Consider the following 240,875-nt stretch of genomic DNA (forward strand, 5'->3'; position numbering starts at 1 on the left):
CACTTTGTAAACTCTGTGTTTAAAGCTGCTGTAGAAATAAAGTTTATTGTAGTAAAAATCATATATTAGTGTGAAGCCTCAGCTTTAAGTATTTCTTTTAAGTATTCTGGAGAACTTCGGCACCTTTTCAGCTTATAAATTTCATTTGGGGAAAAGTGAGTGTTTTCCCATTAATACTGCAGCACATCATCTTCAACAGTCAGATTCACCTTTTCAATTTAGTCCATCAGGGTTTAAATACTGAGGTATTAACGTGACTCGTTCTTATCGAGCCTTGCATCTGCTAATTTCACTCCCCTTATCTCAAAGATTACATCTGATATTCAAAGATGGGGTAACCTCCCCCTTTCATTAATTGGCAAGATCAATGTTGTTAAATTGAATATTTTACCAACATTTCTATTTTTATTCCAGTCAGTTTCTCATTTTCTAACTTACTATTGGGCTGCTCACATCCATAAACTTTGCTACTGGTTCAAATCTCCTGAATCCTCTTGGTGTAAATTGGAACTATCATCCTGTAGGGGATCTTCTATACCTGCTCTACTTTATTCCTCTTTACCTACAAAACCCTCTATATACTGATAATCAAGTGGTTCTTAACACACAAGATCTGGTATCAATTTAGACGGCAGTTTAAATTTGTAGCTGCATCTTCCTTGGGTGCTTTAAACAACAACCATTTATTTCCTCCATCACTTTCGGACTCGACTTTTCAGTGTGGTATGACACAATTCAAACATTTGTATGTAGATTGTGTCTTTGATAGTTTTGCCAATTTGTCATCTCACTACAGCCTCCCTGTTACTCATCTGTTTCACTATTTTCAGACTTGCAATCTTGTCACTAAGTGTTTCTCTAATTTCCCATCTTTACCTCCAGAACCGCGATGGGAAACCACGCTATCATTTGCTCCTCATCACAGAGGAATCATCTCAAAGTTGTATGATATTATCTCGGCTTTTAGCAATCACTCAGATGCTAAACTTAAGTGTACATGGGAAGAGGAACTAGGAATGCAAATACAGGAAGAGTCCTGGGAACAGGCCATAGAGAGGATACGATCTACCACCTCTTGTGCTCGTCTTGGACTTATCCAATTTAAGGTCTTGTACAGGGAGCATTTCTCTAAGTCTAGACTGTCTAAACTGTATCTGGAAGTGGAAGATGGCTCTCCTTGTCACCTTAGCCACATGTTTTTTCTTTGTCCTGGTCTGAAAGGTTTCTGGGCGGGTTATTTTACTATCATGTCCACTGTTCTTGGGGTAAATCTCCAACCTTGTCCTCTGATTGCTATATTTGGATTCCTGACGCCTGACTTGCACTTAACTCTACACAAAAGGACATTATAGCTTTCACATCCTTACTAGCAAGACGTTCCTTATTGTTGCATTGGAAGTCTGCTAAATATCCTTCTATCTCCCGGTGGCTCAAAGACATGTTTTTTTTAAAACTTGAGAAAATTAAATACATGTTCAGAGGATGAGCAGTCAAATTTTTCCACAAATGGCCCCTTTATTTACTATTTCACTAATTTAGAGGCACTACCTGATTGAATGTGTGTCTGTTACTGTTGTACCTTTTGTATTGCATAAATAACCAGTAATATGTGTTTCTCTGGCTCTTTATTCAGCATTATTCTGCTGGAGTTGGAGGACGTTGCCGCCCTCTGCTGGTGAAAACAAACCACAGCTGTTGTGTATCCAGTGAGCTCATATCACACTGTTCAGTCTGTATATATCTCAGTCTGTTACATTTCACTGCACACATTTCACTGTTTGTCGTCCTGGAATCAAATGAGGGAAATGTTCAGTGGTGTTCTGAGGCGGCACAATCACTGACATCTTTTAAATCAGCAGGAAGTCTTTATTAATGCTGCCACCACGCTGTTTTATTTTTCAACTGCAGTTATTTACTGCAGCAAAGGATTGTGGGTATTTCTACCACTCTTTTCCTTAACAAACAGATGTGGGTCTGAATAAGTTTGTCCCTTTTTTATTCTTGTGGACATCAAGTTTAAAATCAGCTGAACTACCCAGGGATTGAACCCACAACCTCCAGACTTCACAGCATCACTTCACCATCCTGAGCTGATGAATCAGTCTTAAATGAATCACTTTCTTTGAGCATTTCACTTCTTTTGATCACAAAATAATTGTGTGAAAACCTCGAGGATTTGGACCAGAACTTTAACAGTGGAAGCGACGTCATCAGATACTCGTCCTTTCTTTCTTACTGGTTCTGACTCCAGGCTTGAACCACGACCTCAGAACTTCACAGAACTTCTTCAGCTCACTGAGCCGTCGAGTCGGCAGCTTGTCGGTTCTGTGTGGACTATTTGGTCTCCGGCTCTTCGGTCCGTCGCCTGCTGTTGGACTTTAAAACTGGTCTGTAACAAGTGGAGCCACCAGGTCAGACAGAGAAAGACTTTTCTCACAGCTGTTTAGTTTCACGGACAAGATTCAAATCCAACAAACGTCCTGAAAATACAGCCAGACTTCAACAGCCACAAAACACTGAGAGAAACACAATGATTGTCATTAAAATGTGTTTTCTTCTCATATAATAATCACACAGAAATGAACAGATGTTGTGCAGTTTATCACGTCACTACAGACATAATTACATGTGTTAAGCAACACCATCAAACTTTTGGTTTCATCATTAGAAACACATGAAACAAGTCAGAGTGTTTCAGGTGGAGTGTCGAGTACATTTGATCATATTTTACTGTCCATTCACAACTTTGTTCACAATGATTCTTTACAATTAAAGCTGCAGACGAGTCAATGTTTTCTGTTTCTTACATTTCACTAATAGTTCTGGATTTTATTGAAACAAGAGCCGGAATTCAAAACAACACATGACAGAAAGTACAAGTCAACGCAATTTACACAATTTAATTTAAAGTTTAAAATGTAAATGAAGAATCTTTTCAATCAGTTTGAATCATTTTGTACAAAGTTGACTGATGAATTTATGACAAGAAGCTGAAAGATTGATGTGACTGTGATCCTGTACAGACTCAACTGTTCAGCACTGACAATGTTTCTGTGACAGGAGGAGACTCTGCACACTAAACACCACACAGACTCACTGAGGAACCAGAACTGGGCCAGAAGAACCCAAATCCAGGATAAAGAGGTTCAGTGAATGTGGTGTTGAAGGTGTGGAGGTGGATCAGTGAGTCAGAGGAGACTCTGTAGAAGGACAGAGTGCCAGCAGGACAGTCCACATACACTGCTACTCTACCAGAGGAGGAGGAGGAGGAGGAGGAGAAGGAGGAGATAGAGATGTCTGTTTCTCTGTTATTGTGACAGACAGAGTAACGACCATCGAAGCACCACAGACTCCAGGACTGATCATTACATCCAAACAAACAGTCTCTGTCTCCTTTCCTGCTGATTCTTCTGTAACTCACTGATATAGAAACATTTCCTCTCCACTCGACCTCCCAGTAACAGCGACCAGTCAGACCAGTTCCACACAGCAGCTGATGCCACCAGGACTCAAACCTCTCTGGATGATCAGGATATGACTGATCCTCCTCCACACGTGTCACCTTCCTGTTGTTGTCAGACAGTTTGATCTCTCTGCTAACTGTGTTTGTGTCGAATGTGAGCTCACAGGAATCTGATGGAGAGAAAAAGACACAACACAGCTGCAGTTATTAATGTGTCATCAGTGTAATGATGACATCACAGATGTGAATGAGTGATGTCACAGTGTCTTCATGAATGAAAGTAAAAAGACACTCACACTTCCTCAGACCTGGTGTCAACCATCGGACTCCAGCAGGCTCCACCCTGAAAGGAGGAGGGGGGTCAGAGCAGCACATCCTCTTTCAGCATGCAAACATGGAAATGACATGTGCGTCACTATTCAATGTCCTCTGGAAACACTTCCGTTGTGTTGCTGTCTATTTGCATTGCGTTTTTGTAATGTGTTGTGTTGTGGTCTCTGCAGTGCGTTTTCTAAATGCTGCGCATGTGTTGTCAAATTGATGAAAATGTTTTCTCAGTTTGCTTGTGTTTTGTCTTTTTGCATGGGTTTTCTTAAGTTGCAGTGCTGTGAGCTTTCAGGGCCACCGTAGCCCAGTTTGTTTTTGACGAAAGCTGCAACAAGTAGCACAGAGCAGATGGCGCCAACAGGAAGTCAGAGACATAGGAACGGCCTAGAGTATCAGGCCAATTTCCAAAATAAACCTGCGCAGACTCCGGACTGAATAAAAACGAAAAATTACCAGATTAACAAAGTCGGGCAGGCAAAAGACTCCACTTCTGAAATGTTCCCGCTATGATGCCATGCGGAGGGCGAAATAAAACCTGTAGCAAACGCTACATGTTTATTTTCAGTATTTTTAAAGTTTTTTCAGAGAAGAGTTTTTTCTGACAGTTTAACATTAATAGTATGTTTGCAATTTATGTTCTAAAACTAAATGTTACTTTTTGTGAGTGTTTTTAGTGTGTCTGTTCAGAACATGGTTGCTTATGTTATGCTGGTAATTGTCATTTTTGTGCTGGTTTATAGTTTAACCATTACTGAGGAAGCTCTTACATTTCCGAGCTGTTTTATCCCCCGTTGAAACTCTGCTGGAGTGACTTTCTCTATTCTGTATTTTTAGTTTTTAAATATAAGGTCTTCATATCGGACAATATATTTACTGATACTGATATATCTGTGATAGGCTAATATTGGCCAATAAAATCGGCAAACAAATAATCGGTCAGGCTCTACTATTTTGCACAATGTTCATTGTTTGTCCTTCAAGGAATTTAGATGGTAAAATATTCCAAGGGCTCATGTCACTTAAAATAACCCTGCTTGTAGTGCATTGTGAGAAACATGAGAAAACCCTGCCTGAATAAACTCAGTCCACTGCATACAATTTAAAGGTGTGTTTACTCATTACAGTAATTCAGTTATAAAAAGACAATTGTAGTAGGTAGAGAAGGAAGATAATTGGATAAAATGGAATTGTAGAATTAGAAATGTCACAGTTATGGTTAAGGGTGTGTACATAGCTGTGTCGGGGCAGGATGATGCTCTCGTCGGGCCATCCCCCCTGTTAAAAATTAACAAATCACCCACTGGGCATGACCTACACATCATGATGATGACGTCTGTGTGTTATTAAGGTGTTTCCCCGTTTTCATTCTGTCAATCTAAACCCACGAATAGTTTATAATTATATGGATGCTGTTATAATGTGTAGTGATTTAGAGCGAAAGACATAACTTTGTCACTTTCAAGGATGTTTGGTGGGTCAGGATCTCAGTTACTTAAGTAAATAATTACCATCACTAAACTTGACGCTGTCTCACTCACTAGCAGAGACGAAGGCTGTTTTCTGGGGGAAAATTCACTTAAGTCTCGGTCGGGAGGGCTTCTTCCTCAGCTTTTGTTTGGTCCTGTAACTTTGGTTTGTGGGACATTTCTTTTACTTAGTTGAGTGAAGGACCTGTGTTGTTATCAGACTGTCAGACCGACACGCCCTCGATATGCACAGCTGGCTTATTTATTCACATGGTTCAATTTGTCAATAAAGCACCCTGATACTACCTCCAGAGGCGGATCAGCGCCAGAGCCAAATTTCAACCCTCGCTGCCTCCGAGAAATTCACACAGAGGCGGAGAATTGGCAGTGTGCAGTGTGAATGGGGCTACTGACTGTCTGTGGCTGCAGCAGGACTCTACATACCTGAGAGTGTCCAGTCTCCAGCCTGGATCCTCCAGTCGAGCAGAAAGCTGCTTCACTCCTGAGTCTCCTGGATGATTGTAGCTCAGGTCCAGCTCTCTCAGATGGGAGGGGTTGGAGTCCAGAGCTGAGGCCAGAGAAGTACAGCCTTCCTCTGTGATCAGACAGCCTGACAGCCTGCAGACACACAAAACAACACACATCACAGATCAGCTGAGAGTCCTGATAATTAAGTGCACATCTGTGTTTAAGGGTTTAACATTTATTATATTCATCATCTTAGTTTTCAATAATCAGCACTAAACATTGAGTATAACTGAAGTCGATGGATATGTCATTAGTTTTGCAAATATTTGGTCATGAACCAACATATTGTACAGATTAAAATGATGACCTGATGATGGCATCAGATGAAAAGTCAGAGGATCACCAAAGAAATCAGTTCATATACGTGAGCATATATTTTAATATATATATTATACATTAGGGGTGTCATTGCTTTTTTTGTCGTTACTTTGATTAGTGAAGGATCTGTTAAGTTAGGGGTGATAATCTCTTGGCGATTCACGATTCGATTCGATTCCGATTCAGAGGTCAACGATTTGATTCTAAACTGATTGTCGATGCATCTCGATGCAGCAATTCTTTTTGTGTACATTTCCATGCAAGGTTTAAAAAAATAATAATTAAATCTGAGTTTGCTAATCACTTCCTACTTTTTCTCAAGGTGTGACTACTTGTTACTTTTAAAGCAAAGTATTTGTAATGATCCATACTTAATTTACTTCAAATATATTTAATCAATAAAACAAATGAAAGAAATGTGGCAAGTCAACTGTAAGGTTACATTTGCTGACAAACATTCAGCTTTGCAAAGAACCAAAAGGAAAAGAAAAGTGCTCCTGTAGCAGCATACATGTAGTACATTAATACAGCTGCAGCTGGTCGACAATCGATACAGGTGATTGTATCACAGGTTGATCTGGACGTCTCACACTTTGCCAAAGCTGACTGACCTCACGCTGAGTTCGGGCCGGATTTCAACATACTGTGCAGGCTGTATGACAGTGTACAGTTTTCACATCAACTTGGATTCAGCTTAATAATGATGTATGCGGCTGGGAACGGTGGCTTTAAGTAACCATTTGAATGCACGGTGGAATGACAGACATACCCGATAGTTACAGGTGTCACAGGTTAACCTGGACGCTGCGCACTCAACGCCACAGCTAACAGCTACCAGCCAACCGCTAACAGCTAACAGCCAACAGCTAACAGCTAACAGCGGTCTCCACGCTGCTCTCGAGCCGCTCGGCGTGAACAAATGCCTCAGACTGTTCCGCCCATGAGTTGTTTGTGAGTACAGACATCCCATGTTTTTGTGTGCACACCGTCGACTGTGCGGGCGCTGCACTTCCGCACGCCCAAGTTCCGCCTGTTGCGTTCCGTTAACATTATGTTGTCAATTAACATGTAGAAAATTTTTGACATTTGTGAATAGATTCAGAATCGTCCACGTCCGAATCGCACTTCATCTAAGAATCAATTTTTTTCCACCCCTATGTTAAGTTGTCGGACTGTGAACACTATCAGAACATCACACTCCTGTCAACACAGATGTTGTCTTGCCTCTGTTGTGGCTCTGTTACTACCTCGGTAGGAGGATCAGAGGTGGAATGAAACTGTTTGCCACGAACGCAGTGGAACCCGGTTCGAATCCGGCTGGAGGACCTGTACTGCATGTCACCCACCATCTCTCTCCCCTTTCTGACCTATCCACTGTCTATGCCTCAAAAAAATCTTTAAAAGATTCTTGCCTTGAAGAGGCGGTGTGAGGCACTGTGTCTCTCTCTCTCAACCAAACCAGTTGAGACAGATGGCGGGCCCACTACTGAGTCTGCTATTTTTTTATATATATATATGTATACATACATACATACTGTATATATGTAAATTTATTTTTTAACCCAGTCTAGTCTAGACCTGCTCCAATTGTAAATTAACATGAAATAATGAAATGAAGTAATGAATCCTTACCTGAGAGTTTCAAGGACACAGTGTGGACTCTTCAGTCCAGCAGAAAGTAGCTTCACTCCTGAATCCTGCAGGTTGTTGTTACTCAGGTCCAGTTCTCTCAGACTAGAGGACTGGGAGCTGAGAACTGAGGACAGCGCTTCACAGCTTCTTTTTGACAGTCCACAGCTACTTATTCTGGAGAGAAAAAAAGAAGACAGATGGCATGTTAAAATGTTGAATTGTGGTGATGTAGTATCAGGGTTTCCTAAACTTCTCCTCTGAGGACCCATTCAAAAAAGTATTTACTTTAGTTAGTAGTTAGTTGGTATTCATTTGCCTTTTCATGGCTTCATGTTAGAAGGCTTAGGTATAAAGGGCAGCTGAAAGATATGACAGGAAATGGGGATGAGAGATGACACGCAGCAAAGGACCAGAGGTCAAACTTGAACCCTGGGGAGCTGCAGTGAGGACAAGCTTCTGTACACAGGGCGCATGCACTACCCAACTGAGCTACAGGAACACCCCAGAGGGTCCCACTTTTTAAAAAATGGTAACACTGCGACACCAATTCACAACAGGCCTAATAAAATTGGAAAGAGCAGATCTGTGCATGAATTAACCATTCCAAACCACACCCTTATATTGTCTTTAATACACCAGCCATTTCAAAGAGATACTTAGCATAACAAGTGTGTCTAATGTTTGTGCTACAAAAACATGTGTCAAATACATATAAATGCAGTTCTCACAGAGAGACAGAGTGGTCAGGTCATTCAGTGTCTCCTGATGCTTTGATTTTTGTGTATGTCACATAAACTATTGCTGGAATGTGGTCAATACTTCTTAGTGTCTAAATACTTTGGCACATGATCTTTGTAAGTCTTACAAGCAAGTGGGTGTTTTAGCTCTGAATCAGTGAAATGATTACTCAACAGGATGTGTGTCTAAGTGTGACGCTGTCCATCGCACTGAAATGAATGGAGAGGAGATCGACTGTACACAGACAGATGGAACATGTCCCCTTCATATGGTTTCTTGGCCTGCTGCTTTTTGTGGTTGTAACTAAAACACTGCGGCCTAACTTCCATTTTCTCCCCACCATTGTGAGCAGTCCCCAGGAAGGACCCACCAGTGATGGGCAGTACGCGTTAGAAGTAACGCGTTACTGTAATCCGATTTACTTTTTTCAAGTAACCCGCGTGCAGCGCTGGAAGCGCCTTGCCCGCGATCTCGCTTGAGGGGTCGAGGGTGACGCGCTGCGGAAAGACCGTCGGAGCTGCGGAGGTGGGTGGCCGATGTCTGACGCACCGCTCTTTCGGAGACTGTAACGTTAACTAACAAGCCAGCCCAGCGGTCTCATCCTGGCCGCTGCACCGTCGCCGCACCGCGAGTAGCACTTTCCTCCGGGATGGACAGAGGGGGCTCAGTGTCAATGTGTTACCCCCTTGCGTCTTAGCCGGAGGGCGGAGGGGACTGCGGTTATGTCTCTTTGTGTCAGACAAAAATGTACCTGCAGTCCCAGAAAACAATGGCACTTTTCTCAGCTTAACTATGGTTGCACGATTTTATAACTTAACACATCATGGCCTTACATTTCAACCAGAGCTTCCAGAGGAAAGATTTATAATGTAAGATAACTTTTTTGAATTACAAATTATCAAACAGGTACTCTAATGAATTATATGTTTATTTACTGTGTATTACTGAATCCATATCGAAGCATTTAAATCAGTATTGAATCGAATTGCGACCTGAAGAATCAAAATTGAATCATGAGGTCTTAACAACACCCAGCCCTACTAGAAGAGGTGGGTAGTGATGTAAAGCCCTTTGGGAGCTGGTGCTACTGTAATATTGGCTCACACTGGGTTTGTTTATCTCATGTCTGGCTGTTGTCCATTTATTTCCCACTGCCACGAAAGGTCTATTGCTTTGTAGCGTATTCAGGTTGTGCATCATGTTTTTGAAAAGTAACGTAGTAAAGTAACTAGTAAAGTAACTACTTACTTTTGAAAATCAGTAATCAGTAAAGTAAATGGATTACTTCTTGGAGAAGTAATCAGTAATCAGTAACTAATTACTATTCCAAGTAACTTGACCAACACTGGACCCAACTGAGTAGGACTGTCTCTGTGTTCAAGACCTCGTGATTTACAAATCAAATACTGGATACCAACAAGCTCCCCATGTGGCTCAAAGGTGTACTGCAGAGAGTCTTAAACTAAAGACTATGCAGGAAGTGCTGCCAATTTATTTGATGACTCAAATAAAATCCTCTGTGGGAATGAGTGGTATATATAATCTCTTGCTCCACTGCTGTTCAGTTCCAAGCATATTGTCAACGTGGAAAGAAATCATGACTGAATCAAGAATAAATAGACATCTAGTTATCAAAGCCATATGATATCAGACATCAATGAGGTTCTCTAAAACATGAAATTCATAAACTCAGAGAAGCTGATGTCTGAGTTTATGGAAATATATAAATGATTCACAGAAAACAGTGATCTGACCTCAAACTTCCCAGATTGCAGTGTGGACTCTGCAGTCCAGGTAACAGAAGCTTCACTCCTGAATCCTGCAGGTTGTTGTTAATCAGGTCCAGCTCTCTCACACTAGAGGACTGGGAGCTGAGAACCGATGACAGAGCTCCACAGCTTTTCTCTGAGAAGTTACAGCCACTCAGCCTGGATACAGAATAATGAGCAGAACAGAACAAGAAAATTATTTCTATTTAGTCCTAGAAACAGTACATTTACTGCATTCTGAAGAAACTTCTCAAAACTTACAGAACTTTGTGGGAGGCTTTGACCACTGGCAGCAGCCTCAGAAGAGCCTCTCTGAAGCAGAGTATTTCCTCAGGTCAAACACGTCCAGATCTTCTTCTGATGACAGTAGATGAAGACCAGAGCTGACCACTGAGCAGGAGTCAGTTTAATCTGTGGAGAGACAATCCTGATCTCAGGTACTGTTGGATCTCCTCCACTAGAGAACGATCGTTCAGTTCATTAAGGCAAGTGGAACAGATTGATGCTTCTCTCAGGAGACAGAGTCTCTTCGAACTTCTTCTTGATGTAACCGACTGTGTCCTGATTTGTCTGTGAGATACTTCCTGTCTGTGTCAGCAGACCTTGCAGGAGAGACTGATGGTCTGCAGTGAAAGACCCAGGAGGAAGCGGAGAAACAGTCCAGATGTCCATTTGGACTCTGTAAAGCCTTGTCCTACAGAACTGTGGTAGAAATTTGTCTCTGCAGATTGACGGTCTGTTGTTTTGTTCCTCTGCCAGCAGATTGACTCCAGAGGTTGATGAACTTCAGATGGACATGAAGAGCAGCCAGAAACTCCTGAACACTCTGTCAGGTCTGATTCATAGAAAATCAGGTTTCCTTTCTGCAGCTGATCAAAAAGCCAAGTTTTCCCAGACGACTCAATCATCTTCCTGCTCTCTGGAGTCCAGTGTGGATCTGTCCTCAGCTCCTCCATCAAACTTGACGTTCTTCACTTTGGCCTGAACCACCAGGAAGTGGATGTACATCTCCGTCAGGGTCTTGGGCAGCTCTCCTCCCTCTCTGGACTTCAACATATCTTCCGAACTGTAGCAGTGATCCCGCAGAAGACTGGGATGTGGCAACATGATATGGAGGCTTCTTGATGTCTTGGATGTGGGAGATGATTCTGCTGGCCTGCCTCCTCATCTCTGAAACTCTTCCTGAAGTACTCCTCCTTCTGTGGGTCAGTGAACCCTCTGACCATCTGTCACCATGTCAACACACTCAGGAGGGATCTGATTGGCTGCTGCAGGTCGTGTGGTTATCCAGAGGCGAGCAGAGGGAAGCAGCTTCCCCCTGATGAGGTTTGTCAGCAACACATCCACTGAGGTGGACTCTCTAACCTCAGTCAGGATCTCAGTGTTGTGGAAGTCCAGAGGAAGTCGACATCTCATACCGGACCGTCAAAGATGAAAACAACTGGAACTCTTCAAAGCTGCAGATTTCTTTGGTTTCAGTGAAGAAGTGATGAACAAGTTCCACCAAGCTGAACTTTTTCTCTTTGCAGCACATTCAAGCTCTCTGAAAGTGAATGGAAATGTGAACTGTATGTCCTGGTGGCTTGTCTTCAGCCCAGTCCAGAGTGAACTTCTGTGTTAAGACTGTTTTCCCGATGCCAGCCACTCCCTTTGTCATCACTGTTCTGATTGGTTCATCTCTTCCAGGTGAGGCTTAAAGATGTCTTCTTGTCTGATTGTTGTTTCTGGTCTGTGTGGTTTCCTGGATGCTGTTTCAATCTGTCTGACCTCATGTTCATCGTTGACCTCTGCAGTCCCTCCCTCGGTGATGTAGAGCTCTGTGTAGATCTGATTCAGAAGGGCTGGGTTTCCTGCTTTAGCGATCCCCTCAAACACACACTGGAACCTTCTTCTGAAGGTTAGATTTAAGTTATGCCGAGAAACTGCTTGCAATATTTTCTAAATAACACACAACAAACAAGATCATTCAGTTATTTATAAAACAATAACACAATGTCCTTCCACTGAAGATTGTATATATAAACAGATTCACCATCATCAGACTTCAGTAATGTTTCATTGATCCATCATGTTAAATCTTTAGTGAAATCCTCTTACTGCTTTGCAGACAGTCAGCCAGCTCCTCCTGCTTTCATTCTCCTCAGGAAGTGAAGAGTGATCTTCAGAAATTGCCTCTCTGCTGCTCCTCCTCTGCTCCTCATCCTCACCTTCCATCACCTCTTCATTATCACTTTTACTTCTAAGTAATCAGAGCGATCTGAGCTCAGAACCTTCTGGACCTTCTTCCAGTTCGTTCTTCACAAAAGTGATAATGTTCTCCTCCAGCAGCTGAAACAGACTATCATGTGAATGACAACATTTAACATCAGATCCATGTTGGACAGATTCCCACTGGTCTGTTAAGTGCAGCATGGAGATTATTGTTGAACAGACTGGATGTAAAAGTAGTTGTTGTTCATGTACAGACCATAAATATGAGTCCGGTGTGTCTGATGCTGCTGGACAGACGGACCTCTGGGACCTCTGAGCTCTCCTGGTCGACTCTGGAGGAATCATGAAGAATCAGTCACTTGTGTCTGTCCACTCAGAGACAAACACAAGCTGAAGGTCATGTGGAAGAAGCCCCATAAAAGGGGGAGGAGGTGGAGATGCTTGACACCTCCATGTTTCGTTGGGGTGCAACTGATTAACAAGCTAAACTGGTCAGACAACACTGAAGTCTTCAACAGGAAAGGACAGAGCAGGCTGTTCTTTCTGAGGAGGCTCGGTCCTTCACTGTTGCACTAGGCTGCTACGGATGTTCTACCAGTCTGTGGTTTAGTGTCATCTGTGTTGTGGTGGATGGGGAGGTGTCATCAGCAAGCTGTAGTACAAACAACTGAATAAGCTGGACAGGAAGGCCAGCTCTGTGTTGTGGATGGAACTGGACAGTCTGGAGGCTGGAGCAAAAACTGACACACCAGAGAACAGTGAGGGCGAACACACTGGCTTCATGGTGCATTCCTCTGCAAGCCGAAGGTCAGTAATCCTGTCTTCCATCTAAAAACATCCCAGTGGATCTGATCAGAGAAACATGGACGCTCGCTGCAAACAGGTATTTGAATGGAAAGTCTGTGAACTTCAGATCAACTACAGCAGCTGATTAACAGTTGAGGACACTTTAAGAAAAGACAGGAGGAGTCGGCTGCTAACACCATACTGTCAAAGACTGAGACTGAGCTCAGATCAGCTGAATCAAAGTGAGAATAACACTACAAACTGTTTTACTGCACGTTTCACAAATAAACAGTATATGAAGTCAAACATGATGAAGAGGTTAAATCATCAGACAATGTTAAACTGGACTGAAGAGATGAAGACTGGTTCTACTGGGCAGCTTTCACATGTGAGAATATAAATGTACTAAAGAAGAACACTGATGAAAAAAACAAGTTCAAACAAATTTCTCTGAATGAATAACATAAAACATGAATCAGTCATATTGTCATGTTATTACCAGCTCACCTCTTAACAGCAGGAGGTTGTTGTCCTTTAAAATCAATGTGATGATCTTTTGACCAGTCACTCTTGAAGGACACACAGCTGGGGCTCAGGTCCAGGTCCAGGTCCAGGTTCAGGTTCAGTTCAGGTCCAGGTCCAGGTCCAGGTCCAGTGGTTTTAGAGGGAGGGCCTCCCTCCTCTCTGTCCTCACACTGATTCATGCTGCTCATCTCACACACACTTTCATCTGGAGAGGAAACACAAATCATTCATCTGCACATCAACTGAAATCAGCCTTTGGGTCAGAAACACTCTTGAAGGACAAAATGTCTGAAAGTCGACTTCCTCTTCTAACAGTTTAACTCAGAGCACATTATTCCAGAACTCACTGACTCTATTAATACATTTTTTCACTAAATGGCTGCTACAGGACATCAAACCAAAACTAAATCATGTCATTAAATCATTTGTATTCTGTTTTTTACTGTTCTCTACTAATAAAAGTCGCTCACTAGCAGTGACGTGAAATCTGGAGACAAATGTGAAAATGTCTTCTGACAGAAAAGAGACAGTGGACTGATCCAGGACCTGTCTTCACAGAGCTGCAGGAAGGAAAGTGATGTCATCAGTGTGAGGTTTACTTCAAAATAAAAGACTTTTGTCACATAGTAAGTGAATTTTGTTTATGTAATTTCTACGTAAACATTATCACATTTTTAAAGGGTATAAAAACAGTCACTTTCCTTCTGTACATGACTGTGGAGACTTTCTGTGAGCATGGAGTTTAAATAACTGATTAAAAACAAATACTGACAAGTTGATTTAACAAAGAGGCAGAAATTGTTCTAATAACCTGTTGTGTTATTATAAAATATGAAAGTCTCAGGTGTGTTCAGGTGGGTTTTTGTCTGTAGGCCATGACGTCTCTCACTGACGTCATGTCTCCTCTCAGAACATCAGCTGCTGGACTTGGATCAGGTCCACTAGATGACGTCATGACGCTGTGGTGGAGTCAACACACACGTTTTCTCTGATATCTTTAATCTAAAAGAGTCAATCTGGTCACTGTTGTTTATTTAAGACATTTATCTACAAGTAAAAATTAGAATCTCTTCTCTGAGAAGTAATCAGGAGCAGAAATACTCGAGTAACGTAACAGGCCTACTTTAAGGTACTAACACTGAGAGCCGACGTGTTCCTGCTGACTGTTGCTCAGTGATGAAGTTATATTTGTATTAATTAAATAAACCTTCAGACTCCTGGATGTCCTCTTACTGCCTCCTCATCAGTCCTGGACTGTAAATACAACCACAGATTATTCACCGACACCAACAGCTGCTCTCCAGCCGCGTTTAGTGCGTCACACAGCGGGAGAGCGGCGGCTCGTCTCGGCCTCCTCCACAGGCTGATTCAGGAAGACACAAAATGGCCTATGTGCGTCCGGACGCTCCGAGTTTAAACTCGTGAGTTTGGAGAAATAACGACCGAGCTTCACTTTTTGTGCTGTTTCCGCTGTAACAATGAAAAGTACAGCTTGTGTTAGCGACTCGAACATGTCAGATTCATTACATTACCTTCAGCTGGAGGTTCAGACGGCCAATACAGGTGCGCAACACACCTGTCAGAGAAAGTGAAACTAAACTCTGAGGAGGAAACACCCAGAGAGGCGTGTGACTGACTGGGAGTCTTCCTGTTAGACTGAGGGGGCTGCAGCACGACCCACAACGAGCCGAACACATGCCGAATTTACAAGAAGGCCCAAATAATGAAGAACCAGTCACAAACAGCTTCACGGAGTTTAAAAAGTGTCTCCTAACTCAAAAACTCACTAAATGGAGAGATTTCATAAGGGAGTCTGGGGGTTGTCGCTCCCTCTTCGCCTCATGCTGTTGATGTGACTTGTAATATGTTGGTGTTCGTGTTTGTCCTCTGCTGTCGTAAAAAAAAAAAAAAGAAACGTTCTCAAATTGTTGTAAATGATTGTTAACAACCACAGGAAGCATCTAAAATGTGTGCTGGACAATCTAACGAGGTTCTGGAGGTCCACATCTCAAATCAACAGACTACATGTCAGTTCTTGTGTTCTGGTGCCTTTAATATGAAAACAATATTAATTGTTTGCAATTTCACCTGGACACATATTAGAAGATTTCTACAAATACAGAAGTTCATTTGATGACTAATTGTAGTAAAAGTACTCAATTACTTTCCACCAGCGCACTGACAGAGACAACATGATGATGATACAAGTAGAGTTTTATATTCAGCTACTTTAGCAGAGGAGAAACATTTCAGTGATCGTGTGTCGTGTTTTCAATCATCTCATCTGATCTGATCTCATGTGTGCTGATCCAATAACAAATCAATACATTCATACATGTTGAAGAAACAGGTTTGCTGAAGTTGTGCTGTTGTACTGACTACTTTAGCTGTGTGGCAGCTCTTTATATACTGCAGCAAAGGATTGTGGGTATTTCTACAATTCTTTATTCTTAACAAACAGATGTGGGCCTGAATAAGTTTGTTCCTTTTTTATTCTTGTGGACATCAGGTTTAAAATCAGCTGAACTACCCAGGGATTGAACCCACAACCTCCAGACTTCACAGCATCACTTCACCATCCTGAGCTGATGAATCAGTCTTAAATGAATCACTTTCTTTGAGCATTTCACTTCTTTTGACCACAAAATACTTGTGTGATCCTGAGAGCACAAATCTACTTGTATAATCCAGAGTTTTAAGGAGTTCATCTGTCAGTTCATTAATATTGGTAACATCTGGGCAGTTCAGTAACCAGCTGGGCATCAGCTTAGTCTCCATCTTGACTCAGCAAGAATCATGAACAAAACATCAAGATCAGAAGTTACACAAAGAAAGGGAAAACCCAGATAAACACTATAGTTATGACACTGAATTCACTAAATGTCTGTTTCTCAGTTAATCTCTGGGTTAGTGAGAACAGGAAAGTTAGTGATATCAGTTTGTTAGGGTGAGATGCAGAGAGTGGCACCTACAATGATAGAGTCATTTCTGGAGTGTCCAACAGTGTTTGTGTTCACTCCTTGGATTACAATGCTCATTAAGTGGTAGTCAGACTTATTTTTGCAGATTGAAAATTCGGTCCTTCAGGCAGGTTTTGCTGCTGAAGGGCGTCACAAATGTGTCAGGGGCAGGACAGCTGTTAGCTGTCATCAGAGACTGGGAACAGTGGCTAGAATATCTTCTGGGGGAAAAACTACCTGTGACCTCACTGTGTGTTTCAGAAAGATGGAAGTCATGTAACTTATCTCTGTGTCTGGATGGAGGTTGAGGAGCTGACTTCAATCCCAAGGACTAAGGAGGTCAGTCAGGAAGTGTTCACATGGTCTGAGTGGAGAGGGAGTTAACCTTCCATCAAGGGAGGAGTGTGAACCAGAGGAACCAGAATCACATCGGCTCAACGACTGTGGTGGGGAAAGACGTTCTGACCCAAAGCCTTAACAACTCCTTTATGTGTGTATTAGAGTCCATTTTGAAATCCACAATGAACGACTTCATCTGCTGGTCCCAACACTGCTCTGAATCTTTTAATCTGCTCTTCATTTCTGTGATGTGATGTCGTCGTCTTATCGTCATTTATTGATCTCATTCTTTTATTCGTCTCTTTATTTGCATCACCTTTTTCTGTTCAGTGTTTATTCTGTAATGTTCTTGATTCTGCTTGATTGTCAGAGCACTTTGTAAACTCTGTGTTTAAAGCTGCTGTATAAATAAAGTTTATTGTAGTAAAAATCATATATTTGTGTGAAGCCTCAGCTTTAAATATTTCTTTTAAGTATTCTGGAGAACTTCGGCACCTTTTCCGGGTTATAAATTAAATTTGGGGAAAAGTGAGTGTTTTCCCATTAATACTGCAGCACGTCATCTTCAACAGTCAGATTCACCTTTTCAATTTAGTCCATGGGGGTTTAAATACTGAGGTATTAACGTGACTAATTCTTTATGGAGCCTTGCATCTGCTAATTTCACTCCCCTTATCTCAAAGATTACATCTGATATTCAAAGATGGGGTAACCTCCCCCTTTCATTAACTGGCAAGATCAATGTTGTTAAAATGAATATTTTACCAACATTTAAATTTTTATTCCAGTCAGTTCCTCTTTTTCTGTCAAAATATTTCTTTGACTCACTGGATAAGATCATTTGTTTTTTTATTTGTGGTGGGAAATCACAGAGGGTTCGTTAAACTTTACTGCAGAGATGCAGACTTAGTGGAGGACTTGCATTACCTCATTTTCTAACTTACTATTGGGCTGCTCACATCCATAAACTTTGCTACTGGTTCAAATCTCCTGAATCCTCTTGGTGTAAATTGGAACTATCATCCTGTAGGGGATCTTCTATACCTGCTCTACTTTATTCCTCTTTACCTACAAAACCCTCTATATACTGATAATCAAGTGGTTCTTAACACACTCAAGATCTGGTATCAATTTAGACGGCAGTTTAAATTTGTAGCTGCATCTTCCTTGGGTCCTTTAAATAACAACCATTTATTTCCTCCATCACTTTCGGATTCAACATTTTCAGTGTGGTATGACACAATTTAAACATTTGTATATAGATGGTGTCTTTGATAGTTTTTCCAATTTCTCATCTCACTACAGCCTCCCTGTTACTCATCTGTTTCACTATTTTCAGGCTCGCAATTTTGTCACTAAGTGTTTCTCTAATTTCCCCTCTTTACCTCCAGAGCAGCGATGGGAAACCACACAATCATTTTCTCCTCATCACAGAGGAATCATCTCAAAGTTGTATGATATTATCTTGGCTTTTAGCAATCACTCAAATGTTAAACTTCAGTGTACATGGGAAGAGGAACTAGGAATGCAAATACAGGAAGAGTCCTGGGAACAGGCCATAGAGAGGATACGATCTACCTCCTCTTGTGCTCGTCTTGGACTTATCCAATTTAAGGTCTTGTACAGGAGCATTTCTCTAAGTCTAGACTGTTTAAACTGTATCTGGAAGTGGAAGATGGCTCTCCTTGTCACCTTAGCCACATGTTTTTTCTTTGTCCTGGTCTGAAAGGTTTCTGGGCAGGTTATTTTACTATCATGTCCACTGTTCTTGGGGTAAATCTCCAACCTTGTCCTCTGATTGCTATATTTGGATTTCTGACCCTCACTTGCACTTAACTCTACACAAAAGGACATTATAGCTTTCACATCCTTACTAGCAAGACGTTCCTTATTGTTGCATTGGAAGTCTGATAAATATCCTTCTATCTCCCGATGGCTCAAAGACATTTTTAAAACTTGAGAAAATTAAATACATGTTGAGAGGATGAACAGTCACATTTTCCACAAATGGCACCCCTTTATTTACTATTTCACTAATTTAGAGGTACTACCTGATTGAATGTGTGTCTGTTACTGTTGTACCTTTTGTATTGCATAAATAACCAGTAATATGTGTTTTCTCTGGCTCTTTATTCAGCATTATTCTGCTGGAGTTGGAGGACGTTGCCGCCCTCTGCTGGTGAAAAGAAACCACAGCTGTTGTGTATCCAGTGAGCTCATATCACACTGTTCAGTCTGTATATATCTCAGTCTGTTACATTTCACTGCACACATTTCACTGTTTGTCGTCCTGGAATCAAATCAGGGAAATTAAAATGTGTTTTCTTCTCATATAATAATCACACAGAAATTAACAGATGTTGTGCAGTTTATCACGTCACTACGGACATAATTACATGTGTTAACCAACACCATCAAACTTTTGGTTTCATCATTAGAAACACATGAAACAAGTCAGAGTGTTTCAGGTGGAGTGTCGAGTACATTTGATCATATTTTACTGTCCATTCACAACTTTGTTCACAATGATTCTTTACAATTAAAGCTACAGATGAGTCAATGTTTTCTGTTTCTTACATTTCACTAATAGTTCTGGATTTTATTGGAACAAGAGCCGGAATTCAAAACAACACATGACAGAAAGTACAAGTCAACGCAATTTACACAATTTAATGGAAGAAGTTTAAAATGTAAATGAAGAATCTTTTCAATCAGTTTGAATCATTTTGTACAAAGTTGACTGATGAATTTATTACAAGAAGCTGAAAGATTGATGTGACTGTGATCCTGTACAGACTCAACTGTTCAGCACTGACAATGTTTCTGTGACAGGAGGAGACTCTGCACACTAAACACCACACAGACTCACTGAACCAGAACTGGACCGCAAGAACCCAAATCCAGGATAAAGAGGTTCAGTGAATGTGGTGTTGAAGGTGTGTAGGTGGATCAGTGAGTCAGAGGAGACTCTGTAGAAGGACAGAGTGCCAGCAGGACAGTCCACATACACTGCTACTCTACCAGAGGAGGAGGAGGAGGAGGAGGAGGAGGAGGAGGAGGGGGAGATTTCTGTTTGTCTGTTATTGTGCCAGACAGAGTAACGACCATCATCAAAGCACTCCAGACTCCAGGACTGATCATTCCATCCAAACACACAGTCATCTCTGTCTCCTCTCCTTCTGATTCTTCTGTAACTCACTGATACAGAAACTCTTCCTCTCCACTCGACCTCCCAGTAACAGCGACCAGTCAGACCAGTTCTACACAGCAGCTGAGGACACCACCCGGACTCAAACCTCTCTGGATGATCAGGATATGACTGATCCTTCTCCACACGTGTCATCTTCCTGTTGTTGTCAGACAGTTTGATGTTTCTGTCGACTGTGTTTGTGTCGACTGTGAGCTCACAGGAATCTGATGGAGAGAAAAAGACACAACACAGCTGCAGTTATTAATGTGTCATCAGTGTGATGATGACATCACAGATGTGAATGAGTGATGTCACAGTGTTTTCATGAATGAAAGTAAAAAGACACTCACACTTCCTAAGACCTGGTGTCAACCATCGGACTCCAGCAGGCTCCACCCTGAAAGGAGGAGGGGGGTCAGAGCAGCACATCCTCTTTCAGCATGCAAACATGGACATGACATGACTCTCATACACAGAAACACAATCTGTCCATCAGGCTGCTTCTCCCTGTTCTCCCTGAACCTCTTCACCTCTGCCACTCTCCTCACACACTGAGAGTGAGCCACAGGATGTTGGTGTGTGTGAAAGAGGACCACAACATCTGAGAACACACACAAACCTCCTGTTGGATTTATCACTTCATCTTTATTTTATTGGATGTTGTTGCTGTTTCCTGTGGGCGACCTTACGCTTGCTGTTCGATCCAATGTAAACTTGTGCTTATGTTTCTATATTATAGGACTTTTGGATTTGGACGTCAGAACTTTTGAGGTCCGATTCCTGTTTGAAGCTTGGAGGGCTTTTCTGAATCTCAGCTGCACAGTCTGCTTTTTGTTCTTGCTGTGTTTCTGCTGCTTTGTTTTACTGTGCAAAGAAACAAATACAATTTATACGTAATAAATCACTCAGAAAACATTGGACGTTTGTTCCCGACCTCTGCCACAAAACCAAGTGACAGAGACTCCCAGACTGTTTCCCTCCAGAACCTCACAAGTGTCACTGAACCTGTTTGTGATAGAAACAGTTTCATGGTTTCATGTGTTGACATGTTCATGTTACTATAGTTTGGTGCTGGATTGATATCTGATGTATATTACAGCAGTAATAGTTACTGTGAGGAGAACTTCATGTCATGTTTGATGCCATTAAAAGCAGAAACAATGACAGAAAATGTCTCTCAGTCTGAAATCTGCTGTGGTGAACATGATGTGTCCAGATGTGACCAGAGGAACATCTGACTATGAAGCCAGGAATCTGTCTTTCTTTCTGTCTGTCTGTGGTTCACATGTCTCCAGACATTTTAGCTAACGTTAGCTAGCTAGCTAGCTAAAAGTTCAAATGAAGCAGTGCCGTGTTCCAATATCCATACTTTCCATACTTACTATACTTAGTTTGAGTAAGTAGGGTGTTCCGATATCGATCGCGGCGAAAAGAAGTGTACTTAAAGGACCCGGATGTTGTACACTTTACGCACTCAACGGCCGCCATTTTGTCTACGTAGAGGAAGAGGCGGAGCCAGGCAAAGAGGCTCAGCTCGGAGAACTTTTTTTAAAATGGCTAACGTTACTGGGATGATGACGGCGCCTGCAGCTCCCGAACCTTACAAATGTAAGTTGTTGTTCATATTTACATTTTGCAATCAATCGCCTCTACAATAGTTCTTTTAACTGTATTAACACTTCGCTTGTGGTTACAGTTGTTGTTATCGTCCCGTTTAGCATACTGCAGCTTGTTAGCCATTAGCAGCTATGGCTAATGGCACAAGCTGAGTTAGCAGCTAACTCGATATACAGCGAACAAAATGGTATTTGCCTAGGTATTTATCTTATCTTTGCACCGGAGTAGTAACGTTAGTAGTCTTGAAGACGTGCCACCGCACCAGATGTCTTTTTTGTTATCACACGTCAGCACTAGCTACCCTGCGGTATGGAAACGTGAAACCTAAGTTTGGGGTTCCTTAGGTCACAAACCATAGTCTATTCTTATTGGCATCTTGTTTTTCGGGGTTAGGGACTGATGAGGACACGGCCCATTTTGTGCGGTGGCGTGTGGCTAACACGAAGGTGTTTAGTGGAGGCAGAGCCACGAACGCGGCTGGATACAAGTAAGTGCACACGTACGCCGTTTATTTATAGCTATTGATAGTAAAACAATATACATATCAAATGTTGCTGCTAAATCGCTTGTTGTCTGCTCAATCTGTAGACCGATGTGTTAGACAACTTATATGTATAATATATACGTTTATGTGCCCCTACACGTTAACCAGAGTGTTTCTTGAGGAGAGAGGACTGGTGGGGAGAGTGTCAAGTGCGTTCCTAAAAAAAAAATGGGAGAACCTAAAGCAAAAATACAAGGTTGGTTAGTTTTGTCTGTGCTCACATCATGCCCTACGTCCTTGTCAGCTTTATAGATTCTCTGAGCAGTTATTTCTATGTAGCAGTTGAACTGAAAAATAGAAAAGTATTAATAAACTTGAATTTTTTTTTAAAGCGATCATAACAAAACTTGTGTGTTTTGTTGTTGTTCTTCCTACTACATAGGATCTTAAGAACCCACCGACTGGGGTAAGCACAGAGGGGGGTGAGACCACTGCCGCATCCAGGAAGTGGTTCGAACTAATGCACGAGGCAATTGGGGACAGGCCGTCTGTGACACCACCTGTCCTCATTGCCACGTGTGCCCAGGGCGCGGTGGTGTTGACACCCCCCTCTGTGACTACACCGGCTCAGGTTGAGGCAGCTGAGGAGACTGCCGAGGGCAGTCTGACGCCCACAGTCACCAGAACCTCCACAGCGTCCACCCCAAAAAGGCGGCGGGTGGACGTTGTCGAGGTGCCTCAGGAGCTGAGGGGTCAGGATGAACTGGAGTGGAGAAGAATGCAGGATGAGGAGAGGGAGAGAGAGGAGAGGAGAGAGGCAGAGCAGGCCAGGCAGGCAGCCGAGAGGGAGGAGAAAGAAGAGAGGAGGCACAGAGAGCTGTGTGAGAGGCAGGAGAGGTGGCACCAGGAGGCAGTGATGAGGGAGGAAAGGTGGAAGCAGGAGGTCAGAGCGAGGGATGAGAGGAGGGACAGGGAAGCTGCAGCCAGGGATGAGCGCTTCCTGGCTATTCTGGAGAGGCTGCCTCCAAAATGAGCATTTGTTTTTCTATTTAGTTAATTACAAAGTATATTTAGTTTGGTTATTTTATATATATATATATATATATATATATATATATATATATATATATATATATATATATATAGTTAGAGTTTCACTGTTCATATATATATGTGTTATGTTATGCTATGTTATGTTATACTTGAGTTGTTTTGAATGTTTTATAAATAAATCAGTGAATACACAGGTGTTGAAATTGGCCAAATTATTTAATTAAATGTAATCATGGTCAGGTGCATAACACAGCGCTGCCATTCTGTTTCTTTCCTCAGCTCCAGAGAGGGTGCCTGGGGGTGCTGCCTCCCGTCCTGGATCCTCTTCCTCTGCTGCTCCAGCCACACCCTCCTCTCCATCCTCAGGGTCCAGCACATCTCCCTGGCTCAAGCAGATATTGTGGAGGATGGTGCAGCAGAGGATGACCTCCGGGACGAACAGGACGTCCACCTCCAGTGCCTTCAAAAGGCTGTTGTATGCTGCCTGCTGCTGGCTTCTGAGAGGCTGACGGTAGGGGGTCATCAGGGTTATGGGGTAGGACAGGCAGGGGTACCCACCATCCCCGATAAGGCAGTAACCTGGTGGAGGGTACTGCTTCTCAGTGTACAGTGGGCTGTTCTTCAGTACCCTCGAGTCATGCACTGACCCAGTGTACCCCACACACACATCAATAAACTTAGCAGTGTGGTCGACCACAGCTTGGAGCTGCACTGAATAGAAAAGCTTCAGGTTAAGGTAGCAGTCGGCATCATTGGCGGGTGGCTTCACCCGGACGTGGCAGCCGTCGATGCTCCCAACCACCCTGCTGAAGGCCGCCGATCCTGCCATCCGAGCAAATCCTGCTCCCACAGTCACCAACTCCTCCTCTTTGGGATGGTGGACTGTTTGGGCAAAAAGGGATGCAATCTTTGCACTGGTGGTGTGGATGGCACGATGGACCGATGTGCGTGGCATGTCAAAAGCCCGGGAGACGACACGGTAGGACGTTCCACTGGCCAACCAGAACAAGAACACCAGGCAGGCAATTTCTGGGTCCCAGCCGTGATCTGTGTCGCCCCCCATGGCTTCCATGAGGGCATTAAAAGATCCCCTGGACAAGCGGAAATCCACTCGCAGGTCACTCTGGCCATCAAAAAAAAGCTGAATAATCGGCGCTGTAGCATTCAGCTGACAATACTGCCTGGGGTTGGGAGGCTGTAAAAGAAAGTGGACATTAATCATTATTATTATCATTTGTTTATTATTGAAGTTTATTGAAATTAATTTAATTCTTTGTGCATTTTTAATAAAATCAGTCATTTTTAAGTTGATGTGTTGTCTTTTTTGCATTGCTCCTATTAGGCTACAGTAAATACTGCTAATATGTTGTCTATTACACATTTTAATATTTTCATATTGACATAGTTTTCTTAAGAGAGCAAGGTAATTCTGCACATTGTACTAGGCATGACAAAGCCTCTTTGAAGTTATCTCTGTTATGTGTTTTCACACAGTAACCTGGGTATGTAAAACGTTTGCATTTTCAAATCAAGAATGAAGAAAGACAGCATTAGTAGTACTATTACTAGTACACTAAACTTGATCATTTATGTCATCATAATGTCATGAGTACGACTATAATAACTTGATCACAAAAGTAATCCCCCATTATAACTTAAATGACAGGTCGTACACGAGCTAATGCTGCTGTTGTATGGGATACGTTGGTAAAAAAAAAACATGAATGAAGTAGGATAGGTTTAAATTACACCTACATTGTCTGTAGCCATCAGGAGGAGGAGGTAGCGTTGATGACGTCGTCGGCGCATTCTCCACACACTCCATTTGTTCACCGTTCAAAGAGGGATGTATTTTCGCGGGTGACAAAGCCGCGGCGGCTTTCGCGATCGTAATTTCCGGTAAGTGCACCACAGAGTATGTGATTTGGAACAACACTCACCGGCTGAAATCTGTGTACTTAGCAAGTGCAGATAGTGTACTACGTTTAAGTGTACTCATGGAAGTATGGATATTGGAACACGGCACAGAACTCGCGTGACTAATGGCTGTTAGCTAACATGAGCGGCCTTTAGCCAGCTAGCTATCGTTAACAACCATTAGCTAGCACGCTAAAGGCCGCTAACGTTAGCTGGCTAGTTAACACGAGTCACATGAGTCCTTCTTCATTTGAACTTGTAGCTAGCTAGCTAATGTTAGCGTAAGCTTATCAAGCAGGACTCAAGTGACTAACGGCCGTTAGCTAGCTAGCTACTCCTCACACATTTTGTTACACTTTGAGAGACCAAAAATGAGCGCAGGTGTATTTTGTTTATTTTTGTTTACATGTTTTGTGTTAACAACTTGTTTGGAGTCCTGTTGTGGTAAATTCGGTGAGCCATATTTTCCAGAAATTCCATCACTCTCTGCAGCTGTGAAGACCCTCATTTCAGATAAGGTCACAGAGAGCTCAGGCTATGAAGGTGAAAGTGAATATGAGGCCAGTGTTGCTCTACAATCACCACCTCCTTAACCCACATCTCCCAAACCAACATCAGTGAGTAAATTTTTGTAATGATCAATTAAAAACATAAAACATTCTGTCACTGGTGATTTTCTTTGTTTTTATTCCTGTGTTTCTATCCTTCTTACAATTAATTAAGAGCAACTAGGGAATGAGACTCCACCGGAGTGTCTGACATTGTTGGGAGACTGTAAAATCACAACCCACAGTGAAAGGAAAGGCCCGCACCCTTCTGCTGGGCCTGTTCAGCACTGATGTCCTACTGAAGTCCAACCTGACGGGAGGGGTCAACAAGGTCGGTCCATCTGCAGAGAGACGCAGCCTCTGGACCCCAAGAAGCTTAAAGCTTTACTCAGTAAGACAGTAAAAAAAATGTTTAATGGATTCACATATTTTGCTTAAGTTATTGTAAATGTATTAATTGCTAATTTTGAACGGGAGTGCATGGGGCATGACACGCTAGCATATAAATCTCTATTTTTAAAACGCTAAAAAGGCAAAAAGTGTCGATCCCCGAGTGTGACCTGACAGGCAGGTTCACCATTATTCTCCTGCCTGTCAGGTCACACTCGGGGATCGATGCTTTTTGCCTTTTTAGCCTGACGGCGACGCGCAGGAGGTGCTACTGCTAACGTGAGCAGTTCAAAAACCTTCTTTTTCATAAACTCTGTGTACACAAACAATGTTCTCAATGCTCGTGTTCATGAGTAGAGACCCTGGTGATACTACGAGCAAAGTTTCATGTTGTGTCGAGCCTTTTTAGTGTTCTAAAAATAGCTAGCGTGTGATGCCCCATGCACTCCCGTTCAAAATTAACGTGCCCAAAATCGAAACTACGGTAAATCTTAAAAGTGCCTCTTTCGTCCTAATTATGCTTTCACACGAAGGTTTGACTCATATTCAATCCCAAATAAAGCCTTGGTTGCTTTTGGCGAGAGTTTCACTTGAACATGAATCAGTCACATATTAATGTTATTAACAGCTCACCTCTTTACAGCAGGAGCTGGTTGTCCTTTAAAATGAATGGGATGATCTTTTGACTGGTCACTCTTGAAGGACACACAGCTGGGCTCAGGTCCAGGTTCAGGTTCAGGTCCAGGCTCAGGTCCAGGTCCAAGTCCAGGCTCAGGTCCAGGTTCAGGTCCAGGTCCAGTGGTTTTAGAGGGAGGGCCTCCCTCCTCTCTGTCCTCACACTGATTCATGCTGCTCATCTCACACACACTTTCATCTGGAGAGGAAACACAAATCATTCATCTGCACATCAACTGAAATCAGCCTTTCCATCATGTCTCCTGTCAGAACATCAGCTGCTCCTCCTCTGATTGGCTGCTTCATATCAGTGTCACATGAATGCTGCACTTCTACTGTCAGTCCACTAGATGGTGTCATGGAGCATCAGACTGGAAGTGAGTCGTCTGCTCTGAACACCAGTTTAACCAGCGAGACACGACTGGAATCATAGAAACACCAGTAACAGTGGAGGAAAGTACATTTACTCGAGTACTATACAGAACTACAATTCTGAGGTGCTTCAGTCACGTATTTCCACATTGTGCTACTTTATAACTTTACTTGACAGGTATCTTTACATTATTTACACATTCATATGATCAAGACACAATATCATTAAAACACTGTGATCTATTATTGTAGATGATATATAAAGTCATTAATGTTGGTGTTTTATTCCATGTAAACCATCTGTATTACAGTTTTTGCCGATTGCTTACACACATGTTGCAGACTTTGGCTCACTGTGTCATAACTTAACACACAGGTCGAGTAAGACACAGCACATGTAGATAAACTCCTAACTTACACGGCAAAATGAAACTCTTGAAACAAAACCTAACAATCCCATTTCAAAACTGTTTTTAGCATCAAAACATTAAACACATGCACCTTTGTTTGCACTCTTACCTAGCGGCAACAACACACAGATGTGCTTTATGCAAAACAAACTTTTTTGTGAAAGATTGATCGACTACAGTTGATCTACACACATGATAACAACATGGAGACACTTCAGGTTTTTTTTTTCTTTTTTCAGGTTTTTGCAAAAGTAAAAAAAAACAAAAACAACACAAAGACAAAGACATGGTACAACTAAAATGTTCTACAAAACATAGTGTTGTAAGGGAATGATTGGAAGACGTTTAGGCTTTGGATCTTGTCTCCTGTTGGCATTTGGCCACATCACCTCATCCACATCACAGGCAATGTCCTCCCTTGCCAAGCAACGGAAGAAATATCGCCTTGCATGTCGTATCCAACCCTGTATGGACCTCACCTCAATGTCGCCGCATGCCTCTTCCATGGCTTGTAGAAGAGGCATGCGGGCATGTGGCTGAAGGTCATAACATTTCCAGCGCCATGCTGAAAAGAACTGCTCAACTGGATTAAAAAATTTGGCTGTGCAGGTAGTCAAGTGGTTAGAGCGCATGACATGTATGCAGTGGACCCTGGTTTGAATCCAGCCAGAGGAGCTTTACTGCACGTCACACCCCTCTCTCTCTCCCCTTTCCTGTCTATCCACTGTCAAAAAAAAGGTGTCTATGCCTCAAAAGAATCTTTAAAAAAATGGGGTGTATGGTGGCAAGTTGAGAGCAATAAATCTATTATGGTTGGTGAACCAGTCCCGGACCAGAGCAGCCCGATGGAAACTGACATTATCCCAGAAGACAACAAACTGGGGCTGCTCTGGCCCGTCCTGGACTACTGTGTCATGAAGTGTGTTCAGAAAGAGAATAATGAGGGCTGTGTTGTAGGGGCCGAGGGAGTGATGATGCAGTGTCACTGTTGCCTGCTCCCCTTCATCGTCCTCTTCCTGCTGCTGCTCTTACTCTCTCTCTTCCTCTTTCTGCCTCCATGTTTCCAAAGTTGGCACAAAGGAGCTGAGCTCACATCAGGTGTGTTTGTAGTGCTATGGCTTAGACTGATTGGCCTACAATTAGATTTGTATGTGTGTGAGTCTGTGTGCTTTTCCAATTTTAGTTGAAGAAAGTGTTCAAACGTTGCATTACTTCATCATTTATTTAATTTGATGTCATCTTGTTTTCTGCTTCTGGACCAAATATTAATTTCAGCTCCTCAGTTCAGTACAAACATTATTTCATGTCCGGATTGTTGCGGTTTCTAGTGTTGCTAAGCTAACGACAGCTTGTGTTAACGAGTCAAACATTTTAAATGTGTTACATTACCTTCAGCTGGAGGTTCACACGGACACGACTGTCTGCACCACAACCATCACAGTGAATGAGACTTTGGACCGGCGCCGCCCGAAGAGGCTGTTAGAGTTACACATTAATCACATCGTATGAGTCATATCAGTGAATCTGATGACTTGTGTGTTTAATGAGAGTGTAAAGGTCAAATACATGTTCGGTTGTTGTTACTTTGGTTCAACAAAGCAGCTTTAGTGACTTACAGACCAACATCACTTTAACTGACTGTTAGTTTCTATGAGGTCACTACACAACAACTCACACACAACTCACAAGTTGTCATGAAGAAACATTCAGTTACAACTTGTGTTATAAAATCCTTCAGCTGTGCTGCAGATACAAGAACCTCGTCAAACACACAGTAAAGTTACATGTTAGTGTTTGTGACTGTGATTCAGTTCAGGTCCAGTTTGAATAAAGTGTGTTTGATGACGAGTTAACAAGCAGATTAAACTGATCTCAGTTCAGTCAGAGACAGAAACTTGAGTTCAGACGGTTGGATTTTTCTGTTTATAATGAAAATCGGAATCAAAATATTTTCTTTCTTGACATTCAGTGAGTTTATGTTGTTGACTTATTAGACTCAGTAGTGAACTGGCTGCTTTTACATCTCCAGCAGAAGCTACAGGCTGTCAGACTGTCACCTCTGAGCTACAGAGTGCTGTTAGGAGACAGGACGGACACACAGAGACGTCTTTGACAGGACGTCAACACTGTTGTTCTTCACTCTGCTCAGAATGTTAGCTGGTTAGCTGAATGTTAGCTGGTTAGCTGAATGTTAGCTGGTTAGCTGAATGTTCTTGTAAAGTTAAATCATATCTTACCTTTAAAGGACTGAAAGCAGCAGGTGAGAGCAAACACAGTCCGTCCTCAGCTGCTGACGGTCTCTCAGGTGTGCTTCATCACAGGAGGAGGAGCCCAGGTGAGCTCTCACACTCTGTGTACATGCCCTGATGCCTGCTGGCAGTGAAGAAAAGTGAAGATAAAGCAGCAATCTGATGAAAAACAGCAGGTGGAGAAAACTGGCCGTCCTTTCCTTTGCAGGGATGGCAGCTCGGTGCTAACTTGTTCTTTGGATTGTGTAGTTAGCTGGTCAGCTCTGCGTCGCAGCTCTGCTGCTGACTGATCTGGAATACTAGCAGGATCTTGCATCGCTGCTGTGAGGAGAAGTTCTCTGAGTTTTGACGACCTGGTCAGTCACAGTTTTGAAATCCACAAATCCCCCCTCAGGTCTCAGGATGTTGCTTCACATGTGATCCTGAGAGCACAAATCTACTTGTATAATTTAAGGAGTTCATCTGTCAGTTCATTAATATTGGTAACATCTGGGCAGTTCAGTAACCAGCTGGGCATCGGCTTAGTCTCCATCTTGGCTCAGCAAGAATCATGAACAGAACATCAAGATCAGAAGTTACACAAAGAAAAGGAAAACCCAGATAAACACTATAGTTATGACACTGAATTCACTAAATACCTGTTTCTCAGTTAATCTCTGGGTTAGTGAGAACAGGAAAGTTAGTGATATCAGTTTGTTAGGGTGAGATGCAGAGAGTGGCACCTACAATGATAGAGTCATTTCTGGAGTGTCCAACAGTGTTTGTGTTCACTCCTTGGATTACAATGCTCATTAAGTGGTAGTCAGATTTATTTTGGCAGATTTAAAATTTGGTCCTTCAGGCAGGTTTTGCTGCTGAAGGGCGTCACAAATGTGTCAGGGGCAGGACAGCTGTTATCACTGTCATGGAGGTGCAGAGAGGAGGCGGGGCACTCCTGGACTGATCTGGTCTCCCTTTCAGAGGGATGGGCACTGATGAAGGTGTCATGCATCAGAGACTGGGAACAGTGGCCAGAATATCTTCTGGGGGAAAACTACCTGTGACCTCACTGTGTGTTTCAGAAAGATGGAAGTCATGTAACTTATCTCTGTGTCTGGATGGAGGTTGAGGAGCTGACTTCATTCCCAAGGACTAAGGAGGTCAGTCAGGAAGTGTTCACATGGTCTGAGTGGAGAGGGAGTTAACCTTCCATCAAGGGAGGAGTGTGAACCAGAGGAACCAGAATCACATCGGCTCAACGACTGTGGTGGGGAAAGACGTTCTGACCCAAAGCCTTAACAACTCCTTTATGTGTGTGTTAGAGTCCATTTTGAAATCCACAATGAACGACTTCATCTGCTGGTCCCAACACTGCTCTGAATCTTTTAATCTGCTCTTCATTTCTGTGATGTGATGTCGTCGTCTTATCGTCCTTTATTGATCTCATTCTTTTATTCATCTCTTTATCTGCATTACCTTTTTCTGTTCAGTGTTTATTCTGTAATGTTCTTGATTCTGCTTGATTGTCAGAGCACTTTGTAAACTCTGTGTTTAAAGCTGCTGTATGAATAAAGTTTATTGGAGTAAAAATCATATATTTGTGTGAAGCCTCAGCTTTAAGTATTTCTTTTAAGAATTCTGGAGAACTTCGGCACCTTTTCAGGTTATAAATTAAATTTGGGGAAAAGTGAGTGTTTTCCCATTAATACTGCAGCACGTCATCTTCAACAGTCAGATTCACCTTTTCAATTTAGTCCATCTGGATTTAAATACTGAGGTATTAACGTGACTCGTTCTTTATCGAGCCTTGCATCTGCTAATTTCACTCCCCTTATCTCAAAGATTACATCTGATATTCAAAGATGGGGTAACCTCCCCCTTTCATTAATTGGCAAGATCAATGTTGTTAAAATGAATATTTTACCAACATTTCTATTTTTATTCCAGTCGGTTCCTCTTTTTCTGCCAAAATATTTCTTTGACTCACTGGATAAGATCATTTGTTCTTTTATTTGTGGTGGGAAATCACCTAGGGCTCGTTAAACTTTACTGCAGAGATGCAGACTTAGTGGAGGACTTGCATTACCTCATTTTCTAACTTACTATTGGGCTGCTCACATCCATAAACTTTGCTACTGGTTCAAATCTCCTGAATCCTCTTGGTGTAAATTGGAACTATCATCCTGCAGGGGATCTTCTATACCTGCTCTACTTTATTCCTCTTTACCTACAAAACCCTCTATATACTGATAATCAAGTGGTTCTTAACACACTCAAGATCTGGTATCAATTTAGACAGCAGTTTAAATTTGTAGCTGCATCTTCCTTGGGTCCTTTAAATAACAACCATTTATTTCCTCCATCACTTTCGGACTCAACATTTTCAGTGTGGTATGACACAATTCAAACATTTGTATGTAGATGGTGTCTTTGATAGTTTTGCCAATTTGTCATCTCACTTCAGCCTCCCTGTTACTCATCTGTTTCACTTTTTCAGACTCGCAATATTGTTACTAAGTGTTTCTCTAATTTCCCCTCTTTACCTCCAGAACAGCGATGGGAAACCACGCTATCATTTGCTCCTCATCACAGAGGAATCATCTCAAAGTTGTATGATGTTATCTTGGCTTTTAGCAATCACTCAAATGCTAAACTTAAGTGTACATGGGAAGAGGAACTAGGAATGCAAATACAGGAAGAGTCCTGGGAACAGGCCATAGAGAGGATACGATCTACCTCCTCTTGTGCTCGTCTTGGACTTATCCAATTTAAGGTCTTGTACAGGGAGCATTTCTCTAAGTCTAGACTGTCTAAACTGTATCTGGAAGTGGAAGATGGCTCTCCTTGTCACCTTAGCCACATGTTTTTTCTTTGTCCTGGTCTGAAAGGTTCCTGGGCGGGTTATTTTACTATCATGTCCACTGTTCTTGGGGTAAATCTCCAACCTTGTCCTCTGATTGCTATATTTGGATTCCTGACCCCTCACTTGCACTTAACTCTACACAAAAGGACATTATAGCTTTCACACCCTTACTAGCAAGACGTTCCTTATTGTTGCATTGGAAGTCTGCTAAATATCCTTCTATCTCCCGGTGGCTCGAAGACATCATGTTTTTTTTCAAACTTGAGAAAATTAAATACGGCTGGAGAGGATGAACAGTCAAATTTTTCCACAAATGGCAACCCTTTATTTCCTGTTTCATTAATTTAGAGGTACTACCTGATTGAATGTGTGCCTATTACTGTAAATGTGTTTTCTTCTCATATAATAATCACACAGAAATGAACAGATGTTGTGCAGTTTATCACGTCACTACAGACATAATTACATGTGTTAACCAACACCATCAAACTTTTGCTTTCATCATTAGAAACACATGAAACAAGTCAGAGTGTTTCAGGTGGAGTGTCGAGTACATTTGATCATATTTTACTGTCCATTCACAACTTTGTTCACAATGATTCTTTACAATTAAAGCTACAGATGAGTCAATGTTTTCTGTTTCTTACATTTCACTAATAGTTCTGGATTTTATTGGAACAAGAGCCGGAATTCAAAACAACACATGACAGAAAGTACAAGTCAACGCAATTTACACAATTTAATGGAAGAAGTTTAAAATGTAAATGAAGAATCTTTTCAATCAGTTTGAATCATTTTGTACAAAGTTGACTGATGAATTTATGACAAGAAGCTGAAAGATTGATGTGACTGTGATCCTGTACAGACTCAACTTTTCAGCACTGACAATGTTTCTGTGACAGGAGGAGACTCTGCACACTAAACACCACACAGACTCACTGAGGAACCAGAACTGGACCTGAAGAGCCCAAATCCAGGATAAAGAGGTTCAGTGAATGTGGTGTTGAAGGTGTGGAGGTGGATCAGTGAGTCAGAGGAGACTCTGTAGAAGGACAGAGTGCCAGCAGGACAGTCCACATACACTGCTACTCTACCAGAGGAGGAGGAGGAGGAGGAGGAGATGTCTGTTTGTCTGTTATTGTGCCAGACAGAGTAACGACCATCATCAGAGCACCTCAGACTCCAGGACTGATTATTTAGTCCAAACACACAGTCTCTGTCTCCTCTCCTTCTGAAACTCACTGATATAGAAACTCTTCCTCTCCACTCGACCTCCCAGTAACAGCGACCAGTCAGACCAGTTCTACACAGAAGCTGAGGATACCAGGACTCAAACCTCTCTGGATGATCAGGATATGACTGAACCTCCTTCACACACGTCATCTTCATGTTGTTGTCAGACAGTTTGATCTTTCTGCTGACTGTGTTTGTGTCGACTGTGAGCTCACAGGAATCTGATGGAGAGAAAAAGACACAACACAGCTGCAGTTATTAATGTGTCATCAGTGTGATGATGACATCACAGATGTGAATGAGTGATGTCACAGTGTTTTTATGAATGAAAGTAAAAGACACTCACACTTCCTCAGACCTGGTGTCAACCATCGGACTCCAGCAGGCTCCACCCTGAAAGGAGGAGGGGGGTCAGAGCAGCACATCCTCTTTCAGCATGCAAACATGGACATGACATGACTCTCATACACAGAAACACAATCTGTCCATCAGGCTGCTTCTCCCTGTTCTCCCTGAACCTCTTCACCTCTGCCACTCTCCTCACACACTGAGAGTGAGCCACAGGATGTTGGTGTGTGTGAAAGAGGACGACAACATCTGAGAACACACACAAACCTCCTGTTGGATTTATCACTTCATCTTTATTTTATTGGATGTTGTTGCTGTTTCCTGTGGGCGACCTTACGCTTGCTGTTTGATCCAATGTCAACTTGTACTTATGTTTCTATATTATAGGACTTTTGTATTTGGATGTCAGAACTTTTGAGGTCCGATTCCTGTTTGAAGCTTGGAGGGCTTTTCTGAATCTCACCTGCACAGTCTGCTTTTTGTTCTTGCTGTGTTTCTGCTGCTTTGTTTTACTGTGCAAAGAAACAAATACAATTTATACGTAATAAATCAATCAGAAAACATTGGACGTTTGTTCCCGACCTCTGCCACAAAACCAAGTGACAGAGACTCCCAGACTGTTTCCCTCCAGAACCTCATAAGTGTCACTGAACCTGTTCGTGATTAGAGGTGGATTTCATCGTTCGATGTCGAGATTCAGTTCCCGTCGGTCAGTTCGGCAGGATGACTCGTTCATGTAGTTCGTTCGTTCATTCGTTCAGTCGCACTTCCGGTACAACGGCGGTGATTGTAATGCACAGTTCTCAGCTCCTCGTTCTCAAACGATCATGCTAACGGTCAACATAACAAGCTGTTAATGGCAAATACATAGCTGCAACTACATGATTATGTGTACTTTTGGACAACACGACAGTTAGCAGCTAACAGCTAAAGCCAGCTAGCCAAGAACGAGTGACTAACTGGACGAGAATGACAGGAGAGGAATCATAACCGAACGAGAACGAGAGCTACGAACGAAATGAAATGGGTTTTTTTTTATGTAAACGGTTCTCATTGGCTAAAATTCGACGACAGTGTCCTAGACCCAGCATACGATTGGCTGGCTCTCAGTCCTCCTCACCACTCTGATAACTGAACAGTGAACAACACAGTGACTGGTCTGTGAGAATGAACGAACGAACGAGAGAGAAGTGAAACGGGGAATCAGGTCAGTTCGTTCGCGTTAAAGACTCGTTCGTTCGAACTGATTCGTTCGCGACCGAGCCATCACTATTCGTGATAGAGTTTCATGGTTTCATGTGTTGACATGTTCATGTTACTATAGTTTGGTGCTGGATTGATATCTGATGTATATTACAGCAGTAATAGTTACTGTGAGGAGAACTTCATGTCATGTTTGATGCCATTAAAAGCGGAAACAATGACAGAAAATGTCTCTCAGTCTGAAATCTGCTGTGGTGAACATGATGTGTCCAGATGTGACCAGAGGAACATCTGACTATGAAGCCAGGAATCTGTCTTTCTTTCTGTCTGTCTGTGGTTCACATGTCTCCAGACATGTTAGCTAACGTTAGCTAGCTAGCTAAAAGTTCAAATGAAGCAGGACTCGCGTGACTAACGGCTGTTAGCTAACGCTGGCGGCCTTTAACCAGCTAGCTAACAGTCGCTAACGTTAGCTATATTATCCGCGTTTAGCCAGCTAGCTATCGTTAGCGACCCTTAGCTAGCGCGCTAACGGCCGCTAACGTAGTTATCGTTAGCAACCGTTAGCTAGCACGCTAAAGGCCGCTAACGTTAGCTGGGTAGCTAAAATGAGTCCTTCTTCATTTGAACTTGTAGCTTGCTAGCTAACGTTAGCGTTAGCTAATGAAGCAGGACTCAAGTGACTAACGGCCGTCAGCTAGCTAGCTACTTCAGAACCACTCACACATTTTGTTACACTTTGAGACACCATAAATGAGCGCAGGTGTATTTTGTTTATTTTTGTTTACATGTTATGTGTTTACAACTTGTTTGGAGTCCTGTTGTGGTAAATTCGGTGGGCCATATTTCCCAGAAATTCCATCACTCTTTGCAGCTGTGAAGACCCTCATTTCGGATAAGGTCACAGAGAGCTCAGGCTATGAAGGTGAAAGTGAATATGAGGCCAGTGTTGCTCTACAATCACCACCTCCTTAACCCACATCTCCCAAACCAACATCAGTAAGTCCATTTTTGTAATGATCAATTAAAAACATAAAACATTCTGTCACTGGTGATTTTCTTTGTTTTTATTCCTGTGTTTCTTTCCTTCTTACAATTAATTAGGTGCAACTAGGGAATGAGACTCCACCGGAGTGTCTGCTCATTGTTGGGAGACTGCAAAAGCACAACCCACAGTGAAAGGAAAGGCCCGCACCCTTCTGCTGGGCCTGTTCAGCACTGATGTCCTACTGAAGTCCAACCTGACGGGAGGGGTCAACAAGGTCGGTCCATCTGCAGACAGACGCAGCCTCTGGACCCCAAGAAGCTTAAAGCTTTACTCAGTAAGACAGTAAAAAAAAATGTTTAATGGATTAATATATCTTGCTTAAATTATTGTAAATGGTAAAGGGTAACAAACCTCGGGTTATTCACCGCCTGTGTCTACAGACACCAGCGATACAGCCCAGATGTGCATTTTTATTCAGATGATGTTTACAGATATGACTGTAAAAGAGGAGCTGTTAACATTACTGCTCATGAAAGAACACACGTGGGGAGAGGACATTTTTCAATCATTCAAAGACTTTCAGGAGAAAACCAGCAGCAGCTCCTGGTGTGTAAACTGTGCAGTATTGACGGCTGTTTGTCACCTATGTGCATTACTGCTGTCAATGTTTATGTGCAGCACCAAGGGTTACATTACTCTCTCAATATCAGTTATGCATTGTGTTATATAAAGTATACTCAGTGTATGTGTAAATAAAGAGATGTTTAGTATTTTTTATGTAGGTAGATCATTTCGACCTGGTCATTTTGAAAGTAGCTCACAAATTAAAACAGTGTGTGCACCCTGCTCTACAACGCCACAAACCCTATAATATATTTTGATGGTCCTCTGTTCTGTTGTGACAATAAAACAAACAATTTTATTTTAAACTGCATTATCATATTATTTCACTGAGGACTTATAAGTAACTACAAATAACTAATGTTACAGAAATCTGTTTATGTCTTGTGACACGTTTCTGAATGAATTTTTAAAAATTTAAATATATATATATATTGGCCGATATATTGGAATATCAGATTTTTAAATCACCAAATATTTGTATCGGTATCGGCCTTAAAAATCCTTTACCGATCGGGCTCTAATCTTCAATGATCTTTTATTCTGAAAGTCCTTCCAATAATCAGACTACAGCAGTCTACGTAATAAAAGCTGCATCTCTTCAATCAAACCTGTATCCATCTGCAGCTTCTTTCACGTTTGTCTGCGATAATCTAGTTTTCACATGGCAGCTTTAAGATACAACACTGGGGCCGAACAATCAACAATCAACATGAGCTGCAGACTCTTGATGATGCTCTGTCTCTGCATCGTGATGCATCTTATAATGGAGACATTTCATCACCTCTAACACATTTATGTTGCTTTTACAATTTGTAAGTTGTTTGAAAGTGAACTGAACAAGACTAAAGAGGAAAATGTAAGAGTAATGTTTTATTCTTTTAATAAAATGTTGGACATGTAAAAAAAGACACATCTGCTTTTGTGATTTTATGTGATTAATGGGTTATGAAAATAGTTGTTAGTTGCAGCTCTATAACTTGTGACAACAAACACTACTCTGTGTTGTTTTGGTAGGGAGTGAGTCTCTCCGGTATGTGACAGAGCTACGAGCACGTTGCTGCAGTCACAGTAAAGTGCTGCTGTTATTACTGTAGTCGGACATAAAGTGTGTGGATAGACTCAGTTAGTAACTGAAACCATGTGTTGTTTGCTGCCACAGAGGACAAATTAAAAGTCCAATCATGCAACGTTGTAACGCCATCTTCCTGCATTCAACACTTCCTATAAATCTTTCAAAATAAAGGTCCTGCATTATGTAGTTATTTAACAGATTTTACTTTGAAGCAGCAAAATCAGGAAACATTGGATTTCCACCAGCTGCACTTTAACAGACTCCAGAACAGCTGAGAGTGAAACTGAGTCAGCAGCTCCGAGCCAGGCTGAAGTAAATTACAACAGCATTAAACCAGAGGTCCACCAACTACTGAAGAGAGCTGCAGCTCTGCACAGGTCACATGTCATGTTAATCAATGGAGCAGATGATTGATCACTGAATGTCTTCTTCTGTCATTTGATTTAGCTGGTGGTGCAAAACACTGAAACTTTCCTGCCCCTGCAGGCTGTTATAATGACAACTACCCAAACGCAGCAGAGGTTCATCAATTCTCTGTCGTTGGTCGCTCACACAGAGTGAAGCAGCTCCGCCTTGATTACAAACTGACGTGTAATTTACACAGAAAGCCGACGCTGCGGCTCCTATAGAGGCGTGACCTACACATCATGATGATGTCTGTGTGTTTTTAAGGTGTTACCCCATTTTCATTGTCAATCTAAACCCACGAATAGTTTATAATCATTTATACCATGGTCTGGGGGAATACTCGATTCTGATTGGCTGCAGGGTGTCCATTAACCCCTGATATATGGACACCTACTAAGTAGTTCCAGTCAAATTGACTGTTCACCACTGTAAATTAATGCGCTAGCTGGCGTATCAAATCTGAATATTTTATTTCCAGCACTGAGTGCAGTCTGTCAGTCCTTCAGTATCCTCTGAACACCACAGGGTGGTGACTGTAACACACAAGCTGCAGAAAGTTCACTTCCCCTTTAAACTTACTGATACGCGAATAATCCCATATCCCGTTCACTGTTCAGCTCTCTGCTTCAGGCTGCGGCCGACACACAGTAATGTTACACACGGCCGGTCATTTGTTCCTGAAAATCTTGCTATTGATTTGGGGACAATGACATGACTGGTTAGTTAGCTAATCGTGTTAGCTAGCATACTGTCAAATTATATTTACTGTTTGTCAACCGTATGCAATGTTATTGACTTTGAATCTTGCTAGCATAGCATTAGCTTTCTGGCTCATCGCTGAGCGGACTAGAATATCTCCCGTTGCCAAGTCGTATTTATGATCCGTCCTATTTACTGGAGGAGTGAAAATCGTCTCCGTTGCATAAGAACCTTACGGGAGAGTAATGACTGTTCCAGGTATTAGTCAAACCCTCAGGCGTTACCAGGGAAACTAAGTTATGGCTTGTGAAAAGCTTCATATTTTGATTGTAAAACGCATGAAAATGTAAATTAATGGTCCGAATTTCTTTTCTTTGGCAAGTGACCATGGTATAAGTGGGATAATGCTCTTTGAGGTGTCCATAAACAGGAGTTAATGGGCCTCCGCGTCGTCCATTAACTCCTGTTTATGGACGCCTCGTCGGGCATTATCCCTTACATGGATGCTGTTATAATGTGTAGTGATTTAGAGCTAAAAACGTAACTTTGTCACTCTCAAGGATGTTTGGTGGGTCAGGATCTCACTTGCTTAAGTAAACAATTTCCATCAGTAAACTCTACAATGTCTGACTCACTAACGGAGACAGAGGCTGTTTTCTGGGGGAAAATTCACTGAAGTCACGTGTATCTGCTGTATTTTCTTGCTCAGCTTTTGTTTGGTCCTGTAACTTTGGTTTGTGGGACAATTGTCTTTACTGAGCTGAGTGAAAGACCTGTGTTGTTATCAGACTGTCAGACTGACACGCCCTCGATATGCACAGCTGGATTATTCATTCACACTGGTTCAGTTCGTCAATAATGCGCCCCTGATACTACTTCCAGAGGTGAAAGAGAAATTTCACCCCTCGACGCCTCAGAAAAATTCACACAGAGGCGGAGAATTGGCAGTGTGCAGTGTGAATGTGGCTACTGACTGTCTGTGGCTGCAGCAGGACTCTACATACCTGAGAGTGTCCAGTCTCCAGCCTGGATCCTCCAGTCGAGCAGAAAGCTGCTTCACTCCTGAGTCTCCTGGATGATTGTAGCTCAGGTCCAGCTCTCTCAGATGGGAGGGGTTGGAGTCCAGAGCTGAGGCCAGAGAAGTACAGCCTTCCTCTGTGATCAGACAGCCTGACAGCCTGCAGACACACAAAACAACACACATCACAGATCAGCTGAGAGTCCTGATAATTAAGTGCACATCTGTGTTTTAGGGTTTAACATTTATTATATTCATTATCTTACTTTTCAATAATTAGCACTAAACGTTGAGTATAACTGAAGTCGATGGAAATGCCATTAGTTTTACAAATATTTGGCCATGAACCAACATATTGTACAGATTAAAATGATGACCTGATGATGGCATCAGATGAAAAGTCAGAGGATCACCAAAGAAATAAAAGTTCATCCTGAGGAAAGCATATATTTTAATATATATATTATAGTAAGTTGTCAGACTGTGAACACTATCAGAACATCACACTCCTGTCCACACAGATGTCGTCTCACCTCTGTTGTGGCTCTGTTACTACCTCAGTAGGAGGATCAGAGGTGGAATGAAACTGTTTCCCCATTCCACCTTTGTAACTTTCACACCTACAGTGAGGTGGAATATTGATGCAAGATTCCTGCCTTCAAGAGGCAGTGGGAATGGTTTCTCTGTCTCAACCCAACCAGTTGAGACAGATGGCGGCCCACTACTTAGTCCGCTTGTGCTTGAGATTTATGCCTGTTAAAAGTCATTTTTTTCATGCCACTATAACAACTGCTTGATCATGAGGAAAATGTTGGGTCTCTAAAATCAAATTAATTATATTAGAAGTATGATCAAGACCTGCTCCAATTGTAAAGTTACATGAAATAAAATAATGAATCCTGACCTGAGAGTTTCAAGGACACAGAGTGGACTCTTCAGTTCAGCAGAAAGTAGCTTCACTCCTGAAACCTGCAGGTTGTTGTTACTCAGGTCCAGTTCTCTCAGACAAGAGGACTGGGAGCTGAGAACTGAGGACAGAGCTTCACAGCTTCTCTCTGAGAGGTTACAGTCACTTAGTCTGGATAAAGAATAATGAGAAGAACGAAAATGATTTCTATTTGGGTCAATAACAGCACATTTACTGCATCATGAAAAAACTTCTCAACACTTACAGAGCTTTGTTGGAGGCTTTGACCACTGGCAGCAGCCTCAGAAGAGCCTCCTCTGAAGCAGAGTATTTCCTCAGGTCAAACACATGCAGATCTTTTTCTGATGACAGTAAGATGAAGACCAGAGCGGACCACTGAGCAGGAGACAGTTTATCTGTGGAGAGACGTCCTGAACTCAGGGACTGTTGGATCTCCTCCACTAGAGAACGATCGTTCAGTTCATTCATACAGTGGAACAGATTGATGCTTCTCTCTGGAGAAAGATTGTGACTGATCTTCTTTATGTACTCGACTGTTTCCTGATTGTTTTTTGAGCTACTTCCTGTCTGTGTCTGCAGACCTCGGAGGAGCTTCTGATTGGTCTGCAGTGAAAGACCCAGGAGGAAGCGGAGGAACAAGTCCAGGTGTCCATTTGGACTCTGTAATGCCTTCTTCACAGCACTCTGGTAGAAACGTGTTGATTTTCCTCCAAAGACGTCAGACCACCAGGATGTTGACTGCTCTTCATCTGACAACAGATTGACTCCAGAGTTGATGAACATCAGATGGACATGAAGAGCAGCCAGAAACTCCTGAACACTCAGATGGATGAAGCAGAACACCTTGTCCTGGTACAGTCCTCTCTCCTCTTTAAAGATCTGTGTGAACACTCCTGAGTACACTGAGGCTGCTCTGATATCGATGCAACACTCTGTCAGGTCTGATTCATAGAAGATCAGGTTTCCTTTCTGCAGCTGATCAAAAGCCAGTTTTCCCAGAGACTCAATCATCTTCTTGCTCTCTGGAGTCCAGTGTGGATCTGTCTCAGCTCCTCCATCAAACTTGACCTTCTTCACTTTGGCTTGAACGATCAGGAAGTGGATGTACATCTCAGTCAGGGTCTTGGGCAGCTCTCCTCCCTCTCTGGTCTTCAACACATCCTCCAGAATTGTAGCAGTGATCCAGCAGAAGACTGGGATGTGGCACATGATGTGGAGGCTTCTTGATGTCTTGATGTGGGAGATGATTCTGCGGGCCTGCTCCTCACCTCTGAATCTCTTCCTGAAGTACTCATCCTTCTGTGGGTCAGTGAACCCTCTGACCTCTGTCACCATGTCAACACACCCAGGAGAGATCTGATTGGCTGCTGCAGGTCGTGTGGTTATCCAGAGGCGAGCAGAGGGAAGCAGTTTGCCCCTGATGAGGTTTGTCAGCAGCACATCCACTGAGGTGGACTCTCTAACATCAGTCAGGATCTCAGTGTTGTGGAAGTCCAGAGGAAGTCGACACTCATCCAGACCGTCAAAGATGAACACAACCTGGAAGTCTTCAAAGCTGCAGATTTCTTTGGCTTCAGTGAAGAAGTGATGAACAAGTTCCACCAAGCTGAACTTTTTCTCTTTCAGCACATTCAGCTCTCTGAAAGTGAATGGAAATGTTAACTGTATGTCCTGGTTGGCTTTGTCTTCAGCCCAGTCCAGAGTGAACTTCTGTGTTAAGACTGTTTTCCCGATGCCAGCCACTCCCTTTGTCATCACTGTTCTGATTGGTTCATCTCCTCCAGGTGAGGTTTTAAAGATGTCTTCTTGTCTGATTGTTGTTTCTGGTCTGTGTGGTTTCCTGGATGCTGTTTCAATCTGTCTGACCTCATGTTCATCATTGACCTCTGCAGTCCCTCCCTCTGTGATGTAGAGCTCTGTGTAGACCTGATTCAGAAGGGTTGGGTTTCCTGCTTTAGTGATCCCCTCAAAAACACACTGGAACTTCTTCTGAAGGTTAGATTTAAGTTTACGCTGACAAACTGCAGAATGACTTTCTAAATAAAAAAACACAACAAACACAATCATTAAGTTACTTATAAAGACAATAAGACAATTTCCTCCCCCTAAACATTGTATATATAAACAGATTCACCATCATCAGACTTCAGTAGACGTTTTCTTGATCCATCATGTTAAATCTTTAGAGAAATCCTCTTACTGCTCTGCAGACGGTCAGCCAGCTCCTCCTGCTTCATTCTCCTCAGGAAGTGAAGTGTGATCTTCAGAAATGCCTCTCTGCTGCTCCTCCTCTGCTCTACATCCTCACCGTCCAACACCTCCTTATCCTCCCTCTGACTCTCGAAGCATTCTGGGTAATCTGAACTCAGAACCTTCTGGATCTTCTTCAGCTCGTTCTTCACAAAAGTCACAACGTTCTCCTCCAGCAGCTGAAACAGAATATCATGTGAATGACAACATTTAACATCAGATCCATGTTGGACAGATTCACCACTGGTCTGTAAAGTGCAGCATGGAGATTATTGTGAACAGACTGGATGTAAAAGTAGTTGTTGTTCATGTACAGACCATAAATATGGAGTCCAGGTGTGTCTGATGCTGCTGGACAGACGGACCTCTGGGAACCTCTGAGCTCTCCTGGTCGACTCTGTGGAGGAATCATGAAGAATCAGTCACATTGTGTCTGTCCACTCAGAGACAAACACAAGCTGAAGGTCCTTTGAGTTAAAGTGTTAATGACATCATTGAATCAGATGGTTTCATCTGACATCACAGTGTTGGTCGTACTGCTGATCCCACTGTGAATCAACAGTCAGTCAGTTTACTGGGTTGGTTCAGCAGCTTGTCTGGTTTAGTCCCTCCAGCTCTTGACCCGTTTAATACTGTGGACAGCAACACACAGCTAACACAAGCTAGCTGGATGCTAATTGTCCAGTGCAAATTGGTGAGGAGTCTCAATAAACTTGTTTTATAACTGGTGGTCTGTCTTAGCATCAGCAGGGATGGGTGACAGTGGACCAAGATCAGGAGTTTACGACATCTTGACATAACACTGACATGTCTCAACTTCTGTGGTCACATGGCAGAAAACCAGGAAATGATGACTTGATGGAGGAACATATATGTGGAGGCACAAGTATCCTTTGTTAGCAGCTAGCACCTGAATAAAATCATGATGTTACACTCAACTAGTCATCAGACAAATGTTAAACTGGACTGAAGAGATGAAGACTGGTTTCACATGTGAGAATATAAATGTCTAAAGAAGAACGATGCTTAAAAAAACAACAAGTTTAAACAAATTTCTCTGAATAAATATAAAACATGAATCAGTCACATATTAATGTTATCAACAGCTCACCTCTTTACAGCAGGAGGTTTTTGTTTTTGTCTGAAAAACTTAATGAGACGACCTATTGACTCGTCACTCTTGGAGGACACACAGCTGGGCTCAGGTCCAGGTCCAGGTCCAGTAGAGGCTGGTCTCCTGTTAGACAGAGAAGAAGACCACCAGAGATGTTAAGTCACTTTCTAGTCTTCAGACACAGAAGCTTCTGTCCATAAAATAGTGGAAAACATCAGGAATAAACTTTCAGAGAATATTGGACCAAACTAATTCAATAAAGTGAAAGAGTTGAAGACTGGTTCTATTGGGCAGCTTTCTAAAGTGAGAATATAAATTTAAGTGAAGAAGAACGAAGCTGAAAATAAACATAGTTTTAAAAAAACAGTTAAAACATGAATCAGTCATATTTTCATGTTATTAACAGCTCACCTCTTTACAGCAGGAGCTGGTTGTCCTTTAAAGTTAATGAGACGACCTTTTGACCGGTCACTCTTGAAGGACACACAGCTGGGCTCAGGTCCAGGTCCAGGTCCAGGTCCAGGTCCAGGTTCAGGTCCAGGTCCAGGTCCAGTGGTTTTAGAGGGAGGGCCTCCCTCCTCTCTGTCCTCACACTGATTCATGCTGCTCATCTCACACACACTTTCATCTGGAGAGGAAACACAAATCATTCATCTGCACATCAACTGAAATCAGCCTTTGGGTCAGAAACACTCTTGTAGGACAAAATGTCTGAAAGTCGACTTCCTCTTCTAACATTTAAACTCAGAGCACATTATTCCACAACTCACTGACTCTATTAATACATATTTCACTAAATGGCTGCTACAGGACAACAACCAAAACTAAATCATGTCATTAAATCTGTTTGTATTCTGTTTTTTTACTGTTCTCTACTAATAAAATCGCTCACAGCAGTGACGTGAAATCTGGAGACAAATGTGAAAATGTCTTCTGACAGAAAAGAGACAGTGGACTGATCCAGGACCTGTCTTCACAGATCTGCAGGAAGGAAAGTGATGTCATCAGTCTGAGTCTTATTTCAAAATAAAAGACTTTTGTCATACAGTAACACCAGTGACTCCAGAGGACGATCTCTCATGACATGTTTTATAATATTTACTTTGAATGTTACTTATGTCATTTCTACATAAACATTATCACATTTTAAAGGGTATAAAAACAGTCACTTTCCTTCTGTACATGACTGTGGAGACTTTCTGTGGAGCTTGGGGTGTTAAATAACTGATTAAAAACAAATACTGACAAGTTGATTTAACAAAGAAGCAGAAATTGTTCTAATAACCTGTTGTGTTATTATAAAATATGAAAGTCTCAGGTGTGTTCAGGTGGGTTTTGTCTGTAGAGGCTATGACGTCTCTCACTGACGTCATGTCTCCTGTCAGAACATCAGCTGCTGGACTTGGATCAGTCCACTAGATGACGTCATGACGCTGTGGTGGAGTCAACACACACGTTTCTCTGATATCTTTTAATCTAAAAGAGTCAATCTGGTCATCTGTTGTTTATTTAAAACATTTATCTGCAAAGTAAAAATTAGAATCTTTTCCTCTGAGAAGTAATCAGGAGCAGAAATGCTCAAGTAACGTAACGGGCACTTTAAGTACTAACACTGAGAGCCGACGTATTCCTGCTGACTGTTGCTCAGTGATGAAGTTATATTTGTATTAATTAAATAAACCTTCAGACTCCTGGATGTCCTCTTACTGCCTCCTCATCAGTCCTGGACTGTAAATACAACCACAGATTATTCACCGACACCAACAGCTGCTCTCCAGCCGCGTTTAGTGCGTCACACAGCGGGAGAGCGACGGCTCGTCTCGGCCTCCTCCACAGGCTGATTCAGGCAGGAGAAGCTGCCTTCAGTCATCAGTAAGTGGAGCTACACAGTGACAACCACTCTGTGTTCACACACTGACCAACTAACTCCACTTCTACTCTCATTTCACCCGCTACACTCCCACAGTGATCCAATAACGACGCTGCATTTTGACTAATCAAGTTGCAGAAGCACCATGACAGTGAGCAGTAAACATTAGTTCATGTTCCAGCCTGCAGCTTCTCTCTCGTCAGTCTATCCTGCTAAGCCGAACACTGCAGCTCCTGATCCGTCTGTTCTGCACTGCAACTTTATTCTTCCACATTTTGGAGGCAAATATTTTACTTTTTACTCAACTACATCTGTCTGATAACTTTAGTTACATTACAGATTACATGCTGCATCAGAGCAGAGATTGAAAACTGGTTTTCCTGCGTTTCACAACTGATGACAAGTTAACAAACCTTCATGTGAACAAACAGGTCGACTTGGTTTGTTGGCAGGAGTTCAGTTTTAACTTTGGTTGTTTTCACAGTGACGGTCGACTCAAAGCACACAAGGAAAAACTGATTCAATCACAGTAAACATGAAGAGACTCAGTCTGACAAAAAGTCACAGATCATAGAAGAGTTAATTAATTAATCAAATACAGATGTACAAACAGGAAGTAACAGTGTGGAAAGATTGAATCACTGCTGTCATCAAGTAGGAAATGTAGCTCATGACAGCAGAGTTTCTTCATCAAAGGTGTGTCCTGTTACCTGTCAGGGTTCTGACCCGTTACAAGTCCAGATGAGCTCAAACAGGATGTGTCACTTCTTCTGCAGACACGACAGACGCTGCTGGTTTCTGTTGATCCGACTGACAGCCGTCACATCCTTAGATCTTTAGGTCCAAATGGAGATGCATCAGAATCACATGACAGCAGACAGGCAGAGTGAGCTGGAGTCAAACTGGACAAACAGATGTGCACCAATCCTGCTCTGGTTCAATGATTGTGTCAGTGCAGTGATCATCTCTGATCTTTTCACTGCACTTACTGCGTTTTGCACTCTGGTTAGACAGAATTTCATTGCAATGACTATAAAGTTGAATGAATCTCATCATATTTTCATTATTAGTCTATATTAGTCTCATGTATAGCACACATCAAGCATCTGTTTCTTTATTAAAATGTAACATGCAGTGGTCACATATACTTCTCTTCTCTCTTCAGATGCACTTTTAAAATACTTCACCACCAGCCCAGCGACACAGCATCAGGAGCTCCCTCAACACAGCATGTTTTTATTTTGGTATGTTAATAGAATATTCTTTAGCATGTTTGTGCAATACCTCATTTATATTGTATTTTTAATTCATCACCTGTTTCTTTCTTCAGTTTTTATTTGGTGTGATATTTTTGACTTATAAGAAATAAAATCTTGATCACAAGCGTGCAGTTTCTGTGTGAGTGCGTGAAAATTGATTGTGAAATTGACTGCGATGCAAGAGGGTGCAGCTAAAATCTTTCCCAGGGCACCGAACTGGTCAGGGACAGCACTCCAACGACTTGTTTTACATTTAAAGAGCACCTGAATGAGTCAACAGTCAGCAGAATGAATCAAATCAAGAGACAATACAAGACTAAACTTGTTACCTTGGTTTGTTGGCACGACTTCACTTCTGACTTCAGTTGTTTTCACAGTGACGGTCGAGGGGACAGACATTCAAAATGGTGTCAGTGCTGCTCAGCGCCTCTGAAGAGAAAATGAAACAGGTCGGACAGTTAATGTTTGATTTGTAGAAAACATGTAAAAAGGTTCATAAATCCTGTTGAATTTCACAATTTGACTGGCTGCTGTCTGTAAAATTAAACTTTAATTAATTAGTCCAACATCTGTGTGTCACAGTGCAGATTTACCTTCACTTGACCCTTTAAACCACATTAACAACATGTCCAAACAGCTCATCTGTCATTTTGCATCCAGTCTTATAAAGCCTCAGTGTTTTATATGTAAACAGTGTTCATCAGCTAACAACACATGGAGCTGTGCTGCTGATCCACACAAGCTCCTCGTCAAACACACAGTAAAGTTACATGTTAGTGTTTGTGACTGTGATTCAGTTCAGGTCCAGTTTGAATGAAGTGAGTTTGACGACGAGTTAACGAGCAGATTAAACTGATCTCAGTTCAGTCAGACAGAGAAACTTGAGTTCAGACAGTTGGATTTTTCTGTTTAAGAAAATAGGAGCCAAATATTTCCTTTCTTGACATTTAGTGAGTTTATGTTGTTGGCTTATTAGACTCAGTAGTGAACTGGCTGCTTTTACATCTCCAGCTGAAGCTACAGGCTGTCAGACTGTCACCTCTGAGCTACAGAGTGCTGTTAGGAGACAGGACAGACACACAGAGACGTCTTTGACAGGACGTCAACACTGTTGTTCTTCACTCTGCTCAGAATGTTAGCTGGTTAGCTGAATGTTAGCTGGTTAGCTGAATGTTAGCTGGTTAGCTGAATGTTACTGTAAACAGTACAATAACAGTCCTGACTGTTGTGAAACACATCAGACCTCAGATCAGACTGAACTCACCTTCTTATCACAGTGTCATCATTCAAAGCACCAGGACAAACCACAGCTTCTCTCTGCCTGCTCACACAGGCAGCCATCTTGGCTCAAAGACCAGGCAGTTTCCCAGCTGATGTTGGTGTGTGAAAGCAGTACAGGCCTTAAAGCAACTTCATGTTGTCATATATATAATATTTTCCATTTATTGATCATTTGTGCTGAAACTGAAGTGAAACAGTGAAGATAAAGCAGCAGTCTGATGAAAAACAGCAGGTGGAGGAAACTGGCCGTCCTTTCCTTTGCAGGGATAGCAGCTCGGTGCTAACTTGTTCTTTGGATTGTGTAGTTAGCTTGTCAGCTCTGCGTCGCAGCTCTGCCGCTGACTGATCTGGAATACTAGCAGGATCTTGCATCGCTGCTGTGAGGAGAAGTTCTCTGAGGTTTGACGACCTGGTCAGTCACATTTTTGAAATCCACAAATCCCCCCTTAGGTCTCAGGATGTTGCTTCACATGTGATGAGAGCACAAATCTACTTGTATAATCCAGAGTTTTAAGGAGTTCATCTGTCAGTTCATTAATATTGGTAACATCTGGGCAGTTCAGTAACCAGCTGGGCATCGGCTTAGTCTCCATCTTGGCTCAGCAAGAATCATGAACAGAACATCAAGATCAGAAGTTACACAAAGAAAAGGAAAACCCAGATAAACACTATAGTTATGACACTGAATTCACTAAATACCTGTTTCTCAGTTAATCTCTGGGTTAGTGAGAACAGGAAAGTTTGTGATATCAGTTTGTTAGGGTGAGATGCAGAGAGTGGCACCTACAATGATAGAGTCATTTCTGGAGTGTCCAACAGTGTTTGTGTTCACTCCTTGGATTACAATGCTCATTAAGTGGTAGTCAGACTTATTTTGGCAGATTTAAAATTTGGTCCTTCAGGCAGGTTTTGCTGCTGAAGGGCGTCACAAATGTGTCAGGGGCAGGACAGCTGTTATCACTGTCATGGAGGTGCAGAGAGGAGGCGGGGCACTCCTGGACTGATCTGGTCTCCCTTTCAGAGGGATGGGCACTGATGAAGGTGTCATGCATCAGAGACTGGCAACAGTGGCTAGAATATCTTCTGGGGAAAAACTACCTGTGACCTCACTGTGTGTTTCAGAAAGATGGAAGTCATGTAACTTATCTCTGTGTCTGGATGGAGGTTGAGGAGCTGACTTCATTCCCAAGGACTAAGGAGGTCAGTCAGGAAGTGTTCACATGGTCTGAGTGGAGAGGGAGTTAACCTTCCATCAAGGGAGGAGTGTGAACCAGAGGAACCAGAATCACATCGGCTCAACGACTGTGGTGGGGAAAGACGTTCTGACCCAAAGCCTTAACAACTCCTTTATGTGTGTATTAGAGTCCATTTAGAAATCCACAATGAACGACTTCATCTGCTGGTCCCAACACTGCTCTGAATCTTTTAATCTGCTCTTCATTTCTGTGATGTGATGTCGTCGTCTTATCGTCCTTTATTGATCTCATTCTTTTATTCATCTCTTTATTTGCATTACCTTTTTCTGTTCAGTGTTTATTCTGTGATGTTCTTGATTCTGCTTGATTGTCAGAGCACTTTGTAAACTCTGTGTTTAAAGCTGCTGTAGAAATAAAGTTTATTGTAGTAAAAATCACATATTTGTGTGAAGCCTCAGCTTTAAGTATTACTTTTAAGTATTCTGGATAACTTTCGGCACTTTTTCCTTTTATAAATTAAATTGGGGAAAAGTGAGTGTTTTCCCATTAATACTACAGCACGTCATCTTCAACAGTCAGATTCATCTTTTCAATTTAGTCCATCAGGGTTTAAATACTGAGGTATTAACGTGACTCGTTCTTTATCAAGCCTTGCATCTGCTAATTTCACTCCCCTTATCTCAAAGATTACATCTGATATTCAAAGATGGGGTAACCTCCCCCTTTCATTAATTGGCAAGATCAGTGTTGTTAAAATGAATATTTTACCAACATTTCTATTTCTATTCCAGTCAGTTCCTCTTTTTCTGCCAAAATATTTCTTTGACTCACTGGATAAGATCATTTGTTCTTTTATTTGTGGTGGGAAATCACCGAGGGTTCGTTAAACTTTACTGCAGAGATGCAGACTTAGTGGAGGACTTGCATTACCTCATTTTCTAACTTACTATTGGGCTGCTCACATCCATAAACTTTGCTACTGGTTCAAATCTCCTGAATCCTCTTGGTGTAAATTGGAACTATCATCCTGTAGGGGATCTTCTATACCTGCTCTACTTTATTCCTCTTTACCTACAAAACCCTCTATATACTGATAATCAAGTGGTTCTTAACACACTCAAGATCTGGTATCAATTTAGACGGCAGTTTAAATTTGTAGCTGCATCTTCCTTTATCACACTACTCAGACTGCCTGGGAAAGTCTACTCCAAGGTGCTGGAAACGAGGGTCCGGCCGATTGTCGAACCTCAGATTGAAGAGGAACAATGCGGATTCCGTCCTGGTCGTGGAACAACGGACCAGCTCTTTACTCTGGCAGGGGTCTTGGAGGGGGCCTGGGAGTACAATCTCCCAGTCCACATCTGTTTTGTGGATCTGGAGAAGGCGTACGACCGGGTCCCCCGAGATGTTCTGTGGGAGGTGCTGCGGGAGTATGGGGTGAGGGGGTCCCTTCTCAGGGCCATCCAATCCCTATATTCTCAAAGCGAGAGCTGTGTGCGTATACTCGGGAGTAAGTCGGACTTGTTCCAAGTGGGTGTTGGCCTCCGCCAGGGCTGTGCCTTGTCCCCAATCCTGTTTGTGATATACATGGACAGGATTTTGAGGCGCAGTGGTGGTATGGAGGGGTTACAGGTCGGTGACCTTAAGATCGCATCACTGCTTTTTGCGGATGATGTGGTCTTGATGGCATCATCGGCTGTAGATCTACAGCGCTCATTGGATCAGTTCGCAGCTGAGTGTGAAGCGGCAGGGATGAGGATCAGCACCTCTAAATCTGAGGCCATGGTTCTCAGTAGGAAACCGGTGGATTGCCTACTCCAGGTGGGGAATGTGTCCTTGCCCCAAGTGAAGGAGTTCAAGTACCTCGGGGTTATGTTCACGAGTGAGGGGATGATGGGGCGTGAGATTGACAGGAGAGTCGGAGCAGCGGGTGCGGTGTTGCATGCGCTTCACTGCACGGTTGTGACGAAAAGGGAGCTGAGCCGAAAGGCAAAGCTCTCGATCTACCGGTCAATCTTCGTCCCTACCCTCACCTATGGTCATGAGCGATAGGTCATGACCGAAAGAATGAGATCGCGGGTACAAGTGGCCGAAATGGGTTTTATTCGCAGGGTGGCTGGGGTCTCCCTTAGAGATAGGGTGAGAAGCTCAGCCATCCGGGAGGGACTCGGAGTAGAGCCGCTGCTCCTCTGCGTGGAAAGGAGCCAGTTGAGGTGGTTTGGGCATCTAATGAGGATGCCACCAGGGCGCCTTCCTAGGGAGGTGTTCCTGGCACATCCAACTGGGAGGAGACCTAGGGGTAGACCCAGGACCAGTCGGAGGGATTATATCTCTTCTCTGGCCTGGGAGCGCCTGGGGATTCCCCAGTCAGAGTTAGCCAATGTGGCTGGGGAAAGGGATGTCTGGGACTCGCTACTGAAGCTGCTGCCCCCGCGACCCGAATCTGGATAAGCGGTTGACAATGGATGGATGGATGGATCTTCCTTGGGTCCTTTAAATAACAACCATTTATTTCCTCCATCACTTTCTGACTCGACATTTTCAGTGTGGTATGACACAATTCAAACATTTGTATGTAGACGGTGTCTTTGATAGTTTTGCCAATTTGTCATCTCACTTCAGCCTCCCTGTTACTCATCTGTTTCGTTATTTTCAGACTCGCAATCTTGTTACTAAGTGTTTCTCTAATTTCCCCTCTTTACCTCCAGAGCAGCGATGGGAAACCATGCTATCATTTGCTCCTTATCACAGAGGAAATCATCTCAAAGTTGTATGATATTATCTTGGCTTTTAGCAATCACTCAGATGCTAAACTTAAGTGTACATGGGAAGAGGAAGTAGGAATGCAAATACAGGAAGAGTCCTGGGAACAGGCCATAGAGAGGATACGATCTACCACCTCTTGTGCTCGTCTTGGACTTATCCAATTTAAGGTCTTGTACAGGGAGCATTTCTCTAAGTCTAGACTGTCTAAACTGTATCTGGAAGTGGAAGATGGCTCTCCTTGTCACTTTAGCCACATGTTTTTTCTTTGTCCTGGTCTGAAAGGTTTCTGGGCAGGTTATTTTACTATCATGTCCACTGTTCTTGGGGTAAATCTCCAACCTTGTCCTCTGATTGCTATATTTGGATTCCTGACCCCTCACTTGGACTTAACTCTACACAAAAGGACATTATAGCTTTCACATCCTTACTAGCAAGACGTTCCTTATTGTTGCATTGGAAGTCTGCTAAATATCCTTCTATCTCCCGGTGGCTCAAAGACATCATGTTTTTATTAAAACCTGAGAAAATCAAATACACGTTGAGAGGATGAACAGTCAAATTTTTCCACAAATGGCAACACTTTATTTCCTATTTCACTCATTTAGAGGTACTACCTGATTGAATGTGTGTCTGTTACTGTTGTACCTTTTGTTTTGCATAAATAACCAGTAATATGAGTTTTCTCTGGCTCTTTATTCAGCATTATTCTGCTGGAGTTGGAGGACGTTGCCGCCCTCTGCTGGTGAAAAGAAACCACAGCTGTTGTGTATCCAGTGAGCTCATATCACACTGTTCAGTCTGTATATATCTCAGTCTGTTACATTTCACTGCACACATTTCACTGTTTGTCGTCCTGGAATCAAATCAGGGAAATTAAAATGTGTTTTCTTCTCATATAATAATCACACAGAAATGAACAGATGTTGTGCAGTCTATCACGTCACTACGGACATAATTACATGTGTTAACCAACACCATCAAACTTTTGGTTTCATCATTAGAAACAAATGAAACAAGTCAGAGTGTTTCAGGTGGAGTGTCAAGTACATTTGATCATATTTTACTGTCCATTCACAACTTTGTTCACGATGATTTTTTACAATTAAAGCTACAGACGAGTCAATGTTTTCTGTTTCTTACATTTCACTAATAGTTCTGGATTTTATCGGAACAAGAGCCGGAATTCAAAACAACACATGACAGAAAGTACAAGTCAACGCAATTTACACAATTTAATGGAAGAAGTTTAAAATGTAAATGAAGAATCTTTTCAATCAGTTTGAATCATTTTGTACAAAGTTGACTGATGAATTTATTACAAGAAGCTGAAAGATTGATGTGACTGTGATCCTGTACAGACTCAACTGTTCAGCACTGACAATGTTTCTGTGACAGGAGGAGACTCTGCACACTTAACACCACACAGACACACTGAGGAACCAGAACTGGACCTCGAGAACCCAAATCCAGGATAAAGAGGTTCAGTGAATGTGGTGTTGAAGGTGTGGAGGAGGATCAGTGAGCCAGAGGAGACTCTGTAGAAGGACAGAGTGCCAGCAGGACAGTCCACATACACTGCTACTCTACCAGAGGAGGAGGAGGAGGAGGAGAAGAAGGAGGGGGAGGAGAGGACTGTTCTTCTGTTATTGTGCCAGACAGAGTAACTACCATCATCAGAGCAGTCCAGACTCCAGGACTGATCATTCTCTCCAAACACACAGTCATCTCTGTCTCCTTTCCTTCTGATTCTTCTGTAACTCACTGATATAGAAACTCTTCCTCTCCACTCGACCTCCCAGTAACAGCGACCAGTCAGACCAGTTCTACACAGCAGCTGATGCCACCAGGTCTCAAACCTCTCTGGATGATCAGGATATGACTGATCCTCCTCCACATGTGTCATCTTCCTGTTGTTGTCAGACAGTTTGATCTTTCTGCTGACTGTGTTTGTGTCGACTGTGAGCTCACAGGAATCTGATGGAGAGAAAAAGACACAACACAGCTGCAGTTATTAATGTGTCATCAGTGTGATGATGATATCACAGATGTGAATGAGTGATGTCACAGTGTTTTCATGAATGAAAGTAAAAAGACACTCACATCTCCACGGACCTGGTGTCAACCATCGGACTCCAGCAGGCTCCACCCTGAAAGGAGGAGGGGGGTCAGAGCAGCACATCCTCTTTCAGCATGCAAACATGGACATGACATGACTCTCATACACAGAAACACAATCTGTCCATCAGGCTGCTTCTCCCTGTTCTCCCTGAACCTCTTCACCTCTGCCACTCTCCTCACACACTGAGAGTGAGCCACAGGATGTTGGTGTGTGTGAAAGAGGACGACAACATCTGAGAACACACACAAACCTCCTGTTGGATTTATCACTTCATCTTTATTTTATTGGATGTTGTTGCTGTTTCCTGTGGGCGACCTTACGCTTGCTGTTTGATCCAATGTCAACTTGTGCTTATGTTTCTATATTAGAGGACTTTTGGATTTGGACGTCAGAACTTTTGAGGTCCGATTCCTGTTTGAAGCTTGGAGGGCTTTTCTGAATCTCAGCTGCATAGTCTGCTTTTTGTTCTTGCTGTGTTTCTGCTGCTTTGTTTTACTGTGCAAAGAAACAAATACAATTCATACGTAATAAATCAATCAGAAAACATTGGACGTTGGTTCCAGACCTCTGCCACAAAACCAAGTGACAGAGACTCCCAGACTGTTTCCCTCCAGAACCTCACAAGTGTCACTGAACCTGTTTGTGATAGAAACAGTTTCATGGTTTCATGTGTTGACATGTTCATGTTACTATAGTTTGGTGCTGGATTGATATCTGATGTATATTACAGCAGTAATAGTTACTGTGAGGAGAACTTCATGTCATGTTTGATGCCATTAAAAGCAGAAACAATGACAGAAAATGTCTCTCAGTCTGAAATCTGCTGTGGTGAACATGATGTGTCCAGATGTGACCAGAGGAACATCTGACTATGAAGCCAGGAATCTGTCTTTCTTTCTGTCTGTCTGTGGTTCACATGTCTCCAGACATGTTAGCTAACGTTAGCTAGCTAGTTAAAAGTTCACATGAAGCAGGACTCGCGTGACTAACGGCTGTTAGCTAACGTTGGGGTCCGTTAGCTAGCGCGCCAAAGGTCGTTAAGGTAGCTAGCGCTAGCGACCGTTAGCCAGCGCGCTAAAGGACGCTAACGTTAGCTAGCTAGCTAACGTGAGTCACATGAGTCCTTCTTCATTTGAACTTTTAGCTAGCTAGCTAAGGTTAGCGTTAGCTAAGGAAGCAGGACTCAAGTGACGAACGGCCGTTAGCTAGCTAGCTACTTCAGAACCCCTCACACATTTTGTTACACTTTGAGACACCAAAAATGAGCGCAGGTGTATTTTGCTTATTTTTGTTTACATGTTATGTGTTTACAACTTGTTTGGAGTCCTGTTGTGGTAAATTCGGTGGGCCATATTTCCCAGAAATTCCATCACTCTTTGCAGCTGTGAAGACCCTCATTTCAGATAAGGTCACAGAGAGCTCAGGCTATGAAGGTGAAGGTGAATATGAGGCCAGTGTTGCTCTACAATCACCACCTCCTTAACCCACATCTCCCAAACCAACATCAGTAAGTACATTTTTGTAATGATCAATTAAAAACATAAAACATTCTGTCACTGGTGATTTTCTTTGTTTTTATTCCTGTGTTTCTTTCCTTCTTACAATTAATTAGGTGCAACTAGGGAATGATGACTCCACCGGAGTGTCTGCTCATTGTTGGGAGACTGCAAAATCACAACCCACAGTGAAAGGAAAGGCCCGCACCCTTCTGCTGGGCCTGTTCAGCACTGATGTCCTACTGAAGTCCAACCTGATGGCTATATATATATATCGGTTGGCCTTAATCCGCAATGATCTTTTATTCTGAAAGTCCTTCCAATAATCAGACTACAGCAGTCTACAAAATAAAAGCTGCATCTTTTCAATCAAACCTGTATCCATCTGCAGCGTCTTACACGTTTGTCTGCAATAATCTAGTTTTCACATGGCAGCTTTAAGATACAACACTGGGGCCGAACAATCAACAATCAACATGAGCTGCAGACTCTTGATGATGCTCTGTCTCTGCATCGTGATGCATCTTATAATAGAGACATTTCATCACCTCTAATACATTTATGTTGCTTTTACAATTTGTAAGTTGTTTGAAAGTGAACTGAACAAGACTAAAGAGGAAAATGTAAGAGCACTGTTTTATTCTTTTAATAAATGCTGGACATGTAAAAAAAAAAAACATCTACTTTTGTGATTTTATGTGATTAATGGGTTATGAAAATAGTCGTTAGTTGCAGCTCTATAACTTGTGACAACAAACACTACTCTGTGTTGTGTTGGTAGGGAGTGAGTCTCTCCAGTATGTGACAGAGCTACGAGCACGTTGCTGCAGTCACAGTAAAGTGCTGCTGTTATTACTGCAGTCGGACATAAAGTGTGTGGATAGACTCAGTTAGTGACTGAAACCATGTGTTGTTTGCTGCCACAGAAGAGAAATTAAAAGTCCATTCATGCAACGTTGTCACGCCATCTTCCTGCATTCAACACTTCCTATAAATCTTTCAAAATGAATGTCCTGCATTATGTAGCTATTTGAAAGCTTTTATTTTGAAGCAGCAAAATCAGGAAACATTGGATTTCCACCAGCTGCACTTTAACAGACTCCAGAACAGCTGAGAGTGAAGCTGAGTCAGCAGCTACGAGCCAGGCTGAAGTAAATTACAACAGCATTAAACCAGAGGTCCACCAACTACTGTAGAGAGCTGCAGCTCTGCACAGCTCACATATCATGTTAATCAATGGAGCAGATGATTGATCACAGAAAGTCTTCTTCTGTCATTTGATTTAGCTGGTGGTGCAAAACACTGAAACTTTCCTGCCCCTGCAGGCTGTTATAATGATAACTACCCAAACGCAGCAGCGGTTCGCCAATTCTCTGCCGTTGGTCACTCACATAGAGTGAAGCAGCTCCGCCTTGATTACAAACTGACGTGTAATTCACACAGAAAGCCGACGCTGCAGCTCCTATAGAGGCGTGACCTACACATCATGATGATGACGTCTGTGTGTTTTCAAGGTGTTTCCCCGTTTTCATTCTGTCAATCTAAACCCACGAATAATTTATAACCATATGGATGCTGTTATAATGTGTAGTGATTTAGAGTTAAAAATGTAACTTTGTCATTTTCAAGGATGTTTGATGGGTCAGGATCTAAATTACATAAGTAAATAATTTCCATCAGTAAACTCGACGCTGTCTGAATCACTAACGGGGACGGAGGCTGTTTTCTGGGGGAAAATTCACTGAAGTCACGTGGATCTGCTGTATTTTCTTGCTCAGCTTTTGTTTGGTCCTGTAACTTTGGTTTGTGGGACATTTCTCTTTACTTAGTTGAGTGAAGGACCTGTGTTGTTATCAGACTGTCAGACCGACACGCCCTCGATATGCACAGCTGGCTTATTCATTCACACTGGTTCAGTTCGTCAATAATGCTCCCCTGATACTACTTCCAGAGGCGGATCAGCGCCGGAGCGAAATTTCACCCCTCGCCATCTCCGAGAAATTCACACAGAGGCGGAGAATTGGCAGTATGCAGTGTGAATGGGGCTACCAACTGTCTGTGGCTGCAGCAGGACTCTACATACCTGAGAGTGTCCAGTCTCCAGCCTGGATCCTCCAGTCGAGCAGATAGCTGCTTCACTCCTGAGTCTCCTGGATGATTGTAGCTCAGGTCCAGCTCTCTCAGATGGGAGGGGTTGGAGTCCAGAGCTGAGGCCAGAGAAGTACAGCCTTCCTCTGTGATCAGACAGCCTGACAGCCTGCAGACACACAAAACAACACACATCACAGATCAGCTGAGAGTCCTGATAATTAAGTGCACATCTGTGTTCAAGGGTTTAACATTTATTATATTCATTGTCTTAGTTTTCAATAATCAGCACTAAACATTGAGTATAACTGAAGTCGATGGAAATGCCATCAGTTTTGCAAATATTTGGCCATGAACCAACATATTGTACAGATTAAAATGATTACCTGATGATGGCATCAGATGAAAAGTCAGAGGATCACCAAAGAAATAAAAGTTCATCCTGACCGGAGCATATATTTTAATATATATATTATAGATTAGGGGTGTCATTTTGTTTTTTTTTGTTGTTGTTACTTTGACGAGTGAAGGATCTGTTAAGTTGTCAGACTATGAACACTATCAGAACATCACACTCCTGTCCACACAGATGTCGTCTCACCTCTGTTGTGGCTCTGTTACTACCTCTGTAGGAGGATCAGAGGTGGAATGAAACTGTTCCCCCATTCCACCTTTGTAACGTTCACACCTACAGTAAGGTGGAATTTCGATGAAAGATTCCTGCCTTGAAGAGGCAGTGTGAATAGTTTCTCTGTTTCAACCCAACCAGTTGAGACAGATGGTGTCTCACTACTTAGTCCGGTTGTGCTTGAGATTTCTGCCTGTTAAAAGTCAGTTTTTTCATGCCACTCTAACAACTGCTGGATCATGAGGAAAATGTTGTGTCTCTTAAATTGAATTGAATTATATTAAAAGTATGATCAAGACCTGCTCCAATTGTAAAGTTACATGAACTAATGTCATAAAATAATGAATCCTGACCTGAGAGTTTCAAGGACACAGTGTGGACTCTTCAGTTCAGCAGAAAGTAGCTTCACCCCTGAATCCTGCAGGTTGTTGTTACTCAGGTCCAGCTCTCTCAGACTAGAGGACTGGGAGCTGAGAACTGAGGACAGAGCTTCACAGCTTCTCTCTGAGAGGTTACAGTCACTCAGTCTGGAGCGTGAACAGTAAACAAGACATTAGGTGATACAGTATTCATAATATCATTGTAGCACATGTAAACTTGCTTTCTGTTTTACTCTAATATGTCAGAGATATGAAAAATCATCAAAACTAAATCTGGATTAAACAGACATGAAACAATAATAAGTAGTATGGTTTCTTTCTGAGAGGTTAAAGACACTCAGTCTTGACAAAGAATAATGAAGAAAATTATTTTTTATTTGGGTCAATAACAGCACATTTAAAACAAAATAAAATAATGAATCCTGACCTGAGAGTTTCAAGGACACAGTGTGGACTCTTCAGTTCAGCAGAAAGTAGCTTCACTCCTGAATCCTGCAGGTTGTTGTTACTCAGGTCCAGCTCTCTCAGACTAGAGGACTGGGAGCTGAGAACTGAGGACAGAGCTTCACAGCTTCTCTCTGAGAGGTTACAGCCACTCAGTCTGGATAAAGAATAATGAGCAGAACAAGAAAATTATTTGTATTTGGGTCAATAAGAGCACATTTACAGCATTCTGAAGGAACTTCTCCACACTTACAGAGCTTTGTTGGAGGCTTTGACCACTGGCAGCAGCCTCAGAAGAGCCTCCTCTGAAGCAGAGTATTTCTTCAGGTCAAACACGTCCAGATCTTTTTCTGATGACAGTAAGATGAAGACCAGAGCTGACGACTGAGCAGGAGACAGTTTATCTGTGGAGAGATGTCCTGATCTCAGGGACTGTTGGATCTCCTCCACTAGAGAACGATCGTTCAGTTCATTCAGACAGTGGAACAGATTGATGTTTCTCTCTGGTGACAGACTCTCACTGATCATGTTCTTTATATACTCCACTATGTTCTGGTTGTTCGGTGAGATACTTCCTGTCTGTGTCTGCAGACCTCGGAGGAGATTCTGATTGGTCTGCAGTGAAAGACCGAGGAGGAAGCGAAGGAACAAGTCAAGATGTCCATTTGGACTCTGTAAGGCCTTCTTCACAGCAATCTGGAGGTACTGTGTCAATGCAACTAAGTTTTTTCTTGCTACAGACTTCTGTGAGTTGATGGGATGTGTTGGTTTGTCTTTGAATAGTTTAGACCACCAGGATGTTGACTGCTCTTGTTCTGACAACAGATTGACTCCAGAGTTGATGAATGTCAGATGGACATGAAGAGCAGCCAGAAACTCCTGAACACTCAGATGGATGAAGCAGAACACCTTGTCCTGGTACAGTCCTCTCTCCTCTTTAAAGATCTGTGTGAACACTCCTGAGTACACTGAGGCTGCTCTGATATCGATGCCACACTCTGTCAGGTCTGATTCATAGAAGATCAGGTTTCCTTTCTGCAGCTGATCAAAAGCCAGTTTTCTCAGAGACTCAATCATCTTCCTGCTCTTTGGAGTCCAGTGTGGATCTGTCTCAGCTCCTCCATCATATTTGACCTTCTTCACTTTGGACTGAACCACCAGGAAGTGGATGTACATCTCAGTCAGGGTCTTGGGCAGCTCTCCTCCCTCTCTGGTCTTCAACACATCCTCCAGAACTGTAGCAGTGATCCAGCAGAAGACTGGGATGTGGCACATGATGTGGAGGCTTCTTGATGTCTTGATATGGGAGATGATTCTGCTGGCTTGCTCCTCATCTCTGAATCTCTTCCTGAAGTACTCCTCCTTCTGTGGGTCAGTGAACCCTCTGACCTCTGTCACCATGTCAACACACCCAGGAGGGATCTGATTGGCTGCTGCAGGTCGTGTGGTTATCCAGAGGCGAGCAGAGGGAAGCAGTTTCCCCCTGATGAGGTTTGTCAGCAGCACATCCACTGAGGTGGACTCTGTAACATCAGTCAGGTTCTCAGTGTTGTGGAAGTCCAGAGGAAGTCGACACTCATCCAGACCGTCAAAGATGAACACAACCTGGAACTCTTCAAAGCTGCAGATTTCTTTGGTTTCAGTGAAGAAGTGATGAACAAGTTCCACCAAGCTGAACTTTTTCTCTTTCAGCACATTCAGCTCCCTGAAAGTGAATGGAAATGTGAACTGTATGTCCTGGTTGTCTTTGTCTTCAGCCCAGTCCAGAGTGAACTTCTGTGTTAAGACTGTTTTCCCGATGCCAGCCACTCCCTTTGTCATCACTGTTCTGATTGGTTTGTCTCCTCCAGGTGAGGCTTTAAAGATGTCTTCTTGTCTGATTGTTGTTTCTGGTCTGTGTGGTTTCCTGGATGCTGTTTCAATCTGTCTGACCTCATGTTCATCATTGACCTCTGCAGTCCCTCCCTCTGTGATGTAGAGCTCTGTGTAGATCTGATTTAGAAGGGTTGGGTTTCCTGCTTTAGCGATCCCCTCAAACACACACTGAAACTTCTTCTGAAGGTCAGATTTAAGTTCACGCTGACAAACTGCTGCAAGATTTTCTAAATGAAGACACAACAACAAACATCATTAAGTTATTCCTGAATAAAATAAGACAATTTCCTTCCCTTAAAGTATGTCTCATTGATCCAACATGTTATATCTTCAGAGAAATCCTCTTACTGCTCTGCAGACAGTCAGCCAGCTCCTCCTGCTTCATTCTCCTCAGGAAGTGAAGTGTGATCTTCAGAAATGCCTCTCTGCTGCTCCTCCTCTGCTCTTCATCCTCACCGTCCAACACCTCCTCATCCACCCTCTGACTCTCTAAGCATTCTGGGTAATCTGAACTCAGAACCATCTGGACCTTCTTCAGCTCGTTCTTCACAAAAGTGACAATGTTCTCCTCCAGCAGCTGAAACAGAATATCATGTGAATGACAACATTTAACATCAGATCCATGTTGGACAGATTCACCACTGGTCTGTAAAGTGCAGCATGGAGATTATTGTGGACAGACTGGATGTAAAAGTAGTTGTTGTTCATGTACAGACCATAAATATGGAGTCCAGGTGTGTCTGATGCTGCTGGACAGACGGACCTCTGGGAACCTCTGAGCTCTCCTGGTCGACTCTGTGGAGGAATCATGAAGAATCAGTCACATTGTGTCTGTCCACTCAGAGAAAAACACAAGCTGAAGGTTATGTGGAAGAAGCTTCAAATCCCTGTTGCAATACGTAGTGAGGGGGTGGAGATACTTGACACCTCCATGTTTTGTAGGTGTTGGGACCCACAGATGAAGTCATTCATTGTGGATTTCCAAATAGACTCTGAACTGAACTCAGTGTCCCAGAATTCCCCATTCTTCACACCTAGGTGCAGAATTCAGGTTTGAGCTACTATTGGTCAGGGTGACAGACCCCCTGCTTATCAGGTAGTCAAAACTCTAGAGCATACATTGTTCTCTCTCTCTCACTCAACGCCCTCTACTTCTTCAACTTCGGATCTTCAAGGACTCCTCTCCACCTCCGCCCCACGGGGCTGCCTGCCTTCAAGATCCCTTCTTCTGGGCCCAACAAGCTGTGGAGAGCTGCAAGATGCATTGGCAGCAGGCCCAAAGAACTTCTCCTCACTGCAGCGACACGAGGTCCTGCCAATCTGAGGATCTGAGGAACACCAAGCAGGTTTGCATCGAGCTGCTATCCTTACAAAGGGAAGGAGCGACCAGTTTCCTCCTCTGCCGACTTATCAAACCTTGCACAGCAAGAACAGCTTGTTCAACACTGGAGCCCCAACTTTCTCCTGCAACCACCAGCACCTTCTCTTCAAAGACTGGTAACGTTGAACTGGGCTTAGATAGCAAACCATAGCACTGCGAAGCACAGGACTTTAAACTCTGGTTGATGTAATGTTTTCAATTTATGTGTTTGTTCAATGTTTTGGTGTTACTGTGACCTCAAGTCAAGTTATTGGTAGTTTGCTTTCCTAGACGGCTAATTCAGACATTAGTCGAATTATGCCTCACACAGACTCAGGGTCTCTGCATGCAACTAACCATCTTCTATAACCTGGCACCACGTCACACACACACACACACACATACTCACAGACACACACATTCCTTGAGGCTAGAGCATATCACACCCACATGTGATATCATTGACCGCCATTGTTTCTTTGTTCTGCCAGGCACTCACACGCACACTCACACACACACACACACACACACACACACACACACACACACACACACACACACACACACACACACTTGTACATAGTACATGTTAGTTAGATTGTGTGTTTCCATCTTGTGTTAAATAAAAGACCTTGAACCTTCTTGTTGTCTATTTAATATTGCACATGAGTGAATGTTGCCAACCTCTACACTGTCAAGAACTCCAAAATCCTTCAACCATTACTAGCTGTTATGGTAAATTTGGTTGTAGTTATTAAGTTAATTATTAACCAGAGTTAAAAACAGTTCAGTACATTTTTATGAGACTGATTTAGTAAAATTGCTATCTTTTCCCTTCTTCAAGGGTGGTGCCCCGAGGTGATCGAATGCAAAATGGATCATATAATTTATCATAATTAATAATTATCCCAACTAATCATTAATTATTATTGATAGCCAAATGTAACCTAAATCCCCCTTTTATTGTTGTTAAACACTCCTTAACCGGGCCTTGTGTAAGGCGAGGCCCAACATAGGGGTGCAACTGGATAACAAGCTGAACTGGTCAGACAACACTGAAGCCTTCCAGAGGAAAGGACAGAGCAGGCTGTCCTTCAATGTTTGCACTAGTCTGCTAAAGATGTTCTACCAGTCTGTGGTCCAGTCTCATCTGTGTTGTGGTGGATGGGGAGGTGTCATCAGCAGCTGTGGTACAAACAAACTGAATAAGCTGGACAGGAAGGCCAGCTCTGTGGTGGGGATGGAACTGGACAGTCTGGAGGCTGGAGCAAAACTAACACACCAGAGAACAGTGAGGGGAAAACACTGGCTTCATGGTGCGTTCCTCTGCAAGCCGAAGGTCAGTAATCCTGTCTTCCAATCTAAAAACATCCCAGTGGATCTGATCAGAGAAACATGGACATTCGCTGCAAACAGGTGTTTGAATAGAAAGTCTGTGAACTTCAGATCAACTACAGCAGCTGATTTAACAGTTGAGGAAACTTTAAGAAAAGACAGGAGTCGGCTGCTAACACATACTGTCAAAGACTGAGACTGAGCTCAGATCAGCTGAATCAAAGTGAGAATAACAACTACAAACTGTTTTACTGCACGTTTCACAAACAAACACTATATGAAGTCAAACATGATGAAGAGGTTAAATCATCAGACAAATGTTAAACTGGACTGAAGAGATGAAGACTGGTTCTACTGGGCAGCTTTCACATGTGAGAATATAAATCTACTAAAGAAGAAAGATGATGAAAAAAACAAGTTTAAACAAATTTTTCTGAATTAATAACATAAAACAGGAATCAGTCATATTTTTTTATGTTATTAACAGCTCACCTCTTTACAGCAGGAGGTTGTTGTCCTTTAAAATCAATGTAACGATCTTTTGACTGGTCACTCTTGAAGGACACACAGCTGGGCTCAGGTTCAGGTCCAGGTCCAGGTCCAGGTTCAGGTCCAGGTCCAGGTCCAGGTTCAGGTCCAGGTCCAGGTCCAGGTCCAGTGGTTTTAGAGGGAGGGCCTCCCTCCTCTCTGTCCTCACACTGATTCATGCTGCTCATCTCACACACACTTTCATCTGGAGAGGAAACACAAATCATTCATCTACACATCAACTGAAATCAGCCTTTGGGTCAGAAACACTCTTGAAGGACAAAATGTCTGAAAGTCGACTTCCTCTTCTAACATTTAAACTCAGAGCACATTATTCCAGAACTCACCGACTCTATTAATACATATTTCACTAAATGGCTGCTACAGGACATCAAACCAAAACTAAATCATGTCATTAAATCTGTTTGTATTCTGTTTTTTACTGTTCTCTACTAATAAAGTCGCTCACAGCAGTGACGTGAAATCTGGAGACAAATGGAAAATGTCTTCTGACAGAAAGGAGACAGTGGACTGATCCAGGACCTGTCTTCACAGATCTGCAGGAAGGAAAGTGATGTCATTGGTGTGAGTTTCATTTCAAAAGTGGAGTGTTAAATAACTGATTAAAAACAAATACTGACAAGTTGATTTAACCAAGAGGCAGAAATTGTTCTAATAACCTGTTGTGTTATTATAAAATATGAAAGTCTCAGGTGTGTTCAGGTGGGTTTTGTCTGTAGAGGCTATGACGTCTCTCACTGACGTCATGTCTCCTGTCAGAACATCAGCTGCTGGACTTGGATCAGTCCACTAGATGACGTCATGACGCTGTGGTGGAGTCAACACACACGTTTCTCTGATATCTTTTAATCTAAAAGAGTCAATCTGGTCATCTGTTGTTTATTTAAAACATTTATCTGCAAAGTACAAATTAGAATCTCTTCCTCTGAGAAGTAATCAGGAGCAGAAATACTCAAGTAACGTAACGGGCACTTTAAGTACTAACACTGAGAGCCGACGTGTTCCTGCTGACTGTTGCTCAGTGATGAAGTTATATTTGTATTAATTAAATAAACCTTCAGACTCCTGGATGTCCTCTTACTGCCTCCTCATCAGTCCTGGACTGTAAATACAACCACAGATTATTCACCGACACCAACAGCTGCTCTCCAGCCGCGTTTAGTGCGTCACACAGCGGGAGAGCGGCGGCTCGTCTCGGCCTCCTCCACAGGCTGATTCAGGCAGGTGTGTGTGTCCGGATGCTCCGTAAGTTTGGAGAAATAAACAACCGAGCTTCACTTTTTGTGCTGTTTCCGGTGTAACAATGGAAAGTAGAGCTTGTGTTAGCGAGTCGAACATGTCAGATTCATTACATTACCTTCAGCTGGAGGTTCAGACGGCCAATACAGAGAAATGAAACTAAACTTTGAGGAAGAAACACCCAGAGAGGCGTGTGACTGACCGGGAGTCACATGCCGAATTTACAAGAAGGCCCAAATAATGAAGAATCAGTCACAAACAGCTTCACAGAGTGTATAAAGTGTCTCCTAACTCAAAAACTCACTAAATGGAGAGATTTAATAAAGGAGTCTGGGAGTTGTCTCTCCCTCTTCTCCTCCTGCTGTTGATGTGACTGTAATATGTTGGTGTTCGTGTTTGTCCTCTGCTTAGAAAAAACGTTCTCAATTTGTTGTAAATGATTGTTAACAACCACAGGAAGCATCTACAATGTGTCGGGACAATCTAATGAGGTTCTGGAGGTCCACATCTCAAATCAACAGACTACATGTCAGTTCATGTGTTCTGGTTCCTTTAATATGACAACAATATTAATTGTTTGCAATTTCACCTGGACACATATTAGAAGATTTCAAAACACACAGAAATTCATTTGATGACTAATTGTGGTAAAAGTACTCAGTTACTTTCGACCAGCGCACTGACAGAGACAACATGATGATGATACAAATAGAATTTTATATTCAGCTACTTTAGCAGAGAAGAAACATTTCAGTGATTGTGTGTCGTGTTTTCAATCATCTCATCTGATCTGATCTCATGTGTGCAGATCCAATAACAGATCAATACATTCATACGTGTTTAAGAAACAGGTTTGCTGAAGTTGTGCTGTTGTACTGACTACTTTAACTGTGTGGCAGCTCTTTATTTACTGCAGTAAAGGATTGTGGGTATTTCTACCACTCTTTATTCTTAACAAACAGATGTGGGCCTGAATAAGTTTGTCCCTTTTTTATTCTTATGGACATCAGGTTTAAAATCAGCTGAACTATCCAGGGATTGAACCCACAACCTCCAGACTTCACAGCATCACTTCACCATCCTGAGCTGATGAATCAGTCTTAAATGAATCACTTTCTTTGAGCATTTCACTTCTTTTGACCACAAAATAATTGTGTGATCCTGAGAGCACAAATCTACTTAGTTTTAAGGAGTTCATCTGTCAGTTCATTAATATTGGTAACATCTGGGCAGTTCAGTAACCAGCTGGGCATCGGCTTAGTCTCCATCTTGGCTCAGCAAGAATCATGAACAGAACATCAAGATCAGAAGTGACACAAAGAAAAGGAAAACCCAGATAAACACTATAGTTATGACACTGAATTCACTAAATACCTGTTTCTCAGTTAATCTCTGGGTTAGTGAGAACAGGAAAGTTAGTGATATCAGTTTGTTAGGGTGAGATGCAGAGAGTGGCACCTACAATGATAGAGTCATTTCTGGAGTGTCCAACAGTGCTTGTGTTCACTCCTTGGATTACAATGCTCATTAAGTGGTAGTCAGATTTATTTTGGCAGATTTAAAATTTGGTCCTTCAGGCAGGTTTTGCTGCTGAAGGGCGTCACAAATGTGTCAGGGGCAGGACAGCTGTTATCACTGTCATGGAGGTGCAGAGAGGAGGCGGGGCACTCCTGGACTGATCTGGTCTCCCTTTCAGAGGGATGGGCACTGATGAAGGTGTCATGCATCAGAGACTGGGAACAGTGGCTAGAATATCTTCTGGGGAAAAACTACCTGTGACCTCACTGTGTGTTTCAGAAAGATGGAAGTCATGTAACTTATCTCTGTGTCTGGATGGAGGTTGAGGAGCTGACTTCATTCCCAAGGACTAAGGAGGTCAGTCAGGAAGTGTTCACATGGTCTGAGTGGAGAGGGAGTTAACCTTCCATCAAGGGAGGAGTGTGAACCAGAGGAACCAGAATCACATCGGCTCAACGACTGTGGCGGGGAAAGACGTTCTGACCCAAAGCCTTAACAACTCCTTTATGTGTGTATTAAAGTCCATTTTGAAATCCACAATGAACGACTTCATCTGCTGGTCCCAACACTGCTCTGAATCTTTTAATCTGCTCTTCATTTCTGTGATGTGATGTCGTCGTCTTATCGTCCTTTATTGATCTCATTCTTTTATTCATCTCTTTATTTGCATTACCTTTTTCTGTTCAGTGTTTATTCTGTAATGTTCTTGATTCTGCTTGATTGTCAGAGCACTTTGTAAACTCTGTGTTTAAAGCTGCTGTATAAATAAAGTTTATTGTAGTAAAAATCATATATTTGTGTGAAGCCTCAGCTTTAAGTATTTCTTTTAAGTATTCTGGAGAACTTCGGCACCTTTTCAGGTTATAAATTACATTTAGGGAAAAGTGAGTGTTTTCCCATTAATACTGCAGCACGTCATCTTCAACAGTCAGATTCACCTTTTCAATTTAGTCCATCAGGGTTTAAATACTGAGGTATTAACGTGACTCGTTCTTTATCGAGCCTTGCATCTGCTAATTTCACTCCCCTTATCTCAAAGATTACATCTGACATTCAAAGATGGGGTAACCTCCCCCTTTCATTAATTGGCAAGATCAATGTTGTTAAAATGAATATTTTACCAACATTTCTATTTTTATTCCAGTCATTTCCTCTTTTTCTGCCAAAATATTTCTTTGACTCACTGGATAAGATCATTAGTTCTTTTTTTTGTGGTGGGAAATCACCGAGGGTTCGTTAAACTTTACTGCAGAGATGCAGACTTAGTGGAGGACTTGCATTACCTCATTTTCTAACTTACTATTGGGCTGCTCACATCCATAAACTTTGCTACTGGTTCAAATCTCCTGAATCCTCTTGGTGTAAATTGGAACTATCATCCTGTAGGGGATCTTCTATACCTGCTCTACTTTATTCCTCTTTACCTACAAAACCCTCTATATACTGATAATCAAGTGGTTCTTAACACACTCAAGATCTGGTATCAATTTAGACGGCAGTTTAAATTTGTAGCTGCATCTTCCTTGGGTCCTTTAAAAAACAACCATTTATTTCCTCCATCACTTTCAGACTCGACATTTTCAGTGTGGTATGACACAATTCAAACATTTGTATGTAGATGGAGTCTTTGATAGTTTTGCCAATGTGTCATCTCACTACAGCCTCCCTGTTACTCATCTGTTTCTCTATTTTCAGACTCGCAATTTTGTTACTAAGTGTTTCTCTAATTTCCCCTCTTTACCTCCAGAGCAGTGATGGGAAACCACGCTATCATTTGCTCCTCATCACAGAGGAATCATCTCAAAGTTGTACGATATTATCTTGGCTTTTAGCAATGACTCAAATGCTAAACTTAAGTGTACATGGGAAGAGGAACTAGGAATGCAAATACAGGAAGAGTCCTGGGAACAGGCCATAGAGAGGATACGATCTACCACCTCTTGTGCTCGTCTTGGACTTATCCAATTTAAGGTCTTGTACAGGAGCATTTCTCTAAGTCTAGACTGTCTAAACTGTATCTGGAAGTGGAAGATGGCTCTCCTTGTCACCTTAGCCACATGTTTTTTCTTTGTCCTGGTCTGAAAGGTTTCTGGGCGGGTTATTTTACTATCATGTCCACTGTTCTTGGGGTAAATCTCCAACCTTGTCCTCTGATTGCTATATTTGGATTCCTGACCCCTCACTTGCACTTAACTCTACACAAAAGGACTTTATAGCTTTCACATCCTGACTAGCAAGACGTTCCTTATTGTTGCATTGGAAGTCTGCTAAATATCCTTCTATCTCCCGGTGGCTCAAAGACATCATGTTTTTATTAAAACCTGAGAAAATCAAATACATGTTGAGAGGATGAACAGTCAAATTTTTCCACAAATGGCAACCCTTTATTTACTATTTCACTCATTTAGAGGTACTACCTGATTGAATGTGTGTCTGTTACTGTTGTACCTTTTGTTTTGCATAAATAACCAGTAATATGAGTTTTCTCTGGCTCTTTATTCAGCATTATTCTGCTGGAGTTGGAGGACGTTGCCGCCCTCTGCTGGTGAAAAGAAACCACAGCTGTTGTGTATCCAGCGAGCTCATATCACACTGTTCAGTCTGTATATATCTCAGTCTGTTACATTTCACTGCACACATTTCACTGTTTGTCGTCCTGGAATCAAATGAGGGTAATTAAAATGTGTTTTCTTCTCATATAATAATCACACAGAAATGAACAGATGTTGTGCAGTTTATCACGTCACTACGGACATAATTACATGTGTTAACCAACACCATCAAACTTTTGGTTTCTTCAGTAGAAACACATGAAACAAGTCAGAGTGTTTCAGGTGGAGTGTCGAGTACATTTGATCATATTTTACTGTCCATTCACAACTTTGTTCACGATGATTCTTTACAATTAAAGCTACAGACGAGTCAATGTTTTCTGTTTCTGACATTTCACTAATAGTTCTGGATTTTATTGGAACAAGAGCCGGAATTCAAAACAACACATGACAGAAAGTACAAGTCAACGCAATTTACACAATTTAATGGAAGAAGTTCAAAATGTAAATGAAGAATCTTTTCAATCAGTTTGAATCATTTTGTACAAAGTTGACTGATGAATTTATTACAAGAAGCTGAAAGATTGATGTGACTGTGATCCTGTACAGACTCAACTGTTCAGCACTGACAATGTTTCTGTGACAGGAGGAGACTCTGCACACTAAACACCACACAGACACACTGAGGAACCAGAAATGGACCTGTACCAGAGCCCAAATCCAGGATAAAGAGGTTCAGTGAATGTGGTGTTGAAGGTGTGGAGGTGGATAAGTGAGTCAGAGGAGACTCTGTAGAAGGACAGAGTGCCAGCAGGACAGTCCACATACACTGCTACTCTATCAGAGGAGGAGGAGGAGGAGGAGGAGGAGGAGGAGGAGATGTCTGTTTGTCTGTTATTGTGACAGACAGAGTAACGACCATCAGAGCACCACAGACACCAGGACTGATCATTCAGTCCAAACCAACAGTCTTCACTGCCTCCTTTCCTTCTGATTCTTCTGTAACTCACTGATAAAGAAACATCTCCTCTCCACTCGACCTCCCAGTAACAGCGACCAGTCAGACCAGTTCCACACAGCAGCTGAGGACACCAGGACTCAAACCTCTCTGGATGATCAGGATATGACTGATCCTCCTCCACATGTGTCATCTTCCTGTTGTTGTCAGACAGTTTGATCTTTCTGCTGACTGTGTTTGTGTCGACTGTGAGCTCACAGGAATCTGATGGAGAGAAAAGACACAACACAGCTGCAGTTATTAATGTGTCATCAGTGTGATGATGACATCACAGATGTGAATGAGAGATGTCACAGTGTTTTCATGAATGAAAGTAAAAAGACACTTACACTTCCTCAGACCTGGTGTCAACCATCGGACTCCAGCAGGCTCCACCCTGAAAGGAGGAGGGGGGTCAGAGCAGCACACCCTCTTTCAGCATGCAAACATGGACATGACATGATTCTCATACACAGAAACACAATCTGTCCGTCAGGCTGCTTCTCCCTGTTCTCCCTGAACCTCTTCACCTCTGCCACTCTCCTCACACACTGAGAGTGAGCCACAGGATGTTGGTGTGTGGGAAAGAGGACGACAACATCTGAGAACACACACAAACCTCCTGTTGGATTTATCACTTCATCTTTATTTTATTGGATGTTGTTGCTGTTTCCTGTGGGCGACCTTACGCTTGCTGTTTGATCCAATGTCAATTTGTGCTTATGTTTCTATATTATAGGACTTTTGTATTTGGATGTCAAAACTTTTGAGGTCTGATTCCTGTTTGAAGCTTGGTGGGCTTTTATGAATCTCAGCTGCACAGTCTGCTTTTTGTTCTTGCTGTGTTTCTGCCGCTTTGTTTTACTGTGCAGAGAAACAAATACAATTTATACGTAATAAATCAATCAGAAAACATTGGACGTTGGTTCCCGACCTCTGCCACAAAACCTAGTGACAGAGACTCCCAGACTGTTTCTCTCCAGAACCTCAACAGTTTCATGGTTTCATGTGTTGACATGTTCATGTTACTATAGTTTGGTGCTGGATTGATATCTGATGTATATTACAGCAGTAATAGTTACTGTGAGAACTTCATGTCATGTTTCATGCCATTAAAAGCAGAAAGAATGACAGAAAATGTCTCTTTGTCTGAAATCTGCTGTGGTAAACATGATGTGTCCAGATGTGACCAGAGGAACATCTGACTATGAAGCCAGGAATCTGTCTTTCTTTCTGTCTGTCTGTGGTTCACATGTCCCCAGAACTGTTCATCCAATCTACTTTATACTTGGCAGGTTTGTTGCTGAGAACTCAAAGAAGTGCAGTTTTCAATTTGAATTCAATATCAGAATATTTTAGGGCTGCAAAAACAAAAGTTTGGACAGGATGAACTTTTGGAACTGACCACCTTCATCCATTAGTAAACCTATTGTTCCTGCAAACACAAGATTAGGGTCTGGCTAAATTACAGGTTTCAATTTAAAGAACAGCGTTTACGACAGAAACACCTTCCGTCTGTGCTCTCAGGTCTGTGATGGATCAGTGTCGCCCCATGCTGTGTAATTAGCTGAAGTACGGTCAGAGACACTGGAGTACATAAAGAGGAGTTTTCAGAATATTCCATGTCATAGTAAGAGATGAAGTCTCTTTTTCTTCACAATAGAAATTTGAGCACACCTGTTGTGTTAATATATATATTACATGTCCTTTTTATTCTCAGTGCGTGGCTCAGGCTGCATTCACAATGTACATTTATCTTTTTATTTCATTTTCTAAATTCAAATTCAAAAATGTCTTCATTGGCACGATGTAACACAAACATGTTGCCAAAGCAAGAAAAGAAGAAGAACATTGTAGTGTAAGGACTAGTACAGTAGATCAAAACACAACATAGATATAACTCTAACCAAAGCTGACAATACCAGCACAACACTAAATAATAAGTGTCATCACATATAACATGAACAACTCCCAGCTGGCGGCTGTAGCTCAGTGGGTAGAGCTGCTGGACTAGTGATCGGAAGGTCACTGATTCGAATCCTGGCTCCCCTGGGGTGGAACTGAGCTACATGCCGAAGTATCCTTGAGCAAGATACTGAACCCCCAAATTGCTCCTGATGCGCAGTTGGCACCTGTGTGGCAGCCACTGCCCTCAGTAAGGGTCCTGCAATGAGCTGGCGACTTGTTCAGAGTGTGCCCTGGCCTTCGCCCACAGTCACTGGATTTGGCCCCAGTAACCTCCCCTGAAAACAGGGGAGATAAAAACATCTCCGCAACCCTCGCGGAAAAGAAAACGGAACGGAACTGTCCCTCAGTTTGTAGCAGCAGAACATAGACTGCTGCTGGATCACAGCTCTTTGGGTTCTCCCCTAGTAGGACTGTTCATGTTTCTTCATCTACTGGCTCAACAAACCCTTTGTAATGTTTTACATGTAATCTATTACATGTTTAACATGTGTTTCTCTGATGTGTTTATACTGTTCACAGTTTGTGAGGAAGTGCTGCTCTGTTGTTGTTGTGTTTTATTGTACAGGCCTGATCTGTATTTGCCTTTTGGATCAACAGATACGAACTAAAAGAACAAGGCGTTTACTGAGTTCACTGAGCTTTTAAAAAAAAATCTGCTTTTGTGTTTTTATGTGATTAATGGGTTATGAAAATAGTTGTTAGCTGCAGCCATATAACTTGTGACAACAAACACTAGTCTGTGTTGTGTTGGTAGGGAGTGAGTCTCTCCGGTATGTGACAGAGCTACGAGCATGTTGCTGCAGTCACAGTAAAGTGCTGCTGTTATTACTGTAGTCGGTCATAAAGTGTTTGGATAGACCCAGTTAGTGACTGAAACCATGTGTTGTTTGCTGCCACAGAAGATAAATTAAAAGTCCATTCATGCAACGTTGTCACAGACTCTTACTACATATAACACCTCCTAACATTATGTAGTTATTTGAAAGCTTTTATTTTGAAGCAACAAAATCTGGAAACATTGGATTTCCACCATCAGAACTTTAACACGACTCCAGAGCAGCTGAGAGTGAAACTGAGTCAGCAGCTACGAGCCAGGCTGAAGTAAATTACAACAGCATTAAACCAGAGGTCCCCCAACTACTGTAGAGAGCTGCAGCTCTGCACAGGTCACATATCATGTTAATCAATGTATGAGATGATTGATCACTGAAGTGTTTTTTTTCTTGTGTCATTTGATTTTGCTGACGGTGCAAAACACTGAAACTTTCCTGCCCCTGCAGGCTGTTATAATGATAACTACCCAAAACAGCCCAAACTCAGCTGGAGCAGCAGTTTCCTCATGACAGGAGCCAAGAAGGCCACTGAGCCCATCTTAAATTAATGTATACACTGCTGCTGTTATGGTAATGTGACGGGAAGGTTCCATCTCTTGTCATCTAACGTTATTGACTGTTTTATATTTTCTGTTCTCTTTAAATTGTTGCCACGGACAAATGTTACAGTTGGTAAATTGTTTCATACTGAGGCACAAATAAACTGTCAGTGATGATCTAGAATGCAGTTACTCCAGTGGTGATGAAGATCCATGTCAGAAACATTTTAAGTTCAATGTCAAGCACTTTGACAAGAACACTGATTCTCCAGTCTCTATGACATTCAGTTATTTTTTTTTATGTGTCACAGAAATCTTTTGAATTTGAGGTTAAACATGTTCTGATCAGACATCTGACACAGAGGGTATATTGTTATTATAAATATCATTACACAGCAGTGGCGTGGTGGAAATTAGATTTAAAGTTAATGTTTTGATAATCTTCTGCAGTTAGTGTGGAGTGTGAAGTAGTTTGGATGAGCGGTTCATCAAGTAGCAAAACCAGAGGCCAAGAAATCAAACAGGCACATTTTGAACTAGCACTCAATTAGTCTGAAGAAAGAGGTGAAACTTTAGTGTTTGTGGCAAAACTCTCCTTGTCGCTGATCTTCACCTGTCTTTCTCATCTTCCTTTCTTCAATTGTAACTCTTGGCTTAGTGCTATGCTGCCTTTTCTTCTGAACTGAATGTAATGCAAAGCAGACCTCCCAGCACTGAACCATCTACATTTGAAATACAGCGTCTTGTACTGACTGTCTGTGGCTGCAGCAGGACTCTTCATACCTGAGAGTATCCAGTCTCCAGCCTGGATCCTCCAGTCGAGAAGACAGCTGCTTCACTCCTGAGTCTCCTGGATGATTGTAGCTCAGGTCCAGCTCTCTCAGGTGGGAGGGGTTGGAGTCCAGAGCTGAGGCCAGAGAAGTACAGCCTTTGTCTGTGATCAGACAGCCTGACAGCCTGCAGATACACAAAACAACAAACATCGCAGATCAGCTGACGATCCTGATAATTAAGTGCACATCTGTGTTCAAGGGTTTAACATTTATCATATTCATCATCTTAGTTTTCACTAATTTACTAATCAGCACTAAACACAGAGTATAACTGATGGAAATGCCATTAGTTTTGCAAATATTTGGTCATGAACCAACATATTGTACAGATTAAAATGATGACCTGATGATGGAGCCAGAAGAAAAGTCAGAGGATCACCAAAGCATCCTGAGGGGAGCATGAATGTCAGAACCAAACCATCTAGTGTTTGTTGATTTTTATAAATATACAAAACATACACATATATATATATATATATATAGAGATAGAGATAGATAGTATATATATATAGACACATACATATATATATAGAGAGACATACAGAGAGAGATATAGTTATATATATAGGAGATATAGAGAGTACATATAGACAGACAGATAGATGAGATACAGAGAGACAGATAGTAGAGAGAGAGAGAGAGAGAGAGAGAGACGAGATAGAGATAGATATATAGATGTAGATATATATATATATATATACATACATATATATATATATACATATATATATATATATATATATATATATATATATATATATATATATATATATATATATATATACATATATACACATATATACACACACACACACACACACATATATATATATATATATATATGTAGAGAGAGAGAGAGAGAGAGAGAGAGAGAGAGAGAGAGAGAGAGAGATAGATATATGAAGGGTATCAACACTTTGTCCACGTGTATATATATATTCATTTATTTTTTTACCCTGTCTGGTCTAGACCTGCTCCAGTTGTAAATTAACATGAAATAATGACATGAAGTAATGAATCCTTACCTGAGAGTTTCAAGGACACAGCATGGACTCTTCAATCCAACAGTAAGTAGCTTCACTCCTGAATCCTGCAGGTTGTTGTTATTCAGGTCCAGCTCTCTCAGACTAGAGGACTGGGAGCTGAGAACTGAGGACAGAGCTTCACTGCTTCTATCTGAGAGGTTACAGCCACTTAGTCTGGATAAAGAATAATGAAAAGAACAAGAAGATAATAATTCTATTTGCATCAATACCAGCACAGTTCCTGCATTCTGAAGAAACTTCTCCACACTCACAGAGCTTTGTTGGAGACTTTGACCACTGGCAGCAGCCTCAGAAGAGCCTCCTCAGAAGCAGAGTATTTCTTCAGGTCAAACACCTCCAGATCTTCTTCTGATGACAGTAAGATGAAGACCAGAGCTGACCACTGAGCAGGAGAAAGTTCATCTGTGGATAGACCTCCTGAACTCAGGTACTGTTGGATCTCCTCCACTAGAGAACGATCGTTCAGCTCATTCAGACAGTGGAACAGATTGATGCTTCTCTCTGAAGAGAGAGTCTTTTTGAACTTCTTCTTCATGTACTTGACTGTTTCCTGATTGGTTTTTGAGCTGCTACCTGTCTGTGTCTGCAGACCTCGTAGGAGAGACTGATTGGTCTGCAGTGAAAGACCGAGTAGAAAGCGGAGGAACAAGTCCAGGTGTCCATTTGCACTCTGTAAGGCCTTGTCCACAGCACTCTGGTAGAAATGTGTTGATTTTCCTCCATACACTTCAGACCACCGGGATGTTGACTGCTCTTCATCTGACAACAGATTGACTCCAGAGTTGATGAATGTCAGATGGACATGAAGAGCAGCCAGAAACTCCTGAACAGTCAGATGAACAAAGCAGAACACCTTGTGCCGGTACAGTCCTCTCTCCTCTTTAAAGATCTCTGTGAACACTCCTGAGTACACTGAGGCTGCTGTGATATCAATGCTACAATCTTTCAGGTCTGATTGATAGAAGATCAGGTTTCCTTTTTGCAACTGATCAAAAGCCAGTTTTCCCAGAGACTCAATCATCTTCCTGCTCTGTGGAGTCCAGTGTGGATCTGTCTCAGCTCCTCCATCGTACTTGACGTTCTTCAGTTTAGCCTGAACCACCAGGAAGTGGATGTACATCTCAGTCAGGGTCTTGGGCAGCTCTCCTCCTTCTCTGGTCTTCAACAGATCCTCCAGAACTGTAGCAGTGATCCAGCAGAAGACTGGGATGTGGCACATGATGTGGAGGCTTCGTGATGTCTTGATGTGGGAGATGATTCTGCTGGCTTGCTTCTTGTTTCTGAATCTCTTCCTGAAGTACTCCTGCTTCTGTGGGTCAGTAAACCCTCTGACCTCTGTCACCATGTCAACACACCCAGGGGGGATCTGATTGGCTGCAGCAGGTCGTGTGGTTATCCAGAGGCGAGCAGAAGGAAGCAGCTTCCCCCTGATGAGGTTTGTCAGCAGCACATCCACTGAGGTGGACTCTGTAACATCAGTCAGGATGTCTGTTTTGTGGAAGTCCAGAGGAGGTCGACACTCATCCAGACCGTCAAAGATGAACAAAACCTGAAACTCTTTAAAGCTGCAGATTTCTTTGGTGTCAGTGAAGAAGTGATGAACAAGTTCCACTAAGCTGAACTTTTTCTCTTTCAGCACATTCAGCTCTCTGAAAGTGAATGGAAATGTGAACTGTATGTCCTGGTTGGCTTTGTCTTCAGCCCAGTCCAGAGTGAACTTCTGTGTTAAGACTGTTTTCCCGATGCCAGCCACTCCCTTTGTCATCACTGTTCTTATTGGTACGTCTCTTCCAGGTGAGGCTTTAAAGATGTCTTCTTGTCTGACTGTTGTTTCTGGTCTGTGTGGTTTCCTGGATGCTATTTCAATCTGTCTGACCTCATGTTCATCATTGACCTCTGCAGTCCCTCCCTCTGTGATGAAGAGCTCTGTGTAGATCTGATTCAGAAGGGTTGGGTTTCCTGCTTTAGCGATCCCCTCAAACACACACTGGAACTTCTTCTGAAGGTTAGATTTAAGTTTACGCTGACAAACTGCAGCAAGATGTTCTGAATGAAGACGAAACAAAGAAGATCATTAAGTTATTTATAAAGACAATAACACAATTTCCTTCCCCTAAAGATGTTTATATAAACAGATTCATCATGATCAGACTTCAGTAAACGTCTCATTGATCCATCATGTTAAATCTTTAGAGAAATCCTCTTACTGCTCTGCAGACAGTCAGCCAGCTCCTCCTGCTTCATTCTCCTCAGGAAGTGAAGTGTGATCTTCAGAAATGCCTCTCTGCTGCTCCTCCTCTGCTCTTCATCCTCACCGTCCAACATCTCCTCATCATCACTTTGACTCTCTAAGTATTTTGAGTGATCTGAACTCAGAACCTTCTGGATCTTCTTCAGCTCGTTCTTCACAAAAGTCACAATGTTCTCCTCCAGCAGCTGAAACAGAATATTATGAGAATGATAACATTTAACATCAGATCCATGATGGACAGAGTCACCACTGGTCTGTATAGTGCAGCATGGAGATTATTGTGAACAGACTGGATGTAAAAGTAGTTGTTGTTCATGTACAGACCATAAATATGGAGTCCAGGTGTGTCTGATGCTGCTGGACAGATGGACCTCTGGGAACCTCTGAGCTCTCCTGGTCGACTCTGTGGAGGAATCGTGAAGAATCAGTCACATTGTGTCTGTCCACTCAGAGACAAACACAAGCTGAAAGTCCATTGAGTTAAAGTGTTGATGACGTCATTGATGGTTTCCTCTGACATCAAAGTGTTGGTCGTACTGCTGATCCCACTGTGAATCAACAGTAAGTCAGTTTACTGGGTTGGTTCAGAAGCTTGTCTGGTTTAGTCCCTCCAGCTCTTGACCCGTTTAATACTGTGGACAGCAACACACAGCTAACACAAGCTAGCTGGATGCTAACTGTCCAGTGCAAATTGGAGAAGAGTCTCAATAAACTTGTTTTCAATTGAGATTCCAACATTGGAGAATGAAAAAAATATTCATTATGTCCTTTCGTTTTGGTTCATATTATTTCTGCTATAAATTTGAATCTGACACCAAAAAACGAAATTACAGGTTTGGTTTTAGTACAAACTTGATTTTGATATTTAATTTGTCGGATTTGTGACCCGAAAGTCATTTATTGAGTTTTTTGTGTGTTGCTTTTGCGTGATTATTGACACAACAGCCTTAATATAAAGATAATAATGAATTCATCGTTTGTGAATATAAGCTATATTCATGCAGACATGACTTGCAGAAAGAAAAAATACTTAACGTCTGAGTTTCAAAGTGCTCCATGTAACTTCAGACGTATTTGTATAACTTTATTACTTTTGCATATTTAATAAATGTTGCAAAACAGTAAAATGTTCTGCCTCCAGTTCATATCTTTGGCTCAAGTGTTTGAACTATGTTTAAGAGATCAGAAAATAAATTATTTGTTTTTATATTTTGTATAACTAACTGGCTGATATACCAATAATCAGAGTTTTTTACTCTTAGTATGGGTTTCAGTATCGGCCCCATTAAGTCCGTGTGGGACGGGCCCTTGTAATGTCAGATATAACACACAGCCCTTCCTCTCCTCAGCAGCAGTGCTCAGATTTCAGCAGGAGGTGAGTCACTGTTGTTTGTCCACAGATGAACCTGTCCTTTGATACTAATCCTGCTCTGACCTCCATCATCACTCTGAGAACATGAAGACCATCAGGACAACTGGTCAGACTGGATTTAATGAGGACAAACATCAACAGAGAGCAACAGGACAACAACTTACTGTCTGTCTGAGGAAAGTTCTTGTTTGACATTAATGATCTCATCCATTGACCAGGACAATCAGGATCTGGAGTAAAAAGCATGAATCAGGTATATATAAATGTAACAGCTCACCTCTTTACAGCAGGAGGTTGTTGTCCGTTAAAATTAATGTAATGAGGATTTGACTGGTCACTCTTGAAGGACACACAGCTGGGCTCAGGTCCTGGTTCAGGTCCTGGTTCAGGTCCAGGTTCAGGTCCAGTAGAGGCTGGTCTCCTGTTGGACAGAGAAGAAGACCACCAGAGATGTTAATTCGCTTTCTAGTCTTCAGACACAGAAGCTTCTGTCCATAAAATAGTGGAAAACATCAGGAATAAACCTTCAGAGAATATTGGACCAAACTAATTCAATAAAGTGAAATGAAGAGTTGAAGACTGGTTCTATTGGGCAGCTTTCTAAAGTGAGAATATAAATTTAAGTGAAGAAGAACGAAGCTGAAAATAAAAATCAGGTTTCAAAAAACATCTTTCTCCACAGTTAAAACATGAATCAGTCACATATTACTGTTATCAACAGCTCACCTCTTTACAGCCGGAGCTGGTTGTCCTTTGAAATTAATGTAATGAGGATTTGACTGATCACTTTTGAAGGACACACAACTGGGCTCAGGTCCACATCCAGGTCCAGGTCCAGGTCCAGGTCCAGTGGTTTTACAGGGAGGGCCTCCCTCCTCTCTGTCCTCACACTGATTCATGCTGCTCATCTCACACACACTTTCATCTGGAGAGGAAACACAAATCATCCATCTGCACATCAACTGAAATCAGCCTTTCCATCATGTCTCCTGTCAGAACTTCAGCTGCTCCTCCTCTGATTGGCTGCTTTATATCAGTGTCACACGAATGCTGAACTTCTAAATATTCATTTCAGCTCCTCTGTTCAATACAAACATTATTTCATGTCCGGATTGTTGCTGTTTCTAGTGACGCTAAGCTAACGACAGCTTGTGTTAACGAGTCAAACATTTTAAATGTGTTACATTACCTTCAGCTGGAGGTTCACACGGACACGACTGTCTGCACCACAACCATCACAGTGAATGAGACTTTGGACCAGCGCCGCCCGAAGATGCTGTTAGAGTTACACATTAATCACATCATATGAATCATATCAGTGGAATCTGATGACTTTAGTGTTTAATGAGATTGTAAAGGTCAAATACATGTTCAGTTGTTGTTACTTTGATTCAACAAAACAGCTTTAGTGACTTTCAAAGAGCAACATCACTTTAACTGACTGTTAGTTTCTATGAGGTCACTACACAACAACTCACACACAACTCACAAGTTGTCATGAAGAAACATTCAGATAAAAACTTGTGTTATAACTAGAACCTCTTCAAACACACAGTAAAGTAGGAGTCAAAATATTTCCTCTCTTGACATTTAGTGAGTTTATGTTGTTGACTTATTAGACTCAGTAGTGAACTGGCTGCTTTTACATCTCCAGCTGAAGCTACAGGCTGTCAGACTGTCACCTCTGAGCTACAGAGTGCTGTTAGGAGACAGGACGGACACACAGAGACGTCTTTGACAGGACGTCAACACTGTTGTTCTTCACTCTGCTCAGAATGTTAGCTGGTTAGCTGAATGTTAGCTGGTTAGCTGAATGTTAGCTCGTTAGCTGAATGTTAGCTTGTTAGCTGAATGTTATCGTAAAGTTAAATCATATCTTACCTTTAAAGGACTGAAAGCAGCAGGTGAGAGCAAACACAGTCCGTCCTCAGCTGCTGACGGTCTCTCAAGTGTGCTTCATCACAGGGGGAGGAGCCCAGGTGAGCTCTCACACTCTGTTTATGTGACATCTGACTGATGCTCTTTATTTCTTTTAGATTTCACTCTTTTGAACCTCAACACTCAAAAATCAATCAAGTTTCAAAGCCATGACCACAAAACTTCCAACCCTGGTTTGACCCTGCTGAACTAACAGGATGCAACAACCAAAGAGTCTCTCAGAGTTTTTCACTCCTTCTTCTGAGCAGTAACTTAAAAAGAAGAGTCCAGCTCTTTAGACAGTTTTCATTTATATGTGCTGGATTTCAGAGGTCACTGAGCCTCATGAGATCAAACTGACATGTAGAGTCTCCACCTGAGCTGCTGGATCAGATAGCAGCATTTTAAACTCAGTCAAGGTTTGAACCCACAACCTTCAGACTTCACAGCAGCACTTTAGCTTCCTGAGCTAATGAGTCAGTGATAAAGTTTTGTTTCTGAGAGGATTTCACTCTTTGTTTTGAACATCAGGTTTAAAAATTAGCTGAACAGCCCAGGGTTTGAACCCACAAACTTCATTCACATTTCACTCTTTTGGACCTCAGCAATCAGGAATCAAACCCACGATTTCAAAACTTCTCACCTAGCATCACCCTGCTGAGCTAACAGGATAATGAGAGCAAAGAGTCTCTCAGCGTTTTTCACTCTTAACTTTATAAAGAGAGTCAGGATTCAAACCCACAACCTCCAGACCAGCTCATCAGATACCTGAATGTCCTGCTTTTGACTCTTTTATCTCAAGAGCCGTTTTCAAAACTCAGCCTGACTCAAGGATCAAACTCACAATCTAAAAACTTCATGACAGTCCTCCAACACACTGAGCTACCTGGACATCAGGTGTCAGAACCTGAACTTTAGTTTGTGTATTATTTTGTACTTTATTTCTTCAAACTGTGGACGTGCAATTCTTTTTTTTTTTTTTTGCTCTACTTTCTTTTGCTGTACTTTGGACGATGGTGCACAGCATTAAATGGTTAAACAGAAACATTTGCCTTACATATCACAGTTTCTCATTAATATTTTGATGCATTGTAAACCCAATATAACCTGTTTTGATGACAAGTGACCAAAAGTGACCCAAAGTCAGAAGAAAATAAAGTGAGATCTGTTAGCTCAGTTGGTAGAGCAGGTGTAACATGTGCAGAGACTTTTTCCTCGTTGCAGGACCTGGGTTCAAGTCCCTGCCTGGGGAGGTTTACTGTGTGTAAATCAATCTCACCCAGTTTCCTGTCACATCTTCAGTTAATCTATTAATAAAGCAACATAAAGACCAAAAAATACTTTAAATTAAAAGTCAAACCTGCAGTTACCGAGACTTTACTTAGATTGAAATGCTTTGTGTGAAAATAACCTGCTTTGTAATGCATTTGCATTTTAACAACACCCTGCTTGTGCGTGATTGGTTGTTTTGTCAATAAAGCTCAGTTGAATTGTATTGAGGCTGTTTGCCCAATCAGAGGTTGAGACGTCACACTTCCGGTCTCTCGTATGGACCCAGTCAGCTAGCAGCTCTCTCTGTGTGTCCACCAACATGCTGACTGTTAAATGCTTCGTGTGAGCAGCAGATAAATAAAGTGCTTCATTCATCTGTTACATGTTTTCACCGGCTGTCTGGATACTTCGCATGCTCACCTGTTTATAAAAGGTGGAAACCTTTTGGTGGACAGCAGCATTCAAAACTGACTGTGTGTTTATTGTGTTACTGATCCTGGAGGAACGTAATCTCATTTTGATAGTACTTCTCTTGTTGGTACAACTAAATGACAATTAAGCATTGATTGATTGATTGATTGATTGATTGATTGATTGATTGATGCATTTCCTTTTCACCAGTGAGTCCTTCAGGCCTCGTCAGCTGGACGGCAGTTGGTTTTAAAGTTCCTGGTCCCGGGGTCCTAAAACATCTGAAACAAACAAAATGCAGACAGAATCATACACTACAGGCTTTACAAACTGACAAACCTTCAAACAGTTTATTTGTTACTTGTTGTGATGGTTCAGTCTTCTGCTTCTTGGCGCTGCCCTGCAACAACATCAGCTACCTGGTTATCTCCACGATCAGCTCAGGGCTCGTCTGCATCGACCCGCTCATCTACGGCTCCATGGAGATGTTGGTGCAGCAGCTCTATCGGCACAGCAAAGTCTACAGCTTCATCTTCTCTGCTGTTTCAGTCATGTACCTGCTGGACCAGAGGTTCACCAGCACACAGGACAAGAAATAAACTCATCTGAGGTTCTGTGAGGACAAAGAGGAGCGACTCCCAAAACTACTGTGGTCCTCCGTCACCTTTTTCTATGTTTATATTAGAATTGTCCCTGGACTGCTGCCATCCATCTGTACATTAATCATCCTGACCTTTTCATTATTCATGTAAATTGTTTTGTTAACATTATATACATTTAAATAAGACTGGATTGTCTGTCAGACGGTTATGAATTAATTTACCACTCAGCCTGTTATGGAGTAAAAACACTCCCTACAGGTGAGGCGTGAAATAAAGGTCACATGCAGTCAAACATGGTTTACAACTAGAGATGACTGTTGTCCAGGTGATGACTGGTATCAAAAAACTCATGAATATATAATCTGGAGGTGAGTTAGGCATCAGGAAGAAGATGCAAAGACAAGAAACTATAAAGGAATTGATTTGAGGTCAGGTCAAAGGTCTGGGATTGATCCTCTGATAATCTTTATGTTGTAAAAGCCAAATTATTGCTCTTCTGCATATTTATTCATGTTATATATATTGTGAAGTGAGTTTATTGTGTAGTGAAATAGCTCAGTAAGATGAGATACTGCTACTCTTCTTCTGAGGTTCAGGGATCAAATCCAGGCTGCTCCATCAGGGTGTTTTGAGCTTTAAAGCATTTTTTGGACCTTTTTGAGACGACAAATCAGTAAAATCTTCAGCTTCACCAGGGTTTGAACTCACAACCTCAGACCTTCGGTTCAGTCTCCTTACTGACTGAGCTATTTACTCTGATATAAGTTACCTTCATTAGAGCTTTTCACTTCTTCTTTTTGATAACAGACTCCAAAGTCAAAGGTTTGAGCGAGGATCAAACATACGTCATGAAAAACTTCAAGGAGTTCCCAAATATCCTGAGCTACTTGATCAGTGAGTCTTCTAAGCACACCTTTTAGAAACAGGTGTGCATCGGATGGGAAGTGCTGAGGATGTGAGATTCTATTCTCAACACCTGAGGTTCAGGAATCAAACCCAGGCTCATCTGTTTGAACTCACAACTTCAGAACTTCTGCTCTGTCTTCTTACTTGTTGAGCTATTTCTAAAAGGTTTCCACCTTTTAGAAACAGGTCTCTTTCACTGAAAAGAAAACCCGAAGACTATTTGATCACAAACAATTCTGTGGCTTTTTACGAGTGACATTCAACACATCACTTGAACCTTGAAGGTGGGGCCTCTTCATCAGGAACTCATCACACTGAGCTTTTCCTCTTGATAGTGAACAGTAGCAGCTGTTGTTTCCATAAACAGGAAGTAGAAATAAAATGTGTTGAAAGCCGCTTGTTTCACACTGGATTTTAAAGTTTTGTTGCAAATTTTGTGGCACATTTAAGCAGCAAAACCTAAAACTTGTAGTAAAAACACGACAGGACAGAGGAAACTCACCTTTATTTTTAACTACCCAGAACTTTGCCGTGTTTCTCCACAAGTAAAGAAATGGACGGAAGCTTAGAAAAACATTGTAAACGATATCCATTTTATTTTGGTGTTCCAGAAATGTTCTGATATACTGTAGATTATTGTTAACTCTGCACGAAGAAGACATAGTTTGACACAGACACGATACATTTAAAGGGAAATCAGACTCTGAAATCATCTTTGTACTCGATATGCAGCACAAGTACACAAGTGTGTGTTTTATGGATCATGAAAAATTAAATTGAGTGTAACTTGACAGGAAAAACACTTCAAGTTCAACATTTGGGGTCTTAAATAAGCTAACAAGCGTTTTTTTATGATAAATACACTTTTAAATATGATTTCCTCTGCGTAAGTAAACAGTACACGACCTCTTATGTTCTCATATGATTACAACATTTTCACAAAGAAAGAATGATGAACACAGTACAGAGAAAGCAGCCGATAACGAAACACTCACAGTGCGTTGGTGTGGATTTATGGCACGTATCGATCCCGTATCACGTGATTCAACATCATCATCACCAGCAATGTGATCAGTTATGAATCGACTGTGACGGAGTTTTAAATGAAAGTAGGGTTTCGTAGCAGTGTATTTAATCTTAAAATAAATAGTTTGAGAATATTAAGATATCCAGGTCTTTCGGAGGTTACGAGGTTTTTCACAATAAACTTCTATAAACTTTTGTGATATCGACAGACGTCAACATGTTCGTATTTCTCTGTTAAGGCATGGAATGAACAACGAGGTAACAGCCATCTACTGCATCGCTTCATCACAGTCGCAATAAAATTTGTCTGTGCGCAAGACGTGGAAACAATACCAGCAACACACAATCAGCACGACTGACTGATTTTTGAGTAAATGTTACGTCAGTGTTGATATATTTTGACCACATGAACACAAAATGGAGGATACAGTCTTTGGTCACAGATAAGAGACACAATACACTCTGTAGAATCGACACTGAGCTGCGTTCAAATGTACAATAAACAAGTCAATTTTGCTGTTTAAATCTGTGTTTCCATTGCAGCATCACTGAAAAACCTGAATAACATAAAAGACACGACACATTCAAAGATAATATCACTGAATTTAAAGGGTTTCTCCAGCAATGTAGCATATTTTAATCATTTACAGTCCATAGCTTTAGAAATGTAATATATATTTGTTTGCTAGGTGTCTGTGAAATAGATTTATTTATACTTTAATACGTTAAAATAAACACGATGTGTCGAAAGCTAAGATGGTGGTTGCTGGGGTTGAACGAGTATATGGTGAAGATAATGTACCTTTGTTCAGGTATAAAAGATTATTCAGAAACTTTTGATGAGTTAAGCCACACCCACTTGTGATGCAAGCCACGCCCACTCCGGGTACAGATACGGATGATTTGGCTTTAGCTCGAGTTTAGATTATTTTCTTCCAACCATTTTCCCCACTTTAGCACTAATTACACAGCTAATTCTTGCCCTTAATCATCTGGGGGTAAAAAGTACATTTCGTTTTAGCTTTAGCTACAGTTAGCCGTGGCTACTAGGAGGTTTCCTGAATAATAATGCTGATAATGCTGTACTTGTTCATCCCTAATGGTTACTCTTACTCTGCTAAGCTAGTTAGCTTTAGAAGGAGTTTGGCAATTTTTATTTAAATTATCTGGGGGATTATTGTCAATTTCATTTTAGCATTTAGCATTTTAGCTATATATTTTAGGAATATTAAATGTCACTTCTTGTCAGCTTAGCTTTAGCATTAGCATTGGCGACTAGCAGAATGCCCCTTTAAAAACATTTCCTGACTGAAAATGGCGTACTTGCTCATTTCTCGTGGTTACTGCAACTCTGCTAGGCTAGTTAGCTTTAGCAGGAGTTTAGACATTTTTTCACCATCGTTTTCCCCAGTTTAGCTTTAAACTATATTAAACTATATGAAATATCGATATATCCCTTTTTTTCTGAAAGCTATGGCTACTTGTAATTTATTCGACTTGTTCCATGAACATTTTTACAGTTTTAATCAACAAACATACGATTATCTTCTAATATATAAAATCTCTAATTTCTCTCCTGGTCCACATGATCTCATAGAACGTTTAATATACATAAACTGTTTTTTAAATTTATTGTATATCATTTAATATAAAGGCGCTTATTTCTCCAACAGCTTATAGATTTAATACACTGTTAATACAAGTTCTTTAAATAGATCTCTGATTTATAGACATCATTTAAATAAATTAATTAAATATCAACCCTTTATCCTCTTCTGGTTTCCTTTAATAATTAATTCACCACAGAATAGTCCTTTGTGTGACATAAATATGATTGAAAAATAAATCTTTGAGGTCAAACAGACCAACTGCTGCTGAAGTTTACATTCAACCCTCACGGTTTGGAGCCATAAACACAGATTTCCATGTTGATCTTCAACACTGAGATACGATCAGAGACCTACAGAGACAGGACGGATTGTTTTTGTACATTTAGGAATGAACACTTAAGTTTAGAAATCAAGTCGGTGGGATGGCAACACGCTCGAGGAGGCAGAGGGATACATTCCCGTCCTTTCAAACTACTTTTAGATTTTCAGTCACCCATTTAATTTCTCTGTCGTGGCTCTTGACTGTTTAGAAAGGTGTGCGCACCCTGCAGGTATCTGCAGATAGAAAAATACAATCCTCTCACACGTGAGACTCATCCAGATCCAGGTCGACGGGGGAGAGAGGCAGGGGTAGGCGGCGAGGAGACCGGCGGGGTGAGGGAGGGGACAGCAGCGGGGTGAGGAGGGGGTTCACCGTGCCGTCGTCCTCGCTGAGCTGCAGCAGGGTGTCGCTGCGCGGCAGCAGCGCCGTCGTGTCCTCGTCCCCAGGGCTCTCCCTGATCCGGGGAGGCCCGGGCGGCGGGGGAGGCAGGAGAGGGGCCGGTGGCAGAGGTGGAGGCGGCGGAGGACCAGGTGCAGGTGCTGTGCCCAGGACTGGGAGCGGCGGTGGGAGAGGAGAGGAGGTGCGGGATAAGGGGAGAGGGGAGCAGGTACGGGAGAGGGGCAGCGGGGAGCAGGTGCGGGATGGAGGTGTTGGGGTGGAGGGGCGGGAGATGGAGGGTGGAGGGGAGAGGCTGCTGCGGAGGCCCCACTGCTCTCTCTTCTCCTTGCTGGTTATGGATGAGGGGACCTGGGTGACGACACACTTTGATCCTGTAGGTTCAGCTTGTTACATGAGACGCATCGCCCACACTTAAAGGGCCAGTTCACACAAAAATACAATCAAAACAACAAAAAAACTCATTTTGGGTGGAATAATCACAAAACTACCTGCATGGCAGGAGAATTATGTTCAGTTTTGATGTTGTTTTAAGAAATATAGTCTTTTACAAATGTACAACGAGCTCTTGTCCAATGGCTCTCTTTTTTTTGGTGATTCATTTTTTAAATCTGATCTAAATTGTTTGTTTTTTTGCCCGTGTTTGTGACTTGAGGAAAAAAAAAACATTTTCACCAGGATAATATCTCTAAGTTCCTTAATGTGAAAGCATGTTTTTACATTTATTTTCAGGAGAAATTGTTGTTTTTTTAGTTATTTTTCTTATTACATGGAGCACCATATTTGGTGCCCCACATGAGGACTAATTTTTCATAGTGTTTGTTTTTGTGATACTCATTTTGACCACGTAAGACAGAAGTGTACCACTACATCCATAAACAAAAAACAAAAAACAAAAAACACCAAAACAATTTAGATCAGACTTGGAATTTTGATCACCAGCTATTCAAAATAGTATAAGTTCATATAAAATAGCAACTAGCTGTAACTATTTAGTAACTATTTCGTACTCCAGTGACATTAAAGGGTAAAATATGTTAAGTGTCACAGTTTCACATGGAAACTAGAAGTTAATATTGCTATTTAAGATATTACAAAGCTGAAATTCATCTTCCTGGATGTTTGAAAACATTCACTTTAATCCAAACTGTACAAAATGTTGTGCTGTCTTCTATTTGACACCTCGGACATATTTAACATCCCACCTGTGTGTTTGCAGGCCCGTGCAGGTCTGCAGTAACCGTGGCGGACGTGGCGGACGGCACCTCCAGCGTCGGGGACTTTGAGAGGGCGGGGCTGGCCTTCCTGCCCTCTGCCGGAGGCTCCGCAGCGCCGGGCGTGGACGGCGTCTGCCCTTGATTCTCCGTGAAGGTCACCGACCTCTTTTGGTCTCCATGCGCTGTGGGCACACATGCACGTGGTGAGAAAAACAGAAGCCGAGGCCGCCGGCGACGCGCTAACACATCAGCACCACCAAAGAGAGTGGAGGCAGGGGACGGGACAGGAGGGGGGAAGGAGGGGAGGCAGGGGACTGGGAGGGGGATGCAAGACAGACATGCAGAGCGCCCTATTGGGTGAGGTTGCAGATATAAAGGGGGCGGGCCGTTGCAGGGTGGAGAGGAAGGGTTCAAGGGTCGTGTCTCACCTTCACAGTCCAACAAAGTTTCTTTATTTCGAAACAAAAGGCATGAGACAGAACAGAGTGAGAAGAGTCAGTCCGGTGGAACAACAAACAGCATCGGAACAAAGACAGAGGTCGTGAACGGGGAGGACGGGTCAGTTCAAGTCAGCACACACACAGTTTTAATCAGGCGGTAATCAACCGCTCTAGATTTGGCTCGTCGTGTGCTCGAACTGAAGTGCAGGGTGAGTTCGGTTGTTTCTCATTGTGTTAAAAACAAATGTTAAGACAGACAAACGTGTTCTCATCGTCACTTCTCTACATCCAGACACTCAGACGGAGACACGTGTGCTGTTACCCAGTGGTTTGTTCTTGGGCTGGATGCTCCGGCGGGTCGTAGAGAGCCTCGCTCCGGATCGACCACGTGGTTCAGTCTTCGGGATGGACAGCAGGGGGCGACGCAGCTGCAGGGCGTCACAGTTAGGTTTCAATACATCATTTTTTAAAAGTGTAAGACTCGTAATCATTCCTCTCAGTGATTTATTCATTTAAGGGGACAGTTTTTTAAGATCTTCATTGACAAACTAAATAAACTCCTTATATATATATTTTTTCTTTTAGTGTAATGTTTTTAATTTAAAATATTTACAAAATTTACTGAGAATTATTCCATCCGTCCATACGTGAGTGAAATTTAAGTTAAATTGGAAAATATGTATAAGCAGTTTAAAGTTATTTGTTGTAGTTACAGTTGAAGATGTTGTGTTTCTCTATAAAATGATCAAATCATTGAAAAATAATTAAAGAAAATGTTTAAATCATGTTTCCATCAGTGTGTTTTTTATGGGCATTTTAAAGTATTGCATGAGAAAAAGTTAAAGAAAAAGCGAAAATTGAAAGATCATGAAGCAAACGCACAAAATGTACGGAGGCCCAGAGAGGCAAAAAAGAAACACTTTTTTTCTTTTGGGTGATCAATTTTCTTATTCTGATCTTAATTTGTCTGCAACTTTAGAACTGCTGAAAAAAAAGGTTTCTAGTTCCTGAACTTTTCACACTAAGTGAAAAATAAAATTTAAGGAGAATTTTATTTTCTTGTGTGAACCCAAGAAATTATTTTTTTTTACCTGTTTTCACACAAGACAAAAAAAATAAAAATTGGAGTTTTTCACTCAATTTCTCAGAAACACACAAAAACATTTTCTATTTTTTTACCACTTGGTTTGAGAAAAAAAAAATTACAAAAAAAGATTTTATTCAGTTTCACACATTTTCTTTCATGTTTTCCAGAGATGAAAAAAAATTATTACGGAACTTATAAAGATTATTCTTTTTTCACGACTTCTGCAGTCACCACCACGAGACAAAACTATTTTGATTAAAAAATATATAAAAGTTCTTCATTGAGCTTACAGAAATGACATATTTCCATATTTTTATAGGAATGGCTTTCTTCGAATCTTATCTTGTTGCATCCTGTTCACCTTCTACGGTGTAATTGTTACATAATTGTCACATTTTCTTTGAAATTTAGTTCAAATTTGCAAAATATTGGATTGAGAACATGGCTTGTATTTTACAGTTTGTTATTTTGCACTGCCCATCTATCATTATGTATCATTATGAAGTAAATATTGATTGCAAAAGCCTGATTTTACACCACAAAGGAAGCATGTCCGTCATTGTGCAACCAGAACTTGAAAATAATTTGTTTTCAGGTGGCTGTCAGCAACTATCCCCAGGTAATGATGGAATATTAGAGGTACTGTTGAATCTGTAAATGCTAGCTGTGATGCTAACATGCTAACACCAAACCATTTTTCCAATTTAAATAACAAACATTATAGTAAAAAGTCGATCACCACACCTGTCTGAGGCCTCGCTTTCTTCCTAACGGCGGCTGGATCAGGAGGTTCTGCTGGCCCGGTTCGCTCTGCACGCTGGCGACCCTGGTACCAACCAATCACATGAACACACACACGTACAAAACACACAGAAACACATCACCATGGAGCGACCGGAAGCTGCGCCCCGCTTATACTGACCACATGTTTGACCACAATACGACCGCCGCTACTCTACGGACTCACTCACTCACTGCACGACACACACAGTATGTTTCTACGAGACACCCAATCACAGTGCAGAAGAGAACAGTGCTGCTATGATTCGTACACTGAAAACACGACAGGGGGACAGTAGGGGCTGGAGCAGCAACGCCGACAAGAGAAACTTGTCTTTTTTTAATCCAAATTTCTCCCTTTAAATGACTTTGAACCTAATTTTGTTCTCCAAAAACAAAACAAGAAACAAGAAGTGTATTTTTTAGTTAGTTTTATGGTTGCCGCCCCAGTTCCCCCTTGCCCCTACAGATTGGTATCCAGAGTCGGACGCCCAATTTGATCAGCGAGAAGCCTGATAGACACGTAAACAGTATGAAACACCATGGCACCAATGGGAGAGAGGCTGACTTTGTTGATGGCACATCAACTGTAAAGACCCACAGCTAACAGAGGAGAAACAGAGGCAGAGCTCACCGGCCCCGAGGCTGAGGGGGCCCTCTTTTTTTTTTTTTTTTTTAAGGATGGGGGGAGAAGGGGCCCGGTTAGGATAGCACAGCAGATGAGCTGAGAAGATGAGGGGTCAGTGTGGAGCTCAACAGGAAGTGGGTGGGGGTGGGGGGTGGGGGACAGAGACACGGCACACTGGACCCACACAGAGCGAAGATAGAGACAGGGGGGGGGAGGTGTGAGGGAGGGGGAGGTGTGGCGGGGCCGAGGCGATTTGATTGGATGTGGATGAGTGATCAACGGCGAGGCGGCCAATAGAGGAGGCCGTCCCGAGGCGATGCCCCTCCCGCTGGCGGACAGATGCAAGAACGCACCAATGGGAGACACACAGAGAGAGGGCCACTGTACCTAGAGAGGTTACCCTCCTGCAGAAGGCCCTGGGACTCATCTAGCACATTGGGTTCACTGTAAAAAGGGGGGGCGGAGGGGGGAGAACGGGAGTTTAGGGAGTGTAGTGGAGATCCGTCAAGTCCCTGAGGCCCCTGGAGCGCGGGGCGGGAAGCCCAGGCTCTGACCACAACTTCATTCTTACCAAGAGTCTTAGCTACGTCACAATGTTGAGACTGTCGAGTAAAAACAGTATAAATCAACAGAGATATACAGAAAAAAATGACTGTGGTTGTGGGATATGACTGGTTGATCCATTTTTTTTTTTTAATGTTAAAGGGACAGTTCACCCCAAAATAACAAAAACACACGGTCGTCTTCTTACCTGTAACGCTGTTTTTTCTTCCAGATCCACTTTATGAGGTCCTAGTTAAAAGGTAATAAGGCCGTTGTGTTTTGTCTGGAATGCCGGACGGAGCAGCTGCTCAGGACCGGCTAGAGAGTCTGGATCAGAACCAGACCCTCTGGAGGAATAAACACATCTGATTCTGCTCTGAGCCGTGAACTGAACTCTTTACCTGCTGCTCTTCAGAACTTAGAGTGGATTCATCTTCACTCCTGTTTATCAACCCGACTGCAGCAGCGCATTAATGTACTTTAATGTTGACTGCTGACCGAAGACATCCCGGAGAGAAGAGGGTGAAGAAGAGAAAGAACCAAAGTCTTTGGTGAGTGCTGAATTTAGTGAGAGTTGACCTGACTTTAACCACAAAGCCATCACTTAGTCACGCTATCTTAAAAACTAGCGTAAAGTACAGTAAACTGATTTAAGTCTATCAAACAATACTAGCAACAGCCTGGCTGAGGAGAATTCTGTTAATGTTTACTTCCCTCGCTGTCATAACTACACTTCTCTGGTTCGAGGCCATCAAGTTCCACTTTATTCGTCAGAAGGCCGACATCTCTACGGTCGATTTCTCCAAAACGCAGAAAGGAAAGAAAAAGAGGAAAACTATGGGTTTTTGATTTTGTGGTGAACTGTCCCTTTAATTCAAGATATTACATGGACAAGCCCAGATTTGATCATACATGAACTTTTCTTGAAGGCATCGTTGCTCTGGAAACAGAAATAACATCATTGGTTGAGTTCGACCTCAAACCCAAAACTCTTCCTGTCTTTAAAAAGAAACTACAATCGAAGTAAAGTTTCTTGTGCGTCTTTGTATTTGTGTGCATGTGTGTGTCACCTGTGGCTGGGCAGCATGGTGGTGCGAGGGGCCTCGGGCTGCGAGGCCGCCGAGCCGGTGGCGTGGCTGGAGAACCGGCGCTGCGCTATCCCCCTCGGCAGGAAGGCCTCGTGCTCGCTCACCACGCTGGGGATGCTCATAGAGTCAACTGGGAGGGACGGAGATGGAGTTCAGTTTGAATTTCTACAAACGCGAAAGAAAAGTGCAAGTAAGATCTGAATGTTTCTGACTCTCTTCATCGTCCTCGTCGGTCCTGCTGAGGGTGTCTTGAGAAGGTTGCCGCGACGGTTGGCTGTCCTGCTCCCAAACTGTGCCGGTGCCCGTGTTGGAGCGCGACATTGTGGCCAAACTGAGGCGATACGCCGACGTGGAGGTGCCCACCGTGCTGATGGACGTCTTGCCCTGGTAAGCTGTTGGGTTTGGGATGATTAAAACAGAGACACAGAACAGACAAGTTAACATTCAGAAGATAAAAAAAGGACAGTCCCTCCAGGAGGTTTGGATGTCATGATCGTAAATCATTCATTCATCAATCATTGTAGCTTCCCCTGAAACAAACGTCTCACAATTATTCAGAACAATCCCTAAAAAAGGTCCTAAAATCCTGGAGGGAGTGAAAAGACCATTTTCAAAGCCAAGAATTTCTATTTGTCTGACCGGAGCCGCTGTGCACGGCCTCCTTCAGGATCTTGAGTTCATTGTTGAACTCTGCAAACAGGGAGCTCTTGCACAGAGGTCGGGGGATGAAGCGTCGCTCAAGCTGGTCGGCGATGTGGTGACGCGCTGTGATCTCCTCCTGGGAGTCAGCGGGCTGGGTCAACAACTAGACGGACATCCATGTGTTAGGATCAGTACGGAAGACAAACAACTGAAGTGAATGAGTGAATGAGTGGACAGATATTACCTTGCACTGGATGAAGGGTCTCAGCAGGACGAAGATAGGGATTCGGGTTCGCACGATGAAGTCGATGAAGTCCCAGAAAGCCAAGCCGCCCACCTTCCTCAGAGCCATCTCCTTCACCTGCAGGCTGAGCCGGTACCACTGGTTCCCCAACGAGCGCTCAAAGCAAACCAACACCACCTTCAGAGCTGCGAGAGAGACGAGGATGAGAAGCGGTACGAAGACGAGAGACTACCAAATGGCGTCATCTTGTCATTCATACCTAGATACGCAGCCTGGCTGGTGGACTCTGCTAATCCCTCCCTGCGCAGATCCTTCCCGGTGTCGCCCGGCGTGGAGCAGTGAGCCGGGGAGGCGTCCAGCATGAAGTTCTTGGTGCGGGAGGTGGAGATGATCCGGGGAGGCAGGAGGATGTTGATGACCGTCTGGAGGAGGAGGAAGATCTCGGGCTGCTCCAGGTGGGGGCTGTCTGCAGAGAGACATTAACGGGAGATGTTGAAGTTTTCTAACCTCAGTCACATTCACAGTAAGGATTAGTTCCCTGAAGCAGAGGCCTCGAAGATTGTACCTTTGCTTCCAGAGCCCACTGTCAGCACGAAGGGAATGAGCAGATTGAGCAGCATCCCCTCTCGCCTCTCCTGATTGGTGAAGGGTGAGATCACATGGCTGAGAGGAAAGTCCTCCTTCAAGGCCTGGGATCAAGAAAAGAAGGCAGGAAATTAAAATTGTGCATAACCAGAGGTGCTGATTGAGGAGATGAGCTGAGATGAGGCCCGACCTGGATCTGCAGAGCGACGAGTCGGACCACCGCCGTGCTGAAGGGCAGCGGAGGGGACAGGTAGGGGCTGAGGTGGAGAAGAGGAAGTCCGTCCGCCACGCTGGAGGGACCGACCACACCCATCACCTGACAACACACACAAACACTCAGAGAATTGTATCTACATAGAGGGATCTTCACCGTCTTGTATGTGAGTCCGTACCAGGTTGACGCAGACGTTGATCAGCGAGCGAAGGTGCGGGAGGAAGGAGATGATTGGCTGTCGCTGCAGGGTCAGGCAGATCCCCTCGATCAGGCTGCTGGCCGCCTCCCACTCCACCTGCCTCCTGGAGAACACACCCAAAACAGCACCAAACCCAACACCAAAATAAAAGCACATAGTCATGAATTTAACAAAGACTGGAACACAGATGCCTCATTCAGGTCATGTGGGATGAAACAGAAACTCTTGTTTCTGTCTCATCGGCTTCTTTTCAAATGACTTGAATGCAGCATGAGATTTATATTGAATGTTTAAAATCTATTATCTTTTTCCCCACCTTGTACGCTCCACCTTTTCTGAGTGTAATAAAGGCCAGACTGACAGCGAAATACAGGTTACAGCAAAGCTCACAGACATAGCCAGCTAAACACCGCAGCAACAGATCCTGGTGTCAAACACACACCTGAGACCAGAGTTCACTCTGAGCCAGGCAGTCTCGTGTCATGGACGAGGACGCAGGTTTGCACATTGATTTATTATTTATTCATCATTTTTTGTATATGTTTGAACATTTTAATATTGGTTATGTAGTTGTTCGTCCTTCCTTCCTTGTAATGTAAATGTTCATTGTTTTTGTGTAATGTATTGGTTGTCAAAAACTGTTATTTATATCAGCAAGTATTGGTAAATAATTAGTAATTTCCCTGATTTTCCTGGACATTTGGTGCCAGGTTTTGTGGGGTATTTTTCCAAGAAAATCTTTTTATGATGGACTATTATTATTACCATATTAATGCACAGAAAGTTGGAAAAGCTAAAGCAGATAATCCCAAAAACGTGTCTTATTAATACATTTCTTTATTTCCCTGGCATATAAGGGGAATAATTATCAGCAATAAACAAAACACAGTGTTGTTGAAACTTTACATTTCTTTAGCTTCAATTTAAATTACTTGCTAATTTTGCTGTGATAACAGGAGCAAAATATAGTTTTTTGCTTGAAAATATCCAGTTCTGTTGCCATGAACCCTTCAAAAACATGTATTTTGTAAAATCTGCATAATTTTTCATGACACAAGACTGGACTCTGGTTTAGGGGGAAGGCTGCCGTTGATCCATCGTTAGTTCACACACCCTGACATGTCGCATTTCAGTCCTTTCACAGACGCACGAGTATCCACACAAAAACACACCACAGCAGCACTTACGGTACAGCACCCACGAAGGCAGCGCTTACAGACCACAGTGCCAAGAAGCCGTCTAACTAGTGTACACACCACGGCACCGGCACAGCACGATACACTCACAGGGAGACAGAGATAAAAGTGATCGTATTCAACAGACCTGGTGCATAGTGCCTGTGGGCGAGCGCACCTGAGCGTTGGCATCTTGTGAATCTTGTTGAACATGCGGTCCAGCCTCTTGAGGATCAGGATGAGGGCGGGGCGGACGGCTTCGGACGACCAGTCTGTGATGGGCAGCATCTCCATGATGTAGCGGCGCAGCCCTCGGCTCTCCATGGTCAGGGTGTCGTAGGGCGCCAGCTTCAGCAGGGCATGGGCGATCTCCGCCAGCCTGGAACAGAGAAAAAGCTTCAGCGTTACGTGTTGATGACTTTCTCGATTGATTAGTTTGACTTTTACTTCATAATGTGTCAAATTCTTTGAGAAGCTTGTTTGAATTCCATCACCTCATGTGGGACTTGATATCCAGCAGCTCCAGCGCTGTGACCCGCGGCTCACCGGCGACGTTCTGCAGGATCTTGAGTCGTGGTCCGCAGTGTTTGTAAAACTCGGTGCAGATATTTAATAGGGACTCCCGTGGCCGGCGGAACTCTTCCCTGGCGATGCGCTCGTCCAGCTCTTCCCTTGGCATGCCTTGACCCTCCTCCAGCAAATGGAGGTTGTCCCTGAACACAGAAACATGCATACTCCAGAACTCAATCTCTTCCAAAGTCATCTCCTAAAACTGATTATGTTATAGTCCTGACCTGGTGTTGACCCCTCCTGACATGGCATGGTTAGCTGTAGTGCCGCCCTTATGGCCCTGATCACAGCGGGACAGCTGCGGGGCTGTCATCGGCCTGTAGAAGATACAATTATAAAGATTGTAAGGACATCACAACCTTGTGCACAAAAAAATGGGATAAAAACCCCAGATATCGACCTTGTGAGTGCCTCGGAGCTGTAAAGGAGGGCCTGTAGGGATGTGGCCAGAGCTGCGATGGCTGCGATCTCGTCCCTGGCAGCTGAGGCCGACTCCATTGTGACGGTGTTGCTCTTCAGCTTCTGTAGGTGGCACGGGACCAGAGCCTCCAGGACCATCAGCATCTGGAGACTGGAGAGACAGACTGTTAAGTGTTGAAAAGCAGATAAAAGAAGAGGTAAAGATAATCCTTGGTATGTTTCTGTACCTTCTAAAGGATTCAGGGGCGTAGGCGACCACAGTGACACACAGCTTTATGGCCTCGCTGATGGAAAAGGCCAAGTCCTCGTTACCATAACAAAAATCTGCAAGAGAAAAACAGTATGAGCAGGATATTTAAAGCTTCATAAGTAAGAGTGGGTTCTGGGCTTATTTGATGTAAGATCCATCCATCCATCCATCCATTGTCAACCGCTTATCCAAAATCGGGTCGCGAGGGCAGCAGCTTCAGTAGCGAGCCCCAGACTTCCCTTTCCCCGGCCACATCGGCTAACTCTGACTGGAGGATCCCCAGGCGCTCCCAGGCCAGAGAAGACATATAATCCCTCCACCTGGTCCTGGGTCTACCCCTAGGTCTCCTCCCAGTTGGACGTGCCAGGAACACCTCCCTAGGAAGGCGCCCTGGTGGCATCCTCATCAGATGCCCGAACCACCTCAACTGGCTCCTTTCCACGCAGAGGAGCAGCGGCTCTACTACGAGTCCCTCCCGGATGGCTGAGCTTCTCACCCTATCTCTAAGGGAGACCCCAGCCACCCTGCAAAGAAAACCCATTTCGGCAGCTTGTACCCGCAATCTCATTCTTTCGGTCATGACCCATCGCTCATGACCATAGGTGAGGGTTGGGACGAAGACTGACCGGTAGAGCGAGAGCTTTGCCTTCCGGCTCAGCTCCCTTTTCGTCACAACTGGTGAAGCGCATGCAACACCGTACCCGCTGCTCCGACTCTCCTGTCAATCTCAAGCCCCATCATACCCTCACTCGTGAACAAAACCCAGAGGTACTCGAACTCCTTCACTTGGGGCAAGGACGCATTCCCCACCTGGAGTAGGCAATCAACCGGTTTCCTACTGAGAACCACGGCCTTAGATTTAGAGGTGCTGATCCTCATCCCTGCCGCTTCACACTCAGCTGCGAACTGATCCAGTGAGCGTTGTAGATCTACAGCCGATGATGCCATCAAGACCACATCATCTGCAAAAAGCAGTGATGTGATCTTAAGGTCATCGACCTGTAACCCCTCCATACCACGACTGCGCCTTGAAATCCTGTCCATGTATATCACAAACAGGATTGGGGACAAGGCACAGCCCTGGCAGAGGCCAACACCCACTTGGAACAAGTCCGACTTACTTCCGAGTATGCGCACACAGCTCTCGCTTGGAGAATATAGGGATTGGATGGCCCTGAGAAGGGACCCCCTCACCCCATACTCCTGCAGCACCTCCCACAGAACATCCTGGGGGACCCGGTCTTAAACCTTCTCCAGATCCACAAAACACATGTGGACTGGGAGATTGTACTCCCAGGCCCCCTCCAAGACCCCTGCCAGAGTAAAGAGCTGGTCCGTTGTTCCATGACCAGGACGGAATCCGCATTGTTCCTCTTCAATCTGAGGTTCGACAATCGGCCGGACCCTCGTTTCCAGCACCTTGGAGTAGACTTTCCCAGGCAGGCTGAGTAGTGTGATACCTCTGTAATTGGCACACACCCTCTGGTCCCCCTTCTTAAAGAGAGGGACCACTACGCCTGTTTGCCACTCCTTCGGTACCGACCCCGACCCCCACACAATGTTGAAGAGCCGTGTCAACCAAGACAGCCCCTCAACACCCAGAGCCTTCAGCATTTCTGGTGGTATCTCATTGATCCCTGGGGCTTTGCCACTGTGGAGTTGTTTGACTACCACAGTGACTTCACCCAGGGAAATCGGCGATGATACCCCATCATCCTCCAGCTCTGTCTCCATTACAGAGGGTGGCTAAGTGGGATTCAGGAGGTCACCAAAGTATTCCTTCCACCGCCCTATGACCTCCTCAGTCGAAGTAAACAAGGTCCTATCCTCGCTGTACACAGCTTGGATGGTTCCCTGTTCCTCGTTCCCCCCGTTGATGTAAGATAAGGTTAATTAAAACAAAAAACATTGTAATTGAACGATTGGACAGTCACTTCTGGACAAGAGGAACCCTCACATTTAGCTTCTGATATTTAAGTGTGCCCTTCCTGTATACCTAGAGAACGAAGAGGTTTCTCAGCCTTCACCAGCTCCAGAGCATCCAGGGCATCATGGGTCTCCCCCTCCAGAGAGACCAGCAGGTCAAACAGACACTGAGCTGACACTCCTTTAGACAGACCAGTACTGGTGCTGGTCTGGGGTGGGACATAAAGACAGAGGAAATTAACTTACTTGCATCCAGGGATATAAAAACAAAAGGTATGTAAGCAATATTTTCTAGGTCATCTTACTGTGAATTCCAGCAGCGGAGCCACACTGGCGAACAGCTGCAGGATGAAGGGTTTACGGTGGAGGATGTAGAACTGCCGGCAGCAGAATTCGATACCCTGCCTCAGTAATGGGTCGCTTTCATAGTCGGCATAAACCTGATGTAACAATAAAGACGGGACGGATTCATATCTCATTCCTCCCTGTCACACTGGAAGCATGTTTGCAGCAAGGCAAATAGCTTGTAGTACAAAGATTGACTTCTTTATTTCCAGCAACATGGCAAACAATATTTCACTGAATCCTTCTTGTCTTAAATTTTGTTGACTAAACCAGTACAGAACCAAAAACAGAATGCAAATGTTGAGAACCTTCAGGGCAACAGAAGGCGTTGTTGTATATAACATGGTGTCATCGGTGTAGATAAGTTGCAAACCAATTACAAACTCTTTCAGGGTGTTTTTTCAGGATGCCATATATGAAATGGTCTCATCGGCATACAGATGTATTGTTTCTTACATTAATACCTTATTCATCTATAGATTGGTCCTAACTCTGATATATTCTGGCATTTAATCACTACTTCCTTCCTAATATGGTGCTTCAGTTCTTTTGTTGACGTTTTAATGAATTAACTTAAGCTCCACCGATGTGGACTCTTACCTGCAGCATGGTTGGCAAGATCCACTGGTAACCGCTCAAGGAGAAGAGGTGGTTGAAGTGAACGGCAGTGTTGATGGCGGTGGCCGTGTACTGCCTGAGGAGGGAGCTGTCCTCCGGGTGCAGGAGCAGCGCCCCGTTGAAGACGTTGAGAAACAGCATCATCTCGTCGCCCCATGGGTACTCACTGGGCATGCCCAGAAACATTTCCTCGAGTAGCTTGATCCAAAGCACTTTGTGAAGGGTGTCCAAACCAAACAGCTCCTTACCTGGAAGACGAGGAGATGGTGGTAAAATGCGTGATGATTTGTATTCAGATGTCTGATGATGCAGTTAAGAGTCCATCTCACCTTGTTGCTCGTTGAACAGGGAGAACTCTGCATCGATGGCTGTTCGCGGGAAAGACGGCAGGCGGAGGAGGTCTTCCTGCAGCAGGGAGACGTGGGATTGCTTCTGCACAGCCGGCATGTGCTGAGTGAGGGAGATGAGGAAGAGGACCCGACCGACTTCCTCTAGTTTACGAGAAAACACCTGGAAGAAGAAAGGAGAAAGGAAAAGAAACAGAATGAGAAAAAAGTACACACTAATTTCATAGAGTCTCCATTGTCACATTTCAAATTTTCCATACTTGTTTCTGGATCAGCTCCTGTCCTTTTTCAGGTAGCATGTGGACCAGGTTGAGCTGTGGAGATACTGATCTCCGGAAGGGGTAGATGTCTCTTACGTATGTCTGGAGGAGATAGATAAAAAATGTAGAAATATTGCCTCAATATTGGTACAAAACAAGCAGCCATGCTAACTTTTATCACAATACATTTTTTTTGATAATTCCACAGGGTTTTGGACTGCAGTTGGACATTTTCTCAACGAATAGAAGGACATTAAATCGTCTACCTTGCTATAATGGATGAGGTTCCATCGTTTGTCCATGAGGAAGTAGTGAGCCGATCTGGCCTCGGGAATGTTGAAGAATTCCAGACACTCCTGGTTGTAAGAGAGAGAAAAGATCATGAACATCTTTCATATTCCGACCTCCATTTCAACTTTAAGACTAATTTAGGATTCATCGACTTACCTTGAGCAGGGCTTCAAACTGAGTGTCTTCATGGACGGGAAGTTGTGTCGGGATGTCACATTCGTTCTGTCCGTGCACGACCAGTGTTTTGGTTCCTGCATCAACAAAGCATCAGAAAATATTGAAATATATTTGACGTATTATTGGCGACACGTTACAATATGACAAAACATACAGCTTGATATGACAGTAGTGCTGTCGAGCTGAGTCAGTAAGTTCACCTGGCATGGATGCAGTGACCAGCAGCTTGACCTCACACTGCTCCTTCTTCATGGTCTGCTTGAGGTCCTTGAAGAACAGCCCCTCCACGTAGCCGACCACCTCCCACAGGAAGGTAAGCGTGGCCGAGATGGCGTCCATTCCCCACTCGCACGGGGTCCTCACAAAATACATGATAAGTCCCACCTAGGAGGCAAGGATTTCAAGATGGTTAACTGAGAGTCTACAGAGAACTGAAGACAAATAAAGATATAAGTCGGTGGCTTCACCAGGTAGTTGAAGAGGATGTGTGACGTCTGGGCCGGCAGATCTCCAATGTTGAGCAGGAGCTTCCTCAGCATGTACATCAGCTCGTCCTGGTGTTACAACACAAAGAATACAAGTCAAGTCACATTTCCCGTTTTTAAAGCTTTAGCTCTGATTAGGTCTTCATATGTTCGCTCACCTGTCTGTTGCTCACTGTTAGTTTTTCCAGGAAGTGGCGGAGAACCAGGGCCGGATCTTCAATCAAGCAGTTCCAGAGGATTTGTTGGGCGACAGCACTCACTGAGGAAACATTGAAGGCAATATGTATACGTGCAAATACAGAATGTATGGAAGCCCAGAGAGTCCATAAAAAAAGTCCAACCACAAGGGGCCCGAGGTCTAAGTGGTATAAAAGCTTTTTCAATAATCGTGTGTTTTGTGTTGAGTCTGATACTGTGAAAAGACTCCTACCAGCAACACCATCCTCTCGGACCTCCCCGTCCTCCATGAGGTGCACTATTGGTAGGACTGCAGCACAGATGCATGCTGGGAAGACGGCTTGGGGCGGCTGTAACATGTGGTGAGTCGGAGTGTGTTCTGTTGTGTTCTCTTCATCTGGACATGGAATGAAAAAAATGGAAGATCACCTCAGGTTTTATTTTCCTGTTCTTGTCATCGGAGATTTTTTTATTTTCTCACCTTCGGCACTGGCCAATGAGCGGACAGACCACACGGAGCCTCGGCGGAAAGAGTAGTTCCTGTGGGAGTTGCTGGAGGCGCACGAGGGGCTGACAGACAGACGGCGCGATGCCAGGTTCACCACTTCTTCTGCTGACGGGATTAATGTCCGACACAACCAGAACAGATACAGGAAACACAACGTGCTATCAGGGCACAGAGCTTTCAATTACCACAATCTTCAGTATGTTACAAAACAGGATGAAGGCCAAATCCTGTATGTTATGTTTATATTATGTTTGTGTGGCGGGCAGTCCCACCTTCTTCCTCCTGCTCCGGCGGCGGGCTGCATGTGGGCTCGTAGCAGGACTCCTGAGCCACGGGAATGGCCGTGATGATGCTGGCCTCGCGACCCAGACGCCGCTTCTCCTCCTCCTGCTGCAGGTTCTTCAGGATGTGCTCAGCCCGCTGGTGGGAGCGCGACACCGCCCGCGCCGAAAAGGATTTCTGGAAGGAAGGCGAGCGTGGAGGGTGGATCAAACGGCACAGACGTAGAACGGCAGACAGAATGAGGGAATGCACAAATCAACTGACAGTTTGAATCTTTCGGGGAAACGCGTGTGCACAGCTACTCTAGGCTTTACATCCGAGGAGCATTTTCTAATGTCAAATGACTAGACAACACATTAATACAGTAACTCTCCTCCAGCACATTGATCTCATGCTCTAATGGGAACCCGAGCATCATGAAGAACACTGTTGACGTTCTGAATAGGTAATAGATTTCAATCGTGACGAATTGTGACAAACTGGAACTTGGAGAATTTACTGTATCTTGTGTACAGTAAATGCCTCACAGCATTCACACAAGCGCTCATTACACATACATAACCGACTAGGCATGATATGAGGAAACATACACAGCAAAGTCATTCTCATCCAATGACCATGCACAAACAGCACAACACACACGAAATGTCTCGATGTCTGATGCATGCTGTTATTTTTTTGTTCTTGAGCAAAGTGCTAGAGAGACTATTTGAGTGTGGCGTTTCAGTGATCAAGATGCAACTCTCTGAAATGACCCATGAAACTGCCCCCAGCTTTCTGATCCATGATGGAAAAAAACCTAAACAGCTAAGAAAGAAAACACTCAATGGAGGAAAACTTTCCCGCCTGTCGTTAATGATCGGAGGGTAACAAGATGCATCAGCACAAACATCCGGGACAGAAATACCAACTTACTATGGCATGGACTGACTGAATTAATGTGGAGTACTAAAAACAAAGACAGTCGATAGATAAATTACAGGAACAGGTGCTCGCAGGTCGTCATCATAAATCTATTCAACATAGTCTGATAATCATGCTTTTCACAGAAAAAGGCAAGAAAGGAAAAGAAACACCTGTTCTACCCGTCTAACTTCTACAACTATTCAAAATGTGTAACATGTGTCTACAGTGCACTGAGTCTGCTTTTTGTAGACTTCAAAATAAGATCCCCTCTATTAAAACTGACATTTTCTTAAGGAAATTATTAGATTTAAAGGGTTGTTCATGGAAATTATGACAAAAAAAGCATATTTTTCACTTACCTCTGAATGTATCGAGCCATGCTGATAGTTTGACCACATTTTAAGATGTCTGTCTATGAGATGAGGGTCTCCACCCAAATAAAAAGTAGCTGGAGAGTCTGAAAAGTGGCTTAAATCTACATTATTTCCCGTGGCGAGCAGGGGGCGACTCCACCGGTTGCAAAAAGGAGTCAGATTAGATGGGAACTTATTAGAAAATGGCCCTACTTCTCAATTGATTTATGAACTCAGTGAACAGTTTCCCAATGAGTTCATGGCCTCAATCTCTAGCTTCAAGTCTTCCTCAACACAGCATGATGTTCATTTTGTAAATGATGGTAATTGATGGTTGCTTGACAAGGTGACTACCTAGTGGCAAGTCTCTCCGTCCAAATATGGTCACTTCTGGTTCCAGAAAACCAAGATGCCAAAGATGAGACTTCTAAACGTCTTCTTACCATCTTTATTTAGCACGTTAGCATGCTAACATATGCAGATTAGCACTACAAGCAGAGTGAACTTTTAAAATTGGAAAGATTTGCCCTCTAGAGCAAAAGATTTATCCTCTAGATAATCCTCACGCCACAAAATCAAAATTAGCATGGCTGGATACGACAGGTAAGTAATAAAATATGTTTGTTTTGTTTCGTGAATTGTCCCTTTAATGTTCTAAGATAAAGTATCCTGGCTACCCAACCCTGGTCAGTTTGTTTGTGATGCCACATCCACTCGTGCAGATGTTAAAATACAAATTAAAAGTATGTGCATGCATTTTAATATCGCTAAATATAAATCTCATCGCTTTGTTCTCTGTGTTGTTACATAAGTTATATTAGTAAACAAGAACATACGAGGCAGCCCATGTGAACAGGTGCTCAGACTCACAGACTGGTCTTCATTGATCGGGTCCTGGACGCTGCCTGTGTTCTGGGGCACCCAGGGGGGGTCGAATATGGGGACACAGGGCATTCCCAGTATGGGAGACGGCAGCGTGAAGTTGATGCTGGGTGGAGGGATCTGAATGACAAAAGAAAACGGGTCAAAGATGAAATATTCTTGTAAAAAAAACAATTATCAACCTCTCGTTATCATTCTGTACCTTAAAGATCTGCTGCGCCCCCTCCTCCATGCGAGGCCACACCTGGTAGCGGAAACGCCACAGCGTGTAGAACTTGAGGACGGAGTTGATGCGCTGGCCGGCCTCCTGGTGATGGAACTCTGCCATCATCATTTCGGTCACTGCGTCGGGGACCTTCACGGCACACAGGAGGAACATGGCGGCTGGAGGGGATTCAGAGAGGGCGGAGGGAGGACGGGGAGAGAGATGAAAGCAGGAGTAAAGAGGGCAAGAGAGAGAGAAAAATGTGAACGTTAGACTGTGAAGCGTCTGAAGATCTAGGACAAAATGTTAAATTCAAACTCTGAAGGTCAAAACATCCACAGATCGCTGACGGCCAACTCACCGGCGGCGGCGGCCATATGTTCGTCCACGCTGAGCAGCAGCTCCCAGGCTGCAGGCTGCACGTCTCCGTACATGTCGTCGGTCAGGATGGGAGCTGCTTTGATCAGCAGCGAGAGAGGAGCCGGTGACAAGCTCATCACCTGGAGAGAGTATTTTATATATTTCCCATATATGAAGGCCTGCTGGGATGTTTTATCAGTCAGTATCTGGATATATTCCCTCTCAAAACTAAAACAATTACCTGGTTGCGGATGTACTTCAGCATGCCCGTATCCTTCTTCCCTTCTGTGTTGGAGTCGGTGGGTCGTCTCTTCATGGACGGCGTCCTCAGGCACGACTTGTCCGAGCACTGTTGGCACAAAGACTTCAATAAGTCACTGCGACAAGGACAGAGAAAGGTATAAAACAGTACAGATGGACCGTGAGACTCACCTCTTTAGTCTTCTTGGCCCGCGCCCCGATGTTCCCGGAGGTGGCGCTGTCCTCCCGCAGGCTGTCCACCGTCTCACCGTACACGAGCTTGATGGCACGGACCAGGCGGGCGCAGGAGCGGCTGTGGTGCTGGTAGCAGCGCGGGTGGCAGAAGTCGATGTGTGTGCAGATGAAACTCTGCTGGTTGCACAGCAGGATCATAATCTGGACCGAGAGGGAGAGGAAGAGGAGTCAGTGTGTAGGAGGAAAGAGGACATTGTGCGTACAAATACACCTCCAGACACATCAGAGGACGTACGTGGAGCCAGGACATGTTGCGGTGGTAGTTGTCCTCGGCTCCTCCTGAGCCCTGGCCCTCCGGTTCTATGCTGGGTTCACTGGTACTGAAAGGACTTCCTGAAAGAGGAAACACAAAGTATTTATCCGAGGACGTTCACACATCATGTGACTGCGATGACTTGGCGATGTCTTACCTATGTCGGTAACAGTGTCCCTGCTCTGTGTTTGTGACAGCAGCCCCTCTTCGTTCTCGGACTCGGAGTCCTGCCGGGACAGCTTGGTGCTCTTGAGGCTCCCCGCCCGCCGTATGGAGGACAGGGAGCCTCCTTTCTTGACGCGGAAACTGCGAGCCCCTTTGATCTGAAGCAGCCGGGAGCCTCCGATGCGAATCTTACGGATGGGCGCTGGTGAAGAGGGAAGTGGGCAGAGATCATCTAATTTATTTATATTAATAAGCAGACAGGGAGGCGATAAAGCAAACCGCTCGCTCGGCACGACAACCTGATCTCACCTTGAGCCTCCTGCGTCTTCTTGTCGTCGCAGGTGGTGTCGGACTTCAGCGTGTGGCTGCTGCTGTTGAGAGAATCGTGTCCGTCCTCGTCGTCGAGGATGCCCGCGAAGCTGATCTTCCTCTCGTAGCGATGGCGGCCGAGGTCGGGGTCCAGACGCAGGCGGCAGCTGTCCAGATCCTACAGGTGATCCATCACAGATAGTTTTGAAGGGAACTTTTACAATACATCAATCGATTTAATTTTTTAAAATGATTATTGATGATTTGAGTACCGACCACGAGGGGTTCGGTGCGTGGCCGAGGTAAGCAGGGAAACGTCTCCCGCAGGAAAGTGGTGATTTCCAACAGCAGCTGGCAGGCGGCCATCTTTAGAGCAAACGGGCAGCCACACTTCGTAGGATTGACTGTGTCTTCAGGGTAAAAAACAATTAATAAAACAAAGAAGTCAAAAACTACTAATCCAGCTCCATAAACTGGACCATTTACTATCAATTCTCACCGTCAGAAACCCTAAAAACTTAAACTCAAGTTCCATTTACTAGCCTATGACCACATCTTCATATTCGATTGAATGTACTGCAGTTTTTCTGTAAAGAAAACTCACTGTCGTCCAGGTAGTCCTCCTCCTCGTCTTCTTTCTTCATCCTCCGTTTGGTCTCCTCATCAAAAATGTATCCCAGGATGTTGGCGGGACTCTCGCTGTCGGAGTGACAAAGCTCGCTCAGCCTCGTGCCGATCGCCTGAACGGATAAAACAAATATAGAAATACATTCTCGCACTTTTATGAAAATCATACTTTCTAAGGAATCTTTAACTCACGTCTCCCCACTGGCAGAAATGTTTGGCGGCGTTCCACTGAAGCTTCTGGTTCCTTTTGTTACCCACGATGGGCGAGCGGCCCCTGGACAGGCCTCTCTTGGTGATATTCACGTGGTGGCCCTTCATCCACTCCGGCCAGTTGCCGCGGTTGCATCGGTGGACGAATCGCGCGCACTCGAGGAAAAGCGAGGCCCGCGCCACCACCGGAGCTTCCTGTAAGAACCGGGAAAGTAGATGAAGACGCTGTAACGTTTGAGGACGTGAGAAAGCGGAATCTAGAATAACATACCAGGTCGAGAGCCGCGGCGAGGATGGAGGCGTCGGGTATCGTTCCCGGCTCGCAGCAGTTCAAGAGGAACTGGAAGCGCTTCATTCCCTGACGGATGGCGCCCAGATTCACCACGTTCTTGTTCTTCATGGCCTCCTGGCTGGCAGCTAGACGCTCCTGAAAGCCGTGAGGTCCTGGGAGGAACGGTTTGAACGCAGAACAAGAGAAGAAGAGGAGAGAGAGAGAGAGTATAACAGTACAAGTGAAGAGATTGGGAGTTTTTCGTTTGGGACACATTTGGGGGCGTTCGCCAAAAAAGTAAACGACTACATTTAAGACATTGCGTGAAGCAACATCACCATCCAGGACGATTGACAGAAAAGCACTGAAGAGCCACCGACAAATGAAGCTGAGTGAGAGATGGACACACAGCCATCGGCGGAGGTTACACTTGGATTTTTCCATTTCCAATGTGATGAAAAACAATTGATGGAGGCCATTTTAACGCCTCTTACACACTTCTTCTTCTTCGCTTCTTTACAGCGGGATCTACATTGAAATGACAAGTGTAACCGCGGCCGCACAGAGTAAAAAAAAGCTGTATGAACCATTCTGTTTTATCACTTGAATGAAACTCAAGGCATTGGAAAATACCACCAGACGTCACCACAGAAGAGATGGAGAGAGCACTGACAGCGTCATGCTTCACAAAGCACAGCTCTACAGTAGAAAGATGGTTTTTTTCGTAGGTTATGAGTTATCCCCACACGCCTCCTCTCCTCTCTTTCCACCGCTGAGTGGAAGAAAGAGGAAGGGGGCTCGTCGTTGAAGGAGACAGGACGTGCACAGTTGGAAGGGAGGGGGATGTAGACTTGGTAGTACAGTACAACACACAGCTGAAGAGGAAGACGTGGGAAGCGTTTTTTTTCCTACTTTTTCATTGTAGCGCCCAAATCAAGCCGCTCAGTCTAAGGCCATTTGTGACCCGAGGCAGTGGAGTTTTTCAACACATCTCAGTGTGATCCTTGTTTCGACTAGCTACAACATGTAGCATGTTACATGTCGTTGCACAGGTGATGTACAGAAATATGTTTCCAAAATGTCGATGAAAAACACTGCATTGATGACGCTTTGAGATGAAGGACTAACCAAAGAGCATAAGCACAAATCAGTTTGGATATTGTTTATTTAATAAAGTGCATTATGGAAGTGTAAAATCCGCTATGTTAGTTAAGTGAAGCCAACATAGCTCAACAAATTAGCAAACATAGCTAAACATAGCTTTGGAGTACCTAACATGGCTAGTTTAGCTAACATAGCTTTTAAATACATAAAATAACTTAGTTAACTAACATAGATACATTAGCTAACATAGTTTTTTAATACCTAACATACTATTTAAGCTATAATAGCTTTATAATTCTTTAGTTAACTAATGTAGCTTTTAAATACCAATCATACTATGACTAAATGAGCTAACGTGGCTTTTTATTACCTAAGTTAGCTAACATAGCTTTTAAATACCAATCATACTATGACTAAATGAGCTAACATGGCTTTTTAATACCTAAGTTAGGTAACATAGCTTTTGAATACCTAAGTTATCTAACATGGCTTTAAAATACCAATCATACTGTGGCTAAATGAGCTAACATGGCTTTTTAATACCTAACATACTGTAGCTAAGTTAGCTAACATAGCTTTTAAATACCTAGTATGCTGTGGCTAAGATAGCGAACAGCTTTTAAATGCCTAATAAACAGCTAAATTGGCTAAAAAAGCTTTTAATCCCTAACACAGCCGAGCAAGCTAAGCTATTAGGCACTTAGAAGTAGATTTAAACTATTACGTGTTTTTAAATGAGCAAAGGCATTTTATTGCAAATTAATTCAACTCTTTATTGGTAAAAGTACAATATTTGTTAATTTATTTAATAAAAGCTACATAGTCTTGCTTTAAAGTGCCACAAATGCATTGTTTTACATTGACCATTTTGGAGTCTACTATATGGGAGACTGTTAATTTTTTAAAAATTGCCTTTTTTTTTCTCCATAAACTAGTCGGATGGGTTGAAAATAATACATTCAGGCTAACAGAGTGTAGCAGGCAGCTATCCGGCGGAGCTGACATGGAGAATGGCGGAACGGAAGAGAACAGACCACGACTTGCGAGGCGAGACAAGACACGACACCACACGGACAAACAGAGGCAGGGACAGGAAGAGAGAGAGATATAGACAGAGGACGATGGGGGCGTGGGTGGGCAAGGGGCACCCCGGGGTGGGGGAGGTCTACCATCTTTCTCTTCTGTGTGGTGAAGCTTGGATGGATTCCTCCTGCCAGACCTCCATTTACCGAGCCGCTTGAAGAAATTCTCCTCCTCGTCCCTGGCGTACTCCGGCCCCACGGCGCCCCCTTCTGACAGCTTCACCGCACTGGTGAACTTCACCTAAGACACAAATGTATTTTATTTTGTATGCTGTGTATTTAGCTATTGCACCTTTCAAAATGAAAGTCTAAACATTCAAACGCCCAGAAGAAACACCAAGAACTCATGCTAGTGCTATTGTAGCATAATACAAAATAAAGTCAACTAAATGTTTCTTCAGTGGACTGTATTATGGTTGATGTTAATCCCCACTGACCTTTGAACTCTGACGTATGAAGGACAGCCGATCCACCGAGCTGATGTCCAGCAGGTCCTCGACACCGTCAGTCAGTCCAGACAGAGAGGAACGCTTCAGCCAGTTTCCTGTTGACACGTGGATAAAAGAAAATGTACATGAACATTGCAGAGCAAAAGAAGCCACAAATGTAGCGTACACACCGGGTTATTATGGAGGCAAGAACACATGCACACACACAAGGGTTGGGTGGAGTAAGCATTCCCTCATCGTTACTGTACGGGATGTTCAGGGTTTGTAAAGTCACAAAGATTCACAGACTAAGGTTCATTCAGAAATGATACAGAAAGTTACAAAACTATCTCTTGTTGCTTTGTTATAAGACGACTTGAACATACGACCCTTGTCGAGTGGTATTTGCATATATGATGTCATACAAGGCTGTCACAAAGGTAGATACCAGATGGATGGAGTAAACTGTGCTGCCCAGCAGGTATACCAAATACATGTATACCTGTAAAATACAGATACTGCAATATGTTTGGATGATCTTCAGCGAACGCAAGGTGAAAATAGGTTTAGAGTAGCTGTCTTTTATTCCTTAATTTTCATTTACAGAGCTTGAATGTGTCTTTGTTTTGCTATGCTATGCTATGCTAAACCAATGTAATGAATTAATGTAATGAATTAATCTAAAACTGAGTACACAAAACTGCATGACAGTTTCCATTAGATTCCAAAACCCGGCCCATGGCTAACCAAATTAGCTTTCACAGGATTTTAGCTAGCTATTTTTTTTGTCTAGATTTAGCGTAATTTATTTTAAAATCTATTTAGAAAGTAAATTATTAGCTTTAGCTGGGTCTTGCCAAGGCTACCACACCAGCTGGCTTCCACTTGATATAATGCTAGCTTCTTGCTCAAACTTAGTCATGTCCATTGCTATTTTTTCCTCAAATTAGCTGGGTGGAAAAATAAAGAATTTATGTTTGGCCTTAGCTAAGTCTCACCATGGCTAACAAATCTGTTAGCTTTTACTTGGCACAACGCTAGCTTTCTGGCTGCCCTGCTGATAAAAACAGCATAGACCAGCACCAAAAAACAACAAATGCTGGTCTTGGAGCAAGACCAACATTTGTTGTGTTTTAGTGCTGGTCTATGGTGGTTTTTCCAGCAGGATGTAGCTTAGCCACCTAGTTAGCTGTAAATATAAATATGTTTGCCATTGTAGGCAAAGATAGTATCTGCCAGAGAGGAAAGTGTGTAGCCCTCTGCAGCAGCCTCCATCCATCTGATACAATCTGCAAATACGATTAGACCCAGGTCTGGAACACCGTGCACACTGGGAGAGATGACCAACACAAACGGACGTGACACAAACACTGTATGAAGATGGTTCCACATCCACATACGTAAGACAGAGAGAGTGAGTGGTAGGCGTACAGTCCCACGGCATGCTAAGGCACAAGAAGGAACACAAAACAGACCAAAGAGATGAAGTGACTTGGCCTCGCGCCAGGCAGGCAGTGTTCCAATGTTAGACAAACAAAACACATCATGTTACAGTGAATTTCAAGGCGACAGCTGGGACAACAAATGCAGTGAGGTATGGTCATGGAAATGCAAACTGCTACCAGATCTGGTATTAAAAAAAAAAAAGATTTTGTAGCTTTGTCAGGCAGTGAAATCAGTCAGTATATCCTCGTCTTGTTAGCATTAGCATTTGTTGCTTTGTCAGGCACTGAAATCAGTCAGTATTTCCTTGTCTTGTCTTGTTAGCATTAGCATTTGTGGCTTTGTTAGGCACTGTCACTTTGCCAGGCACTAAAAACAGTATGTCCCGGTCTGATTAGCATTAGCATTGTGCAGCTTTGTCAGGCACTAAAATCAGCATGTTCCTGTCTGGTTAGCATTAGCATTGTGTAGCTTTGTCAGGCACTAAAACCAGAATGCCCCTGTCTGATTAGCATTAGCATTTGTAGCTTTGACAGGCCTGAAGTCAGTCAGTATTTCCTTGTCTTGTTAGCATTAGCATTTGTAGCTTTGTCAGGAACTAAAATCAGTATGTCCCTGTCTTGTTAGCATTAGCATTGTGTAGCTTTGTCAAGCACTAAAACCAGTATGCCCCTGTCTGATTAGCATTAGCATGGCAGGCCTGAAGTCCGTCAGTATTTCCTTGTCTTGTTAGCATTAGCATTTGTAGCTTTGTCAGGAACTAAAATCAGTATGTTCCTGTCTGATTAGCATTAACATTGTGTAGCTTTGTCAGGCCTGAAGTCAGTCAGTATTTCCTTGTCTTGTTAGCATTAGCATCTTATAGCTTTGTCAGGAACTTTCGTCAGTCAGTATTTCCCTGTCTGGTTCCGACCTGTGTCTAACCATGACTTACCTATCGGCAGCTTCAGCTTCTTGCGAAGAGAAATGCGACGGGATCTGGAGCGGGAGCGCCGGTCGGTGGTGGTGCCGGAGTGGGCGGTGGTGCACTCTGAGGTGTCCTGCTCTGATTGGCTGCTGGTGTCGCTGGCGGCACTCTGCGACTTGAACATCTTCCTCCAAAAATCCTTCCTGCCAAGCAGAGCACCCGGGATCTGTTCATCACTGGGGTGAAGGAAGGTCGGATATGAATGTTTGACTTACGAATTAAAAACCTCAACTTTTCACATCTTTGGAGTTAATTCAACATTTAGCACTGTGATTTGTTCTTTATCGAACCCGGCTGAGGGAAGAGTTTTTAAAGTTTTCCTGTTTAGAGCAGAGAAAATGGCAGCTGGACTCGACATACGGTAGATGGTGCTATATGGACATGCTGTGGGGTGGACACTCACTGTTCGGGGGTCTGGGGGGGTCTACTGGAGATGTAGCTGCGACACTCATCTGCAGCACTGGACACCTGACCCTTCTCCCCGGACACACCCGCCTCTGACCTGCGCACACACACACAACGCACGCCAACACACAAGACAAGAGCGCTCAGGCCACCTGGTTCAGACACAGACTGGACTCTCCTGACAGACCAAAGCCGACCCACGTCTCATGTTGATGCTAACTGAGCTAACTAGCCATCGTAAAAAACAAGAAAATGTAATTTAAGTGTTTCCTTCCTCTGGTCTGGTGCAAATAAACTAGGCTATGTGAAGTGTTGTTTCCTGTAGCCTAGCTTATTTGCGGTAGCTGAGTTTATTTGCACCAGACCAGGCGGCAAACTAGCATTTCCTTGTCTTGTTAGCATTAGCATTTGTCGCTTTGTCAGGCACTGAAATCAGTCAGTATTTCCTTGTCTGGCTACTGCTGTAGCTTTGTCAAGCACTGTCGCTTTGTCAGGAACTGAAATTACTATCTCCCTGTATGGTTAGCATTAGCATTTTGCTTTGTCAGGAATGTCATGTAGCCTAGTTTATTTGCGCAAGACCAGGCGCCAAACTAGGCTACACGAAGCATTGTTTCATGTAGCCCAGCCTCATGTAGAAGTTTGCTAGCTGTAGTTACAAATAGGCTACATCGTTACATCACTTCGTTGTTGTCTGTTTTAAACGCGTCTGCACAGGGTGTTTTATTTTGAAAATTGCCAGCCATTTTCTGCCAATGCCTGATTTGGTCTAAATGAGGAGGCCTAAAAAGCCTAAAAACAAAACTTGACCAGTGGCCAAAGAATGACAAACTTAGATAAAGATCGTGGAGGCGCCTCCTGGCAGGGCGGCCCGGCCTGCTACAGACATAAGACCATAGAATCAGTCACTCAAGCAGGAAAACCAAATGCAGACGGGACAAAAGGAAACATAAAGGAAATAAAAACAGCCAGCAGTGATGAGAAAGCGTAGCTCTGATTTGTCAGAAAAGGAGAAGACGACACATTGGTTACCACGAAACAGGGGAAAGAGTTTTTAAGGCCAACGTTCAAGGCCACTTCAACAGTGATGGACTTTTTCTGTCACTGAGACCATTTCAGGCCACTGACTGGCCACTACCTCCTGGGTCCAGGCTGTTTGGCCTCCTCCTTCTCGTCCGGTTTCTTGGTGGCGGTGACCTTCTCGGCACTGTCCAGGAGCGCGCTCAGCGCCACCCTGCGGAACACGTTTCCATGGGCCTCCTTGATGAACTGCACCAGCTGGCGGATGTCACAGTACAGACCCTGGGAAGGAAGAGAGAGAGCGAGGGATGTGTGAGTCGGATGGCGTGTGAAACGACACAGGAGGATCAGGCCGCGATGACTCTGCATTAATATGATAATACATGCAGAAACTGTCGGTGTTGGTGTTCATGAGCAGGCTTGTTTGCTGAGGCACCGGCTCCAGCTTGTGAGTGGGTGTCCTCTTGATTCGGTGCCACATTAAAGCTTGTTTTGAAAAAGTGTGTCATCCTCCGCCAACGAACACGAGTCACGCCAGCCGAGAGGCCTTCTAGGCACAGCGAGTGGCCACGGTGCCTCAGAGCTCTCAGAGGAGTGATCCACATAGATTTAACAGGAACATGTGCTGTTTTGTAAGTTAGACTGGAAGTAAAACATCATTTTCAGAATAAAAGGTTTATTTTAGACTTATGGAATCACCTTTATAAGTAGAATCTACAGAAATATTGGATGTATCCACGAGCATCTCACCGGCAAGTGTAAGAATTTTACAAAAGTGGGTCAAAATTACCCATAATTCCAATGGAAATCAAAAGGGATGCTACACAATTCACTGCGAGTCACATCACCACCAATCGGCTGAATCTCTTTACACTGGAAGGTATTAGTAGATGTGAGTTACCCTACATGCTACATTAGCCTGCTAGCTAACATGTACTGCAGTTTTGGTGTAAGTGTTGCCATCAGTAGCTACGTTGCATAAACATAAACTGCATATAATCTATATTAATTCGCAACAAACGGAAAACAATCGTCCTGAAACACCTCTTCAGTAGCCCCGCCTTCAATTACGTGACTTTGTGACATCACACTTCATCACCACGTCGCACATCTGCATAATTCATGCCTGTGTTCACAGTAGAAGTGAAGCTAACTGGAAGCTGAAAACACGACAGAGCCGACTGGAGATGCGGTGCTGATGAGGTAATCGGGAGAAGGTGGCCTTAAAGGGACAGAGTGCCATTTTTTTGAGAATTAAAGCATGTAAACCTATTCTACCTGAAAGTGAGCACAATACATTATCGTTAAATAGAAAGATGTACGTCTTTGATGAGATGAATTGGTGGACTTTACTCTATGTTGGTTGCACAAGGTCCAATAATAGAGGGATCAGTCGATAAAATAAAAAGATATGTGTGATAAATATCTGTTCTAACAAAGATCTGAGAATAGCTTGAGTTAACGTCTTTATTAATGAGGTGAGATTAACGACACTTCGCGTCTAATTCATCATGTGTGAACGAGGCGGCATCAGAGAAAATGAGCCTTTAATAATTTAACCACCACATCCTGCACGACGAGATAAGAGAGTCCGACTGAATCCAAGCAGAGCCGCGGAGTCTGAAAGTGAAAACCAAACACAGGCCGAGCGATGGGCAGATGGACGGATGACTTCGCGCCACCACTCACCAGGTTCTCGGGGCTGTGCAGCTCGTGTGTGGTGGAGGCGCAGCGGGTGATGAGGGACTTGAACATGCATCCCACCACCACCGCCTCCATGTTCTGCGCCACCGACTTGTTGTCCCCCGTGGTGAAGTTGTTCCCGAAGCCCGCTTTGTCTGGAAGTCAACAGGGGAGGCGGGAGAGACCACGGATCACACAGGGGGGGTGGTTTAAAGTCAGCGGATGGAGGGGTGAGGGTGAGGGGAGTTGGCGGGAGAACATTATTGACAGCTGACCAGCTTGAGATTAAAACATTGAGCCCGTACAACAGGGGAGGGGTGAGGGCAAAGGAAAAAGGGGTCCATAAAGCAAATGGGGGGAGAAGCAAACTGAAAAGGATTCTGGGTCGGGGGGGGTTAAGGAATACATGCAAGGGACTAAGGCCTGCCCTAAAAACATTCAGTACGGGGCTTATTCTCTTGGTCCAGATACAACAATGTGACAAAGTATTAAAACCAGATTTAAAGAAAGTCTAGAATTTGGAGTTGCAGGCGAGTTTTGTCACTTTCGGAGAGAGTGAGGGGTGCAGCGATGGAAGCGGTGCCTTGGGAAGGGTCTGATCGGGTGAGTATATTCATCTCATTGCTTTGTATTATTGATAGTTATTGATTAATTGTATCATGTGTATCTACCGATGTTTCTTTTTTTCGCCCTCCTGGACCTCTCACCTGCACTGCCGTACTCTGCAAGAGAAAAGAGGCGGGGCAAAGGTTGATTGACATCAGGCCAGCACAAGACATGTGCGCGGTGTCAGAAAGGACGTGGCACCCCGCCTCCGTGACGGAGGCGAACTGGAGACGCACTCAGACTGCACACGCGCAAAAATAACACACCACATAACACACAGTACCAACAAAAATCAAACAAGGTGCCCGGTTCACTTTCAGAGTTTTAAAAAACACTCATCGGTTCAGTAACTTGCCAATTGCACGGTATCATAGTGACAACACGCTTCAAATGCTCAGTGCAAAACTGAATTGGCATGTACGATGTGTCTCAATGCTCAGCAATACAGCCGCCGATTGAGCAGAGATGTAATGGGGAAAAAGCTTTGGATTGGCAAGTGTACAGAATGGATGAGTGAGTCAGGAAGGTAGGAAAGGATTTTTTTTTTCAGCTCGTCGAAGTGGATGACGGAAAAAAGAGGGAGGATGGAGGCAAGGAGGAGGAGGAGGAAGAAGGAGGACGAGGACAAAAAGGGACGCAGACAAAGCGGAGACGAGTGGAAGGAGGAAGGAAGGGAAAGACACATATATAAACAGAGATAGCGCTGGAATGCAAAGTCGAAGTGCGGGGTGAGACAGCGACAGTGCAATTCAGCTTTGTCAACCCAGTGGGTCAATTGGATTCGAATGGGTCTAAATGTACAGTAGCGCTGAAACGATTACTCAATCAAGTGACAACTATTTTTTTTTCAGAGTCCTCACAACAACTGCTTGTTTTTGTACTGTGGTTCAGCTAAAATGTAATTAAACATCACATTGTGATCCTAAGAAATTGTGTCGACTGTCTTTAGCCAAGCTAGCAGTTTGTAAATGTGAAATTGGCAAACTACTTCTTTCTGTTGTCTCTTCGTCGCCGTAACTGCTACGCTGAAAAATATCAAGTTAAACAACGTGGACCAACCTTTTTCACCTTCCTTTACGTTGGCATAGATGTAAATAAAAACAACCACTAGAGGGCGCTGCATAATCTCTCCTCAAAAGTTCCACACTTTTAAAAACGTCTTCATTTTGTCCTGTGGTTTGTGTCTAAATAAACATTTACTGCTTGTTTTAGACAAGCTCAAGAGTCTTTTTGTTGTTTTTCTTGAATCTGAATCAACAAGACAATTAAGTTATACGTTAGCTGAACTGCGCAGGTGTTTTTTACCCGGAAGTTACTGTAAACAAACATTATAATTGGTTCTGCACTTTGAAGAAACTGATTTGAAGTAATCTCAGCATGCTAACACGCTCGTTTTTACGATGCTAACATGCTGGTGCTATGCGTGTCATCATGTTCACCATTTTAGCCAGTTTTGCTTAGTCTGTTAGCATGCTTACATTAGCTAATTAGCACTAAACACAAAGCTGAGCGTGATGGGAATGTTAGTTTTGCGGGTATTTGGTTATGACTGAAGCAATGCAGTAGTTAGCAAATGTTAGCATGCTTACAAACTAAGCGAGGATGTTCAGCAATGTCAGCATTGACATTGTGAGCACGTTAGCATGTGGATTTTTTGCGAGCTGCTAGCTTGGCTTTGGACTTTTTCATTAATCACAACAATTAATGCACAAAAGAATAATTGTCAGGTTAATTGACAGTAAAGAAGAATCGTTACTTGCAGCCCTACTGGACAGAACCTTGACTTTTTCCAGCATCCATGCTAACCCCCGAATCGCATCAGCACTGAAGAACCAATTCCAGTCCAACCCTGATGCACCCAAGATCTTCATCTGGTCCCACTCAACACGCACACTGCGTACTTACTGTCGGTTATGGGCTCCATGCAGAAGCCCAGCAGTGCATGCAGGAAGTCCACAATGTTATTGAGAGAGTCTTTGTTGACGTACTCGCGCATTGTCTGCCGAAACTGCACCTTGTCCAGCTTGTAAAGGCTGGTCAGGCAGTTCTGGGCCTGGAAGCAGACAATTGGAAACAAAAAAAAAGAAGAACTGTGGCTGCTCTTGCAAGGATTCATTTCACTTTCATGAAACTTTCATCACACCAAAGGAGCGATACGGTTAATAATTAATAGGGAATGAATAAATGTCAAGCGCCACACGCCGTGCTGGTTTTTTTATGGAAACTGCACCGACGCAAAGATGAGGGAGAGTCTGACCTGCATCCTGAGGCGATCCCCAGACAGTCCGCGGTGTCCCTCGCCACAGCCGTAGGCGCAGCCCAGCGACTTAACTATCTTTATCAGCATGGTCAGAGCCAGGCGGTGGGTGCTGAAGCCGGAGCCCTCCTCCTGCTCGTGGTGGAGGACACAATCGTGAACCGACAGGAGTTTTTATGTAGCTGTCTCAAGAGGTCTGCTAAGTTTCCACTCACCTTTTTGTCATTATCCTTGTTATTCTTCACATCATCCCTGCTCCCCTGCCCGCTCCCTCCACCGCTTCCCCCTCCTCCTCCACCCCCGCCTCCATCACCCCCTCCGCCGGCGCCAGCCCCAGGGACAGCGCCGCCTCCCTGGGCGCCTCCGCCGAGCCCCTGACCAGCTGGGTCTTTGGCCCGAGCCTCCTGGTTCTCCTTGTTGTCGGGCTTGGAGAGCTTCTTGCCCATGCCGGGCACGACGCCCAGCTGCAGCAGGCAGTCGATGATGTTGAGGGCCACGTCGCAGATCCTGGAGCTGATGTCGTGGCTGAGGACGGCGTAGAGCGCCCGCAAGACCGCCTGGAAGACAAGAGGAAGAGAAACAATGTCTTGAAATCGCTTTGATTGTCCAACCAGCTGCTTAAAGCCTGAATTTATTAAAGGGTCCATAGTGTAGAAAGTGAGTCCTGTCATTATTGATCATAGAGAATAAACACTGTGAAAGTATCAAAACTGGACTTCTGTCACTTTGTGATGTCACAACTATACAGACTCCGCCCCTGGCCACGCCTCCAGCACGACCAAGGTTGCAAAAACACAGAAAGAGTTCATCTGGAAACATGATGGGCGGCGCCTGCTCAGGCCTGTGAGAATCAACCAATCAGAGCAGAGCCGGCTTTTCCAGGAGGGGGGCCTTAAAGCGACAGTCACCAAAACAGAGCGTTCAGGCAGCTGATGAATAGAGGTGCTGCAGCAATGGACAGTATGTGAAAAATAGTGTTTTTTTAATTTAGAGTATGTAAAAATTTCACATTAGATCTCAAAAATAAGAAATTATGAGCTTGAAAATTGTTATAAAATTGGATCTTTAACTTCAGAATAAGATACAAGAGACTAAAACATTAACTTGGATCATTATTATTTTGTCTTATCCACAAAAAAAAAAACAGGAACATTTAGAGTTTCCTCTTCAACGAGACAGATAAAAGAAGAAGCATCAAATCCACTTTGGATTCCCTCTGGTGTCATCGTTTTAGAAACAGCACCAGAAGGCCAATAACTTCCATTAACTGTATCCGCCCACGGGGATCATTTACGGAGCGATCACTCACAGTGAGGTCCAGCATGCCATTCTTCAGCACAAAGTTATTGGTGCCCTCGATGTTCTCCCCCTCCTCCAGGAAGGAGTAGTTGATGCAGGAGTCGGTGAAGCTGCGCGGCAGGTTGGCGCAGGCCAGCGGCTCCACGGGGATCTCGGGGACGGTGACGGGGTTGCAGAGTTTCTTCATGTGCTCGGTGAAGAAGTCGGCGTAGCCAACGTTGAAGGACGCCACTGTGGTGTTGAATGCCGCCATGGTGATGGTGGAGATCTGAGAGCGGACTGTGGGCAAAATCCAAATACGATAATTAAACGAAATGTAGGCATTAATAAAATTTAAAATGTGACATAAATCAAAATGTATCTTTATATTTCCCTTTGTATAAATAGTTTATTTACTTTTCCGTTAAATTTTCCATTTTATTTATAATTTCTTTCATTTAATGTTTTTATTTCTGTATTTATTTCTGTATTAATTGGCATTTTACCTCCAATTATTTCCATACATTTTCTATATTTTCTTCGAACATTTTGCCTCTTTCTGTCTTCCATACACGAGAGCTCATTTGTAACTTGGTGTAATAACATTTAAAAGATCAAAATCTGCATTATTAAGGTCTCGTCCTTTTTATTTCTAAATGATATGAACAATAAAATAACTATAAAAAATAATCACGCTCAGCTATTATTAAAAGCTTTTATTAAACCTATTATTAAACCTTTTCCACTTCGATTCTCAGAATCAGCTCTCTTCTATAATCATCTTTTGTTCTCAGCCAACCTAATAACATGCATGAGATGCAGTGCAGAGCCAGAACTGTTGTTTGTATGTAAATTAGTATTGTCACAGGAATATCATCGTTATATAACTCTGTCCTATTTCTGCTTGGCTCGTCAGGCCTCAGTGGAGCTGGCAGCGTCTGCCGTTTGTTGGATTGTAATGTGATTGTACTTTTTACTGTGTTATTATCAGCCTGGTATTAACTTTAATCACTACTATATACTGATTTCCCCTTTTCTTTTAAATAAATAAATAAAAAATGTGGTTGGGCTTCTCTTAGTGCTGGATTATTTGGAAATTTGCTTATTCCAGGCTAATTCTCGGACTTAAAAACTTGTAATTTGTAAGAATTTCAGCTGAAAACATACAAAAATTAAATAGTTAAACAGTTAAACAGATGTTACTGCATGTTGTTCCGCATGATAACAAGCTAGCTCTGGCCTGCCTTGGTCCAAAAGCTCCTAGCTAGCTCATGCTGGCGTTGTAAACACCAACACTTCCCTGGAGATCCCATTCTGGACTGCTAGCTGCATGGCTAACTGAGCTAACTAGCTTTAACTAGCTTAAATTGCCCCCTGGGGACAAATAAAATATTTTTAATTTTAATTTGAATAACAGCAGCTACAGTTGGCAGCACTTAGCGGATACTCTGGTGATATGCTGCCCCCTATTTGCACTATTGCACCTTTAATTTGCTCATTTCGTATTCCCGCCTCCTCCTTACCTTCCTTGACGGTGTTGTCGCTGTGGCTGTTGGAGTGGTCGGGCATGTCTCTGAGCAGGGAGTGGTGGGAGTGGGAGTGTTTGGCGCTCAGGCTGTCGGCATCGGCGGCTGTATCGGTGCTTCCTCGCCGCGTGAATTTGCCTGGAAAAGTGATGCAACGGATTAATACATCAGGTGTGTGTTTTTGCTGCATCTATCGGGTATTTTATTTGAAATGTTCTTCCTGTAAATGGGGCTAATCCGAAGCAGCAGCCGAGCTAAGTGGAGACATAACAGTAGTGTGAAAAGGAGGCAGTGGGTTCATGGAAGAAAGGCACCAACCCTGGATAATAATACGAATATATGTGTGCCTTGAGCGAAATTTAATCACACTTCATAGTGAGAGCTAATATGGAATCCTAACGTTAATGAACTGACCTAGTTCACTGACAGCCGGATCCAGACACAATCCTCTGACTCACCAAACGGGAGCTTAAGGGGGAAGCGAATCAAGACTGCGAAACTGGTGACATACAATCTATTCTCAGTCTTTGCCTACCCATGATGGTGGCCTGCCAGCCGCCGCGGTCCAGCGCCCGCCGGTCGTCGCCCAGGCCGGAGAAGCTCCCGAAGGAGAAGGTGCTGCGGGTGGGCGAGACGTCCAGGTGGTCCTCGTGGAGCAGGAAGGGAACCCCCATGCGGCGCTGACGCTTCTTCCCAGTGTGATGGAAGGGGATGGAGCCCTTCCTCTCGCGGTCCTCGCGCCGGTTCTTAAACTGGAACGCAAGAAAATGTACTTTTAAGTTAACATTTGGGTAACGCTAACGTTAGAGCTGCGCAGCAGACATTTTTATGTTTTTTCCAACAAACTGGCAACTTCCAAGACTTTAACGGAAGCGGCCGTACGTAAATTACCGTGCTAAACATTAAATTAGCATGTTAGCATCAGGGTTTTCCTGGAGCACCCGAGCTGCTTCACTACTTGAATGAAACGACAGAGTGATCTGGATGATCGTTCTCTGACCTTCTTGAAGATGTTCATCCCGAGGTCGGAGGCGAGGTCCGGCACCGCCTGTCGACGCAGGTTGGTCAGAGAAACCCTCGCAAACGTCTCTGTGCTCAGAGACTTCTCCTCCTCGTTGCATTTCAGACTCATATCCTGCAAAAACACAGCAGAGGACAGCAGATAACGTAAATGTCTGTGCAGCGCTGGCATCTCAACACAATCCCTCCATTGTCGCCTCGTCGTTATCACCTGAGTCTTGTGCGTGTTGACCAGCGATGGCGTGGCGGCCACCATGGAGCTGCTGCGTGGACGCGGCAGAGGCGTGACCAGAGGTTCGGGGACGCGTTCAGGCCTCTCCTCCAGGATCTGCCTCAGGCGCTGCAGGTAGAACATCAAGGCCCAGTGGACGCCCTCCTCCGTCCAGTGAGGCTGCAGCAGGCAGCGCAGCACCGCCACGTCGAAGTAGGTGGCGTAGCGAGCTCGCTGGGAGAGGGAGGTCGGCAGGCCGGCGGGGGCCGAAGTCCTTGAAGAAGAGGGAGTACTTGTAAGTCAACAAGTTAAATGCTTGTTCTGGTTAAGTGACAGAAGCTATCATGGGGGCTCGGAACAAGGAGGATAAGCTAATTTGTTTATGCTAACTTCCTGTAAAAGATACAGCTCGTCCGAAACTACCCAGAAACGTAGCACATTTTTTGGATATGGCAAAAAAAATGGAAGACGTCACGCAAACACATCGGAGAAGTTTGAGGAAACGATGCGTATTGTTCAAAGGTTTATCTCAAAGTTCAGGACGTTACTTTAATCCAACTTTTACTGGTTTTATATCGACTTTACACAATTAAGTAGCTTAATGTTCCATATTTTGGGTGTTTTCTCGTGTACATGTAGTTTTATTATCAACCAGGCCAAGCAGATGTAGAAAAGTGGAGTAAAAAGGATTTAAATGAAGGGTGGTGGGCAGCAGAAATGGGTGGAGGGGCAAGAAAGAGGTGCTGAAAGTGAGCAACAGCAACCACACTGAAATCTGACGTCTGATAATCGAATCCAGGATCATTAAAACAGCATTTCGCCTGTGACTTGAGCCTCTCCTGCTCCGTCACTCAACTCACTCCACACACAATTACAGGATGTCACAGCCTCTTCTGTTGTATTAGCTTGTCATCAGCTGCTTCATTAATAATGCATCAAAGGAGGATGGTAAACAAGGGCAGAGCCCCCCTCCAGCGTCATTGGGAGAGCGGCGGGCTGGAGAGGGAGCCTACGTGAGTCCACTATAAATAAGCTGGAATGAAGGTCAGCGATTTGGGCGAAAGCTGCAGAGCGTGCGGAGCGAACCGGCGAGCGCTGAGGAGAAACACATTGATACCACGAGAGGAGGCCGAGGCATTTAATCTGAGCCGCTGTAATAAACGGAGCAGGAAGCGACGGTCGATATCGACATGAATCACTTTTAGAGCGGACAGCAGAGGGAGGCTGTATCATGTTTCAGCGTCTCGCCACACACACACACACACACACACACACACTCTGCCCTGCTGCTCCTGTTGTGTCAGGTTGCCACGGCGACCGAGTGACGACAGCCTCCCCTCCCACTCCCACCCACCGGCTCTCCATGCGGTAGGAGGGATGCAGCACCAGCAGCCAGCCAGCCAGCCAGCCAGCCAGCAGCACAGCGGTTGCCATGGAAACTGCCTCAGCATCAGCAGGGCTAGCGATGCGGCGCCACACGATGAGTAAGCTGCATTAATCAGAGGGATCACCTGATGGCGGGAGCGATTTTTAACGGAGATGCACATGAAAGATGTGGATTCAGAGGATGTTTTTTTTTCTTCTGATCGACGGCACGAATCAGAGAAACTCGAAAGCGTGGAATAAAAATTAAATCCCCTCAAATGTGGAAACTCGCCCTCGCTTGAAGGGCTAATTTACATTTCCTCGCTTTCAATTCCCACCGCCAACCCTCCAAATAAAGCAATTAATTCTTGGAAACAATAGGGATAAATCTCTCTGTTCCTGCGATACCACGTGACTACCCACAAACCCTTTGGTGTAAGGGTGTATTAGGAGGATGTAACTAGCTCGGTGGGGGGGGGGGGGGGGGGGGGAGGGGGGAGCTCATGTTGATGAAGCGCTGGAATGACTTGAGTCGACATGAAGGATGGACGGCTTATCAACCTCTCCGCGCTCTCTTTCTCGGCCCGCTGGTCGGCTGATCCGGGATGACGCCCGCGCGGGATGTGCAGGATGCGAATGTTTCTGACGTGCTCATCAGGCAGTTCCACCAAAACTCGAACCAGGGAAATCACGGGCCCGCGCCGCCCTTGAGTTTCCGTTCTCCTGCCAGCCACACCTGGTCAAAAACCTGCCCGTCTCGTGCCAAAGCGAGCACAGATTGAGCTTTAGCCTGGCGCCCAAAACAATCCCGGTCTTGCCACAAAAAATCGAGCCAGGCCAGAAACACTGCCAGCGTCTGACATGTCACACATTACTTCAGCGTAATTACCCTGGTTTTGTGGGCACATGTCATACGGGTCTAATGCTGGAGAGGAGAAAGACGAGGCTCTGGACTGTAAGTGTGTTTCCATATGTGTGTGTGTGTGTGCCGACTGAGTAGACAGCAGCGCTCGGGGCAACACATTACACAGGGGAAGGAGGAGCTATTCATATACGCGAGCTCTCACGAGCTGCTGTGCCGTGCAGTGTGCTCGACAGCCGCCGCCGCAGGGATAAATGTTTAGCCATCAACAAGATGATGGCACCAGTCCTGTGTCAGCGCGGGTCACTTATAAATCACTGCACTTCTGCACTGCTGCAGCCCACAGCTGGCTGCTCGATGCCTGAGGACGCTTACGCGAAGGCGTATGTCGATTGTAATGGAGCCACAGTGGCGTTAATATTCGGGATTACTGCACGAGACGACCTCTGCTGTCTCATATCTGCGTTGAAAAAAAGATGATTGCATGGTAACACGGTGAATTAAAAGCACACATGATCCAGATCGAGTTGAAATATACAAGCTTGTTATAAACTGCAAGCATTTGCAGAGTTTCCCTGCATTATATTCTCAAGTCAAAATTGTTTTTTTGTCCAGTTCACAAAAGCAGCATGTGTGTTGTTGGATCGAGGTCCATTTTTCTGAGCTGTCGTCCTGCAATTAAAGGCATCATCATAATATTTGACAATGGTTACTCGAGTCGAGAGCTGTTTGATCCATCTGTGCTCGCTTCAAATCCACCAGACTCCATTGACAAAACCAATAATTTTACCTCTCAGAACAAGGGAGCCGCTCGTGCAGTGGTGGTTCTCGACCAGTTTTAATAGGGGGGCCAGGTTGGGGCCGGCTTTTTTGTTAGGGGGCACATACAACCCGGAAAAAAGGATAAATCCCTCATTCATACAAAACAGTGTTTACAATTTCAACAATTTTGATTGGGTAGTAAACTGCTGAGACACTCCATTTCTGCCTTTCCCTTCAGAACAAAATCATTGCAAGAAATCTGTCATTGTATTATTAATGCAGACCCCCCGTTGGGGGGGCCACAGGGGGGCCCAGACTAAGAGTTACGGGGGCACTGGCCCCTGTTGGCCCCCCCTAGAACCGCCCCTGCGCTCGTGTCGGTGACGCCAAACCAAAGAAAAAAGTCATAATTAACTAAATTATATGTATGAATGTTGGACAGAGGAGGGAGAGAACTGTGAATGAATAACTCATTCTGGCCTCACGCTGGTTATCACACCTCTGCCTCCTCCTCCTTCTTAACAGCGAGCCTGACGCCAAGAATCAGTGACGTCACCAAAACGCCTCCCCTCTCTCTGAGTCTGCAGGTTAAACTGATTAACGGCGCTCACTTTTTCTTGGAGGGGCCTTTGACCGTCGGGGGTTGCTGCTGCTGCTGTTGGGAAGGGCCACCACCTTTCTCCACCGAGTTACCACGACGACAGCTCTGCTCTCCAGCCGAGGGGGAGGAGGAATCCGATTGGGCGGCCTCGCAGACCACCTGGAAGCCCTGTGGGTGGAGGAGGAGAGAGAGATGGACGGATGCTGGGGATAAACAGGCAGACACTTCCTGATAATTAAAGGCTCTGAGGTTGGAGCGAGGTTCTCTGCCGCGACCCCGGCTAACCACGCTAATGCTCCCACATGGCCGGGGCGCTAATGAATATGAGCAGCCAGGCCTCGGGGGGGGGGAGGGGGAGGAAGCCTCTCGCCTGAACACATTCAATCGACATGGGAGGCGATTTTCTGACAAGATCGGAGCTGGAAACGCTCACTCACCATGGGACCCGGGTTGCCAGATCCACAGGGGCTGCACTGGTTGTTGACTGGGGAGTTCCTCTTCGCTGTTGAGACACGCAGAGCAGATTACACGTCTTAATTAGGAAACAAACACGCCTTGAATCTTTTATCCGCACGGCTGGAAATGAGGTTTTTTTTTTTTTTTTTCACCTGTCACGATGTTTCTGACCGGTTTGATGAGCGCGGTGAAGGCCGGGATGTCCGGCTGGCGGTGCTCCCACATCGGCTGCCAGATCACCAGACCGCTGGCCAGTCGGAAGGTCAGGTCCGACTCCTGACAGAACAGCGACATGTTTAGTTCATTAAGGAGTTTTTTAAGGGGGAAACATCTTTTATTTTCTTTCATATCCTTCATAGTTGAGGATGCATGTCTTATGTTCATGTGCATATACGTATACATGTTTCTTTTTAACATTATTTCATGATTTATGTGATAAATCCAAACCTAAAATAACCAAAAAACTTAAGTTACAGAAGAAAGCTTTTGTACAGAAGCCCTAAATTGTCATGTGTTGATATTATTACACATAATTTTTTCTGTTTTGTTCATTTTTTTAAATCATTTTCCTGAGATGTCAAGAAAACAAGTCCCCCAAAGTGGGGGATGTGATGTGGTGATCTCTTGATTTCGACACTTCACATTTCTCCAATCAGCGGTGGGAATCACAGAGTAACTCACGATACAAGATACCATACGCGACATAACACACAATACACGATACGCTACATGATACTATACGATACGCGATACGGTATATGTTGCTCCTGATCACGGTGAAATCGCGATAATCGATACATCGCAAGACAAATCGTCTAACTGAAGTAGAGCCCGACCAATATGTCAGTCCGTGGATGTTTTTAACCAACCACAGTAAACATTTGTTTCTACAGAGCATAAATCAGACAACATTTGATTCACAGGTAATTTAAAGTTACTAAATTGACTGTTTCAGCGCTCTGATGTCATTTTAGATCGTCTCGTGTTGTCCTGGTTCGTCCTTAGTTTAGTGTCTCTTGCATCACTCCAGTTTTGTTGCTTTCATTTTGGATTTTGGATGTTCGGACTACAGCTTCTGATCATTAAAGCTCGTGTTTTTGTTCTTCTGCCTTCCTGCTTTTGGTGTTTTGTGTTTGGATCCTTTTGTGTAAAACCTGACGACGGAAAAGAGCGCCGACCCTGTCTGGATGTGAGATTTTGGTCACATCTCACAGCTCGGACGCGAAATAAAATCACTATGCTCTCGGCTTCTAGTTGCACTTCTGTTATGACATGATCACTTACAAGATGCAGTAATTTATTATTCAGTTGGGAAACACGTTGAATTCCCGAGAGTGTTGTAACCCGACCCGTGGTTCTGTCTGTACACACAGATCAATATCTATAGGGCGACCCTGAGCATGTGTGCTGGTGGTTTTGATCTGGTGGGTTTCTTTGACACAAAACTGTTGTAAAAAGATTTTAAAATATGTACAATTTGCCTGAGAAAGTCGGTCTTTGTAGGATAGGAAAGACGAACCGCACAGTAACTGGTACGGACCTTTATCCGATGTATGAGCGGTGCAAACAGGAACACGAACAGCTCCACGGTGGCCATGCTCTTGTGGAACAGCTTGGTCCGAGTGTGCTCATCCTCCTCCAGCAGGGAGCCGCTGTGCTGCTGGCCCGACCCTCCCAAAGCAGAACCGGAGCAGGAGCCCGGAGCCCCCGGGGACGACCCCTGGTTCCCCACGGGCTGCAGGAAGGCGCTGCTGCTGCTGCCCGCCGACCAGCCGTGGCCCAGGCTCGGCTCGTGGTTGCACTCCTGGGCCGCCTCCAGCAGCATCCAGTGCAGCGTGTGGAGCAGCTTGGTCTCGGCGACGCCCAGCTTGTCCTGGTGACCTGCGGAGGTCAGAGGTCGCGGGTTAATGGTGAGCGGTGGTTAGGGAGGTGATTAATGGGGCAGGACGTAGCACACGGCTTCTAACGAGGGTTATTCAAGGTCGACAAGAAAACATGAAATCAAACTGAATTATTTCCTTTTTTGACATTCAAGAACGATCCAACAGCAGCAACACACAAAGATCTTAAAGGAGCAGTTCACCCCACAATGAAAATTCAGTCACCACTCTCCTCCATGTTGATGGAAAATGGAAAACAAGTCCTGTTTACTTTAGAGGCTCCAGTACAACCAGTATTAAAAGTGTGGGGTCCTGATACTAATCAATCTAGCTGCATGTTTTCCTCATAAATAAGCAGATCTAAGTGGCAACCTTATCGTCAGTGATCATCAGGCTCCATTATTTGCACCGTGCACCCCAAAAAATCAGCGTTTCCACTGGTTGCACCGGTGCGCCGAAAATGTACAAATTTATTTTGTATCCAGCTTTCTAGTTGCGAAAACCATGTATTTGCACATTTAATCCTGTTTACAGTCATTGATGTAATGTGTGTTTAGAAATTAAATTAATAAAACATTATAGTTTGAGGCTGAACTGTTTCCTGGTGCACCGAATTCAGGCGCAACAGTGCAACCAGTGTCTGGAGCCCGGATACAACACGACCAAGGTGCAGATTTCTATCTTAATCATCTTGTTCTGGTCCCGATAACCCATTATTATGACGGACTGTGAGGTCAGAAGTCCTGTATGTGTTCTGTATCCTCACCCAGCTTGTTCCTGTTGGACAGCAGGATGGAGGTGCAGTGGAGCACATGAGGCAGCGCCGCCTGGACCAGCTCCCAGCGGGAGATGCTCTGGATGGCCTCCGACAGGGCCGGCGACAGCCCGTGGAGCTTATTCTCCACCAGCACCCGCTCGAAGGACTGGAGGGGGGGGAGGAGGAAGAAGAGAAGAGGAGACATCAGGCGGGGAACTGAAGCCTCTTTCTTTGCCTATCTAAATGTCCCACATGGCCTCAAGCGAGGCAAAGCCCTGTGGGAGAGACAGCGGCGGCTCTGTGATCTGAGGGGATCTGGAGGAACGCCATTATGGATATGAGTTTCCAAAAGGTCTGGCTCCTGGAGGGCACGAGGGGACGAGAGGAGGGGGGGGGGAATTAATTTGCTAAATGCAAAATCGAGGAGATTTGCAGGTGCAGATTATAGAAGGGGAGGAGGAGGGAGGAGGGAGGAGGATTATCATCTGTCAGCAGACACTTACCACACAAGATGCTTCATACTGTTTCCCCAACTTTGGACGCAGGAACGCACTGAAACACAGACGGTGACACGATCAGAGAGGGTTAAATCTCCTGACTGTGTTCTGACTTCACATCCATCTCTCTGTGTGTCAATCCTCCTTACAGGTGTGACATCATGCAATCCAACCAAAAAAAAAAGAAAAGAAAAACAACCCTTTACTCCATTCACATCTGAGCCAGCATCATGTATCTCCATAACACCTGTTATCCATCCACACCAACCTGGTCTGCCTCCATAGGAAGGTCTGGATGGGGAACGGTATTCCCTTCCCGCACTCCGGCTCGTTGTCGTCCAGGCTCTTCCTCTTCACCATCTTGTGGCCGGGGGACCCTGCCCGCCTGCTGTCCCGCCCGCCCGTGTGCAGCGACCGCGCCGGTAGCCCAGGTGAACCGGCGGAGAGGCTCCGGCTTCGGGTCTCACGACATGATTGGACGTTTCGTCCTGCGTAAAATGGCTGCAAGTGTCGGTCTGTCGGCGTCAATACGGAGAGAGAGAGAGAGAGAGAGAGGGAGAGAGCGGAGAGAGAGGGGAGGGAGGAGGGTGGGTGAGAGAGTGAGTGAGTGAGGGGGAGATGGAGAAGGAGAAGGAGATGGAGAAGGAGGAGAGAGCGCCCTGATTTCAGCACCTCCCTCCCCCGGACAGCGACAGCTGTTGATCGGCGCGCTGATCTGTGTGTCGGCGGCGGAGCTTAAAGACGCAGTGTGCAGCTGGGACAGATGTTTGTATTATCATTTGATTTTTTTTTATTTATTTATTCAACACAAACAACACTGGGTGGTGCATTCACGTGAGGGGATCATCCTGCAGGACATCAACAGGTTGGTTAATGGTTAATGAGCCAGGTGGAGATAATACGACACTGTGAAGCTGCTGCATCAACATCAACGTGTCAGACTATACAAGTGTTGTCTCGAACTTCATTTGGCAGAATATTTATGATTAATAATGATTATTTTCACAATTAACAGCCAGTTGAATTACCGGACTCTTACTTTGAAAAGTCAGTATATCAGATAAATGTACTTGAGAGGAAAGTTGAATGTCAACAATTCTATAAAATTTGGGGGGAAGAAAAAATCAAAAATCGATGCACAAGAGGCCAAAAGGTTCAAACTCTTAGTCCCCTGTATGGATCCTACAATTTCCACAATGCAACTGAGCTCACATGTGCTAATAGACCCTTCAAACATCACCTTCAAACTGCAGTTATTAATGATTTCAATTATATCAATTACCAAATGTCAACACAATAACAGCAGGGTTATTTAGCTCAGAAAACTGAGCTAAATTTGTGAAATTGGTGAAATCACCCTTTAAGTAGGCTTAAGTTACTTTCTGGTGAATCTACTGGAGACAACTACATTACACATTTACATATTGACTTTTATGGTCAGTTTTTCACCAACATTTTGGGATATACACGTATAAACTAGCTTTTTATGAGAAAAGATACGTGTTTACCGTTATGCTAAATATGAAGCTAATGCAACCTTTGCAGAGTAGGCTAGCTCTCCTCAACCTCGCACGGCGACAGCTATCTTAAACCACCTCCGTCTAAATCAGGATAACCACCTGTCAGTCCCTCTTGACGATCAATAAACATTAGCATCTCATTAGCAATATGTTGTTATTATGTGGGCAGAATATTATGAGTCGGAACTTCCTGGGTTCGCCGCTAGCTAGCTAAGTTAGCACATGTAGCTAAATAAAAAAAATAAGAAATCAAATATGAAGACTGAAAACCTTTTATCACACAAGGCGTATGTTTTTGTTATCACTATGTGAATCTAAATGTTTAAAAGAATCATTAAGTTAATAAATCAAATTGTGTCAACAAACGTGGCCTCGTTAGCCTCATTAGCTCTACATGTTTCAACACTAGCACTGCAGCAACAGTATGTCAGCACTGCTCCTTTATAATGAATTATTAATATGCTCCGAACTACTGAACAGTATTGATGATGTTCTCACATTAACAATAAATCTAAAGGCGTAATTTATTGCTAGAATAATTCACACCAGAGCCGAAGTGATGCTTGATTCTTGGGGCTGATGTGATATTGATATGTGGACTGATATTTGAATGTGAATATCAAACATTTGTGTTTTAGATTTCTTCGTGTGAATGAAAAACGCCCGGTGGAGACAGAGAGACTCGACTCGAGAGAACCAGTTTTTATTTTTCTTTATTTCTGTCGTCATCCTGTAGGAGCATTTGTCATCAGTACGTCTCAAACATCGGAAAAAAGTGTGCACACATCTACATGGTCTCGTTTTTTTTTTTTAAATACACTTACACAGGCAAAAGGGGGGAGGCTGTGGGAGGAGGAGGAGGCAGGAGGAAGCACAGATAAAACACTGGAGGGAAGAGGAGGGCTGACATCAGGGGAGGAGGAAGAGGAGGTTCACAATGGTGAGCAGAGAATATGCAAGAACAGTTTTTGTATTTTATTCTTTTTTTTTCCTAACAGCTGCGAGTTGAGGATTCTTCGTTTCTTTCGGTAGCTGCTCTGTCAGTGGAATGTTTCTCATATAAAGCTTCGAAACAAAAACTTTCAAAAACACACATCGTATGAGCCGGTCGGTCTGCAGGAGTAGAGAGATCAGGAGGCGGAGGGAGGGGGAGGGGGAGCGTGAGGAAATGCATCCCCGGGACTAAAACCGTTTAAGATCTAATTTACGTATCGTTTGTTTTGCCATGCCAGCGTAACAGCAGCCTAGAAAAAACCACGGAGCTAACGTAGAAGACGGATTGAGAAGAGCAGCCCAAACAGAAAAAAACAAGAGAGAAGAATCTATTGGAAAGCTAGCCTCTTTTTTTTTTTTTTTGTCTTTTAGCGCTTGACTCGACACAACTGCAATGGTTACCCACGTCGGAGTGCTATAATAAGCCAGTGCAGCCACGGGGGAACGTACAAAAACAACTTCCACTACAGTGACATATATATAAAAAGGAAACAGAACAGTTCGTCCAACAATCATGAGATTAAAACCAACGCACGAACAGAAAAACAAAACGAATCATTTTTTTAGCAGACATGCTCGTCGTCAGCCATTCTTTTTGCAGGTTCCTCTCAGTCTCTCACGCTGCTGTATCTTTAAAGACTAGCGTCGACTATCTAGTAGTTTTATATCTTGCATTCAGTACCATATCAATTCCGAATGGACATTTTTTTAATGCATGAGCCTCAATCCGAAGTGGAACGTGATGCTTTTCACGCTTAAAAAAAAACACAAAAAAAACAAACTGTACAATCGTAAAACCGTCACCGCCTTCTCTGACAAACACATCCACTTACACTTTTAGCATTCGAGCTAACTAGAACTTAAAACAGAATGAAAGTCCAGATTTGAGTGAAGATGAATGAAAGTACAGAGTGGAGGATAATCTTTTTTTTTTTTCAATCCCGCTGCGACGAGTCGTTGAGGGTCGATCGGCTACATCTGTGGGGGGTCAGGTCATGTTGCGGTGAAGGAAGTCGGGAGAACACTGGATGAGTGAATGATGGGAGGAGATTTTTTTTATCGGAGGAGAGGCAAACAGCTCATAAGCCCTGCTTGGCCAGAGCGGCGGTGACATCCTGTGCCAGCGTGGAGAGCTGGGGCGACTCCAGGAGGTTGATGCTGCCGGCGGAGGACAGCCGAGGGGAGGTGCCTCCCGTCTCCACGCCGGGGGTGTGGGTGACGACGATTTCGGCGCCGTGATCCACCCGAGCTTTGGCCGATTCCCGGAAGGACAGCTTGTGGCTCTCGATCTGGTGGAGAAAGACGTTCGGGTCAGGTTCACAGAGACTTTTCATGCTCAGGATAGTGAATGTATGTGTGCGTGTTTCTTTTTTTTACCATGACGTTCCCGCCTCCGGGGGTGTGGCTGGTGTTGCTCAGGGAGCCGACTTTGGCGTGCGCCTTGTCCTTAAAGTCCAGCTTCACGTTCTCAATACGCACATGACCTCCTCCTGAGGACAGGACAGCGAGGAGAGGGAAAAGTCAAAACCAGAGGGCATCAGTTGCCTGCAGGAAGGACTGCTGCTTTATCTAGTCACCATTTTGTAAACTATTCTCATTTCAACATGGGAAATATATTCACATATATGGAGACCGAAAAGGTTTATGTAATCGTTTGGCTGTACAGCACCTGGTCGGTGGCGGATGTTGGACATGGAGCCACATTTGGAGGTGACGTGGCTCACGTCGATCTTCTTGGTCTGGATTTGGACCTGCTGGCAATGGGAAGTGCAAAGGAACGTGATCAGCAGAGAGGTTTAAAATTAAAAAAAACTGACCGTGAGCTTCACAAATGTTTTGGAGAGATGGAGGCTACGAATAGAAAGAGATGTGAAACACATCACAGAGAGAGAAATGTACGGTGGCTCATCAGGGCTGTAGTAATTTTTGTAATTATGTGAATTTACTCTGAAAAAGAAGTTTAATTTTTGAGTTTTTTCCACAAATTTAAGACTTTATAATCTCAGAGAAATTTGAGTTTTCTTCACGTTAATCTGTGAATTTGATCGTAGACGATTTCTTGCATTTTTTCCTTTTTTGTTTGTCGTAAATTTGTGGATTTAATCTCAATATTTGTCTTTGCTTTTTTTTTTTTTTTACCAAATTGTGAGTTTGTAATCTCATGTTGTTAATTCACCCCTCTAATCTCAGAGCATGCCACATTTTCCCCCATGAACTAACAACTTCACATTCCACATTTATTAATTTTCAAAACTATAACAGCCCCGATAAGCCTCTGTAAAAATGCTGACACGTGTTGTGAGAAAAAAGAGAATTCGGAGCGGTTATAAAGACACAACACGATTCTGTTGCTCGACGTTCGTCCACACGGAGACGCTGATGTCGGTTCCCTGGAGAGAGGTTAACATGAAAGCAAGCGGCGACAGCACAGCCATCAAACAAAACACACAACACAGCCACTGTGAGACGCTACAGGGAGCAGGTGCTTCAATTAAACTTTATTGTCCGTGGGTGACATGAATTAGAGTGCAAACACTGTTAAAAAGACGCGGGGACAACCCCGCATGCTGTAAAAGGGGTGTTTACAGATGTTGTGTGCTTAGTAAAGATACTGTATGTGATGCTGAAAGATGAGAAACACTCCACAACTATAATCCACACCTGAATGAAGAGGTTTGTTAGAAATGAGAGAGCTTGGAGAGAGGGGTTATTTGAAATATCACTCACGTTTCCTCCGCCGGCTGCATGCTGGATTTTGTCCAGGGAGCCACATTTAGCCTGAACGTGGCTAAAGTCCAGTTTAACACTCGGAATCATGACCTGGGAATGACAGGGTGACTTTTTTTTTTTTTCATTCATACACAAAGAAATGCAGCAAACACTGAGGGCTTCTCAAACTGGATGGGTGTGGGCAGCTTAAAAATAGCCCCAATTCTTCTCCCCCCTGCCAAAAATAATCCAGCGGAAGTGTCCCAATTTTAAATCCACGACCTCCCAATCTGTCGGAGTTCGCTTTTGGTGCTGGGGCTGTTTGAATTGTAGCTGCTCTAGACCACAGGAAACAAACTGCAGCCTTTGATTGGTGGGGCTTTTTTATGCAGGGATAAAGGCATTTATTAGAGAGTAAGAAGAGATAAAGATAATCCATCCAGTGTTGAACTTGTCCCTGCTTGAAACAGAGATGTTACAGCAGCCTGAAGCGAGGGTTTAATTCCCAAGTGCAACATCCATCCACTGTTTGTTTCTTCATGAGGGGAGGTGATTTTTAGGGGGGATTGTTAGAAAAATGACCAAGTAACAACATGTAGAAGAGTGAGAGGATCATAGAGACACACTGCTGCCTATAGTATTCTCTAAACTACAGTATATACTACAAAAACTCAAGTCTACACTATATTGTACTCTGTATAGTTCATAGAGTCTTGTCACCTTTATGATAAAAAGGCAAATGTGAGAGGATCATAGAGACACACTATAGCATTCCTATAATATTCTCTAAACTGTATACGCTAAAAACCTACGTCTATAACACACATATTGTACCCTATGTACTTTACAGAGTATTGTTACCCTCTTGATCGAAGTTTCAAGCAACAACATGTGAATGTGGAGCAGCAAGAGGATCATAGAGACACACTGCACCCTATAATATTCTCTAAACTATATATTATAAAACCTTTTGCTAAATTTCTACCCTATATTGCACGATGTTTACTTCATAGAGTTTTGTCACCTTCACGATTGAAGTCACAAGTGGCAAAACGCAAAATGCAAGAGAATTGTAGAGACACACTATAGTATTCCTATAATATTCTCTAAACTATATACACTAAAAACTAATTATTTACTATAATGTACCCTAGTTCCTTTATAGAGTATTGCCACTTTCATGAGCAAAATCAAAAGTCGCAAAATGCTGTTACAGAGGACTGAAAGGATCATAGAGACACACTGTTGCTTTTAGTATTCTTATAATATTCTCTAAACTCTATACTACAAAAACTTGTTTCTAAACTACCTTGCACATTATCATATTCAGTATTGTCACCTTCACGATCAAGGACACAAATAGCAACGTTCACACGTGGAAAAGTGAGAGGATCATAGAGACACACTGCTGCCTATAATACTCCTATAATATTCTCTAAACTAAATACCATAAAATCAAATTTCTATACTATAATGTACCCTGTGTACTTTGTAGAGTCTTGTCACCTTCTTGATCAAAGTCACAAGTAGCAAAAGGTAAATGTGAGAGGATCATAGAGACACACTATAGTATTCCTATAATATTCTCTAAACTATATACACTCAACACTTCATTCTATACAACATATATTGAACCCTACGTACTTTACAGAGTATTTTTGATCAAGTAGTGACAAGTAGCAACATGCAGATTCAGGAGATCGTGAGGATCATATAGACACACTGCGACTACAGTATTTGCATCATGCTATAATATTCTCTAGACTACATACTACAAAATTATATTGTACCCTGTTTACTTCATACTTAGCAATGTCACCTTTATGATCAAAGTCACAAGTAGCAACATTTGGACACGGAAGAGCGAGGAGATCATAGAGACACACTGCCGCCTATAATATTCTTATGCAAAATGGAATTGTAGAATCAGAAATGACACCTTTGGAAGGTGTATACAGGTGTGTATGTTAGTTGGTTGGAGGTGAGGAAGCAGAGGGAGGCTTCCATCGGCCCATTCCCCCTGTTAAAACTTTACAAATAACAACAAAGACTATTATTCATGAAAGGGAAGTACGTGATGTTGCTTCTCGGTTGAAAAAAGGAAGTAACACGGATGCGTTGCACTTTGGAAATAAACCCTTCTGCCAGTGGCAGACAAACAGATGGGTTAACAGATGAACACATAAAAGTAGCATGAGAGAAGAGCCACAACAGCTCCAGCTGAGAAAGAGAGAGGAAGAAGAGAAAAGAGAGAAAAGGGCTTACATACATTGCCTCCTTTGGGCGAGTGCTTCAGATTATCCTTGGAGCCGCACTTTGACTGAACATGACTGAAGTCCAGCTTCTCGTGCATAATTTGAACCTAAAACACAATCGAATTTGAAGAAAGAAAAAAAAAAAGGAAAACACTATATGTGCCTCGTTTAGGTCAAAGTGTGAGATGAGTGATCAATGTGTCTTAACATGCATTTGAATTTAACATGTGTTTACATTCACATTTTAAAGTAAGGAGCTCTGAGAATACGGTAGGATGTCGTCCTCGTCCCTCACTGGCTTCCCACCGACAAACACCACCACAGCTTCGTTTGTTGAAAATCGTAGACTGTGTATAAAGAAAGACGACGGGATTGAACTTCCTCACACTTTACAAAACAAGGCTAAAATATCCCAAAATGTGGGGGCTGCCATCTTGCCCTGGTGGCGTATCGGGGTCCCTTGAACACACATCAGCGTGTTAAGAACTATCTAAAAATTACTGATACCATATCTGGGAGGCATTTAATTTGACATAAAATTTTTAGTTTGGTCCCTGTCCTATTTGCTAACATGGTGGGGGTGGGGCTTATGATCTGTACCATAGCCAGACACCAGGGGGCGATCGAGATGTCACGTCGTCCATCTTTATTTTGGCGGAAATTCAAACTTACTAAAATCTAAATCTCAGTTTTAAAATTTCTTTCTCAGAGCTGCTGTGGAGGAAGAAATAATCTCACTGGCTCAAGCTGAAATAAAGAAAAAGCTACACTTTTTATTGCTGAATACATTTTAAATTAAAGTTAACCTTGGTTGAGTCATTCAACAGGCAAGCTTCGGTGGTTTTAAACACAACCAGTGAGAGTATTTCTGCCCGGTGCACCGGTTCGTGTTGTCTTGCAGAATATAAAAAAAAGGAATTTAACAGTGGCTACTCAGTCGCTCAAAAGCCAACGCGAACACAGAGTGTAAATAAAGAAAGGGGGGGAGGGGAGAACACACAGGAGCCCTGACAGCGAGCCTCCGTCTGCGGTCCACACCAACCTGACCTGGATTCTCCTGACAGATCTTCCTCACACCTGAACACACACACACGCACGTGGACGCACACACTCCTCTCACATCCATTTCAGTGTTTTTTTCCCCCTGTTCCTACAGCTGCAAGGTCAACCAATGACAATGCACCTGCACCAAACACAATGACGATCAACTCGAAATAAATTATATATTCTTATTCATTACACTATCACTAAAACCAGCAAAATACATTTTAATTTAATGCCTTAACACACAGTGATTAGGTAAAGATAAGATGTTTTAAAGGATCTACACACCTAGTTCATGTTTGTTAACATGTATTTCTGAATCTGAGGTGTTGACTTTTATGCGCACTGGTACGTGTCGCGCTCGTGTGACCAAAATAGTTCGACCCTGACGCCCTGCGTTAGTCAATCTATATCCACAAGAAATGATTGGCTGCTATTATTATGTTGATCAATGATGACCAATCATTTTAAAACCAAAACTTTCAGTAGAGGTCAGCAGTCAAGCCTGTCAGATGAGGATATTTGCTGGTTTTTGTCACCTTCGATACAATAATGTGTTATTTTTGGGGCTTCGTATGTTGTTTAGACAAAACAAGCAATGTAAATATGTCAACTTTCAGCTTCTGGGAAATCCTGATCGTCTCTGGCTGATCATTAAACTTGCTAGTCTTAGCTTTATTCAAATATTAAACTCTCTGTGGCGCTCATCGACAGACTTAGCAGCGTGTGTCATGCTTTTCTATGTGTGAAGACAATACTAAAACAGTAAATGGCTGACATCATGTCATTATAAATATGACTTAGATGTTACCAAATAGTGTTTATGTCCCCATTTATGTAAAGAAATGTGAACATCTGCTCTTTATTCTGACATCAGAGCGATCCTGAGCTTCTGGTCTATCACCCTGTGCTGCTCCTCCAGGCCATGACGTCACCAGACTTTATTAAAAATTTCTGCCCCTGTCACATTTCTCAAAGAGGAAGCAAAAAAAAGGACAATTTGTCGCTTCCTCTGCTGTACATCACTGGGGTTAATGAACAGCCTCGCCTCCGTAATAGCCCGGGGAACGCTAACGACTGTCTATTGCCTTGGTGATTAAAATCAGTCTGTTAATTGACGTCTAACAAGTTTTGTCTGAAACCTAAAACAACCAAGAAGAATTCGTGATGTGCCGTGATGTCATTTCGTGCCCTTGATGCGACGTCTCAATAAGTAATCCAGCTTGCATTTATTAATACTCGGAGCCGGAGGGAGAATCCTGCACGGCGATGACGACAGCACATCCACCCCGAGGGAGAGTGAATCTGCTGGTGTATTCTTAAGAGAATAGAGTTTTTATTTTTGGGGGTGGGGAGGGGAGGTTTGCGTCATCCGTCGACAGGGAGAAAATTCGAGAAAAGGTAAGGAGGAAGGAAGACAAAAGGGAAAGTCAGGGGAGGAGGCCGGAGGCAGCCGGTGACGGAGATGACAGCAGACAGGGAGAGGACAGTCAGAGGAAGTGGTGGCAGGTCAGACAGTGAGTGATAGTGAGGATGTGAGGAGACAAGAGAAAACCACCGCCGAAACACACATTACCTCGTTTCTTTTTTACAGAAACCTGACATTCCTGCATTCTGACAGTTTGTGGTGGAGTCACAAATCAATTTCTGATGTTCCAGCGTGTTGCATCTTTGTTTTTGTGCCAGTGCTTTACAAGAAATCTCATGTATACATGTATTTGCTGTCGTAATATTGGTTTTATCAAATATTTGTGGAGACATCGATGCAGCTTTGTAAAAGATCATGTGTGCTTTTTTCTCCGTTAATATGTTTGATCTGCATCCTGAGCCTATAATGAAGTTTAAATTGAATATTTGTCCTTAGTTTGCAGTAAATAGTGAAACTTAATATAAAAGGGTTAGTTACTACTCATTATTTAGCCTTTTTAAAACAAGGAGTACAATATAACTTTGTCCTTTACTGCCCCCATGTGGTGGAATTAGCTTAATACATGACAATGTGTATTTAAAGGCATCAAATTTGCCTTTTAAAACAAACTAAATGTCTTTTATTTTAAGCTGTATTATTTAACTTTGCCCTTTAACGCCCTCATGTGGTAGAATCAGGCAAATACATGAACGTTAAAAAATGTGCATGACTTTGTATTTCTCAGAAAACAGAGAACCTAGAAAAACAGCTAACAATAAAATGCGTTGTAGACCTTTTATCAAGTAATTGGGTTTATTTTGCCTTGTTTGAGATGTTTTTTGGGGAAAGATAGGTAACGGTTGAGTCTCGTTCCAACAACATCAAACAGCCAGCCAACGCTTGGGCGCGGCGGCTCGCTGAGCCCAAACGTTGGTTTTCATAAACCTCGGAATTAAACTCAACAATCAACTTTCTTTCCGTCTTTGAATGGCGTGTTAACAAACAGCAACTGAGAAATCCTGCAAACGAACACGTCAGAATCTGATACTCTTTTTAAAATGACTGTCACGTTTCAGGATGGTTACCTGTCCGCCTTTGGGCTGGTGCTTCAGGTTCGAAGTGGACCCGATTTTGGACTTTACATTCTTCAGGTCAGGCAGGGGCTGATTGAGAACCTTCAGCTGCCGCTGGACGGAGGAGGGAGACTTGGGCGGAGTCCGGATCACCGCCACCTTCTTCTCCTGGAGGACGCTGAAAGACTTGGGCGTGTGGCTGCCGGGGGTGCGTGAGCCAGGGGTGCGGCAGGTGTAGCTGGGGGGCGTGCCGGGCGTGACGGCGGAGGAGCCGGGGGTGGAGGCGCCGCTGCGGACCGACCGGGAACGTGCCGAGTCTGTGCCTTTAAAGAAGAAGATATGTCTGGATTAGAAAATGATGAAGAGGAGGAAGAAAAGCCTTCCAGGAGAGAGTGGGAGGAAGAAAGACAGAAATAGAGACAAAAGCATCGCAGCGACAGATGGATTGGACCGTACGCTCTGTCATCTGGTTCTGATGATGATGATAAGGAAACACAACACTCGTGGTGTCGACGCTGCAACAGAGTTGTTCAGTTTCCACAAAACAAACCAACCAGGTCAAACAAAGAGTGTTTAACGAGGCACACACACACACACACAGGCAGCTGGATTAATTTAACACCGGCGGGCTTGTTGCCGGGATACCGGTGCTGAGCCAATAGGATCTTAACCGATGACATCCTGGACAGGAGCGAGAAGCAGCAACCTGTTGTCATGGATCCCACCTGTTCATCTGATGAGGTGACTGGAGCTAAGACAAAGCCAGAGACACTCAAGGGAAACATTTTAACATGAAACTCCCCCAGTTGATCACTTATTCTCTATAAGTTATAAACATTTCCCCCTGTAGTGTCTCTCCTTTACACATTTGAAAATATCCTCATGAAATTTGTATTGGATTGGGAGAAATTTGGGAGCAAATGTAAATATACCAGCTTGCAGAATGACCACATGTCAGACTGGAGGATGAAGGTCCTGCAGAATGATGTGCCACCAGGATGAATGAATTAGTGTTTTGTCGATGGATGAAGCTAGATTAGTGCAAAACTCGTAAATATGTTGTGTGTTGTTGAGGAGGGTGCAATGGGTCTAACAGGAGCTAATAGGTGGTCTACCTGCAATACCAGGGGTTCTCCCAGACCTGCTGTCACCTCTGGACTGGAACGCTTTTGAGAGGGGAGAAGCAAAAAGGATAAGGAGGGCAGAAAAGCAGGGCAGGAGGTGCAAGGCGAATAAAGTGATTAAAAAAAAGAAAGTGATGAGTGAGGAGTGTCATCAGTAGCATGCTGGGACGTTAATCTAGAAAGGAAGTGTATTCTCACAGGTTGGCCTGGTGGGGGCGCCGTCCTCTTGCTCAGCAGCAGGTATGTGGCGCGTCAGAGATTTGGCGGGCCGGGGCAAGGACGACCTCTTCTCTGGGCTGCGGTACGCTCTCTCCTGAGTGAACACACACACGTAAGAGTCATTAAAGAGGGGTTGAACACAGGTAGCGTGCAGGAACACCGGTTCTAGCTGGTTCTAGCTGGTTCTAGCTGGTTCTAGCTGACTATCCATCCCCTGTTTTCCTTCCTCTTTACCTTCTCTGCCCATTTGTGTGGCAGAGCGGAGTGACGGGCACATGCAGAGGCGGGGCGGGCCTCACTGAGCTCCGCCTCCACCAGGGGGCTCCGTTTAAGGCTACAGGCAGAGCCGGGCCGGGGCGGGTGGTGATCAGCTGCCCGGCGCTGTACGGCCATCTTTAACAGAACGGCCCGCTTGGGGCTCTGGAGCGAGGGCCGCAACAAGATGCGGGGGAAAGCATGCAGGAAGTGAAGATGACGTGAAACACAGATGGAGAAAGGAAGACGTGAGATGACATGTGTGTTTAGCAAAGTTGCTAACTTAAAGGGACTTTTCATGATCAACATAAACTTCGGATGATGGAGATGTTAAGACAAAGGTGAAACTTTAAGACGGACTTGACAAAGCGGTTTGAAGTGAAAGGTGAAAGATTTGAATTTAAGATGTTTGCGAGCACCCCTTTGTCTTTATTCTGCACGTTACAAGTGTTGTTGGTTAAACACTAGAAACATAACTCTGTCTGCCTTCTCATGTCTGATTTCTATACTCACAGATCTTCTCTGTCGAGACTGGCGCAAGGACAGAGGCGAGCATGCAAGACAAAAATGAATACGCAACACAGAGAGAAATAAAAAGACAAGACATTTAGACATTCAGACATGCAGAGAGGGAAGAAAAGGAGGAAAATAAGGAGGTTGCCATGCAAAGAAAAAGCGTCATGATGCAACGCAGCGTTATGTTGTGAAGTTTATTGAGACAAACCTGTTAAAATCGTGCAACTTAAGGCTAATGCATTAAATAAACTGAAAATCCCTCCTCTATTTGCTTAAAGATGATGCACATTCATATTTAGGTACGATCCAAAAAAATCTAAACTCAGATGTGATGAAAAATGACACAAAAAGTGCAAAAAAAGTGATGAATTTTCCCCCCAAAACAAATCAAGGCGCTTGTGTCAAAGTACTTACAGTGGTCCTCTCCCTGGACTGGTGGGCCACACTGAGGGGCTGATGGCTCTCCATACCTGTGAAGAAGAGGAAATAGTCCAGCTGTAAGGACCAACGTTGGCCACAAGGGGGAGACATTTGCGAGTGTAAATCGTCACACACACACATTACACATCCATCAATACACTCTGAACAGTCCAAACATAAACGTCTGACACCATCTTTGGAAGCAACCCAGATGACAGATCGGTGAAACATCATTTTAGTCACTCTCACAGCTTTTCAGCTCACCAGACACGCAAACCTTCAACATGCAGCCGCTTCCAGCAAACACACGCAAGAGGACATTAAGCCGTCAGAAAGAAATAAACAAGAGCGGCTTCAGACTCGAACATTAAATACCAATCACAGTTTAAAATGGCATCAGTGAGCAAAAATAAACATGACTATGAGGCCAAGCAGGAGCAAAATACTCCACTTTTGACAAGGATAAAATTAGAAACAACATCAACATAAAAAAACCCAAAAAAAACCAAACAGACAAAGCAGTTGAGCTCATGAGGAACCATGAGGTTTTCAAATATGATTAAGCAGCACATGATGTTTGCCAGCTACATTGCACCTGCTTGAATCCTGAAAGAGCCATCAATAGAGAGAGAGCCGGGTCATTCGTGGTTTGTTCAGTTTTGATTGAATTTTCGAGTTGAATAAAGAGATTTTGCTGTTCTTTACATGTATATGTTTAATGAATATGAAGCCAGTGAGAGTGTAGATTAAAATTTGGCTGCACTCTCTCTATCCACAGCGCCGATCCCTGGTGAAGAGTGTTCACCTGTGGCCTTGCGTCTAGCAGAACCGTGAAGCGGAGCGGGCCTAGGGTGTCTGGCTGCCGCTTTGGCTACACTCTTTCGAGATGGAGAACGACTTTGGAGGGCTGACACCTTATTCTGGTCAGCCCTCCTCAGGCCTACTAGCACAAAGAGGAGAGACAGGATTATACCAACAATGCACACCCTGGTTAAATCTGTGTTTAACATCAAGATACACAAGTGACATTGTAAAAAAACAACCAAAACAGTTTGTTTTAAGCTAAACAATATCGTTAATGCAGAATTGGAACCTTTTTTCTTCTTCATCTCGTCTCTCGGCGGATGGTGGCTGGTTACTTTGCGGAACGATTTAGTCTCAGTGGTGCCAGGGCGGCCCCTTCCTCTGCCAGGGGCCCGTTTAGCGGGTCTGTCCACCACAGGTGTACTGGTAGGACTCTGGGTCTGAGGAAGGGCTTCGATTTGCTCAGTCATGATGCTTTTGTCATCATCTGCAGTGGAGAGGGATTAAAAGATGGCTAATTCTCCACATTGCAAGCTCGTAAGGAGCTAGCAAGACACATTAAGATTTACTAGCGACAAGCTTAATAGTGTTAGCTAGTTTTAGGTATCAAAAATATGTTTTATATACAATAAATATCTTTAAAAAATAACTTTACAAGTAGCGTATTCATTTTGCAAGCTCTGGTACCTTGTGAGTCCATCCAGCCACTGTCTGTATCTAGGATGGAGATGTCCATGGTGGTTTCATCGATAGCTGCCTGCCTGGTCTCGCAGAGCACGTCAGAGGTTTCATCCACCTCCTGACCAATATCGATGTCTTTCTTCTCCTCCTCTATCTGCCCTTTCTCTTTATCTACCCCTTCAGAACTGACTTCCTCCACTTCCTTTTCCCCTGTTTGATCTTCCCTTACCACCTCGCCCTGCTCTTTATTCCCTTCATCCTTGTTCATTTGCGTGTCTTCTGCCAATGCTTCTCCGATGTCTTCATCTCTGACACCTTCATTTGGCTGATCGTGATCCGAGCATGGAGACAAGTGCGAACTGTCCGTCGCAGGCTCCCCATCATCACTGTTGATGGCGCTATGACTCCACTCTTCTGCTCCAGACTTTGGATCTTCCTCCAACATTTGATCGCCTACCATCAGCCTCACCAGCTCCTTCTTTTGCTCTTCCTTCCCAACTTCTTTGACTCGATTCTCCTCTGCTTGATCTGTCTTGTCGGGCACTTGCTCTTCCTCCATCATCTCTTGAGGCTCTTCGGCAATCTCAATATCATCGTCTTCATCAGCTTCTTCCTCTACTTGTGCTTGAGGTATGATGATGACTGGGGAGGTTATGTGTGGCTTTGGTGAGGATTTATTTACCTCATGTAACTGGATTTCTTTAACTTCGAAGGGTTTTTTAGTGCTTAAAACCTGAACTGGTTTTGAGGTCTCTTGCTTGTCTGATGTTTTTGATTTTTTAGGCATCTCTTTCTCAATTGGATTCTTCTTGTCGTCTTTTTCTTTGCTGTCTAAACACTGAGATGACGCTTCTCCTGGCTCTGTTCTTTCTTCTGATTCCTCCTGTTCAGATTTCTGCATTTTCTTGTCTAACTCTGTCTGTTTATTATCAATCCTCTCAGCCACTGGATCGTTCTCTGCTTTGACCTCTGGTAAAACGTCTTTACCTGCCTTCTCGCCAGTGATTTGGGTTTCTGAGGGTGTATCAGCTGGGGACTTGGGAGTGCTTGGAGTTGGGGGTGCCTTGCTTCCTGTTTCTGTAAGATTGAAGGTAAAAGAATTGTCAGGTGGGATGGGTGAAGCTTCTCTGGAGGGGTCTTTTTCAATGTCTACCTCAGGGATTGCTTGGATCTTTATGTCTCCAGGTAGGCCAGTCTCCAAACGAAACTCAGTCAGTCTGTTGTTTGAAGAATTCATTGGGATTCTTAGGCGATCAGGTTTTACTCCACTAGGTACAGCTTTTTCAAGAATCAGCGTAGTCTTTACTGGTGGATCTTTCTTTTCAAACACTGATTTTTGCGACATCTCAGGGACAATTTCTTTCTGATCTTGTTGTTGCTTTTTATCTTGAACATCTTCCACTTCCATGGCTGCAATCTCCTCCTCAACTTCCCCCTCCACTGAAGGGAATCGCTGGTGTGGCGAGTCACCAGGACTGGGTACATCAGCAGGAGAAGGCATGGGCCCAGAGTACTCACTGAAGACACAGTAACCTAGTTCCTCTAGCTGACTTTCTCCTCCAACAGCCCTCGAAGTCTGATCTCCCAAGGCGAGCTTGGCCAAAGAACTCCCAACCAGAGCTGATACATTGTTGGGCATGGACTTTCGTCTCAACTGGTCAAGCTCCCTCACCTCTAATGATGGCCGAGGCAAGGCCCCAGCCAGGTCCAACATCTCAGAGAGACTACCTGAATGTTCAAATCCAGAATTGTGCTTATCAGAAGGTAAAGGCATATCTGCCTTGGTGGGGGTATCTTCAGGTGAATCGGTGGTAGTTGGGGTGATGGAGACAGCTGGAGGGAACTTGTGCTGGCTCTCTACAGATGGTGTTGAAGGATAAACCTCAGATTCATCAAAGCTTCCACTGATTGGACATAACCTTTCTGAGAGGGCCTTTGATTTCTCTTCAGTCTGTCCTGACGGAGATCCAATGGTAATGTTAAGAGAAAGACTCCTCTGTTCTAATGAAATCTTACCAGAAGACATTTTGGCGTCCTGTTGTTCCTCGAGCTTCTGGGTAATACTTTCAGTTTCCCCACTTAGCTTTGTCTCTGCTGCTGTGCTGAGTTCGTAATAACTCTGTGTTTGTGGAGACTCCTCTTCGTGGCTTTTTGAGGATGTCTCAAAGTAGGTTTTTGCTCCTGACTCATGTTCTGCATAAATATCTGCAGTGGGTTTCGACTCTGTACCAGGTTCTGTACTTGACTGGGATGTTTCTTGCCTTTGGTCTACTTTTTGATCATCAGTCACTGCCGTCCCATGTAATCTAATATCAGCGCTACCATCTTGGGCCTCCTTAATAGTTCCCTTAACCACTACAAGTTTGTCCTTGCTTTCATCCACAAGGGCTCCTGATTTGCTTGGTGTTATAAGTCCCTCTTTGTCTTCCTCTTTAAGAGTCGACAACTCCTCTGTCTGTAAGGGTTGTTTTGGTTCTTGTGCTTTGGACTCTACAAGTCTGTCACTCTCAGCGGCTTCTTCTACTACATCCTTTCTGTCTGGGTTACTTTCCTCAACTGAGGAGGTGTCAGAGATCTCCTTTTTTTTGGTGAGTGGAGGAGGTTCACTTGAGGCGAGATCTGCACCTGCGGGTGTTGCTCTTTCAACTTCCATCTGCTTCGGACTTAGCGATGCCACTTGAGGCTCATCTTCTTTCGTAGCAGACTCAATCGATGCTTTACTGATACTTTCTTCTGGCTGGGCTGTGAGTTTGAAGGATACTGTACAACTTTGTGCTGAGGCACATTAGCTAAAAGCTTTGCTTGAAGCATCCACAAAAGCTAGCCAATACAGTCAAGCTGGGGCCTTCTGCACATAGATACAGTAGCTCTCCATCAAGCAAAACACACAGCACAGTGTATTTTGCAGCAGGCCACAACAGCACAGGGGGGGGTCACAGCACCTAAGATAGCGTGCAGAACTGGAATGAAGGAATGACTTGCATGATGTTAGATGACAGGAAATAAATGTACACAAATATATTGAATTCCTATTGCAATATACAAGGATTGACAAAAATGGTCAACTTGATGATAAAGGAAGATACTTTTATAACTTAAAATTAATGGTTTCATTACAGTTTCAGGAATACTTGAGGATGTGAATGAAGGTTTTTTTTGCTCGGATTAAAGTTGCGTTTTTCAAAATTTTACTCTCGGTTCAATTGACCTTATAGGTACGGATGATGATAAATGTCCTACGCTGGTGGATTGTTTTGCCCAAAGTCTGTTTTTGGTAACAATAGGAAAACAGAATTATCCTTTAGCTTGGTATGAGATGAGAACAACATTGAAACTCAAAGCAAGTGATATACAACAGACGGAAGATACATTCAGAACTGATCCATGACGCACCCATACAAGTGGGTGCACTCCGAAACATCTTCTTGCACACAATATTTCAGCAAAACCCACATGAAAATATACAGACAACTAATTCTAGCAACACTTCTACAATGCTTGACAGTTCAGACAGTGATATTTGCATTTGCAATGTAGCTGGCAATACAAAAGTGCAGAAATGATCAACTACAACATGGTTGATCAGGTGTTACAATGTCGCTCCGATGAAAAGCAAATGGTTATGTTTTGCATGAAAAAAAGCACAAAATCAAAATGCTATGTCACATCATTTTGCAAATGGCAACTTCAGGTATTGAAGCAGAAGCTTAAGGATTTCAGAGCAACAAAGCCGCAGGAAGGTTGGCAGCAAAGCCCGAGCGGCATCACAGTTTATAAATCAAGTGCGGAAAGTCTTTGTACCCATTAGCAGAGCACAAGAGGATCATACAAAATAGGAAATGGATAGACATTCACTCCAACATGCTTTCATTAAGAAAGGATGTACAGTTGCTCACACAAACAGTATCAACACACACAAAACTCATAAAACACACACACCTTTTTGTGATGGGCTGTGTTCACCTTGATGACTTCCTCCATTGAGGACCTCAGGTGTTTGGGCTTGCTGGAAGCCCAAAGCCTGTGGCTCTGTTAAATAATCTGTCTGCTCTAAGAGTGAGTCTCCAGGCTGCTCATATGCCACCTCGTCCGGGTAACAGTGGGGCTCCTCTGGAGCCTCCTCCTCATCCTCATCCTCATCCTCATCCTGCTGATGACTGACAACCTCTACTTTATCTTCTTTGAGCAGGGAAGGGAGACACATAGATGAGACATGGAGGACAGCAAAACTGGGGTTACAAGACACTTTCAGCTCTGATGGAGATGCATGGGATGCAATCAACACACCTTCTAGTCAAGTCCTGATTGATTAAACGGTTAAAATATAACATGAATTAAATAAAATGTATTTTTAAGGCTCATTTATGCTCAACGTTACGGATACGTAAACAGATACAGACGGAGCACTCTGTCCGTCCTCTGCGCTCATTTTGTCATATTTTTGCAAGTTCACTGAAAGTTTACAGATGTGGACGAAACAGAGCACTACCACCAGAACTGTGGGGACGGTGCAGCCAAAAGTTCATGAGAGGAGGTCAAAGAACATGACGGAGAAGTCTGAACACTGGCGGACATCCAAAAAGTACTGGATATCTTATACTGAATCTTAAGTCTTATTACCGGGTCGTCAAATACCAACGCTTGGGTGGGTATTCAGCCCACAGGTGTAACCCAAAGTGGCAGTATTTGACGACCGGGGAATAGACTCGACATTCAAATATCTTTCTCAAGAATCGCCTCCCCTATCCTTAACAGGTACAATATCATTATTATTTGAAACTGATGTATCCATCTTAGTACGCAACTGGGGCATAAATGAGCCTTTTCAGAATTTTCACATTTCGTTTAGGAATAATAAAACATCTTACTTCATATTCTAACCCTGAATAACAAGCAGTTACTTTTTAATAACAGTTAATTTTACAGGTCTTACCATTTGACATGGTAAAAAGGTGGTAATAACCAAGCGGGAAAGTTAAATTACTCCCAAATTACTACAATAATTACCTCAAAATGTTTTGAAAACGACCCCAATATTATGTCATGATAGTATTCTGCAATTTCCCAATAAGCGGTTAACAAACTGTGTAATTTGAATACAGAAAACATCTTTAAGAATTTGCTCTGCTGGTGTAGAAAAGTTGATCGTTAGCTTCTAAAACGTGCCGTGGGACTACATCCCCCTGTGTTCTGGTGATTGCATGCCGCATGCGAGGAGAGAAATGATCAGAAAACAGGCCTCGCTGCTCTCTGTGAGTAAAGAGTTGAAAGCCAATAAGCGATTTACTCGGTGAGAGAAAATTGATGCACAAAAATGAGGAAAGGAACGACAAAAGGAGACGTCGTGAAGGGGAGAGCAGACGAGTGCTGGTGGGATGAAGGGCTCCTGTGGCAGGTTGTGTGCTATCGCCTACAGCTACGGAGGTCGTTTGTGTCGTCTAGCCCGCTATGTGTTAGAAAACTAATTGTAGGGAACTAAACTAACAGGACGGGATGGTGTGGCACATGCTGCAGACTACTCAGAGGGTGATTGGACGCTAAGCCGACATGCGAGGTGACAGAAAGCCGGACCAGAAGATAGAGGAGGACAATTTTTTTGTTGTTTTTTGTTGTGTGTTTGTTGATCTCAGATTAGAGATGTGTTGTTTTTTTATTTACCACTCTCACCGCCATTCACACTCTCACCCCGAGTGGTTAAAAAGTGTGTGTGGGTGTACCTTGTGCCACGGGCCCAATCTGCTCAGCGGATGGAGAGGGGGGAGGGGAGGGAGGCAAATTGGCTGAGTCATCCACTGCGAAGGGAGAGAGAGAGAGAAAGACAGACAGAGAGAGAGAGAGACAAACACCGGGAAGACAAGACGTGGATGGGAGGAAGGAAATGAAAAAAGGAGCGACTCCGCTGACCTCGTCTCTGCGGGAGGCCTCGCTTTGAGGTCAACGCTTTGTTTCGTGATGAGCGGCGGAGGATATTTGGTGGCGTAACGTCGAGACAGAGCGCCGACTCACCTCGAGATGGTGCGTCATGTCAAAACCATTAAAAAATTGAAGACACTGGGAGAAAAGACTGTAATATTCATACACACACATAGAAAGTCTCGTAACCAGCGTCTTCTCTTATCTCACCCCATTTATCTTGCTCACCTTCAACTTACTTCCTGTCACTTCTTCCTCTTCCTTCCTCTTCCTTTACTATCTATCTTTGCACACATCTCACTCAGGATTCTGGCATTTCACTGAAAACCTTAAACCTTGCTGTAAAAAAATGTGCCCGTGTTTCTACGATGGATATATCGATCTCACGGAACGTTGTCCAAATAGCTGCACGGCTAACTGAGCTAAAAAGCTAGCAGCAGCTACAAGTCATGGATGTATCTTACCATGTATCACACTTTACAAATCAAGACTCGATAGTCCAACAACGGATAGGATGCTTCATTTTATTTGTAGGACTTAGCGACTGTTAGCTCGCCACATTTTTATACTTTAGAGCTTGGAGGGTTTTCGAAACCTTCAAACGAGCTCCTATACATAATATTTTAAAGGTCAAAGTTTAGAGTAATGACGCTTTCTGCTGTTCTGTCAGAATCTCTCCGTAACCTTTATACTTTTTAATCACTTGAGCAGTTAAATCCACAAGAGACTCATAACAAAGACTCTTCATATTCAGGGGGATTGTCTGTCCTCGCCTGGCACCGTGACACCAATCACATTTACCCATCTGGCAGTCCGGTCAATGTCACTGTACAATGACACCACACGCTCTCGTCCTCCTACCTGTCGTTCCAGGATGTGCAGCCGCCCCACCGTGGTATCCGTTCTGGCTGTAGGCAGAGCTGTAGGCCGAGTAGCCGTTCTCGCCGTTCTCTTGGCCGTTTGTGGACCAGTGCTCGTCTGGCTGTCGACCGTCTGCCATGCCTGCCTGCTGGGACGCCCGGGGGAGGGGACGGGTCACCTGATGGAGAGGGGGAACAAGCAGAGTTAGAGCAGCCGTCTGAAGGGAACCTCAGGATGAACACCGCATGGTGGAGCTCACAGAATCAGCCACCAGAGGGCGCGAGGTGCCACGTTATCCGCGTGCCGGCTCAGCCTTTGTCTCAGCATCCACGTGCTGAGACTGGAGGGAGAGACGGAGAGAATATCCCTGCCTATTCTTTTCTAATTCCTTTTGTTTGTTCAGTTTTACACCGGATTTGACTCCATAAAAAGGCTCCAACAAAATATGTTCTTTCTGTGAGATGAACAGGTGGAGCGTGACACCATCACCTGCCCCAAAATGGCATCCAGCAGAGAAAATGAGCAAAAAAGCATTTCATATTTATATCAAATCACAAAATATGTGATACCATGAGGATTAAATAAAATGTTGAGGTGCACTGCAGCAGGCGGCGTATGAAACGGCGAACACACCCTTCATATCCCCCCTCACCGCTGATAAGGAGGTTGTTGCCATGGCAACCACAACAGGTCTTCTGGGGGTCCAGCAGATGGGTCTGACGGGCTCGCCCCATTCATTCAGGGGATAAAGTGCTCCACACACACATACACACACACCTACAAATCTCGACATTAAAGTGCATCACGTGACAGCAACCTATTAGCGCCTCACTTCAGCGCAACAAGCCGTTTCCCTCCAATTATGAGAACAAAAAGGTTAGTCCCAGTCGAGGACGCACCATCAGCGTATCTGCGTTCTAATCGAGCGTGTACCCTCCATGAAAGCGTTCGTTTTTCCCCTCAGAGGAAACACAAAATGTTGCATTTTAAACAAGATTAGCAGGGGGGCCCTGCCTCGCCTGGCAGGCTAGCTAAATAGCATCATTATCTTCAAACAGCTGCAGCTAATTTCATCAGAACAAATCGTCAGTCTCTTCCTTCCTCCCTCCAGCTTGTTTGTCAGGTCCCTTTCTGTTACAGTGCAGCACAAGCATCTTGTGACTGAACTGTGACCATTAGCTGTTACCTTTTTTGTTTAGCTTGAGCTGCTTGTTTATGCTAAGCTAAGCTAAGCAACTGGAAAGCTAAATATTTAGCTTTAGTCTCCTTTTTTTCTTTTGTCTTTTTTATTTTTGGATTTTAATCACCTGTCCATTATTTTTTAGCTAACTATACAATTTATACCTACATTTAGCCAGCTGTAGCTTTATGCTAAGCTAAGCTAACCATTTGAAAAGCTACATATTTAGCAAAAAAAACATTTTTTGTGTATTAACTGACTATTTAAACTATTATAATACTTTTCCCTTTGTATTTTAACCACTTATCCTTTACCTTTAGCTAACTATACCATTTATAGCTACATTTAGCTAACTGCTTCAACCATTTATCCATAACTTGAAGTTAACATTTGGGATTAGCCTAGCCTACTTGACTTGCTAAATTATGAACTGATGAACTTTAAAGCACACATGTGGTAGCCAGTAGTTTTAACCAACTGATTTTGCTTCTCCCTGTGTCAAGCCTTTATTCTAAGCAGTGCTAACTGGCTAGCAGGCTTCATATTTCACAAGAAAGCATATATTTTGAGCGTATAAGCGGACTATACAAAGTATTTTGGTTTTTCTTTTAGCTTTTTTTTTTGATCACTGTTCCCTTGCATTTATCCACACCAAGTCAATATAATTTCTACCTGCTATTAATTTCTACCTTCTATGCTAAGCTAAGAGGTTGTACCGTTGATAAAGTGTATTTCGATCACTTACACTTAGCTAATTGTTTCAACCGTTATCAACACCTTGTAGCTAACATTTGGTGTCCAGGAGATGCCACCAACTCAATATCATTCCTCCTTGCTTCCGGCCTTTATGCGAAGCTAAGCTCACCAGCTGAGACTCTACATGTTTAGCGTATAAATATGATAGAAGGACTGGCATATTTCCTGAAAGAATTCTTTTTAAACCGAGCCAAGAAATTCATTTTTAGGGAACTGTTATCTTAGATTTAAAGGGATACAATGATTCTTGTCTGATCCAGTCCTGAAACATTGGTACGAGTACGCTCAGTCCTTCCTCGTTCCTCTCTAAAGTGTCTCTCCTCTCCTTCCCTGCAGCGCTGCATGACGACAGGCTCTCAGCGATCGGCTAATGTCTGCTGCAGTGGGAAGACGTGAGGATCAGAGGAGCGAGAGAGGGGGGAGAAAAAAAAGAAAAAGAGAAGCGAGGAGGAAGAAAGACCCACTGACACTCAAAGATACTGGGCCAAACTGTCTGAGACTGAAAATCTCAGCCCAGGGGCTCCGTCAGAGGCCGGGCTGGTCCCAGCTGTTGCTGAGGAAGAAAACTGGTGCGCTGACAGTCAGATTGAGCTGATGGTGGTTTGGAATTGCAATGACCTGCTTTCAGCTGCTGTTTTGGCGATGTTGTGCCACACTTGGCATTCAACACATCGGCCCCCGACAAAGGATGTCATAAACCCTGGCAGCTTACATAAATCCTTTATGTTCTCATTCGATCAAAAAGGCACTAAATTGCACAGGAAACACGAGCGCAGCGTTTCCCCCTCACAAATTCAAAAGCAATACATACAACAGATGTAGATCTGCTGCTTTTGCTTTTATTATGCATTGGCGTGTTGGTCATGTTGATGTTTTTGTATTTGGATGCCTAACCCTTCCATTAAATCGCAGAAGATGAACCATTACTTTTTGTTTCACCATTTATAAATTTCTTTTAGTTGCACATTGTTTAACATTTCCCATTAAGCTACTAGCTACTAGCCTAGCTTAGTCAAGCAGGCTATCCTGACTTTAAGTTAACTATTTTCAATTAGCTACATATTTTATCCATTGATCCATTACTTTGGGATGAATATTTTAACCATTTAACTGAATAACTACTTAGCTAGCTCAACCATTGAGGCTATTCATGACAGTAAGCTGTTTCAAATGTTTAAACATTTAGCTTAGCTAACTTTTAGCAAACTCTGTCAACTATGTATGCATTATTTTTATAACTGAAATGTAAAAAATATATATATCTTAACATTGTTTTTTAACCATTTATCCATTACTTTGAGTGAACTACAACTTACCGTTTTGGGGTAAGATAATTTAGCTAGTTAGCAATTCAGTTCACTAGATTCACTTTAATGAACACACGTTTTGTTCATGCGTTACAACTGACTCAATATTTGGATATATATATTAATTTTCACATAGTTAAGCTATGAAAATCCCTGCTTTAGACAATTTAAAGCTAATTTATTGCCCTTTTGGTCTTAAGTACTATTTGATATATTCGGAGGAAAGTGTACACCATGTACAAGTGTATATTTTAAGGTTAATCCACAGCACAGCATCTACTTTCTGCCCTTTACCCTCAGATTGGCTGATCTATTAATTTAATATTTATCTTTAAATTAATAATTTAGGCTACTTTATTTCCTTACTTTTAATTGTCCCAGAGGGGCAATTCGGCCTCGCAAAACAGCCGTCAATAGTAGTAAATTTTTAATACAACAATGAATAAACACTTCTAGCAACATAGGGCGCTGAACTCATGTCACGTTGTTTATCTTTCTCCTGATGTCTGGGTGTGCCCCGTCTCGGGACCTTGCTCTCCAGGCACGCCCTGTCATCCTGGTACGGTTAACGTGATCTGACACCGCCCTCGCCAGTCTCTCCCTTTTAGCGATTTACCAGTCCGACCGTGTTAAGAGTGAAAATGATGAGGTGAATTATGGGCACTTTTCCAGACATAACATGTTGAGAGGCAGGCGGAGTTCAACAGGACAACTTTGACGACACTCTGGAAGGTCATCGAGCAGTTTACTTTGTGCTGAGTTGACGACAAAACATTCCTTTTTTTAAGCCGACCTCAAGCTCAACCCCAAAACACCGACACAAAAGCTGCGACACTTAACTTGAAAATGAGGTTACCACATTAGCACATAGCCCGCGACTTTCTCAGCATGCGATCCATCACGGTGTCCTGATCTTGAAAGGGTTAAATCAACAGCACTGTGAGTCAGAAAAGGACTGTCACACCCCGTTACATCTCGGGATTGATTCCTTAAATTGAACATGCCAGTGTGATGTCTCGCTGGGAAGAAAAGGTGTGGCAGCAGGCCTCGAGGCTCCAGTGTATTTTGTCTTCCTCTTTCTTTTTTCAACGGCACGTCTCGCACTCCCACGCCCCCCCCCTCTCCACACTTCCCTCTACCTTTCAGCCCAAGCATCCGTCTCCTCCACCCCACCCCACATCCCTAATCCGACCTCACTTCCCTCCCCTGTCTGCGCCTCCCACCCCCCCACCCATCCCTGCCGCCACCAACCTCACCCCCAATCTGGGTCACTCATCACGCCGCCATGGAGCGCCGCTCACATCGGAATGTCAGCATCCATTTAGGAGGGAGGATGGAATCTCTGGCAGCCAGTCTCAGTAGGCCAACCTGGCCTTAATCCTCTGTGTGAGCGCCCGAGTTTGTGTGCGTCTGTGTTTGGAAACCTTTGTGTTTTTTCGTGGATGGTCCTAATTTTTTATAATAAACTTATATTTGAGCCTCTCCTCCTGCTCCTCTTGACATTCCATTATGTTGAGATTATATGTATATATATATATATATATATATATATATATATATATATATATATATATATATATATATATATATACATATATAGTATTTGCCTCCAAAATGTGGTACAAATACATAAAAACTGTACTCAAGTATGGCACTGGAGTAAATATACTCAGCTACATTCAATTATGACGGCCACTTTTATCTGTAATCTGACATTTTATACACCAACAATTAATTGATTAACCCAGAATAATTCATAGATTCACCAGTAATGACAATAATTGTTGGCTGCAGCCCTAAACGTATGATTTTATTGCATTTTTGTGACCAATGCTGTGCCACAACTGCTCGATAACACTTAATATGTTTCCTGCATCCATGAAAATGAATTGGTTTGTTTGATAATTTGCAGGTAAATGAGAATATGAATCAAGAACAGGAGCGACATTGCCACACAGTCAATGTACAGCAGGTCTCAGTGTGTGATGTGTGACTGTCACAGTGAACCGGCGGCCCTGAGGGACGACAGTAGGACACTCAAGGTCTCCCTGACCTGTAATCAGCCCAGAATCCAGCGGCTTCCTCCGCCACAGCAGCAGCAGCAGCAGACGGTTGGATTATGTTTCGTTGACTCAGCAGGACGTGTGGGGGATTGAAGCATAACGAGCGCTGCCGGCCGAGTGTGAATGAAGCGTGTATATGGTGAACACAAGCGTGACGAGCACCAAACACACGCCCATGTATTTAAGGTGCCGGCGCTGAATCCACTCCTTGCAGATTAAGTACCGTAATGACAGCAGTATAGGTGCAGGGAGATTATGTGAGTGAAACATGTCATGTGGGAGAAAGAGGTGTGGTTGTTTCTTACAGGGATTTATCACTTCCTACAAAACCAAAAAATGACTGGAAACGAAATACTTAAAAATCTGTTATCTACAGAGTCATACGTTCATTTTCATTGGGGTTAAACCAAAAGTGGTAATCAGGTCAAGGAGTAATCATGCCAGACCCTGAATCAACCATCACAAGCAAGTATCTTGCCCGAGGACACTTCAACACGTAGACTACAGGGGCCAGGGATTGAAACCCAGACCTTCTGATTGGGTGACAACTGCTCCTAAACTACAACCCATTAACGAAGTAGTTCTAGTTTGATCTCAAGACTTGGCGGACTCAACCGTAATGTCTGTAGGTGAGGGTGGGCTAAAACATCCTGGCATATCAAAGTGAAGGTGGTGTTTGGCTATCAAACAACCAAAGTCGGATCATTTCCATCCGTGATCGTCAAACAGGTGTTTTAAGCCAAACCACCATTGTTCTCGAACCAAAACCAAGAACCTAAACCTAAGCAGAGGCATAAGAACTTGTTTGAGATTTTGCATAAATGTTCTGTACTGTCTCAATGTGTTGCTGATGAGTATTTAAAAAGTCTGCTGGAGGCCTCGACCGTGACATGATCCCTCTAACTGCCACGCTGCATGGTGTCACATCCAATCAGCTGTTGGCTAAAATGATTGTAGTTTCTACCTTCTCTGAACTAACCCCGAGTTATTCTCGTATACTGGATGGTTTTGGTGAGTCCACAAACTGAATTTCCCCTCTCAAGACGATTTAAGGTCGAACATAAATCAAAGTGACGGCTGCGTCCTAACACAGATTTATCCCCTCCTCTCGCTGCCTGCGCCCTCTTCTCTTCAGTTTTCAAGCCTCCCGTCTCATCAGAGGACTGGATGCTTCCTGGCACACATCAGCCCCACCCCACGCTGATGTCACTGTTCCCATGGTGATGATGGGAGGAGGGGCTGGTGGGCAGTCAGGAGAGGGTGCCGGCTGCACAGAGAGGACTCTGACCACGTTATGGATCTTGAAATAGGTCACCCAATCCTTCGGGCGCAGCCCCGGGGGTCGTTCCTAGCCGCGCTGACACAAATGGGAGCCGAGCCATTTAAATTCATCAATACACTGATAGCTGGTTGCTGGTCGGGCTTGATGATGTCATTTTCAGACTTTTAGACTGGTGCTGATGGAGGCTGGTATTTAATGTAGCACCGTCATGATGACACATATAGCGGGAATGCAAAGAGAAAAAGAACAGGAATGAACTCCCATTCTGTCCTCCATTTTGTGCTTTAATACAATATTAAAGACAATACTTGATAACATTTTAAAAAACAAATGAATATCTACTTGCGATCCCTCTAGCAGTTACTCAAAAGACTGTTTTTGAGTCGATAGGGCAAGTAAACAAGACAAACATCTGTGTCTGTACTTTTTATTGGCTTCTTCTATGACCAAAAATAGTTCAACCAATAGAATGGAAGCTCTTATATACATATTCAATTGTATTGATTGGATTGATGAAAAAATATTGATGTATTAAACACACTGAAGCTGAAGCCATTCAAATGAATAGACACTGATTAAGCAGCTATGTTGATCGTTCATCATAGTTCCTCGAGCAAAATGTCAAATTAGTTGGTTGTCGTTTTGAGTCTTGATGGAGACAAACATGTTGCCTTTTTAATGATTTAGCAACTAAATTAAAAAGGGTTTTAAATGTTCCGTCCCTCCAGTGTTTGATGATGTTTGAAATATTTGGAGTGCTTGGATTACCTCTAATTTTAAAGTACTCTTTTTGCCTTCTTCCAGGAGGACCCAACACATTTCCGGTCATTCTCTCGTCTGTTGTCACACAACAAAAACTAATCTGAGGCATTAAAAAATAGGAAATCATGATTAGCAATGCATACCATTGTGTTAAGTAATGGGCAGAGATGTATGATGTCAAAGAACATTTAACCTTTGACCTCTTGGATATCTAATGTCATAAGGTCATCATTCTATCCTTTTAAGCATTTGTGATTATCATAATGATTAAAGGAATGGCCCAAATTGTGTTACATGGGGTTACATTGACCTTGACCTTTGACCCTAGGCCACCAAATTGCAGTTCATCCTCGAGTCGAAGTGAACACTTTTACCAAATTTGAAGAAACTCCTTCTTTGCGTTCTTGAAATATGGCGTTCACAAGATAGGGATGGACAGAGGGGACAACCTGACAAAGTAATGTATCCGACCACGGTTGTCAGGACTGTTGTTCAGATTCAACCAGCTGTTCCTGCATAATAATTCCCACTAATTCTTGCAAAAATAAAGAGAGCAAAAACTGTGACAATTTCACACTGCTGTGTTTCTTGTTTCCCTTTTCATGCGTCTTTTCGCGGCTGAGGGGATTACATGACGGTCGACAGCCCCCGCCCTGCACACTCATTCACACAACCTACTCAAATCAAACCCAACCACAAACATACACACCCCCTCGTTGACGCCCCCCCGCAACGCTAAACGTCTCCGTCTGGGAGCAAACACATTGTTAATGCGCTAAATATAGACACAAACAGAAAGCCTCCTCTGAAACAAATGTTTAACGACCGAATCTACACTTACGGCTGGCTCACTCTGTCATTTCACTTTCCCTTCACGAAAGTCAAACAAGGAAAGCTCAAAACATGAAATTGGAGTTCCTGAGTTAATGACTGCTGTTTTTGGCGGGCAAAAAATATCTCGCATGACATCAACCCCAAACAATCGGCCCCTTTCTAGCTTCCCACATGTTGCCGAGCATAATTCTCCCTCTATTACATATCCGCGAACAGCCAAGCTAATCATCTGGCTGAGTGCAGCCACTTAGATCGGACTCCCCGGGCCCCATGAGTCATGGGAAACGTGAGTGTGAAATGTCATGGCGTAGACGTAGTGTGTAGTATAACCATCTGGCAGCAGCCCAGGACCTCTATGTTTAAGCTGTTTCTTTACAATGGCAGGAGACATGTTTTTTGTTTTGAAGAGTCATGAAGAAGTTAACGTTGATTGCACAATTTAATGGTTATTGACTAATAAAACAATCAGCCTTGAGATTGGTTCCCTATAAACCTTTCTCAGCCTGCAACTTTGCAACTGGCATTCTAGCCAGGCTGGCAGCTTGGCACCACTTCTATCGACTTTTATGTCTCCATTATAGACTACATTAACGAGTGAACTCAAGTTTTCTCCTTTGTTGTTGGTAGTTGCTCCTCTGAGGAAAGTAATCGGGCTGTTTTTATGACGGTGGTTTGAACAATTTTACCACCCTGAAACCACAAATATCTGTCTTTAATCGTTGTACTTAAGAAAAACAGAATATCTGCAGTTGGTTTCATGGTTCAAAATGTATTTTAGATACCAATGTTTGTCTTTTAGTCTGCCGGTCCAGACTGAACTAACTCTGCAGCAATCCGATGTATTGCCAACGGACAATGAGGTTTTGTGTGGACATTCATGGTTCCCAGATGACGAATCCCACTATCTTTAGTAAATCTCTGACTTATCCTCGAGCGACACCACAAGGTTTGACCTTTTATTTAAACTTCCTAACAACTAGAATACATTTGGTGATGTGCACACTTTTATTTTAATTTTTAGCGCTATCGTCAGGGCCAGTAATTTCGCGAATTTCACCAAACAAATCACATTCCCATTGTGCTAGCTAACACATGATAGCGTGCTAGCAAGGTAAATTACAGAAACTGTGAGGTAACATGGATGAAATAAAAAATGTGCTCTGTAATTAAGAACTTGCTGCTCTTGAATTAGCCATTTTATGCCATCATGAAAGTTTTGCCTGTGCACAGAAACAAAATTGCTAATTCATTAGCAAGAATTATTTAATCACAGACACACATTAGTTTTTTTCCCTCCATGAAACCTCACATTTTCAATACTAAACTAAAATAGAGAACATGGTAAACATTATACCTCCCTCTGAAAGTTGGTTACGTTAGCCTTTAGCTCACCACTATGCCTAGGTAAAGCCTCAGGGAGCTGCTGACACTTATTCATTCACTTATGTGTTCTCTTTAGCATTTAGCTCTCCGTTTCACCAAAGTATAGCCCCTCAGAGATGCTAGTGTTGCCATAGACTCCTAATAAATCACGTCTTTGTTTTTCCGTTAGCTTACCTACCTTGAAGAGCTGTCTTCACTTATGGATGAAACAGGCACGTGCTGAGGTGAGGCGTCTGCTCAGACCTGAACGGAAAAAAGAGAAGAGGGAAGACACGTTTAGGCATCAATAAACGCTAATAAAGTTGTTTCATTGGGCCTGAGCCTGTTTAATTCACCGATAGCTTTAAGTGCTAACCTCTGAATCCAGCCTGGCTAGCCCAGAATCAAATGAGGGTTCTTACAAGACACCTCTTATGTGTTAAACACAGCCGTGCATGAGCCGTGCATGCACACAGCAGCTTAGCTCCGTCACCAGCAGCATTAATCCAAACCTCAGCATGGCCTCGTCTCTTTTAAGCCCCGCTGATGGGCTGAACACAACAACAAAGCCAAGACAATCTAATCTATTCAGCGTGTGCTCGAGCGTCTGGGAGCGCATACACATGTAAATGCCTTTCTGTTGACTGCATCGTGAGTGTCATCGCGGGACGTGTCAGGCATTTCATGTTAATTAATTTTCATAATTGGACATGGATGTTTTGAATCCAAATGAACGCCATTATTCCCGAGTATTGTTAAAATTATCACATTTTTTAATTTATATTGTTACAAACTCTAAGTGAAGATGGCATTGAGTATTATTGTTGGACGCTTCTAATTTAAAAAACTATAATATTGTGTATTTCCACAATTTGATTATCCATTTGGACCACTGGGAAGTTGTGTGGCTTGGCACTAATGCAGTAGTTCTAATTTTTTGGGGGAAATATGTGCTATAATTGTGCATATTTGCTTCTTGCCAAAAATAACATGAGAGTATCTAAACCAGTTTAATGACTGTACGGCATATACAAAGCTGGAGTCAGCAGCCAGTTAGCTTAGCTGGGAATCAGGGGGAAACTGATCCATACTAAAATTGAAGTCTAAATTTTTTTGATTTTGTCTGAACAAAGCCAGGCTGTTTCCCCCTGTTTCCAGTCTTTATGCTAAGCTAACCAGCTACAAGTTAAAGCCTTCTATCTAAAAAAAAAAAAAAACTGAATAAAAAAACAATGAAAAATGTTAAGTGTATCTACAGAGGGCATATATGGAGCTGGAGCCAGTCGCCAATTAGCTTAGCTTAGCATAAAGACAAGAAACAAAGGGGAACTGCCAGCTTGGTTCTGTCAAAAGAGTGAAATAATCCATTTTAAATATATCTCTGTACAAAAATGGAAGTGTAAAGTAAAAATTCATCAATTTACAAAGAGTTAGGATACATACCAAACTTAAAAATTTTTTTTTTAATTTTTTTGTTAAAGCAACAACTTCCTGACATGGTGAATTGTCATTTTGTTCATTCCAGTTTCTGTTTAAATGAATCAAACTATAAATAACACGATAATTATTGAACTTTAGATGTTGTCTGATAAGAAGCAGCATCTAAATGTTCCCCGTGTTTCCGTCTTTATGCTAAGCTAAGCTAAAAAGCTTGCTATAGCCTTCTATCTGACAATATATACAATATTGGTATCAATCTTCTTGTCTAACTCTCAGCAAGAAAGCAAATAAATATATTTTGCAAAATGTTGAACTATAGGCAAAGGCAGAGAAGAAAACGACTCAAGTGATTACAAGAGAGCTTGACATCTGTGTGCCAACTGGACTGACTCTGCTAGTGTTTGTAAGATTGGTGAAACTCTTGGATTTGTCCGTTGGGGCTGAGCCAGGGGGGATGAGTTGAAGCTAAAGCCCCGTCATGAAGAAAGACAGACTTGCACATTTACTCTGCTTTGGGACGACAGGGAGGCAGAAAAACAGAGCATCCTGTTAACATTAAAACAGTGTGAAAGGGCCGTCAGGGGGCTTCTGGCGCCAAAACAGGCAGTTGGACAGAGAGAGAAAAAGATAGAGGATGAGGTAAAGAGAGACGCAAAGAGAGCACAGCAGAGATCCTCTAAACAGGAAAGAGGTTGATTTATTTGAGAGGAGAGAAAAGAGGCCTGGGGGTAAGAAAAGAAGAGGAAACAGAATACTCAAAGGAGGAAAGACGAGTACTTCTACCAAAGTACAATTCAGATTTATTGCAAAGACACACAATCGACCAATATACAAAGGAGAGTTTGGGAAATCATTTTATAATCTGCCTTTGACTTCCCTTAGTGATAACAGAAATCCAAAACAACATGTTTCTTGCCCTTTTAGGCTTCCTGTTGTAATTTTTAATAGTTATGCTTCTGCAATTAATACGATTGTGCGGTCACGCTTTTCTTAATTGCACTTGCATGCTTAAAATGTATCTTAAGTGTTTTATTGTGGAGCATTGTTGTCGATCATTGAATTAAACCCAAACTTCCTCCAGAACTGTGCGATTTTTTTCTTTGTCGTCTAATTGACAGTTTGTCTGGAGGAAAGGAAAGGAAAGGAAAAGAAGCTGGGGTTGATAAAAGGAAAGAAAAAAGAATTCTGAAGGTTATTTATTAAAATCCAGAGCGCTTGTTTGGCAGTTAATCAGCTGTAATGGAGCCAAAGCTTTCATACTCATAATATCAAAGCTTTGGCTGCATACCCACTGGAATTTACACTGATTTACTGTTTCCAACAATGTTTTTTTAAGGACCACAGAGGTGGTTGAGAATCTTTAAGCCTCATTAGCATCAAGTCACATACACTTCACAGAAATTACATTACTTAATTACATTTTCTAATGCATTGATTGACTGATTTAACCTTCTTTTTTCTTAATTTATGATGCGCTGTTGTCTTACGAACATCTTTGTTGAATGTTTGTTAGTTAATTGCCGAAAAGACAACTTTAAAACACAGATCTTTATGCATAGCTGAAAGTTATTGATACGCATCTGGAAATGTCACATTGGGGCTTCCATATATGTCTTTTAAAAAGCAGGCACATCTTTCTCCATGGGTCTAAAAAATGCAAAGGTTCTTGTGCATAACAAAAGTTACTAATATGCATGAAAATAAGTTTCAGGTGAGTTTTAATGCTAAGCTAAGCTAAAAAGCTAGCTATAGCCTCATATCTGACAAATATACAATATTGGTATCAATCTTCCCGTCTAACTCTCGCAAATGCATAGATGATAACAACTCAGAAAGAAATCAAAGTGCCTATTTTCATAAACAAGTGATTACAACAGATTATCAAAAGTCATGATTTTCATACATTTATGGTGCATTTTAAATGTTTTGCACCAGAAATGCAGAACATATTTATTTTTGCTCAGGTCATTTCAGGGCCTCTATACATTCCTCGTAAAAAGTTTAGCAAATATGAATTCAGATGTCATTTATTTGTATTTTTATGCCTCCATAAATTCCTTGTGAAAGGTTGGCAACTAAAGAAAACTTTTTTTTTGTTTTTTTTCTGCTCAGGTCACTTCAGGGCCTCCGTACAATTCCTGTAAAAATGCTGGCAATGACAAAAAACATGTGCAATTTGTCTTCAATGGACTAAAATATGCAAAACCACTGTTGGTGCAGTCTTTTAATCTGAAGGAATGAAACCTACAGAACCACAAGCAAAAAGAAAAAGGGTTAAGCCTCCAGAACAGATTGAACTAAAACATCTGCATTTTTTACATCTCTCCACGTAAGTTCTTTCCTATAATGTGTCATAAATCACTCTCTGCATGAACAGAGGCGATATTACAGCAAAGACAGGAAGTGGAGAGGGGAGAAAATAGAAAGCGGGGAAAAAAAAGACAAACCAAGGTTACACAGGAAGTAATTTCTCCTCATGGGGCCAGTCAGGGAAGAAAAAAAAGAGAGAAATGGATGAGGAGAGAGGAAGATACAGAGATTTGTAGTTCCCGCCCTGCCCAAAAATATCAGCAGCGTGATAAGAATAGAAGCGTTGCACTGAAAACTTTGCTTTTAACTGTCGCACAACAGTCGGCCTGTTACGCAACCAAAGTCCAGATCAACACGATTCATCTACATCTTCTTTCTTTTCCCAAAAGTGAGCTTGTGATCTAAGAAAACTAATTAACAAGCTGATGCAATTTAACTGTAATCGGTGAGAATAACAGATTAATGAGTGAATTCCTGATAATAATCATCTTCTTTTTGATCACTTTCACCAAATGACTTCTTCGTCTGCCTTTTTCTTTTCCGCACTGATGATCTGATTATGAAAAACTATCTGCGGTGAGTCATATCTAATCTTCAAACTCATTAATTGCGGATTTTCCAGGATTAAAAACGCTGACGATTGATGTCAGTCACCCGAGATGGCCATCAGCTCCACCAGCGCATCCTGTGGGTCGATACTTAACGGATGGGCACAAACGGTGGGCGCAGGGGTTGAACAAACAAGCAATTTGTCTTGAGACTCTGGCAAAGAGGAACACAGTTGACGTCGCATTTTTCTTGCCTGACATTCGCCGTGACCTTTGCGTGCCTCCCAGGAGGACGGAGGCCAAATGGGGTGAAAAACAGAAGGCGAGTCAAGGATGGAGGAAGGAGGGGAAGGAGGAGAAGGAGGTCAGAGGCCGACCTAATCCACAGATTTGACTTCATCATCAGAGACGAGGCAAACAGGAAATGAATCCTAATCTCAGCTCTGCGCTAAAAGGCCCGATAAACTTGCTGAACTCCGCCGAAACGAGCCAAGAGACGAGATAAAGGAGGGGAGACATCACAGAAAGACGTCTCCAGAAGGATCTGGTTCTGTTGTTTTGTTGAGCGTCGCTCTCTGCATCACAGACAATCCTTTAAATCCGGTGCATTGATCTCTGAGGACGCTCATCCTGCAGGATGTTAATTATCCAAATCTCAGTTTCAGACACAAGTACACTCAGGATTTAGAAGGCAGAACACACAGAAAACACTGCATCAGTCATCACAATATGCAAGACCAGGTCAATGCATAAGCTATAGATCGATTATGGCTGGAGAAAGGCAGGCGACACACTTCGATAACCGGCTTCGTTTGTTGTTAACATACTTGCCTGTATGCTACCGATGTTAGTGGAGGATACCAGACACCTGAACCCGTCACATCTTGCGAACACGTAGCATTAATTTCTGAGCTTGTGTACAATCTTTGCTCAAAAACAACAACCTTCACGTCCGGTGCAGGAAGTAATGTCCCTGATATGTATTGAGATGGCACCCTGTTTATTCCTATGAAAATTCCTCACTTGGTTGCAAAAAAAAAAAAAAAATGGATGAAGCAGTGTCTGGCATTTCCTACATCTTGAAACAACTTTTTATTGTCAGTTTTCAGTTTTAGCTTGTTGGTTTGGCGATTGGATGAATATATCCGCCATTAGCAAGTTTTTTTGTTTTACGACTTCAACTTTTTTTTTTTTTTTATCAAAGTCAGAGGTTGTACTCAGCAGCAGACACATTCAGCAAGTGAACACAAATGTATCTGCAGTCGCGGTTGTTGGGCTGATGGTGGGCATATCGCACCCAACCCTATTATTCAACGAGAGCGCATGGAACATAGTCCGAGTTTCCTGAGGACGTCGAACATGGCGGCCAGACACTGTGTTATGTCACTTGAAGACTTAGTTGTGTTTCCAGAACTACTCCGACACCCTACAGCAGGTGCTGGACAGGAAGTATGATTGTGTTACTTGTAATCTTTGGGGTTCAAAAGGGGGCTACTACTGAAGCTTGTGTGCTTTGTTATTCTGTGTTTGCGGTCTGTTTTGGTCCAACCAGGGGATCCAGCAGTACACTTGACAGGGCCCTTTTCGTCTGAGATCTCCACTCGCCCCCCCTCCGTCTTTGAACATGGCCCTCGCCCCCTTCTCCTCATCCATAATTCAAACCGACAGCCTCCTTCTCCCCAGACACACTCCCTCCGGCCGGCGCACAACAGACACACAAACACACGCATGTTTAACACATCAAAGCCACCAGAAGTCGTAGTCAAGGTTAGGAATATTCGAGAGCGTGTTCGAAATATGATCAAGAACAGATAGAATTTCAAAATAAAACATCATTAAGAAGCATTATTTTGTACATTTCCTTAATAGCTGCTGCAGTAAGGAAACTAGATTTATATTGGCGACTATTCTTCCGCATCATTTGAGTGTTCATTACCATTTCGGATATGGCGTTAAGCGTTTATGGCTCCTCATTATCGCCGCCGCCGACTTCCCTCTCGATGTGACCCACTGAGTAATTGCATCTCTGATTCAGTTCGCCTTTTCTAATCACGACCAAGTGCGAAGTCCTGACTTCTCTATTCTTCGGCAGGCCTCCGAGGACAATCTTACAGGTGTGCAGACTGGGACAGGACGCCACCTTTTTGTACACCTCCACACTTTGCACTGACTACAGAAGGGCTAATGAGCAAAATCTCTGCCGGGAGGGAGGCTCATTAATTAATCTGAGGGAAGAATAGAGCAGAGGATGAGCATGAGAGAGCACAGACGCCGACGAGCAGACGAACTACGAGCGTGACCGTGGCGTGGATGTGAAGAGGGCACTGTGTGGCAGAGTAATGAGGTGAGCCCCCGAACGCTACCGGGATCAGACAGGCCTACACTCGAAAAACAACTCTCGCACGACAGCCACACAAGCGATTTCTAATCCAGCATCATCCCGGAACACGGTGTCCAGCACGGGGCACATCAACGGTCTAAAAACCGCAGACACATGCCTCAAGCTGTAATTCGAAAACCAAAACACATTCACTTGCAAGCTCAAACACACGCGAGCAGCACTTTTCCTCGCCGCGTTATGTAAACCGGGCAGGACCAGGTGCAGATCTTTACGCCCCGAGGCGACAGCTGCACTTAAGAGTGGAGGCAGGTGGGAGAACCGGTCCGCGGTTATATACATGTAGGTTTTCTCAGTGGCCTCAGAGCATTACACACATATTCATCAATCAACATGATGGGACGCAGCGGCCAGAAATCTGGGCCTGCAGGCTATGATTTTATTACTTTCACCCTCAAGAATGTGAAGCAGCTGAAAATGTGCAAAATATCACATTTTTACGGACGACTGCAGCTGTTAGGTGCAAGATCCTGGTCAGTTCATACGTTAGCTTTGACATTGACAAGCAACTAATGTGGCAAAAACACAAACATTTATTATATAGTTCTGGAATCTCTTGCTACCTCCCCATTTTCTACTCCCTATTTATGTAAATTCTTGATTTCATTTCATGTTTTTCCCATCTATCAGCTTTCCAGCAGCATTTTAACATCCACAACTAATCGAATTAATTATACAATGCAAATACGGACACTAGAATCGTACGCAGTAGAGCAGCAATACCAAGCTCCTTTTTAAACCAACCAAGCCAAATCCAATATCAAATAAAACATATTTCAATCTGCTAGATTCAGGTTTTTATTTTTTGATTATTATTGTAATTAATAGATTGCCCCTACCTAAACACGCAAGATTTGTTCATCAAGATTAATGTATTATTTCCCGGAAGATTAATAAAAATGTTTTTGTGTAATGTTGCTGACAAAGCAAGCAAGCAAGCAAGCAACCTACGAACCAACCAAACAAACATCCAAATAACCAAACAAACAACCTACCAACCAACCAGCCAACCAACCACCAAACAAGCAACCTACGAGCCACCAAACAAACCAAACAACAAACCTACCAACCACCAAACCGAAAAAACAACCAACATACCAACTAAACAACCAACCACCAAACAACCTACGAACCACCAAACCGACCAACCAACCAATCAACCAAACAAACAACCTACGAGCTACCAAACCAACCAACCAACCAATCAACCAAACAAACAACCTACGAACTACCAAACCGACCAAAAAACCAACCAACCTACCTATGAACCGACCAATCAAACTTCCAAACAACCAAACAACCAACCAACCAGCCAACCAAGTAACCAACCTACAAACTGACCAATCAAACAACCCAAGAACCACCAATTCAAACAAACAACCAACCTACCAACCACCACACCGAAAAAAACAACCACCAAACCAACCAACCAGTTAAATTAGCACCCAACCAACTGGCATTGGCGGAAACATAACCTCGTTGGTGGAGGGAATACAATGCTCAGATAAAGGCCAGCAGGTCAAATCATTAGCATGTTTGCTGACATGGCCAAAATAAATTGCCAAAAGATTGAGATTATTTAGCTCTGAAGATTTGTGTGTGCTACTTAACTTTTCCTTTGGGTATTCAACAGTTGGTGCATACATGATACACCAGCTCATAATTTAGCCACGCTTAGGGTCTGATGGTCTTTATGGATAAAGGAAAAATCAGGAACGCCACTTTTCAGTAATCCGTACTTCATCCTGTAGGACCTCAAGGACACTCAATCTCTTTCAAAGGATTCTCGGACTTTCCTGCATCGACCCGGAAATAACATGCTGTCTATTTCACCCAGCTGCATCTGTCTCTGCGGCTCACCTCATCTTTGTCAGCACTTTGACAACCAGCTGCGGACACATCAAGTATCACTCGCCGAAGTGCACTTTGGGGCATTCTGTCAAATTGGCTTCAATGACCCTTTCTCGTACAGTTGGCCTCCGCTGGTGACGTACATCGCATGTTCATCTGCGATCGGTATCGGATGCCTTGAAGGTTAAAAAACAATCTCGATGGAAACACTGCATCCTACACGTGTGCATTCCAGGAATACAGCGCCTTTGATTCATGTTTCTGTTTCAGATCCTGACAGTTGGAGAAGCGAAGGGAAACAATGGCTGCTTTTTTTTCACACTCGCCGTCTCTGTAACACCTACATTTGTCTCCATTGCATTTCAAATGCCTCGCTGACAAACAGCAGTTGGACCCAGGGGCGATTTTGACTCCAAAACAATGTCCCTCTCACCCACAGTTTTTCCCTGCGAGCGCGGCAACAGTTGGTTAACCCGACCTCGGCGCCAAACAACGACCTCGCTCCGAGGGGCCCGAGCTCGGCAGAACTGGAAGAGACGCAGGGAAAATGTGGGAGAGGAGGTGGAGGATGACTGAGGGGGGTGCAGGACTCCATTTGTGACCCCAAAAAATGAGGACACGGCGGGGGAGAGGACGCGTTTGCCCCCCCTCATCCTCCACTCCTACGCCATGGCGTGTCACCCAGAGCTGGCATCCAAGGAAAAGACAGCTCGCCTCGGTGCCGCCCAGCAACCATGCAGGCAGACGGGGACAAGAGATAGACAGACGGGAGAGGGGCTAGAGGTGAAACCGGGGGCATGTCGAGATGTGATGGACGCCATGGTGACTTCCAGCACAGTCACAGACACAAACACATGTACTGCAGACTGACAGGAACTGGATCGGGAGGCGGAATGAACCGGCAGCGTCCCCCTTAAAACATAAAATGTCTGTGTCCATTGAACCCAGTTGTTCCCCCTCAAAATGAATCAAATCTGCTCGCATTTTTATAGGATGTATCACTCTTTTTCTTGGTGAGTTTTTTCAACAAATGAATATTGGATGGAGCTAGAAAAGTACGCCTGCTCCCATTTGACCCCGTTCCTGTACGAGCGTAGTAAACGGGGGAAGACAAAACCAAAATGTGAGGCGAGGGGTGACGGGGGGCGAGTGGGAGAGAGCTGACAGATCAAAACAGATAAAGGCAGGGGGAGGAATAAACAAGAGTGGGACGGGAAGAAGAAAAGAAAGGGTGGGAGAAAAGGGGGGAAAGACAGGAAGTCGCTGTCGGGGTCTCATCGCCACCTGCTCACATCAATACCGCCCCAAAAAATCTCCTCCCGAGCCGTCAGCGAACTGGTGACAGCCAGCTCTGCCGGCGCTGACAGGCAGAGTAATATGTCCCGCGGTCTCGCTCGGCTTGGTGTCACTCCCACGGAGGAACCACCAACAATCTGTTGGCTATGAGTCGCTAACCGCCGACGGCCACATGCCATCACACGGCCTCTCGTCGCATCACATTCGGCGTTACTTCCAACTGAAATCATGTTTTGTTTCCTTGAGAGCAAAAACTTAACTGGAGATCAGGGTTGTTGTTTTTTTTTTTCTCTCCTCGAGGCGAACCGTGCCGTCCTGCCGGGTGAATAATCAGCAGCGTCTAGACGAGATACGTCACAAAAGACTAAAAGGCCACGAAACAGAGAAGCGAGTCCCCCCCCCCCCCGGCTCTATCACAACATCAGAAGCTCGAGTGTGTCAGCAGAAAACACCTTGGATAATTAGAAATCTCTGCAAACAAAGATGATGAAACTGGAACAGAAAGGGAAGATGCTCCCTGTTTCTACCAACAAAAGGAGGGGGGATACTTTTGACTCCCCAGTTTATTCTTCATCGTTCTCAGAGCGATGAAGAGGCGTATGCTCGCCTCTCAAAAGGAAAAAAAGCACAACGTCTTACCTGGTGGGGTTCAGGGCAGATACTCCAGCCTTTTATTGTCTGTGAAGAGGACGCGGTGTGGGGGCAAGGCAGCGGCTCCTGCAGAGAGAGAAAAGACAAAAGGATGAGGGGACAGAAAAAGAAGGAGCGAACAGGAGTCGCGGGGGCCAGCGCCACACCGACAGCGACGGCTGATGCTTTCTCGCCGGCGAGCGGAGCCGGCAAAGCACACTGCTGCAAAACACACACACACACACACACACACACAGCGAGCCAACCAGCATGCTGTCTCACGTAGATCTCCACCCTCCCACCTCCCTCCCTTCCTCAGCAAACACTCTGCAACCAAACCAGCGTCTCCATTGCAACGGGGAAGGGTGGCGGTGGTGGCGATGGTGGTGGTGGTGGTGGTGGAGGGGGGGATGGGAGAGAAAAACGTGTGTGCATGTTTGTGTCCGTCACATTAATTCACGTTTGAGGGAAGACACACGGAGCCCGTCCACCCCCGAGGGAATCGAGCTCCAAGATAAATCTCTATGTCCAGGTTTCCAGAAGCATATTTCATTCTCCTCTTTGTGTTTATCACAGGCGTGTAAATCCTTCCTCATTTTTGCTCAAAGACGTCCGAAACATTATGAATGCACAAAACACTCAAACATGACGAGGGGGAGTGTTAGCAGGAGTGTATGTGCGGTGTGTGTGGAGGGAAAGGGGGGTGCACCCGACCCGACTGCTGAATAATTGCTCTGTCCCCGGTGCTCATTTGCAGGCATGGCCAACTGCAGCAGCCGCACTGAAAACAAAGGCAGGGAAAAAAGGGGGACGAGGGGGGAAAAAGAGACTGCAGAGGCCAGACGAGCCGAGCCGAGCCGAGCCGAGAGCGTACCACTCGGTAGCGGCAAGCGCTGACTGCTGGAAGCCTAATGGCTCCCGACCTCAAAACCACATGAAATCACGAAACATTTATAGTCCGGAGGCCTCACAATGGGCCCCGGTCTTTAGATTATCCATCACTCGCAGCGCCACACATGTCAAAGTTGTGAATAAATACAGACGTTATGAGCAGATGAAGCGGAGGGATGCATGCTGGGAAAAACAAAATAGAAGATAGTTTGGGATTTTTTTTGAAGAGGCTACATTACTCAGATGCCGGGCGCCCGCTGAGGCGTTGATGATCGCTGTGAGGAGCCGAGTGGGTAACCTTTCAGAGTTTTGGCCTTTCAGAACAAAATCCACTTTTTGAGTTGTCATGGACCGCCAGGGTGGAGACGCTCCCTTAATCTGGCTAGCATCACTTTAGCATTTTGAGCTAATCTGACACTTTTTTCAGTTTCTTCCAATAACGTCTAACAGTGTTTTACTTTACTTACTTTGTTTATGCTTTACCTTGTTCTGTCTATTACACGTAGATGCAAAGATTAGGGATTGATAAAGTGCAACTATATTTATATAAACAGATATCTATACATTGTTTGCATTGAAGTGAAGTGTTATTAACCTAGCACGATGCTAGCAAGTTGAATATGCTCACCATGAACGGGCTGTTGGCTAGCTAATGCAAAGATCTGTTGCTAGTTGGCTAACGTTAATTTTCTGGATGGTGGTTCGTGGTCGCCTGTCGTAGCACAAGTTGGCGATTAGCCTTAAGCAGGTAAAGAACTAGCTGATTTTCCTCTAAAAAGCTAAGCTAAGCTAAATGGACGGAGAATACTGGATTAGGTGGAGGCATGTGTATTTGGTACATTCCCTTTCCAGACTTTATTCTGATAATCACACCAACTTAAACAAACTAAAATAAAGAAGCAAGTGATGCCACGTGGTCACAGATCAAATGAGATATGGATCTATATTGATATGATGGACAGTATTAACCGGAGGAATGACGATTACAGCGACCGAAATCTCTGTGAGTGTTGTATTAACAAAGACTTCTGAACCCATCCTTCAAACAGGAAATAGATTCACCCACTAAAACAAACCAGCGCGACCAGACCGATGTCAGGAGACACTCCCCGACACGATCGCCAAAACCACACAGAGACCACTGAGGTCGGCGTGAGGCTGAATCATAAAGGATCCAGTCATACGGCTCCCAAAACCACTTAAAAAAAAATTAGAGGAGGAGACGGAACAGAGCGAGCCAGCCCTGCTCCTCGCATCCCACATCACATCCTCTCCCAGTCCCATCATTAGCCTGTCCTGTGTCGGGGGGGTGGAAAGAGCCATCAGTGTAGGACTGTAATCAACCTGTCAGCATCGGGGGCTGGGTGACGTTTAAAGAAAGCAAATGAGACATTTAAAATGGCATCGACGAAGTAATCCCAGCGTCGGATTGAATTATGAGATCATTCTGGTGTTTGTTCAGAGGGATCAGTGCTCGTGATGATCCAGGCTGCGCTGTGTTTTTCTGTTTTTTTTTTTTAAATGGGAGAGTGGATTATTGGGGAAAAGCAAAGAGATGAGGAGGATGGAGAGGAAAAACACAGGAGGGTTGGGCGGTTTAGGAGGGTGAGACCCGGAGCTCGACGAGGCGCAGACAGTCCTGTCAGCACCAGCCAGCCTTTAGGGAGGCCGCCGCTGATTAGAGAGGGAGGCCCGGACCGGAGCTGCAGAGCCTGCTAGCATAGACGCTAACATCTAATCTCCCCTCAGCCTCCACTGCCAGGGAGCAGATGCTAGCCTGAGCGCTAACGCCAATCTCATGCTACTGAACTGTCGGCAGGATGAGTGATGACTTTTTCTGAAGTCTTACCTTTCTTGAATCAAGTAAAACATTTATTTATTGAGTAGGGTTTGGGCGGTATAACGGTTTCGAGGTATACTGTGGCGTTAAAAATATATTTTTTCGAGTTTAAGTCAAGTTTCTTGTCTATTAGGACGTCATATTTTCTGAAATTCAACAAAAAAACCCTGTTTTTATTCTTTTCAGGGTTCAGTTAACTGCTAATAATAATAATTGTGTAGTATCTCATACTGTGAAATGTGATATTTTCTGAGATCCTATAATAATCTCATACAATTGGAACCATATTAGTGAGATAAAAACAGATTTGTGAGTCAATTAACCGATTGGCCACTCAAAAATTAGTCAGTCAGTACTCCAGATTATAGATTAGTTGTTTTAATCAGTCTGTCAAGAAAAAAAATGTGAAATGTTTGTTGGTTCCAGCGTCTTAAATATGAGGATTTACTGCATTACTTTCCAATTAATGAAGAATCTTTGGGTTTTGGTCCGATTATGTTCGTTTCAGCGATGATTCAGTCACTTTCTCCAACCAGACCGGCTCATCTCGTCATCACAGGATGTATTCTCTTACGTCTAATCCCAAATTAGGAGGTAGGTCAATCTCATTGTGTGCTACAAGCCGGTTGCTGCCTGCTCCCCCCCCCCCTCCTCCCATCCCCTCCTACGATCGGGGGGGAACAGCCAACTCACTATGATCGGGATTAGCCGAATGGGATCATCGCAGGCTTGGGTGTAATCCGCCCGGACCCCTTCATCCAGATTTGGAGCTTTCATAGCTGGTCAGAAAAATTTCACTTGTGTTGTCGGTGTGACAACCAAAACTAGGGCCCGTGTTCTGTCTCACTAACTTGTTTTTCTGCAGCGTGACGGACAACAAACTAAGCAACACAAGGAAAACAAACCGGCGCTGACTAATACTTGAATTCATTAGCCTCACGAATCCCGGACTCGCTGTATGTATCATCATATCCAAAACACCTCACCGGACCCCCTCTGGAAGCGTGACTCAAACTGGGTTGTTTTTTTTTAAACTTCTAAAATGCAGCGCGAGCACGAAGAGGACGAGAGGGCAGATTTATTGCAGGTGCTCGGTGGATGCAGCCGCTCTGCGTCGTCGAACACAAGCGGCATTAAAGCTGTAATTCAAGCTGTGTTTTAGAACTTCCACTTATAGAACTGCTGTGGTTGACGAGAGAGAGGAGGAGCGGGTGGTACGAACGCAGCTATTGGATAAAGATAAGAATACAGAATACTCAGTTCTGGTTCTGGTTCTTTCTTAGATATATATTTGCATTGGTGCTTTGTGTCCTGGCTACTCCGGCATATACATACACATGAGATTTACCAGTCGATGCCGTGCTAATACTTTCACCCAGACTCGGACCTTGTAATCGCTCGCAGGCCCGTGTTAAAGACCGAGGATTGGATCGCCACTGAGGCATCACAAGAGAAATCTCTTCCCGGGAAGAAGGCCAGCATCCAACTCCCAGCAACTACTTGCTCCTCTTGTCTGGAAACAGTTGGAAAAAACACAAAAAAGCACAGTGGCATCTGCTTGTTTTGTTGTTTTTTCCCTGAAACAAACGGTGAATTAGATCAGGGAGGAAATCTAATTGGCCGCGCTGATCCGTCTGTCTGCTCAGAAAGGTCGGCAGCCACCAGTCTGTCTCCGGTCAGGCGTGCATCATTCACATTACATCGTCAGTGAAGGTTATTTATGATTAATTAGATGAAGCCTCTTCTATTTTTAACCAGATGAATTTAACCCACCGGGTCCAAATCTTTCAACTAGCTCAATAACGTGTAGTTTTTAAAGACGTGCGAAGCCGTCGAAGGCTTTTTTACTCCTGTTGTTGTTTGACCGTGAGCTGCCAGAGGTCAAAGGTGAGTCTGCTCAGACCAGACAGGGAAGCTGATCCTCTCCATCCCCTCAGAGCCCTCTGCATATAGACACAACAGAGCCACTCGCACTGACTCGCATGCTCCGGTTTAACCGGTCGCACCAGGATCACACTGTGACTGATACAGCGAGTCATCAGAGGCTCATGAGGGAACGTGTCAACAAATTGATTTCTGCATCCTTATCCATCCACCCTGCTGTGACAGTAAACCCAGACACTCATGTAAACTCGTCACAGTAAGGTCGAGCCTGAACCAGAACGGACAGGCGAGCTGACGCCAGGTTACCCTGCCGCGCTCTACCAAACGAGTGGTCTCCATACCAGCCAATCAGAGGTGGAGTAGGGCGGGTTGTTGCGGCCGCAGTGGCTCGTGGTGGAGCGGTGACAGGGCAGCCCCTGATGTCAAGTTGCTATTTCAACTAACCTTAAAATTTTTGGGGGGTATTATCGTGGAGACCTGGAGTAAACCCATAAAAGAGAGAGAACGTGCAAGTGCCTCACAGTAAAGTCGGGCCTGAATCAGAACCTGACTGTATTCAACAGGGTCGCGTTACAGATAAGCAACACCTTTAATATCAAGAACAAACTTTTAACGCTTCTGTGTCCTGTTGAGGGCTGCTGGAGGACCTTGAACCTCCACTCGCCGTCTTTAAAAGTGAAACCAACAAAGCCGTCAGCCGACGCTTCCATCACACTTGATCCCTGACCAGCGACGACAAAAGAAATCCTCTTATGAAGGATGGATGCAGCAGGAAGTCTAACTTTGTCACCATGTGGTAATCACCTTATTAATTCCCAACAAACTGGCGCGACACATGTAAGATGGATCGCTTCCTGTGCTCCATTAGCGAAGTGGCTCATATAAAAAGCTCTAATGAACTGAGCTTTTAATCCGCTGATGACAAGCAGCAGAACGTTTCTTTATATAAAGAGAGAGAGAGAGAGAGTGTGGGGGCGCCTCGATCATTTATTTACAGTCATAACAGAGCGACACAACAGCCGAACTCGACAGTTTACTCCATAACACCGACACTTGACGCTGGAGCGCAGAGGCTCGTGAAAAAAGCTCTCCAGCACCTATAAAAAAAAACGTAGAGTGGTTTGTGAAAAAGTGCAGCTTTCCTTGTTTGCAGCTGCCAACAGCAAATAGCAGGCTGCTCATTCGCCAAGAGTGAGCGACACACACACACACACACACACACACACACACACACATAACACACACCATAAAAACGATTCCTGACATTTAAAGTAACGTTACTGGCTAATTGGTTGTGTGTTTTAATGTTAACCCCACCATATCGCTTTCTAGCATGTTAGCTTGTTGGACCACTTGCTGTCCTGTTAGCCTGCTGCTAGCCTGTTAGCATGTGTACCTTGTTGGACCACCTATAGACCTGTTAGCCTGTTGTTACCCTGTTAGCATGTGTACCTTGTTGGACCACCTATAGACCTGTTAGCCTGCTGTTAGCCTGTTAGCATGTGTACCTTGTTGGACCACCTATAGACCTGTTAGCCTGTTGTTACCCTGTAAGCATGTGTACCTTGTTGGACCACCTATAGACCTGTTAGCCTGCTGTTAGCCTGTTAGCATGTGTACCTTGTTGGACCACCTATAGACCTGTTAGCCTGTTGTTACCCTGTTAGCACATGTACCTTCTTGAACTACAAGTAGTCCTGTTTACCTGCTGTTAGCTTGCTTTTAGCCTGTTAGCACGAGTGCCTTGTTGGACCACCTGTGAGCCTGTTGGCCTTTTGTTAGCACGTTGTTAGCCTTTTCACATGTTAGCATGTGCACCTGTGAAGTTACTGCATGGCCACTGCAGAGTACCATTGTAACTGTTTTCACACCTCAGAATATCGCTTAAATTCAAATTCACAGCAGCTCACTGTACCCATCATGCATTGCAAAAGCATAATTACAGAAGTTTACCGTCAGAACTGACTGTGTAAACCTGGTGTTTGTCACCACTGCGGACCACCGCTGGATACAGTATTAACTGCGACGGATGAAGAGCAATCCTTCCTGTCTACCACCCAGCGAGACGGCCTCAGAGGGGCGTACATTGTCTCATCCGCCACGTTCACATGCATGTATTCAAGGCGGAGGACACACACACACACACACACACACACACACACACACACATGACAGGCTTAAGATTGGCCTCTGTGTGTGTGTGTGTGTGTGTGTGTGTGTGCAACTCTTGGACTGTCATCCCTCTCTGATATAAGCAGAACACAGGAAATTCCTCAAATGTGAAATATGCCCTCAGAGAGGCCCGTTTAAAACACAGACGTGATTTGAGGAGAAAGAAACAGACAGGAAGTGGAGAGAGAGGGAGAGAGAGTGTGTGTGTGTGTGTGTGTGTGTGTGTGTGTGTGTGTGTTTATAGCAGGGTCTGATGCTTCGACTGTGGGGGGTTTTTAGGGGCGAGAAGGCAGTCAACTGTTTTTATGGACTTAAATAAATGTGCGCCTGTCTGAGGGCGTGTGCCGGCTTTACAATACAGAGCGCATGGCGTGTAGATGGACCGCGTGCCCGTGAACGCTGCAGCTCGCGTGTGCCTGGTCTTTACACTAACCACAGGGTGTAGCCGTGGGGCTTTGAAGTCCTCCCTACACCCTGGGCTGAACTCAAACACAGGCTGCCGTACAGTATCCCCACATTACTGCATGGAAAAAAAAATCACAACATGCTTCTGTACTCGCAGGGAACACTGCCACCAAAGACATGAATATTCAGTGTACGTTATGTTGACCAGAGAGAAGTGGCGTATCCTCATGTTTCAGTAGCTGGAACGAGCAATTCTTTGCTATTTTGGCTTGTTACAATTGTAATTATCAAGATTAGCAACTGCCATCATTGTTGAACAGGAAGTTTTGCATCGACTTGAAAATGTCAAAACACACATGCATTTTCTCATACTGTCCATTTCTGCAGCACATCTGTCTGATACTTTGTTTTCGTGCCTGTCTCTTTAAGAACCCCACCTTCCAAAACATGCAGGTGATTCTGATCGGTCGGTGATCACAGGCCCGAGCAGGCACCTCTCACCGAGTTTACTCATTTTGCACCCACAGCCTTGTAAGGGCGGCGGCACCACAACATTAAAAAACTTTTAATGTTCAAACTAAGCTCGTTTTTTTGTATTTGCTTAAATTCGAATTAAAGATATGCCGAATTATCTGTTAGCGCTTCCTGTTTGTAATGTATCCATGGTTGTACAGACAACTACCACTTAATTACTTCAAGACTGAAGAAAACTTAAAAACGTGCAAATTCTCAGGCAGGTTTTGCACGTAAATTGAGCGTTTTTTGAAAAATGATGTCTAACATAATTTATGGACGTTTTTTGCTGACATCATCGAAGTCAAGCTGAATCCAAAAAGCGTCGCGTCTCTCTCTCTGACTCCCTTCGGGCTGATGCGGCATCTTTACCCTCTTTTTGCGATTTGAACAGCTCTGTCGAACACCTTCCGTCCTCAGGTGCTTGCTCTCTAATTTACAAGCTGTCTGTCTCTTGTGTTGGCTCGTGTGATCTGAATCTGAGCCTGCAGGGCGTCTTGTATGCAGCGAAGCAAACAAGTAATTTATCAAGTAGAGGAGAGACTGCAGAGGTCGGACGCGATGCACCCACACCTACACAGGAGCCGGGAGTCGGGTTAAAAACTGCTGCTCTCTCTTTGTGATTTGATATTTGACTGTTTCACAGGGAATCACTTGAGAGGGCAGGTTACCAGCGTCTAATCTGCAGCAGGGTTGTCCCCGTTTCTAAGCCATTTCCTGTTGACGGGAGTCCACACGCCATCTGCTCTAAATTAGCACCTACACAGGGAGCGCTGGGATCTGGGCACCGGTGGTCAGACGCCGGAGGTTTAGAGTCGCGGCGCTCAGGCCAGAAGTCAGAGGAAGCTCTTCACTGATGAGGACGAGCTCTGTTCAAGCACTTTGAACCTCCGCAGACTCGTTTTCAAGCAAAGACGTGGAACATTTGCAGGTTCCGGCTTGTTAAACGTGAGGATCTGCTGCTTTTCTTTGTTATTTTTACGTCAGTAGATGAAGAGTCTTTGGGTTTTAGACTGTTTGTTTGACCAAAGATGCAATTTTTACAATTTTCTGTGGTATTCTGTGGATCGATAAATCGGGAAATCATTCGCTTGAATGAAAAGAATCGTTCGTCGCAAGCCCTAAAAAGCACTTTTACTTAATGACTCAATAAAACAACCCAATATAATTTGTTAATAATCACACACAATCAATCAATAGAGTGATTCACAATTTCCAACTTAACACCGGCGCGTCTGTTAGAGACTGTTAGCCAGATGTTTTGCTCAGCTGAACAACTTTTCAGTCCAGATGTGGAGATGTGCGTTTCTCCAGAGAGGGAAGTGCGTAAAAAGCTGCAGATCGGCGTCGTAAAAAAGCTGCTGCGGTGTTCGGTCTTGGAGGAGAGAGGACACACGTGTCACTGAGATGGAGTGAAGAGCGGAAGTTTCTGGAAGTCATCAGGGAGGAGGAGGACGAGGAGGAGGAGGAGGAGGAGGCTGCACAGGACTTTTACTGCAGCGGGGGACGATGTCGCACACACACACACACACACCATATTCGAGCATGATCGTGAGGCACCTGACATTCCCGTATAATAAATGAACACTCGCGTATACAAAAACGCAACTTGCAACAAACACAACACGCGAAAAGACGTCAGCGCAGAGCCACATCCTGGGCTGGCGGGTCGCTGCAATCACGCAGCCCGAACGCTGCCAAGCGTAAACACCAATAACTGCCTCACAAACATGGACAAACACACACACCCCCTCCACCCCGAGTCCAAGTCAACAGCTGTCAAGTCTTCTGGGGCAACTCTGTCATTCAGGCGAGCGAGGGGAAACCGCCCCGTCAGTGAAGCATCCAAAACAAGCAAGCCGGCACATTTTCCCTCCTCCTCCTCCTCCTCCACCTCCTCCTCGTCCTCCTCCCGTCCAGCCCCGACGAAGAGTGAGTCATGGTTGGAGGCTCAGGAATAAAGATGATATTGTTTTTTTTGGCTGTGCTCGTCGGGGAAAATCTGCGAGCAACACCCTCATGATAGATGCATAACAATGTGTTGTGTTTTGACTTTAAAACTCAAAACAAATTTTTCAGCTGCTACTAAAAAAAAAAGGAGCCTTCCAACAGTTTTTTTTCATGTTTTCACGGTGAGTTACCAACGGATTTCTGCCAATGCCTCACTGTAGGATAGTGTACACCAGGCAGGCAAGAATCTAAATATAGGATAGTAAAAATAAACACTGCATCTGAGTAATCTCTTGATAATAAGAAAAAAAAAACTACATTTAAGTTAAATCTTATGTGTAAATAACTTGGCTAACTGCAACCATGTGGTTGTGGTTGCACTTTCCGCGCTGAAGCTAGTTAGCCTAGCTTGCCACCTCGCACTTTCTGATTGACAGATGATCTTAACAGCACAATGGGTCCCAAATATCCAGTCAGTGTTGTGAAGAGACGGACGTAAGTTCATAACAAACACTTTGCGAGCTTGTTAAAAACAGAACAGTGTCTAGTATCAACGTTTTCAGGCTCTACGGGGCCTTACAGGTTAGAAACTGCTTATGTAAAAAGAAGAGAATTCAAATTCTGGTTCAACTTTATGAGTCTGCCCTTTAAATTGTAGATTTTTGACTACATTAAAGCTACCACAAGGAACTTTTATTCATGTTGATTCTGGCGCCCCCTCTGGACAAAGTAGTAAACGCAGTTTTAGTGCCGTACGTACTGCAGATTAGTTTCTCTCAGCAGCAGTGGCGTGTGCAGACTTTTTGAAGGGCAGGGGCGAAAAGAAGGGCACTTTAGCGCATGTTTTGGCTCCCAAGAGGGCACTTTAGCGCGTGTTTTGGCTCCCAAGAGGGCAGTTTATCATGTTTTAACCAGCCAAGGGGGCAACTTAGTGTGTTTTGCCAACCAAGAGGCCACTTTGGCATGCTTTTTTGGCTCACAAGAGGGCACTTTAGCACACGTTTTGGCTCCCAGGAGGGCACTTTAGCGCGTGTTTTGGCTCCCAAGAGGGCACTTTAGCGCGTGTTTTGGCTCCCAAGAGGGCAGTTTATCATGTTTTAACCAGCCAAGGGGGCAACTTAGTGTGTTTTGCCAACCAAGAGGCCACTTTGGCATGCTTTTTTGGCTCCCAAGAGGGCACTTTAGCACACGTTTTGGCTCCCAGGAGGGCACTTTAGCACACGTTTTGGCTCCCAGGAGGGCACTTTAGCTCGCGTTTTTCAACAATTGGGCCACAAGGGGGGGGGCGACTGTACATCACTGCTCAGCAGTGTGGGGCGTCACACAAGTCATCATTAGCACTCCGCTAAAAAAGATTAATTTATGACTTCTTCAATATGGACAAGTCGGAATTTAGCCATTTCTTTCATGTCAACACAGAATTTGATCAGGCAACCGCAAACCTGTTCAAGAAACCCACAGAAGCATCAGTATCAACTTCAGACTGTTTCATAAAGAGATAAATGTTCCTTGTAGTACATTCAAAACAAAACAACGTCTGGAGTCCTTCAGAAAAAGTTTGCAACGACTTTCAAGTGAAGAAATTTGTGGTTAACGAGCTAAAACGCAGCCGAGGTATAAAAAGCATCAGGCGCTAACGAGATCTGAGCAGTTTACAGTCTCTGAATAAGTGATAATGTTTCTGACACAACAGAACTACTCAATCAACACAAACACACTTCCTTTTAAAACTACATTTTAAATAGCCAACCTGGATGCTTCTCTACAGGAAGCATCTCTGTGGCGTGTGTTTTTCACCGTGAGTGCAGGCTATTAGTGTAAGTGATACAGCAATATTGTGGTTAGAGTAGGAGGCCAGGTTGTGGAGGAGGGCGATTGGGGGAGGCAATAATAATACGAGCATGGCTTTAAGGCGGATGAGGGAGGTCGGATGTGAGGGGGGGAGGTGGTGCGTTGCTGGAGAATCTCTCAGCAGCTTCCATTAACAAAAGAGGATGGAGTGAAGAATGGAGCGGGCGTTATTAAGAGTGAAGGTAGGTAGAATGAACTGACGGGGGAGTTCGGTAATGTCTGCCTGCACTCGAGGGTCTCGGGTGAGGGGGGGTGAGGTCATTCTTCATTAACTCGCTTGGCGTTTACATGCTCGGAGGCAACGTGAGCCCAGGAAACGTCCAATCACTGCCTCTGTAAACTCATATTTGCCATTAACGGTCCATAAAGATCGATCAACGTGATGCCTTAACGAGGCTGGATGGTGGCGGTTGGATCCTATATTTTACTAGACTCTCGGCGGCGCTGCGTGGGCGACGGTTTTTTTTTTTTTGTGGCGCTCCAGAGCGGCTGTTATTGCCGGGCTTTTGTTTCCATGACACTGGGATGAGTCACTTTGGCTGCGGCTCCGTCGGGAAACAAAGTTAAATGAAGAAGTACGACCCGGCGACCGCGTCGGTGGAGCTGTTTATTGGCAGAGAGGTGATGCAGTGGGAAATAAAAAGGCTCGGCAGCCGCAGAATTGCCTGAAAACAAACCTGTTTTGATCGACCCGCAGGCATCAGGTACCATCCAATCCGGACTTGTGATCTAAGAATGGAGGCTGTTTATGCAAGGCCGACATTTAACAAAGACTCTTTTAGCAACACAAGACTCGACAAACAATCCTCACCAGCTTCGACACAGAAACAATGACTGGAAATCAATGAGACGAATTCACAAACTCCCTGAAAAGCAGCTGCATTTGCTCCCGACTGAAACACCTCAGCTGTTGGGTGGATTCCCACGAAGCTGTGACATTAAAGGTCCCCGGAGGATGAATCCTACATTTCATGACTTTGAGAATTAAGCCCTCGGGCTCTGTGAACTCCGAGACGAGACCCCTCTCGCCACGACGAGGTCCATGTTTGTAGATTGTAGACAAATGTCTTCAACCAGATAGCACGCACACACACACAACACATCCGTCTTGCAGATGTTGACCCTGAGGAACAGGAGTTACCTTGGAAAGAGCGCTTGTTGGCGAGAAGTCGAGCATTTGGCTGATCGGTTCATCAATGAGTGCCTCAAATGGGCTGAAACAACAACAACGACAACAACAGGAAAAGGTCAGAAAAATGGTTAAATCAGAGTTAATAAGCGTCGCCTTTTCTGAAATCCTGTCTGGAATCATTCTTTATTCATGCCCGCCGAAAGCGATGACACAGCCGGAGTGACAGGAAGACGAACCGACTCCCGGCGCAGGTAAGTTCATCCGTCAAGAGAGCGACACCGAGCAGCGCCGGTGTCAGCGCATCATCAGCAATCGCCGCGCATCCGTCAGCGCCTCAGAACGCTGCTGTCACTTTGGCTTTCGTCGCACGTGGTCGCACACGTATGCAAACACACTCAGAAACACAGCCGCATGCAGACGCGGCCACATGTCGACAGAGCGGCGCGGGGCAGACTTTGTGTTTTCATTACTCAGATGTGGACGCTGATTAAAGCGTCTTGGATCTGCAGCGCCGTGCCTTTTGTGGTCTAGATCACAACTGGTTCACACGCCTGTTGACGGGACAGGAAATAGCTGGGCCTGAGAACAAACGAGGCGATAACACGCACTCCACGTCTCCTGGTTGACAAACCAGCGGCACTTTGGCGAATTAGTGGCGAGAATGCAGGAGATAAAGGCCGAGGGTCGACTTTACCGTATCGGCTCTCTGTGGGATATTTGTCACTTCAGAGTTATTTAGACTTTTCTCATCATTATTCGTGTCTCGTGTTGGTGATCTGCCAACATAAAGACGACTGTTTTTGAAGAGTGAGTGTTTTTTTGAGTGTCATAACGTAAATCCAAAGTTATAGATTGACGGATTTAAGGTTTCCCACAATGCCTGTTATTGAAAAAGGGTTTAATCTGCAGCCTTAAGGGATTATTATGCTTCAAACTAGGACTGCACAATATCGGAACATGTAAAAAGTAATACAACCTCAAGAAGAAGGACGCTAAAAACCTAAAAGTCACATTTTAAAGATAAGGACTTTCTTGGACATAAAATAACAGCACCCAACGATGTTCATCATCACCCGTCTCACTAAAAGGCCTTCAGTCTGAACCTTTTCTTAAATTATCCAAGAAAGAGTTGCTTTCAAAAAAACCAAGGAGAGGAACTTCCAGCCGTGACAGCAAAAATACACTCTATTATGTCATCCTGGAGCTGCAAATCCAAGCACAATCCCACACACACACACACACACACACACACCAGTTGAGGCGCAGCCACTCAGAAAAACAAGCCTGAGAAGCGTTCCCACTCGAAGGAGTGGGAGCCAAACTGTAACAAAGCCGGAGTTACGTGTAAATCACGTCTGCTCGGTTTGATCAGCTGGCAGGTCGGAGCAGCCCGGTGATTAACTCATCTGCCTGGAAGCCCTTTTTTTTGACCAGTCGATGTGAGGGGTCATGCAGAAAAAGAGGTCTATTACGCCAAGGTCCACTGCCCCTGGATAGAGAGGGTAACTTCTTTAGCTTCTCTCTTAGCCTTCTCCACAGACGACCCCCTGTTTGGAGGGTTAAAAGGGAAGAAAGGGAGTTAACAGAGGGGTGCGGTGTTCCCCGATTAAGGTGCAGAGGTGGCAAACAACAGCCTGGCAAGCCCCGAGGGCACACGAGGAGCTCGGGGATTTTGAGTAGCGAGCGTGGACGGGGAGTAGAAAGCAGATGGTGGGGGATTAGCATCTGAATGTGGACATGCAGATCCACGGGGGGTCCCCCCTCTCCTCCTGCCTCCCCACGGGGGATAGGTGAGCTGAGGAAAAAGGAGGCTCGGGAGAGACAAAATCAATAATTGGCGACCCACGGCGCACACACACACACACACACACACAAAAAGACCGGGAGAAGCTGGTGGCTTTGAGCAGCGGTGATTTTTCCAAGAGAAACGGCTAATTACAGGCCTCCTCGGGTTATTTTTGCCGCAGCCTTTCTATACATATTTCTGCGGATTGTAAGTCTAAATGTACTACGACACAGAAAACAAGCCTGCACAGACAGAAGCAGGAGATACAGATCAGGATTCATGCTCCCGCAGACGGCAACACAGATAAACATCGCGACATGCCGACAGACGCAGCTTTGAAGCTCACGTTCGTAATGTTCTGACTCGCGGGTCGGTCAGAAAAACATCCTGGTACCAGCGATGAAGTCATGTTTTACGGTAAAGTCAACCAAGTGTCGCTTACCAGGCAAGACTCTACAACGTCGCGGCGGGTAATCTGTGGAGTCCGGACAGGCAGTTTAGATGCAGAGGTAAAACACAGGAGACACGTTTTGCCGTTCCTAAGAGGCCGAGAAATTCGACCGACTGTATTTGCTGTAAAACGAAAACAAAGAACACTGGATATAAACATTTAAACCGCATGTTTATTTCTCAAGATTTACACTTTTTCTGCTTTCCAACAGGATAAATTCAAGTCCAAGTATGGTGGCCTTGAAGTGCCAATCAACTAACAAGACCAAGAATAGAAAAAGAGAAGCACAACACAGTGTTAAGGTTGTGTTTTGTGGTTCTAGTTGCCCATTTGCTATTGAATTTCTCTGTTTGCGGTTGTGTTTTGTGATTTTGCGTCTTCAATGGTCCATCTATAGCTGCCAGTTTTGTATCAATCTTTGGATTGGATAGTTTAATTTACAGATCAGACAGCCACACATGTAAATCTGGGCCTGGGGCTCGAGTGTGACCCCCCCAGTCCATCACCAGCTATTGTCCACATAAAAAAAAAAAGAGAGAGAGCACTTTCCTTCCCAGGAGGCCGTTCTCAAACATCTGTTGATGCCCTGAAATAAACCTATCAGCCCCTTTTTCCCCACCAAGATTTACGCTCTTTGGTTTAATGAGGCGACCTGAGGCGGTGACGTCTCCCACCCCACCTCCAAGAGACAGCACACCAAATCTGTTTCTGCCATCCACTCGACACGGTTAGTTGCAAACAGAATTTCTAGTCCCTTTCCTTTCTAGCGCGGTGTGCGTCGGGGTCAAAGGTTGCAGGGTATTCCCAGGTCGAAGGGAGAAGAAAAGAAAAGCAGAGGAAGAGAATATAAAAAATGTGTGAATGCTGTTTTCTCGGCTCCGGCCTGAATCCTCTTACTACAGAGCCACACAGAGGATCCACACACTGCTGCTCAAAGGGGTCATTCCTTTGAGGGGCTGGTTTCCATGGCAGGGGTTGCTGTGGTGAGGGGGGCCCTTCAGGGTCCCAGTGGGGCAGTCGGCACAGTCAGCACTTCACAACAACACAGGCGGGAGGATAGGAGGACACTTGGGAATGAGAAGCCCACCACGGGAAGTCATAGCAGCACTTCAACGTGTACATCTTTAAAAAAGTCTGGGTTTCAAAAGTTGCAGCACTGTATTACAAAAAACTACAATTATTTATGATAACAAAGGACGTCTACAGCTATGCTAGCAGCTCTGTGAAGCTGTACTCGAGCTAATATGCTAACGTGAGCATGCTAGGACAGCGCCAACATGCCGATGCTGCGGCAGGTGTGACATCGACCATGTTCGCCATCTTAGTTAAGCGTGTGCGCATGCTAACATTTGCTAATTAGCACCAAGTACAGGTGAGTTTGATGAGAATGCTAACGGCGCATTTAACAGTTTTAATTGTGATCATTCACCCTGAGGCACGCAGAACAAATTTAATTTAAAAGTCTATAAAATAATACATATAAATAGTTAATAAACACGTAAATGGTCCAACTGACCTGTATGTGGAGCAGAATTACTATATCTGTGAAGCTGTACTCAAGCTAAATGCTAACGTGAGAATGCTAGGAGAGCGCCAACATGCCGATGCTGCGGCAGGTGTGGCGTTAACCATGTTCGCCATCTTAGTTCAGCGTGTGCGCATGCTAACGTTCGCCAATTAGCACCAAGTACAGGTGAGTTTGATGAGAATGCTAACGGCGCATTTAACAGTTTTAATTGTGATCATTCACCCTGAGGCACGCAGAACAAATTCAATTTAAAAGTCTCTAAAATAACACACATAAATAGTAAATAAAACAGGAAATTGCCCAACTGACCTGCATGTGGAGCAGAAATACTACTCAAGCTAATATGCTAAAGTGAGCATGCTAGGACAGCGCCAACATGCCGATGCTGCGGCAGGTGTTGCGTCGACCATGTTCGCCATCTTAGTTTAACGTGTGAGCATGCTAACGTTTGCTAATTAGCACCAAGTACAGGTGAGTTTGATGATCATTCATCCTGAGGCACGCAGAACAAATACAAGTTAAAAGTCTATGAAATAATACACATAAATAGTCAGTAAATCACTAAATGGCCCAACTGACCTGCATTTAACTTATCCTAGAGTCAAATAAGTTATTATTACTTGCTTGAATCCAAAAAGTTGAACCTGGAGCCAGAGGTTGGCTCAATAAATGGCATTGATAATTAACTGCTTATCGAGATTGTGTAGGATCGATATTCTGTCATTAACTTTTCATCAGCTAACCATTTCCAGGGTCAAAAGGTGGGTAAACACAAATCCAGCCTGGGCCCCTGAGTTTATTGGTGGATTTGCTCTAAATTCCATCCTTCATCTTCGTCTGGCAGCTACATGTCTCAGAGAGGATGTTAGATTTGCTGCTAAGTCCCTCTTTGGACCCATTCAGCGGCGGTCACAGTAAAAACCCTTCCTGGACGCGGGCCAGGAGGTCCTCCACACACACACTCAGCTGCTGTGTTCCTGCAGTCCGGTTTAAAACCAGACTCGCAGGAACGTGATGTACCATCAATGCATTCATGTCGTCCATCTGTTTCTACGTTTCACACTGGCTTCACAGAGCCGCTGTGTGTGGACTTCCTACGAAATCTGGGGGTTTCCATTCATCCAGGCAGATGCAAAGAGTCACAGAGATGGACATTCATGGTCAAACCAACACAGCAGAGGAGATGTTCTGGTTTCGTTTAGGAGATGACGGGCCCTGAGAGGAGACTTCTTTCCACAAGTTTAGATTCCAACTCATTTCCCTTAATGGGTAAACTAAAAAAACACGCTCACATCAAGAGGAAATGGAGAAAAAAAAAGAATTTTAAAGAATGCAGAAACCTGATATAGACTCTTTATGTTCTGACAATACGTGGACTCCAACAATGAGCCTCTTTGATTCCTCCACCGCGCTTCAACCCCGACGCATCGGCCTGCCAGTCGGCTGTTTGCAGAAAGGGATGGGGAGAAAACAATCTAGCTGTTTAGCTCGAACATCTGGAAATCATAAAGGCCGCAGCGCTACACGGCTTAGCCGCTATGCTAGGCTAACAGGAGGTCCCTGGCCCCATTCAGGAAGACGCTAAGGCTCATTAGCGGTTTCTTCCCACAGTTGGCCCAGGTCAGGGTCCGACGAACCAGACCGGGCTCCAACGTAACTGCTGCATGTGCTTCTAGGACATCGTTCAGGCTGCTATTAAGTCCTAAAATAGTTCAATTTCATGTTTCCTACATGCATTTTCAAGAACTTTGGCTTTATGGAAACAAAACTGAACACGATTTCCAATTTTGATTTGTGAAGTCGAGCCATTTTGTGACCAATTTACTCCAAGAAGTCATTATTTTGTTCCTACGGGCTCCTGCAAACCAACACCACCCTGATTTCTATCCATGTATTCCTTTATTTCCTTATTCATCAATTTATTATTATTAGTTTTATTTTTAATTCTGCCTTTTTAATGGTATTAAATCTGTCCTTTTAACTTTGTAGGAGCTTAACTGTGGGAACAGGGGAACTTTTAATTAAAACCCAAACTCGCTGCTGTCCTACGTTGATCCATATTCCTGTTTTAAAGACCTTTATTCAGGACATCTTTTTATAAATAACTGTATCTGTGACATCAATTTGTTTATTTCCTTTATCCTTTGACTGGAAAGCCAATGAAATGCTAACACTGAGACACATGTACACGTTTCAACTCTTGCAAACCAACCCCGACTCTATCCCCAAACCCCAAACCCTCGTCAGTCAATTAAAATGCATTTACTTTAAATGTCCTCTACCCTTCGCCTGTAAACCCAATAACATGCTCACATTAAAACCCATGCAGGACTCAGCTGCCTTCATACAGCAACCCACAGCACCATTATATGATCCAGATATGTCAACAGCTCCGTCGGCTGCATTCTCGTGAGCCAATTAGGGGTGTGAAGCTGCAATTTACAGCCGGACTATATGTCATAACCCTGCGAAGACGGACACACATAAACTTCCTGTTATAGCCGCGTGTGAACATACATGGAATGTGTAGTTGGGCGCCTGTCCACGCAAAATGGATCTAAATAAAGAAAAAAAGCTTTCAAGAGGAGGGAAATGAATTTTGGAGGCGCACGGATCAACGCGGAGTGGATTTCGCTGTACCCGAGCCAAGAGCGCTCTCCGAAAACTTTCTTTTTCCGTCTTCTCCTGCGGCCTCACAGACCCGCCATTATCGCGCTGACCTCGCGGATTAGCTAACGCGGTTACGACACAAGACGGGGAAGCGAGAGGGGAATATTATAGATGCCAATATCTGAGGGTGGTTTGTTGCTGCCCCGCATGAGTGTCCTCTCTGTCGATGGGCATCGTCCGTGAGGAATGAAATGAGACACTGGCTGTCAGGGCTTGTTTGGGAGACTGGCTGCTAGTCAGCCGTGGATGGAGAAAGGGTACAAGGGGAAAGCAGGGCGGGCGGATGAACGGTTGGAGAGAGAGATGGAGGATGGATCTCAGCGGCAGTTTATCACAATCAATACACCCGACAGTTGTGTCCTTGATGAGAGAGATTCCACTCGACGACAACAAAAACTGGCAGCGGCAAGTCTGTGGTTTCATTTCAACAGCTGCCTCGCCAACATCTGGGCCGCAGATTGATCCCGCTGCTCAAACGTGGCACAAAGTGTTTGTTTTTTTTTTTAAAAGATTTTTGTCACCTTGGCCAAAACACCCAACAGCTTTTTTTAGCTGGCGAGTAAAATGACCATCTGTCCTCCGTGTTACTACGGCACGTTCCGTCGCTTTCTACATATCAACTTGATATTGATCTTACAAGAACATCGCAGAGAGTGGCTGAAGAACCAGTCTGGTATGTTCAGAAGATGACATCACTTTACTGTAAGGCGGCCTTTAAATCCAGGAAACACTGAAGCCTTATAAAGTCTTAAGACAACATTCAGCCACTTATATCGATAAATCACCCGTCTGCGCTTGATTTCCTCGACTTCAACCGACCAAAACATATCCGAGCTTGCACTCATATATCCCAAGAAGTGGTGCGTTGGTGTATCTGCACGGCTCCACATGCAGGTCAGTGGGCCATGCGGTTCGCCTGACGTATGGGAATTAGATTAGCTCCCTCCGACAGTCGAGACTTAATCACCCACTACAGCACAGTTCTGCCAGCTCCCATTAGACACCTGAAGCACGAGAAGGCCTCGGACGGGACGATCAGCAGGAGACGAAGACACCTGTGACCGTTAAAGCCACCGTACCCAAACACATTCCGAGGAAGACCAACATCACCACTTTAATGCCGCCAGAAACCCAACATGGCACGCATTCGACCACCGGCTCCCAACCACAAACAAACAAAACTGAGTTTCCAAATCCAGAAACTAGATCCGTACCCTAAACATTGTTCCAATACAATCACTTCCCGAGAGGAAGCAGCAGCCAGCAGTGGCGTGTCTCGATGTCAGTGGAGCGCGGAGCGGTTCTGTGGGTTTTTTCTCTTCGAGGGCTTTCACCGTGCGCCTAACCAGATCTGACGCTGGGAAATGTACTTAGCGTTCCCCCCGCGTGCTGCAGCGGAGGGGGATTGGGTTTCTTGGTGGTTGGAAAAGAGAGAAGTGGCTAAGAAGATGTATGGATCACACACGCAAACACACACGATTCACATTCGCGATTACACTCGAAGTGTTGCAGCCACGCAGACAGAACCCCAACCTGTTGTTTCGTGATTAAGGTCATTTCAATTACCCCATCAGGGATCATTAGACTCAAGACCCAATCCGGCCTGATAAAGAAGCAGGTGGAACCAGACACACATCAACACTAATGCACTCTGTCAACCTCCAGTTGGCCCGAGCCTGAAACACATAATCTACGTCTGAAGGGGCAAAGGAATTAATGTTTCCATGTCAAGCGTGGCCACTTGTGGTTGTCTCTCTGCCAAATCGACACCAAAGAAAGACGTTAAAGGAGCAGTTCTCCCAAAAGTTAAAATTCAGTTATTGTCTTCTCGTCCTCACGCCGAAGGAACGGCAAACATTTCTGAAGCTTCGCAGCAAAACAGCGCTCCAGCATTCTGCCAAACAACTAGGTGATGGGGACTTGTTTAAAGAATGTAAAAAGGCTCCAAAGAGCTCCTGTGACAGAATGATAATAATACAAATAATAATAATAATAGTAATAATGATAATATGACTCCAGAAGTCCAGAGAGCCCACATTTATTTGACAAAATGGTGTTAACACCGTTTTTTTAGCTTTTAATCTTCGCTGTAGCTAAAAAGCTAACAACATTAGCTAATAAACAACTTAAGCATGTGATTATTTGTTTTAAAACATAAAAACAACCAAAAAAGAACATAAAATGGCTCCTGACAGAGTTGCCAGTGTAATCCAAGTCTCCTGAAGCTTAAAGATTCCAAAAATTAATTTTAAAAGACGTTATTTACTTCAGATGGGTGTCGTGCTAACACTTTTAGCCTGGCAGCTAACGTATTTGAGCTTAAAAAAATTGTGTGAATAACATCTTTATAGATCAATTTGGGATCCCTGGGCTTCAGTAGGATTTGATAAACTCCAGACGAGCTGTATGGAGCCATTTTATGTTTCTTTTTAATGTTTTAAAACAAGTCCCCGTCCTCCGCTTTTTTGCTGTGAAGCTCCAGAAATGTTTTGCGGACGACGACACCTCACCCGACTTTCTGTCAGCAGCAGTATTTAATTTTTATTACATTTTTTTCCTTTAATTTGCTTAAGGTCACCTTTAAACCAACAACTCTGACAGTATTTATTTTATCACTGAGTCAGTTTCTGCCTCCGTCTGCTGGAGCTGCGAGTCGACATGTGTTCAACATTCCTGCGCATTTATTACACTCCATCATCAAAAGGGATTTCTGATTGAAGCGCTGTTTCACAGCGTCTCGGGTGACTCAACCTCAATCCGAGGAGAAAAGCTAAACGAACCCTGGCGTGAGCTGCAAACACAACTCGTTCTCGAGAGGAATCCCACCCACAAAATCTCCTTGGGTTGGAGTCAGAACTGACCCAAGCGTGAACCAAAAAAGAGCAGCCCTGTTGATAAAGATTTTTCAAAAAGCGTGAGAAAATCCACCATCGTCGGCATATTATTAAAGTTGTGTTTTCATTATATATACCCGAGGCGTGCCAGGAGTTAATTCCTCTTCATAGAAGGAATGTTTTCACATCCAGACATGGGAAATCTACAGTTCCTGCGTCTCCGAGGAGGCAGGTCTGGAGCGGATCCACGGTTAATGGAAGTCTGGACATTTTTTAGATTTTTATCTGTGGCTGAAAATGTAGAAGAAAGAAAAAAAAAAAAAAAAGATCTTACAGGGCTGCCAGCATGGAGAATCTCACTGACAGAATTACTGTCATCAATCTATCTTAGGGAAGCCATGCAACCTTTTGCTGATGCATGCTGGTACTTGAGCCTGCAAGGGCAACCCAAACACAGGCAGGGCTACTCCCCACATCCACCGAGCAACACATGAGCCCAACATTTACGCGCTCGGATGATAGAATCTGCGCATCCACACGCTCATTTCCTCGCAGGTTGGTGTGCGCTCATGTGCTGCGGTGAGGAGCCGGCAGCTTCAGCACCATACAGGCGTGGACCAGAACAAAAGGCGCATACTACTGCTGCTGCTGCTGCAGGAGGAGAGGGAGGAGGAGGAGGTGGAGGAGGAAGAGAGGCGCACCAGGACCGGGACCAGGACGCACCAACCACAAATACACCATTTTTCTTTCCATCTCAAACCTTCCTCTTAAAAAAAAAAACATCCTTTCACATCTCTGCCTCCACACATGGCTGCGCATCACCATGACGCGCGCCGCAGCTGAGGATTAGACAGCCACATTAACACACTCCTTTATATAGATATATTTAAAAAAAAAACTTTCTCCCGCTGCTCCATTAAAGCACTTTACGCACGAAATCGTGCCGTTTCGCGCAATCGCGCAGCCCCAAAACGACAAACAAAGAGCTTCAGCGCTTACCTGGAGGTCTGCAGGCTGCTGAGCGGCACTAATACCCCGAGTGCGTCCGTGTGTGTGTATGTGTGTGTGTGTGTGAGAGAGAGGAGAGCTGTGGTGACAATGAGAGCTGCGCCGGGCCCTCTGATCCCTCCCATCGCAAATTAAGCTACTACCGTAAATGCGCGAGGAGATGCGCAGCGGGAAAATGTGGCTGCAGTGTGAATGACAGGCGTGTGGTGATTTATGGAAATTGGGCAACATCTTTTTTTTTAACGCGTGTGCATGAAGAGTATAATTAGTTAAAGATTGAGGTGAGATGTTGAGGCTTTGCTGTTAAATGCTTAAATGCATTTGCTGCAAGAGGAGGAGGAGGAGGAGGAGGGGGAGGAGGAGGAGGAGGGGGAGCACCGTGTCTGTCCGCAGTGGAAGTGAGTGCAGAGCTGAGGCACCGGGGTGTGGCTGTTGCTGAGGAAAGGAGGAAAGATGGAAAAAGGAGGGGGGAGAAAAAAAAGGGAGAGGAGGAGGAGGAGATGCATCAGTGAGCAGTAGCTGCACTCCTGCCCCCCTACAGGTGAGGCACCGTGGGGATGCCGTCTGCCCCCTCAGCCGGCACTGATGTGGGGTCTTTTGGGGAGAATTTGAGCCCCGGGGAGTCAGACATGCTGTGCATCACAAACACATGCACCATTAATAAATACAAGCAGAAAGAAGAGGGTGTGTCAGAGGAAAATGTGGTGATTATCATCCAAAATGTGCGAGAGATGAGGCTGAAACTTCATAAAAGACGCTCTAAATCATCAAGTCACATTCAACAGTCTGCCTTTTTTTTCCCTGCTCTGTGTGCTGTGATGGAATCAAATAGAAGCAGAATCATCCGTCATGCCTCTGCTGGCTTTCTACATACATGTGCCGCCACCTATTGATGGAAATGAGGCAATGCAGGTGGTGTTTCACATCAGTGTTCAGTTTAAAAAGCAGCTTTTACACCCAACAGCTCGTCAGTCGTGTCAGTTCACATCCAAAACTGGACGAGTCAAGATTCTTGCAACCTTGTAAGTACAGGAAACAAACAGGAGGCACATTTTGACATTGACACTTTAATCTGATGTAAAACAGTAACTAATATGACATAAAGGCACATAGATCTGAAAAAATAAATCTCTCCTCTAAATACAGATTGTACAAAAGCAATTAACACCTACAAAAATACTTTTAAGTGCATTTTACCTGGAATCTAGAAAATTCAATGTGAATATATACAATTAACACTGCAGTGAGTTGTAAATCTACAGATCTAGTTTTAAAAAAGAAACTCAAATTTGATTTGAGGTTCTTAAATGATCAACAATCAACCCTGTAAAGCAGCAGCGATAAGCAACACGGCCTGGAAAACACGGTTTCATTTCACTGTCCAACTTTAAAACATGAAATGCTGATGCTAAATGCTAAAATGTTGCATAGACTGAGTAGGAAGGAGTCCAACATACTCACTGATGACCGTTAGTCAGCAAAGTCTGTTTAAAGTTTGACAATATTAGTTAGCGTTAGCCGCAAGAAGCTACTTGTACCAGACCAAGCAACTGCAGCAGCCAGTTTTCTTGCTTTAATCGATGCTACATTAGCATTAGCGTGAATTATTTTTTTGGGATGGTGGTAAAACACAACACTTAGTCTCCTCCAAAACCTTTCATTTGTAAGAGGAACAAAGTGTCTTCATCATATTTTGCTTTAATCCCACGACTGATTCAAAGAATCTGAGCAGGATTACACTAAAATCCATAACATCTCATCTTACTCTCTGCTAACGATCATCTGTGCAAACCACCCCACTTTCCCAAGTGCTCCTCCACCGTGAAAACATCCAAACGTCTCACTTCTGGCTGACGATGGAGCGGGCGATCAGCTCCTTCATGATCTCGTTGGTGCCTCCATAGATGGACTGAACGCGAGAGTCCACAAACGACCTGGAGAAGACAGAGACACATGTCGAGCAACGCAATCCCTGAACTCCTCTGTGAAGTTCTCCCCTCCCCGGTTAATGCCTCACTTACTTGGCGATGGGATATTCCCACATGTAGCCCCAGCCTCCATGGAGCTGCAGGCACTGGGTGGCCACCCTGTTCTGGAGGTCAGACGCCCTGGAGGAAAGACAGGAAACATCCGCGAACATCAGCAACCTGGTCTGTTTGTGAGATCAGATAAGCTCGTAAATACAAAAAGGACATTCTCACCAGTATTTGGCCATGGAGGCCGTGGCGGGGTCCAGGCGTCTCTCGGCGTGCAGCTGAAGGCAGTTATCTACGAAGGCTCGGCCCACGCAGATCTCAGTCTTCAGCTCTGCCAGTTTGTGTTGCACAGTCTGCGGAGGAAAGGGGCGTTAATTGGCGTGTTATCACGTTTCGATCGCAGCCGACTGAAGCTTCAGAGTAATTCGACCTGACAAGAGAACGCTGCTTGTAGCCATTCAGGTTACAGACAAAAGCCAGATGTTAGCGGGTGTGTAAGAGATACGAGACTGAGACTGACCTGCAAGTTAGAGATGGTCTTGCCGAAAGCCTTCCTCTGCAACACGTAGTTCCTCGTCTCCTCAAACATGAACTCACAGCTCGCAAGAGCCATGACGGCAATAACCAGACGCTCCTACATCGAAAAAATACGATGATTTACCTATAAAACTGACCAAAAATCACAAATGTAACTCGCAGTTGGGGCCTCGCTCTCACCTGAGGCAGTTCATTCATCAGGTAGTAGAATCCCTTGTTGGGTTCCCCCAAGATGGCGTCGCCTGGAAGCCGCACATCCTCGAAAAACAGTTCAGCTGTGTCCTTTGAAAGAAGGAGAAAGAAACAGTACATTTTTAAAAGCGAAACTATGTTTTGAGTCCCTCGTGCGACATCAACCCTCTGGAGAGACTTCCAGATCCGATACCTGGGCCTTTAGACCGATCTTCTCCAGCTTGCGTCCCTTCTGGAAGCCCTTCGTGCCGTTCTCGACCAGGAACAGACTGATGCCGTGCGCCACTGACTTCGCCTCGCGGTTCGTCACAGCCACGACCACCACCAGGTCGGCCATCCAGCCGTTTGTGATGAACACCTGGAGGGGCGAAACGGAAATGAGTACAAGTTGATATCAAGATGAGATTAAAGGCTCGGCTTCTTTGACTCAGTACCTTGTTGCCGTTGAGGATCCAGTCGCTGCCATCCCTCTTGGCATTCGTCCTCACACCTTGAAGATCACTGAGAAGATAGAGGTGACATCACTGCGACAACACATCACAGATAAGCGTCTGATTGGTTCGATTTGATCTACGCTCGAGAGTCCGGACCTGCCTGCTCCTGGCTCCGTCATGGCAATAGCGCTGATGCACTTCCCAGCAGTCATCTCGGGAATGAAGCGTTCGATCTGCTCCTTGCTACCGTAGTTGCTGACGTAGGGCATCACGATGTCGGAGTGCAAGCAGAAACCCGGGCCTGTGCAGTTGGAGTACATTCTGGAGGACGAAAATGAAATCTTGTCAAAAAAAAAAAAAAAGGGTGTTTAATCTCAGATATGACTGAGTTCTTCATTGAAAAAGGACGACTTACTGCTCCTCGTTAATGACAGCAGAGGAAAACAAGTCTCCTCCGATACCCCCGCGCTCCTCTGGTATCAGCACTCCCAGCATGCCTTGCTCACCTGCCTTCTCCCACACCTCCCTGCTCACCTGACCCGCCTTCTCCCACCTGGAATGAGGAAAAAGGGATTGTAGCTAGGTTGGGAATTACTCCAAATAAAGGGTTCAGTAATACATTCATGCTGCATCCCCGGCCACGGTTCAACCTACTCCTTGTGGTGCGGGACCACCTCGTCCTGAAAGAAGCGGCGGACGCTTTGTCTGAAGAGATCATGGTCCTCGTTAAAGATCCGGCGGGTCCCGATGTCCATCAGGGATTTGGCACTGGAGGTCTCTGGACGGTGCGAGGGGACGGGTGTGTGAGTGTGCTGTAGCCTGGGAGGAAGCACAGAAATACAACAAATTGGACATAATCAACAGAATGTAAAGAAATAACATCTGAAAGACGTCTATTTTTGTGCTGAAGCCATAGCTACTGAAGTTAGCATGCTAACCAGCTAGCCCTCTTTCGTCCAGGGGTCCAAAGCTCATGTCTTTTTATGTTCTAGGTGTCTGTAAACACCAACACATCCCTGGTAGCCCAGCTAGCTCCATGGCTAACTGAGCTAACAGTAGCTGCATTCATAAATGTATGACACATACGTCGTTAGCAGCAGTTAGCAGTTGTTCTGGTGATACGCTGCCACTATTTGTTTGGAGTATGAATTGAGGGTGGCTTAAAAATCTTACATATTGCACCTTTAATTAGACAACAGGGTTATAACCCCTAACCCTTAATAAAATAAATATATGAATTTAAAAAAAAACAGAATAACTGATTACTAAGTCACAGACAATAAATAAATTAAAATGTAGTTTTGAAAAACACCTTAATCGACCTCTAAATGTCAAAAATGTTGAGACTTTTAATTTTTAGTTTCATTTCCGCCTACTGGGATTTTCAAATTAAAACTCCATATCTGTCAATCTCAGGAAAGTGTGTCAAAGGTCGTCTACGGACAAAATTAACATAAACTTCGACCATAACAGACTCTAAGTTGCAGGAGTAGACCTTCTGCAGCTTGTATATAACTCACATCACTGCATAATCAAGTATTATGCAGGAATTTCGCATTTCTAGTCACGTTAAATTGACACAAATGTCCATCTAAACAGCACAAAACTTGAAAACACATTAAAAATATGAAGTATTTAGTGTATATTTCACCTTGCAGTAGCGGCAGAGAGCACCTGTTGTCTCCTGGAGACATTTCTCAGCCCGGAAAGACAAGTTTTAAACATTTTTCGAGATAAAGACGGAGACAGGCCCCAACAAGAAATATACTAGCGGACCACACAAAGATCGTCCCTTATGTGAGGAGGGATCACTCCTCCGGGTAAAACTGTGCTCGGGAGTTTTTACCTTTGTTTGTTGACATATTTGATTTTGAGTTCAAACAATATAAAATATGACTTTAATACTCCAGTAAAGGACATGTTCACCTGATTGATGTACGTACAGTTACATTCCACCACCGTGTTTAAGGTTTTCACACTCACACAGAAAAAGCAGCAGAGTGAGACCTCTTACGTCTCCCTACTCTTTGCGTAGAGATTTCTTCTTCTACTACAGAATACACAGTTGTTGCTGCTCAGCTCTGACACCTACTGGTAGAAGACAGTTGTTGCAGAAATACAGTGAATCCTTTGTTGTATTAGTTTTTAATTTTGAAGTGCTGTCAGGTTTTTAAATAAATTAAATTAAATCTACATGTAAACAAACATCTATAGGCTTTTATGTGAACAATTAGATTAATAAGATACACGAGACGAATGTTATTTATCTCTATTTTGCATTACCATTCCTCTCTTTCTTCTTCTGTGATATACATGATGACCTATATTAAAAAAAATAAGTCTCCTCACTTCCTTGTTACACCACAAGGGGGCAGGGTCTCTTCAGGTTTCAACTTTGAACTGGTTGCAATTTGGTCCCAAGTCAAATTTACATAGTAGGTGTAAAACAAAATGTATTGTTTTTTTTTACTTTATTCCTTGTATGTGTGTCACAAGGATGCATAACGTCACACATCAACCCTGCAGAGTTTGTTGTCACTATTTTATGTTTGAATATGATTTATTTGACATATCTGAGAGCATCTTTAAAACGACTGACCTCGGTGTGTCCACACGTCTTCAATCTTCTTTGTGTCTATTCTTGTGAGTGTTTGTGTCTTATTTATAATTTGTTATGTCATGATGATGCAGTAGCTTTTATTTACGTAATTATTATGCATGATAGAAATGTGTGTCTCCTTCAAAAGCAACTGTTTGTGTAACATTTAAATTTTTTTTCTTAATGAGGAAGAATTAAAAAAGCACATTTGTGGCACTTAAAAATAAACCACCTTTTCCCTCTCTTGTATAATCAATAATCCTCCTCCCATGACAGTTTTGTGTGTCATATGTGTGATTGTCATGTCTTTTATACATGTTTTATTGTCAAAACAGCACAAATTCAGAACAATCTAATTTCAAAGATCTCAAATTAAATTTAAAGGTGCACTTTGTAGCTTTAAACAAGAAATTCAAACTCAGGAATATTTATTTTTTCTATAAGTGAATTAAAAGAAAGATCCCCAGAAAACTATTTGAAGCTAGAAAGGTGGCAGGGTCCGCCACATGTAAACATTATTCCAGACATGAAAAAAAACAAAATAAAGATCTTTTTTTCACTTCCGATGAACAACTTCTTCCCCAAAACTACAGACTGCACCTTTAAATCTGCTTAATTAAGCTATTGAACATGATTTTCATGAGCTTTCTTTCATTCTGTAATTATTATATCTGCATTTCTGTCCACACTAAATTTCATATTCTAAATCAAAAATGCTAAAATTTCGAGTTAACCTCTTCGTACGTGTGCACATACGCGGGCCTACGTGGTCAATGAAGGATCAAGAATCAACTCAGATGGGATGTATGTACGTTGGAAAAGTTTATTCTGACATGAACAGAGTGACAATAAATAAAACTTTTCAGGGAAGCGGGGAGACTTTTTTGGCGGTCTATCCACGACCATTCTCCAGCACCTTTGGCATTGCTGGGCCAGTGATGGCGAGACTGAATGAGGTGGCGGTGGGAAGGGAGGGATCTACCCTCACTTGATGAGCGGTCACCCCTTTTCCCCCGTTCCTCACCCCATGCGGCATGTGGAGACGTGCCCCGGAGGGTAGGGGGGGAGTGGAGGCCGAGTGGTGGTGGGTCTACGGTGTAGAGGTGATGGTGGCGTCCCGAGAGAGGGAGGAGGGCGTTTGCGACGAAATGGAAAGGAAAACAAAATAAAACAACAAGATGGGTTTGCTTCAACATCCCTTGTACATAGTCCTTGTCTTTCCTTGGTTGGTCTTTGACAACAGTGTAGATGTCCTGAACACCGTCGGGCTGTTCTTCAGCACTCCTGCTGCCGGCCTCTTACACAGACATGATGTGCTTGACGAAAGCTGGAAAGAGACGGACCCGTTTGTTAAAATCTTTGAGGTAGAATTAAATTGAAAGAGAGAGAGAGAGAGAGAGGGGAATGCGGTGAAGTTGAAGCTTACCCTCATAGTGCACACTGCCGTTCTCGTCCTCCTGGCCGGCCATGAGGGCATCAATCTCAGGCTCGGTCATCTTCTCTCCTGTGGAGGCGCAAGGATCCGTGTCATGTCTCCATTTCACATACTCCGCATGCTAAGCAAACTATATGTGTCGCGCTTCTATATTTGGCGATAAAAGGCGACTCGAGACTCACCCAGGGTGGACAGCACGATGCGCAGCTCAGCGCCCATGACTGTGCCGTTGCCCTCCTTGTCGAAGACGCGCAGGCCCTCAACGTAGTCGTCGTAGGTGCCCTTCTGCAAGGCGTCGACCTCCTTCAGCATGGGCAGGAAAGCCTCGAAGTTGAGCCTCTTGTTGGCCATGTCTGGTGGGAAGAGGTCACAAACGGTCACATCGCAGTTTGTTTGGCCTGCTTCCTTTTTTAATGTCTCGGGATCAAAAGGGATCCCGAGATCGCGACCTTTACGTTGACGTCTTTAAGCGACGACTTCTTACCGTCGGCGGAGGGGTTGCCCAGAATCTTTGTAACGTCCTTGTTGGTGGGGTTCTGGCCCAGAGCGCGCATGATGTCAGCAACCTGGTTGAAGGCCACCTGGCTGTCACCGACTCTGTCAAAGAGACCGAAAGCCTCCTTGAAGTCTGGTCAGGAAAGGGGAGAGAGACGAGAGAGAACTTTTTGAGTCGCAGAGGACTGACACAACGACATGCTAACATTTCAAGAATCCCTTCCGATCTATCCTTTGTATTAGAGTCTATGTGTTGCAGGAGATGTCGCATACTTTCGTCATTGCGACCTGCTAACAGGGAGCGACAGCTGTACCCGGGCAGGGTAGGAAGGCCCCCCCCCCCAGAACAAAGGTTAGCTATTTCTACCAATCCTACCAATGGGCCGGCTCAAAGTGACCTTTTCTGAAAGATTAATGTTCTTGCGTGGCTTCTGAACAGCAGCAGCAGGAACAGCTGTAGCAACTCCCCCCCCTCCTCCACCACCCACCCTCCACCCTCCAACCCCTCTCCATTCCTGCCTCCACTTGCGTTTGGGAGGAATTTAGGGGCAAGCAAACCGATACACCCCGACACAGCACCCCCCAAGGCCTTATAGAGGCATGGATCATGTCGAGTTAAACACGAGAATGCTGACTGCGACGTAATCAACACCTTTTAGCGTACACTATACGCTACGTGAGGTTCACGTGAACCAGAATGTGCCCAAAACAGCATTTTCTACTTCTTCTTCTTATTTCTTTTTTTTTTGGGGGGGGGTGCCAAACTGAAGGTGAACCCGGCATCTCGACACGTAACGCAAGAATGGAAAAAGAAAGTGGCGTAACCCCCGATTTGGAAGCGCCGCAACAAACGCCTGCCACTAAAACATGGGGTAAATGTTTTGTAGAGGACGCGTCTTTCAGCGCCGGACAAAAGGTTGGGGGACTGGTGCTGGTTTGGACGCCTTGTGTAAGGGGATGCCTGCGTCTTAAACCTTGGCCTGGTGATTAACACCTCTGCCGTGCAAAGGCCCGCTGAGGCTCGCAAGACAAGGCTGGCCCCCCGGCTTAGAATAGACATATCTCAAATCCTCCTCGACAACTGGACAAATCCATGGAATGGCATGTCCTAACGGTCGTCTTCTGTCTGGATGTTTCCTCATCCCGACTTCCACCTTTTTAACGGTTACTTTGGACTATCGGATCGGGCCTGCAGCTGCTCTAAGATGTTTGTTTAGTGGGACAACTGCAGAGAAAAAGAGTGTGGGCTCGAGGAGGGCGTAACCTCTCCCGCGGGATTTTATTTGTAAAGAGAGAGGATGTGTTGCCGTTACTTTTACTTACCCTCAATCTGGTCGGCACTGAACTCGGCCTGTTCGGTCTGTAAGGAAACGGGACATTGACGAACACACGGAAACACAGAGAAATGGAAACAGATGATTTATGAGTACAGAAATGAATTTTATGTACGATTTTTTGAAGAGTTATTGCTGTAAACTGACAAAAAAATGCACTAAACACACATGCTGGATGGTGAAATTATACGTTTTTTTTTTATATTAGCCTAGAAAAACGTGCTGTATTTCCTGGGCCATCAGACTTTTTACATAGCAGTAGCAAAAGTCTTGTTTCTCTTCCGATAATTTTGCCAATAAAATCCCAATTTTGGGCTTATTCTCAAGAGCTGGTATCCAAACCCACGCCATGTCCCTGGCAAAGAGGGGGGAAAAAAGTAACTCCATCGGCCCACCCAAAAGGTCCAAAAACAGAATTTGAGTACACACCATGTTGGAGAGTTGGAGCTGGAGGAAAGAAAGGAGAAGAGATGCTGGAGTCCCAAGACAGAGTGGTCCTGGGCCATGGTCAAAGCCCCCTCTTATTTATCCCGGGCCTGTGATGTCACGTATGCTAATGGGGCGGATCAGATGACACGCTGGAACATCTTTAACTTTCTTAGGGCACACGGAGAGGAGCGCAGAGGGAGTGGGCCTTTAGAAGGGGACAGGGGTATTTTTAGAAGAAGAAATAAGTGTACGATACTTCTTGTGTTGTGTTCGTCCCAAGAAGCTTTTGAATTCACCCCGACGAGGAGTAAAAGCTGTCTTTGACTCGGTGTTGGAAGTTTTGATGGTTTGCAGGAGATGCACGGTTGAGCCGTGGATGAAAATTCAGAAAAAAACTCGGCTACCTAGTGGCCCACTTCAGGAGGGCTGCGAGCCCAGAGAGATCACTTACAAGGTGGTATTTTTAAACATGAGCCTTCTCCTCCTCCTCTTATGGTGAAATAACAGCGGGGCGAAAAAAAAAGTGTCTGAAAAGCTGATTCCATTCAGAAGTATTGCACGAGCCGGTCGTGAGATTTTGTGGTCGTTTTGCGTCCGTGACGCGTCTTTTCTTTCAGACGCGTGGAAAGAAAATGTGCAGAATATAAATATGTGTGTTTGTTTCTGTTCAGATCTTCGTTCTGGAGATTTGTGCAGATTAGAAAAGTATTTAATTTGGCTGCTTCAATCGGATGTTCAAGAGTAACATTCGGAGATATGTAGTATAAATTTGACCCTGCGCAACATTTCTTTGTCTAACAAATGTTTACTTAATGATGAACGTAACGTAACGTAACGTTCTGTAATACTGCTGATCAACGGGACAGAACTCTAGCTGTGCTGGTTTTGACCTCCGTGCTGCTGGGTTGCGTGTTTGACCCAACCTAGGGAGCGAAAATAACTCTCGCTACCGACTTTAAAGTGTTTCCTCTGCACTTCAGCTGCACCAACATCAACGTAACTTTTTAAATTTGACTCCCATCTGCAGTTTGAAGGTTTCCACATGGGAGGTTTGTTCACGTATCAATCATTGGTTGATTTATGTCACATTTTATCGATCGTTTTTGTGGTTGTTGACATTGTTTTCTGATTTACAGAGTGATAAAAAAAAGAGAACTACAAAATATATCGTATGTGTCGACAAACTAAACAACCCTAATTTCTCTTCTGGAAACATTTCTGAGTGCATTTTTAATTAGATTGAGGATTTAAATGAAACTCAGTGCAGCTGAATGAAAAGACGATCCCATTGGAGTGAAATTGAGGTTACAAATTGATCAGAAAAGGTTCGATCAGGCAGAAGTAAAGACTTAATTACATCATGTTTGGAGGTTAAATGACCGGAGCTGCTTCATCAGAGCTCTCCATGGTGCTGACGGCAACATCAAACTTCAAATCTATTATTAATGCAGCGGAGGTATAAAACACAACTGTAGGACTTTAAATAAAACACACATGTATTATATTAAATCAAGGTCATTTCACTAGATTTACCTTCAGACTTTTTGTAGTAAACTTCTTTAGTTTCTGTCTTTAATGGGCCAAAAATTAGAGCTGCAATTATTAGTTGATTAATTAATTAAAATTAGTAATTGTTTCAACCATTTTGTGGTTCCAGCTTCTTAAATGTGACAATATGCTTCTTTTCTTTACCAGTTATGTTGTTACATGAAGAGTCTTTGTGTTTTCTGAGTGGATGTTGGACAAAAGAAGCAATTTAAAGACGTCACTTTGGGGTTTGGGACACAGTTTTAAGCATTTTTTGGCAATTTTTTAAAGATTTTATAGGCCAGACAAACAGTCGTAAAAAAAAATAGTCAGTTCAATCTAGACTGAAAATGATCCTTAGGTGCAGCTGTAATTTAACACCTTTGGCAGCTTGAAAGTCTTCAATCATCACGTCAGATGTGCAAATACTTGTGTTCTTTTTGTAAATAATGTGTTTTGGAGTAAATGTTTGAGTTTTGTTCAAAGGACAGACACAGATTAAAGATCACAGCTCGACTCTTTGACAAAAAGACATTTCAAGACCGAGAAACTTGACGTCACAAACTCAAATTCAACAACATTTAATGGCCTTTTATTTGTCAAACTTAAGACATCTTAAGGACCTGCAGACGACTTGTAATTGCTGTTGTAAGCCCGCTGCCAGACTTTTAAGTTGTCATCAGCTCTGTAAGACACAGCGGCGATGTCCCACTGCGACGGGGAGCGAAGGGAAAGATCTGCTGGAGGACATTTGTGAGAACCACAGTGAAAGACATGCCCGGCCGACCACACCCCCGCGCAGATGAGCTCTATTTTTACTCCCGTTCCTGCCCGAGGTGTTCGGTTTCTCCTACGCTAGCCGGGACGCCTCCGCGGAGAGAAAATGGACGCCTGCTCCGTGCTTCTCGAGACCCTCTGGTACGATAGCCGCCTCCCCAACTATCCCCACCTCCTCTGCCAACCTTGCTCTTTAGCCCCTCCGAGACCCCCAGCTGGCGCCTGGTCATAAAGAAGCATCGAGGGGGGCTTAAAAAAGAGCGGTGGCATTGTGTCGCCGCTTGGTTTTTTGGGGGGGTTGTTACATGAGCCTTATTTGGAATAGAGAGCAGAGCGATTGAGCCAAGTGGCCCACGGAGGACGGGACTGTACAGGGGGCGGGGTTCGACACTACTGTTGCCAGATATGTGCCTGAAAACCCTCCTTCTGACTACAGAACTTCTGGTGTTTATAACTTATTTTAAATGACACATTTCCGCGCTATTCCCAACATGATGAAGTCAGAATATTTACATTTTCAGACGGGCTCTTGTGCCGCGTTCGTGTTCTCGAATCGATATGGAAAATTCACCCAGATTAGCATAAAATCTGACTGTAAAATAAGCTATTCATGAGGCGACGACGCCTGAAGGTGAGTCTCTTCTCGGTGCTAGATTTTGCCAAGTGGAGGTCAATCGTCTGATATTCGTTTACGCGACTCTCTGCTCCCCCCTGGTGGCCGTTTTGCGCCGCTGCAGAATCACACCGAGACAAAAAGCGGGAGGTAAAATTCACAACAGAGCGGCGGCAGCTGTAAAAAGACACATGATTTATTGCTCAGACAGTGCAAAGGACAGGCAACAGTTTACACTCTGGGGTTAATCCCTTAACACATGACACAGCCTTTACTCTTTTATATTTAGTACATTGGAACGAGCTTTGCTGTTGACAAGAGCAAACTAAAGCATCCATGTCCTTTTTTTTTCTTTTTTTTTTTAACAAACCTAAGTTTATAAAGTATATAGGTACTAAACAAAAAACACAATTTTAATTTCCCCACAATTAAAAAATTGAAAACTACTTTCCTCACAGTTTTGCCTCAACCCTTCAAACAACAAAATCTGAGCAGGAATTAATAAAGCAAAAGGGTTACATTTATACACAAAACAAAACAAAAAACAAAACAAAAAAAAAACTAGAGAAGCTCTCTCTGTCGACGCATCTTCAAGATAATTATGCATTTGAGCTGCGAGTGTTGGAATTATCCTGTTAATAATACGTCCCAGGAGAGAAAGAGCAGGAACAACATGGCACGACATGAAGTGTTTTCATGCAGAGAGCAAGAAGTGTGCGTCTTCTTCCGGGTTGTGTTTCCCCCTTGCGCAGTGTGGGTGGGGAGGGGCTACCTGTGGGGGAGACGTTTACACCTCGAAGCCCGGGAACCTCGCTCTCATCGGGTCCAGGAGGTCGGCCAAGAAGTAGATGGTGCCGGCCATGCCTGGAGACGGGAAGAGGAGAACGCAACAGAAACACAAAAACGCTTTAAATACGACATGTTGGATAGTTTTCAGTTCAGTTAACGGTATTTTTACTGCTGTAGATCTTCATCATTACAACTCATTTAACTTGCTGAAATTGAAATTGCTCAAACAGGAAGTGAGTGAATGTGACTTTCAAAATAAACTGAGCTCCGGTGGTGTTTATTTTGTCTGTAGCCAGCTGTGAGATGTGTCGTTGATTTACTCGTCACGTTAGTCAGTCAGGTCGGAGTGTTTTTATATTCTTAATGTCTAAACCAGGATGCTCTACTGTATAATCTAGTTAATATATAAACACACGTAGGCACTGCTTTATAATGATTTGATGTAGCGCGACAATAATTCATGGAGAAGTTGTCCACTATTTTGTAAAGTGCCAACTACCTTCATGATCAAATCATCAGTTTTAGTGATTTTTTTAAGAAAGAAAAAAGTCAGAATTCTCAGATTTCAGCTTCTTAAATGTGAATATTTTCTAGTTTCTGGACAGTGCGACTAAATTATAGAACAAGGAGCACCTGGTTGGTTTACTAATATATCCTACTTCACTTTGTTTTTCCTTTAAAATAATTCAGAATATTGTTATTTCTTTAAATCGTCTGTTTATTACCGAGTGGTTACAGTTCGCCTCTTTATTCTTATACAAGCGGTGCTCCTTCATTTTGTGCCTGTGATCCTAAAATCTATTATAAAGACCAAAAGATCTTTACAGGGAAAATACTTGTTAGCTGCATTTTGCTTTTTTATAGCTTGTATATCTTTGTCACATTCGGTGCACCACAATGGTGACTGTAAAAAGTGTCAAATATGACGACGACGGAGGAAAAACTGTTCTGTTTAGCAAAACTACGAACGTAACTGAACATGATAATCAAACTGGTGCTCATCGCGGTTGTTCTGGTTCGATTACAGTGAGTCGGCTCTCTTTGTGGAGGATATTCTGGAACAAGACCAAGCATTTTAATAACAGGATCATTTGTTGCGTCATCACAGATTACCTTCAAACAGGGAGAAGGGAGTGTCTGGCGTTCGGCATCCGTGTCTGCCGTAGTTCATGCACCAGTCTGCAAACTGTGGGGACGGACAGAGACAGAGAGACAGAGACAGAGAGAGAGAGACAGACAGAGTGTCACAACAGCACTGTGGACCGGAGCTGAGCCGTCCCGGGAGAACAGCGAGCAATGTCAACAACTGCTAAAAATTGTGCTCCGCTCAGTGAAATCCCAGCATCTGTCGAGGTATCAGATTATGACCACAATGTCACTCTGTTGCGGTGGGAGCGTGTAGCAGAGCTGCGAAAAGACATCTGAAGGGCCTATTTCTGTCCGCTATGAATAGATTCTTATTAATGACAGCACACGTGGGAGCAGAGCCACCTGGACTGGATCCAGCAGAGAGAGAGAGCTCTGCTTTGACGGGGACTCGCACCGACAGCTCCCAACCTATTGTCAATAAACATAAAAGCCCCCGACTCTCGCATGCCTCCAGTTCCTGGCATCATTTTCTATTTTAATGCAGGCGAGCGGCCAACTGTGCTAAGAACCGACTTTAATGTGACTTTCACGATCAAAGTCAAACGTATAGCCTCGAACAACATCTACCGAGCTGTTATACTCCTAGAAACAGTCGTGAAACATCCGGCAGGTCCATGTGAGGTATTCTAATTTTGATTAAAGGGAGAGTTCACTCATTTCGATCTCCTTTGCTGCAAGTCCTGCACGTCTAAACTCACCTAGCTACGGCTAAAAACCCCAAAATGATTCTTAAATTAATATTTTTAAATTTGTTGGGCAGAGAAGTTTTCTCTTGTCTGTTTGTTTCAGGAAACAAAATGAACCATCACGGGTAAATAAGGTGTTAAGAAAACTCTTCTTCCGCCCACCCACATTAAAAAAATAATAATAATCCCTTGCCGTCAAACTGCTTAGGCAATAACGGCCGCTAATTAAGATGGATGCACCGCAGGAGTGCCACAATGAATATGTGCGCCTGTTTGATCACTGCATCTCGCACTGATTTTCATTACGGAGTCTCTTTCGTGTGCTCTCACCACGCAGGCTCTGTAAAGGTGCTTGGGGTCCCGAGTGTGCCGGTACAGGGCCAGGAAGGTGTAGGCGTTCCCCGCCGCGCCGTGACACAGGCCGTAGCCCTTCTTCAGCAGGCCGTAGTGCCACACCACCTCTCCACACTGCAGGGCTGCGTCCAGGTAGTGAGGCACTCCGAAGGCCTGGAGACAGACGAGCAGGATGAGCACCGTTGTTGTCAGGAAAAACTAAATCATTTGCAACATTTTAAATCAGCTGAGGTGAAAAACAAAAAGCGGCTCAACTCCACCACAAGATGGCACTGTGACTGTGTAAATATCTTTTTTTTTTTTTTAATTCTCTAAAATCCTGGGCTCCATGAATGACCTTCTGTGACAGATATAAGTCGAGGTGTTTACCCTGTACGCCTGCAGGAGCATGTAGACCACCCCGGGTGATCCGTGGCACCAGTGCACCAGCAGGTCCCGGTCGTCCCCGATGCAGGGAGGGTAGTTTCCGGAGGGGAACCTGAGGCGGCAGACGTGGTCGACGCTGGGCTTCACCAGCCGGTGCACGTACTCCTCCGAGCTGACGAAGCCGGGCTGAGGACGGAGAGGTGACAGGTGAAAGGTCATTGATTATTCCTTTCTTAAACTCTACTCCCTTTTCTTTGTCCCCCTTTTTTTCATCTTCTCTTCCATTTTGTATTCTTAAAACCTCTCCCCCCTCATCGGACCTCCACGATCCCACACAGGATGTTCAGTTTACAGTCCCGGAGGAGGAAAGAAACCAGAATATTAACACATTTAAGGAGCTTGCATGAGAGATTTTTGTCATATTCTCCTTTAAAAACAACGACTCACACTGATTAATCATTTTTCAAGGTTGAAAATGTTTGTTGTTTGCAGCCAGGCGGCTCTATCATGCAGGTTTCTGCGTACATGGATGTGTTTGAACTGATATTTGGCATAAAACGCTATTTCTGTTATAATGTGTCACATATTGAGCCAAATAAAGCTCCTTACAGGATTCATCTGGTCATGCGGGAATAATAATAATGAAAAAGGAACACTGTCCTATAAATTGGCCCCAAAAGTCTCCTAATATGTCTCATCTTACACTCTCAACTAAACGCTGCTTGTAATCCGAGCTTGTTTTACCTGCATGAGATAATAGTAGATGCCGGCCAGGCCGTGGGCGGCGCCGACGTACTGCTCCTGGTACCACTCATACATCAGGGGGCTCTGGTTCTGCACCCTGAACTTCCTGCTGAGGTGCTCGCCCGACACCAGCACCGACTCGCTGATCTAAGGAAGGAAACAACACATCCCGGCTCACAAACACACCTAATCTGCAAGAGTTAAAAGAAATCAATGGAGATGAATTAGAGCAATTTGGACATCGATACGTGCAAGAGTGTGCAAATTAGCAGCTGGCAGCAAATAGAGATGGTCAGCGGTAGTCACCTAGAGGTTAGGGGAGCATTCTCCCATATCTGTCTTCTCTTTAATGCAATCAGACTCATTCCTCTTTGCCTACGGTTGCTGTAGTTGTACGTAACTTTCAGGAAGTAAGACAAGGATTATAAAAAGAACAATCCTTCCGTACGCCCTCAGATCACAGCAAAGTGTTTTTGCGAGACCATCCCGCGTGTCGTACTCACCTGCTGGATGTACTGCAGGGGGATGCGGTCCTGCCCGAGCTGCTGGTTGATGAAGACGAGGGAGTAGAGGTATCCCATCCTCCCGTAGAGCAGCTCGTCGGGCAGCCCGCCGGATCCTTTCACTACAGTCTGGTGGAACTGCAGCAGTCTGGGAGGAAAAACAAAAGAGTCGGCCGTGAAATTACAGACTAATGACACTTTCACCTTCATAATCATCTTCTGAGTTTGTATCTGTGCATTCTAGACTGGCCTGTTGATGCACTCGTCGGTCTCTTGCACCCTCTGCAGGCGGTGGTAGACCACAGCAGCCACAGCCAGCGGTCCAGTGTCCCCGCACAGGAAGGTGATGTCATGACGCCGGGTCAGGCACCTCAGGCTGTGCTCGACGTATTCTAGAGCTTTATGGAGGCAGGAGGGGTTGTTGAAGACGTTGTGGAGGTGCAGGTAGAGCAGAGCGATACCTGTGGACGGAAAAAGAGATGTTTTTGTATATTTTAGGGGACTGACTGGTGCTGTTGGACTGAATGATGACTCCAAATTTGTTTCTGAACATCTGTCAAACAAAACCAGATGTGTTAGTAGCCAGTTTGGCCGCGGGGAAACCTTGACGGGCAGTCCCCAAAGTTCTTTACTACATTTTGACATTTTAAATACCTAACGACTATTTTCGGGAGGTTAATCAAGGACACAACCTTACGCGAGACAGAAGAGCGTCTCAAATGCCGACATGAATCAATTTTTCAAACGATGAGCATGACCCTGAATCCGTTCGTGGATTTATCATCATTTTGACGGACATTTTGCGATTACGACACAATTCACGACTATTACGGATGATTCTATTTCAGATCACGGCTTTCACTGCCATTGAAAAACTACTAAAACCGGGCGATGTGGCATTCCTCCCACTCTCCGCCAAACGAACATGCGTTTTTAAATCCGGCAAAGAAGCTTTGTAGGCCGCGCAACAAAAATGTCATTGCGACCCTGTTTTTTTGGACACATTTGACCTTCTATGGTTCTTGGGATTTGGATAACGCACTGAGTCATGTTGCGATTTGGATAAAAAAAAAAACGCCAGGAACATCTATATATAGGCCATAAATAGGGGCGTTGGTGGTGATTCATGTGCACACATGAATAGGTCCTTTTTCTGACCACACCACATCACATCTCCTCCCTTAAAACCAGGTGGTGTAACAGTGTCATCACCTGCCCAGCCGGTGTAGCTGGTGCAATCTTTCGGGTCTGCAGACTTCAGCCCGTTCTCCATGACAGCCAACAGCTCGTTGATCTTCCCACTGAGCCGCTGGGCGAACTCTGATGTGATCTAGAGACATAACAGGGAAAAAAAAGAAAGAAAAACGAGGATTCATTGAAACTCAACGGGCCTGGGCCACACACACACGAATAACCCCAACCGCTTCACACACGGGCCCGTACCTTTCCATGATTGTCAAACAGAGCCTGCGTGCACTGAGGGCTCCCATCATAGTCGCCGTACGGATTCCTCAGAGCTCTGGTGTCCATTTTTCACAGCTTCACTGCAGCAATGCGATTAAATATCTGCGTCACAGATGGAAAACATGAGACACGGGACAAAGACAGGGCGAGGATGCCAAACACGGAGAGCTATCGATCATATATCGGAATATAAAGCGATTTGAAAAAACGATAAGCCTTTTCTGCGGGTCTGCACACCCCCTCACTCGGACTAATAGCGGTTTTAGCTTTAGCTCGCCCTCTCGCTAGCTTACCTGCGACGCTAAAGCTAACGGCTAACATTTGTTTGTACAGTTAGCGCCGCGAAATCGGAGGCATGTCGAAAATGCTCAATATATGTTCATAACATAACATACATCTTCCGCTAAATGTCAAGAATGAGGATATAAATGTAAAATTCAAACGCGGACCGATGGCTGTGTGAACGTTAGTACCTCAGAGGGATGCACTGTTGTCTCGTCTTCTTCGGGGATGTATTTCTGGGTAGTGTAGCGTCACTGCGCGCGCTGCTGCCACCCTCCGTTAAACAGCGGTACTGCAGCCTGCAAACAAACTGGAGGAAGTGTTGTGGAAATGGTGGAAAATAAGGTTTAAAATAGGATTAAAAAAGGGCACAAAGGGAAAACAAATAATGCAAAATATATAATACATAACCAGTAATCACTAGGAGAGAAATAAGGGCATTTTAAATGCTTAAAAATGTGTCATCTTGAGGAAATGCACGTGCTTATATGCATAAAAACTACATTTTCAGAGGCAAGGGTCTCTTCTGATGGAATGTAACTCAATACATTACATTGTATTTGTCTGCTACTTGAGTATTCCCATTTTCTTCTACTTTATACTTCCTCCATTATATTCAATATTGTACTTTTTCTTATATCTCTATATTTATTATTAACTTGAGATACTAGTTACTTTACAGCTTGCATGCTGTGTTACTGTGACTATACTGTGTATATCATTTACTTTTACTTTTGCTTTTGATTCTAAAGTACATTTATTATCGGATACTTTAAGACTTTTACTCAAGCAGTCTAGACTGTAGGTGTGACTTAATTTTAAGTAATATTTCATTTTATGTTGTAATTTTGGGGTATTTCCTAGCTGATATAATTAGCTGCCCTACATTCAACTGCATTTAACTCGGACAAAACATCACACTGGACCCTGTTTTTCTATATTTTGAATGTAAAACTGTGTTCTGACTAGCATCCATCATGCCAACTCGTACTATGTTTCTCTCAGAGGTCTATTTACATTTTTATTTTCTATTTTCAAACTCTGTCCCAGCTCAGTGAGACATAAAATCTCATAAATAAATATAATAACATGGGTTTTGATGTGGGAAAGATTACATCGACCCCCATTAACCAAGTCGCAGACAAAAATACCTGCTGAAAAACAACTCAGATCAATAGAGATAGATGCATCCGTGTTTGTTTGTACAGACAGATTACACTTGCTCCCCTCGTCGCCGTGAACGCCTCTGTCACAGAGGCGTCTAATCTCACACATTAGCCCGTCAACATGGCTGCTCCCGAACCTTTGAAGATAATGACACCGTCATCGACAACCTGCGACGGCGAACGCATCACAGCTAAACTTTCACCTTTTCCCAGCGACTCTCCGCTGATGACTCCATACTGATGACGCTAATGACTTCCAAATCAAATCCGAGCAGCCTAAACTCATGACCGCGGGGGGCGGGGCGCCGTTTGCACACACATCGGTGCCATGGAAACGTCATGTGCCGCCAACCCTCGGCTCTTGACCTTCTGCTGACGACCGAACAGCGTGTCATTTCTGCGGATGATGATGGTAATTATCGTGGTCACAGAGAACACGGGGCTGGTATTGATTGGCGCGTCGCTGAGTCTCACCGCAGGTGCCCTACATTCTCACTTATTGCACAGAAGGAAGCTGTAATCTCCCCTTTTTTGAACGCTCTTCAAAAGATCAAGAGAAAGAAAGACACAAGAAATGGCAACCTGGTGGAGGATGAAACCTCTGTGAGGTTTATCCTCTGTGTACCACGAACATCTGTACAAAATTTCATGGAAATCCAACAGTTGTTGAGTTATTGAACGCGCAACTAGTCGAATGTGTATCCATCCACGCCTGAATATAGTCCCCAATAAAAGCATTTCTGTATTTCTGTTTGATTTGTGAAAAACTCAGAGTGTTTGCCACAGTCTGCGAGGTTCATCCTCTGTGTACCACGAACATCTGTACAAACTTTAATGGAAATCCGTCAAACAGTTGTTGAGGTATCTCAGACTGAACTCATCCTCAGAACCATCTGCATGAATGTGTATCCATCCACGGCTTAAAATAGTCCCCAACAAAAGCATTTTTCACTCCAGCTTGAGTAACGTATGTGGAAAAACTACAGCGCCCAAGTGATAATTCGGCTGCTGGTGCTCCTTCTTCTCACTTATGTCGGAGACGGAAGCTGTAATCTCTCTTCCCCTTTTTGGATGTTCGTCCCTGTGAACGGCACAATTTCGAAAGAAAGAGGACATGGTCGTGGCGTGCAGTGGGATACGTCCTCTGAAGGCCTTTGATTACTGTTCTCTCTTTGTTAAAACGCCTCGATTGCTTCCCCTTCCGCCCCTTTCCCCTCGCGTCTCATCCTAATTCTCTCTAGTTTCAGATGCTCAAAAAACGGAGTCCTAATTAAACCCTGCTACGGACCAAGTATGCTAATCTGACTTTAATATGTTCCCACAAGAGTACGGGCATGTTTTTTATACCGACAATCCTTTGTGACTCGAGGGATATTAATCATTTAACACTCCAAATTTAAAGGCTATTTAGAAATGTACTTTTGACGATGGAGCTTTTGCTTACGAATACATAAAAAATACGTTTTTTCAAGCCTTGAACTCTGAGTCATCTTTTCCTTTACATAAAATGTCCTGACTTCTATTTTCTGCCGTCCTTGTCAGTGAGAAGTGCAAACGAAGCCGACAATTAGATCGGCCAAAGCAACACTCATCACTGTCATTCTTCAGTTTTTTTTGTTTACCTTCCTGCTTTTTTGTGTGTGCGTATGCTCTATTATTTCCCCATCAGTAAGACGAACTTGGGCGCCCGTCATTTCCATATCAATTGACCGCGCCGCAGGTGAAGGCCAGTCGTGCGGAACAAAGTATAGAACCTTTTGCTCATATACCCCGGGACTGTTTTACCTTGCCTTGAGGGACGGGGAATGGAAATGAGGGCCGCGGCGCAACAAGATTCAGAAGGAGACCTTCGGGCTTGATTAGAGCTCCTTGCTGAAAGACACATTATCGAGCCGAGTCTGCCTCCCACCGCGCCGCTGGAAAAACGAGCTCCACGCAGAAAAAATATATTAATTAGAGGTGGTATTGATTATCATTTGTCCCGAGCACGGGGCAACATCCAAGCTCGGGCTACAGCTTGCGTTTTATTTGATCTTACGTGTCAGACTTCTGAAGGATGAGCTGCTGATTTATTGTTCGTCAGGATAAAAGAAAAGAAAAGAGTAAAAGTATGTAGGTATTGTCAAAAGATTGTTCCTAAAGTATCAGTAAAAGTACTCATTGTGTAAAAACTGTTCTCCGGCAGTGTTTTACTATTACATCTGATGTTGTAGCATAAATATTACTGCGGTATAAATGTGTTTTTATGCTGCATTTGACTATTTATACTATTACTGAGCTCAAGCAGTAGGATAATTTACTCAACACATGAAGGGAACACGCCATCCTTCAGTTTATTAGGAAAACTTGCATTCAAAATCATCAGATTTAGAGATATGTTGTTTTTATTGGACAGGAAGAGGATGAGAAATTGTAATCTGAAAAGTAACTAGTAACTCAATCCGTCAGACAAATGTAGTGGAGTACAAAGTTGATGTAGCGTTTATGAATTCTCATGTAAAATGCAGATGACTCGAGTACAATACTTCAGAAATGTACATAGCTACATTCAAAAGACCTCCATTGTTGTCTTGAGTCTACAGTCATTATAGCTAAATGCTAACATCTGCATGCTAACACACTTACAATGACAATATGAACATGTTGAACTCAGGCAGCTAAGTCATAATTTCAACATGATTTCCATCCTAGTTTAGCATATTAGCATAGCATTAGCATTGGTGAATTGCCATAGCATTTGAACATAATAATTAGCCCTGAAAACAAAGTACAGCTACAATGAAAGTTGTATTGTGCCTCAGCCGGTGAGGTTTATCCTCTGGGGAACATGAATGTCTGTACAAACTTTTATGGAAATCCATTGAGTAGTTGTTGAGTTATTTCAGACATTTTCATACTCAGAATCTCGCACCTAGTCGAATGTGTATCCATCCGCAGCTTAAAATAGTCCCCAACAATCACACTTTTTTACTCCTGTTTGAGTTCCCCGGTGTCTTAATTTACCTGCCAAAAAAACTTAAACCATGTTTGTGAGAAAAGATTTAAGTCTTTGGAAGCATTGAGTGCCACACTGGCTAAAAAAACAATCACCTAGAACACAATCTGACGCAGGAAAACAAACTTCTCATCACTTCTGACGTCTTTGCCCCACAAGCCATCACCTCTGTCTTGCCTCTCCCACCCATCACCCGTGTTTCATACCCCCTCTCCCTCCTCTCCGTCAGCATCCACCTCCTGCATTCCTCCCGGCCCTCCTTGGTATTCACGTGGACTGCCAGTTTGCTGCTGGAGTGTGTGAACGCTGCCAGAGGAAAGTCTCAGCGGACTCCAAACTGTGATGCACAAAGCCGACCACTTGACCCCCAGTCATAGCCGGCAGCATATTTTCCTACTCCCTTTGCATTAAAAAAAACACTCTTTAGAGTCAGAGAGGCCTGCCTGGTCTTTGCTGTCCAACACTGTGTTAGGAGGTTGTGAGGGAATCAAATTGTTACTCCCCAGCTGTGCATGTTGATGGTTTCACCAGGGGGTGTTTATGCAGCAGGTCTGCTCGTGGCCATGGCTAAAGCCTGGGTTGGACAGTTACCTACAGAATTTGTGAACAGCATGGGACAGAGGCTGGAATTGGATTGGAATTAAAGGAACAGCTTACCCGAATGATCTTCTCTCCTCTGTGCCGATTGGAAAGATAGGGGAAGTTTCGATGTCCACAAAACGTTTCTGGAGCTTGACAGCAAAACAGCGTTGAAGAACAACAACTGAAGTAGAAGGGGACTTTTTTAAACGTAATAAAACAACTAAAATAAAATATATAACGGCTCCATACAGCTTGTCCAGCGTAATCACAAGTCTCTGGAAGTCCTGAGATCCTAAATTGATTTGATAGACGATGTTTACACCCTTTTATAAGCCAAAATCTTCATTTCAGCTGCTAAGCTAAAGGTGTTAGCCATTTGTAGATGGTGTACAAGCTCGACTGCACAAATAGGGTGTAAATGAAGTCTTTCCAAACCAATTTGGGATCTTGAGGCTTCCGGAAATTTGGATTATGTCAGAGAAGCTGTATGGAACCATTTCATGTCCAGAGATCCCGAAAATGATATGAAATGATGTTATTTACACTTTCTTTTTAGGACGAAATCTTCACTTTAGCTGCTCAAAGCGTTAATGTGCACACAAGGAGCATAAACTGGTGGATCAAAAGTGTAAATAACGTCTTTTCAGAACAATTTAGGATCTTGAGGCTTCCAGAAACTTGGAATATGTGGGACAAGCTTTGCGGAGCCAAATTTATAGGGTTTTTTTTTGTGTGTTAGCATGCACTCGGTCTGAAGGTGGCGCACAAGTTCGATGGTGCATCAAGGGTGTAAATAATGTCTTTTCAAACAAGTTTGGGCGTTGAGAGACGATGATGATGGTATTTTCATTTTTGGGTGAACTGTTCCTTTAAGCAAAACATTTATCTTCTTTTTTTTTTCTGAGTCGCCTGGTAACACACTGATATCTGCTGTTCTTTCGGGGAGCTTCCTTTTGTGACAAATCTCTTTTTCCTTCCGCGGTATGGCCTGCAATTTCACCTCCGCTTGATCATAGGTTTGGATACAGCTCCCGCAGAGGAGCTGACACAGAAACTACGAGCATTTCCTCTCGCTGCTACAGACCATCCATTTGCACCTTCAACAGTAGAAGTCATTTAGCCATGCCAAAAGACACAATTAAAAACCTCGATTGGAAGAGGGGAAGCTTCTCCCCCCCCCCAAAAGTGGACGAGATCCATTTTGGTCCCGGGGAACGGCCTGACAGCTGAGATAAAGAACATTCTGGTCTCTGACATGCTGCCATGGCCCCATCTGTGGCAGCGCTAAAAATACATGCAGTCTGGTGTCGCCATACCAGTCAACTGTCTGCGAGGGAGAGGGAGGGAGGAAAGAAAAGGGAGGGTGACAGACACATAGACAGATACAACCTGAAGCATTTGAGACTGAAACAAGGAAGAGATAGACAGAGGATGAGTGAAGGTAATAGAGACGATACAGATAAGGGAGCACGTAACGGAGAGGGGAGGGCGCTTCACTGCTGACTGTGATGCTGATATTACGGGAAAAGAGACACGAGCGACATGAGTTACACCGGTGGTACCGAACCACCTGAGCTCGTCCAGAACACGACAAGCAAACAGTGTAGTGGTAGCACCGGGGATACATCTCTTTGGATTTCACCCCATTTAGAGGCAGTGTGGACTGTAAAGGCACACAAGAAGTAAACTTGATTACGTTTTTAAATGTCACGCACAGTGAGTCAGCCAATATGGCGATACTCTACTTGAAGTGATTACTGTTCAAATAGTACTGTACTGCCAGCATGGTTCATTACGGTGTGCCAAGTTCAAACATGCCATTAATGTACTTTAGCATGCACTTTTTGAGGTTTTATGACATAGAAATGTTGAAAAAGTCAGCACTTTCTGGCCGACTTTTTTAAGATGATATACAAAAAATGATAACACATTGTCAACGCCGACCCCTCGATTGGTGGAACCAATTTCAAGGTGTCCTCAGGCAAGATGCTGTTCCCCAAGCTGCTCCCAGTGGGTCTTCCATCGGTGTGTCGGGGTGTATATGACTGGTTATTGCTCCCGATGATGATTTTGCAAGCGATACCATGAACATAAATTCCAATGCAGCATCGCAATCTTCTTGTATTATTCCTCAATTCAGATCTATTTGGAAAAAGATGAGGTAAAAGAGGCAATAAACGATGAAAAACGAGGTCCACTTGCAGAAAAATCTTCCGTCGGCCTCGTCTCTTTCATCAGGAGAGCGGGTTTGCCCAGTTGTCATGGAGATGGTCCAGCTGTTATGATAAGACAAGTCCTGTGTGTGTCAAAAGTATTTAGATGTTTCCATCACTAGGGAAACTGATGATCAAGGCCCTGAGATGTGGTTGAAGTTTTGGCAAGTGGGCCTTTTGCTTGGATCTTTTCATATAAAAGTGAAGGCGGAGTTACACCACTTGACAAAAGCGTCACCGACATCCTTGATGGAGGTCTAGGAGGTAGTTCAGAAGATCCCCAGTGACGTTAGTTCTTGACGAGATCTGTCTCGAGATGCTGAAAGCTCTAGACAACCTTTAGTGTTTTACATTTGCACTTTTCGCTGCACCTCATCGAACCACGCCGTATTGATTTGGTTTTTCATTACCAGTTCAAACAAACCAAATCGCACCCAGTCCCGTCTTAGATGGACCATCTCTAGAGTCAGTTCAAATCCCGCATGACCATCTCTTAAGCAGGTTGCGGTAATGTAAAATGGGCTTTGTCATCATTCAAGGTCTAACGGGTGTTTCTTCTTCTTCTTCTAGATCCAGTTCCTCATCCTGTCTATGTTATTCAAGCCTCAAATGTGAGGTGTATCTAAAAAGGACCCAAATACAAGACCCAGAGTTCAGGTTGGAAAACAAAAAGAGAACTAAAATAACCAAGCTGAAGTCCCAAAATCCAAAATGCAAACAACAAAAAGGCAACAAAGAGAATCCAAGAAAACTGAAAACCTGGGAGCGGACTCAAGAGACACAGATGAACCAACAAAGACAGAGGAAAAACACAGGTGTTAATACAAGAACTGATTAACTAACGCAACACAGGTGTACACAGAAAAAGGGAGGGAAAAAGACAAAGACAGGAAGTGGAAGGTAAAACATGACAAACAATCTACAATTTACTAAATATAGTTCGTGATCAGTTAAAGACGCACTTTCAGACGGGTAGCACTGTTGGAATGGAGATCTAAATGGATGGTGTCACGCCAAGCTAGCACATGTCTGTGGAAGAAGGCTAATATTTCCCATTTTCCCAGATTATCAGGGTATCGCAGCATTAATTCCAAGTGCGAGTGATGGAGAGAAGGCGCTGAACAACTACCAAACCCAAGATCCAGTAATACAAATTATTTCCTGGTCGTGAAACAGTCGGCGGGCTTGTTGAGGGATCAAACGAGTTTGCTTATCCAGTCTACAAGTATTCTGTGGAGCTGTTGGAGTGTACTACTAGTGTATGGGGCACTGGGGGCCATTTCTACAAGCCATACGGTCCTTCTATAACCAGAGTCAGGGTTGTGTCTTGGCAGGAAGTCAGTGGGTGTTGGACTCTGCCAGGGTTGTCCCTTAATTTTCACTGATTCTGTCTGTGCTGTTCATGGATCTGAAGGCACAGCAGGGAGAAGAAGAGTGTCCAGAGTCGCTTCTCGTTTTTTTTTTTTTTTTTTGCAGTTGCCGTGGTTCTGCTGGCTTCATCAGACCGTGACCTCCAGCAGGAACTCCCCCAGGAGTACGAGGGACGTCTGGACTGCCTTGCTAAACCGGACGCCCAGCAGAAAAAGGATGGATGTTCACAGTTAATAATGAACTACTGAAATGTGGTGAGAGTTCTGGTTTAATCATCACACTGAATTGTATCTGGTAAATATAGGCCTGTCTAATTCTCAAATACATGCAAAAAAAATCATGTTGAATAAAAGGCAGAAAGAAAGTGGGCTGGTTTTTTGTCCTTCTTCTTAAGAATTACATCTGCAGGGAAAATTAATCTTTGTAAAGTTCGCTATTGAAAAGGCCACATTTGTAAATATTAATAGCGATCAGTAAAGCAGCAGTTGGCTGCAACTTTAATACCAAAAACAAACATGATTATCCGCCTCGGCTTTATTAAGTTGGTTGACTATTTGAAAGCCGGAGCTTGCGCGAGCGCTCTCGCAAATGACATAGTTTTTCTCAAAGTGAAATGAATGCAGACAAAGAAAGCTGATTACGGGCAACACACACTTTCACACAAGCGCCACCTCCCCTCGTTCCCTTGAAATTGAGTTATGAAAATTTGATCAGGTTCTTAATCTAAAAAGCGCCCGTCTCTTCTTGCACTTTAACAGCAATCTGCGTGACGGGGAACAGGGTAATCAGGGAGGCATTTATTGTGTGGATGGAAGGCGCGGTGGCAGAATGGTGTTGTTTTCCCTGTCAACATCCTCATCATGGCTCTCCATGGGAAACATGTTCCTCACCCACACACACACTCGGGAAAAGTGGTCCGCCTGTGCTTGACAGTTGCTGAAGGATGTGACCGCACAGATAAGTAAATTCAACACAATAAAGATGATGAAATGGTCAGCACTGTCGCAGTTGTAGCTGCCATTTAGGCAAAATCAAGCTGACGGATGAAGTGATGTTTCGCTGTAATTCTCTGAAAACCCACTAGGTGGACTCCTTGTAATAACTTGGCCATGCTTGATGAATCCTCCCTCACATACTGTAGCACCTGCTGGCGCTGCGTATGTGATTAGTTTCTTCATCATTGCTATGTGGTAATCCATTCTTTTCTTCCCAAAATCTGAGCCTATTGTTTGCACTGGCAATAACTCTACACTTGATTGTTTCTTTCTTCCCACTCCTTCTCCCCCACCTCCGCCTTCTTCTAGTGTTCGGCCTGGCAATCTGCACCCCATGCACAGCCTCTCTGAGTGGCTTCTCTCCCCCCTAATGGTTGATCCTCAGCAACAGGGACTGTTTAGCTTTCCTAATTAGAGAGCAAATGCTAAGCACTTGCACTGCCTCCCTGAGTGGACTTAATAAACAGGCTCCTCATTAAAACCAGGCACAATTCTGATTGTGCAGAGCCATGAGACCCCCCCTACCCAAACAAAAAAACAAAAAAACCACCATCCTACCATCTCTACGCCACCCATCCTCCCATCATTTCCCTCGCTCACTCAGCACCACAGGAAGGTCTCCGACGTGGATGGAGGCATGAATAAGCATGAAAGAAAGAAAGCTTTGGGAGGGGTTGAAATTAGGATTCTGTTCAGTCTGGACGCTGCTCCGACAACAAACCAAAAACACAAACATACACACAAGGCTTGTTCGTAATGGACAACTGGAGGTGAAAGAAAAAAGATTGAAAAAAAATCACGCATGGATGTGTAGGGAGGGAAAACTGAGGAGTAAAGGCTGCCGCTGAGGTGCCTCCACACTCCTCGTTTGAATCCTGAGAGATAAAAGGTGGTGCGAAATCAAACAGCTGGATGACGTGTGAGCGAGTTGAGCCGACTGAGGCAGTGAAAGCAGCAGTAGATTAAAACAAAAGCTGTGATTAGCCGAGTTATCTGGTGTCGGTGTTGTTCAGAGAACATCATACTTAATCTCGCTTCAGGATCATCATTGCAACTGATCAAAAGTCCAGTGGGATACATGTTGCTGTGGCTAAATAGGTTTAGAAACAAGACTCTTAGCCAAGATACTTAAATTTGTATCCTGGTTGCAACATATCTTTAAACCGTTGACTTGATATTTTTCTTTTATTTCAGTTTTCTGTCGCAGTTAGGTTAGGTTTAGGCAACAGAATACTTTGTTAGGTTTAGGGACCAAAAATACTTTGTTAGGTTTAGGGAACAAAATACTTTGATAGGTTTAGGGAACAAAATACTTTATTAGGTCAAGGCAACAAAATACTTTGTAAGGTTTAGGGAACAAAATACTTTGTTAGGTTTAGGGAACAAAATACTTTATTAGGTCAAGGCAACAAAATACTTTGTAAGGTTTAGGGAACATAATACTTTGTTAGGTTTTGGGAACAAGAATACTTTGTTAGGTTAAGGCAACTAAATACTCGGTTAGATTGTGGCAACAAAAAGATCTTCAGGTACTTGCAATGATGGTCCTCGAGCAACATTAAATAAGATCCGATAAGAACACCGACATGACAATCTCAGATTAAGTGTGTGATTAGCTACTGATGTGTTAAGTGTGTAAGCATTATAAAAGAGAATACTTAATATACTTAAAATCCCAGAAAACATGGCTTAAAATCTATCTTCTGATATCTTTTTATATAAAACTGAAGTGGAAAAAAAACAACTTTTTAACTTTCCTCCCTAGAGTTAAGTGGTTGTGCTGTTCTCAGACAGTTTAGCTGGTTAGCATAAAAACCTGGCAGATATTAGCTGAGCATCTGAGTTAGAAGAGAGGATGAATGACAGTGAAGTGTCATCAGCCATATTCAAAGGCCGATTGGGAAAACAGCTTATCTTAACCTCGATGAGTCTCAGTCACAGTCAAAGTCCATGTTTTTCTATTTCAAAATGTATTAAAACATACAATCTTGGTATATCAGCGCCATCAATTAGCCTTCACAAGCAGGTGTGTTCAATTCAGGCATGTACATTGATACTGTAGCGGGGTTTGACTTGTGCAGACTCACAAACTAACAAACTTCCCTCATCTCACAAGATTGATGACATGATCGGGAGACGGCACACGCTTCCAATCGCCTCCACCTCCTTCCCTCTCGTCCCCCGCGGAGCTGAGATTCTCGCCTCGCTGCGGGGAACCCCGCTCAGACACTTAGGCTAACTGTCGGTTAACAGGTAGAACTACCTGAAACCCCTCTGTGAGTTCGAAGACACGCTGAGCGCGTCTCATCATTCAAAATCACATTAGTCCGCCGCGTCTGAAAACATCACAGTGCCGGAAGAAAAAGAAAATCAAAGGCTGTTTACTTGTTTTACCCCGTGTTGAATTAGGAGCCCAACTTATGGCACACTGTGTTCATTAACAGACACATTGGAAAAAAAGACTGTGGCTTTGATTTAAAAAAAAAAAAATCATTATTGAGATTCCCGATTCACATCTTTGGAGATGAGCAGTCGCTGTTGTTGTGGTTTTGGACTGCTTCTCCCAAAAGATTACCTGTCAGCAGACACTTGTCAACAGCGTGTTCACTTGTTAAAGTTAATTGTCTATAATTTTCCGGCGATGTCACTTGTTTCTTTTTCTGTTCCGCCACTCTGACGGCAGCTTCTTCTTTTAGGAAAGGTACAGATGGGACAGAAGATTTAAGATACCTTTTCATGTATTTATATGTATTTTGTGTGTGATTATGTGCTCGTGCAATCATCCATCCATCATCCATCCGTTTATGAGTCTTTCTTTCTAGCAATAGATCCATTGATCCAACCATGAATCTAAATACGCATCTATCACACCATTGATCCAATGCACCAAACATCCATTTCCCCATCTAACTCAACCATCCATCCATCCATCCATCATTTTGGAATAGCCATACATCCATTGCACAATCGCACATCCATCTATTCATCCATCCAACTCACTACATCCTCATTCACCCATCCGTTTATGAGTCTATCCATTTAGCCTCCGACCATCCAATAATCTACCCATCCGTCCATCCATCTACCGAATAACATTCAACAATCTATCCTTCTAACATCCCTCCATCAATCAATCTAATCATCCAGTTATGAGTGATTATATCCATCAAACCAATCAGCCATCCATGTATAAATCTAATATTCAATCAATGAATCAATCAACTAACCATCCATCCGCTTACAAATTTATACACCCATATAACTATTTGTTCGTCCATCCTTCCGTCTGTCCATTTCTGAATCTATTCATTCATCCTGTCGTCTTTCCCGGCCTCCCACTATCCATCTATGTGTTCACACATCCTTCTGGTATTCGCTCATCTCTCCATCCAACATCAATCCATCTATCGACCTGTCATCTCCCATTCTATCAGAGTGATGAAAGATGAACACGGGACAATTCAGATGAAAGATGTAGAAGGAAAAAAAAAGACTATATTTCCAACGTTAAGAACCAGAGAGGCTGAAGTTTTCCATGAGCTGAATTATGCTGCAGTGCAGCTCCAACCTTTACTGTGGTATTAGTCAGCAGGACAACGACTAAGCCATAGTAACAGAAGTGTCTTGTTGCGGGGCACATGAATCATGCTGTGCTGCCATGCGGACTGCCCTTTGCCACCCCCTCTCCTCCGTGCCTCCCCTCCTCTCTGGTCCATCTCACCCTGCATCCCCTCTCCCCTCTCCCCCGTCCGTGCTTAAATCTTTTGAAGCGCAGATGCTGGCTGACAGCGGTTATTTCTCACCACGCCCGCGACAGTTTTATGTGTCACAAGCGCTCAATACGCACCGTACAGAAGCCTACAGGGTCATTATGAATCCTAACACCTTGGAGGGGCGGGCGAGGCCTGGCCATCCCGGGACCTGCCAATACTGTCATGGTTTATATTCGTCTGCTCGGAGATTGTGCGGACGAGCCATCTGTGTGTCCGAGGGAGGGTTCACGGGGTTACGTCCACCAGCTAGCCAAGCGTACAACTGTGGCCTCTGGATCGCTGGAGGTCCAATGTCACGGCTCTTGGCATAAACAAGCAATAGAGAGCATGGCCTGTGTGCTTCTCAGTGATGCTTTGGCTGAATAATCAGAGATATCCTAATAGAAAATAGCGACTGGAGGACGGAGAAGAATAAACTTAACAGAAGATTTGAAAGTGCAGGCAAATTGGTAAACGCAACAAAAACAAAAAAACAACACTGGACAAAAAATTAAAAGCTCGGAAGCATACAATGCTAATTTTCCTCCGGTCTGCTGAGACATGCTGCTCCGCTAAATCCCGAGCAAGCGCCTCACAAATGAGCATCCAGTGTTAAAAAAAAAAACGAGTGTGTATGAAAAAGCCGATTCACTCAGCAAAGTATTTAGCATTACAAACAGTGTTTACTTTTCGCCTTCTGCGCTTTAAACCAGGACACGGCCACCATTAAAATATATAACTAAGAGCGAAGTTTCTTCAAGGGACGTTCGGAATTGGAAAGTCAAATTGAGCGAGTAATTAGATCAATTAAGGCCTCAGCCGAGCAGAAACAAAAATCTTTTTTATTTGGGAAAAAAAGAGGAAGGGCTACACATTGGACCCACTGTGGGGTTGTATGGGATGATGCATCTATCTGTATAAATAATTCATACGCTGAATGCAAAATGGAAGTGTCTTCGGTGGAAAATGAGGAAGGTCTCGCGCTTAAATTGCTCGACGAGCAGAAAAAACGAACTTCCCCGCGAAGACGCTTCAAGACTCTATCTCCTCGTCAGGTAACATGTAACGGTTCATTTGTGGGCTTTTATCGACGCTTGTGCGGGGTTGAGGCAGGCGCGCACATCCCAACACACACATCTTCCAGAGTCAGCATTAAGCACACAGCTCCTTCGCAGTAAAAGAAACGATCCATCCACTAAGCCGTATACCCGACGGCGGCACACAGGTGCACTCAGTGCCCCGATTCCAATTTGGAGCCGCTTCTGCTCACAAAGAGACTCTGCTTATGATACATGCCGGCCTCGCTGACTGCGGAGATCTAATATCCACTGTGAGTCATCATCTGTGGAGGGAAAAACAGCGGCCGTTTGCTTTCTATTTGGCTGCAGGTACATTGAAGTGCATTAAATTCCCATTAGGGGACCTCAGGTCTGTGTTTTCACCCGTGGTGGCTGACTAATGGGAGAACCGGGCCAGGATGAATCCGTCATGGTTTAGCTGCACCAATGGCGGCCGTGGCTCGGCCCTGGCGAGCGCAGCCACAATAGGGCCTCTGCTTTGCTCAAAGACCGCTATTGATCGGCGAGTGGCTGGGAATCAGAGGAACGTGGAGGGAATCATAAGGCTGGCGGTTCGCTCTCTGCCTGAGCTCCCCACAACTCCTCCCCTGCAGAGAGGCGGACCCCCGCCAGTCGCCCCGGCTCCAGGCGGAGGAGCTTCAGATGGCCACTGGGCTTTGGTGTTAATTAGAGCAGTTGTTTGAGAATTGTTAATCACGGTATTCCAATTTGCAGAAAATATTCATAGCTGCATGGATCACGTTTAAAGCCAGTGGATGGATGGTAATGGTGAAGACGTTCCTTCCTCGTCTTTGAGCAACACATTTATAGCTCACAGTATAAAGATCTTTAATTATTGAATAATGCAGTGACGGAGCTGTCGTGTTTGTCGGACTCATTGATCCTTTATCTGATTGAGGTCTGTGCTGGTTGGACTCTGCAGTCCCGGCCATGGCTCTGAAACCAATAGAGTGATCTGGTTGGTCTTGGATAAATGAAATGAATCAGATCCATTTTCCAAAATGAACAAATCACCTACTGATTCTAGTAAATGAATGTTGAATATCTTTCTTTCAATAAAATCCCCATTTACCCTGACATTAGTGCCAAACTTCGGTGTGTTTTTTAATCAGAAAACACACTTGGAAGTGATTTGTAAATAAAACTGTTTATTTTAGTGTGAATTTCTTTTTTTTTTCTGTTTGTGGGGCTCAGAGTTGCAACTAAAATCTGTCATATGGGCTCAGACGCAGGTCAAATGTGGTCCATACTTTTTTATTTTGTTTCCCAAATTTCCGATTTAAGTGAAGAAATTAGGAAATTGCATACTTACTTAAATACTACTTGCACCTTCTCTGAAAAGGCGCACCAGTGCAACCAGTGTAAAAAAGGTAATCTGGAGCCGTGACTTGGTTTGTGCGTCAAGAATGAAACTTAGTTTGGCAGCAACATGTGGCGGGTGATTCTCTCATTCGTTGGCTCAAGTAAGCCATGAATTAAATGTTCCCCTCATGAAGCGAAACAGCATAAAGATTAAAACTGCAAAATGCCTCTAAATTTATCTCAAGTCTTGTAAAAGGCCTGACTGTACAGAAGCAAATTACATATAATTTGGTTTCTCCTCCGTGTTCACGTAAAACCCAAACAGACCCTTAAACCCACAATGTAGTTTTCTAACTGCAACAGCTTGAAGAAAGAGAAAAAGACGGTTATGACATCAGCCGATAACTTTTGTTTTTTTTCACCAGCGAAAATATTATCATTAGCCGCTGAGGAGAAAGGAGCGCCGCGAGAGCTCGGCTCTGTGGGAGTCGTCTTTCTTCACAAGCACCAACTCACCCAATTATGCATTTTTCAAGCAGGTTGACCAAACACACATCACAGCATGGGAAACAGCGATATTACAGCTACACAGAACTACTCATTAGTCAGAGCGTCTCACCACAGCCTGCTTTACCCGCTCTGTGTGTTTTCTGTTTTTAATTCACATCATGTTTCACGTTTTTTTTTTTTTGCTTAGCGCTCGTGTCCATCCTGACCCCTTCATTAATAATGAGCGAGGATGAGTTTTGGTCCTGTCTCTCTCTCTCTCTCTCTCTCTCTCTCTCTCTCTCTCGCTGCCGACTGGTTTCTTGAAATGCAGAAATACGTCCCGAGGACGTCCACTGACACAAACACAGAGTGGAGGTCCGGCATCGTTAAAAAGAGCATGAAAAGGGATTAGCAAGGGGAGAAAAAAAAGGCGGTGTGAGGGGGCAGAATGAGCCTGCACGTTGACAAAAAAACAGTGTTTGAAGAGAATCAGTGTGCAAAGTAGCAAAACTGGTGGTAACAGATGAAATAAAAGTGGACAATCATTACCAGTTTAGAAAACATGCCTTTGTGCTACAGGTAGAGGAGAAAATTGCACTATTCTGTTGTTGGTTTGTTTGTTTATGGGCCACCTGCTGGATCTGGCTTTGTATTAAGAATAGCGTACAGGTCTGACACCACGTCCTTATTCCTGAACCATGGAACAGGTCGATTGCCAATGACTCCCAAATATATTACCTCAACGACACAGAAACAAGGACATATGACCCGATCTTAGCTGTAACATAGTTGAAGTTATATGATTGGAGTTTGGTTAGGTTTAGCAAACAAAACGACCTTGTTAAGTTTAGGGAACAAAACGACTTGGTTAAGTTTAGGTAACAAAATTAATTGGTTAAGTTTAGGGAACAAAACGACTTTGTTAAGTTTAGCTAAAAAAAATGACTTGGTTAGGTTTAGCTAGAAAAACGACTTGGTTAGGTTTAGCTAGAAAAACGACTTGGTGTTCAGGGAACAAAATGACCTGGATAGGTTTAGCAAAAAAAAAAACTACTTGGTTAAGTTTAGGGAACAAAACTACTTTGTTAAGTTTAGCTAAAAAAACCTGATTTGGTTAAATTTAGGGAACAAAACTATTTGGATAGGTTAAGGGAACAAAACTACTTTGTTAAGTTTAGCTTAAAAAAAACGACTTGGTTAAGTTTAGGGAACAAAACTAAGTGCAGAACAGGAACACCCGTCTCCTGAGCTGAAGTCTTGTGCCTGATTGTCCAGACCATCAACCCCAATCCTCCACCTGATTTCCTCCTTGGCTCCCCTCATAGTCACTAGGACTAAGATGCTTGCACAGATGGCCTGTAAAGCTGTTTTAGTGGCGAGGACAGGCTGGATCAGTGAGGTATCAATCTTCCAATTTAACCTCGGCTAAATGTATTACATTGCATTTATGCAGCTTTTGCTAAAACACCCAAAACTACAAAAGTTGAACCAGAATTGTACACCTTATTTGAGTATCCATTTATGATCATGTGTGATAATACTTACAGTCAAGGAATATGTTGGTTTTCAGAACACCAAGGGGATTCTAGCCCAGACTCTGCCCTGTCTCTACTCATATCTTTTGTCCGGACGGAGCAGTCGGATATCCCGACTCCCATGTGAGAACACAGCTTGTGAAGTGCTGCTGAAAGTGATGCATACAGATATATAAAAGCAACTCGACCCCCCGAGGAGCCTTATCTCTGCTGTCAGACGGAGCCATTGTCCGAGGATGTTCACTGAGAGGCAGCGAGGATGACATGAGGTACACATCACAACAAAAACACTGGAAAGATGAGGCGGATGATATCAAACAGTTGTACAAAGGGACATTTTTTTGTAATTCGAGATTGTCTAAACGGTTTCTGAAATGGGTTCTCATGTGAGGATTAAGTCAGTCGTAGTCATGAATTTCATCATTTAGTTTGACTGATAGAGATTCAGATGATTTCGACCTGTCATAATTCATAGATCTCATGCAAGAACTGGCTGTCAGCGATTAACCTCCGTCTCTCTTCCTCCTAATCACTTTCATTTTCCTTTTCCAGGCTCAATCAAATCAGTCCAGTTTCTACATTAGATTATGGTCCGAAAGGTTTGAGGTGTGCAGAGTCTTTGAGTCCTAAGCATCCATAGATTGGAGTTTGCAGGAAAGAAAATAATGTGTTCTTCCGAAAAAACAGTCTTTGAATTGAATCTGATTATTTGTTGTTTGTTTTTTTTTTACCCAGAAATATCAGCTCTCCCAGACAGGATAATAATCCATTTCTGTGTTGAGTTAAAACCTACGTATTTGCCAGGAAGCACAAAACAAAATCCTCAAGTAATTCTGCCGGAGAGTAAACATGAATTTTTAAAGATTTCTGTATTGCTGCCAGAACTTATACAGACGCAGACAAATAAGCTCACAATAACAAATGTCTACAGATTGACAGAAGCAGACACACAAAGCGTCTCCCTCAAGGTATAATCTGTATTTTTTGGAGAGGGATGACGCCGGTCACTTTGACCCTATCGCTATCACCGTCTCTGCTTATTTAATTGAGGACGTTTAAGGCCACTTTCACCTGCTTTTCAAAGACTTTACCTCTCCTTTCAAAAATGTCTCTGATGCGAGGCTCACAGATGCTTCGCCCGACTAAAACCCACGATGCTTTAGAGCTCAACAAAAAAAGTCAGCCACAACAGAACCACCTTCCTTCTGTACCTGCTCCCGGACCCGATGCTCAATTAAATTTCATCTCACAACCCCCGGTGACATTTCCCAAAGTCAACATGTGAATCCTACAGATGTTTTGATATGTCCTTAAAGCTATCCAGAAACAGTCACAGCCACAGTTGAAAGATTTAAAAAGCAGACGGACGAAAAGTTTCCTCATAAGTGCGTATAGCAAAAAGGCAGCAGACATGAATATGTGGTACACAAACAGATCCTGAGATGCGCAACAGGAAAAATGAGAGTAAAAATCTTACATAATGCACCTGAGACAAAATAAGATTCTTGCACCGACAACAGTCATGATATTCCGGAGGAAGCTGAGGTATAACAATGGGGAGGGGACGCCTCAAGCAAGCACATAAATGTTCATAAGTATACAAATACTACACCCACACGTGGTTGTTGAACAGCTTGTTACAAAACCACGGTTATTTTGAAGCACATGTAGTAAAATCCACTCCGTAAGGCTTTCCACATGTCAGTTTCTTCTGCAAAAATCTTGCGTTGTGTACAATTGTCAAGTTGAAGCTCAACACAACATCTCTTCATGTACGCAGAATTTTGTAAGTCAGTAGAGCGGATTACTCCTTGAGAATTTACCCAAAATGACGAAAGGCTCCCAATCTTGAAAGTAAGTGAGAAAAATTCCCCGTCCCTTATCTGGATCTGCACCAAAAGTTAAGGGGGTTTATTCCAGACCAGGACCCATCCTCTAACCAATTTTCATGTAAATCTGTCTGGTAATATTTGTGTAATCATGGTCACAAACCAACAAATCAACCAAAGGAACACAGGTGAAAACATAACCTCCTTGGCGGAAGTAAGATCGCCACCAATTCGTCATACCCAAACCACTGAATAAATAGCTGAAGTCTGTCCCCCTCCCGTAGACCCCGCGTAGAAGTTGGTGTCGTCAGAAGCGGTGATGAACAATGAGTGACAACAAACGAGTCCCAGCCAGGTCAGGCTTGTTCCTCACATGTTAAAGTCCCCTAGAAAGATCTCCATTGTCATCTTTGCAAAATTGTAGCATCTCTATATTTGGTTTCTCTGACTTTGCAGCTACATATCCTGACAAATGTCAAAGAAATGGAGTGTTTCTGGCCTTTCGATACGTTTCCTTCATTTACTCATTCAAAGACACAAATGGATGTAAAGTATTCATGCAGTCACCGATGTAAAGTTATAGTTAACTCACACAAATCTCACACTCGACACACACACATGTACAGCACCGCCCACCACCCACCTACCACGCATACAGTGAATGACAAAAAAAAAACAAAAAAACAGCTCCTCGTCCTCGCTGCATGCCGAGGCACTAAATTACTTTCTCTTTCAGGGATTAAGCCAGATACGAAGCATGTTGACAATGGCTGTCATCTTCCGTTGAATTAAAGTGTGATTTAAAATGACCCCCGCCCTCTCCTGCCTGGTCACCCCTGAGATAGAAACACCCCACCTCCATCTCTCCTGTAAAAAAACTACTAAAGACTTCATTGTGTTTGCGTGACAGTCAGCGAGCAGGGGTATCGACCGTCTGTAATTTTGTCTCGCGTATTCAGTCCGTCTCTTTTGTGCATCGGCGTTCCTTTTCAAAAAGACGTTAATGGGACTTGTAATTGTATGTTTGCCAGTTATTATAACAAAACCGCTCTCATCGTGTGCATTCTCCTGTGAAGAGCAATGCAATTAGGTACATTAAAAGAAAAAAAAAGCTATTGTCTTGATGATTCCAATGCAGATCTCTGAAGGAAGAGTAACACTCGGTGTGTTTGGGCAAAACTCCAAATTAGCAAGAATTAGATAAGTGATAAAAGTGGGTTTATACAATATGTATTGTAGAATAATCAAAGCATGAAAGTGTTTGTATGGAAGCTCAAAGTGTCCAAGACTGAAATAACATTTAATCACTTTTAATTAATGACTTTTATTCTCTAGTTTTTATTGTTTTCTAGATTTGTATTGTTTCAAAATACACTTTTATTTTGTAATAGTAAATTTTATTTATATACAAGTATTTATTTATGCCAGTTTTATTTCGTGTCATTTCTTATTCAACAATGTCAGGTTTTACAAGAAAACATTCATTTCAATATTGATTTTAGCTAGTTACACCTTTTGCCTCTCTCAAGCTAACAACCTAATCAAGTTAGCACCTGTCAGCTTAATCACTAATGATGTTAAAGTATTTCTGAACATCTAGCTGCTGCTGTAAATAACACAAATACAGACGATAGAAAGAAACAGCTGCTAAACTCTGCTTTTATTGCGCTAAACATGGCTACATATGCTAACGACCTTGCTAGCCCGCTAGGCTACTAATTATGAAAAATTAGGAATGTCATGATGAAATCAATGTCTAAGAAACCAAAAAATATACTCAACACATTTATCTCTTGTTCTCATCACAATAGTTAATATTATATAATATTATTAAACACATTGCTGGTTAATTTATATATTTAACAGAATCGTTTCTATTGATATGCTTATTTAACATCGTTTTTTAAGAACCTACTAATAATTTTGGTGTTTCATATCTTGGAAGAACAGTTCTGGTGAACTCCATCAGTAGTGATTGAAAAGATAACTTCCAACTTTCACTTTCTGCCCTCTGCAAGAAAAATATCTTCCAACAGATTTTCCCTTCCATGCTGATTTCGAGTCCCGGCGATTGCACCTCACTCAGTAACTTTTCATTTATTTCTTTCACCCCAGAATTGTTTCTTCCAGACTGAAAGGCAGGTACTGCTGTGTCTTTTTGTTTCTCTCCCTCTGATGGGCCTCCCTCTTCGTGATTGCACTCAATAATAGCTGGTTAGCGGCCTGGTTTGAGGCCCGTGGTGGGTCGGTGATTATCAAACCTCACGCTGGGTCTGCTGATGGCGGGAGAACCCCTCCTTCCCAGAACCCCCGTCACCTTGTTCGCCCTCAGTCTACCGCCCCGCGCCTCCCGCCCTGCCGTAATCCCAGCCGCGGCTCCACACTGATTATCCCACGCTGGGTCACTGAAGGTGGGGCCAACGTCCTGCTGGCTGCAGCCTCGGCGTTGGCCGGAGAGGACAGCGCGAAGAATAGCTCTACCTGGTTACGTTGCTCACGTTGAGTGTTTTGAAGCGGGGCTGTGCTTCTGAGGCTCTGTCCCTGATTACACTCTGAGTGGGCTTCTATGTCGGGGAAAGTTGTTTTGTCTGGCTTGAAGACACGGCCTCACATGGGAGGAGATGCGGTGTTGAGCAGCTGCACCGCTCAGGCGAAGGTTAAAGGAGAATGGAGGTGATGTTTGGAGTGGACACAAAGAGGGCAGTTCAAGGAATATCAAGTTGGAGCTTTAAGTGGGCTCCACATGAAGTTTGGCAAATTGCAGGCTGAAAAATTTGTCAGCGGTTTATCCAGATTTAAGTGCCGAATTGTGCTCTCAACAGGATCCTGTTCATGCCAAGTCAAAGCATGAAGCTACCTTTTATACTCGCAACTATGACAAATTTGACCAAACATGAACAAAAGCTCAAAATAATGATGCTTTTCAACACAATTCATGGCGTAAATATGGAAGTAAGTCACTGAAATTGCTCTAACAAGAAGCAGAATTACTTGTGTTTTGTTTCCACCCTCCAGCTTGTACTCTAGGCAACACATCCTTGTACCTAAACGACTGTACTGATCGATTGCCAGTGACATCCAAACAACATATATCATCTTTCCTGTGCCATCAACAGGCCTGAATTTTCGGCTTTGTTTACCCAAAAACTTGTGCTAGTTGTCGTACTTCATATCCTTTTTTTGTCTTTACATCCGACTGCATCAAATATTGTAACACACCAATCCACTTCATTGTCCCAGAAAAGCCTAATTTGACCTTTTCTTTGCATCCATCCGCAGTCAACATCCAATTATCCAAGTGTATCAAAAGTAAAAGCCTGATGTGTCTTATTCCTCTTTACGATAGACCTTCACTGTCACCAAATATGGCTGACATGCTCCTTCTTTCATCACCACAAACACTGGTAATGTAGTTGGTTTTAAATCGCTCTCATAAATGCCACCCAGCTGCTGCACGCTCTCACGAGGGCACTAAATGTGTATTCATCCGCAGCTGGAAATAGTCCCTTAACAAATGCGCCGTCTTCTCCTGTTTGACTTACGTTTGCTGAAAGCTACGGGGCCCATCTGTTTGAGGAAACCAGCCTTATGTGAGACATTTTAAAAGATATATTTTTACTCTGCGGTAATGATTAGGGTCGCCCACTAATCCACGCTTTTGACAGGCTAATTCAGCAGCTAGCATAAAGCGTCTTTTCTTATTTATGTGTCCATTCGTTAACGCGTTTGTTTCCATCCCCATGTTGACCAACGACCACATTCAAGCTTCCAGGTCGCTCCGGCGGTCCTGCTGTTTCTACTTTCTCCTGTTTGACACGACCTAAAGTCTAACAGTCAGCTGTAGTCTGGATTCAGATTCAGTGAGCAGCCTCACTTTGGCGCTCATTCTGCTACTTAGGAGACATATTTTGGCTCTCCAGCTTCTCTCCCCTCAGGCTACGACGTGGAAATGCTTGAATTTCATTCAGGCGAGGTGCATAAATCCACCAGCTATGGCTGACAAAACGCTGTTTCTTAAATAAAAAGCCTTATCCGCCGCAGCTGTAAAAAGAAATAAGACAAACAAATAACGTGATTTAATTCAGTCAGTCAGACCTGGAGGCAGTGGGCTTCTCCCCGCAGCTGTGACACCAGCATTAGGCAGACGGAGTGGAGGCTTGCCGCCCCACTGGGCCCATATGACAGGGCTCTAACTCCTCCGACCCATTCCGTGCAGGCCCGACTGTTAGGCAGCCTAATTGAATCCCAGCACAGATAGCACAAGGTCCTATACGTTAGAGTTTTGTCAGCAAGTCCTGGGATAGCGGTGGAGTCGCTCCAGTGCCTCATAATAGGGCTGTTACCTGCACCGGCCACATGCAGTATAGATGTGTGTGCACGCATGTGTGGAGTCCAGTAACACACACCGGTCTCCCCTCTCCTTTTATTCCATCTTCACTGCTTATTTTTCCATCTGTTCGATCTCATCCCTATTTTGCCTTCTCTGCTAGGATCCCCCTCCCCGCCGTTGGTTCTGATTCAGCGGGAAAAAAAAAAGGGGGTTACGTCTTATTTTCTCCTCCGTTACACGTTTCAAAAGGAGGGTCCAATCATTGTCGCTCGGGCGTGGACGCCTGCGGGGTGATTTCACTTCAAAAACCTGTGGAAGCGGCATTTTCCAGACTCGCACCGAGGGGTCCGAGGGGTATTTTAGAGTTGCGGAGGCATGTATTTAAATTAGACATGGCTTTTAATTATTGTGTCGCAGTGTAATTTCCTCGCTGAAGGCGGTCGATTCCTTGCTGAGGCTGCATTTCCGTAATTCCCCGGCATCTCCGCGACGGCACGGTTTCAGAAGTCCTCCGATGATACGCCGCATATATTAATTGAAACCGAAATGTCAGCTCTAAAGGTCCCACCTGTGGTCCCTCGTGACGCCGTTTTCCCGTTTAGAAAAAGCAACACCTTTAATTCAAATAAGGTTCAAATTAACTCCTAAGCACCCAATAAACATAAAGGCAGATGGCTGCGGGCGAACACACTCTGCAGTTTGACTTGACGAAGCATCAGAATGTAAAGAGGTCAGCAGGTTGAGGCATTACGCACATTGATTGTGCTATTATGTTCTTTTCTTTAAGGTGGCGTAGCCTAAAGGTGTTTCCCGTTGTCCTCCGGGAGCTGAGGAGAAGCACGTGTTCGCCAGAGTGGTCTGAATAGAGACGGTGGAAGCTCCGGGGTCCTCCTTAATCCTCCTCCATTGATTTCAGATGCTCCTCTACTTATCTCTCCTCTGCAGTTAAGGAAAAGACATTATTAGTCATGCTCAAAAGCAATGACTCCGAATTAAGACCGCCTGAAAAAGGGGGAAGGTGGAAAAAAAAACGGGTCAGAAAAAGTCGATCGGCGCTGAATGTCTTCCTCAAGAGAAGGTCGATGGGTTTTACAGCAATTTACTTATAGGAACAGTGAGGGAATCTTGACACAAGGGCGGCTAAATGAACAACCGAAGGCAGTTTTGAGTTTCTGGCTGGTTAAATCAGGCACCTCCCTTTAACGGGACATCCATTTTTCAGAGCCATATATATTTTTTGGGGCCAGGTGTAAGCCCTCGCCTCATCATTTTCCGTGAATCACGGGCCCGACCAAGCGTGCTGGCAGTAAACCACAGCTTTAAAATGGAGGAGAGGGGGAGCCAGAGAAAGATGCTGGCTAATGGGGCGTACACATGGATGGAAGGTAGAAATGATAAAGAAGAAAGGCCCTGTATTCAAGTTGTAGAAACAAATTGAAGGAAACTGTGGGCGTTTCAGATCATCATGCTACAAAGAATATTTTCCTGCTTTTGAAAAATAATTGTCTGCAAGATTACTCAGTCTTTATCAGTCAATATGAAGTCCTTGTGCATTTAAAGAGAAGAGCTCTCATCTGACTAAACCCACATATTAGGATTGGAGGCAGCTATAAAATACGAGGTTTTAGCCTCTTTAAACAAAACTGTAATCCATTTCTGGTAAGCTGCCACTTTGCACAGACTTTTAATAACCACACACGGAAACGTTCACACTTAAGTGGCCCGCTGAGGGGTTCTCCAAATGCATTCTGGGAAGATGCTAGGGACCGTCTTCTAGGAACATGAATCCAAAGAAAGAACCGCAATCAAAAGCAGTGTGTTCAGTTCTGGTTGGGTTGAGTTTAGAGAAGTTCTTATATAACTGATGCTATAGCAGCTCCGCAAGAGGTTAGCATAGCTGCTGTAGCATCAGTTATATCAGAACTGTGTTGGTTCTACTAGTGGTAACCTCCTTTCCTGTTGATCTGATTGCTTGAAGTTGACCCGCGATAGACGGATGGTTCGTCCAATCACCTGCAGAGTATTTATCCCGTACAGTTTCTATCGCCGTCCTTCCAGGTGATTCTGTCTTAACAACCGCCTGGCACGTTAAGCTTTCATAGGAATTGAACCTGCCTCTGACGCTGTGT

The 240,875-nt window shown here is 43.8% G+C and overlaps 5 protein-coding genes and 1 long non-coding RNA gene across 22 annotated transcripts; all 6 read right to left on the reverse strand.

Annotated features, from left to right (window-relative positions):
• Nucleotides 1–45,295: 45,295 nt before the first annotated feature.
• LOC115576929 (uncharacterized) lies at nucleotides 45,296–48,212 on the reverse strand. The gene is made up of 3 exons (XR_003982970.1): nucleotides 48,153–48,212; nucleotides 47,275–47,398; nucleotides 45,296–45,322 (listed from the first exon to the last, which is right to left on the reverse strand). It is a non-coding gene; the product is annotated as an uncharacterized LOC115576929 (long non-coding RNA).
• A 39,867-nt stretch (nucleotides 48,213–88,079) lies between these two features.
• On the reverse strand, nucleotides 88,080–132,426 carry unc80 (unc-80 homolog (C. elegans)). 4 transcript variants are annotated; one of them, XM_030409544.1, is made up of 66 exons: nucleotides 131,963–132,426; nucleotides 131,701–131,749; nucleotides 131,207–131,363; nucleotides 130,101–130,441; nucleotides 128,713–128,836; nucleotides 128,542–128,606; nucleotides 128,115–128,272; nucleotides 124,515–124,788; nucleotides 124,284–124,418; nucleotides 123,819–124,035; nucleotides 123,281–123,421; nucleotides 121,789–122,057; nucleotides 120,695–121,036; nucleotides 120,480–120,614; nucleotides 120,128–120,275; nucleotides 118,288–118,338; nucleotides 117,623–117,771; nucleotides 116,052–116,215; nucleotides 114,912–115,010; nucleotides 114,476–114,684; nucleotides 112,108–112,214; nucleotides 111,758–111,911; nucleotides 109,485–109,657; nucleotides 109,196–109,408; nucleotides 108,981–109,116; nucleotides 108,653–108,786; nucleotides 108,377–108,554; nucleotides 108,060–108,299; nucleotides 107,885–107,982; nucleotides 107,587–107,790; nucleotides 107,396–107,503; nucleotides 107,156–107,294; nucleotides 106,792–106,973; nucleotides 106,578–106,709; nucleotides 104,439–104,625; nucleotides 104,140–104,268; nucleotides 103,912–104,055; nucleotides 103,640–103,740; nucleotides 103,464–103,550; nucleotides 103,197–103,380; nucleotides 102,976–103,070; nucleotides 102,795–102,884; nucleotides 102,529–102,630; nucleotides 102,251–102,431; nucleotides 101,904–102,169; nucleotides 101,264–101,398; nucleotides 101,029–101,167; nucleotides 99,010–99,106; nucleotides 98,763–98,933; nucleotides 98,587–98,679; nucleotides 98,287–98,505; nucleotides 97,941–98,171; nucleotides 96,597–96,720; nucleotides 96,395–96,520; nucleotides 96,185–96,308; nucleotides 95,879–96,085; nucleotides 95,620–95,804; nucleotides 95,373–95,538; nucleotides 94,946–95,125; nucleotides 94,716–94,863; nucleotides 93,490–93,546; nucleotides 92,439–92,520; nucleotides 90,930–91,035; nucleotides 90,596–90,616; nucleotides 90,156–90,349; nucleotides 88,080–89,301 (listed from the first exon to the last, which is right to left on the reverse strand). In XM_030409544.1, exons 1-66 carry the CDS (start codon nucleotides 132,052–132,054, stop codon nucleotides 88,813–88,815), a joined length of 10,377 nt encoding a protein of 3,458 aa, XP_030265404.1. In that variant the 5' UTR covers nucleotides 132,055–132,426; the 3' UTR covers nucleotides 88,080–88,812. The 4 variants fall into 4 exon arrangements, with proteins under 4 accessions (XP_030265404.1, XP_030265403.1, XP_030265406.1 ...); XM_030409543.1 differs by having other exon boundaries at nucleotides 104,140–104,271; XM_030409545.1 differs by having other exon boundaries at nucleotides 88,813–89,301; nucleotides 104,140–104,271; nucleotides 108,060–108,269.
• A 1,484-nt stretch (nucleotides 132,427–133,910) lies between these two features.
• LOC115576854 (microtubule-associated protein 2-like) lies at nucleotides 133,911–196,558 on the reverse strand. 13 transcript variants are annotated; one of them, XM_030409443.1, is made up of 19 exons: nucleotides 196,415–196,546; nucleotides 186,156–186,228; nucleotides 173,518–173,595; nucleotides 163,235–163,299; nucleotides 153,490–153,667; nucleotides 152,433–152,507; nucleotides 150,655–150,894; nucleotides 146,722–149,457; nucleotides 146,324–146,521; nucleotides 146,036–146,173; nucleotides 145,225–145,280; nucleotides 144,019–144,133; nucleotides 143,812–143,862; nucleotides 142,709–143,019; nucleotides 139,186–139,278; nucleotides 136,935–137,027; nucleotides 135,877–135,961; nucleotides 135,585–135,697; nucleotides 133,911–135,496 (listed from the first exon to the last, which is right to left on the reverse strand). In XM_030409443.1, exons 5-19 carry the CDS (start codon nucleotides 153,626–153,628, stop codon nucleotides 135,287–135,289), a joined length of 4,653 nt encoding a protein of 1,550 aa, XP_030265303.1. In that variant the 5' UTR covers nucleotides 153,629–153,667; nucleotides 163,235–163,299; nucleotides 173,518–173,595; nucleotides 186,156–186,228; nucleotides 196,415–196,546; the 3' UTR covers nucleotides 133,911–135,286. The 13 variants fall into 13 exon arrangements, with proteins under 13 accessions (XP_030265303.1, XP_030265304.1, XP_030265305.1 ...); XM_030409444.1 differs by lacking the exon at nucleotides 186,156–186,228 and having other exon boundaries at nucleotides 150,655–150,891; nucleotides 196,415–196,558; XM_030409445.1 differs by lacking the exon at nucleotides 186,156–186,228 and having other exon boundaries at nucleotides 146,036–146,170; nucleotides 196,415–196,558.
• A 916-nt stretch (nucleotides 196,559–197,474) lies between these two features.
• On the reverse strand, nucleotides 197,475–201,361 carry acadl (acyl-CoA dehydrogenase long chain). The gene is made up of 11 exons (XM_030410091.1): nucleotides 201,214–201,361; nucleotides 200,217–200,381; nucleotides 199,978–200,115; nucleotides 199,719–199,883; nucleotides 199,563–199,629; nucleotides 199,322–199,486; nucleotides 199,117–199,218; nucleotides 198,920–199,033; nucleotides 198,625–198,752; nucleotides 198,445–198,531; nucleotides 197,475–198,357 (listed from the first exon to the last, which is right to left on the reverse strand). The coding sequence occupies exons 1-11, from the start codon at nucleotides 201,285–201,287 to the stop codon at nucleotides 198,264–198,266; spliced, it is 1,299 nt and encodes a 432-aa protein (XP_030265951.1). The 5' UTR covers nucleotides 201,288–201,361; the 3' UTR covers nucleotides 197,475–198,263.
• Nucleotides 201,362–202,961: 1,600 nt separating this feature from the next.
• Nucleotides 202,962–205,990, reverse strand: mylz3 (myosin, light polypeptide 3, skeletal muscle). Its single transcript, XM_030410092.1, has 6 exons — nucleotides 205,855–205,990; nucleotides 205,415–205,451; nucleotides 204,081–204,224; nucleotides 203,779–203,949; nucleotides 203,588–203,665; nucleotides 202,962–203,488 (listed from the first exon to the last, which is right to left on the reverse strand). The coding sequence occupies exons 1-6, from the start codon at nucleotides 205,855–205,857 to the stop codon at nucleotides 203,460–203,462; spliced, it is 462 nt and encodes a 153-aa protein (XP_030265952.1). The 5' UTR covers nucleotides 205,858–205,990; the 3' UTR covers nucleotides 202,962–203,459.
• A 1,967-nt stretch (nucleotides 205,991–207,957) lies between these two features.
• lancl1 (LanC antibiotic synthetase component C-like 1 (bacterial)) lies at nucleotides 207,958–215,418 on the reverse strand. 2 transcript variants are annotated; one of them, XM_030410066.1, is made up of 10 exons: nucleotides 215,300–215,418; nucleotides 214,806–214,928; nucleotides 214,575–214,692; nucleotides 213,613–213,823; nucleotides 213,363–213,510; nucleotides 212,860–213,006; nucleotides 212,119–212,301; nucleotides 211,726–211,902; nucleotides 210,674–210,746; nucleotides 207,958–209,635 (listed from the first exon to the last, which is right to left on the reverse strand). In XM_030410066.1, the coding sequence occupies exons 2-10, from the start codon at nucleotides 214,890–214,892 to the stop codon at nucleotides 209,559–209,561; spliced, it is 1,221 nt and encodes a 406-aa protein (XP_030265926.1). In that variant the 5' UTR covers nucleotides 214,893–214,928; nucleotides 215,300–215,418; the 3' UTR covers nucleotides 207,958–209,558. The 2 variants fall into 2 exon arrangements, with proteins under 2 accessions (XP_030265926.1, XP_030265927.1); XM_030410067.1 differs by having other exon boundaries at nucleotides 215,276–215,314.
• Between the last annotated feature and the right edge of the window lie 25,457 nt (nucleotides 215,419–240,875).

Source organism: Sparus aurata, chromosome 24 (genome assembly GCF_900880675.1).
Source record: "Sparus aurata chromosome 24, fSpaAur1.1, whole genome shotgun sequence".
Taxonomy (NCBI): Eukaryota; Metazoa; Chordata; class Actinopteri; order Spariformes; family Sparidae; genus Sparus; species Sparus aurata.

Coding starts and splice junctions, on each gene's coding strand:
- unc80 (XM_030409543.1), bottom strand. CDS start 132,054: ATGGTGAAGAGGAAGAGCCTGGACGACAACGAGCCGGAGTGCGGGAAG. Junction 117,772..118,287: donor GGCGAAAAAAAGAAACATCG/GTAGATACACAT, acceptor GTTGACTTCCAG/ACAAAGCGGGCTTCGGGAAC. Junction 108,787..108,980: donor GGAGGACTACCTGGACGACA/GTGAGTTTTCTT, acceptor TTTACCCTGAAG/ACACAGTCAATCCTACGAAG.
- LOC115576854 (XM_030409441.1), bottom strand. CDS start 153,628: ATGGCAGACGGTCGACAGCCAGACGAGCACTGGTCCACAAACGGCCAA. Junction 150,895..152,432: donor GATTGGGCCCGTGGCACAAG/GTACACCCACAC, acceptor CCCTGCTCAAAG/AAGATAAAGTAGAGGTTGTC. Junction 143,863..144,018: donor CGCCCCCACCAGGCCAACCT/GTGAGAATACAC, acceptor CCCTCTCAAAAG/CGTTCCAGTCCAGAGGTGAC.
- acadl (XM_030410091.1), bottom strand. CDS start 201,287: ATGTTTAAAACTTGTCTTTCCGGGCTGAGAAATGTCTCCAGGAGACAA. Junction 200,382..201,213: donor CTCTCTGCCGCTACTGCAAG/GTGAAATATACA, acceptor GCTTCCTCCCAG/GCTACAGCACACTCACACAC. Junction 198,753..198,919: donor AGACCATCTCTAACTTGCAG/GTCAGTCTCAGT, acceptor TTTCCTCCGCAG/ACTGTGCAACACAAACTGGC.
- mylz3 (XM_030410092.1), bottom strand. Junction 203,950..204,080: donor GGGCAACCCCTCCGCCGACG/GTAAGAAGTCGT, acceptor TCTTCCCACCAG/ACATGGCCAACAAGAGGCTC. Junction 203,666..203,778: donor CATCGTGCTGTCCACCCTGG/GTGAGTCTCGAG, acceptor GCGCCTCCACAG/GAGAGAAGATGACCGAGCCT.
- lancl1 (XM_030410066.1), bottom strand. CDS start 214,892: ATGGACACCAGAGCTCTGAGGAATCCGTACGGCGACTATGATGGGAGC. Junction 214,693..214,805: donor TGTTTGACAATCATGGAAAG/GTACGGGCCCGT, acceptor TTATGTCTCTAG/ATCACATCAGAGTTCGCCCA. Junction 213,511..213,612: donor ACCGACGAGTGCATCAACAG/GCCAGTCTAGAA, acceptor TTTTCCTCCCAG/ACTGCTGCAGTTCCACCAGA.